This window comes from Ambystoma mexicanum, chromosome 6p (assembly GCF_040938575.1).
Source record: "Ambystoma mexicanum isolate Mex_15411 chromosome 6p, UKY_AmexF1_1, whole genome shotgun sequence".
Lineage (NCBI taxonomy): Eukaryota > Metazoa > Chordata > Amphibia > Caudata > Ambystomatidae > Ambystoma > Ambystoma mexicanum.
Genome location: NC_090935.1, coordinates 377,955,109 through 378,243,466, shown reverse-complemented (window position 1 = coordinate 378,243,466; position 288,358 = coordinate 377,955,109).

The following is a 288,358-nucleotide window of genomic DNA, read 5'->3' as shown; positions in this document are numbered from 1 at the left end:
GCTGCCTGCAGGGCATGGCATGTGTTTCTGTTCGTTCCTTTTTGGCCTGGAAATAATGTGTTTGCAAGAAATAATTGCAACAAACTGTCTTGGCAGGAATGTTTCTCGGCACCCATTTCTCTGGTTCAAACGATATATGTTAATGGAGATTATGGGTTACAGCTGTTTGAGTAGGTATAGAAAAGCACCCTTGCCCCTGCTAATAACCAAATGTGGCTAATTAAATGCCCGGGCAATACAAGGTGATTGCAGAAGACTGCAACTTTGTGATGTTTGCACATGTTGCCGTACATTTCAAGAAACATGCCCCAGGCGTTCTGCAACTTTGCACAGCCCTAGGAATTAGCTCTATGTTTCAAGTGTCTGACTGGGAATTTGTTTTTTTGACAGTGCTGTACATGAGCGATTAACATATAAGAACCCTATGGAGACAGACAACTAGAGTCACGTTTTAGTTGTCTATGCTGCGCCCTGGTACTGCGAAGTAGAAAACACACTATTGTTAATAGCCACTTATCTATGAGTACATGTTGTATATGGCCCCACTCTCATAGCTCTAGTCTTGGACAGGAAGAGGGGCCTGAGAGATCTCAAAACAACACACAATAACAGGCCAGGTGTCCTCTTCCATAACTCCAGAGCAGCCCAAGAATCCGAGTGAAAGCTCTACCCCCCACTCCCTCACCTCAGTGGACTGATCAGTTAATCATGGATGCCAGACTCCTCTGCATGATATCTCAGTGGGAGATTGCAGTATCCAAACAGGGAAACACGTGTTAGCCATTCACAAGTATAGAGGTTACTACTCAGGCTGGTGCAGGCCGTGAGGGACATTGCATCCACGTCCAGCTCATGGTCTGGTCAACAGGGGTCCGGCAAGGGAGCTCTGGTCCCTGGCTCCGTGAGACATATTTCTACTGGTTCTTCCTGCAGATATGAATGACAGCAGCAGATCCTTCGAGATGTTGGCAACAGCTGGCCTTCTGACATTGACACCAAGTGGGCAGATGCAGCACAGGGCCCGCTTCCAGATGTGGGTGATCTCTATTGCTCAGGCCACCATGTGTAGGAACAATGATTGATGAGGATCTTGCTACCATTTCCTCCTGGTCAAACAAGGACTCTTTCAAACCAGTCATAATGGGCGGTATCTTCATTGCAAAGATGATGAACAGTGATTGTGAGTGTGAAGTTTCAGGGGAAAAAACAGATTTTCTATTAATATGAGCCAACTACAGTGGCTCGCACTGTGATCAGTGTTCGATAGTGACAGGGGAGGTGTATATTCCCACAAGCCAGAAGAGAGCTTGTCACAGAAGAAAGGATTAATAAAAGAGGGATAATTCCAGAGACCACTATTGGAATATTCTACAATACTCTATTTATAATAGCTCAAAATCATATACTTTAGTAATATGGAGCTATGCGACCCAGTGAGCAAATACATTTTTCCCAATTCATCCTCACTCCTTTTAAAATGAGGCTGTTTTAGTGCTGGTGACATAGGATTGTTCAACCCATATGCCTTGAAACTACTAAGTACATGCCCACGCCAATAGGCATTGTCTAAGGAGGACAGCTCAGGGACAACGTGCTTGCCTTGGAAGCAAGACGACACGGAGCAACACAGGCTCGATCCATGGGTCCACGCTTAGAAACCTCTGGGTATAAAGCGCGTTATAAATAATCTATCATATCACATGCATCACAAAGTGTGGCCATTTTTAGTATGAAGGTAAAATAGTACCGTCATCTTCAAAAAGGAGCTATGTTCCCCAATAAATTGATCATGTTTTCTTTCCTGACATCAACATCCATCCAAGGTTGTGGTTTGTTGCATGTGTATTAATACCTGATGAACCACTTTGGTTGGACAGGACGTTCTTTAGCGAAGTGATAATGGCACCATGAGCAGTCCCATTACAGGGGGCTGTACACTCTCCCAAAATAAATAGTGGAGCGATGTTCAATAGTACTGGGGGAGGGATGGTGGACACATATATATTGGACATCACAAATCAACACAGTTTGGCTGTTGCCATTATTTTCAATAACATGGGTGCATGGTCAGCCGGATTTAAGAAAGTATTTAGAGGGATGATTCTGTGGTGTATTGTTGGGTGTCCCTCTGGGGCAGTGGTCTCCAAACTGTTTTGGCCTGTGCCCCACTGAGCTAAATAATGTGGGCAGGCCAGTCTGCCCAAGAAATGCCAAATGGACAGTAACTATTTCATGCCGTCATCGCACCCTATTCCCAGTATAGTCCCTAGTCCCCCCCACCTGCTGCCATCACAGTGTCTGGGCTCCCTCGTCCTACTCTTAGCCCAGTCCCTGAGCTCTCCCCACCCTACTGCAGACCCTGTGCTCTTCACACCCTGCTCCCAAAAAAGTCCCTGGGCTCTCCCCACCCTGCTCCCACCACTATCCCATGGTCCCCCGATCCTGCTCCCCAGCACAGTCCCTGGACTCCCCCAACCCGGCTCCCAGCAGAGTCCCAGCGCCTGGTGAATTATTTAAGTGGAGGGGCATAAATATTCCCCCCAGATATGCCATGGTGACCAAACGTAGCGAGGGAGCCCATACCAATCAATGGGGTATCTGGGGAATTCTCAACCCCGAATTTCTTTTTGAAATCATGGGTTCAAATGTTGCATTTTAGAGCATACCATACTTTTAAAATAATTGGGTAAAAAGCCAAACAGTTTGCAATTGGCTCTGGGGGGTTCAGGGGTTAGGCATGGTATGTCCAGTAAGAAGATACCATCCCTGTCCCCTGGGACTCACAGCACCTAACACATGCACACAATCAATGTGATTATGTGTGTATGCGAGGCGCTGGGGACCCAGGGGGCAGGCATGGTATTTTTTACTGGACATCTATGATAGATGTCCAGTAAAGAAATACCATCCCTGTCCCCCGGGCTCCACAGCGCCTCAGAAGGAGAGCTAATTTTGGCAGGTGGGTAGGGGGATTGTACAACAAAGGCATTTTTAAAATGCCTTTGTTGTACAATCTCCCCTACCCCCACTCACAAAAATCAGCTCCACGGACCATCACAAACACAATCACACACTCACACAGCATTCACAAAGCAAGCACCCTATCATTCACATGAGCACCCATCATCATACACACTCATAACACAAGCATACACGCATCCATACACATATTTAAATAAAAAATAAATGAACGTAAACATACCTTCTGCCCCTGTCCGGAAGTCTCTTCCTCAGTGCTCCAGCTCCTGCATCATGAACAGGAATCGGGAAGCAAGAGCTTCCTCGTTCCAGCACATACGTGCAGGGGCCTGAGCACGGGTACTGAAATGCCCCGCTCCAGCCTGCTCTGTCTGTATGTGCAAGGAGATGCAGAAGCGCCCCTTTGCACATACAGACATGCAGTTCCGCATGCCAGCATTTCCAATGAGCTATGCAAGGCTGGCAAAGCAAAACACCTCCTGACTTGCATGGCGCATTGAGCATGTGCGGCAGGGGACTTGAACTGTCAAAGGGAAAAAGTGTTTCCCCTTGACAGTTCAGCCAGCCTAGGTTTGCTTCCTGTGCTGGAAAAAGCAGCTGAGGGAGCGCGCAATGTTTCACTGAGCTTGCTCCTCGGTCCCTCCATAGTGGGTGAGGGGGGCTGCTGGGTCGACGCCCCCCAACCATTATGATTGAGCTGCCCCTGCCCAGGGCTCCCCTGCCCCACACCTCCCTACCCCACTCCCTGCACAGTCCCTTGGCTCCACACACTCTCCGAAAAGAACCCCAGAACCCCCCCACCTGCTCCTAAAGCAACCCAGGCACTTCCTCTCCCGCTACAAAAATAGCCCCAGGTCCCCCACACTTGCTCCATGCTCCAAAAACGACCCCAGCCCCACCCACTCCCAGAAAAACAAAATACCCCCACCCTTTCCACAAACAACCCCAGAACCCCCTTACCTCGTATAATCCCAGTCCCGTTTCATTCTTGACTGGATTCAAACACCCTGGAAGCATTCTCTCTGGAAAGGGAGCGAAAGTCTGCTTCCAGGGTGTGTATTTTCTGGATCAGCCACTCCCATTGACCCTAAGCCTGGCCCAGGCACACTGAGCATTTGTGTCGGGGGCCATGGTAGAATGGCATATGCACAAACCTGAATGCCCCATCCCACGTCAGCTTTTTCTTGCGTGACTTTGAAAATAAATAAAAAATATAATGATTTTATAAAGTGCTTTTGTTTTATTCTTTTCATTTCAGGTTGTGGTTCTGCCACCACTACCCCCTCCCGGGAATGAGGCCACCCCCAAGGGAGGCGCATCCCACAGTTTGAATACCTTTGCTCTTGGAAAAGGAGGTGCCCTTCCAGGGTCAGGATATTCTTGGTTTCATTGGGTAAGGAGTCCCAGTGGTGAGATAAAAGGGCATAAAAGGATTGAAGCTTGGTGGAGGTCAAGAGAGGAGATATTGAGAATAGTGAAAGGAACACTTAGGTGGAGTGGGGATGTTGTTTGAGGACGGATCTAAAGGCTGGAATTATGTTGATGTTGCTGATGTTGGGGAAAGTAATTCCAGTGATCTGAAGCAAGAGAAAGGTGAGATACAGTAGAGGATAGGCGAGGGGCATACATATGTGTGAACAATTAGAGAATAGTGTGCAAGATGGGGAGTGTCGCAAAAAGCAGGTTGCACGTTTTGGGGGTGGGGTGGTGGGGGTGAGCTCATGGATAGATTGGAAGGTGAAGAGGTGACATTTGTAGAGGGATTGTTTGTGAAAAGAGTTCCAGCTGGCATGCAGGCAGTGTGAGCAGAAGTGTGAGAGGGTACAGAGGATGCAGGTTGCAAAGTTAAGATTTGTTTTATGGGGCAAAGGAATGTATAAGGAGGATCAAGTGGAGATGAAACATTAATCAATAGGATACGGAAGGAAGACCCCTAATGTTGGGTGCTTAGTGTCAATCTCGCCAATATACCAGAGAAATGTACCCAGCTAAAATATTCTTCATTTCAAAACGTCTCCTTTTTAGACACAGCAGTAAATGCAATTATGACGAGGCATAGTACCAATCATTTGAAATGCCCACTTAATGTTCTTTACTTTCTTTTTTTTAATTGATGTCATTTATTCAGTTGCTATATTTGCACATTATATATTCTTGCCTTTCATAAATTTGCTTAGAAAACCTTCTTTGAGGAAACCATACAACATGTTCCACCAGGAGGGTAAAGCCCATATAGAGCACTCGAACACAGGGACCTGCAGGACGAATAAAAACAAAATGGCATTACGCCAAATGTATCAACACATGTGTGTGCTACCACCAACTTAAAGTTCAAACATTTTATAGACACAACATCATCTCTGCATAAATATAAGGGTGCGTCTCTTGGTAATCATTCTTATACAAAAACAACATTTAGTCAAAAAACAAAATAATAGAATTCAAAACATATCCATGTTGTTCGGAAGCTCATTCTGGGATAATTATAATTGTGCTGTGCCAATTACACATAAAGGCAGCATTCCGATGCATAGAACATCTAAAGTCTCTATCTCATTTGTCTACATCTCCAATTCATGGAACTTGATTATACTGTCCCTCACTGTTACAACACAATAGCTGGAACACAAGCCTGCTCTTCAGTAGATGTTTTGGCAGAAATGGCATGTCACCACCTTCATCAGGACTCTTAGCTTAGCTGGAATCTGTGAACAAATTGATTCATACAGACGTGCCTCTCTATTGCCAGAGGGGACCATGTTCAATGTAGAAATACAATATAGCACAAACATACACACCTCCAGAACGAGGAGGGATGTTCCACGTCTAGGACATGCATGCAACACTCCCTTTCAACACCCTTCTAAAAATATGACTTTTAATAATATATTAATATAATATAGTTATATATGTCATGTTACACTGGGAGTTTACTGTACACTGCCTCCATTTGCATGGCCTTCAGGCCCACTGCAAGATCTGGAAGAGAGTTTGGTGGGTGAGATTAGTAGGGAGAGAGTGGAAAAGGCAAGGTAGATTTGCTATTGTGTTCCTTGAGCTTTGCATGCGGATCTGTTTCTGGGGCCTCATTACGATACCAGCGATAAACCATGGCGCTATTAGCACCATGGTTGGTGCTGGTATCGTAACGTGTCCGCCATGGTGGAATGGGGAAATACCGCCCCATTCCAAGGTTGGCGGGGCGGTATTTCCCCATTTCCCCATGGCCCTTCCCCATTCCCATTTTTGCCCCATAGGGCATAACGGGAATGGCGAAGGCGCTAAGTACGGTACCGCGAATTGCGGTACCATACTTACCGCGAAGGTCCCTTTGTGGGTCCCTAATTTAACGGCTGGTCTAGACCAGCCGTTAAGGTCGGGTACCGCAAAGGGACCTCGTAATTAGGCACTAATGGGTTAACGGTGCCGCAGCCTTTTACAGCGCCGTTAACCCATTAGCACCAGGGTCGTAATGAGGCCCTAGGTGTTCTATGTTGTGAAGATAGATGCATTTGTATCTGAAGGGGAGCCGCATGCGCCTGTGGTGCTAGGATACATTGGCAAGAGGTCCCATACATAAGGTGCTTGTAGAGATGTAGTCTTGTAATGTTCAATGTCTTTTGTGTGTTGGAACGTAGAATTTCAACATGTGAGTGCAGAGCAGTCAGAAACCACCCTGAACAGACAAACCTAAAGCCACATATTGCAGACCATAACATGGCATTAAAAAGGCAAGGCATGGCATGAAAGTCATCAGACATCAGTTGGAGCCTTAGAAACACATGGCCACTTTCATGGGGTTTTCTTTTTGATCTCACACCACTTTACATTCTTTATTTGCAGTCCATTGTTTCGAATAAGGAAAATACAGCTCTGGGTACTGGAATACAAGGTGGCTTAAACTGAAAAGTATGAACTAGTGCCTCTTAACACATCACCTGATATGTTCTATCTTATGATCTTTGCTGGTTGTGAGCCTTTAGACATGGATTCAGTAAGGAATCCTGCATTGCACTTTACCTTTTCCCTCCTGCTTCATATGAGCCTTGCCAACCATCCCCCAAAGGGCTTGGAGACCAAAACCTTACCCTCCAGCTATAAAATCCCCGAGGATGTGCAGAAGTAAGTAAGTAGCCAGATGGAGTTATTAGATGCGCTCAATTCCCTGGAACTTTCAGTCGCCAACAGTTAGGCCCACAACAGGGATGCCTCTGAAATGCTCAAAATCTAGCTTTTTAGACAGTAGTTTTTCCCAAGAGATGAACCCTTGTGGGTTCAATTAGAACAACAATACCTGAAACTTCTTGCATCATTTGTAACTCTGAAGTATTCTCATGTGTTACCAAATAAGATCTGACTGGTCATAAATAGTGGCATAACAAAGAAAGAAGTATGCCACGTGGCCCTAACAAAGATGGCTGCTGATTCGTATTGCGTGACTGAAAGCAGAAAACAGGTCCCACGATTTTAAGGAGCCCCAATATCAGCACAAAGGTTTGACACGAATAGCATTTTTGCTGAGAAAAAATGTGATTGTGTGGCGTGTTGGCAAGGAGAGCTACAACAGACGGTGACACGGTGAGCTTTTACCTGTGTGTTAAATACATTGGCTACTTACAGTCGTCTGGTGAATTCTCCACTGCTTTAATAACTTGCTGGTACAAGTAGAGCATGACATGTTCAGATGAGTAAAGGAGCCACACCATAATCCCCCAGGCCATTCATTGGTAGCAGCGTTGGAGATATCGGCTTCGCAATGGATGCTGATTCCACCACTGTACAATCTTATTCCAGAATCGCTCAGGATGAGGCCTCATATGCGCTCCTATGAATGCTATGGTCACAGTCCATCCTTTCCTTTTCATCTTGATACTCGGAGGGAATCAGCCAGGGGGAGAGACACCTCTACCAATGGATGTTGTGGTAAACCGCAACAAAAGCCTCAGACAGCTGAATGTTATTATTATTGATGTATAGAAATTAAAGTGAAAGCCATGCATTTATGGCACACAATGCTTAAAAAAACCTTTAGCATTGATTTACAGAGCAGGCCGGGTACCGGTGTCCTTAAGAATGGGTGGGAGGATGTGGATAAAAGACCAGATGATGCAGGGGAGGTAGAAACATGAACCAATGGGATAGTGGAGGAAGTGCTACGTTTGGGATAATGGGGTGAGGGATAAGTGCTTTGGGGGTGTTGTAGAGAGGTAGGGGTAGAGGAGAACAAAGCAATGTGGTGGTGCAGAATGCTATGGAAGGGGTTCTTAAGAAAGGAGGAGAGCTAAGAGGTTGGATTTAAAAAGTGATAGAGTTGGACTAGTGCTCAGAGAAAGAGGACGATCATTCCATAGTATGGGAGCGAGGAGAGGGAGAGCGTGGAAACCACAGGGAGCACAGGGGGCACGATAAGTGACAAGTAGGTGAGCCAAGGATGATCACAGGTAGTGTTGGGGAGGATAGAGAGTGAGATGGGCTGATAGGTAGGGTTGGGAAGTCTGTTTATAGTTTTGAACATGATAATGAATTAATGCTTTGATTGCTGTCTCATAGATAACAAGCCTAACTGATGACGGTCAGGGGAGGTGAAGCGGTGAAAGTTAAAGACTGTACAGGCTGCAAAGCTGTGAACTTTGTCGAGAGGTGAAGGCCACGGAGGACTGTTGGATTGAGGGAGTAGTAAAGAGGAGATTAGGTGCTTAGTATTGTTGAGGGGAGAAGATGCCTTATTTTTCTGATGGTGGGGAAATTAGGTCTGGCTGCAGTGGCAGATTTGGAGCTGAAGTGTGAGAAGTTGTCAGATGGGTCAAAGATGACAACAAGGTTGCAAGCAGAAGCAGAGCAGGGAAGATGGTCAGGAGAGAAGAATAGAAGAGGGGTAGAAGAAGAGATACCCTCTTTGGATGAGAAGTAGAGAACTTTAGTCTTAGTGGAGTTGAGCATGAGCAAGTGAGACGCCAACCATTATTTGATGACAGAGAGACAGACATTTTTTACTATAGCTTATCAGATAAGGAGGGGAAGGGGGAGAAGATCTTAGTGTCATTGGTGAAGAGTTTATAGGAGAAGCCGTAGTAGGAGATCAATATGCCAAGAACAAAGGCATAGAGAGTGAAGAGGCATTGACCCAGGACTGACCCTTGAGGAACCCCCACAGTAAGGGTGATGATTAGGGAGATAAAGCTGTTCCAGAACAGCTGGAAGTGTCTGGAGGTAAAGTATGGAGCTAACCAAGCAAGAGCATTGCCCCTGATACCTAGTGGTGGGAGAAGGTCAGAATGGTTGATTGTATTGACGGCAGCAGAGAGGTTGAGAAAAATAAAAATAGATGAGCGGTTAGCATGACGAGTGGAAGATATGTAGTTGCTGACATTGAGGAGAGCTCACTCAATAGAGTGCAGAGGTCAGAAGCCAGATTGAAAAGGATCCTGGAGGTTGTGTGTGTCAATGTACTCAGTTGAAAACTACATGCTCTAGGATACTGGAATAGTTAGGTAGAAGGGAGGCAGGATGAATGGTGGCAGGACATTTCAGATCTAAGCCAGGTTCCTTAAGGTTAGGGATGACAGTAGCCAACTTGTAGAATGATTGGAAAATGGCACTGTCAAGAAAGGCAAGTAAGATATGGATCAACACTGGGAACTATCAGTTTCACTTTGTGTGGGAACAGAGGTTGATGGGGGCATGTGAAGGGGTAGCCCTGAGGAGAAGGGCAAGAATCTCATCTGTGATAGTGGGGGTAAAGGAAGACATTGTCACAGGACAGGAGTGGAGAAATGTGAACATGTGGTTGAAATAGCGAACAGGCGGGGGGTAGAAGGTACATTTGCGAGAGTATTTTGAATGTTGCAAATTTTAGAAGCAAAGAGGAAAGCAGGATCATTAGCAGAAAGAATAGAGGCAATGTAGCAAGGTTTAGGAGGTGAGAGAATTGAGTTGAGAGACGTTTGGAGGTGCCTAGGTTGAGAGAATTGAAACAAAATGAGAGAGAGATAGAAGCTACATCTGGTAGAGTTGAAAGCAGAGGAGTAGTTTTGAAGAGAAGTGAGGTAGAGTTGAAGATCCGAGGAGTGTCTAGATCTTTGCCGCGTGCAAAGGTTTTTCCTCATTGTAGTTTTAAGGATGCGAATGGAAGGTATAATCCAAGGACATAGAGGGTTGGGTTTAGGAGTGAATGTAGGAAGAGGGAAGTGGGAGGAGAAGGAATCATTGGGAGCAGCATTGAAGTTAGTGAAGACTTCTGCAGTGGATGTAATGGTGAATTTTTCATTGGAAGGGAGAGAAAGGTGTAGGTCAGAGAGGTAGATAGGGAATTTGGTTGAGGGAAATTTGTAGATAGGGAATTTGGTTGAGGGACACGTGTGCTTGGTAATGGTAGATGGAGTGAGAGGGGTGGAAGTAGAAGTGGAGATTGAGGCAAAGATGACGGAATGATCAGAGGGAGAAGGAGCCATGGAGATATTAGAGGCAGAGAGTTGAGAGGAGATGAGAATAAGGTCAAGGGAGTTACCATTTGAATGGTTGGGACGCTTGATGAAACTGATGGTGTCATCACTCCTTTCCTGTCAGTGACCTCTCCCCATGTGGCCAGGGGACGGCAGCTGCTGCCTGATCCTGGGGGGGGCTATATGGTGGAAGATCACATGGAGGGAATAACCTCTAGGAGAGTAGCAGGGCACCATCGGACAAGCCATGGTATTCCCCTTCCTCTCTTTAGAATCCCATCTATACCCAATGCCTTATATGGCATGTTGTTACACCTCTCCTCATCCACCTAGGAAGGGCACTGAAGACCTTTTGACAAGATCTGTGTGTGAGCCATCTATATTTGACTTACCCTCTAAGACTCATGAAAATGTCTTCTCAGACTGTACCTACAAGTTATTCAGATCTAACTTGCCTTTAAAGACTTTTGAGAACACTTACCCAAACTCTACAAATAAAAGATCAAAAATGGACTTCCATACCCATAACTGCAAGAATACTGCTCCAAGCAAGATGAACCGAGTAATGCAAATCGGAAAAGTCCAGTACAGGCTGTGCTCTAGTAGTTGTGAGCTCATACCTGTAGCTGGGAGATTTAAATTGCACCAGTGTGCTGCTGAAGGGAGAAGGCTGCTTCTCTCGGGATGGACCGAGAGACCGTGGGGCTACTGTAAAGACTGGAGGGGGGGTCTGTACTTCTGCTCTCTATATGGTAGAAGAGAGGCACAGAGGACCCCAGCCAAGATTCTGTTGTTGTAGCAACAACTATTGTTTGTAGCAATGGACAAGCAATCAAGGCCTAGCTTCTCAGGAGGTGATGCAGGCTGGTTCTTAAGTACAATGTAGTCCCCAAGCCTCCACAATGGAATGTCAACACACTGTATTAGTTAAAACACAGTCTTTATATAATTAAGGTTCAAGGTTATATACACAATGACAATAACTCACTTTGTGCTCAGTAAATCTAAAATGGCAAATATATACAGTTCTAAGTGGTACCACAATTATTATCAGATTTCATTAAAGTGCAACAACTCTGGTTAAATGTCACACAAATCACTTAATAAAGGTAACCAACAATAGACATAGGAGGGAAAGCAGTTGGTTACAATTGGCAGAATACTGGCCCCTACCACTAGACACAGTTCTGTGTGGCGATCCCCCCACCTGGGCAACCTGTAAAATAAGGATATATTACAAGCCAAATCCATATATTGTTCTATAAGTCTTATTTCCTTCTATAATGTTTCTTCACCCCAATGTACCTGGAATAGCAGAGTTCGACGACGAGTCGTCGACGGATCTTTATTGAGCAGCTCCCTTTAAAGCAGGAGCCACAGATCATCGAGATCCCTCGAGAAAAGTGAACTTGCCGTCGAGGCAGCAGCTTCGGTCCTAGAGGTGCTCATTGACAACAGAGCAAAACCGTCCTGCAAGAAAAAGGTGTGCAGGGCACCTCAATGTCGATAGTTCAGGACCACAAAGAGTTTGTGAAGAACTGTGGCCCAGTAAGGGCATCAAATCATCTGGTGTCTCTACGGTCATTGGGTGGCGAGAAACCCACCGGCGGATGCTCCTCGGCGAGTCGATGGCCTGCCTTCTCTGGTCGTAGGCAAAGGAGCGTGCGGCTCCAATCGTTGATGGCACAGCATCAATCGGTACCCTCTTCTGGGCAACACAGCTTTGACGGGCCTCCAGCGTTGTTATGCAACCCTGCGAATCCTGGTCGATGGCGGTGGACGGAATATCCGGTGCTCATCTTCATTCTCCTTGGCGGTCCCCATTTCCGGTCGGCAGCCTGTCAAGCGTCTGACTTCCAGGGTGCTTCGGCGAAGGTTAGCGGTGCTCCATGGTCCCTCGGAGCACGGGAAGAGGGCGCCTTACCAGGTCCTCTCTTGGATCAGTCTCAACGTCACTGCAGCTTTCAGATTTCGGCGAAGGGAGACAGCAGTCAACCTTCTTCTTCAGGCTCGGTTGCCGAGATCAAGCATCAGTTTCAAATTCAGCTTCTGAACGATTTCCAACAGTGAGAAGCCCTCAGATATACAAGTTGATCTTCCATTCATTCTGCTGGGTCAGTCTCAGGCAACCAATCACTCAGAAGGGTATTATGCAGTCAGTCAGCCAATCAGGCATACAGTGCATTCAGGCCATTCTCCTCCCTCTCAGACACTCACAACAAGGAATGTGTATTGGGACAAGTACCCAGCCATTCAACACTACACACTGCATTCATACCAGTTTCGGGCAGGGCTGTCACAGTCATTGTGTTAAACACCAGAAACCATACATCCACAACAAGAAGTGCATATTGGTCACACACTCCATTCACCCAGGTCCCACCCACAGGGTGTACCCACAACATACAGTCACTGGGAAAGCTCCAGCCAGTCTGGCCTGGACTTCACAACAACACCATATATGGAACTTCCACCCAACAGCCAGTCAGGGGGAAGGGACAGAGTCAGGGCTTCCCATGACTTTGGGAAAACAAGGTAACAGGCAATAGAAAGCAAGAGGCCACAGGGGCCATCTTGTTTCCTATCAGGAATCAACTCATTCCAATGGCAGGACCTGGGTATCCCAAAATGGAGGATACTCAGAGCACCTGTCAAATTCAGCATGGAGCTGTCACCAGCCCATACCCTGCTCTGTGGGCCACTCACAGGTGCCCACAAACATACACCTGGGGCACAGGGTTGTACCCCCGCCCAAGGGTGCCATAAGGGTATCCCATGAGTCTGTACACCAAACCAAAAACAGGAAGAGCTGCACTGCCAGGAGTCCCACGTGGACTCCTGGGCAGAAAACAATACAGAACACTAATGAAAAAGGACTACATGACAAGGAAAGGGAGCCCCTGTCCCTCCAATGCATTTCCAGCATCACAGCTACAAAGAGTGCTGTGGAGCTATCTGGCTCAAGAAGACAGAAGAGGAAAGCTGACCATGAGAGGAGACATGCTGCGGGAATGCCAGAAGCCAAGATGGGGCGTGGCAGTTTTTCCCTTGCCAAAGCCTAACGCGAAGCAGAAGAGCCCAGCAGGAACTGTGAGGGACTTGTTGACCAAGTAACAAAGGTGGTGAGACCGGAAGAGAAGCCGAACAACCGCTACCGGCTGAGCACGGGAAGAGTGAAGTACGCCAATGAGAGCCAGTGAGACACCGAAAGGGAAGCAGGGTCACGGGGGAATATTTGCAGACATGCCGGAGGTAAATGAATGTAGGAGATACAAATGAAATACTTGAAAGTAAAGGAAACATTGGCCCTCATTCCGAGGTTGGTGGTAGTCATGGCGCTATTTGCGCCATGACTGCCACCAATAACGGTACCGTGTCCGGTTTGGTGCAATAGGGACTTACCGGTCTAGTCAGACCTTGGCGGGACCAGTAAGTCCCCATTCACCAAACCATTCCCCATCCCCATTGAGCCCCTATGGGGAGGGTGCAAATAACGGACCGGCGTATGACAAGCCCGTTATTTGCACCCAGGTCCCTTAACGGGTCCCGTCTACAACACCTGGTTAGACCAGGCGTTAAGGAAGGGACCCGCTAAGGGACCTCGTAGTAGGGCGGTAACGGATTACCGGCACCGGTCTCCTTACCGGTGCCCGGTATCCCTTACCGCCCTACTCAGAATGAGGGCCATTGAACCTTTAAATTAAAAGGGAAAGCAAACGAAAAGCAACAGACTTTATGTTTTGTGAGTGTATAGCAAATGCATTGAAGAAAAGCCCTGGCAGGATAGTGTACCAGGTAGGTGCATGTTAAATGAAAAAAAACACAAGAAAATAATACGTTTGAAGATGTGTGCAGAGCACATGCGAGAAAAGCCCTGGAAAGAGGGTACACCAGGCAAAGTAAAGCTGTAAAAGTGTGGATTGAAGAAAGCCCTAGCAGGAAAGTATACCAGGCAATTGCAGGTGTGTTTTAGAATGTCCTGGCAGGAGAATATACCAGACAGTTGCAAATGTGTGCATTTTGGAAAACCCTGGCAGGAGAGTATACCACGCAAGTGCAAGTGAGTTCACTTTAGAAATTCCTAGTGGGGAAACACACCAGGCAAGGACAGACAGAACAGTGTATAAGAAGTAAATCAGCTAAAAGGGTACTGAGAAGGATATATGAGGAATAACCAAACAGTGCGTGATACCAAGGTGGAAAAGAAGTGAAAACCTGGCAGGAGAGTACAACAGGTATCCTAACGAGATAAAGATAAAGAACCAAGCTGTTTTTGTGGAACAGTTATATTGGGGATTAAGAGGGAAGAGAACCCCAGCAGAAGGGAACTACACTCCGGAATAAGAAACTCTATCCTTCTGGAACTTTTATGTTGGAGTTATGCTTTTTCTTTTGAACATGCATACACCACTCAAGGCCAAAGACATTACCCTTTTCACCATAGAGTTTATTTTGTTAGAGTGTGAGGGCCAGAATAGTACCTTAGATGGTTTTGCTTTGGATATTCTGACATTGACAGGCCCTTACTTATGGTTTTAGGTAGGGAAACACCTCTAGTACAAAGACAGAGAGGCATTTTACCACCCCCTTTTTAGTTTAATAAAAGTCTTTGACCAAATCTATGAATCCCTTGTGTTCAAGTCTTATTTCTGGCTCCTCACAGGACAGAGTGGACAGAAGAGAGTGAGTGGTTAAGTAGAAGAGAGCTAAAGTCAGTGGATATAGGAGTGGAGAGAGAGGGAGGTTAAAGTCAGCAGTGATGATGAGGTGGTAATGGGAGGATGGGAGTCAATTAGTTGTGAAAGGTGGTCAATAAATTGACCAACAGGACCAGGTGGCCGATAGAGAGGTATGACTGCAATAGGGGGGAGTGATTGTGGAGATAGTGTATTCAAAAGAGGTAGAAATTGCGAGAGCAAGGCAAGTAGGAGAGTTAGGAAGTTTGGAAGATGAGAACAGTCCTACACCAGCGCCTCCGCCAGTTGGGCAGGGAGAGTTGTTGAAGGTGTGGGAAGGGGTGTGAAGGGCAGCACAGATTGCTGAGTCTGAGGGAGGAATCCAGGTTTCTGTAAGCGTAATGAGGTCAAGAGCGGGAGAATGGGAAAGAAGGAAGTCTGAGGTAAAGGATCTTGCTACAGATAGAATTTGCATTCAAAAGAGCAATTTAAGGAGAGTGAGATGTAGAAGTATACTGATGTTGTGTCTGTGAAGTAGAGGGGTGCTGAAGATAGATGCGAGAAGAAGAAGAGTGATGAAAGGTAGGGTTGGAGATTTTGTGATTAGCGAGAGTAGGTGAGCGAGAAGAAGGGAGACAGTGAGGAAAAGAGATGATAGGGATGGGAAGAGAGAAGGAATGATTTTGAGAAGAGGAGAATGACAAAAGAAGTCAAAGCAAAAGGAAGACATAGTAAGAGCAGTGCATGGTGATAGCAGGGATGAGCAATGATGTAGTTGGTACTTACAAGCATGAAGTAGGAATCAGTAAAGCAATAGCTCATAGGCAAAGAGGCAAAGAAGCTGGAGGAAAGAGGGAGGTTTGCCTTTGCTGGGCCACATGGGACTGCGTTGCCCCAAAGCAAGGAGTCAAGTGGCTGTTTAAGGTCACCTGAGTAACCCATACATCGACCATGGATGCTTCTTGTAATGGCTGTGATAATGCATGGTACTTGCCCAGGATGATGAGGCGGTTCATTGAAATGTTTGTCAAAGGGATTTCCAGTCTAAAACCTGATTGATGAAACTACAAAACCCTCATCTTGCTGTACCTAATTTTGGGTTAGTTTGTTTCTTACTTCCTGAAGGTATAGCTCAATGGTCACTACTTTTATTCTCTTAGATTGAAAATATCCTATCATATTTATCGGTTTAGTAACTGATTTCTGTAGTGGCAAATTGCTTCGTATAGGCACGAAGCTGATGGTTTATCTACTCTAGTAGAGCAAGTTGATATTGTTTTCTGCATTCAGTGCATGTTCGAGATTGATGTGTGATGGTAGGTATGAAGGAAAAGAGTGGATCCGCGTTGCTGACAATTCAAATGTTCTTTATTTTCAAGCTGTCCAATCCTCGGTTGTCTTTTCATGTAACTGTGATGCTCATGGCAAGTTATTAAGGTTCTTTCCATTGATTCGGTTGAGGAAGGCATTACACATTTCATTGAATTTATTAGTGGACCCATTTATGCACGTTGAATATTGTGCCCACATGTTGAAACATGAGTTGATAAATACACCATCTGTCACACCCTCCTGCTACTTGTGATAGCACTCTTGCACAGAATGTTCTTTGGTGTACTCTTTGTTGGAAATGTATTACACATATTTACGGTAATACAAGGGATTTTACTTCCCATTCCAAAATGCTAATCACTTTATAGTGGCTTTCTGTCATTTGTATTATGGATGAAGTCCAGGATTACCTTTTCCTGTGTCTCCAAGTACTGTTTGTGGAAAGTGGCTTTGGGCCCATTGGTCTTTAAAGCTCTTCTGGAATTGAACTGAAAAGCAGCTTGGAGTTTGATTGGGAGCCTGCATAATTGATTGTTGATGTGTAGGTCATAGAGTGTGACAGCGAGGGTCCCGAGCATTGGACCTCTGTGTATTAAATTGCACTGAACGTAACAGGATGGTATTGCTGAATTTGGTCTTTTTGGCAATCTGCACAGTGCACCTTATTTTAGTGTATTTATTTAGCTCTAGAGGGCGACAAGGGGGGGCACTGTGCTTTGGAGCCCCCCTGCATTGAAATGAGAGTTAATGAGATAAGCTGCATCTTGCATGTTTTTCTGACTCTGCACACTGCATTGCTTTACGACCAGCTCTGGAGGCTCACTTTGAGACCGTTGAGCCTTGGACTGAATAAACAAACTGCCTTAAGAGTCGTCTTGGGAGTCCACATAGTACATTTTATTTCCATTAATGTTGTTGATTACTTGGAAATATCCTACTCAAGGATATACTTATTTATTTATTCATTTATTAAGTGCACCAAACCCATAGACATCAAGGCGCTGTTACAGAAACCAGGTACATGCAGAGAAATAGTACTGCAGATCATTTAGCCATTACCTTTATAATACCGTCATGTCCTGGATGGGTCTTGTGTGAGTTGCATAGTTTTTTAAGAGAGCAGCCATGTTATGAGAGCTCTGCGGAAAAGTCAATAGGATTATTCAGCCCTCAGTGTGCGTGGAAGGGAGTTTCGTTGTTTAGCCACTATGGACGGGAAGCTGGACCCTCCTGATTTTATGCATTTGAATTTGGCCTAGACAAGTCAGTGGGAATAGTGTGTTATAGTGGGCCTACAGGAGAGAACCTTGGAGAACCTTGGGGATTTTATGGGATAGGTAAGGTGGGGCAGACTTGGAGTTGCATCGATGCGTGATAGAGAGGGTTTTGAAAATGATCCGTTCTTGGATCACGAGCCAATGCACAGTTCTGCATGCAGATGATTTGTGTTCAGATTTTGGAATGTTGAGGGTCGCACTGAGAGAATTGTGTTGTATGGTCTGTAGTTTCTGCAGGTTGTGTGCAGTGGTGCCAGCATGGAGCACATTGCAGTAATCAGCCTGGTGACGATGACTGCACGTGCAATGGTTAGGCAGCTGTCCGTGGTTAGGAAAGTCTGGAGGCATTAATCAGTTTGGTTGTGTAAACTGCCGAGGAGGAGATGGCGCTCACTTTAGCACTTGAGTGAGAGGGTGGTGTAGAGGTAGACTCCCAAAGCTTTCACTGAGATGGACACTGGAATCTGTGTACCATCGATGTTTAAGGCTGTGTATTTGGGGGTCAAGCTTTTTTAGGACCGTTGATGGCGTAATGAGAAGGAACTCTGTCTTTTTGTCATTAAGACAGAGGCCATGTGTCACCAGCCAGGTCTGGAGGGTCGAGTAGGCCATATTAAGTGTTTCAGCATCTGTCCAGTAGTTTCCAGAGAGGGGTATGAGAATCTGTGTGTCATCGGCATATCTGGCATATGTTATGCTGATGGAGTCTAGAAGGTCAAATAGCGGCTTTGTAAAGATATTGTGTAGCATGGGTGAGACGAATGATCCATGGGGTACCCCACAGATAATTGGAGCCGGAGGAGCACAGGTATTATTAGAGAACACTCTCATGACTCTGCCCTCTAAGGAGGCAACCCATGACTTGGCTTCGGGTGAGAAGAAAGCAGAAGTTCTGAGATGGTGGCAAAGGATTTTGCGGTCCACTAAATCGAAGGCTGCCGACATATCTAAGAGGAGAAGGAGGGCAGGTTTACCTTCATCTCTGATCTCATCAAACTGTTTTGAAAGGTGGAGGAGAGCTGACTCAGTGTTATGGCATGGGCGGAATTCAGACTGGTGAGTTCCCAAAATATGGTTTGCTTCCAGGTAGCGTTGAATTTGGACGTAGGCCACTCTGTTCAAGATTTGTAAGATAAAAGGGACAGAGGTGATCAGCCGGTAATTATTGGGGGCCTCAGGGTCAACAGAGGTTTTTTTAGTAGGGCGAGCACCTAGGCTTCCTTGAGACTGGAATACACTGTGCTCACAGAAAATGAGGCATTATTGAAAGTGGTAGATGAAGGGTGCGAGGACTTCAGCGCACTCTTTGATGAGTGAAGCTGGGCATATATCTTTGCATCTCAAGGGTTTCAGGCTTTTTAGGATATCAAGAGCTTCCAGCCCTGAGACAAAAAGGCCAAAGAGGAAAAGGGCAAGATAAAAGACTGCAACACAGTAGTACCTACCTCATCAAGCAAATCAGAGTCACAGCAGGCCTGGACCCGAACTCGGGGCAACGCACCAGTGAAGCAACTAGGTTGCAGAACGCCCACACCTCCAACGCGCCTCTGCACAGAGACGCAGGACAGAGAGCACACCATACCTAATATTAAGGTGAGGAGAGGGATTAGACTTAAGGGAGGAATTAAGGCTGAGGTAGGTGGGAATCAATCCAAGAGAGACATTTAAGCCTTATATCCAGTTCTCCTGTATTGCAGGCACTATCCACGTCCAACACACTATCAAGGGACAGGGTTCGAGAGTGCTAATCTTCCAGCCAGGGCTGAGTGGCGTCCCCGTGAATATCAGGTGAGCGTAATAGGTAGTAAGTACATTTTTGATGAGTGTGCGTGAGCTGCACGCCAGTGAGGGTGTCAGCAGTGCGATGGTCAGTTTGGTGTGTTTGGAGTGTGTGTTTAGACACATGGCAAGGAGGTGGCTGGACCATAGGCAGGGCGAGTTGGATTCAATAGTGACCTGACAATTGAGGCCTGCTACCCAGTTCAGGCAGGGAAGTCATTTCACCAAAATACCAGGGGTGGCGGAAGTGACTTCACATGACCCGTGGCCTCTGATGACATCATAGGAACTGATGTCATTTGACCCCAACCCGAAATAACATCACGGGAAGCGATGGAACACAATCTTTCACCCCTTGACAAAACAGGAAGTGGCATCACATAGCATTGTGAACAATCATGCATTTCATACAAGAATGTATCAGCATATGTATCGGCAGAAAAAACATGCTATAACTGCAACTTGCAAAAAGTAACATTCACATTTCGAAATGGTTGCTTATTCTACTCCAAATGCTTTTTGGGGGATTTTGTTTGCATTATAAATTTGAGGTGTTTAAGAACAGATTAAATCTGTGACTCACCCCCCGAAGTGTCATTGAAATAAACCTTTAATTAGTCTAGCAATTATTGTATAGAATTCCAGAAAGTCAAATTATTTGTTAATCCTATTCTTTCTTATTTAGGGTTACTGCTCAAAGTGTTACACTTGTGGAACCCCCTATTTTTTTAAGAAGTCTCAAAAAGAAAACCAGCCACCCTAGAAACAAAGAGCTACATGGCCAAAGCCCACGAGCTTCAATTTGTAAATTTGGGTCGTAGGTGTGTCCCTTGGCGACCCCTAAATGACGTCCCTGAGTTCAGGGTGTGATCTTTGGCGTGAGTGGGGAGCTAATGCAATGACTGAATCCCAGTGCCATAAGGGAGTTGGCAACCCAGGCCCAGGTTGATATCACTGAGGAGAATCATTTTAGAAGATGGCTTAATGTTAGTTTGTAGCGTGTAGAGAAAGTCTTCTTCAAAGGTAAGGATTGGGCCTGGAAGGCGGTAGAAAACGTGCATTGAGATGGTGGGGGAGGAAGTCAGTCTTAAAGATAGGATGATAAAATTCCCTTTCAGGGCAGTGTCGAGCATCCTTATTTGAAGGGAGTCTTTCACTATTAGAGCAACCCCACCACCTCATGCTACGAGTCTGTCGTTCCTGAAAATTGTGATGCCAGTTGGCATTACTAATGGTAAGACTGGGCCAGAGGCTGCATGTTGCCATATTTCGGTGATGGCAAGGGCATCCAGGTTGCCTGTTGTGAGACGGTAGTGACTATCGAGTATGTGGGCTGGCCAGGAGCTGGCATTAACCAAAGCGAGGTTTAGGGTAGATGTATGTGGGCTGGAGGTGTTTTCAGAGCTGTGAGCAGTGACCATGGGGTGTTGATCAGCAGACAGACAGGGCGTGGTGCTTAGGGTGCTTAGGGTCATCGGGCAAACATTTTTAGCAGGGTCTAGGACATCACAAGCAATGTAAGCAGCATTTTTTGCAGGGTTGGCCAAATCCGTCATCATGCAAGTGGCAAAGTCTATTGGGGAGCTAACATTTACAGCAAGGCTATGAACATTAGTAGCAGTCATAGTGCATGTGGTAGAGTTTGCAGTGGAGGTAGCATTTTTTGCAGGCCTATGGGTGTTGTACAAATTGCATGGAGCGTTTCCGCCTAGGTTTAGTTGCAGAGTAGGTTGTTTCTGTGTGGAGGCTAGGGGTGTCAGTCACAGTGCAAATGGTAACATTAGCAGGGCTGATGGCAGTATTAGCAGGGCTAATGGCAGTATTAGCAGGACACATGGCAATGTTAGCAGTGCAGTTAGCAGTGCAAATGACAATATTAGCAGAGCTGGTGGCAGTATTAGCAGGGCTAATGGCAGTATTAGCAGGACACATGGCAATGTTAGCGGTGCAATGTTAGTATTAGCAGGACACATGGCAATGTTAGCAGTGGAAATGGCAATATTAGCAGGCAAGATGGCAGTATTATCAGGACAAATAGTAATGTTAGCAGTGCAGTGTTATCAGTGCAAATGGCAATATTAGCAGGCAAGATGGCAGTATTAGCAGGGGTAATGGCAGTATTAGCAGGACAATCGCAATTTTAGCAGGGCTAATGGCAATATTGGCAGGAAAAAGGGAATGTTAGCAGGACAAATGTCAATGTTAGCAGGGTAATGGCAATAATAGCCAGGCTAATGGCGTTACAGTATGAGCAGGGCCTAGAGATAAATTGCCAAAGTCATTTACATCATTGCCATCAAAGCTTTGCTTAACATTCACAAGGTAGAAGATATTTCTCGCATGATTTAAAGCATCACTATCCGGGCAAGTCCTGTTAAAAGCAGGACAGTGTGAGACAGTATTGGTGGCCGGTTCAGGTTTAAACAGATGTTTGGCGAGGCATGTGACATCAAGTGCCTCTCGTGGTAGATTTTTGACATTTATGTGGGTCGTGGATGGGTTTGTAGGCACCCAGGGTGAGATTGGGTATGATAGAATAACCCAATAGTAGACTGCGCCCAGTGTTTCAAAGAGGTGGCTTAATATTAGTCACAAAAGTGCCTTTTATGGTGACACGTGTTTCGGTCTCCCTTGAGACCTTTCTCAAATCAGGGCTATTTGGTTAGACATAATACCGTAAAATGAATATTGTGAAACATATTCCAACATAAACATAGTGTGTATAGCATGTCATATGTTTAACCCATTTATAGTATCACGGGAAAGAAAACACACAATTATAGACATGTTTACAATTCCAAAACATCATGAGAGGTGAAAAAAATGTTTTGGTTATAAAAGTAATAAAAATAAAAATAATAAAAGTAAAAATAAAAAGCCAGACAAAAATAGGAATGGAGAAGGGGATGGATAGGAAGGGTCAAGAGATAGACAGTGATACCTTATTAGGTTTGTGCTTAGTAGGGAGTAACATGATTATTTTCCAAGTATAATAAATGTTTCCATTTTACCTTATTCTTTCTAGTGCCCCTATTAGGTTTAGCAGATCTTATCCGCTCATCAATGTTCGGGTTAGATCCCTAAAAACATAGAAGTTTCAAAATGTCACCTTTATGATTAATACGAAATAGCGTGAAAGCAGAGATTAGTTTGTTTGTAATAGTTCCATTGTTTAATTTATATACGATACGGTCTTACGTGCGCATTGTTACAAACGTGCCCCTGGCCAAAGTACGTATGCTCATTGCTTATTTCGGGGATTATGTACGTGCGCGTATGTATATTCGTAGCCACATTCTGATCGATAAACAGTGGGCTTCTGTAGTGCCTCAATTTAAACAATATTTAAGCTCATCTACTGACTGCAGATCAGTAAAGAATCCTTGCATGAACGCGTGCTTGCTGCCTATTTCAGATCTCAGATCGCTTTATTTATGCCATGCGAATGAGCTGCGTGCACAGAAAAATGTGCGGCATTTGATTATTAGGAGCTGCATTCTACACTTTACAGACAGTCTCTTACCTGACAACCATTCGATCGCATACAATTGTGTGCTTCCTATATCTCGAGGGGGCGCCATTAGGCGTCCTCTCCATAGTTATTTGATTCATGGGTTACCATGACAACGGACTTGAGGAAAAATCCATTGTCCATGTTGAATGCTGTAATTCCTGGTGGCCATGTTGTAATGTGAAGGTTGTTATGAGACACAGTTGTGAAATTTACTTGTTCTGGTATTTGCGCTCCAAATCCTCATCAAATTGCTTAGTTATTACTATTAGGATGGGTGCCGGATGGCATGTTCTCAGACAACATTAATGATACCTTCTAGTGATACCTTCTACAAGGTGGTATCACAGGACCTCTATCAGACAGAACAAAGAAGGCATCGCATTAAATACAAACAGAATTTATCCGCAAAAGAACAGCAAGCGCTCCACAACCTAGAAACTGACCGCTCCATAATAATAAAATAGGCAGACAAGGGGGGGATCATTGTTATCATGCACAGAGAGGACTATCTTGAAATGGCCAGGAGACATCTGAATACCCCGGGCTGCTACGAAATAGTGTCTGCCAATCCAACCAAACAAATAGTACAGAAACTGGAACAACAAATCAACAACTGGCATCACAAGGGTCTCCTTACAGACGATGAAAAGAGTTTCCTCCTAATCAAGGAACCTATAACACCGATCATGTATTTCCTGCCAAAGGTCCACAAAGAATTCGATCGAATACCAGAAGGCCGACCAATACTCAGTGGGATAGGTTGGACAACTGAGGACATCTCCCAATATTTGGATCACATCTTAAGACCCAGAGCAATGAGATTCAAAGCATACCTAAAGGACACTGACGTTATTATCAAGCTAAAATCTTTGAATTGGGAGAATGGTTATCGACTGGCAAGCTTGGACATAAGGGCACTGTATACCTCTATCCATTATGCATGGGCTTTAAAATAAATAGACCATACATTCAATGAAGACTCGGCATCAATGTATCATCAGATCCAAATGGTAAAGGAAATGTTGGAACTAACATTGAAGTGTAACATTTTTTACTTCAACAACTGCTATTACAGACAGACCAAGGGCGTGGCAATGGGCACCAAATACGCTCCGGCCCTAGCTAATATCTTTATGGGTTTGTTTGAAGACACAGTCATCTATAAGGACAAAGCATACCATAAAGAACTTGTACATTGGATGAGATACATCGACGATGTGCTGATAATATGGAAGGGTACAAAAACAGAGTTCACAGAATTCAAAAATAGGATCAACCACAATGAAATGGGCATAGAATTCACAGGCACCTGCCATGAGAGAAGCATAAACTTTTTAGATCTCACAATATATATTGAGCGAAATCAGATCAGAACTTGCACATATCGGAAACCCACGGAGGTGAATGCAACTTTACATACAGAAAGCTGCCACTATAGACCCACCATTCTCAATATACCAGCAGGAGAATTTCTAAGAGCTAGGAGAAATTGTCAGACAAAGGACAACTTTGATAAGGAATGTGTGCTACTCAAATCAAGATTTCTGGCTAGAGGCTACTCAGAGCAATGTGTCAAAAAAGCCTTGGATAGGAGCTTAGCCACGACCCAGGAACAAACTCTAACACCCAAGAATAAGGTGACGGAACAATCCACAATTGGATTCATCACACAATACAGTAGTGACTACAGAACGCTACACAAAATCCTAGCCAAACATTGGTATCTTCTTAAATTAGATGAGAACATTGCAAACCAGGTGGATGACACACCAAGGATCATTTTCAAAAGAACACAAACATTGAGAAACAAACTAAGTCCATCCAATTTACCAGACTTAAGTATGGAGGAATCATCTAACTGGTTAAAAGTTACAATGAATGGATTTAGGAAATGTGGGTCATGCACGATGTGCAAATATGCACATAGTAAAACAGATTCATACACTAGTGCTAATAACAAAACCCTGAAAATCTTACAACCCATAAATTGCAGGACAAAAAATGTAGTTTATGGAATCATCTGTGTGTGCGACTTGGCCTACATTGGCAGCACGATCAGAGGACTAAGGATCAGTGTAAGGGAACATTTAACCAAAATCGGGAGCCAAGATCCGAGACTACCATTGGCATGCCATTGGCAAGAGAAACATCTAATGGATAATAAGGCAGATATAAAGTTCATCGGCCTCCAGAGAGTGACACTAGGAAGACAAGGGCGGAACAAAGAAAAGAAATTGAGACAAGCTGAGACGAGAGTAATCTGCAAACTGAATTCTACAGTTCTCGGCTTAAATACGGACAATGAAATGGTGTCTTTTTTCTAGGAAGTCTCAATATTATTTGGCTGTAGTGTTTCTCTCTTAAATATATGTACAAGTGACCATGCACATAGTTCGAGAACTGGGTTAATACTATTATGTGCTCTTTGCAAACAAACAGGTTATACATACTTTGGATAGGTGACAGGGCTTGAATATACCCTAATAAGCTAACTAAACTATTTCTTTGAAATAAAATAGGGTGTGCATAATACACGCACCTTCCCTTTGTATTTCATGACACTGTGATGAAAATAATTGCTTTCGGATAACTAATGTATTTTCAACTATGCATAAAGCAACTTTAATTGCTAGATATTAATTATGTCACATCAGTAATAATAGCACCCCTGGCCATTTGTTTGATAAATCTGACAAAACATGTTTTACCAAATATACGGTTCACGCTCACGTTTTAATAAAGATAAAGTCTATGTTATTTAACAATGGCCAACACTGTTACTACCACTTTTCTCTTTTTTATCATGGACCCTTATAGGTCGTAAACGTCTTTCACTCTCAAACTCACACTGAGAACATGCCATCCGGTGCCCATCCTAATAGTAATAACTAAGCAATTTAATGAGGATTTGGAGCGCGAATACCAGAACAAGTAAATTTCACATCTGTGTCTCATAACAACCTTCACATTACAACATGGCCACCAGGAATTACAGCATTTAACATGGACAATGGATTTTTCCTCAAGGCCGTTGTCATGGTAACCCATGAATCAAATAACTATGGAGAGGACGCCTAATGGCGCCCCCTCGAGATATAGGAAGCACGCTATTGTATGTGATCGAATGGTTGTAGGGTAAGAGACCGTCTGTAAAGTGTAGAATGCAGCTCCTAATAATCAAATGCCGCTCATTTTTCTGTGCGTACGGCTCATTCGCATGGCATAAATAAAGCGATCTGAGATCTGAAATAGGCAGCAAGCACGCGTTCACGCAAGGATTCTTTACCGATCTGCAGTCAGCAGATGAGCTTAACAATTGATTAAATTGAAGCTCTACAGAAGCCCACTGTTTAACGATCATAATGTAGCTACGACTATACACACGCGCACGTACATAATCCCCGAAATAAGGAATGAGCATACGTACTTTGGCCAGGGGTGTGTTTGTAACAATGCGCACCTAAAACCGTATTGTATATGTATTAAACAATGGAACTATTACAAACATAAACTAATCTCCGCTTTCACGCTATTTCGCATTAGTCATAAAGGTGACATTTTGAAACTTCTATGTTTTTAGGGATCTAAACCGAACATTGATGAGCGGATAAGATCTGCTAAACCTAATAGGGGCACTAGAAAGAATAAGGAAAATAATCATGTTACTCCCTACTAAGCACAAACATAATAAGTTATCACTGTCTATCTCTTGTCCCTTCCTACCCATCCCCTTCTCCATTCCTATTTTTGTCTGGCTTTTTATTTTTATTTTTATTATTTTTACTTTTATTACTTTTATAACCAAAACATTTTATTTCACCTCGCATGATGTTTTGGAATTGTAAACATGTCTATAATTGTGTGTTTTCTTTCCCATGATACTATAAATGGGTTAAACATATGACATGCTATACACACTTATGTTTATGTTGGAATATGTTTCACAATATTCATTTTACGGTATTATGTCCAACCAAATAACCCTGATTTGAGAAAGGTCTCAAGGGAGACCGAAACACGTGTCATCATAAAGGGCACTTTTGTGACTAATATTAAACCACTTCTTTGAAACACTGGGCGGAGTCTCCTTTTGGGTTATTCTATCATACACATTGGTTCATGTGGTCCCCTCTTGGCTAAACCACAAACCCAGTGAGACGCAACCTACTTTACATAGTGGAGTCAAGTGAAATAGTTGTTACGACCGGAAAGAACATGTCGCCATGTTAGACCAGACCGCTGTGGCCAAGATTTTTTCAAACAGTGTGAGATTGGGGCTGAGATTGGAGGCTCCAGCACAAAAATGTTTGTTACAATTGCACTTTATACCTGCATTTTCTATTTATTGCATATTTGCAAGATCATATATTGCACATTTTTACACTGATAAAGTATGTATATTTTTTATAGTAACATTTTCTTAGACTTTCTTGATTTTTAAAGATATAACTTTCAGGAATAAATATTGATGTCAGGGAAGCCAAATAATGTGCTCATTTTCAAAAATGGCAACCAGTACTCATTCACTGAAATGTTGTGTTTTAACCTTTAGAGATGGTCTAAAACTATCTAAGACATTATAAAAAGCAAATTTGATTGAGGATATTCACTCAAGGAAAATGATTCCTGTAGAGGCACCCTCTGTTAGTAACCTAACCCACCCCCCACAGTCTACTGAACATTCTCAATCCCTCTTGTTCAGTCAATAACACCTCAGGAAAACACTCCAGATAAGGAGAGGTTTAGAAATCAACACAGGGGAATGTAGTGTACACCAGCTGAGAACTCAAAGATGAGAGAGGCTATGCATAGAAATTATTAAGGACAGACAAGACAATTTATTAATTATGTGGCATCAACCATTACCCCTCATTACCCCTTATGTGAGTAATTACGTTCCATAGCAAAGTCATGTACAACGGCTTGCTTGTACAAACAGAAAGAGACTGTCCCAGTGGAACAGTCCAGGACACAAAGCAAGGAATATTTCAGAATGAATGCTTCTGTTAACATTTCCAATCTTTTCAACAGTTAACTCCTTAAGGATGTCCGTTTTTCAGATGCCCAGCACATGAACAAGTGTGTACCTCCCTCTTTCTTGTATAACTGGTAGTGATCCCTAGAAGGTAACTTGCATTGCTGCAGGAGGATCACTAAAGACTGGGTATAACCTACTGATGTTTATAGTGTAGAATCAGGTCCAATTTCATCCTAAAGGATTGGTGCAAATCTCAGCCCACTTGTGATTGATCAGTGGCGTCTCTAAAACCGTGTCCCGTTTAGTCTTAATAGAGAAAGAGTTTGGACATGTGTGTCCTGGGTCCAGTGTGGCTTATATGTGGTGGCAGCATACCGCAGTGCAGACTAAGGGAGATGCAGGGGTAATTGAAGGGTAGCAGGTTCAGATTTGCATAGCGCAAGATGGAGGGGAGGTCATTGAACCAATTGCCAAACCTGCAGTATCTACTACTTATATTTAAATGTGAGGTAGTCAAATACAACCATGGTGTCATTACACATAAAACATTAGGAAAAACAATCTTGTTACTGCAACAATTGGGCCAAATAAATAATCCGACAGCTTTTTGGAGTGTGAAAGTTCACATATTTTCTTCAGATTTAACAAAAGCAAAAGCCATTGTAAGGGAGATGGCAATGATGCTCATACAATCCTCACAGATTTCATGGAAAAGAAAGGAGCAAATGTACCAACAGCCATGTCAGGGGAGAAGGAAAGCTTAATATCTGTGCGGAGTGACCAGAGTCCACTGATCAGGACATAAGACAGTGAAGCCAGGGCTAGATCAAGACCATAAGAATTAACTAGGGAGAATTGGAAACCCAAAAATATTACACTTTACACAAATATTTGCTCATTCGAAATGGGGCCATTACATCAATTAATCAAAATCCCTAGCTAGATTTCATTTGAGCATGCAAGTAAGAGTAATGTGTACAGTGCACATTGATTTGATAGCACTGCCTGGCGATTTCAGATGGCGGGAAGCAAGGGTGGCTAAAGAGCAATTATACCCCCGGCCTTGCTCCTGTTCAGCTAATCCTGTGATACAGACAGAACCGAGAATGCACCACTTTAATGTCTTCTTGGGCAGTGGAGTTGGGCCTGGAATATTTGCTTTATCATCAAAAATGTTGGAGATGATGAACCTTCAAATTGCTCAATAATGACAACGATAATATTTGAATGCACTTTTCGTTATTAGCACTAGGGCAAACATTGCACTGATGCAAACATGTTTTAAATTATTACGTGTTTTGCACTGGGGCAATTGTTGCCCTATGTATGTATGTATGAATGTATGTATGTATGCAGGCATGGGATTAATACATGGTGAAACTAGGTGGAAGCTGCAGAGCACTGCACATAGGTGCGGCACCCGGGGGGGTGCAGGCAGTGTGAGGAAGCAGGCGAGCAGGGGTGTGTGCAGGGAGCACAGCGCATCAAATGGGGAGATGCAGGGTTGAGTGGATCAATAAGTGGTTGGTGAGCCCTCGTGCAAATACTGTGGACAATTCAACTTGCACCAGTGCACACTTTCTGTAATAGGGCCCCCGGTGATCAAGCGGTCTGACTGAAGGGCAGCGTTTTGGGGAAATATAACATGATTATAGCAATCAATAATATTCCTTGCCCATGATGGTTTATACCACTGCAGCGTAAAAGAATACATGCATGTAGGCTTGTTATTCTGCTCTTACTCTGTTAGAAATGACACTAAAAATTCAACAGAACTGATTTGACTTATAATTCACTTCAATCGTATTTTACATCTAACGACGTTCGATGGATGTTGACGAATAAGGCATTTTTCAAAGTATATACAATATTTTTATAGCTCAAAGAAAAGGAACGAATATTGTGGGAATATGTCTTTTTTTATTATACCATTCCTTGTGATGTTTTTTCCTAACAAAAGGTCACAGAATAGACCCCGCCTGACGTCTTTGCGCCAGTGGTATAATTACGAGTGTCTGGCAGAAGTTTCAAGGCGAACATATGTTTCAACAGCCTCTTAGCTCTGGTGCCCATGGAACGGCATTTAATAATTCAAGGATGTCCTTGAGCCTGCAATCCATCAGGACCCTTTGTTTACACAATGCTCATGGGAGGCCTGGGAGGGCTGGAGCTCGCACCAGCGAGAAATGCATGCAGCGTGTTTTAGCCTTCACACGGATTGCCTCCACCAACTCGTACTCAAAGCGTTCCAAGAGGGAGAGTCAAAGGTCTTCTGTTTTATCGATCGCTGCCTGGCCCTCATCCAGCAGCTGGCAGTAGCCTTGTAGGCATGCCCCGATGCAGGCGAACCGAATTCTAACCCAGCACAGACTCTCTGAGGGCACTGTGTTATGCATGTTGCGCCGCTTTCCCACCAATGAGGCTCGAATTTACAGACGACACACCGGGCCCGCTGCGCTCGCTGACCGAGATGGCGGCCCACTAGTGCCTTGCCGTAGCTAGGGGCTTTTCTAGAAATCAATATACGGGCCAAACCCGGGGAGACAAATAGAAGTAGGGAGCGAGGTGGGAAACAAGTAAATACGTATCAACAAACCAGACTGCTTTAAGTAAACATATGTTTTACAAAGCTGTCTATATTAAAAAGATGATAGTATGCAAAATCAGAACAGGTTTAAAACTTAATGGCAACTTTTTCCAACGGCTTCAAACACTTTTGGTTTTAAATCATGAATTTATGAACTCTGAGGTGGCTCATCCAAAATGAGGTTCAAGCATCGCTGACCCATCCAAACACTACCCCATTATGGAGGAGCCGATGAGCCAGTCCAATTTGAACACTGGACGCTCCTACTGATGCTTTTTGCAGCTGAGGGAGCACTCCTGGGCTGGCTTAAACTGTCAAAGGGAGACATCTGAATGTGCATGGAGGCATTGCTTCCGCTCACACTAAGACAGTTCATGATAGTAACATGGTAGCGCTCCGGCTGCTGTGCACATGTGCCGGAACCAGGAAGTGCTCTTTTCTTCCTGGTTCCTGTTTGTGTGACGTGGGAGCCGAGGGGCTTCCAAGTTTCCTTGGAGGCCGAAGCAGCGTTCGGACCGGAGCTGAGGGTAAGATGCTTATGTATTATGTATGCATGTGTTCATGTATGAATGAATGAGTGAGTGTGTGATCTATGGGTGGGTGCTGGGTGTGTGTATTAATGAGTGAGTGTATGGTGTATGGGTGCGTATGTGAATTCTGTGTGAATGTGCGAGTGAATGTTGCTTGGATATATGTTGTGTGTACTTGAGCATTTGTGCCAGGCCTGGCCACTGATCAGAGGGTGAGTTGGAGATATGACAGCAAAATCAAAGATGCTCAGCATCATTTTTTAATGCCCAACTTTGATAACGCAAGCATAATGCATGTTATTATGTGGCTGGATTGGTATTTTGGTGCAGCCAGTCTTGCCATTTCTTACTGTGGCATAACATTTTGTATTGGGCATATTTGATAATGTAAGCATGATACATCTTATAACGTAAGCATGATATGTGGTATTACTTGGCTAGACTTGCATTTTGATGCAGCCAGTCTATTCATTTCTTACTGTGGCATGATGTATTTACTGGGCATCTTTGATAAGGCAAGCATGGTAATGCTTATTAGCTAGCTAGGCTGGCATTCTGGTTCAACCGGTGTAGTTATTTCTTTGACATGGCATTTTGTACTGGGCATATATAATAAAACAGGCATGAGAAGTGTTCTCATGGGGCTAGGCTGGCATTTTGGTAAAGCCAATCTAGCTAATTCTGTGGCATGCGACATTTTACTGGGCATTTATGATAAAGCAATCATGATGTGTTATTACATGGATAGACTGGCAATTTGGTGCAGCTAGACTAGTTATTTCCTACTTTAGTATGGAATCTTTACTGGGCATCTATGTCAAAGCAAGCAAAACATGTATTATTATGTGGCTAGAAAGGCATTTTGGTGTTGCCAGCATACCCAGTTCTTATTTTGGTATTACATTTTTGTAAGGGGCATATTTGATAAAGCAAGCATGATAATTGTTATTACCTGGCTAGACTAGCATTTTGGTGCAGCAGGTCTAGGCATTTCTTACTGTGGCATGATAATTTTTATTGGGCATATTTGATAAAGAAGGCATGATACATGTTATTACCTGGCTAGACTGACATGTTGGTGCAGCCAGTTTTCTTATTTCTTTGGTGTGGCATTTTTTACTGGGCATCTATAATAAAGCAAGCATGGTAAGTGTTATTATGTGGCTAGTCTGGCATTTTGGTGCAGACTGGCTGGATAGTTCTTATTTTGGCATTGCATTGTGTACTGGGCATCTATGATAAAGCAAGCATGATAAGCACTATTAAGTGGCTAGATTAGCATTTTGATGCAGCCAGTTTGGAGATGGTTTCATATTGTGGCATTGCCTTTTTAAGGGTAAGACCCCCTGGAGGACTGCTGCCTTCAAGTTTCGTCTTGAATACTTCTTGACGTCATTGAATTCTATTACTTTTGCTACAACTAGTAATCAGGCCATTTTGATCCTCAAACATTTAATGTTGATCCGCATACCTTTAAGGGACTAATCCTCCATTATAATATCATAAGGTCAAATCTTAAGCTATTTCTCCATCCTTTGTAGCCACCTCCACAGCCTCTGAGAACATACAACTGTACACGTGACAGCTGTCATAAATCGTATCCCAAGACACCTTCAACTACCCCCAGGTAGATGTCAACCTGTAGTCCTTTGTCCACCTCATTAAATAGGTTCTTGATCATACTTTGTAAATATATTTTATCCTTGGTTTTCATTTATTAGACCATCTCTACACGGCTCTTGACAGCAAAGCCCCATTGTGTTCTGGAGAAAGTTTGCAGCATTGTATGAATTGTGTCACTTAGAAAATTTGTTGCGAAATTGAATCCGAGCCAGAAACACACAATATCTGTCGACAGTAGAAATGTGCTGCTAATGTACAGTACATTAAACAACACTTTATCTGTTAATAACCACACTGTGTATTGAATTGCATGGTTCATTTATAGTGAATGACAATGATTTTCATTTGCCTATTTATTATGTTTCCCAATTTAGAAAACATTTTGTTTTAACAGTATTTTTTCATTTTTGCAAGTGTGATCATAAATGGCTAGTTCAAATAACGCAGAAGTGCACTAAGACGTGTATCTGTGTCTGCTGTTCTTCCTGGCCCCTTGGACAATTGCCGGTGTTATTACTGTGGACACACCTGGCTCCGCCCATCTATCACGCAATTTCCTGAAAAGGGGCCGAGCGAGCGCACTAGCACACGTGCACTGTGGAAGTGCACTAAGAAGTGTGTCTGTGTCTGCCGTTCTTCCTGGCCCCTTGGACAATTTCCGGTGTTATTACTGTGGACACACTTGGTACGCCTCAAGAAAGAACTGCATGACCTTACGTGGACTGCCATTATATAATGTGGAACATTATATTTGTAAAATAGTTATTAACTACGCGATTATATACTTTTTACTTAGGCTCCGCCCATCTATCACGCAATTTCCTGAAAAGGGGCGAGCACGCGCACTAGCGCGCGCACAGCGGAAGTGCACTAAGAAGAGTGTCTGTGTCCGTGTCCGTGCTCAGTGCGTTATGCACCCATTACATTCAAAAAATATTTTTCTTAAGTACTTATGGTCTTTCATTTTAGTATCACTGTAACTACTGACTGTAACTATTGATTAATATTGCAGTGACTGTTTCTGGCATCCCTATTGTGTTCCTCAGCTTCGTAGCTTTGGTTTTTATTGTCATATTGTCTAACTGCCCATCAGATTGCGCCTGATTGTGTCTGTATAGTGGACCCCCATTACATTCATTGCGTCTTGTTTTGGTTTGAGGCTCAGCGCAGCATCACGTAGCCATTACGTGGTGCATATGGTCGTGCTGAACTAAAGCAAAGTGAACAAGGCGAAAAGGTGAAATTTTGCTGTTGTCATCTGTAGCAAAAATATGTAATATGTGTGATAGATACACAGAATTGTGTGAAATGTGGTAGCTTCCAAGTTTGCTAATTATTGGTGTGGTCGGTCTTTTCAAAATACTGTTTTGTCAACAACTGTCTGGATAGAGTTGAGTTCTAAGAACAATTGTGTAAATAACACAGTGTGAAATTATTGTGTAAGTTTTTGGTGCCTCTGTGAACGAGGTCATGGCTGCTACTCTGCCCCATCTGTTTATTTCACAGATCAGTTAACATCTCTGTGTACAAACCAGCAAAACAGTGTGTGGAGGTAATCAACACGCGATTATCCTATTGCCTTATTAGCGGTGAGATCCTGAATTATTTCTCGAATAACCCGCCACGTGTGAAGCCATTTTTTTCCCACTGGTGAACTAGTGGCACATGCGTGGGCAGTCTGGGCTGTCTGGGGTAGCCAGTGGTAGCCTGTGGTAGCTAGAGTGGTAGTTAGAGTAGTCAGAGTGGTAGCTCTTTCCCCTCTTCCTGCCGCTTTTTGTTTCCATCTACGTGCCTATCCATACCTCTCACGATCGCTCTAATCCATTCTGGTGTGTGCTCTCCTGTTAGGCATGGACGACTATGAGAGGGAGATTGCTCTGCACAAAAACCTTCGTAATAGAAGGATATGTATTCCGAAAATCATATCTAATCCTAAGAAAGTGCTGCCTATGTGTAAACAAATTACAGAATATTATAGCAAAAAGCAAATTGTACCTATCGATGTTACCACCTTTGAGTCTGCAAAGGACACTCTTGTCATGGAATTGACATCTGACCTAGGCTGTGTGAGTGCTAAATTGCTAAGTGACATGTTGTGTTGCCCAGACGATATTACTCCCATCTTGAATAATGTTGCCTGTAATGGGCCTACTGATATTGTGCAATTACCTAGCGATATGATTCGAGACAAAAGAACTAACACTCTTAACCCTATCGCTCAAAATGTTATTCCAGCACAGGGTGTTAATGCCAATATTGCTCTTGAGCACGAGATCAATCATACAAAAGTCCCAGTTCATGACTCCCCACCGATGGGTGTGAAATCCCTTATCGACCTAGCTGCATCTGCTATGGATGACCCAGAGGTGGAATACATTGGTCTTGATCCTGACCAATCATTAATGGAGGTTGCATCCACTCCCATGTATTTTTACACCGCCCAATAAACCATGCAGTAATACATAAGAACATGCGTGGGTGTTGTCACATGGCATGTAATGGTCCATCAAGTGGTTTATCAAATAAAGCATGCGTGTCGCCGTATCCGGTGACAAAACATATAACAAAAAAGCTAGAACACAACTAATTGCTCCAGTCCATCATGCATTCATGTACAGTAATAGAAAATCAAGTAAACAACAGAAAACTCATAAATTATTGAATGTCCAGGTAAATTTAAGTAGAGCGCAAAGCGTTAGTCCAGTTGATGACTCTCTCCATCCTAATGTAGTAATAATCAGCCCATCACTGGATGAGTCATTGGTTGTTGTTGAAAATGATGCAATCTTGGATGTAGTTACACCTGGTAATTTAGCTAACACAAATAAATCCACCAAAAAGCAAAAGAAAAAGGTCCCAAAGGAAAATTGTCCAAACAAGTGGTCTGTACAAATAAGGAAATTAACAACCAACTGACCCTCTAGCAGTCTGGGCACAGCCCAAGAGTACGCCTGTCGAAACAGATAGTTTGCGGATAGAAATTCGATCTCAGGGGTTAAGAAAGATGGTACCTGCCCTACAATTAGTGCAATTGTACCAAGAATCTCCCCCCACACCCCTGAATTGATCAGCTGTATTGTGCATCTTCAAGTATATTGTGCCACTAAGAGTTATCACATCTAGTGACATACGTATTGTCGATCAGGCCAAAGTAAAGAACCAGTTCATAACAAACATATGGTTTGAAACGGAAGCTTCCTTAAACTATGTTTTGAGTTTTGAAGCTGACTTTTTGTGCCTGCGCTAAAATATTTATCGTGTGGAAATTCCACTAAACAAATCTGACATTGACGCACCACCAAGAGCTATTAATCAGGCCCAGCAAGGTTCTCTAATTCCTGCACTACTGGATATGCCCTCTACATCAGGCACATCACATGGGATAGTCGATAGAGCGATTACTAGGCCGTGGTGTGTTCCATCGAAAACCACGGCACCATCTACTATCTCTCAAACCAATAAAACTCTTGATGGTTATTGGCAGTGGCTACCTGTGGCATTTAAGCCTCATTTTAGTGCAGAGCGTCAGTGATGTAATAGGGTGGATATGCTCTATTCCTGGAATACTAGAGGGCATACCTACTTGTTCGAGAACGATGGCCTGGTGAGTAGGATGGACATCTTCAATGTGGTCACGTTGCAAGAAACATGGCTGTTGGCTGAAGTGCAATTGGATGACAGAAGTACTGTTTACCAGAAGGCCACCAAGGGTCTCTTGGGTCGTCTGAAAGGTGGCCTTCTGGTATCTGTCCAACCACCATGGCGGATAGTAAAATTAAAACAGTCCTCTGAGTACATTTTAGTTACTCGTATATCATTGTCAACAATAGACATCATATTAATAAATGTGTACGATCTGCCAAATATGGCAATGTCACATGTGAATATTAGGACTGTTAACACTGTATTACAGCAATACAACCAGGTTCTACCTGTGTGGATAGTTGGGGATTTTAATGGGCTTATTGGAAATCTCCCTTTGGTGGATGATAGCATTTGTAATTTTACATCTTCAGCTGTGCCCTCGCTGAAGATTAATAGGCAGGGAGCTAAGTGGCACTTAATGCTAGCCACGCATGGGATAGTGAAATTGAATGGCATTACTCCTGGTGATCCCCTCAGGGCTTTCACCAGAGTTGAGGGTCAATCAGCATCTACAATTGATTATGCTCTCTCTAATACTAGTGGGCTAACTTTCATAAGAGATATGAGTATAGTAGCTAAATATGAAAGCGATCATGTCCCTTTGTGCTGGCTTCTCGTGTTACCCAGGTTAATGGATATCGTAACTGATCATGATGAAAATGGGCAAATATCACTTAACGAGGGAGGGAATCTCATTCACTGGCATCCACGAAATATTGACAAAGCCAATAATGTTGTATCCGCATTACTTCCTCGTTTTATACAGACAGAGTCCGATGGGGATAATGCCGCCGTGGATATGCTGTCTAACTTTTCTAATATCATGTTGGCAATCAAAGAGCAAGTAATCGAAAAACATTCCTATACTGGTACCATGGAACAATCAAATATACCGACTAAGCGGCGTGATGGCTTTGATGCAGCAATTAGTGAGGCAAAAAATAGGATGAGAACTGAGATTCAAATAATATTAACAGAGAATGCTACTTGCCCTACACCAGAGGGAATATCTTTCCTAATTAAGACAGTGAAAAGGAATTATAAAAAATGGTTAGCACAACATAGGTTAGTATGTGGAGCTCGACTATGGCAGGAGATCGCTGTGAAGGCCCGTACCAGTGATTCTGTTGGCATATGGTAATTGCTTCAACACTCAAAACCACAACCACTATCCATTAACTGCATAACTGAAGCTCAATGGTGCAGCCACATTGGCAGCACCTTGGGACGTGCTACCCCGAACGAGGACATACTCGTAACTCCTTCTGAGCCATGGGTTTGTCGAGCAACTATATTGGATATAATAGCGATTATTACTAATTTAAAAAAGTCAAGAGCTGCAGGGCCTGATGGCATGTGTAATCTATTAATAAAAAAGCAACCTGAGCTATAGGGCGCAGCTTTACATCGATTGTTTATCCAAATAGGCACATCTGGATTGATACCTAAATGGTGGCAGTCTAGTCATATTGACAGTTCACAAAAAAGGTGCCTGGGATTGCCCTAGTAATTTTTGGATGCTAGCAATGCTTGACACCTCACTGAAAATATTCTCACACGTCCTATTGCAGGAATGGAATGTGTGGATCACAGAGAAAAAGATACTACCACCAACTCAAATCGGTTTCCGAGCAAATTCGGGAACCGTGCATAGGCTGCTGTTACTGTCCACTGTGGTTGAACACTCGTGAACTAGGCGTAATCTCGATGTGTATTGTGCATATATCCACTTCATCCGCAGCGTTTGATACCGTGCAGGGAAACCGACTGTGGAAGAAGTTGTCTGATTGGGGCATCCCAACGGGTCTCCTGAGGATGTTGATGTTGCTGCACACCGACACCACAGTGCGGATCCGTTTAAATGCAGTAGGCAGACTGCCAGCCTCCATGATGACATCTAGTGCTGTTAAACAGGGGTGCATGGTCGCTGCGGTACTATTCAATCTGTGCCTGGCAGATATGCAAATGGCTTTCCGCTATGCTGCAGCAAACCCTGTGAAGATCACTGATGTGATCATTGGATGGCTGCCGTATGCCGATGATCTCATCCTGCTTGACTATATGCCTGTAGGTCCCGAGCGAATGCTGGATGCTCTTAAAAGATATTGCGTTGACAATGGACTGTTGATTAACATTGATAAGAGCAAAGTGTTGGTCTTTACAAAAAAAGTTGTCCGAAAAAGTATGCGTGGACATTGAATGGGACAGTACTAGAACAAGTAACATCCTACAAATACCTAGTTATTATTGTAGATGACCGATTAACATGGAATGCCCATTGGCCTGCACTTCAGGCCCGGTGCATGATCTCAGCTAATGCTTTGAGCATCTTCATTGGAACAAATAATGGCTATTCCTTATCAGCGGTACTGACTATCTATATTGCAAAGATAAGGGCAATATTATTGTATGCTATCATTATATGGGAGCACAATTTAATTAAATTGGTTGAGCGATTTGAAGCCTGTCTTCTGCATAAATTGCTCTGCCGACCTAATAGTGTAAGCGTGGAATACCTGTACTTGGAATTTGACTTGGTAGGAATGTCACATGTATTTGTTAATCATTGTGTGTCAAATTTCGAGAAGTTGAAAAGACTAGAAACTGAAACGATCACAGGTGCCTATGTGACTGCATATTTGAGACTTGAAGGAAGAGCCTTGTTTGGTATAATGGGTAAATTGAAAATGTTACACAGTAAGTGAGCTAGCACACTTTCAACACATGGCCAAATGAGTATGTATACCATGAAGTCAATGATAAAAAAAGCATTGGAAGAAGTTATCTACGAACAACAACTAACTAATCTCTCTACAAAAACTAATAGTGGGATATACTGTCAAGAACATATATCCAGATGTGCCCCTCCAGGTTACATCAAGGCTTACCCAAGTCCTCAAACTGTGCGGCAATATTTGCTATTGAAATTTAACATATCTGAGGCATTAGAAATAAAAGGGACTTTACTGGGGATCCCACGCGCTAGGCGATGTTGTCGCCTATGTGGTAATTATGTCATTGAGACACTACACCATCTGCTAATTGTATGTGATAACCTACACGACCTGCGATATTAGCACATGAAGTCATATAATAATACCATTGAGCTTGATGAAATAGAGGCATTATGGTCGCAATTTATGAGTGATAATGATATAAATTTGATATATTTCATGGTGACATTTTATAAAAGGATTGTACTGATTTTACATTGTATTGAATGGCATTGTGAAGCACTGATGGTAACATTATATGAAATATGTAATAAGTTATGAGATGAAATTGCTTTTTAACTGCTTTTAATTTTGTAACGTGTTGTATAATATTGTAATGTGTTGTGTGATATGGAAATTACGTTATATAAAGCATTTGTTTTGCTATATGTATATCGATAAACTATGAAACTATAACGCCTAACCTCCTGCAGGTTTTCTAGCACTAGCTGTGCGTCAAAGGGAGGGGTAGCCTTGACTCTATTTCCTTTTTTGTTCATTGCCGACTGGAGTATGTTCATAGATGAGAATACTGCCACATATTGGCAGAAACAGTATGGACATGTTTAATTATAGTATCATTACTGACATTATGCGGAAAAAAAAGTTGAGTATGTTCTTATATTGTAATACTGGGATACTGACCCTCCCAGGTCCAACTCGGGTATTTCCTCTCTTCTATATCTCTCTTGTGGTTTTCCCCAGGGGTCTAACCTTTCTCCCTGGCTTTTCAACTACTACCTGGCACCTCTTTCCCACTGCATCGCTGCATTCTGCTCTAACTTTCAGTGTTATGTGGGTGACACCCAGCTCTCCTTCAGGCTCCCCTCAGCCCCCTCTGCGTCTTCTCTCATACCAGACTGTCTGGCCACAAATCAGGAATGGTGTGCCACCAATGATCTCTGTCTTAATGCCAGTAAGACTGAGATCCTCCTCATTGGGACACTTGCTCCCTGTTTCCCCTCTCTCTCGCCGCCCACCCTGTGTCTTCTTCCTGCTCCTTCCTGTGAGGCTAACAACCTTGGTGTCATCTTCGACTCCACCCTCTCCTGCTTTCCTCACATCTCTGACGTCTCTAAGAAGTCACACATTTAGCCGCACCTCCTCAGAGGTAGGCTGCCTTTTCTCACTTTCCCCCAGAAGCTCCCTGTCTCCAGAGCCCTGGTCCTCTCTAGGCTGGACTATTGCAACAGCCTTATTTAAAATCTGGCTGTCTCTACACTTCGACCTTTGCAACCTATCCGGAACAGGACTGCAAGACTTGTCCTTGGCCTCAAGCCCAAGCATCGTATCTCTCCAGCTCCGAAATCTCTTCACTGGCTCCATGTGGCTGCAAGAAACAAGTTCAAGACCCTCTGCATCAACCACAAGGCTTTCTGGGGCCTGGTACCGCACTACCTCCAACTTTCTCTCCCTAAGCATCTTCCTTATCGAGCTCTCCGCTCATCCACCTCCAACTCTCTGAGCATCAGACGCTTCTTCAAACAGAGAGTGGGGGCAGATATCTTTCCTCGGCAGGGATCTCCCTCTGGAACAGCCTCCCTTCCTCTCTGAAACTTGAGCGGAACCACCTCCAGTTCCAGAAGCAACTCAAGACCTTCCTTTTCGCTTCCTTTCTTCCTCTCCCCTGCTGATGTCCCTGACTGCTCTGCACACAGGTCACCTGGCCACCCTCTGAACTCGACCCAGGCTCCTGCATGTCCAGCTGCCCTATCACAGCCTCTGGGTCCACCCAGCACTTAAGGATCTGTATCTGCAGCCCTGTAGTCCCTTCTCACTGCACTTATGAGCCACCTTCTGGCAGCACCTACTGAGTTACCTGCACTTCTACCTCACCCCCACCCCCTCTAGCACTTCTCCCCTCCCTCTTCCCCATACTTGTGTGATCTGAAAGACACAAGGCCCAGTAAGATCATTGTTTTGTCTCCTTTTGTTTCCCCCTCCTTTTCTTGTCGAGCCTAGAAACACTTGTGTACTGGCGAGTTATAAATGACATATCATATCATATCATATCATATATTGGTGCAGCCAGCATAGAAATGTATGGGCACAGCCAGCATAATGTTTTTATACTGGCATACATTGCGGGCAAAGGCATCATGAAAATGCATTGGAAAATGCTCCTGTGCTTTATTACTGACTTGCATCTATTGGCTTTTTTCATGAGTTACCCTACAAAACCAATTGCAAACTGCCTGGCTTATTATCTAATTTTTCACAGAAAGTGTGCTGTATAATGCACTATTTAAATCCATTATTAAAAAATAAATTCCCAGAGAGAGAACCCCCCACAACCCTTCCTGGTTGGTTCAGGCTCCCTCGAAACACCCGGTCACTCTGGCTTAGTTGTGGGAAATGTTTACGCCCCGCCAATTAAAAAATGTGCCAGCCACCACTGCATGAACTGCAGTTTTTTTTAAAGCAGTGATTTTAAAAGAAGAGTGCTACCAAGGTAGCTCAGCAAGTTGAGTGTGTGTTGCTGATATATTACATTTTATGAACCTGCCTGTAAATCCTGTGGCATTTTGCATTTCCTTCTAAAACATATATGCTGTGGAATGCAACATTCAATGATGGAAGAGTTTGGGCTGGTCACCTGCTCATAATTATGGCTGATCTTGGAGAATTTCTGCCCCCTTAGTAAACATCTAAATTGGCACCCATGAACAAACAGCCCAGTTTCCTAATAAAGTGCTCTAAGGACAAGAGAGACATTTGATTTGGTTTGAGCAGTTTGACAAGCCAATAACATCTTTAGACGTACACCCTGGGATAACATGCAGAAAGGATGGAGAACAAAAATGGCAAGGTATGTGTTGGGGAATTCACACAAAAAAACTAAAACACAGGCTAAAGAAAAAACTGGTGTTTCACTTTGTAAATGTCTTTTTTGTTCTCTCATATTACATTGCATGCAGCATAATTAGCAAGAACATGGTTACTTGCGGTGGTGGCCGCCCACTATTGCCTTACAGCAGCACCAGCCCTGTGAAAGGGTTCTCGCTCCACCAGCTGCTCTTGAAATAGGTGGGTTTATGTGCTCTCTGAGTAGCCCGTTTGATAATTATTTCTAAATTCGTGATGATGAGGAGACTGTAAATTGTACTCCTAGGCCAGGCACCGTTCAGCCAAATCTACCCGGCCTGCTTGTGTCTGTCCCTTGTAACTGGCCAGGACAGCAGGCATCATGAGAATGGTCTCCACAGGCCAAGCTTACTTTGGGCGCCAGTTTCTTAGCAGACTAGAGCAGTATTGTTCAAGCAATAGATAACCATGCCACTTGTACACAGAGCATCCTTTTCTGCACCATAAATGCTTAAGGGCAGGGGCATCATTTGGAGGTCGCCAAGGCCCACAGCCACGACCCATGTGGTCTGCCTTGCTATCCTTGTGGTATCTCTTGGTATCCAGTATTTAAAAAAAAAATGTTTTATAAAAAACAGAAGCTCCTGGGCACTGGAGTAGCTGGGGCCCCGCACCGCCTGTCGCTTCAGGTCTGCAGCATGAGAATGAAGCGCGCAGTAGGGTTTGGAGCTGACCGTGACATGTGGCACATGTCACATGCCACGTTCAGCTCCAACCCCTTCTCCTCTGGCTTCCTCGTGGCTCATATACAGGAACCAGTAAGCTCTCCCAGGTTCCTGGTTCCTGTTTATGAGCAGCACGGAGGAGCCGAGGGTCGCCTGGAGTGACCAGGTAAGAATGCTTTAAAAAGAAAATGGATGAGTACTTTGCATGTGTGAAGTGGGGTAGGTGTGTGCCTGTGTGGAGAATGCAGTGTAGTGGATGTAAGAGAAGGTGTATGAGTGAGTGACTGATGGGCGAATGAGTAGTAATGTGATAGTGTGTGTTTGAATGTTCTCGGTGGCTGGGTGGGTGGGTGTACGGGTGTGTGCCTGTATAGAGAATGCAGTGAAAATGGATGTGATTGTAATTGTTTATTTGTACAGGGTTTATACACAAGTGAAGTGCTTAAAAGCGCTTCGAGGTTGGGAAGGGAGCAAGGTAAAAATAATAGTCATTCTTAGACCGTGAAGTTTCTGAATGATCTAACAAAAAGAGTAAATAGCGTACTCAGTCTGATGGCATTTCACCTAGTGCAAGTGCATACAGTGTAACAGGTGCAGGGAGGTTAGCTTACTAGGCATAGTAAATTCAGGTCATGCAAGTGTACAGATGGAGGTGCTGAGCATAGTGCAGAGGCCCAGAGGCAAGTGCAAAGACAGGCAGGGGTGTCTGGGACCTGTGAGGCTCTGGAGGTGAGTCAGGAGACCAGACAGCAAAAACTGAGCATATTTAGGGGAGAGATGGAGGAGTGAGGCTAGAGAGAACGAGAGAGGAGATTAGCAAGGGAGAGGGAGAGAGAAAGAGGAAAAGAAAAGGAAGGTCTTCAGGAGTTTCCGGAATTTAAGGAGTTCTGTCTCAAGGCGGATAGAGGCAGGGAGGCTGTTCCAGAGGGAGGTACCTGCAGAGGCTAAAGATCTACCCCCAAATCTCTGCCTGGAAAAACGTCTCACATGCAGAGAGTTGGATGAGGCCGAGCAGAGGGCTCTAGAAGGAGAGTATTTAGGAAGAGAGTGTAGGAAGAGAGAGTTTTAGTGCAGACCCCGACCCTGGAAAGCCTTGTGGACTATGCAGAGGGTGCTGAACTTGATCCTAGCAGCCACAGGGAGCCAGTGGAGGGATTTCAGCGCTGGAGAGTTGCGGTCCCTGGGCTTGAGTCCAAGGCTACGTCTTGCGGGTCTGTTCTGGATGAGTTGTAGTGGGCGGAGAGTAGAAGTAGGCAAATTGAGAAAGACACTGTTGCAGTAGTCCAGCCTAGAGATAACCACGGCGCTGGTGAGAAAAGATAGAATACCTCTGAGGAGGTGTACCTGGTAGTAGGACTTTTTAGAGATTTCCGAGACAGCCCAGTTTTTTTGCCTCACCAGCAGGTGAGGGTACAGGGCCAAGGGTGCCGGCAGTGGGATACTGGGAAAGCAGGGGCAGGCTGGGAAAGCAGGGGCAGGGGTCCCAATGAGGACGATCTCTGTCTTACTGGGATTGAGGCAGAAATTGTTAGCTGCACACCAAGACTGAATTGCGGACAGACAGTCAGGGATGCGCGAGGAGGAGGAAGAGGCCGTTAGTAGCCTGAAGAGGAGCTTTGTGTGATCCGCATAACACTGAAAGTTAGAGGTGAAGGTTGGGATCACGTGGGCCAGAGGTCCCATGTAGACAATGAAGAACCACATAGATAGGTTAGATACATGGGGATGCCACAAGTGGAGAGAATGAAAGAGGAGAGAAAGGACCTAAGTTCCACCTGGGAAGGACCATCAGAGAAAACGAGGCAATCCATGCCAGGGGCAGATCTGTGATGCCCAGAGTATCACAGAGACGGGAGATCAGGATGTTGTGGTTTACAGTGTCAAAGGCAGAAGAGAGATCAAGAAGTATGAGGACATAAGAAGAGTTTGAGTCACGATTTGAGAGCATGTAAGAGAAGGTGTATGTGTGAGTCACTGGTGGGTGAATGAGTATGAATGTGATAGCGTGTTTCCATTTTCTGGATGGTTGGAGAATGCATTGTGAGTGGATGCGAGAGAAGGTGTATGGGTAGTGAGTGAATGCGTAGGAATGTGATAGTGTGTGATTGAATGTTCTGGGTGGGTGGGTGTGTTCCTGTGTGGAGAATGCAGTGCAAGTGGATGTGAGAGGTTTATGGGTGAGTGAATGGTGAGTGAGTCAGTAGGAATGTGAGTGTGTGTGATTGAATGTTCTGGGTGGGTGGGCGTGTTCCTGTGTGGAGAATGCAGTGCAAGTGGATGTGAGAGGTATATGGTTGAGTGACTGGTGGGTGACTGGGTATGAACGTGATTGTGTGTGTGAATGTTCTGGGTGGGTGCATGCCTGTCTGGTGAATGCAGTGTGAATGGGGATTTGTGGATCACTAGAGCATTTTTTACACGTCCTTTATTGACTTTGTATGTTCTACTGGTGTTTTCAGGTAAGGCCAAGTTCATGTGTGGCATTACCTTGCTAGACTGGCATTTTGGTGCAGCCAGTCTAGCCATTTCCTACTGTGGCATGACATGCATTACTCAGCATCTTTGATGAAGCAAGCATGATAAGTAGTATTACCTCGGTAGACTAACATTTTGGTGTAGCGGCCTATAGATTTCCTACTGTAGCATCACATTTTATTAACTGAGCATCTACGAGGAAGCAAGAGTGATAAGTGTTCACCCTAGACTGGCTTACATTAGAGCCGGTTTGGACATGTTTTCTTATTGTGACATGTCACAGTATTTTCTTACATTGGAGAACTGGCATATATTGGCACAGCCCGCTTTGTGCCTAGTACCTGTAATGATACTACAAAAAACCATCTCAAAGCGAACATGAGTATGTTCTTATATGGGAATACTAGCATATGTTGGTGGAGCCAGCATTGAAAATGATGGGCACAGCCAGCATTGAAATGTTTTTTAATACTGGCACATAGTGAAGGGACCGGCCTGACAATGCATTGGAAAATGTGCTATTGTACTTGAGTTACCCTATGGCATACAAAACTGATTGCAAACTGTCTGGTCTTTTACTCAAAGTTTCACAGAAAGTGTGCTGTGTAATGTACCATTTTAACCCATTATTCAAAACAAGATCCCCTGAGCCCCCAACCCCGTTTTTGTTACTTTGGACCCCTTCGCTATGCACGGTCGCAATTGCATACTTGTGGCAAATATTTGCACCCTCCAATAAAACAACTTGTGGCTGGGATATTTGGGGACCAGGCACCGCCCACTTCTTTCTACCTAGGTGAAACATTTAAGCTTTGATTAAAAACATATTTACTTCTTTCACTTGGAGTAGTGCATGCACCTGCATCGACATAATCTTATTGGATATTTCTCACACATGGTGGTCCAGGCCGCGAGTTGTGGCGTGCCCTCTGCTTTGATAAGGAGCTTGGGATGGGAGGGCCCTCAGCATGGCTCGCAGGGGGGTCCCCAAATTTTGTGCAACACCACTGATTGGGCTCTGCTCACCTTGAACGCATTCAAGTGTGATGTAAATTCTTGGGAGGGACCCTAAACTGACCAAAACCCTGCTCTGGTGTGACACTGTGTAAGAAAATAAGTGCTGGACACAGAATCTCAGAAGTGAGAGAGCCATTGAGTGACCCACCTCTCCTCCCTCAAACTTCTTTTTGGAAAAGGCTTTGTGGAAGCTTCATTCACAGGCCGGTTGTAGAGTTCAAGGGGGTCATTGAATAATGCACCTTGCACACAGAGCTCTAAAAATCATAAATTCATTGAGCCCCACTCTTGAGCAGACTGCTGCCCCATCCCCAGACTTCAACCCTTTAAAAAAGATTGTAGAAGAGCCATGTATAAAGCCTAGCACATTAAGGTGCAATGCTCAGCTCTGGGTTGTGGGGGACAACATGTGGTTGCTTGTCACATAACTTAAATGCCCACTGGGACAGATGACCTCAGCTTCCACCCTCAGAATCGGTTTCTTCTATCGTAGTGGATACATTTATAACCAGGAAATGTTGTTGATACTAAATGCCGGTCAATGATTTAATTTTCAGGCCTTTTGTCATGCAGCCTTTTTGCTCCTGGGTAAACAGACAGCGCACTCCTCCACAGGACAGTGCTTTTTTGGCTCGTTTAACACATCAATGCCACAGATAACCAGTACTTCTGTGTCCATTGATCTATAGATGTTTCATACAATAGCTGTAGCCTGTGGTAGAGATTTTGTTTATCCTGTTACAAGTACTGCATCATGTATGTTTGACATATAGGCCCCATGTCGAATCTGGAAATTACATTCCCCAAATGTGTGTTCGTGGACAAATCACACCTCCCCCTGTGTGCCGGTTCTTATATCTGGCTGAAATGAGAGCCCCTGGAAACACGGGTGTTAGATACAGCTGAAGGTCGTGTACCACCACTTCCTGTGACGTCCCTGCTTAAGGGTGGGACAGAACTCCATCCTATCTACTCTAATCATGACAAAGTGTCTGCGCAGCTTTTCTGCTTTTTTCTTGGGCCCAAGGGTGCCTTAAACCTCATAGGTGCAGGTTCCCACTTAGAGTTATCACAGAAGCAGGTGCAAAATGTAACAACTTTCTTTCTGCACTCTTTTTAAACGTCAACCAAAATGATACACATGTCTGCATCATTGTAAAAACTGGTGAATTGGGAATTGCAGTAATAACAATAAAACAAATGGATGTTTTATACATAAAAGGTATAGCAACGAAGCAGCACTGTTAATCACAAGTTATTACTGAATCTAGGGTGCCGTAAAAGACACGAGCTTAGTTAGGTAACTGCAATGTCAATTTCATGTACACAACCCTTTCACCTGGAAGTTTCACCTGGAATCAGAAAGCAAACAGTGTTTGTCATTTTTTCTTCTACAGCATTTTTTTCCAAACAATACATGCATCCGTTAATGCGATGGAAAATATCCGGAAACAAAAAGAGAACACTTTCGCAGCCCTATTTTTCCTGCGTGATGATCAATGGGAAAAAGCAGTGTTTGTTATATTAATAGACTAGCGCTGAATTGAACAGCAGTGGGGCACGCTGTACCTCCCATGTGGTATACCAACTAAGCGTGCAGGCGTGCGGACAAGCATAGATTCCATTACTAATACGATAATTACAAACTCTCCTGGAGTGAGGAGGCGATCCACAGGAACCGTTTAGCATGTATAAAACAGAAATGGCAATAACAGAGCAGAGAAGGAGGTAACAGCTTATACCTCTTGTAGTGATTTGTCTATGACAACTAATACAGTCACAGTGATCTTTGATACTAAACAGTCAGTCGTTGACAGAAAGTCAATACGGCAGAAGCTAAGGGTGGGTCAAAATCACAATGGAGTTGTGACAAAATGGCTGCTTGGCAGGAAACCTAACTAATAGCTCATTTAAGGGATCAAGCAGCTGCAAACTGTGTTAGGACAAAAAAAGACAGACAAGATTGGCTGGCTCAAGAATCTATGGAACAAAGCCCTTTCCTTTATTCTCGAGGCGATAGAGTGAGCAGGGGTCCTTCCTCTCCAAGGTACATTGTTTCATTACTCAATAAGTGTACTTGGGACCGCCTTTTCAACAGGATTACACCCTCTTTTTCAAAGACATTATATGCATAATATGAACCACGCAAAAGGGTCTTGCAAGGTATATTTCTCTCAAACGCAGTATTTGTTATGTTGTTTCCTGTATAGTTGCACCTTGTTACTGGGTGAATAGCTTGTGTCCTGTTGTGTGTAATTGTACAAGAGTCTTTGGCGATGAATGCCTGTCTTTTGTTTGTGTTGCGATCCTCCCACAGTTCATGCTGCAGATACAACACCAGAAGAACTGTCACCAAACACTTAATTCTCATTTTTATTTCCAAAAATCTTTATTCTCATTTGATTTATTTGTGAGTTTGGCGGAGCACGAGGGACCGGGTGCTATGACAGAGGTTGGGACGGGTGCCATGACAGAGGTGGAGGCGCATGGATTGCCAGTATGGAGAGAGGTGACATACACCTCACAAACCTTTGCCTCATAAATGTCTGACAGGGAGGGACATCACAGTTCGTGCCATCCCAGGATGTCACATGCACCTGCCTGTAGACGATGGACTGGCAATGTGTTGCTTTGTTAATGGCAGTCTGTTTTCCACCACAATGAAAACGTGATGAATAGTAGATTGTAAATGAATCATAACCTCTAACCGTGCTCTGGGAGGGCTTACATACCACACACTGGTGGCAAGACACAACCTTGCATCTTTTACTTTGTGGTGCAAAGGGGTAGCTCAAAAGGAAGAAGTCATGCTATTCAAAACCCAATTTCATTGCAACACATTACTTTTGAAATTTTACTGCGGGTCGCAAGATTGTGGTCTGGAAGTGCTGCAAAATCATTCGATCTTTCTGAGGCTGATACCATGAGTAACACTGAGTTGGCTCATGCCCTCCTGTCTTGATTGGGAAGGGCAAGCAGCAAACACAGGCTTAAGCCCTAGGGGAACTTTTCCCAGTCACCAAACAGGCAAAATTGGGAGCAGCAGATGGCACACACTATCCTGGATGTTGGGTGAGAGGAGAAAGGATCTAAAGCAAAGCACCAGGATTAGGTAAGCGTCCCCATGTCTAACATGAGTTTCTTCACCACCCCACTCACAAACTGTGTAGAAGATGGAGACCCATGCCACCCCCCCCCACCCCAGGATGGACGCATGTGCTAAGAGTAACTCCAGATGCCAGACTCTTTATACAGTCAAGGCTCAGCCAAACCCCATCATCTACCAAACGTAATGAAACACCATTTGTCTTGGTAGGATAGCTCAGGGACAATGTGCACACCTTGGAAGCAAGACGACACACAGCGACATGGGTTCGGGGCCCGTGCTTAGAAACCTCTGGGTATTAAGTGTGGTATAAATACCCTATCATATCATAAGCGCCTGACAAATATCTAATAAATAAATACAATTGTAGTACTTAATTTATGTTACTTTTCTGTTAGGAGGGTACTGTGGCTCACAGGTGATGGTGCTAGGAGCAATGATCAATGCAAGAGTCTATTCACCATTTGATATGCACTATATAAATAATACATAGTATTATTATACATGGAGCAAACACTGTTGTTTAATAAAACTTGTCTGATTGAGGATTTCTGTGTAATTCACACTTCATAGAATCACTTCTTGGTGAGCCCAATTTATATTTAGGTAGAGTGAATTTAGTTGTGTTGTGTTGTGAGCTCAGGTTTTATGCATGCAAAGGTTTACCCTTCACATTGCACGTTTTTCCGTTGCATCTTTAGTTATCCTCGGTAAAGGATGAATGATTGGAACGTTCTTGCTTTTTAGCTCACATCATTTAGTATGCTTGTACAATGTTTGCCGTTTTACTTTGGCACTATAAAAGACAGTGTAGAGGAGCAGGTGGATATGTTATCCCTAGCTCCGCCCCCTCAACTCCATCATAGTGAAACAGTAGGAGAAGAGCACTATGTGGGACACCAGGTATCATCCCAATACCACATCGAGTGTATGAGAGATGATATGCACTAAGACAACTGTATCAAATGTACTCTCGCACTGAGAGGGTGAAAAGATGTCTGCACACACCATTGGACATCATAGAGCTATAACTGAAATCTGACAAGAGCAGAGTGATGTCATAGAGAAGAGGTACTGAGACTCACTGGAACGATGCAAGCAACAAGCTAAACATGTGATTGAATATGAAGAAAACGTATATGCAAAGATGTTAAAGTAACCTGCTGATTAATACATGTATATACGCAGAAACACAAGGTAGATGTGACATATAGAAACTTGCTGCAGAGGAAAGCACAACATGGCTACAGCGGCCATGATGGAAAAGATGGACGTCAGACTCATATTAAAACCATTCAAGCTACCTCAGAGACAGACCAGGGCTGCAGAGTCGGGAAACAGTGGAAAAACAGCTTTGTGTGAGGGATAAAGAGGAGTCTTTTAACTTGGGATCAAGGATGCTATTTCAAGGAATAATTGCAAGGCACAAGGGGAGTCAAAAGGATTAGCTGTGTACATAAGACATATTTCTCTTAGATTAAGTGAAGGAGAAAATATCTGCAAGAGCCAAGTATTAGACACTTAAAGATGCAGAAAACATATGTAAGATGGAGTGAGCTAGTCTACATAGGCCAAGAAGTGGAGTGACACCCAGCACAATTGAATCAAATAGCAGTAAATAGAAGGTTGAGATGGACACATTTGTGGTCTCCTCACATGTGATTCAGAAGTTGAAAACAAGGGCTATTCATTAAGCCTTAATGATGATAATAGTGTGCCTACACTCCCTTGAATATCCCAGATCAACTCTAAAGGAGAAGCCTTGGTGATGAGAGATGATGGACTATTTGTGAAAGTGGGGAGTAGTCTGACCTAGCTTACGGCACCTGAGCTTCATTTTGCTTACGTGCTAACGAGCCGAAAGTCCAAGGTTGGAAATGCATGCCAACCAATAAGAGGGTCTATGAAGCAACATGCTATACAATGGTGCAGAGACCAACCCACTGGCATTTATTCCGCTATAATCAGTATTATACATATTTAGAGGTAGTTTGAGGCATGCCCACCAGATAAGGTCCAGCCAATGAAGTTATTAACACTTATGTATACTATAGGTACATATGTTCCCCTAACCGATCCCTCCATTCACTAGGTTTTAGTTTGCCACGTAGGATGACATCATAAATTATGTACATCGAGGTATAACACCTTTTTAAAATCACATTTTGGTGTGAGTGTGCAGATTACTGCCTGTTATTCGCCAGATTGCCCTACTTGCTGATCATAAAGTAGCACTTTACCATATTCTTTGAGTCTGTCTGGTTATTTGGGTCCGAGATCATTATTGGTAATTCCATCTAGCACATGAGATGCTTCAAAGTGCTAGAGCACATTTTGGTAGCAGAGGATGGTACTGGTCTAATCGACTGAGCTCCATATCTAGACTCTCATACTCTTGATTGATTCAGCCACTAGCCAGAAGACCGTGGAGCTTCCTGTGGAGATCGGTATGCAAATACACCCGTGTGAGAAGAATCGGTCGACGGGTGCCCCTTTGATGAAATTCCTGTCCGGTCCCGGCAGGTGCACCCACGGACTGACGTCGAGGGACTCAAGCTGAGCCATGGATGTAAGTAGAACATTGAAGGTGGCAAAAATAGGGGGAGGGACTGTTTCGCAAATATATGTATAAAAGTAACAGGATTTCTGGGGATAAGAAACAAGAGAAATAGATACCTCGATTTCCGGTTCCAAGAGGGGTGGAAGGGTACGCACTAAAACTTCAAATAGGGGTATTATTTAAGGATTCCTGAGGCAAGGTCAAGAAGAGGAGTGTGTATCAAACTCCAAAATGGAGTAAAAAGTGAGATACATTTACTAAAGATAGTAAAGGAAGGCGTATACTGAAAATTTTAAAGTGCACATGTGTATGGGTTATAAATATGTCAGTATGAAACTTTTATTGTGTCCAGATTAGGAGATATAAAATGACAGTAAACAATTAAGGAGACTATTAGCTGTTTTAATCAAGAGATTGACGTCAATCAGGAGGGTACAAATCAAAGGGGAATAATAAATAAATAAAGAAGAGAATCTTAAAACCAATAATAAAAAAAAGGCTAAAATTGATAGAAAGCGTAAATGAAGGAACAAAAAGAACATCATTGCATATTGATTTTTAAAGTGGTTAAGACATGTTTTTTTGTTACTGAGCTGCAATTGATGGTGCCTGCTCAAATTAATCAGTGTGGTATACTTGATAAAATAAATAAGAGAATACAAGATCTGGTAAATATTGACAGTCAAGATCGACTTGTCATCATGGGAGACACTCTTCTTCCACACATATGCAGGACACAGCTAAGCTACGCACCCAAGATAAGACAATATCACACATAGTTGGAAAGAGGCACGACTAATAAAACACTCATGCTGTGGCCTCAGGAGGGTTTGTTGTCAAAAACAATATTGCAACATATGACAACATATTTACATGCTACAAACAAGGGGAAGAAGTTACAGAAAAGATTGGCGTTTTAGAATTGTGAAAAATGTATCAGCGAGAAAGAAGATCCACCTGAGAAGGAGTGGATGCTTAATTAGCATAAGGAAGGAGGGTATAATGCCTTCAGCTCCTCTTTCCACTCCTGAAAAAACTGCTCTTCCCCTTCTGAAAACAAGAGTAGAGATACTGAGCTACAAGGGTTTTATCCTCTAAAGGAATTGAAAGCAGATGTGGGGTAAGTTAATCCGACATACTAGCCCCCCACTAATAATAGTGAGGGTAATGCAGAAGAGAGCAAAAGCAGAGAACACAAATATATGCCAACACGACACAAAAGTAAACAGTATAATGAGAGAAAGGACAGGCAGGATAGACAAATAGAGATAGTGGATGAGGCAAGGTGACAAAGGGAAGTGAATGATAAGGCTAAGGGTGTGACGATAGTACAGAATGTATGGATGGGAGGAAAGATATTACTTAAGCTAGATGATAAGGGCATTGATGGGGTTTGAGAAACAGAAGAAAGAGAAGAGCGGGATAAGAAAGAAAGAGTACATGAGAGAGTATACAAAGAAGAGAAGGAAAAAGAGAGGAAACGAAAGGAAGAACGAAGAAGGTACGAGGGAAGGAAGGAAAAAGTGAGACTAGAAGAGAAGAAGCAAGAAGAGATAGAAATACAGAGAATGCTAGTATGCAGGCTGAAAAGGGCATGATGAAGAAGAGACAAGAGGAATGAGAAGAAATGAAGATGAGATAAACAGAAGTAGGGGAGTAAAAGAAGATGAGATAGATTATTTCATAAAAGTATAGTGCTGATCGAAGCACAAAAATGATTTGAGGAAGAGAGAGGGTCATTACAACCCCGCAGTGAGCTGCAAGGGATACCGAGAATACAGTAATGGGCTGACAAGCATGAAGCAGAAAACATAGGGAATAGGATTGGGGATTTATGTAGGCAAATGAGAGATAAAAATGGGAATAAAATCCAAAAGGATGTTGAAAGATCTTTATCGAGGGAAACAGGAGGAGGGTCAGGTAACGCATTAACATATGAGCATAGAGAGCTGTCTTTAAGTAGACTAGATCTTGATGATGTAGAAAGAGATGAAAGTCACACAAGCTGGGAGATACTGATATCAGGCGAAGAAAAGGAAGAAAACAAGAAAGCGCGAAGAGAGGGTGCAGGCAGTTTCTCAAAAGATTTGACTGTAGAGAAAGGGGTAAAATGGTCAGACTTCTAAAGAAAATACACCAAAACTGACAGCATACACTGAGCGACCACAAGCAGGGTCACACAGTGCAGGGGATGTAGCCCCGCCTTATGTAAGCATATTAAGGTCACTACCAGGATGGAGACAAATCGGTGAAATTAGCCTCACCTAGAAGACATGAAGCGTAGGTGGGTATGATTATGGATCAGGATGTTCACAATTCCCATTATTAGAGAAAGGGGGAAGATGACCACAATATATCCGGTGGCCACAAATGGGCAAGGATAATTTGAAATGCAAATGACCTAGTTTGACTTCAGGTGCAGGAAAATTGATTTATAAGTTAGTAAAAATGACATCAGGAATGTTGTTAGCTATAGATGACAAAAAAGGCTTGCTAGCAGCCATCCTAGGGTAGAGGGCTGATGACATTTGGAAGCGAGCAGCGTATGCGGGTGTGACTGCACAAAACACGACACACGATGGAGCCCCATTCAATAATTGCAGAGCAGATGTATGGCGAGCGCTCAGAGTACAATTTCCCGATACATCAGATATGTGTTCGATCATGACTAAGAAGATGGGCGAGGATGAAGATCCTATTTCTTTTATTCAAGCTATTCAAGAGAGATGGCATCTCAAGACGAGGGAACTCAGGACAAAAGAGTTCTGTTATTTTACCACATTTTATGTCAGGATCTGCCCGACCCAGTGAAAAGGCAGATGAAGAAACAGATAGGGATGGAAGCTAAGCCATGGCCAGAAATACAATAGTCTATCATGCACCATTACCGATTGTTACAAGAAAAGAATAAGAAGAAAGCAGAGGGTTGAAAGCTGGAGGAAACGAAGTTAGCTCAGAATTATTTTCAAAATTAGCCATAGAAGGAGTCGTATTGACGAGTAATGAGGGTATGGCGACACAAGTGATGCGACCAGTGCAGCAAAGTATTGTAGTATATCCTTTGGATCAGAGTGGGCACAATTTTTGGCTAAGTGAAATAGAGAATGGACCAAGCGGAGGAGGACGAGGTGAATTTCAGAACCCTCAGGGAGGAGGAGAATTTAATGGCAGACAGATGCAACAATGCTGGAATTGTGGGAGGATGGGACATATAGCCAGAACATGTAGAAGTAGAGGGGGCATGCAGTAAAAATGGCAAGCTCCAAGAGGGGAATGTGATTTGTTCCATAATATAATACAGAACCACTGAAATATTATTCCCAAGATCACATGCAGAATCAGGCATGTGTGTCACAACCACAGCAAACACAGCTAGCTCCACTACAAATACAATTGCCACAAGGGCAACCACAGCAATGGCCTATGCAAGCCCAACAGATACAGACCCAGCAAGCACAGACACAACAGGCTATGGTCCACAATGGTACTCAAATGCAGGAATACTGCAAACACTGACACCTAAATTAGGGAGTGTGACCATGGTAGGAAAAAATCCTTTCACAGATACAGGGATGAATTTACATCCACAATCGGACAGCCCACAGACTGACCTGATGTTTTCAGTACTATCCGTGACACTGGACCCCCAAGAGGAACAAAGGGTCAAGGTAACAACAGGATGCAAGATATTGTTGTTCCTTGTAGACACTGGAGCAAATTGTTCCTATGTCCAGGAGGGAAAATACCCAATGTCAGGCATTGCCATGAATGTGCAGGGATTCTCTGGGGTGATGAGTTTAGTTCCTTTCCCAAACAAATTACCATTCTCTTCAGGAGAACATTGCATGTCAATGCCATTATTATACTCTAGGCAGACGCCAGTCAACATATTAGGGCGTGATTTAATGACGAAACTTAACATGACAATATATTTTACTAATGAAGGAATAGTGTGTTCTACTCCACGTATACATTATATGAATGTGAGAGAGCTTGTATTAGCTTCACAGGCCAGAACGTAATATTAGGAGTACCTTTGGGATCCAGAAATATTTTTGTATGGGGAGACTGTTTCATTAGCATGCTTACCTAAGTTGGTTGGTAAAATATTGAGAATACGTGAAAAGGGTTTGTTTAAACCAGAAATACCTATGGATGATGAAGAAGGACAGGTTATCCCTTTAGAGTTAAAAGCAGCAGTGGTCAAAGAGGAAAGAATGGTTGTTCACAGAACAGATGATGAGGATAGAGGATGGAGAGCAGTGATAGCCTCGGTGAAGGATATAGATTGACAGACTTGACAGATGAAAAGAGTTTTAGGGATGATTATTCTGATGATGAATTAGTAATTTTTATGAGTCTCACTTTGGGTTAAAGTGGAGAGTATGGAAATACCACAGAAAATGGAGATGATAAAAAATAAACCATAGTTTTTCCAGAAAGATTTGGAGAAAGTGACAAATATGTTAGGGACCACCAACTAGTCCATATGACGTGGGCCTATTGAAAGGAGTAGGAGCAGGTAAAACCAAGTTTAAATAAGGAGTGTTTTCGGCATGAGCGAAACTATATCCCATGTCCTGAGAAGCAGACAAAGGTAAATTCGAGGCTAATTCCGCCTTAATGAAGCAAGGAATTTTGGTGCCAACTCAGTCGCCATGTAACACAGCTGTGTCCCAGTGAAGAAATCAAATGGGGGGTTGTGGCGATTTATTCAGGATCTTCATCTCCTACACAATATTGCTGAAGCAGAGTTTCCTTTAGTTTCAAATCCTGCCACAATATTATGTAATATTCCGTCTAAGGCTAAATATTTCACAGTTATAGATTTAAAAAAAAACACATTCTACTCAATTCCCCTCCATGAGGGCTCACAGGATTTGACTTACTTTTTGAATAGAAATATATGTCTGAAACATACTTGTTTGCCCCAAGTGTACTGTGAGTCTGTGTCAGTCTTTATCAGGGTCCTTCAGATGTACCTGGTAATATACACCTCAAGAGTGCAATAATACAGTACGTAGATGAAATATTGGTGTGCAGTGAGCCAGAGGAAAGGTGCAGGGAAGACTTAGTATGACTCATGACCATATTAGAAGAGAAAGGATACAAAGTAGACAAAGAAAAGTAACAATATTTTCAGGGAGAGGTCCTGTACATAGGACAGCTCATTTCTCAAGAGGGGATAAAAGTGACAACTGAAAGAGCATAATCAATTATGAAGACTTCAGAACCAAAGACAGTCAGGGAAATGCACCATTGTTAGGCCTGTGTAATTATTATAGGGCTTGGGTTTTTGTTTATAGCACCTATATTCTACCACTTGTAAAAGTACTTAAATAAGCACAGGTAGATAAAAGTAAGATAACATGGACAGATTAAATGACTGAAGGATTTGAGGAATTAAACAAGTCAATTAGTACAGCACTTGTGCTAGGAAATCCAGACTATCATGAAGAATGTTACTTATTTTATCATTCAAATGTAGAAGTCATGACACAGAAAACAACATTAGGACATGGACATAAACCATTGGCTTATTACAGTCAGAGTGTAGATCCAGTTATGAAAGGGCTAGCGCTTGTGAACAAGCTTTAGTTGCTGCTGCATTTGCAATTGAAAAAGCTTCAAGTATTACAATGGGGTGTTCAGTAACATTATTCGTTGAACACACATTTCTTGCCATTCTAGAGAAACCCAAAAGTGCATTGACCACACAAAGAGCATCAGTGTATGATGTAATTATCTCGAACCCTGCAATCAAAATTGTTAGATGCAGAATAGTGAATCCAGCAACATTCAAAGCGGAACCAATAGGGAAGGATGATTATGTACATGATTGTACAACGTATACTGAATTTTAGGATGACGTTCCCTTTGTTAGAGAAAATGCTCTCGGGGGGGACAAGTTCTTGTTTTTGATGGTTCTTCAAAAATGTATCAAACTACTGGCAAAATTCATACTATGTCAGCAGTAGTAAAGCTGAACCGAAAGGGTGAATTTGAAGTAGTGACAAGCACAAGATTGCTTTTGAATTGCTCAGCACATGCTGCAGAATTAGTGGTGCTAATCGCTACAATCCAAATATATGAGGATGAGGAAGTACCGATGTACTCTGACTCCACCTATGTGATGTCAACTGTGCATGCAGGTTTGTCACGCAGGAAAAGGAGGAGATTCCTCCACGCAGACCTCACTCCAGTGCAAAATGCAGCCTTTCATTGAGGCATTGAGACTCCCATTGACTATTGTAGTCATAAAATGCACAGTGTATACTAAAATAATAGACGTCATTTCTCGTGGAAATTAAGCCGCAGAAGTAGAAGCCAAAAAGGCAGCATATTTCCCAAATATTTCTGATTTCAAACTAAGAAGTGTTAAACAAATTACAGGACGATGCATGTTGATAAAGGAGGGCTGAACATGCTGTCTATTGTTCAGTTTATTGAAATACAAGGTTGAACCTCACAGGAGGAGCAAGGTTAATGGAGAAAGCGGGGGTATTCTTTATCCCTCACTGAGGCAATCTGGAGGCAGGATAGCACTGGAAAGCTAGTTATGCCTCTAGCATTATTGAGCGTAGCACTGGAGCAGCTTCAATACCCTGCGCATACGACTTGAGAGTCTTGCTTCTGCAATTGCAGAAGACTGGTTTTCACCAAATTTGTTAGAACAGGTTTATTGCTAAATGTACTGCAGGGATCAATTTGCGAACAGTGAGAGGAGCAATTCCTAGACCCAATGCTCCATGTCACCATCGACATATAGATTATGTTAATATGTTGCAGACATGGAATGTTATAGGTACATGCTGGTAGTAATATGTCCCTTTTCCAGATGGATCGATGCAGGTCCATCTATGCATCCCGATACCACATGTGCCACCAGGTTCCTTGTGTGTGGGGTGCTCCCAAGATGAGGTCTATGCGAAGTACTCCGGTCTGACAATGGACCACAATTTGCAAATGAACTATTTGAGCAAGTAACTATTTTATTAGGTATAACACACAAATTCCTTTCTGTCTATCACCCTCAAGTGAATGAGTTTTGTGAGAGATTAAATTGACTCCTTAAAGAGAGGATAGCTAAATTAAAGATAACTTTGAAGAAGGGGTGGTATCACTGCTTACCCTTTGTGCTATATGCACTGCAAAATCAGATCACCACCTTACTCCTCATGAGATGGTGACAGGACGCCAAATGAGAACACCCCTTTCTCCTCGAACTAAGGTAGAAAATGATGCCCACAGTGTAACAAAGACATTAGGTGATGAGATGCAGGATTACCTAGCAACAATGACTGCAATGTTTCTTTCATGTCTCAACATATCAAGAAACAAAGGGAGGGGTCAAAGAGACTGAACCAGAAAGCTAGCCAACTGATCCTGATTGCTTATTGAAACAGCCAATCTTATATTTAGGGGACCAGGTGCTGGTGTTCAAATTTGTCTGCACCTGGAATAAACAGTATAAGGGAGAAACTTTGACCCCTCCTGCATCTACTCACTGGGAAGCAAGAGAAGAAACTCCACGCATGCAGACAAAATCAGCAACCAAGAGCAAATAAAAGAAGTTTATGGAACAATAATCCACCCTTGAAATAAAGATCAACATTTCTTAAATCTAATAAGGAATGAATGGACTTGCAGCTATCCTGGAACTTTTTTAGATACATTAAAGGAACAATGCATTAATGCACCAAAGCCAAAGGACAGGGAATACATTTCATATTCTATGCTACCCATCATAATAACATTGCACACATTCTTTTATGATATGATATGATATGATATGATATGATATGATATTTATAACGTCCTTGTACTCAAGTGTTTGTAGGCACCTGTATCCTGTTTTTACCAACATATTACAGTTTTACCCAGCTCTGATAAGACAACATGTGGACATTGTAACATTTTGAGGCAATCCTAAAAACAACCACATTATTTGCAGAGTTACTGTGGCAATTATTTTGCAGTTCTTGATATAAAAGCGTGAGTTACAGAAGATTACACAATTACATATTGGATTAAATAAAATGGAAGGTTCCAGTATATGAGAGACTCACTACCATGAGAAAGTCAAAATGTTTTTTTACGAGTGGTAATTGTGATTTCTTTTTGTCTTATTATTAGTCATTTCTTCCGTATTATTATGGCATTCAGACACATAATGATTAAAAATGCAAATATTGTAGGGGACAATGGCACATCCTTTATAATCTCAAACACACAAGCAGCATTTTCCCTAATTTTACTAAACAAATTGCTCAACTTAAATGAGACGTTGGCAATTCAGCTCACTTAAAGAATAAACTATGATACCAGCACATGAAGGAAGTGGGAGAGAGAACACTCTACGGGTGTTCTCTCATCCCCTATGCCATGAATGCAGGCCGAACATTTATTGAAAAAGAGATGCCTACACATGATGCGAAGTGCCTCAGTCATCTGGCAGCGTGCATAACCAGAGGACAATTAGAAGGAAAATGGGCAACCCTATGATGGCGACCAAGAAGAACATTTACATATGAAGATACTTATGCAAAAAAACAAAGGATGGCGGAAGGGATGGGTTGGACAAGCAAACAACTTATGTATCCATCCCAGATTGATGAATGAATAAAAGTTGTCGAAATGAGGAGAATGGAATGTTCAGACATAGGGGAAAGATCAGGATTACCAGGATTCTAGGAGAGACCACAGCTATTGATGTATGGACAGGTGGCTACTAGCACAGGATAGGAAGAAGGAATGGTAACTTGCCCACTTTCTTATTGAAGAAGGATTCAGTAAGCCTGCACCATCTTCTACTCCTCTCTCTCCTTCCTCACGCACACTCAGGACATTGCCAAGAAGTCCCACTTTCAGCTCTTCCTTCTGAAAGGAATTGTCCCTTTTCTCACTTCCCCTAGAGGCTCAATATGACCCAAGCCCTTGTTCACTCTAGGATTGACTATTTCAATAGCCTCCTCCTGAACCTACCACCTTCCACTCTGTGACACCTTCAACTAATCCAGAACAGGGCAGCAAGACTTATCTTTAGCCTTAAGCCCTTGGGTCACATCTCTCCTGCACTAAAAAGTCTTCACTGTCTTCCGCACGGATTAAATTCAGATCCCTATTCATCATCCACAAGGCGTTCTGGGCCCAGGCACCTTATCTTACTAAATGCTCTCCTTCTAGACCACTACGTTCCTCTGGCTCCAACTTTCTGTGTGTAAGTGTTTTGCTAAACAGAGGGCATGTGGTTGTTTGCTTTCCTCAACTGGCTCCCTCCTGTGGAACAGTCTCCCCCTCCTTCTGCGCCTTGAGCAGGATCATCTTACATTCCAGAAGCACCTTAAAACTCTCCTTTTTACCTCCTCCTTCCCTTCCTCTCTCCCCTGGTAATCCCACAGTCACTGTGATTGGTTTCCTGGGCCCTTATGCATCCTCGGAGGGCCCTGACCTGCCACACCCAATTCGGCCAGCTCCTGTGTATCCTCTGCACTTGCAATTACAAACTTTGTACTAGAGGCTCGCGCTTACACCCCATCGCAGCTCCAGGCTGTGTAGCACTCAAAATTCCTAGCACTTTATCTATGGCTCACCCATGAGTTCAGACTCCTCAGCACTACCCCCCTGCCCTCTTCCTTGCTGCACTTGCCCATTGTGAATACTCACAAAGCATACTAGGTCTGTCCTCTTATTGTGTTTTTTATGTATTTTAATGTATTTCCCACTCCTGCCTCCTCCCTTGCCCTGTGGGCGCTTTGAAACAATATTTCTTGTTTTATAAGTACCTAACAAGCAAACAATAAAATAAAATTAATTAATAACTGTAGTACAAATAGCCAATGACATGTGTTAAGAGTCATGGGCCAAGTACTCTAAGCTACTAACATGGGTTGACAATGAAGCAGGACCCGTATCCATAATACCATTAATAAATGCCACAACATGCTCCAAGAATGAAGGCCTGGTCCTAGTTGGAGGAAATAATTGATGCAAACAGGTGCTTGAAGTGCCAGGAATGAATGGAGGAACTGCTGTGCTGATGGATCGAAATTGGGCCTGTGGATCCAGAGCTTATGTGCAACTGCCTTAAAATTGGGGAGGAGTATGCTCCCTTGTGGTCGTACATATTCCTGCCATTAGTGATTCCTTAAAGTGACCTCCATATTGATGAATTTAAGAAAATGAATGAACACCAACGAAGGAAGAGGTTGCTCAACCTTCACTAATTGAAGAGGGAAAACTACTTTTCATCAAAGTCAATAGAAACCTATAACGATATTCTAGATGAGCATAAATTATTCAGCAGTACGGCAAAAATAATAAAATCTACATTTATGTCAGGACTTAAAACTGCAGTGAATGCCAAGTGGCAGCAGATTATCAGATGGGAGCTGCTGCAAATGATCAATGCAAAAACAGAAGGCTTTAATTCGATCAGAGAAGAACTGAGGGCCATTAGGTTTATGACCTTCCAGAACAGGTATGTCCTGGACTTTATTACATGAATGGAAGGAGGCATGAGCGGCAAGGTCAGCCTTCTTGCTGTTCAGTTTCACCTTTCCATGATGGAGAAAATTGAACCCTGACAGAAGCAATAAATATGCTAATGACCCTGCATATGAAGATGCATGATGAAGTTGATGAGACAGCAGGAGATGAATGGTTTTCATCTCTGTTTTCATGGATTCAAACCTGGCTGGCAAATGCTTTCACATTACTTGGAGCAATACTAGTGTTTGCATTGCTAAGAGTCTGTCTCATAAGGATAATTTTGGGACAATGCCAGAAAACCGCCAAGAAAACTATTGGGATGAAGATAATGATGTATGTGAATGGAGATCATATACCACTGACCGAAGACACCACCTGTGAGAACATAATGAAGAGTTTGGTGTCACACCCAGGGATGCATCTCTACTACCCTAAGGCTCACAAGAAATATGTAGGATGTTGGGTAGTCTGTGACCAATTGGAGAATACTGTCACCTGGCCAGGAATGTGGATGAGTATATACAGAAAGTGGGTGACCTGATAGCATCCTTGATCCCAAACCAATAGATTCCTCTTTATTCCTCACACAAAGCTGTGTTTCCGGCATCTCCTGACTCTGCAGCCCGGTCTGTTTCTGTTCCTGTTCTGTGTCTCCTTCCCCCCTGCTGCAGTTATTTTCTCTTTCTCACCTATTTCTAATTCTGACATTTCCTTACTCTCTCGGGCACATCCCACTGCTTCTCCTAAAGATCCTATCCATCTGCTCTCATTTCTAAAATCTATCCTTCTCTCAATTCTTACATTATTAGTCTTCTTAACATTTCTCTCACTACTTCTAATTTTCCTCTTCTATTTAAACATGCTATCATTCTTCCAGTTCTGAAAAAACCTTCTCTGGATCCTGCCATTCTTTGGAATTTCCGTACAATTTCTCTTCTGCTCTATCTTTCTAAATTAATGGATTGTCTCGTCACTCTCAGGTTTCTTCCTTTGTCACTCCTAATACTATTCTACTTCGCTTTCAATATGGTTTTCGGGCTCTTCGCTCTACAGAAACTCCTCTTTTATCTGTTTGCGACTCTATCCTTTCTGCCTGCTATGCAAAACACTCTTCTATTCTTATGCTTCTGAACTTATCCACTGCTTTTGACACAGTGGATCACTCATTACTTCTTCTTTTTGTTTCTTCCATTGGCTTTTCTGGCTCTGCAATTTCATGGTTTCAAACCTATCTTGCTAATCGTTCCTACTCAGTATCCTGGGCTGGTGTTAATTTGGATTCCCTTCCTCTTCTACACAGTGTCGCACAAGGGTCTGTCCTTGGTCCATTTCTCTTCTCTTTGTTTCCTTTAACTAAGTTGATCACTTCTTTCTTTTATGCCGATAACACCCAACTTTTTCTGTTGTTTTCTTTTTTCACGTCTGATATACATTGGAATCTTTATGCTTGTTTTTCCGTGATCAGAACTTGGATGTCGGAGCATTTTCTTGTCCTTAATCCATCTATGACTGAAGTTCTTCTTTTTCCCACTAATACTATCCCTCCTACTGTTTCGCATCCATTTTTTCTTTTTTCCCCTTTACATTTGCCCTTTTCCCTGCCCGCAACCTTGGCCTTCATCTTGATTCTAATCTTTCCTTTGCTCATCATATCTCAATGACACAATGTTCCTGTCGCTTTCATCTTTTTAACATCCGGAAAGTTAGACCTCTCCGTCCCTTCAGTGCCATGAAGCCTCTAAATTCTTCCTTACATTTTTCTCGATTATTCTACTGTTCTGTTCTTCATTTTGGTCTTCCTGGCTCCCTTTTAGTTCCCCTTACATCGTTTTTTAGTTCCTCTATCCATCTCTTGTATTCCTACCTATTTCTGACTCCATTTCCCCTTCCCTGGCCTCTCTCTGATGGCTACCTTTTCAATCTCAGCTTAAATTCAATTTTCTCTTTATCATATTTAAATCTCTTTAGGGACTTGCCCCTATCTACCTTTCTTCTCTTGTTTCCTTCTCTGTCCCCTCTCATACTCTGTGTTCCCAAACTCACTTTCTTTTAACTGTTCCTCGTTCCCCTTGTGCTTCCTCTAGTTTCCGTTCTTTTTCTCTTCTGGCTCCTCTTTAGTGGAATGCTCTCCCTCACTCCCTCCGGTCTATTCATTCTTACTCCACCTTCCATTCTACCCTAAAGACCTTCTTACTTCTGCCTTAATTGTATTATGAGTTCTACTGTAATCTATATTATTTTATTGTATCCACCTGCTCATCTTTTATTGTATTGTAAAATTGGTTTTGTACAGGGCCTTGGCGTAAGGCGCTATATAAATAACAAATAAATACGAAAAATACGAAAAATATATCTATGTGGGGGGTAGATCTCTCTCCTCTGCAGGTGCCTCCCTCTGGAATGGCCTCCCTGTCCCTCTCAAATTTGAGCCGGACCACCTGAAGTTCTGCAAGCAGCACAAGACCTTCCTTTTCGCGTCTGTTTTCTCCCTCTCTCCCCTGCTGACCTACCTGTCTGCTGCACTGACTGGCAGCCTAGCTACGCTCAGAATCTCACTTGTTACCAGGCTTCTCCAAGACCAATCGCCCCTGCACTGCATCTGGGCCTACCATTCACTTATGGACTGTAACTGTAACCCTACAGTCCCCTGCCTCCTTGCACTTACCCAGAACCGCGATGCCCTGGCTGCACTTACTCAGAGCAATGCTGCCCTGATTAAACTTCCCCTTTCCTTCTCACTCCCCCTGCACCTGGCGTTATCGCACTTGCATGATCTGAATGACACAAGCCCTAGTAAGATTGCTTGTTTTGTCCTCCCTCTGTCTTCCCTTCATGTCTTGTTGCGCCTAGAAACACCTGTGTACAGGTGCGTTATAAATGACTTATCATATCACATCATACAGTAATAGGCCTATCTACAAACCTTTTGTTTGCCCTAGTTCATCACATTACTTGTGGGCAAAAAGATGTGTCATACTTGCAAAGTTCTTTTGAATATTAGATGCACATAATCAGATTCCCTTTTTCATCCTCTTTGCACATTTGCACAAATAAACAGGAGTTTCTGCACATTTTATTGTGCATCCCAAATTCAGAAATGGGATGCCCAATCAAATGTGCAGCTAAAAAACACATTCTACTGTGCCTCCATTGAACAGTCACAGGGAAGTGCAGTGTCACACAGGGCCACCTGACACATTCATGCACAAACGGGTGCTGACCCACTTACATTGCTATCCCTCATACAGGGATAGAAAAGATTTTTTTTCTTTTTTTACACATTTCACAGTGGCAGGCCTATTAGCACCTTGGGCAGGAGAGCCAACCAATCAGGTTGTTTGGATCATGGGCCGATTCTCACAATCTCAGCCCACATTCTGAGCAGTATGATGGCTGCTTACCCGCCCTGCAAACTTTGACCCCCTTTACCCACCCTCCGGTCACCGTTTCCTCATCTCCCAGCCCAGTGCCCTACTTACCTTTCATTTGGGTGGCAGCAACCAGCGCCACTGCTCAAGCCTCTGTCCTGGCCTGCCGGCCACCATGGAAATGGAAGAGGGGCTCTACATCGAGCCCCGTTTTACACCTCAAAGGCAGCCATCTTACGTAAGTATTGTGTTTGCGCCCTGCTCATTCAAGCAAAATACATTGCTATTAGCACCCCGGATTTTCAGTTTCAGAACCCGGGGTGCTAACAGCAATAACACCTGAACAACTGGATCAGGTGGTAACAGTACCAGGGCCCATTATTAAGGCACTCGGTGTGTGCTTGGGCTTTGACCTTGGGCCCGGGATATTACAACCCGATCTGGCCCGCCTGATCGGGTGTTATTGCTATATTAAGGGCCTGTCATAAAGAAATGCACTGCTAGCATCCACGTGGGTGTGGGGAGCGCCATACATGCTCTCAGCACTAATGTATACAAGGTGACTGACCAGCACATCATTTGTGCTGCAGCAAAATCCCTTGAAAATGACCCGGCCAATAAGGTGATGCTCATATTTCTCAGAGTAATGTAAATCGACCAATCATCCTCTGCACCTTTCATATTTGCATTACTCTCTGTGATTTTGGCACTCATTTTCTTTTAAAAGAATACATTATTATTTCATTTGAACATTTTGGGTTCTCTATTAAGGAAACTGCCATGTGCAAGCCGTTTGTAATTTAGACACTTTTCTTTCTTTGAGCAAATCTGGCAGGACATTTTTTTATACCTTTATTTGCTTTGAACATGTTCTGGCAGGAAAAGCAGTGGCACAGGCAGCCTTTGGTGCCAAGGGGGGTAAGGATTTCGAGGGGGCACATCCATTATAAATGATTCAGGTCAGTTGTGGGTTTTTGCAGGAGGTGCATCAATTTTCCCACCTAATTAGCGTGTGTGACTGAGCTTAGTGATATAGCCAGAATGAAAATACAGGGGGTTGGTGGGTGGTTCTCGCCCTGAGAAATAATTTGACAATAAACAGGTTGAAATTAATGCAGGTCACCAACAGTACACAGGAGCATTGTTCACCATTTTCATGATGCCTACACCCACAATATATGCAAGCCTTCTCATTGTAAAACACTTTCATAATGGTGTCCACCATATTTGCCAGCACTGCTACCATCAAGAAGCCTTGTTCCACAATATATGCCAGCACCCTGTAAAACCCTTGTCCATGCTGGCTATGTTCAAATATATACCAGCAGTGCCACTGTAAAACACTTTCATGATTGTTCCCACAATATATTCCAGCGCTGCCAATGTGAAGCACAGGTTCATGATGCCTGTTTCTACAGAAAATGCTACCATTGCCCTGCCTAACAGGTTCAAAGGCCATGGATAGTGGCCCGTAAAAAACAATGGTATAACAAAACCCTTGAAATTCACTTACAAAACCTTCATTAAGGTGCAGTTGAGTTCTCCAGTTCAAAACCCTTGAAATTCAGTGGATGGGGAAAGTCATGACTCGGCGCGTTCCTGTTGCAAAGACCTTGAGCACATAAACATATTATAAGAAAAGGGATATACAATGACATACAAAAAGGGTCATACCATTATGGGGGACCTCAACAGGAGCGCGCAAGATAAGCTGGTCATGACTTCCACATCCAATACATTTCACGGGTTTTGTCAGATTGATCCTGCAAAGTTTGCTGAGGCTTCGTGCAGCGGGGGCAAAGTTATAGGGTGGGTCCCAAAATATGTGGTTTTTCCAATAGATGCAATGGAAACACATTTTTGCTCACACTTACAGCCCAAACCGCTGGACAGATTTTCACCAAATTTGCTGCAGGAGTGGCGGCTTAGTCCCGAAAGTGTGCTTTTTTAACTTTTGTGTAAATCCGTACAGAAGTTGTTTTTAAAAATGCCGAAGGTTAAGTAAAAAAATAGTGATATCTGGGTTCGGTCCGCAGACTCATTTCCCTGTTCAGTCTTCCTGCTGATTGGTCAATAAAACACATGAGGTGCGTCAGAATTTAAAAACACCCGCCATGATGGATTCGGGGATGGCAACCGTGTCCGCAGACAGCGAAGTAAAAACATATTTAAAAACCACAACATTGCACTTGTCAAACGAAGGGAACAATCTCTGGGGAGGTGAGGGGTAATAAGGATGGGATGGGATAAGGGCTTAAAAAGCACAAAAAATTGGTGCTTTTTCAACTCTGACGTCCGTGAACAGTCTTGATGTCTGGAGAAGTCCTGTGGTTTGTGAACACCTGGGATGTTCGGGGGCATCTATGCCTATTTCTGCATTACAGGGGTGGTAAAAAAAACTTTGGTGTCACTCAATGAAACTGCATTCTAGACCTGTCTCTGGATGGTTCTGCAAAGTGTTGTGCTGTTTTGTCAAGAGGGGGGGTCCCAAAATATTTTAAAGGCTTATAAATGTGGTGCCATTTGACGAATCTGGACAAAACTTTGCAAAGCGATTTTATACTTACATATGAATGCTATTACATAGTTTGGTGGGATTCTGTCGAGAGGGAGAAAAATTAGAGGGGGGTGTCAACATTTTTAGATGGCTTATAACGTTGTTGCAGAATTTGCAGAAAGCTTTTCAGAAAGATTATAGACCTAACCTTGAATGTTTGTGCAAAGTCTGAATGGATTTTGTCAAGTGGGGGCTAATTTATATAACTATTTTATGTACGTACCTTTTCACAATTTTCAAAAACTAAAACATGGGCAGATTTGTAGCAGACTTATTCAAGGAGCAATGGCAAGGACCTGAAAGCATGGTTTTGCAAATGTGTCTGTGTTTTATTTTTTGAAAAGTGTCATAATGTAGATACAAAAAAAGTGATATATCTTTGGTGACTGAGGTATAGCCTGTGGTCTTTAGCAGTGGCCAGATTGTCTGGGTCAGGGCCGAAGGCGATGACCCAGACAATCTAGCTATTGGCTATGCAGGGACCAGCAATGAGGTTAAAGTGGGCATGGCCACCAGGGACCGGCTATGTTGTTAAGTTTTTCAAAATTGGGATAGATTTGAAATGCTGGATGGGATTGCAGCAAATATGCACGAGGAGGGTCAGCAAGAACATCAAAGAATGGTTTTGCAAATATGTCCTGTATACCATTTTCTGGAAAGTGTGAACATGTAAGTATACAAAACAGTGATATAACATTGGTGTCTGGGCAATATGCCGTGTCGTCAGCAAGGAGAAATGTGTACTGTAATTTTCTTATTGGGGCAAGTGGCATGGGCAAAGTGGTCGGTTTGAATGGGAAAACATTTTCTGCTTTCGGTTACAGCTGGCAGGGGTGGACTAGATTACAACAAACATGCGCAACGAGCATTAGCAAGGACCTAAAAGCATGTTTTGGGAATGTGGCATTTAGCCCCCGTTTCAGAGGCTGTAACGGGGATAACGGCCCGCCAGCCCAAGTTATAGGCCCAAGTGAAGCGAGGGCGGATAACGAGGGCCCCGGGCTGTTATCCCCTGTTCCAGCCCCTGCAACAGGGATGAAGGCCATTAGCACCTTAGGTTGCCAAAGGGGTAAACTGGGGTGCTAAAAAAAGGATTTTCCTTCCTATAGTAGGACGCGCGCAGTGTCAGAGCCCCCATTCTCTTCTCATGGTGGCCTGCCGGAGGCAAAGAGATGTTATTTTTACAAGTAAAACCGAAAAACCTCAGAAATTCACCAGTTATGGTAAGGTAAGCAACCAAAACTCGTGCCACCACTGTGCACTAAAACTAACACCCAGGACATGAAATATGACATCACAAATGTCATTGATAACATCACTGATGACATCACATAATAAATTAATTTTAACAAACAATCCATAAAAGGGGTTGAGTTTATAATGTTGGAAACAAAATGTTAGGGTTGTTTGGGAGACCAATCATGGACTATTTAATGTATCAAAGAATGTACTCATGTAAATAAATCATTATATTCTAGTGTTGTTGATAGTAGAGGATCCTAATCATGCATACATACATATAAGCAACATATCCAGCATGATATGACAGGTTATTTATAACAAGCTTAATACCCAGAAGTTTCTAAGCGTGGACCCGGGGATTGAACCTGTGGTGCTCTGTATCATCTTGCATCCAAGGCAAGCACATTACCCCTGAGCTATCGTCCTCAAAGTACAATATTTTGAATCTGGTAATTTCACAATGCATACAAAATGCGAGGCACACACAGCAAAACTAAAGTAAGGAAGAAAGAAACAACAGCACCAAAAAATTGCAATAACATTACAGTTAATCATCATGTACACAAATTAATTGTATGCTTGAGGCGTGCTTATTGCCCAATAAATGTGCACTATGAGCTCAGATTAAGTAAAGTACTTTAACAACATATAAAAAGGTTAATGTGTAGATATATACCAGCTTCTAAATTTGTCAAAAAACAAAAAAACTAGCCTAGTCATGTCAGTAAACAAAATCAAGTGGGCCAGATATGTGATGTCATCAGTGATGTCATCAATGGAATCTTTCATGCTGTGGTTGGTAGACTTAGCAGTGCATGTTGGTGGTGCGAGTTATGGTGGCTTAGCTTACCATAACTGGCACATTTCTGAGGTTTTTCCTTTGTCCCTTTGACAAAGTTTTTTCATTGAATATACTTATATACAATTTGAGCTCGGAGCAAGAGAACCAATAATAAGGAGCCATTTGGAAATCATTAATGTAAACTGATATAACATAAATAAATACTACACTGAAATTGTATGGAATGCAGTTAAGTTTGTTAAAAACCTGGTGAATGCAGAAGCAAGCATAAAAGTCAATACAATAAATGCATATTTAACTTATATCATCTAAGATGGTTATGTTAACATTTTTATGGATAGATTGTATGAATCAATGAAGTTTAAGTGGGCTTGGAAAGGTCTGTCATCTAAATTGGTCAATATTCATGAAGTGGACTCATTGAAGTAAATATCAAAATGTTCCCAGGATAATAAATCAGTGGAAAGTAAACAAGAGTCGGTCAACTTGATAGATTCTCTGCTAGGAGTCCTATATACCTCATTTCACTAATTCTCATATAATATTTCAACAGCTTCCTTTTAATGGGAGGTGATGACCTGTTGTGCAACTGCAGTTTTACTCTAGGACCACTACATATCCAAGAGCAACAAAAAATTGAGACCGGACAGTTTGCAGATGCCTCACCAAACTACTCGTACAAAAGGAACTCATTGGATCACATCAACAAGGAACTATTTAAGGGAACCTTGAGTCTTGCCACATGACAAATATTTATCTGACCCAATAATTTTATTATTTATACTCAGACTGTGATCACAAATGCTCTTTTAATCATGAGAAACAATGTCTGAGGAGAATTAGCCTATGCACTGCCCTACATATTTGTTTCCTTGTGTCCTCTGAAATATCTCTGACACTATTCATCTGCCATCTTCTGGGAAATGTCACATTAAATATCTCTGAATGTTTGTGCCCTGCCCGTTTATTAATCAAAGAGGGAGGTCATAGTAAAGGACAAGAGGGAGTTCATAGTAAAGGACATCTAAGGTGCAACATCATTGTTTGTCTTCATTCTATTCAAAGACATTCTTCAAATTATAAACATGACTTCTTTCTGCAAATTTGATCTAGGGCAGGTATACTCTTTGTGGCCCAAGAAGAGCAGCAAATGGGCATCCCCCCCACCCTAATATCACTGCTATGCCAAGTAGAATACATGTGATCCTTCAAAATGTTATTGAATTAATTAATATGTGTCTCCTTACCAAGCTAGAGCCAACAGCTATCATTGCATGAATGATGTGAAACTTTTTTCTAATAATTAGAGCACAGCTGGATGAACTTGTGGAGTCGAGACTCAGTGAACTTAATGCCTAAATATCCTGACCACGAAAGATCAGATTTGTTGCAACGAACATTGAGAGGGTAAATCTCAGATTTATCAGTGCCCAATATATATACTACTCCCTAAGAACAGAGTTTACCTTTTGACATAAAATGAGGGGCTTCACATGGTTATCTAAATATGACGACACCATGTCATCAGAATAGGCTCAAATGTAGTCTAATCCCTTTACAGCTACCCATTTAATTGGTGGGTTAGATCTTAAACATTCTGAAAGATATTCCTACAATGAAACAATCCAACCAGGGTCAAGGGCAGAGGAAGGAGTCTCAACAAGTTCCTCTCTGCAAGGGGGAACTCGGGTTGCCGCTGAGTGAATCCTCTAAATTCCCCAGGTCCAGGCAAAGTGTGCGAGAGAGAGAAGGGCAGCCGGGAAGCATCAGAAGACTGCAGAGCTGCTGCAGACACTGCTGGAGACCCCAATGTTACCAGAGTCTCGGAAAGGGTGAAAGGAACCTCTGATACCTGTGAGAAGGAAGCAAACAGGTACACGGGTTGCCTTGGAGGTGTTGGAGGTCCGGGGAAGCAGCAGAGTGAACATAGGAGCAAGAAGGAGAGAGTCTGGGACCATGAGGCAAAGCAAATACAATGCACCAGTGTGAGTCTGAGACCTGCACCCAAATGAGAGAGGGTCTGTGACCCTGAATGCAAACAAAGTAAAACAGGAAGAGTTGTACTCTTGGTAGGGAGAAAGTGAAGCAAACAAATACTACACGCCAGTGCAATTTAGGTAACCACTTGAAGCCCCTGCATACAAAAACTGTCTATCTGTTCCCCACTACAAGCGTGCCACCATAGGGGGCAACAGCTTCCCAGTAAAAGTTACTATGTTGTGGAATTCCCTGCCTCCAAACCTTAGAATAGACATGCCCTACCAGAATTTACGCTCACTGGTAGTCTCCTGGCTGAAACTAGAGACCAACTAAGACTATGAAGTGCCCAGCGCTACCTACACAAATTGTAACCACGTGTGCCTTCCTGCTTACCTGTATATAATGACCTGTAGGCCTACTATTGTTTTGTATATAACACTGGTGTACTGTATTCTTGTATTATGCATATTCTTTGTACTGTAACCAAGCTTCGGAAATTCTTGTAAAGGCCGCGCCCTGATACCCCCGGGTACGCTTGCGCATTATAAATAATAAAAACAAAAAAACAAACCAACAAGTAGGGGACCCGCATCCAAATAAGGGAGCACCTGGGACCCTGAGTGAAACGAAGTGAAGCAAGACGAGTTGTATACTTGCAGGAGAGTGAAGCAAGTGGATGCAACTCACGAGTGCGAATCTGAACCAGCACCCAAACAAGAGATGTTATGGGACCCTAATGTTAAAAGATGCAAACAAGGAAGAGTTGTGTGCTTGGCAGGGAAGTAAACCAAGCAAACACTACATTACACTGAGAGTCTGGAATCCACACCCATATGAGAAACCAAAGTTTAAAGTGACAAAGACTAAGAGGGTCCGGGACCCTGTGAGAGAAAGAGAGACAGTCCATGAGAGAACACTGGCTCAGCAGGAGAGTGAACCAAGCTGTATAAAACATTGCGAGTCTGGGACTCGCACCTACATTTGAGATTGAGAACAAAAGGGTAAAGAACCCTCCAACTGACTGACAGAAGGAATCCTATGCTTGATAGTGCACTGTGCCAAGTTGGTAGGATTGAGTGACATTTTACAGAGGGACAGAAAGGGGGCTCAGAAACTATAGAAGGAACAGAGATAAGATTTTAAAGAAGGCTAAGGGAAAGGAGCATAACCCTAGCATTGGGATCCTATGCTTGGTAAAGAACTGTGCAGCTAAGAAACAGGTCCTCGTGAGCTACTAAGTGACATAAGATAAGAAGAAGTACAGGGGAAAGGAGAACAACCCTAGCATTGCAATCATGTATTTATTAGCATTATATTGCATCACTGTATTACCAAAGAGACTGGGACATTTTCTGTTAGTTGAAGACACAAAGAACACTTTGAAAACAGATCAAGCTTGCACAGTTGCCTTATATTATTATTGTTAGAGACAGATGTAGGTTTTGGGACATGACAGTGACAGACATGTTTATTTCATACTTCCTAACAATTTCACTTGATTTCTATGAGATAAGGAAACCCTGCTTATATGTAAGGAGAGAGGGGCATTTCTCCAACCCACTCTTAATTAATGAAAGTCTATACCCAAACGCATGCCAGCATTGTGTGCAAGCCTTACTTCTACACCCTTCCAGGTAGCCTTTAAATATGGCCTTGCTAGCCCACGATCAAGCAGACCAACCAATGTCATACAAAGGCCTAGAATTTGATGAAGATACTTTGCCAGGAATACAACCTGTTTGACCCTTGTTTATGTGTGATAGGAGAAAAGTTTATTGGCCAGTAATTTAGCATAAACTTTGCATTCATAATGTATTAAGGACATACTCATATACTTTCTGAGAGATAACAGATACATATCAGATTTAAAAATTATTGTAACCATGCCATTCAAGATTTTATCTCTGGCTAAACCAGGAGATAGCAAGGAATTATACAAATCAAGCAACTTGGGGTCCAAGATAGCTAAAGATTGATCCTTAAATTCAACTGCAAGACTTTCCATACCTGGCGCCTTGCACGAGCCCAGTGCACACATTATTTTGATGATCTCATCTGATGCTATCAGAACGTCTAGTAAATTAATCAATTCAAGCCAGGGCTCTGGCTTTTTAACATGCTTAAATTATATGGAAAATATTTGGTGTCTGCTGAATCCCTAAGTGAGCAAAGTGTTTCATAAAACCATGCAAACAAATCTATGCTATTTCTTTGTCATGGATTCCCATCTATCCAAACTGCAGCAACATTTGTTTGAAAAATGTTTCTGTATTTCAAATACTTATATTTAAGACCATCAGACCTATTTTTCTTCCCCCAGAACTTGCTGTTGTCTTATACCAGCATCCCAACAGCTCTATGCATACAGTTGTGGCAATGCCTTTTAGCCGTAATCACGTATTCTTTATTCAAATTCTTGAGGTTTAACAATTGCAAGGATTTAATTTCCCAAAAACTGAAATTAGTTATTTTCTCTTGGTTTTTTTTCTTCATTTTGAGACTGTAAAGGGTGACTTTACATCCATATTCAATTGAAGATGCATGTTGATCATTTATTAATGACAACTAGTAAAATTGAATATAGACATTTAAAATGTTATATGAGCCTAAAGATAAGAATTCAGCGTCCATCAAATAAAACTAGTCTCTACCTCTGCTGCTAGAATAGAGATGTAACCACAGGCTCATGGCTAGATTACAGTATGGCATTCATGTCTACCCTGGATAGAGCCTGACGGGAGGCTTTAATAGTAAATTTAAAGTCCAATCTAGCCAATTCATTAAAATCTAAGCTGTCATTAGCACCAGAGTGCTTAGTAATTTTTAAGAAGGATGTGTGTGCCAAATTAGATCTTCATTTGTATGTATACGGTCTTTCTAAGATTACATTGGAGTGTATAATACAATCCTCACAATAATCAGATTAGAGAAGTCCCTGTCACATCCCTTTTTCTGGGTTAGCGAGAACCTATGATAATGTTGGTTGGCATGATCAATACTGAATAACTATACAGGCCGTCTATAGATATGCTACGACGAATTTATCTACCTCTAATCTACCTCTTCTATCAGCCAGCTGGGATTGAAAATTGAAAAGCGACATTTGGCCCTTTCTGGATTAGAATAGCAACACCATCATCTCCTGGCGTGAAATACTCCTCAACCAAAATATGTTTCAATGTTAAGAATTCTAGAGCCTCTCTTTGAAGAAACTAATAACTGTTTGTCTTTTAATTGTTTTTCAAAGATTTTGACATTCAATGTGGCTACATTAAACAGTGTAGAATGTATTAATTGCATTCATAAATAACAGCCGTCCATAATGGTCCCCACCCACTACCGTCGCCCACTATGGGCGAGCCAGCAAGTGAAAAGATTGAGCTCTCCAAAGTGCTCCTGAGCTGGCTTTAACTGTCAAAATAAATATGCTGCTTTAGGTTGCCCAGCATCCATGCCAATGTGGCATACAAGGCCTGGGCATTTAGCTTCCCCACCATTGCACAGCCCAGACCTAAATGAGCTGGGCACTGCAGGCCTAAATGAGCATAAAGGGTGTTCATGCACCTCCCTGCACATTTAGGTCTCCCAGGGCATTATCAAGTTACCACTCTAGTTTCACTGTGCATGCCCTCAGTTTGCAGGAACCTCTCTCTGCTTCCTGGTTTCTCTTAGTTCTGCGCAATAGCTGTAGAGTCATTGTGGCAGGCAAAGGCCAGGCTAGGGCTGCAGCTAAGTAAAATATTGTATTTATTTATTTATGTATGTATGTTTGTATGTATGTAGGCTTGTATGTGTGCATGCAAGTAATTGAATCTATAAGTTTCCATGAGTGAATGAGAGTGTGTCTGTTGCATTTATGTATGTTTGAATGCGTGTCTAAATGAGAGAAATACATAAATGTATGAATGCATGTGAGCTGGGGCCCGGGTCTCTGATTGTACAGGATTGGGGGGGGGAGGTTGTTGGTGCAGTGTCAGACAGAACCTGGCATAACATTGTGCTATTAAATGGCTAGTTTCGCCCACTTTGGTAGTGCTTGTCTGGCCATATATTCGTACTGTGGCATGGCATGTATTACTTGAAATCAAGGGTAACACAAACATGATAAGTCTGGATCTATTTTCTAATGTGACATTTCATTAGGCTTAAGACTGGCCTATATTGGTGCAATCATTTTTGGCATGTTTACTTATTGAGGCATGTCAGTTTTACTGGCAAAGCCAGCAGGAGTATGTTCTCAATTGATAATATTGGCATACATTGGGAGAGCCAGTATGGACATATTTCCCTATAGTATCATTACTGGCCTTATGCGCAAAGCAAACATGAGTATGTTCTAATATAGGAATGCTGTCAGATACTGGTGCAGACAGCATGGAAATATATGTGCACAGCCAGCATGAACATGTTTTTTTAAAGTAGCATATAGTGTGGTAAAAGGCAACATGAAAATGTGCTGGAAAATTCTCTAGTGCACTGCTGGTCACTTGCATTATTTGGATTTTTTCATGAGTTACCCAAGAAACGGAATGCAAACTGTGTGGCTTTTTTACTAAATTTTTAAACGAAGTGTGCGTTAAAAAGCACAATTTCAATCTATTATTTGGAAACAGTTCGCGGGGTAAGAATCTCCTCGAACTCTCCTTGGTTGGTTCGGGCTTCTTTGCTAAGCTCGGTTTCTCCCACATATTTGTGAGAAACATGTATGACTTCCAATTAAAACATTCACCAGCCACCACTGGAGAATATGGATGATGCATTTCATAGCAAAACCCTATAAATGAAACCACAATAAATTAGGTACAAATGTATTGCAGATATACAACCAACTGTGCTGACATGAAAAAAGAACACCACTTACAAATTAGACAAACAAATAAGACAATAACATACATATATTATTATTATTAATATTATTATTATTATTATTATTTATTATTATTATTATTATTTAGACACAATTTAACAAACAAGAGAAAATCTAAAGAATATCCAACATTACAATTGTGGATAAAGAACTGCAATGAAGGCAACCAGTACACTAACGAGAAGAATCACCCAATTCTGGAGGCAATGCCATGTCCACCACCCATACTATCATCATCATCCCCAGGAGCAGCAGCATCTTTCGGAGGAGGGAATCAGATTGTCCAAATGTTGTCTTCCCTGTATTCAGTGTGGTTAGCTTTCTGTTTCAGAGCAACTAGTGCACTCCTTAATTTTCATCTTTAAGGTAGGTTGTATTAGTTGTATTGATCAAGGTGAGTCTAAACACTTTAGATGTGATTGCTTGATCTCTTTATTACAGAGTAACCCTAAAAGTGTAATATTGAAGTCAAATAAGAGACGTCTCATCAATGTTTGTTTCTTCTGTGCATTGCTGCTGACACTGTTCTGACAATTGATTTATAAAGCATGGAAGGATTCAGGGTGAAATAGCTGATTCGGAGATGTTATTTAGCGAGCAGAGGACCATATTAAAATCTGCATAACTTGTGGGTAATGATTTTTAAGCAAGAATATTCAATAGCAGAGAATAACCACCAAATCCTGTAGCATGGCCTTATATCATTGTATTCCAGGAGCCCTTGCGGTGTCTGAAATGATTCAGGAGAAGTCTGGCAGAAATAATTTCATCGGTTCATGCTGATAATCCACATCACCAGCACACATTGTGACTAATATACCTCACACTAAATAAATAGCAATCAACCTTAAATGTAGCAAGACCTAAATCAATAGCCGCCTGAGGTTCTGCATAGCAATTTGGTATTAGTAAATGTACTCCGTACCTGGAGGTATGGCTTAATTAATGCAGTGCATAGTGTCTTGTTGAATTAATGACGGCTTGACTTTTGGGAAAAGTGCCCCTTCACAAAATATAATACAGGGAAAGGGGTGTATCCCTTTGAGCTGCAGCTCACCATTATTCAATTTGTTTTTGTATGTATGTTATTCTTTATTTGTGTTTGGCTACATAATAAACCTTGCACAATAATACATAACAATCATCCCCAGATCTACAAATAGTAAAACCATTTCTTAAGAAAATAAAACTGTTCCACCTAAAATCCCACAATGCATAGACAGCCCAGCCGATCATCATAAAAGATTGGACATTGATACCACCAATCCAAAACAGGGCTATCACACTCAAAGACCCCACCACTCAACCAAATCCCTTTTCCGCTAAACTTAAAAGTTCATGAGAAAGACCCTGAATATCACCCAGCAGCATAAAAACATTTTCAAAAAATGTAATTATTGAAATAGATAATGAAAGAGAATCCTCTGCCATTATGCAAGCCCATAAACTGTCTGTCAACACATAGCTAACAGAATGAACAAATCAAGCTTAATTATCAAATCACCCAGGACACTACAATTCAGAGTTAAATGTTTGAGGGTCTCTGTTTCGTATTTATTTGATAAACAGAGATGCCAATTTCTTCTTTTTTTTTCATTGTTCTGTTTAAAAGTAATTATTAAGATATTTAAGAAGCAGATAGTACACGAACACATGTTTTAACTATTTTAAACTGTAACTGTATCATGTACCAAAATGTATAAGAGATGTTAATTTCTATCAGTAATGTCTTACAATAAAACATTTACAGATAGTTCAGGCATTCCCACAAAGGGTACCCTTACAATAACATAAAGATAACAACAGATTAAAATGGTGGAAACAAGTCTGACATATAACAGGGACACAACAAAACAAAAGGAACAACATCTATATAAAGAAACAGTTGGCTTACAAAGGTAACATTAACACAAGGGGCAAGTGCTTCAAAACTAAAGAGAACTATATAAATATATAAAATTACATTAGGCACTAAACATGTCTTTTGGTCCCATTAGCCAGGGCCTTTGTTCCTGTCCACTGAATATTTTAAAACACTACCAGTCAGCCATGGCCAGGGGCCACAACCTTTGGCTGTGCCCACTGTGCATGTTGCCCAATATGTTTCTTTTGGATCCACTAGGTGGCCCTGGCCTTCAGCTGTGGCCCCTATACAGGTCCTTCGATGTGCTCCCGTTGATTTCCCCCAAAATGCTATGTCCCCCATAATGCCATTTTGTATGTCTTTGTGAATCCCTTCTCGTGAGAGTTTGATCAAAGCTGTAAGAGAGCTTAAAGAGAAAAGAATGACATTGAGTTGTGTGATGGAGAGAGACAGAGAGCGCCAGCTGTTATAGACACACACAATGAAAAAAGAAAGACATCTTAAAGACGAGAGAGGCAGAAAGCAGTACACATACATGTATGGGATTGGAAAAGAGCGCACGGTCCCAGAGTTGGGAGGCATCTCAAAGGATAACAAGTGGTAGAAAAACAGATATAGAGAGGTAATAGACATAAAGGCATAGCAAGGAAAGAGGGATCTACCTGAGAGTTGCGGAGGTACACAGAGATCACAGAGAGAGAGGAGGAGAGATAAGGAACTGAGCAGGAAGCGTTTCCCCGCAGAGCCGCAGAACCGCAAATGCACCTCCATAAATGATGAAAGACCTGTATAAAAGTACATATGTAGGGTATGTGTGTGTGTTTGAAGGTGTGTATCTCCTGGTTGAACGTGCTGATCCATCAACTCTGCACACCAACGCGCACACACACGTAAACTATCCCATCACAAATGTGTAATTTATATCTCCCTATGCGGGTCTATGGGAGTGACTTTTGTGAGTGCGTGTCGGTTGGGCACACTGATCCCATCCACGCAGAGCCATGAAAATTGATCCCTTTTTGAGATACATAATTTATACATTCGCCAACACAATAAATACATACAAAAACACAAACAAATCCACGCAGAAAACGTACACATACACAGAGATGCACACACAAACATTACTTACAAAACACAACATTCTATTATACACACAGGGCTTCCCAAATGCAATTGCCACAACACACAGTAATAGCCATAAATAGTCGTGACCCTCGGCACATTCCTATGGGTCGGTTTTACAATAGGGTAAGTGCTTCTATGGGCGAGAGGACTGTGAAAGCCAAAAGAGTCAAAGGCACTAAAAGGCAATGGTAGGAGTTTCTGAGGTTCTCACCCTGTGAGTCCCCACCCAAATGCTGGTGATGTGGAAAAGAGGGTACATGTACCATGTACAGTGATGTATTGATGGGGAGACGAAGGAACATACATATCACCTGTAAACAATATGACCCTATGAGTTAACTGACTGAACGCAATGCTTTGTTTAGTGAAGAGCGACACCTGTACCTACAGTTCAACACAATGAAGGAGAAAAAAAGACACTTGGAACATAGCATAAATGTTGTCGTACTCTTCACACAAACATGCAGCTATAAACAGAGCAGGAAAACAATGATGAGCCTGCGGCAACATTTTCTAGAAAAAGGTGCCCCTTGCCCCTTGAGGCGACTGAAAAGAATGGCTGAGAGATGAGCATTTCAGGAATCCAGGGTCTTCTTTGTGGCCCATCACTTTTTGGTGATGTAGATTAACTTTCCCACAGTCTTATCCCAGGAGAGCTATGGCGTGAGCACGCTGATTCCCTAAAGAGGCAGTGTCATGTTCCCACCTGGACAGGGAGAGCGATGGCCTATAAAAGAGAACAGTTCAACTTCTCTCATAGGTTCACGCAGAAGCCCAAGTGATTACTGTATTTCAATTGATGAAAAGAGCCCTGGATACCTTTCATGATGTGTACATGTTTACTTGTTCAGCAGGTGGAAATGATGGTAGGAGGAAATAGTTTTCATTCACAAGGTATTAGTGTGCAGAGTATGTAACATGACGAGCCATTCACAGATAACTGCTCTTATGCATACCTTCACTTGTGTAGAAGGCAGACTGACTTAAACTCTAATGAACTTTTATAATCATGCTTACAAGACCGGGGCCCAGGAAATGCCAATTAAAAGAGGGTCTTGCACCCGTGAGAGGGTCGATCAGAGGGGAACAGAAAAGGGGACACTGAAAGGCAGCAGAGTGCAAAATCGACTGGGAGTGCAGCGCCATCTTAAGCACTTTTGGGGCTCTGAGCATGGACATCTTTGGGGCCCCCTTCCACCAAACCAAAGGAAGTAAGTGATCAAGAACATCTGGTGACCCCACACCCCTAGTCATGATCACAACCCATAGGTTGATATGCTGCCTCACAGCATTCAAAATAAGCATGTTAATCCCTTTAAGTCCCTTTACCCTTTTCATTCTTGCTCTAATCAGAATGATATACAAGTAGCATTTTAAGGCCAACATTATCAGTCTACAAAAAGGTTACCTCTGTTCTAGTAGAGATACAGGATATTTATAGCATCCAGGAAGGTATGCAGCCTGTAGCAATTACTGCAGGACTGTGTGTAACAGGTACATATAACTCAGAATAGACAGAGAACTCACAATAGCTGCATCAAAGAATGCAAAAATGCTCAAGCATGAATAGAGACCAATTGGAAGGAAGGAGAAAGCTACACATACCCTAGAATGGAGAGTGGATGCAGATTAGAAGCTACCAAGAATGTGTCTGTATCCAGACAGACTGAGATTAGAAGTGGGACATGGTTTTCAAATGGTGTTGCCATTAGAGATCAAAAATGAACAAGTGCCTTCGGTGTGCAATATATCAATTCACACTAAAATAGTGGACGCAACACTATAGCCAATGGAACCATCATTGAGGCTTTTTTGAAGATCATATCATGAGAAGGAAATCAATCTGAAGGGCTGAACATTTTGAAAGCTTTAGGGACTGACAATTTTGAGAGGTTACGCAATACAAGATAAAATGAGATGCCCAGGATCACACATTGGCTAAGGGGTGACGCTGGGATTTGTGCCAATGCTGCAATTTCAGCATTAGATACGTAAGAATAAAGATCAAGTAATGGGCTAAACGATACCACCAGCATGCGACAGGCAAACTTGACAGAAGACAGCACAGTAATGTACGATATATTAGATGCTATAACCAGGAACACTCTATTGTCTTCTGCCAAAGCCAGGATACAAGCATGAAGGCTATGGCTCCAAATGTGGATATTTATTCACCTCTTGGACTAAAAGTTTATGATCATCGTTGGAGGTGATTGCCTAGGTTTTGCAACATCCAATCTGAACGACCCAATTTCTAGAGCTTCACCAGACATGTTAGTTTTTATGGCAACCCCTATCTGATGCAGGGACATTGCTGATAATAGCACCTGCTGTGTTGCAAAGCGAAGTACATATGCAGGCAGGTTTATAAACTTCAGACATAGGAAAGGCTCAGCCAGCCTTACAGGAATGTGCTATTCTAATCTTGCATAGGAACACATATCTCTTCTCTACAATGAGTACTTAACACACTGAGCTAACTTTGGAACCATAGTGGCACTCAATTTATTAATATTTAAACTTTGACTATTGCACATGATCAACATAATTCCCACAGGAAGGAAAGAATGCTCCAGGAGTTGTGCCATAAGGAACACACAAACTATGTTACCAGAGTGAACACAAAGCATTACAGGATGAATTGATCAAGGCAGAATGTATTTGTCAAAACTGACGGCAAAGGGGTTTAGAGTCTCATCAGCATGCCATAAAATATCTTGACGTCTGCTATTTAAGTATGATGAACAATGGAATCTTACTTCTTTAGATGAGGCAGCCTTCTGGGGCCCCCTCCAAGGTGGGGGCCCGTGGAAAGTGCCCCTTTTGCCCTCCCATAAAAACGACTCTGTTGGAGTACACTCAGGGATCTTGCAAAGTTCCAGACCCGACAATGAGCACCAACCTGCTGAGAGGTGTGTAAGACACTATCAGCACCAAGCTTCTAGGTGGTGTGCAAGACTTTGTGAGCACCAAGCTGCTGAGAGGTGTGCAAGACGCCATCAGCACCAAGATTCTGAGAGGTGTGCAAGACTCTGCGAGCATCAAGCTGCTACGAGTTGTGTAAGCAACCATCTGCACTGCTGAGAGGTGTGGAAGACACCATCAGCACCAAGATTCTGAGAGGTGTGCAAGACTTTGTGAGCACCAAGCTACTGAGAGGTGTGCAAGACGCCATCAGCACCAAGCTGCTGAGAGGTGTGCAAGACGCCATCAGCACCAAGATTCTGAGAGGTGTGCAAGACTCTGCGAGCATCAAGCTGCTAAGAGTTGTGTAAGCAACCATCTGCACTGCTGAGAGGTGTGGAAGACACCAGGCCCCCACTCATGTCTCCCACCACCCCCACCCCCCAGCAGTGCAGGGGCAGCCTCCACCAGGCCCCCACTCATGTCTCCCACCACCCCACCCCCCAGCAGTGCAGGGGCAGCCTCCACCAGGCCCCCACTCATGTCTCCCACCACCCCCACACCCCAGCAGTGCAGGGGCACCCTCCACCAGGCCCCCACTCATGTCTCCCACCACCCCCACACCCCAGCAGTGCAGGGGCACCCTCCACCAGGCACCCACCCATGTCTCCCACCACCCCACCCCCCAGCAGTGCAGGGCACCCTCCACCAGGCCCCCACCCATGTCTCCCACCACCCCCAACCCCCAGCAGTGCAGGGGCAGCCTCCACCAGGCCCCCACTCATGTCTCCCACCACCCCCACCCCCCTGCCACCATGGGCAGCCCCCACCAGGCCCCCACTCATGTCTCCCACCACCCCCATCCCCCAGCAGTGCAGGGGCACCCTCCACCAGGCACCCACCCATGTCTCCCACCACCCCCACCCCCCAGCAGTGCAGGGGCACCCTCCACCAGGCCCCCACTCATGTCACCCACCACCCCCACCCCCCGGCCACCAGGGTCACCCTCCACCAGGCCCCCACTCATGTCACCCACCACCCCCACACCCCAGCAGTGCAGGGGCACCCTCCACCAGGCCCCCACTCATGTCTCCCACCACCCCCACACCCCAGCAGTGCAGGGGCACCCTCCACCAGGCACCCACTTATGTCTCCCACCACCCCCACACCCCAGCAGTGCAGGGGCACCCTCCACCAGGCCCCCACTCATGTCTCCCACCACCCCCACCCCCCTGCCACCATGGGCAGCCCCCACCAGGCCCCCACTCATGTCTCCCACCACCCCCACCCCCCAGCAGTGCAGGGTCAACCTCCACCAGGCCCCCACTCATGTCCCCTATCACCCCCACCCCCCCGCCACCAGGGGCACCCTCCACCAGGCCCCCATCCATGTCTCCCACCACCCCCACCCCCCAGCAGTGCAGGGGCAGCCTCCACCAGGCCCCCACTCATGTCCCCTATCACCCCCATCCCCCCGCCACCAGGGGCACCCTCCACCAGGCCCCCACTCATGTCTCCCACCACCCCCACCCCCCAGCAGTGCAGGGGCAGCCTCCACCAGGCCCCCACTCATGTCTCCCACCACCCCCACCCCCCGCAGTGCAGGGGCAGCCTCCACCAGGCCCCCACTCATGTCTCCCACCACCCCCACCCCCCAGCAGTGCAGGGGCAGCCTCCACCAGGCCCCCACTCATGTCTCCCACCACTCCCACACCCCAGCAGTGCAGGGGCACCCTCCACCAGGCACCCACTCATGTCTCCCACCACCCCCACACCCCAGCAGTGCAGGGGCAGCCTCCACCAGGCCCCCACTCATGTCTCCCACCACCCCCACCCCCCTGCCACCATGGGCAGCCCCCACCAGGCCCCCACTCATGTCTCCCACCACCCCCACCCCCCGGCAGTGCAGGGTCAACCTCCACCAGGCCCCCACTCATGTCCCCTATCACCCCCACCCCCCCGCCACCAGGGGCACCCTCCACCAGGCCCTCATCCATGTCTCCCACCACCCCCACCCCCCAGCAGTGCAGGGGCAGCCTCCACCAGGCCCCCACTCATGTCCCCTATCACCCCCACCCCCCCGCCACCAGGGGCACCCTCCACCAGGCCCCCACTCATGTCTCCTACCACCCCCACCCCCCAGCAGTGCAGGGGCAGCCTCCACCAGGCCCCCACTCATGTCTCCCACCACCCCCACCCCCCAGCAGTGCAGGGGCAGCCTCCACCAGGCCCCCACTCATGTCTCCCACCACCCCCACCCCCCAGCAGTGCAGGGGCACCATCCACCAGGCACCCACCCATGTCTCCCACCACCCCCACCCCCCAGCAGTGCAGGGGCACCCTCCACCAGGCACCCACCCATGTCTCCCACCACCCCCACCCCCCTGCCACCATGGGCAGCCCCCACCAGGCCCCCACTCATGTCTCCCACCACCCCCACCCCCCTGCCACCATGGGCAGCCCCCACCAGGCCCCCACTCATGTCTCCCACCACCCCCACCCCCAGCAGTGCAGGGGCAGCCTCCACCAGGCCCCCACTCATGTCTCCCACCACCCCCACCCCCCTGCCACCATGGGCAGCCCCCACCAGGCCCCCACTCATGTCTCCCACCACCCCCACCCCCCTGCCACCATGGGCAGCCCCCACCAGGCCCCCACTCATGTCTCCCACCACCCCCACCCCCCAGCAGTGCAGGGGCAGCCTCCACCAGGCCCCCACTCATGTCTCCCACCACCCCCACCCCCCTGCCACCATGGGCAGCCCCCACCAGGCCCCCACTCATGTCTCCCACCACCCCCACCCCCCAGCAGTGCAGGGTCACCCTCCACCAGGCCCCCACTCATGTCTCCCACCACCCCCACCCCCCTGCCACCATGGGCAGCCCCCACCAGGTCCTCACAATCCCCAATCATGTGCGTAATGGTCAGCCTCCACAGCCAAAAAGCCCTACCAAGTAACCCATTCACCCACATGGAAATGAAAACACATGTTACACCCCCAATGTTCATGAAGCAAATGAACCCATGTCCGTCACACACATATTTTCCAATTGAATGGGAAAACACACAACATGACATGCATGAAACCAATGAGATGAAACCACACAGTGAACAATGGAAAAAAAAATGTATTGGACAAAAATACGAATGCTAAAGAAAGAAAACTAACTACAATGTAAATGTGAAAAAATAAGCTGCATGTCCGCATAAAAACACAAAAGTAGAAAATCAAATCCAAAAAATTTTGTCCAAAGTGAAATGTAAAAACTCTCCATGCAACAAAGAACTATGTACAAAAATAACAAGGGTCCATCATCACAACTGAACTAAGGAAACCTCCTAAAAAACCTACCTAAATATCAACTATATACAAAAAGTGGAGCAGTGTCCGTCGACTCCAAATCATAAGAAAAAACAAAGGAAACCTAAAACTAAAGAACTATATACAAAGGCGGCGGGCAAGTCCAGCGGCTCACTCCGTGGTGTTCCGGGCCAGGGCATCATCGAACTCCTGTTCGATGTCCCGGAGGCGGTCCAGTTCCATGGCCCCGAGGGTCCGCAGGGACGACGCCGTGTCCTCCTCCAACCCCCTGCGGATTGCCTCGAGGCACTCGGCCCGCCTCAGGGCCCTCTGCATGGAGTTCTCCGCCCTGACCATTGTGAGCCGCGCCTCTTCCGCCAGCCGCCGCACCGCACCTATGGCGTGGCCCAACCGCTGCCACACGGAAGACACTCTCTGTCCTGGGTCCTCCTGCCCTCCGGCCGATGCCTGCCCCTCCGATGTCGAAGGCCCCGAGCCTTCATGGCTCCCACCATGTTGCTGCTGCTGCTCTGCCTCTGCCCGTGCACTGCCTCCTGCTGCCTGCACATCCTCCGCCGGCTGGGGTGCAGTTGTTGATGTGGCCACCCCTGCTGGACCTCCGACTCCCGACTGTGGCAGGGATGCCTCCTCCACCAGCCTGGTCGCACTGTCAGAGGCAGCTCCACAGGGCACCCAGGTGACTGATGGGTGGGAAGATGGCACAGAGGACGACTGGCGCATAGGGGGTCCAGTTGAGGAGGGGGTCGGAACAAGCCCCATCAGACGGAGGAATCCGGTCTGGGTGACCTGTCCCAGCAGGCTGACATGGTCAACGAGCCATTCGAGATGACGTGCAGTCTCTCCATGAAAAGACTGCAGGTCACCTCGCATGGCCCGTTGACGCAACGCCACACCAGCCAGGACAGGCTCAACCTGGACCTGGATAGCCACGTCCGCAGGCAGAGGAAGGCCACTTGACGTCAGCTCATCCCCTGCCTGGAAACGGGTCTGGACGTAGGCATCCCTGCTGGTGCAAGATGATGCAGGGACAGGATCGGGGACAGGATTGCACACAGGCACCTCCGCGGCGGCCTGTGCTGCCTCCTGTCCCTGGTCCTGGACTGCACCACTAGCACCAGTGGGATCCCCACCTCCAGACCCCGTCTCTGGTGCTTGCACGGCCTCCTCCTCCACCAGACCCCCCACCAACCTGGATGACTCCGTGCCATCTTCCCCTGTTGGGCCCTGTGGGGTCCCAGCTGCCCCTTCTGCTGCCGAGGAGTCCAACTCCAACCTCCGCCTCTTGGACCTCCCCCCGGCAGCTGCGGCCTGGGATGCGGCACCGGACTCCTCACTCCCCGACGAGATGACAACACGGGAGGGGAGCCGGGCCTTGCGTCTCCGGCTGGCGGTCGGATCCCTGCCGCTGTGCTCCACAGCACCTTCTCCGCCCTCTTCATCAGTTGACGCTGCAGACAGGGAGAAACAAAACACAGGCATCAGGGCACTGTACAATGGACACATACACACATGACAGTTGCACATGAGTGGCATTGGCAAACCTCAGACATGTCATCACAATCCCCAACACACATGTCATTGCAACTCGCACACATGAGCCATACCACAGCCATATCGCAACTGCCACCACCATCCATACACATACAACAGCATGAGCAGCCAAAGGTGACCCAGACATCACATGCAACACAGGAAGTGCACCACACATGTACACACACCACCACACTTGCATGCATGTGTACACCTCTGCCAAGTGTCGCATTGTTCAGACGGGCATCCATGTCACATCTGCCAATCAGGCTTACACATACCGCAGTCACATGCATCCATGTTGCATCACTGTTGCACCCTTGTCAAATACACACACATGCACATGTACACAGTGCTCATACATGCAGCCCAAAACAACATACATGCGTGACATCACGGACATGTCTACTTACATACAAACATGTGTGCACGCACAACTGCATTTGCCATGCAAGCCTACACACACAAGCACCATCCATGTCTCACACATTACAGCCCTCGCATGTGTCAGCCCCACGGCCATGTACACCCCCACCCATACTCGACCCCATACAAACAGATGTGCAATCTGCACAATACCGAATAATCACCACACGCACTGCTCACAATCAGGATGCATGTACATGCATGTACACTCACCGCTCGACTCCAGACGGGTCTGCTTCTCCAGGACCTGGACGTGGAGCGCTGGGGATATGCGTTCCAGGACCCCCATCTGTTCTTCCGACAAGTGGCCCCGGCGCCCCTTGGCATCCGCTGCCTTCAAGAGGCGCCGGGCCTTGTTCAGGGTCCTGGACCTGAAGTCCTCCCAGCGCTTCCTGACATGTTGTAAGTCCCGGACTGCCACCCCCTCCGCGCTGATGGCAGTCACGATGTCAGTCCAGATCCGAGTCCGTCCTTCCTTGTCGGCGCGGGAACTTCCGAAGAGGGCATCATACTGCCCCAGGACTTGCTCCACCAGGACACCAACTTCGGTGGCACTGAAGCTGGTGCCCCTCTGCCTCTCTGGCCGGGGGTTGTCAGTGGTCACAGATGGTGTTTGCCCCGACATGACAACCCCAGAGGCAGGAGTGGGTGGGCAACTGGGTCCTGGGGCTGGGCTGTGGAGCGATGGAATTCCAGTCGGGAGTCTTCGGTTCCAGCAGGGGTGGTCACAGCAACAGCACCCCTGGCTGATGTGCAGGCAGCAAATGGCAGTGCACGTGGGCAGCAGGCAGTCAGGCAGCAGCAGATGGTAGGTGGGAGCGTGCTCGGGGCTCTGGGGGGCAGTAGTTCGGCCTTCTGGGCAGGAGCGTGGTCTTCCGTGTGCTTACGCGTGGCCAGCTTGGTACGGAGTGATTTGGCACGTGAAAATCCTGCACGTCAGCGTGAAAATCAAGGAAAGGCCCTTAGCGCGTAAGCGCGTCAGCACGCATACGCGATTCTATTGGACCAAAGGCCCTCAGCACGTAAGCGCGTCTGTGACGTGACCCGCACGGGTGTTTCCCACACAGCACGTGATGACAGAGCACACGTGGAAAGACTGCACGTCAGAGTCTCATCGCGTGTGATTGGTGGAAATGGCCCTACACGCAGAAGTGACAAAGCGTGTAATTGGTGGAAATGGCCCTACACGCAGAAGTGACAAAGCGTGTAATTGGTGGAAATGTCCCTACACGCAGAAGTGACAAAGCGTGTAATTGGTGGAAATGGCCCTAGCGCGTACACGCCGCGTAAGTGACGCTGGACGTGTGGCCCTGTATAAAAGGTATGTGTAGAACACGTTTTCCTTGTACGTGCTTTTCGTGGAGAGCGAGTGGGTGAATTCTGTACTTCTTGTCGTTTCACATGCGATTTACTTCACGGCGTTTCAAGTTCGTATTCCCTGTTACCTCTGACAGCTTTTTCTCTTTTTTCGCTTTTACTGGTTTACCTGGGCCTGTTCCCTCAAACAGTGTTCCCTTCTACTGTTGTCCTGTCTCCTCAGACAGCGTACAAATCTTCTTTTGGCGGGGGTGTTGCCAACCAAACGTGCTCCTTTTACACGCTCGTTTACCAGGCAGACGGTGAGTCACGCACGTATCTAACATCTGTGCTTGCCCCGTGTGTAGCCTACCCCTTCAGAGGTCATTCTAGGCTGCGTGTGACACGCATACGTTCATTCTTGTGTTACTGGGTGCCACAGCGTAGTGCAGGTTTTTCTTTCTGCACACGTGGTCTAGGAGGGGTTGCGTGCACGTCATCTCCCTTTTTTGGGGCTCCTGTGCGTAGCGTGACCCGTCATCTTTCCCCAGGGGTTACAATCAGCCTTGCAAGAGCACTAGGGTACAATTACCATCTGGTACCCAACCCCTTTGACCCCCTATTGCCCAGGACAATAGTTTCCAGCCACTCCCATACGCACATTTACATCAGTGCCATGGCTGGGAGGCGAGGATTCCGTAAGGGTGGCAAAGTGGAAGAGCCACAAGTGGTGGCCGTGGTGGATCCGGTAGGGGACGTGGTCGTTACTTGCAGGGTGAGCCTGTCCCCCCATGTGTGGAGGACCAGTCAAGGGCACCCATAATCCCCCTCCTCCCCCTCCCGTTGAGGCTGATGTGGCTGACACCATCCATGCTCAGCCCTTGTTGGACCAGCCCATTGTGGCACCAGATCTGGCTGACTCCATGGCTGACTTCCAGGTCAGCAGGCCAATGACACGTGCGCTGGTGCACGTTGATGTCACCATGCCACGTGCATCTGGGCCAGCAAGGTCATCTGCTGCACCAAGGAGGCAGGGCGGAGAGGCTGCAGGGGCAGCTGCGGCTCCATCCACCCCAGCCCTCACACACCCAGCCAGGACAGTGTCGGTCCTAGTCCATGCTGCTGACATTCCCCCTGACACCATCACACTAGAGCCAATGCCTGCACCAACTCCCATGCTGAGTGTGCAATCCCACACTCCTGATACAGAGTCCACCAGGGCTCCTGCCCCTAGTGTCCAGAGCGGCGCAGGACACTCAGGATCACCACCACCTTCCAAGCAGAAGAGGAAGAGTGCTCGTCCGGCACTGGCTGATGCCCCAGACACGGCTACACAGTCCGGCCCATCCAGGAAGCCCAGCTTCACGGATGACGAACTGAATGCACTTGTCGAGTATGTGTCCGGACATGACAACGAGATGGTCATTGTTGCAGGATCCAAGACCACACCTGCACAACGCCAGGCACACTGGCAGACCGTTGCGGACAACGTAAGTGCCCTTGGAATCGTGAGGCGCACAGCCAATGATTGCTATAAGCGCTGGAATGACCTAAAGCGCAGGGCAAAGAGTAAGCTGGCCTCAAGTCATGCCGCAACTCTAGTGACTGGAGGTGGGTCTCCAGTAGTAGACATGGAACTCACTCCACATGAGTCAGTCGCTGGGACCTACGTCACGGAGGAACAGATCCAAGGCGTGGGAGATCTGGCTGATTACGAGGCATTGTCCGGTGAGTGCACATGCATGTGTGTGTCATCCATGTGCATGGTGTGTGTGTGAGGGCTTCTGTTTGTGTGCCAGGTGAGAGTGTGTGCGCCTGAGTCATATGGGTCAGCCATGTGCTTCATGCAATACTTCCTGCGCAGCTGCATTTGGCCATAGCAGTATCCCTTCTGCCAACAGTAGACATCTAGCCCAACTGCACGCCAGTTGCCCTTGAAGTGTCACCTTGCCACAACATAGTTGCTTATTTTTCACTGTTCATTCAGTCAGTTTGTTTGCATTCCACCACTTTCACTAGGCATGTCGCTGTCCACTAGTCACATGTCTGACATGGCTATGGTAAAGTGGAGTGACTTTGTTACCTGGATATCATTTGTACACACATGTCCCTGTGCAATTGGACCATTTCAGACTGGCAGCTCCAGGTGAAAAATCTGACCTGTTAGAATTAGAAAAGCGATTACATGCGGGAACTGGACTGAATGAATAGGTGCTGCCCTCCTCTCCATCTTCACTCAATAGCAATGGTACATGCCATCTGTGTGATGGCATGTGTGTTTCACCTGGCAATCACAGGCCAATGTGTGATGCCACTGCCAGGCAGCATGCAGAAAATGTGTTCATCTTCCATCTTGGTGTCATCAGTGTGTGCCATTTGCCTGCACTTCATACGCAGTGAGGGTGCATGCATGGGAGGGTTTTAGTCATGTGGGACATGTGTCAATCAAGTACTGGTTCTCTTGCTTCTCAGCCCTCATTGTGTGCCATGGTGCTAATGCCTGTTTCCATTTCTTTGTTTTCATGTCTTTGCAGGGGAAGACGCACCTGATACTGCTGGGGTTGTGGAGATGGTGCAGACCCAGGAGGGGTCCGAGGGCCGACCAACCACCGGTGAGGGACGTGGTGTGGTGGTGGGGGAGAACCCACAAGTGCTGCAGGTCGTGCTCTCAAGGGGTGTCTCTGGCTGCACCTCCCCCGAGCTGTACTCAGGTGTTGATTCGGATGAGACCTACGTGCCGTTGCAGGTGAGTGTTCCAGGGAGGGATTCTGTTCTGTCTCACCCACCTGCACCAGGGTCAGAACCCTCCATGGGGATGTCAGTGTTGGCAGCTACGCCTTCGGTGGTTACGGATGCAGGGTCACACTCCGCGACATCTGATCCTGTTCCTGGGCCAGCAGATCAGAGGGGGAATGCAGTCCTGCAGCCTCAGGCAGTGCCGGCACAGCAAGGCGCAGTTCGCCTTGCCCCAGACAGGTGTGGTGCCCGCCGACGTGGTGGCCGTACGCCACCCGGCAATACCGCATGGGAGCAATCCATTTACGGTATGGCAACCCAACAGGCTGCATCATCCGAGATGATGGCTCAGGCCATGGATAGGGTGGCCACTTCCATTGTCCCCCCAGAAAGGCTGATGGAGCGACTAGAGCAGGCAACCGACTCCATCTGCCAGTCACACAGGGAGGACATGTTGGGGTCCAACAGGGACAGGCGGGCGGCACTGGCGACTCTGCAGGAGGCCATCTCCATTGAGTCCCAGGGCCACAGGGAAGCCCTGAGGCAGGAGCTCCTTCACCTCAGGACGACTCTTGTTGAGCTTGAGGCTTCAACACACCAAACGACAGAACAGCAGCTGGAGCGTCTCACCCGTACGCTCTCAGCTGAGATGCAGGCAATGAGGGCGGAGGTCCGGGCATCCCGTGAGTTGTTGCATGGGGACCTCCGCACACTCATCCTCCAGAACCAGACCTACCACACCCGCATGCTTACAGCCATGGAGGAGCAGACTAGGGCCTTGCGTGGGCTGCCTCCCATAGTGCAACCACCTCCGGATGCAGCTGCACAGGGTGATAATAGCGACAGCAGTGATACTCCCACAATAGGGTAGCCGTGTGGGCCATGAGCCCATGGAGGTGTTTTATCTTCCCAGGATCCACGCAGGTGGGTTCTGGTGTGCATCCTGTCCTCGGACCTCCTGGGTGGCCTCCCCAACCCCCCCGGGCCCATCAATGGCCATTTTTGATTGTTTCTTATTTTTATTTTTATTTTCATTTCTTTAATTCCCAATTTTTTTGGGACGATTTGTTGGCTTCCGTGGTTCCTGTGGGCATACGCTGCATTGTGGCTGGGCACATGCAGGCTTGTAATGTATTTGGTTCAGATGCTTGGGTTTGAGTCACACACACCCCTCCTGCTTCCCGTTTCCATGGGCTTGCAAAGGGTGTGCCCAAGTGACAGTGAATTACACAGTGACGTTGGACTCCCATGAGCTGTGTGGGCAGTCTGTAGTCAATACTGTGTATACATTCCTAGTGCATATTGCTGTTGTGTTGTACACTGCATGTTGCATTGATGTGTAACTCTTCTTCTGTGTCTACCTCCCAATTTGCAGGTCCCTTCCTCATGTCTACACAAGGACCTCTAGTCTGGAGATGGGGTCCATGTTGGCAGCAGTGCACCTACAACTCTACATGGCGCCAACACTGCACAGTTGGTAGTGGTGGGAGTGCAGGCATTTCCAGGTGGTGTGACTACTAATATGTAACATTTGTGATGTCATGTTAATGGTAGTACGTGCTCAAGTATGTTGTTGGTCCGGCATTGCTGTGAGCATTTCAGGTGTTGCAGGTTTCTAATAGGGACACTGTACATCGTGAGACTGATGTCATGTTGTGGGGATTACTTTGTTTACCTGCAATTAGCATGACATGGCACGGTGTGTCGTGTGGCGGTGCTGGGGTTGGGTTGGCTGACATGGCACTGTCCTCTTGTTGCATTTTGCAAGTGGGTATTCATTTTAGCTGCTTCAATGTGTAACTTCACAAAACTGCATTGGTGGTGTCTGTGTGGGTAGGGATGCACACATTGTGACACTTCCAGGTGAACAATCTCAGGCTGATATGGTATTCACGGTTCATTCTCCAGACATTCAGGATCAGTGTCAGGTTGAGTCATCATTGATTGTCAGATGGAATGTGCCAGGGCAGTGTGCACTCCACAGGGGTGTGATTTCTATGTGAAGTAATTAGCCACTAGCTGTGTACGGGCTGCCTCCCCCCGTGCCCTTTCCCCTCCCATGCGCAGCGGCTGTGCATGTGGTTGGGGATGTGGGGCCACCACCATGTCCACGGCCAGGCCCCCGCGTGTTGCAACGTTGTGCAGGACACATGCTGCCACTATGATCCTGCACACTACTGGGGGAGCGTATAACAGCTGCCCGCCAGAACGATCAAGGGAGCGAAAGCGTGACTTTAGCACTCCGAATGTGCGCTCCACTATGCCCCTGGTTGTAATGTGGGCTGTGTTATATCTTACCTCGGGTGGCGTGGTGGGGTTCCGAATTGGCGTCATCATGTGGGGGCTGAGAGGGTAGGCACTGTCCCCTGTGGAGGTGGTGATTGGTATCATTGGTGGGGTTGTGACCTTGCTCAGTATCCAACATGCATGCATGTGCAGTGGCATACATACTCACCAAGCAGCCATGTATCGCCATGCCGCCCAGCTTCTAGGTCCCGGCTTAGGGTGGACATTCGGTAAATGAAGCTGTCGTGGGTGGAGCCGGGATAGTTGGCATATACTGAGGTGATGATTCCCTTGGCATTACATGCTACCTGCACGTTGATGGAATGCCAGTGCTTGCGGTTCCTATAGATGTGCTCAGATGCCCTGGGGGGACGTAGAGCCACATGGGTGCAGTCGATGGCACCTAGCACTTTGGGGAATCGTGCCACAGCGTAAAAATCCAGGGCGGCAGCATGCCTTTCTGCAGGTGTTCTGGGCAGGTATATGTGCCTGCGGACTGATGGGCGTGCAGTGATGATGTTCAAGACCTGGTGTAGGCAGCGTGACTGGGTGGCCTGTGACACCCCACCCACTATGGCACTTGTCCGCTGAAATGATCCAGTGGCTAAGAAGTGCAGTACATTGAGGACCTTCTCCAGGGGGCTGAGTGCTTGGGAGCACAGGGTGGGTGATGTGAGGTCATCCTCCCACTCACTCACCAGGTCCAGTATAATGTGTGGTGGAAACCTGTACCTCCCATACACCTGGTCATCAGGCATCCCGAAAAGGCTGGTTCTGGGTGTGAATATTCTGGCCCTGACTATCCTCCTCCTCCTCCTCCTTTGGTAGCCCACTGCCACTGCTGCTAGGAACGGTATGTTCATCCTGGCGTCTGAGCTTGTTATTGTTAAAGTCCGCAAATTTATGCTTTGCGCGTGTTCTAGGCGAGCGTGTGACCCGCGCACCCCTGGAATCCAGTTCCCAGTCCAATAGCGTGTGGAAATTCACACGCACCACGGGATACAGGTTCGCTGACGTACTTGCATGTGTAAGTGCCCGCGCACCCATGAAATACACGTACATAGGCCAATCGCGTGTACGCGCACTTTTGTCCAATTACACGCGATGACACTCTGACGTGCAGTATTTCCACGTGTGCTCCGTCATCACGTGCTGAGTGGGGAACACCCGTGCGGGTCACGTCACAGACGCGCTTACGCGCTGAGGGACTCTGGTCCAATAGAATCGCGTATGCGTGCTGACGCGCTTACGCGCTAAGGGCCTTTCCTCGGATTTCACGCTGACGTGCAGGATTTTCACGTGCCAAATCACTCCGTATCAAGCTGGCCACGCGAAAACACACGGAAGACCACGCTCCTGCCCAGAAGGCCGAGTTACTGCCCCCCAGTGCCCCAAGCAGCCTCCCACGTGCCATCTGCTGCTGCCTGCCTGCCTGCCTGCTGCCACCGTGCCCTGCCATTTGGTGCCTGCACATCAGCCATCTGCAGGGGTCCAGTTGCTGTGTCCACCCCTGCTGGAACTGAAGACTCCCGACTGGGATTACATCGCTCCACAGCCCAGCCCCAGGACCCAGTTGCCCACCCACACCTGCCTCTGGGGTTGCCATGTCGGGAACTTCCACATCTGGCACCAGTGGCAACCCCAGGCCAGAGGGGCAGAGGGGCACCAGCTTCACTGACAACGAAGTTGGTGTCCTGGTGGAGCATGTCCTGGGGCAGTATGATGCCCTCTTTGGATCGTCCCGCGCCAGCAAGGAAGGATGGGAGAGGATCTGGGCCGACTGTGTGGTTGCCATCAACGCGGAGGGGGTGGCAACCCGCAACGTCCTGAAGATCAAGAAGCGCTGGGAGGACTTGAGGTCCAGGACCCTTGTGAAGGGCCGGCGCCTCGTGGAGGGGGGCCGGGGCCGCATGTGTTCCATCCAGATGAGGGTCCTGGAACGCGTACGCCCAACGCTCCACGCCCAGATCCTTGAGAGGGAGGCCCGTCTGGAGTTGAGCGGTAAGTGTCCAAGCATTACTGTGTGAGACAGGGCATGTTGCGGTGTGCTGGTTCTATGATACTTGCCTGTATGTGTGCCATAGGCCATGTATGCATGTATGTGTGCAGGGACATCATGGTAATGCATGTGCGACCAGTGATGTGTGACCCACATGGTTGTTGCATGTGTTCAAATGCCGCATGGGGAGCCCTATGCAGATTTTGAACATGAGAGCATGCCAGTCTCTGTACCTGGACATGGGTGGGGGTGAGGGATGGGTGCTGATGCCAGGTACATATATGGTAGCCATGTCTGTGTGCCTGACCTGCGTGTCTGTGACTTGTGCATGCCATGGATGCATGACACATGTGTGTGACAATGCACAGATTCAGTGAAGCAGCCAAATTACCCTTGTATCCGCTGTGTTTGGTGTGTTTGGGGCCAGATGGATGTGACTGAGGTGAAGTGTGTGCATGTGATAGGCATGAGCCATGATGCATGTGAGTTACATATCATTGAATGTTTCAAGAGTCCATTGGACATGCATGGAAATGTCCATGGCATGCACCATGCCTGTTACTGTGTGTGTTTTGCCTGGACTGACCCATGTGTTGTGGAGGGACATGATGGAAGTGTACTTTGACAGTGGTGCTCATCTGCTATTGCTTCCTGTCTAGGGGACCATTGTACAGTGCCCTGATGCTTGTGTTCTTTGTCTCCCTCTACGCAGCAGCTAGTGAAGAAGAGGGCGGAGACGGCGCTGTGGAGCAAGGCGGCGGGGATGCCCCCACGGCTGCAGCGGAAGGGGTGGGTGAGCCCCCACAGGGGCCTGCTACGGTGGGAGACGGTGAGGAGCCATCCAGGTTGGTGGTTTGCACAGAGGAGGAGGAGGCCGCCACTGGGGCACACATGGGGCCTGGTGGGGGCATCCCTGCTGGTGCAAGTGGTGCAGTCCAGGGCCAGGGGCAGGAGGCAGCACAGGTCACCGTGGAGGGGCCTGTGCATGTCGCTGTCCCTGACCCTGTGAGTGCACCACCATGCACCAGCAGGGATGCCCCGTCCCAGGCCCGTCCGCAGGTAGAGGGGATGTCCATGTCACCTGACTCCACTCCACCTGCGGACGTGGGAACCCCTGGCCGTGTGGAGAAGGTCCTGATTGGGGTCGCGATGCGCACGGCTGTGATTCGTGATGCCGTGCGTGCTTCCCGGGAGGAGGACGCACGTCATCACGAAGTGCACCGTGCCGACGTGGCCCAATTGGGATCGGCCATGTTCGGGGGTTTCCTGCATGTGTTGTCCAATCTGGCGGCCCTCTCCTCCTCTGTGCAGGCTATACACCAGTCGTTCTCCTTGCCGTCTTCCGGCCCAGATGCCACCAGGGCCCCCTGTGGACCTGCCCCGACCAATGCAGCCAGCTCGGTGGGGATCCCATCCCTGCCACAGTTGGGAGTCGGAGGTCCAGCAGGGGTGGACAACACAGCAACTGGACCCCAGCAGATGGAAGATGTGACAGCATCATCGGGCAGGGCACGTGCACGACGGCGTCGGTGGTTTCCATCAGCCTGGATGCCGTCGTGCTGGCAGAGGCAGTTGCGTCGGAGGCAGCAGCAGGCTCGACGTGGGAGGCATCATGGCTCGGGGCCTTCAAGATCAGAGGGGCAGGCATCGGCCGGAGGGCAGGGCAACCCTGGGATGGTGGTGTCATCCGTGTGGGAGCAGTTGGTCCAGCGGATAGGTGCGGAGCGGCAGCGGGCGGAAGAGGAGCGGCTCACCATGGTCAGGGCGGAGTTCTCCATGCGTCGGGCGTTGAGGCGGGCTGAGTGCCTCGAGGAAGCTCGCAGGGAGTTTGAGCTGGACATGGGGTTATCCCTGCGAGACCTCGGGGCCAGGACAGAGTCCCGCCTCCAGGACATCGACATGGAGTTCGATGATGCCCTGGCTAGCAACATCACCGAGTGAGCCGCAGGACTTGCCCGCTGCCTTTGTATATAGTTATTTAGTTAGTTAGTGTTAGGTTTCCTTTATTAATTTTTGTATTTTTGGACCGCTCGGACAATGGCCACTTCTTTGTATATATTATTTTCATTAGGTAGTAGTAGGTTTCATTTATGCTGTTGGGCTCATGGACCCTGGAATTTTCGTGTATATAGTTTGCTTTTTGAAGAAACATTTTTTTTATTAATTATTGTGTTCACCATGAGGAAATGGTTTTTCATTATTTTACTTCCACATGATTTTGCTTTGGACAAAATTTGTTTTTGGATTACTTTGTTTTTTTTATTTTTACATTTGTTCTCGGACATGGACCATTTATTTTGTTATCCCCATTGTTGTATGTTTGATTTTTTTACTTATTTTTCATCTTTAATACTTGTTTTTTTAACTTTCACTTGTGGTATTTTCTCATTGGTTTCATACATGTCATGATATGGGTTTTGACATTCACTTGCACCCATTGTGTATGTGTGTGTGACGGACATGTGTTCATTTACAGACTTGCCATTGGGGTTGTATCATGTAATTGCATTCACTATGTGGGTGGATGCAATCCTTGCCTGGGTGTTTGTGCTGGGTATGCTGGCCATTACTGCCATGATTGAGTATCGTCAGGACCTGGGGGCAGGGGGACATGTGTGGGTGCCTGGTGGAGGGTGCCCCTGCACTGCTGGGGTGTGGGGGGTGGTGGGAGACATGAGTGGGGGCCTGGTGGAGGGTGCCCCTGCACTGCTGGGGTGTGGGGGTGGTGGGAGACATGAGTGGGGGCCTGGTGGAGGGTGACCCTGGTGGCTGGGGGGTGGGGGTGGTGGGTGACATGAGTGGGGGCCTGGTGGAGGGTGACCCTGGTGGCTGGGGGGTGGGGGTGGTGGGTGACATGAGTGGGGGCTAGGTGGAGGGTGACCCTGGTGGCTGGGGGGTGGGGGTGGTGGGAGACATGGGTGGGGGCCTGGTGGAGGGTGACCCTGGTGGCTGGGGGGTGGGGGTGGTGGGAGACATGAGTGGGGGCCTGGTGGAGGGTGACCCTGGTGGCTGGGGGTTGGGGGTGGTGGGTGACATGAGTGGGGGCCTGGTGGAGGCTGCCCCTGCACTGCTGGGGTGTGGGGGTGGTGGGAGACATGAGTGGGGGCCTGGTGGAGGCTGCCCCTGCACTGCTGGGGTGTGGGGGTGGTGGGAGACATGAGTGGGGGCCTGGTGGAGGGTGCCCCTGCACTGCTGGGGTGTGGGGGTGGTGGGAGACATGAGTGGGGGCCTGGTGGAGGGTGACCCTGGTGGCTGGGGGGTGGGGGTGGTGGGTGACATGAGTGGGGGCCTGGTGGAGGGTGACCCTGGTGGCTGGGGGGTGGGGGTGGTGGGTGACATGAGTGGGGGCCTGGTGGAGGCTGCCCCTGCACTGCTGGGGTGTGGGGGTGGTGGGAGACATGAGTGGGGGCCTGGTGGAGGCTGCCCCTGCACTGCTGGGGTGTGGGGGTGGTGGGAGACATGAGTGGGGGCCTGGTGGAGGGTGCCCCTCACTGCTGGGGTGTGGGGGTGGTGGGAGACATGAGTGGGGGCCTGGTGGAGGGTGACCCTGGTGGCTGGGGGGTGGGGGTGGTGGGTGACATGAGTGGGGGCCTGGTGGAGGGTGACCCTGGTGGCTGGGGGGTGGGGGTGGTGGGTGACATGAGTGGGGGCCTGGTGGAGGGTGACCCTGGTGGCTGGGGGGTGGGGGTGGTGGGTGACATGAGTGGGGGCCTGGTGGAGGCTGCCCCTGCACTGCTGGGGTGTGGGGGTGGTGGGCGACATGAGTGGGGGCCTGGTGGAGGCTGCCCCTGCACTGCTGGGGTGTGGGGGTGGTGGGAGACATGAGTGGGGGCCTGGTGGAGGGTGACCCTGGTGGCTGGGGGGTGGGGGTGGTGGGAGACATGGGTGGGGGCCTGGTGGAGGGTGACCCTGGTTGCTGGGGGGTGGGGGTGGTGGGTGACATGAGTGGGGGCCTGGTGGAGGGTGACCCTGGTGGCTGGGGGGTGGGGGTGGTGGGTGACATGAGTGGGGGCCTGGTGGAGGGTGACCCTGGTGGCTGGGGGGTGGGGGTGGTGGGTGACATGAGTGGGGGCCTGGTGAAGGCTGCCCCTGCACTGCTGGGGTGTGGGGGTTGGTGGGAGACATGAGTGGGGGCCTGGTGGAGGGTGCCCCTGCACTGCTGGTGTGTGGGGGGTGGTGGGAGACATGAGTGGGGGCCTGGTGGAGGGTGCCCCTGCACTGCTGGTGTGTGGGGGTGGTGGGAGACATGAGTGGGGGCCTGGTGGAGGGTGACCCTGGTGGCTGGGGGGTGGGGGTGGTGGGAGACATGGGTGGGGGCCTGGTGGAGGGTGACCATGGTGGCTGGGGGGTGGGGGTGGTGGGAGACATGAGTTGGACATGGGTGGGGGCCTGCTGGCAGGTGCCCCACAATGCTGGGGGGTGGGGGTGGTGGGGGACATGAGTTGGACATGGGTGGGGGCCTGCTGGCAGGTGCCCCACAGTGCTGGGGGGTGCGGGTGCAAGGGGACATGAGTTGGTGTTCATTAGTTCAAGGAGACATGTGCCTTTGCTGGGGGGCATGCCCATGTTGGGTGGGCTGCCTGCGGGACATGACCAGGGATGCAGGGTAGTCCCCTGTGGTGTGGGCTGCCTGCAGGGGCCGTGGAGGGTGTACAGGGTACACCTGGGAGGACCCACACTGTCAAATCACATGTGGGACTCCCCGGCACCCCTGAAATACACGTACCGTGCAGAAATCGCATGTAAAACTTCCCGCGCACCCCTGAAATACACGCGCACAGGCTATTCGCGTGTGGAACTTCCCGCGCACCCCTGAAATACACGCGCCCAGGCTATTCGCGTGTAAAACTTCCCGCGCACCCCTGAAATACACGCGCCCAGGCTATTCGCGTGTAAAACTTCCCGCGCACCCCTGAAATACACGCGCACAGGCTATTCGCGTGTGGAACTTCCCGCGCACCCCTGAAATACACGTAGCCCGCTCCCCCAGGCCCGATCGCGTGTGAAACTTCACGCGAACCCCTGAAATACACGTAGCACGCTCACCCAGGCCCGATCGCGTGAGAAACTTCACGCGAACCCCTGAAATACACGTAGCCCGCTCCCCCAGGCCCGATCGCGTGAATGACTTCACACGCACCCCTGAAATACACACGCCCAGGCTATTCGCGTGTGGAACTTCCCGCGCACCCCTCAAATACAGGCGTCCAGGCTATTCGCGTGTGGAACTTCCCGCGCACCCCTGAAATACACGCACCCAGGCTATTTGCGTGTGGAACTTCTCACGCACCCCTGGAATACACGTAGCCCGCTCCCCCAGTCCCGATCGCGTGAGGAACTTCACGCGAACCCCTGTAATACACGTAGCCCGCTCCCCCAGGCCCGATCGCGTGTGAAACTTCACGCGAACCCCTGAAATACACGTAGCACGCTCCCCCAGGCCCGATCGCGTGAGCAACTTCACGCGAACCCCTGAAATACACATAGCCCGCTCCCCCAGGCCCGATCGCGTGAATGACTTCACGCGAACCCCTGTGATGCACGTACCCTGCTGAAATCGCGTGTGAGACTTTTTGCAAGACATAATGTATGGTAAAAAATAAACATATAAAAGAAAACTTAGTAGTAACTACACACATATATATATATACATACATATATATATATACACATATACATGTATGTATATAGTCTTGAGCCAAACACTAAAAGTTGTAACTCAATGAGGGGCAGTCTCTAAGCTCGATGATAGTGCCTCCATAATGATTTTCACAAAACGTACTGTCTCTAAAATAATAGCATTTGAGGAGCCCCACATACAACGCGACCAAATTAATTCTCTTACAAAACTCGAGTCTGTCAAGCTGAAGGATTTAATCGTTTTCACTCTTTCGGTTTCAAAGAATGGACATATTAGAAAAAGATGTTTTAAAGTTTCGATTACTTCCGATTTATTACAAAATCTGCAGCTAGTACTGTTAGTATTATTAACAGTATTCTCCCAATGTTTCGTTCTTGATTTCATATGCAATAGGTCTAGACGGAATCGCATGTAAAGGGCTCTAGTTTCAGCGCAGGGGCAGAGTATCAAATATGGTAGTCTTGGCGATTGCTTATGACGGAATTTCGCATATTCGGTGAACGATTTGTAGTACACCTTCTTACCGCATCAAGCATTGCGCAACAGAAAGGAGGAGAAGGTGGCATCCAGGCAGGCCGAGCCAAGGCCCTGCGATGCAGCGGGTCCCAAAAAGCAAACTCTGCAGTGGACCACGTGAGCCGTGGCGAACTCTGCCAAACACTTTGTACCACTCCGCTATGCTCGCCGCTCCCGGGCTGAAAGATCAGTAGAAAGAACCTCTGTACACTCACAAGAGTAACTGCTGTGTCAAGCCGTGCCTCAGAGAATAGATATCAGTAACAGGAATCAGTGGCCGCTTCCGACACAATCCTCAATTTTCTGGTTCCCAAGAAAGGCAGATAAAATAGAATATGTTTGATACCAATCATGTTTTAACAAGGGTGCTGCCGTCATATACCCTGGATTGGGTCATGATATGATAGGGTCGGACCTAATAGAATCAACACAGGCCGAGGCACTATCATAGATATACCACTTCAGCACAGTATGCCCTGTTACATCCATATTATTCCACCTATAGCTGCATGTCAGGTATTGTAATTATGTGATAAGTAGGGCCCCTACAATGCCAATTGCTGCAATATTACAGTATCCAAAAATCCAATAGATGCAAGTCACCAACAGTGCACAGGAGCATTAATGCTATGATTCATGATAATAATTGGTTATTAATGAAGCGATTTCACAAAAGCACTGCACATAGCACATATTTACATACAATTATCATCCCAAACAAAGTTGGTACTCATTTATCAACCTCAGAAGAATGAAAGGCTGAGTTGGCCTTGCTGGGATTCGAACCTGCAGATCAAACATAGATCGCAGCAGCAAGCGCTCAATACGCTGAGCTATCTTCCTGCTTTGCTAATAAAAATGCAATGCCACAATAAGACAACATGTCAAAACCGGCTGCACAATATAGGCCAGACATGTTTGTTTGTTTGTTTGTTTGTTTATTTTATTTATAAAGCGCTCCGGACCCGGGAGTAAGTGGGTGCTGGTACATGTTACAAAGCACAATACATGGTAATTAACAGTGATACTTTTAGCAAAAGTTATATACAGAGAGTACAGGCCAAGGCCAATTAAGACATAACTGGTACATGTACAATATATACAGATAGTAACTGTGTCTAGCATACTACTTGACTTTGTGCCAATAGCCACCCAATGGCAAGTTTCCTGAAGGACTGGAAGGAACTGGCCGACTTAATGTTTAGTGGCAGGGAGTTCCAACGTTGGGAGGCGAGGACAGTGAAGCTAAAGCCTCCGGCTCTTTTAGAGATAAATCTGGGCACCATGAGACCTAGGGTGTTGGAAGATCTAGTAATTCTGTTGGACTGCTTCCAGGTGAATTTATTGGTAAGATAGGGGGGGCTAAGTGGTTGAGAGCTTTGTATGTGAGGCAAAGAGTTTTGAGGTAAATTTTTTGTTGGGTGGTAAGCCATTTGCATGTGATTCTAGTGTTGGAGATATGCTCTCGCCTAGGAATATTTAGTGCTGCTCGTAACGCATTATTTTGAATGACTTGGAGTTTACTAATTATAGCTTGGTTGGCACCTAGGTAGAGGCTGTTGCAGTAGTCTAACTTGGACTGTATGAAGGCTCTCACTAGAGTAAGGCAGCTATTAGTAGAGAGAAAAGGTCTACAGGCCCGAATTAGTTTTCCTGTGTAGGCGGTGGAGGAAGCGGTAGAGTTGACTTGCTTGGTGAGATTGATATTGGCATCAAGATAGAAACCAAGAGTTTTCACGTTTTTGGCGACAGGGATGGTGTTGCCATCGATGATGATTTTAGAATGGTTGGGGCTCAGATCTTGTAGGTTGTTAGGTGAACCAACAATGAGCAGTTCGGTCTTCTCGTCATTCAGGCAGAGGCCATGTGTGGCCATCCATGCCTGAATGACAGAGAAAATGTCATTGATCCTGGTGACATCAGTATTGTAATTGCCAGATATGGTGAGGAGTATCTGGGTGTCAGCCGCATAGTTTGTATAGGTGACACCCAGACGATCCAATTTATCAAAGAGAGGCTTTGTAAAGATATTATAAAGAGTGGGGGAAACGCATGAGCCTTGTGGGACACCACAAGTAATGGGGATGGGGTCTGCTGCTGCCACAGGGGAAAAGACCCTCATGGTTCTGTTGGCCAGGAAGGACTGTATCCATGTGACAGCAGAAGGGGAGAAATGAGCAGCAGAGGAGAGGTGGTTACAGAGTATTTTATGGTCGACCAAGTCGAAAGCTGCTGAGAGGTCTAGGAGGAGTAGGATAGCAGCCTTACCCTTGTCTTTGATGTCGTCGATCTGACTTTTGAGATCAACAAGGGCAGTTTCTGTTCCATGCTGAGGTCGAAAGCCAAATTGATGCAGTCCCAGTAATTGGTTGGATTCTAGATAATTCTGGATTTGCAAGTAAGCAACTCTATCCAGGATTTTTAGCAGGAAGGGAACAGTGATGATAGGCCTATAATTAGTAGGAATGGCTGGGTCCAGGGTCTGTTTTTTTAGAAGAGGGAGGACCCATGACTGTTTCAAATTGTTAGGTACTGAGTTAGTAGAGAATCATACGTTTATAAGTTTAGAAATAAATGGGGAGAGGTCTCTTGCGGCATCTTTTATAATCTGTGCGGGACAACTGTCCCCTTTACAGTTTGACAGTTTGAGAGAAGTTATAATTTTTAGAATTTAGTAGTGCGGTTACCTTTTTGAAGGTGAAGCCACAGTTGGTATAGGACGTAGTAGGTGAACTAGGGGTGGGTAGGTTACTGTTGGAGAGTTGTAGTCTTTTACTTTCAATTTTCGTTTGCAGGCCAGTGATTTTATTCGCAAGGGCGTTTTGGATGCTGGTGCACCATAATTGATCCTTCACGGACATGTCCATAGGTGGATTCGGGTTTTCTAGCTCCTTCAAGATGGTAAATAATTCTTTAGTATTGGAGCTAGCATTGTTTATTCTTACATTGTAGGCTTCCTTTTTGGTGCAAATTATTTCTGTTTTATAGAGGGAGGATGCAATGGTGAGATTAATTTTGTGTTCCTCAGATGGATTCATTTTCCACAGGGTTTCCATTTTCGTTTTCTTATTTCTTAGTATTTTAAGTTCCGGTGTGTACCAGGAGTTGAGATGGGCTCTAGGTTTACTTTTACGTAATTTTAAGGGGGCAATGATGTCAATGGCTTTGGACATGGCGCCATTGTAGGTGTCTACAAGTACGTTAGGGTCCGATGTGTCAGGGATCGTATTAAGGGTAGGTAGAACCAATGGAATGAGGATTTCTACGGTAATGTTTCGCTTATTTCTAGTCAGACAAGCTGGTGCCGGGGGGCATTGTATGTGGTTCGGGTTGTTGGTGCTAATATCAAATGAAGGTAGGAGATGGTCAGTCCATATGAGGGGTTGGGGGTCCTTACAGGACACTTGATAATGATAATAACACTTATCATGTTTTTGTAGCCTTGGTGATGCACAGTAAAAAAATCATGATTACTTTATCAGAGATGCCCAATACAAAATGTCGAGCCACAGTAAGAAATGGCTAGACTAACTGCACCAGAATGCTACTCCACGCCACGTAAAAACACTTATGCTTACTTCATTATATATGCCATGACACAGTAAGACATGGGTATACTGGCTGCACTTATCATGCTTACTTTATTATAGATACTCAGTACAAATGTCAAATCACAGTAAGAAATTACTAGACTGGCTGTACGAAAATGCCAGTTTAGCCCCTAATACATATCATGCATGCTTTATCATTGATGACCATTATGTATGAGCCCACCCATCTCCAGCCTCACCCTTCCCACACATCCCCTCTACCTCCCATTCTCCTCCTCTTACCCCCAAAATCAACTCCTCGGCCCAGTATTACCTCCACATCCCTCTTCCTCATCCCAGTACTTATGTATGCGGCAAGGTACTTCAAAGGTAAGTACTGAGACCAGTAAGTAATCAAGGCATTTAACAGAAGCACACACATTCACTTACTCATTTACACATGCACCCATTCAGCATTCATTCACACACACACACACACACACACACACACACACACACACACACACACACACACATACACACACACACACATACATCATTCACTCATTGACACACATTACATGATATATACACATACATACATTACATAATACACACAAATACTTTTACACTTAAAAAATACATGTCCTTACCTTTTGCAAATTCTTTGCTCCTCCTCTGCAGGCATGACTCTGGCTCCCATGATCCAGCACACACTCAAGGAACCAGCTCTGGTTCCTGTCATGCGCAGCAGAGTTAAGGAGCTGGATGGATCCATGTCCTGGGAGGAGATACTCGAATTTCAAAATAGAAGTTCACGGAGAACCAAACCAGCAATAATTTCTTGTTGAAGTCAGAATGACTTCAAAAATAAATTCTTTATTTTTGAAATCCAAGCCCTCCCCCATAGACATGGGATGCAAAGACAGTGCCAGTGGTTGCACAGGGGTTGCCTTGGGTTGCAGTTGCGAATCCTATCACCCCCCAAATGACGACCCTGCACATAAGTACCACCAAAAAGGACTTGCAGTTGGTGATCTCCCTGCAAGCCAGTATAGCTTATGCAGCCATGACCAACACACTGTCAACACTGAGTGGTCCATACTTTGGTTTATGCGGGTCATGGTGTAAGGCTTTCTGTCTGGGTGCCACATAGTGCTAGAATGTGCTAAACATGAAGCTGCTTTAAAGGTATGATAACCCATACCACATGCCAGTTCTGATTGACTACAGCAGACCCCTCTAATTTGAAGTCTTTCATTAATTATAAAAGTGGGGTATTGCTGTGCTATGAGCCTGCAATGATTATATGTCACTGACCACATCCACGTATGACACCTGTTTTATTCTAGGAGATTCGCCATGTGGACTTGGGAAGAGTAGATAACAGTGTCAGGCCTAAAATGGAGAGGGGAGAGTGAAGTGGAATGTGTGGCTGCCGTGTCTTCTGAAACCTAGCTGAAAGGTTACAACAGGAGTATTTCAAGAGCTTTTGCTGTTTTTTTCTATTTTCACTGACTGCTGTGCCCAGAAAATCCCCAGAAAAATTAATGGTTTGCGGTACATCTTCCCAAGAAATGCATATGCCACAGCTCCATTAAAATAAAAGCTCCATCCACCACAAAAAATAGTGTTTTTCCAGGACCTCTGCCCTGAAAAAATGAAAACGATTCTGCAGTCATGTGGAAAAGTTCATCAGTTCATCAGTCATTTTGGAGTTGCCAGCACTGCTGCACCTGCAAGGTGTGCTCTTAGGCTAACATCATGGCAGACTGTAGGCATGCAACGGTTAATTTATTTTATAAAGATGTTGCCGAATGTATGTTAGGAAACGTAATATAAAATAGGTCCTTTATCAATATGTTGGTGCTATCCTCTCTTGAGAAAACGCGTTTCGCAGCACCTGCGATTCTTCTGGGACAATCCCAACTTCTGCAAAACCTGATTGTTCACATTCTGAATTTAGAGTATGCAAATGAATCCTTGTTCTCAAAGAACATTTTATTAATAGTTAGCATACGATGCATGCACACGGTAGTAGCTGTGTCAGTTACTGTTACTATGCTACTCATAAATGCATACCCTAATTACAGTGACGGAGCTGTTTAGTCACCATCTTGTGAAAGGAGTGCAATGTAACAATTTGTAACATTGAGTCTGTGGTTTCAGCAGCTTAAAAATGTTCTTGTCATGCTGTGTATTCTTGTGGTTTATAAAAACAGAAATATTTGCAAGCAACACTTCCACGAAAGGGCACTAGGGTAATAAACTCACAGAGTTTGAACTATTTAATGATCTGCACAAAGCAGAGACAAGAGCCTGTTTCTTATGTATCCCGAGAGCATTTGCAAGACAAATGTTTTCCTTTTTTCAGTTGAAATGGAAGCAATATTCATGTTAAAAAAGACATGGACACCAACTCTTATTAATTTGCTAGGCATCTCTATAAATTCAGAATGTGTGCAGTCGTGTCCATGTGGTGTGGAAACGCTCAGCCCCAATAAAACCATTTTGGAACACAAGTCCCAACACACTGAAACTCAAGTAACATTACATTCTCAAATGCAACACATGTTGTAGTGTGCAGCATTTGCAAAGAGCAAAGAACTTAGGTTCCTTCACTAAGCAGTGCCAGTTTCCTGTAGAGGAGCAGGTGGATGCATTGTCCCTAGCTCCCACCCCCTCACCACCATCATACTGGAACTGCACGAGAAGAGCTATATGTGGGACTCCATGTGTTATGCCGATACTGCATCGAATGTGTGAGAGACAATATGCACTTAGGCCACCATACCGAATGTACCCTCATACTGAAAGAGTGGAAGGATGTCAGCACGCACATTTGGACAACATATAACGCTGAGTGAAATCTGACGGGGGCAGAGTGATACCTGACAAAAATAGGAGTTGGGGTGCCCTTTTTAGGACTGGCAGTTGGGCACCAAAAGTATGAACATCAAAGAAAGGAACGCTGCGTGGAAAGCGGTACTGGCACCCTATGAATTATGCTAAATGGGTGGAGTCTCTTGTCTCGGGCCTAGACTTAATCAAATCCTGGTTACCTTGCTAAATGTATGATTTATACAAAAAACAACACACATGTCGTGACGTCTTGGATATATTATTATTGTAATTGTTATTAAATTATTGACAATGAGCACTATATTTGCATACCAATGAAAAAACTGAAAATAATAAGATTTCTTTTTTTTAGTTGAAGTAGAGTCAAATTGCATAAAAAAATAAATTTGACAAAGAACAAAGAGTATTCCGCCAATCACATTTTAAAAGATAAAGAAGAAAGGTAGTGATTCAAAGTGAACAGAAACCCAGTACTGAGGAAAAGGAAAAGCATCTCTCAGTTTGATAGAGATAGGAATTCTTCTGGTCGAAAAAAGTCAATTTGAAGAAACACAATAACATTTTGACAAATCAAGGAAAAAAGAATTGTTTTCTTCTTAGGGAATACACACAGAGATTGTTATATATACAAAAACAAATAAATATAGTCACACTGCCCCAGTCTTAAATCGTGACTGGGCTTTCTCTTAACAATGTAATTCAAAGCAAAGGCTTTCATTCAATGTGCCATACACAGATTACGACGGATTTTACTAATACATCTTGTTAGAAAATCCTTGGTTCTTGTATTTAGGGGTTCTTAACAGTATGATTTATGACAATACATTTTTGATTCAATCTGCTATACATAGCTTTAGATGGTTTTCACTAATGAGATTTGTTGTGAAATCCTGGTGGTCCAATTAATGGGTAAAAAAAAAACTCATTGTGTCTGCCTACTCGTGCAGAGGGTATAGTACAAACTATATATGCATAGGCTCCCAGGTGTAGGGTGTTCTATTTGGTCCAAATGGACCGCTGATTGTCTGTCAAACCCGGGATCTGGGGAAGCCCCCTTGCTGAAATCCGCATTTTGGTGGTGTTGGAAAAAAACTTATAAGGCCACCTTCATCAGGGCAGATTCATAGTACCCTTAGGGGAAAGAGAAGAGGGGAAAAGCTTGAGCCATTGGTCATGGCATGGTACCGTAAATGTGTGCATGAAGCCACGAAGAAGAGCATGCATACTAATAGTTCAGGGTAAGTTTTGCATATAAACTGAAAAAAGCCCCCTACGCAGGCAGAGAAATGTCTTACCTTGAGGGTCTGGCCAATCTATGGGAACTCAAGATTGGTGCTGCATATCAGAGCCAGCGGGGAGGCCACGACCAAAAAAAGTGTGTCCCGAACACTATGCATACACAGGACACGATCCCAAGGAGAATGTCGTGCCTGTACAGAGTTAAAAGAGGGGTGCTGATTAGATATCTACCCTCTGTGTGTTCCTTGCATGGCCAGGGAGTCCACTAGCCAGCCTAGTGCAAGGGAGAGTGATGTCATCAAAAAGATATACGAGGACATGCAGAGATGATATGAAAATACTTAAGAATAACGATGTAACTGAAGTGACAAGAGAAACATGTACAAAATGATGAAGTAATCATATACAAAGAAAATTAAGTAACTTGTTAACCAATAAGTGTTAATACGCAGTAATGCAAAGTAGATGAGACATATAGAAGCTTAGTATAGAGTTAAAAAATAACGTGGCAAGGATGGCCAAAACGGGAAAATGGACATCGTCTCCTGCAACGATTCAATCCAGCTACCTCAGAAACAGACCAGGGGTGCAGAGTCAGGAGATGTTGGAGAAATAGCTTTGTGTGCAAAATAAAGAGGAGTCTGTGTTGGCCTGGGACCCAGGATGCCATTTCAAGGACTAATTGCAAGGCAGGCACAAAGGAAGGCAGATGGAAAATCCATAGACATAAGACATATTTCTCTGCAAGAGCCAAGTATTGGACAATTAAAGATGGATAAGGCTCTTACAAGATGGAGTAAGCAAGTCTCTAGAGGCCATGAGGAGCAAAAATACCCAGCATAAGTAAATCAAATAGCAGTAAATAGGAGGTTGAAATGGACAAATTTACAGTCTCCTCACATGCGATTCAGAAGTCAAAAATAATGACTATTCATTAAGCCTCAAATGAAGATAGTGATGTGCTTACACTCCCTTGTATGTCCCAGAACAGAGAGGAGGCTACAAGGTCAACAACAGACGGGAAACTTTGGTTTATGGTTGGACTGATGAAAGATGAGGGACTAATTGGGAAAGTGGGGAGTAATCTGACGTGACTCAAGCAGCTGGGTGTCGTTTTGCATACATCCTGCTAACAAGCCAAAAGTTCAAGGTTGGGTGAGAATGCCAACCTATCAGAGGGTCTATGCGGCAACATGCTATACAATATTGCAAAAACCAATCTGTTGCCATTTTCTCTGCTATGATCAGTATTATACATATTTTGAGGTAGTTTGAGGCATGTCCTACAGGTAAGGGGCAGCCAATGAACTACTAACCCATATGCATTTCATAGGTACATATGTTGCCTTATCCAATCCTTCCCACCTATAGGTTTTGTAGTTTGCCACGTAGGATGACATCATAGAGGATGCATATTGGGGCATATAACCTCCGTGTAATCAAGTTTGTTTGTGAGTGTGCAAGCATCAGTCAATTGTTCGTCAGTTCACCATGAATTATTAAATTGAGAATAAAGTAGTACTTTGTGTATTTTCTGAGTCTGTCTGGTTATTTGTTCTGATATCTTTATTGGTAATTCCATCTGGCACAGGAGAAGCTTCAAGGTGCTAGAGCACAGTGCCTTGGAGGGTGAGGACCTTCAGATGGAGCTCGGAAGAGGACCAGCCTGTTGTGGTGCTACAGCTACTGGTGGACCTACCTGAGGGCCAGGAGCTAAAGGAGGGTGATGTGGATGTGGTGCTGCAGAAGCATTGCCTGTGCCTGCCATTGCAGAGGGGTCAATGCAGGCACAAGATTCTTGTGTATGAACCCGCTACCCATCCACACAGCAGACATGGTCCTGGGGGAGGGAGTACTTTGACCTGGCTCCGATGAAGAACTTCGAGGGGAGGACATGAAGGTCTTCTACGGGATGATGGGCTGTGGGTAAATGTGAAGCTGGTGCAAAATGGCAAGATTGACACCAAGGCAAGATGGTCATGTAAAACCACTTATTGCATGATGAAAAGAACCATACAAATGAGAACCTTTGCCTTCACAGAACCCTCTGGTGACCCGGCTACCATCACCATTCCCTTTCAGTGGTTAAGAAGATGTGGCTGCTAGTACATGACAGTGCCAGGGTGAAGCACAGTGTCATCGGGCACACTGTGCCAAAAAGCAGGATGAAACAGCTGCACCTAACTGTCTTTCCCAAATAGTGCTAGTGGCACCAGCAACTGAGACCAGCAGTGGGCCTCCAGTGCCAGTCTCACCCTGACAGGTTGATAGGTGCTACATGCCACTTGCAGCACATTTTGGCAGGATCTCAGGGACCAGGAATCCTGATGAGGCATGAAAACTCCTATTGCTTGCATTGACTCATGCCTAAGCCTGGAGGGGTTGGACTCCAATGGAGTTGTGGCTAACAGGGAGAGGCATATGCATATGTACCATCCTTGCCTCTCCAGATCACTGTGCAGAAGACAAGAATGCAGCAGTCATGCGGGAGGAACTGTCCTCAAAGAGGCACTCCCATGCATGACAGTGACAACAATTAGTGCAAGGGTTTGTTCATTTTAGCAGTGCATTGTAGGAGAGTTTATTTCTTTAAGGGGTGGCTTTACTCTCTGGGAGAGCCACTGAAGCTTAAGTGGTGACAGTGCACAGAGAGAGAGCCCATGTACTTAATGGGATGTAAGGGTCCAGGGAGAGAGTCTGTGAAGTTTAAGGGGTAATAGCACCCGTGAAAAACGTTAATGGGGTTGTACTCTATAATAGAGTCTGAGAAGTGAAAAGATGGCAGCCCAAAAACCAGGGTATAAAAACAATTCAAATGACAGAATAACCACTGCACCTCTTTGCAAGGGAAAACAAGGTTTATTACATACAAAAAGGGTGTCAGACGATCCCATAGAACCGTACTGACGCAGAGCTCCTCTTATCTCAAAGTTGTGTTATGTTATGTTACTTGGCATTTATAAAGCGCCTTATGTATCATTGGTATGATCTCAAAGCTCTGGTAGGTTGAACGCCCTCTGGAACCATAGTTCAAGTCAATAGAGAGAGAGAGAGTCATAAGGTGCGTGGGTGCACCAGATATGTGTGAAGCCGGTGTGGCAGTTGCATGATAGCTGCTTCTTAGCGGTAGGTGGGGAGGTCAGTTGGATGTGTTCATTCTGGAGGGTGGACACCCGGACTGATTTCTGGCTGTGTTAGGCCTGAGGAGACGCACAAGCTAGCAGTGTGTGCTCAGCTAGCTGTGTTTAATTAGGATGATGAGGAGTTTGTGGCGGGTGTTAGTATGAGAACAGCTATACCGAAAGTGTCATAGTATCGCTGTGTTCTAGTTGAGCGGTGGTGTATAGGAGAGAGTACGCGTAGTAGTGTGATATGGTGGTTATCAGTAAAGCGCTTGAGACCGAGCACTCCATCCGTACCATCTATTCTATCCATTTTATTTATTCTGTCCATTCATTCCACTTTGTCCGTTCTTCCATTTCGTCCGTTACATCCATTTAATCTACTAGTCCTTTCCATCCATTCCATCCACTCAACCCTTCACCCACATGATCCACTCCATCCATTCCATATACCCATTTCATCCTTCCCATCCATTCAGTCCACTTCATCCATTCTATCCGCTTCGTCCGTTCCAACCACTTTGTCCGTTCCATCCACTTGATCCGTTCCATCCACTTAATCAGTTCTGTCCAATTAATTTGTTCCGTCCAATTAATCGGTTCCGTCCGATTCATCCGTTCCATCTAATTAATCCGTTCTGTCCATTTCATCAGTTCCATCTGTTTCAATCGTTCCATCCACTTTGTCCGTTCACCAAGTTCGTCTGTTCCATCCACTTCGTCTGTTCTATCCATTTCCTTGTATTACAGTCTATATAGTGGAGATTTCAGCTAATTAACAATACTATGCATAATAATGAATACAGCATAATCCCACTACCCTCATTGGCTACCACCGACAGAACATGCTAATCCCCCCCATAGTCCTTTGACCGATTGGCCACATCTACGCTACCCCATTCCCCTAGAAATATGGTCCCGACCTAAATAAATTATCACTGTTGATCCCAGGTATATGATTGGTGAGTTGTTATCAATAAGTTCATACATTTGGGACTGTCACATGATGTGCACCCACCTGTTCCAGATGTAATTAAAGTAAATTGGCAAGGCCAACTCTGCTTTGATTAGACAATAGGTTTCCTCATTAACGTATAGGCCAAAGCGAAAACGAGCTGCACCCCAGACATTGTACTAAATGTATTGGCATCGCCTCTGCTCCTTCTGTCCCAAATCACAAGATGTTCCAGACTCGGCTTCCCCCTTGTCTCCTCCCAACCCCAGGTGCCTAGGGATGACATAACCTGGGCACCACTGTTGAGTCTGAATTTTTAAGATTTGTTTGCTTAAGTTGTGTATCCAGGTGTAATTCATATGGTGTGTCATCCCCCGGGGTAGGGGCAGCAGTTTTCTAAATCTTTGCCTGGCTCATTGGCATCACAGAGCGCTGTGCCCTATTATCATTAATTTGTCTTACAAAGGGCGCATCCCTTCCTGTTCTTCTACCAACTAACATTCTGTTCCCACCACCTTCAGGCTCTGCAACTGGATACAACTAGTCTGCGCACCATGGGTACCTCTGACCTCAGCTTCTCTCCTGGGGAACGGGAAAGGGGATTTGTCTTTGGAGCTGAACTACCACACCTAGTCCTGTGTTCTCTTCTGTTCATTGTGTGCTAGGCCTTAACATAAAAATGGTGACACTTATGCCAAGTGAAAACTCCAGCCTTGGTTCTACCACTCGGCCTTGCTGACTCCATCTTCTGGTCATTTAAATCCTTCCTGCACCTCACGCTACCCTATGTTACTATGGTTACATGAACTAAAACACATGTTCTATAATGCTGCCCTATCTATGACCTCTGCCACCACAACACTAATACATTTGTTACTCTTTCTGTGTTGCTATATGTGGGTATCTGATATGTATCAGACCTAATTAAGACAATGAATGTGCTGTCTGTGGCTCAAAATGCATTCTAATAGGTTTTCTTGAACCTGAAAAATGTTGCCTGGCTGGGGTGCTGTACGTGCATCCCAACATAACATTAAGTGGGGCCTATGCCCTTTGAAAAAGCCTGAGAACTTTTGACATGGGTTACTTGTCGTGACATTAATACAAATCAAAAATAACATATAATAATGGCATTTCTGTGTATGTCTGTATATGTCAGTAACGAGTCAGGGCCTCCGAATCACTACTGCACCTATCAGTTTTCAACTAGTTGCACTAGGAAACGACCCTGCTTAACCTTTTAGTTTCTGACATGTACTTGGTAACAACTCATCACCTCATCTGAACTGGTGTGTTGGCTTGTGGTAGATGTCATTCCATAGTCTTTCCCGCTTGTATAAATGCCCATTGTTCAACATAGGGCACTGTGAGGCTTCTCCTGTTGTTAGGGACAATAAACCCAGCCACACTAAAAACTATCTTGGACTGCCCATTTGTGAAGAACAGGTTAGCAATTCAACAGCAACTTGTACAACTGCTGCTGGCCAGATGGAGCACTTGCTGAACCAATACTACACTGTGTCATCATCCTTACTGAAGTGCCCAGGAGGTAGGCAGCAGACACTCAATGTTATCTTTAACTGCAACTACCTGTGGATCAACAGGCAAGGTTAAAAGCCAGTTTCTCATCAGCTATGTTGTATCTGTCTCACCTACGGAGGCATGGGCCCTCACCATGTTGGACAGGTTCAGCTCAAACAAGTACACCAGAGGGAGAACCTCACTGAGATTGTGATGGCTAACCCACTACATGGTCTCCTTGAGAAATAATAGCACAGTACAAACATTAGACAGCAGGTGCCAAACATGCTCCAGTCTGACCTCTGTTGTAGTAATGTACACATTGCACTGCTTCCATAGACTGTACAACATGTGCAAAGTAGAGTTCCAACGGTTGGACTGGTACGCCCGGTTAAATTATGAGCAGATCATCTGGGCCATAATTACCATTTGTGTTACAGGCTCACAATTGATGATAAAGGGTATGAGAACGAGTTAAGTGACATGTGCAAAGCAGGGGCTGCACATTGCCCTGCCAATTCATAAGTCAGAAAGGACATTTCATCTATTGTCTGTTGCAACACAGCACAATTGAAAATTACAAGGCCTCAGACACTGTGTCTCCTCCCCCTTCTCTCAGATATTAGCTCCCCTCTGCAATCTGCCAGGAATAAATAAAAAAATATCAATCAATCAATCATCTGCCCTGAAGTCTGTACATGCACAATGTTTACAGATACCATACTACATGCATACACCTGCTGCTGCCTTGCATTACTTCAAGACCCCACTCAGCTGAAACCAGAAGGAAAGATCCCCCAGTGTCTTGTGACATCCATTGTCTGACAACTGAGCCACAGGTCAAAGATGAATGCCCCACAGACTGCTGTAGTACCAGCCCTACTGTAGCTAGAATCTTACAGTACTCCCCTGCAAGAGAAAGAACAGTCCCCAAGGATTTCCCAATAATGATCAGTTTTTCTGGTGAGCCATCAGAATTCTCGGTTTTTCACAAACAAGTAGGGCAAGAGTTGCATTGCCAACATTATATATGCTGTCCGTCAACTGACTGTGATAGTTTTGTCCATGTGCAAACACTGGGCTGATGAAAAGGAGGATATATATTATGCATTGCTAGAGTATGGATTGTGTAGTGCTTGGTGACCCAAGCAATGGCACATGTGCAGTAATTGTGTAGACTATGCAGAGGTGTGCTAATGGTATGGGTAGGGGTTCCCTTCAGATCTTTTGATTTTGTCCCATGTCTGTGCGTCGGGTCACAGAATATGGGACACCTCATAAATGTGATACCCAGGTTGGGCCCTGCCTTCCCTCGGCACACCATTTCTTGGCAGAGAGTGCAAGTGGCCAGATTTAGTTTCTGTTTATACTGTGGGAAGTATTGCAAATCTTTTGTTAGGAGCTAATTACATACATATGGGGCTCATTTCTGTATGATGGTGGTGGTGGTATATTATAAGGCTAGAAATGATGTCATGTACTTTATGATCTGTGACAGGAAGGTTGTTTCTTGAAGAGAATGTACAAAGATGAGGGCAAGCTTCAAAGTCCACCCCTGTATCTTTGGGGTCATTCTCCTCCTTCTCAGTAAAACTGTTTTCCAGGAGGAATGCAGGTTCCTCGCTGAACTCGGATGGATCATAATAATCTGTGTCTTGATTGTCTTCCATATCATCATTGGCATGATTATTGTCTGACTTAACAATGGATGGGAGCAGCAGAGATAGAGACCTTGAATTACCTGTCTCCTCCCACTTTGAACTACAGCTGGCCTTTAGTAGATAAGATACCCACCACTCCCCTTCTGTGCCAGAGGTAGAAGAAGAAACAGGAAGTGCAACCTCTTCCGTCAGTCCCAGTGGATGTTCATTATCATGATGTAATATTTGTGCATGTACTAGTGCATGTACCCTAGAGAGACCTGTGAATGGGGATGTTAAATGTGAGTTGAATGATATATTCAATTGACATGTGCAATTCTGGCATCCTCAGTGTACATTGTAAATGTCACTGCAGAAGGGAAACGCACACAAGCATCACTTCTATCCCGCCTCTGGCTCATTTAGGGGCTGTTATGTTGTCTTAAATCAGTCACTCACTAACTGGTGTTTCACTGGACTTCTTTAATCTCTCCTACTTCCTTCCATAGAAATCATGCAGGTGGAAATCTCTCACTGGCAGACCTCAGTGATTCCCTGCTCATCTGCCTCCTCTTGCTCCCCCTACCTGATGTCACCTGATGGCATATCCCTCATTCACTCTCTTCATGAGAATGTTATGTTATGTTGTATTAAATGAACTTGGTAAATGCCAGAGGGCATCTTGATGAACTTGGTAAATGCCAGAGGGCATCTTGGCGCTGTCACATGAATAGGTGAATTTTTATATAATAGACTCCAGGGCAAATCTAGAACAGAGTAGTTTTCAGTAATCTGCGGAAGGTGAAATGATCCACAGTGCCCCATAGGGCCAGAGGAAGATCATTCCAGGCCTTTGCGGCCACCACCGAAAAAGATTGCCCCCCCCCCGTTACGTGACAGTCAGTACCGAGGAACTACTACAAGAAGAGCAGATTGAGATCTCATGGAGTGAGTAGGCACATAATGTGCGTATTTAGCCTGCAAGTACGTAGCTCCAATGCCATGCAAAGCACGTTGCACAATGCACATAGATATTTTAAAGAAGATTTGAGTAGCAACGGGAAGCTAATGCAGTTTCTTCAGCAGATGGGACATATGAGATCCAAAAGCAGGGCGAACAATGACGCTTACTGCTGAATCACCCACGTCCCTGAATATCTCCCTCATTCTCATCCTCCAACATAAATCACACAAGGAGGAGTCTTGCACAAGTTGCACTTAGGTATTTGCTGCACCTGCTCCCAGGTGTCAACCAATAATATTTGCTTCATCCACTCACGTCAAGAAAAGGACACTGACTGGTGTATTGCCCTTCTCCCTCAATTTCTGTCCTTTCCACCCACAAAAATCCAGAACGCATGTGTCTGTCATAAGCTTCCCCCATGGATTCCTGGGTCTGCCTACTGTCCGTTTCAGGCGGCATCACTCAATGACATGTATCTGATCCACTCACTTCAAGAGACGGACACTGGCTGGTGTATCACCCATTTCCCTGCATCCCTCCTACGTTATTCACACACAAATCATGCAAGCATGAGTGACAGACAAGCTGTTCTCATGGATACCCTGCTCCTCCTGATCCTCCTGCTAGTTGTCAACCCATGCCAAGTGTCTCGTCCACTCTTATTTTTAAGAGACAGACATTTACTGCTACTTCCGCCCACACCAATCATGCAAGCATGTGTCTCTGACAATCTACTCTTAAGGATTCCTTGCGCCACCTCCCAACTGTTACCTGATGGCATGAGTCTCGTCCCCTCACTTCAAGAGATTGATACTCACTGGTGCTTCACCCTCCTCTCTGAATCTCTGCTACTTCCTCCGACAAACAAAAGGTGAGCATTGGTCTTGCACAAGATGCATCAGGGATTCCCTGCTCCCCCAGCTCGTCGCTAGTGTGATGCTCACACTGAAGAAAACCTTTTTGTATTCATGTCACATATGTAACTTACAATCACTTAGACACGGAATGCTTGGTTTCCCTTCCTTTCTGAAACAATTAGTGCTATTTTCCCCAGAATTCTCGTGGTGTCACACAAAATCATTCATCCAAGGTGCTCCCTGAGATTCCCTATCCATAAACTCTCACCAGAAGGCACTTGTGATGTTTTCCTGCTATAACTCACTGGGCCTCATTACGAGGTATGCCGGTAGCCATGCCGCTATTTGCGGCATGGCTGCCGGCAAAACCGCATCCGTGTCCTCGGAATGAGGACTTACTGGACCATTCCGAGTTCGGATGGCCCAGTAATTCCTCACTCGAGGACATGGACACGGTTCATCCCCATTCCCATTTCAGCCCCCATAGGGCTGAATGGGAATGGGAGAGGGAGCAAACAACGGCCATAACGAGATGGCCCGTTGTTTGCACCCTTTTCCCCTCGCGGGACCCGGTATGCACGCCTGGTTTTCCCAGGCGTGCTTAACGTGTCCCGCGAGGGGACCTCGTAATGTGGCGGAACAGGCTGAACGGCGCTGCAGCCTTTTACGGCGCCGTTTAACCCATTCCGCCAGGGTCGTAATGAGGCCCACTGAGCGTACCACATAGCCCTGCATACGCAAATCCTACCCAAAAGCTATCTCTCACTACTATCTGTCCCGCTCCATCTTCCTACTTAACTAATCTATCTCCAATTCAGTTTATTAACTCTTTTCTGCATTTTTCAATAAGTGGCACACGGAGTAAACCAAATGGACCAAGGGTCTACTCAGAAACATGAGGATAGCCGTAAACAGCAGCACCCTAAACACTGCTCAAACCACGTCCCCAAGACCAAAGGTAGGACATCTCAAAGGGGTGGACGACTGGAAAAACATAGATTCCGGCCAGTGCTAAAATAACACGAATAAGAGTTTCTGCGGTTTGCGAGATAATGTGCCTGCTTCCCCTTGACATAATCAAAGAAAAATGTTAGGAACCCCACATCGTCCTACCCATGGTATTGAGGACTGTGGGCTTGGCCTCAATAAAAAAGATAGCCCGGCTTGCGGACAAGGCATAGGGTGACTTACAGGATAGTCCGGGCATAATAAAGGGGTTATGATCAGAAGGCCAGCCTTGTTGGATATCAGGAGGGCCATGAGGTTCCCCTGATGAAGCCTCCAACAGGAAGAGATTCGCACAAGTGTGCTTCCCCTACACTGTCATAAAATGGCTTGTGAGTTCTCAGTAGTTAATTTGAAAACACCTAGCGATGCCCTTTGAGTTATTCATGTTAATGTTATAAATGCATGAGAAAGAGAGAGAAGAAATATAGAGAGAACGGGGGAGAGAGAGAGAGAGAGACAGAGATCGAGAAAGAGAGAGGGAGAGAGAAAGAGAGAGAAAGAGAGAGCGAGAGAGAGAGAGAGAGAGAGAGAGAGAGAGAGAGAGAGAGAGAGAGAGAGAGAGAGAGAGAGAGAGAGAGAACCATTCCCATATCTGCTAGACTTCAGTTCCAGAGATAGCTCAGTGCAGGAATTCAGGTTATTTCCACAACACATATGCAGAGAGAGTGAGGGCTGTCAAACTGTGCTCAAACAGTTTCTGGTTCACTCCCATCTCCCATTCCAGGTCTCACTCCATGGTGTGACAATGAATTTGAGAGTAAAGACAGCATGCTTTAAAAAGCAAAATATTCAGGATGTCAGACTGTCGCCAGTTCTACGATCACATTGAGACTTTGGTCATCAGGACATTCAGGGTGATTGAACCCTCTCAAAGTCCTTGGTCAATTCCTGGTATGTGTGTGCCCAAGTCAGGGACCACAGAACTGATATTGTGCATGCAGTACAGTGATCTCAGTGGGGACACCAAGATGTATGGGCCTGCCATTAAACAAGCTGATGAGGTAGTGGATAGGTAGGGTGTGACTCAATTTCGGATACGTTTCTGACAGCTTTTCAGTTGACACCTGGTTACCCACCAGACTGCTTTAACTGAATGTGCAATGGAAAATACAGCAATTCCAACAATTGGGAACCTGTATCAGTCCTGGGTCATGCTCTTTGGGTTAATGTACCTGCCACTTTTAAAATGATGTGGAATTATGCACTTATTCAGCTGGAGATCATCTTTGTCACCTACAAGGGTGACATGGTTGCCTTTTTGGAAAGAGTATGTAAACCACCTCCATACATTTCTACATGAGTTACAAAAGAAAAAGCTCATCATCAACTCTTTTAAGATCTTGGACTTGGAAGGGTTACGATGAAGCACCTCCAGCGCAAGAACTAGTGCTGCTCTTTGTCCTTCTAAAGGTTGACATATGAACTATGCAGTGCTCCAGTACTGAGAGCAACTCAAGTAGCCAGCCATTCATTGTTCAAACAGGTACATGCGACATAGGGATAGGTGCTGTTTTGCCACAACTGGATGAAAAAGGCAAAACCACCCATCATCTCTAGGTAAAACATGGGCAGAGAAATGGGGCAGGATACTGTTGTAAAAGAATGCTACATGATTGTCTGGTATTTATGATGCTTTAGACTGTATCTCACAGAGTCTACTTTCAAGATTCAGACGGATTATGAACCCTTCCCATAGTGACATATGATTATGAAGAGGAAAAACATGTAGTTGCTTGGGTGTTCCATTAGCCTAAAAGAGTTAGACTTGAAATTAAGTAGGTCTGAAAATGATAGTGGACTTTCTAGACGGTTTGGCAAATTGTTGGCTAATTATAACCTGAACTGGGCGTGCTGTGAGATCAAAGTCTTAAAATACATCTCGTGCATTTTTCCTTGACAGGTTACAGACTATTTCCCCGATGTGTCTTAATGGGATGCATCACCAGGGACACACATGGAATAGATGTGCCCCTGGAACACCCTAAGCATCTCATGGTCATTGTACAACAAGTACCCGAAGTACCCAGTTTTATTCTGTCTCAGCATTCTTGCACAACTGATTGATGTACAGGTGGCACCCCACTGGTGGATCTACAGAGAACTGAGTTAAAATACAGGATGGTGTAATTGAGGCAGCCCTGGTTACCCACATGTGGGGGGTTATGATATAAATGGCGATATGAAGGGGGCTTTCCTCACCTGAACGGTTTGTGGGCACGAAGCTAGGAAGCCAGTCTTAAATGATCAGAATGGATGATAAGAGCATACCCTTACAAAGGTCTTTTGCTGGCTCAGATCAGAATCTGCTCTACTGAAACTAGTGGGACAGAGTCTCGGGGACCTTCCTGGAAATGTAAATCCCACCCCAAAGCTATGGTAGGGAATCACAAAGTTTGAACGTGACAATCCCCATTGATTGGGTGGGAACCAAAATATTTGAATGTGTGCATCTCATGATTTGAGGCTTAGTTTCCCCCTCACCTCACAATCTCTCGTAAAGAGAGAGGATCTGCACAATATTGTTGTTCAATGCTGGAACGCATCAGTTGAAGAAGGACTGTAGAAGGTCTGTTTGAATTGCAGCCTATTCTACACAGGCTCTGTTGGTAAAGTTTGCGTATATCGGAGGCTATGGAAACAGTAAAGTACCCTGTTTCCAGCCCTGTTTTTTTGGCTAAGTGGATCAATCAAGTCACCTGTGCTCTAGCACCTTGAAGCATCTTTTGTGCTGACTGAAATTACCAATAGTGATCTCAGACCCAAATAACCAGACAGACTCAAAGAATATGGCAAAGTACTACTTTATAATTAGCATAAAATAAAGTAGGGCAATCTGGTGAACAACAAACTGTAATCCACACACTCACACTCAAATTTGATCATACAAAGGTTTTATACCTCAATATATGTCAGCTATGACATCATACTACATGGAAAACTGTAAAACCTATTCAAGGGAGGAACTGGTTATGGGAGCATATGTACCTATACATCATAAAAGTATTAGTAATAATATCGAATACCCCTTATCTGGTAGGCTCGCCTTGAACCACCTCTAAACAAATACAATATAGTTTATAGCAGAATAATAGCAGTGGGTTGGCCTGTGCAACACTATATAGCATGTTGCTACATAGGCCCTCGGATTGGTTGGCATTCTCTCCCAACCTGGGACATTAAGCTCGTTAGCAGCACGTAAGCAAAACAAAATTCAGGTGCAGAGAGCAACGTCAGACTACTTCCCACTTGCCCAATTAGTCCATCATCTCTCATCGGTCAGGCCCCAAGCCAGGTCTTCTTCTTTATAGTTGACCTTGCAGCCTTTACTATTGCTTTACTATTCTGGGATTTTTAAGGGAGTGTAGGTTCACCATTATCTTCACCTGAGGCTTAATGAATAGTCCTTGTTTTTGACTTCTGAATCACATGTGAGGAGACCACGATTTTGTCTATTTCAACCGTTTTTACTTCTATTTGATTTAATTAAGCTCGGTGCCATTACTTCTCTTGGCCTCTGGAGACTTGCTCACTCTACCTTGCATATGCATCTCGCATCTCTTACTGTTCAATACTTGTCACTTGCAGATGTTTTCTTCTTTAAGTAATCTAAGAGAAATATGTCTTATGTACACAACTTATCTTCTTCACTCCCTTTGCAATTGAAGAGGAAAAATCCGAGCCGACTCTCAGTCCTGGACGACACCCTAACCGGAAGAAGCACTAACAGCAACATGGCGGCCGGGCGAACAAATTTATGCCTATCCCCAATGCTCCAACAAGGGACAATTACCGCAAGCGGTACCCAGCCAGTCGCCCATATGTTCCCAACGTAACATGAACCCTGCCAAGAATGGATGAAGAGACACAAGACCGAAGTGGGGAAAGCCACATGGACCGCCTTGACTAAAGGCACTGCATTAAAGGCTATTATTAAAGGCTGGTATGATGCAGGTCATTAGAGACTTTCTGATGACATAGCTCCGTTAGACATGAAGCACACACGCTATCCGCGCCCCTCAAACACATTCACTCACACCAGTCTACATGAAGAACATGTACAGTTCGTGAGATAGAGGACTGTGACACCTACATAGTAGCATGTTTGTTATTTTACCATTAGGCTCGCTATAACACTGCAGGAATGCAAGAAGCAAGTAGAACTCGTATACGCTTGCTGATGCCTCTATGCAGCTAACCCTATGGAAGGACAAGAGCACCTAAGGGACCTGATCAACCGTAAAGCTCTCACTAACATATGGACATTATGACGACTCCATATTGGAAGCCAGAGTAGGCCTCAGGAGGAAATCGTAGGCCGTAGCAATCGCAAAGAAACCCCAAACAGTAAGATGCTACATTAGCAGAATCGCCTACGGCGTAAACCCGACCATCAAGGACATCTTGTTGCAAAGCGACATTCCATGTCCTGAACCAAGGTAACGTCGGTGGCAGCAGCAAAAGATTCCCCATAAAATATACACCAATTCAGGGCAATCAAGCCTGCAAGAGTAGTCTCTAACCACGTGACTTAGCCAAGTTGTGAACACGCCAAGACTCAGAGGCTGAGAACGAGCAGCAGCCCCACTGCTGGACAGCAACTTGCAACATATTTGATCTACGATGGGAATGGTGTGCTCGCATAGCATTAGTCGTCTTCACACTATTGTTATACGCAGACACATAGTTGCAATTACTGAGCCATAGTAGACACGCACTGCGAAAAGGTGTCTCGCAGGCTGGGAACGATGTTTGTCCCAGGCTTGGGGGCCCTCAGCCTGACCAATCAGGACCGTGGGTTTTGGGGGCCGATGGCCAGGATTGCCAACCAATTACCAGGCTTTCTCACTTTAACACTTTTAGTGTAACAACTTTCGGGGATGGTCCAAGTATACCACCTGACACAGACCTGTCCAGTTGTAATCCTTTCTGTAGGGTCCTATACTGGACCTACCAGTCAGCGGGCCAATCCTAGGCCCGATAGGTTTAGGAGGGAGTCCACCAAGTGATGAAGGGTGTTACATCACAAGGACACAAAGCTGGCCTGGTAGCCAGACTATGGTGAGATGTGCCTGAATCTTGTTTTGGCATGTAACCCCTGTGCATTTGTCTAATAAACCACTGTAAATCCTTGCTCCTTGTGTGGACCTCAACTTCTTGGGACCAGGGAGGGAGTTAGTGCACTCTGTGAGCTGGGTGTCCGAGGACCCATGGCACGGCTCTGCCGGCCCCAGAAATTACCCTGACAATTTGGAGGCCCCAGCAAGATCGTTGTGATGTCAGGTCGGCCAGGTGCTGCCTCCTCTGCCGTCAGACCTCGGAGGACTGTAGGACCCTTAAGAGAATTGCAAGACAACCGGCCTGCGCAACCGGACGAATTGGTCATCGGGTGCCGACTTCAAATCATCCCGCCCGCGATTGGCGAGTTGTCCACGCAGTCCAAAGGGGGAAAGACGAGCCAAAGGAGGGAGTCAGCAGCCGATCAGCACCGGTAATTATGTAACAACGTAAGTGTGGTCCATGCAACGAGCAACTCCATTTCTGTGGGTGGGAGAGGGATGTGTGAATTGGGGAAGAGGGGAAATGTGGATTGCCTCTATTAATTGGTGTCAAGGTATGTAGAGGTAGCGTCTGATCGAGTCGTGTAGCGGTTAATTCGATTCTGGTGTTTCGTAGGATCGGTCCGTCATGTGACGTATTCAAACAGTGAATGAAAAGTAGAAAAAGCGGATCCCTATGAGTTGGACATTTTAGTTCGGCCAGTAGAAGAAGTATTCCCATGAAGGTGAGCTGAGGCTATCTAGTGTGGAAGGTCCATTGACTGGTTAAGTCTCTCCAGCGAGAGGCATATCATCCATTAGGCGACGCAGCGGGTGCAGTTCAATCACGTAGAGTTAAGAGGTTGGAAATGGATATTCCACTCCTGGGAGGTGAGAAGACAACTATGGGGATTTTTGTGGGTGGGATTGAAATAATACATTGGTGTCTTACCAGCGCATGAGGTGTTTTTCCTCTCATTTGAACATCAGTTGGTGACGTCACCTATAGGCCATTGCATAGGACCCTGCATTGTGGATTGGTGGAGGATTAGCAAGCTAGTGTTTCTTGGTTTGTCAGACAGGTGACTGAGCAGCAGTGCACAGACAGCGCCTTCGCACAATTGAGGTGGTGCACCGGAGTACGGCAGTTCAGGTGAAGGCGGAGCTGTACAAGAGTATGCTGCGTAAGGTGAAGAGCCGGAGAGGCTCGTTCAAGGGAAAAAAAGAAAGAAGAAAACTGTATATATTGCATTGTATAACCTGTGAATTTTCCCTCCTGACTTGACAGTGCAGTGTCAAAATCCTCAATTAGAGGTCAGGTAAATTACGGACTGGTATCGTCACTCACGGGACGACAGCGGGGAAGGGGAGGAAAATGCATGGTGTTTCTGGAATGGTGTTAACCCATATTCAGCATATGTGTCTCACTCTGCCCCTCTACAAAGATAAGATCATAAAATATAGCGTACAATGGTCCAAAGGTACCGAAGGGAAAGTAATTCGACCATGGCTGCCCACCAGCAGTTTTTCTCCAAACGCGCTGCAATCACTACTGATTCACATACAAAACACATACAAAGGGAAGAAGTTAGCTAATCGTATGCAAATATACGAGTTATGTCGTATGTTCCATGCGGACAGCCCATGGATGATGAGCTTGTGGGGGGTGAAGGAGGAGGGCGCGGACTTGTGCGCGCCACCTCCAGCACCACCCAGCGTCACCTCTGACAACATAGAGGAGGAGGAAGATGAGCAAGGCGTATACCCGCTATGGGACCTAGATGAAGTAAGGGAGCCCCAAAAATTAAAAGCGGCAGAAGGGTATTCTAACCCCACGTACAAACCACCCCCATACACTCCGAAGGTACATGGCCCAGATATCCCACCGCACGGGGAAGGGGAGGAGGCCATCAGCCCAGTTCTTGATGGGGAGGGTTTGTTGCATGCGAAAACAGAGTTTGCAGGGATTGGTCCAGATGAATGGGTGCGGCAGAGGTACTACTGAAATTGTAAGGAGTCACGACAGGGTGGCGGAAGGTGCAGCAAAGGGCAATAGAGGGGTTGGAGCTGGGACAGCGGTGTAGAGGGAAGATGACGCATGAGGTAAGTAAAGACCAGCAGAGGGAAGATGTTGAGGGAAAGGTGGAAGAGGAAAGAAGGGAGTGGAAGGAAACGATAATAAGGGGTCTGGAGCTCAAGGAGTGGAAATGCAGGTACGGTCAGCTCAGACAAACAGGGAGCGTGAAGAGGAAGTCGAAAGGGAGACAGAGAGAATGAGGCAGATTGCAGAAATGGGGAAGGTGGAAAGGAAGATAGAGAAGAAGGAAATAGAAGACACAGAGAGAGAGGTGGCGTTGTGGAGGAAAAAGGTACTATTACAACAGACACGTAAATATGAAGAAGGGAAGTTGAAGGAGCTGAGGTTGGCGAGAATAACTAGGGAGCGCAATGAGGGTGACGAGGAGGAACAGGCACTCAAAAGGGTTCGAGAGGCGATACAGGAAGAGTTGGACAGGAAGAGGCACAATGAGGAACAGGTTCCACATGGGGGTACAGTGGGCAGCAGGGGCACGTCTAAGGCACCCTCGGTAAGTGGCGAGGTAGCGCACGTGGAGATACGGGAGGAGGAAGATGCATGCGATCTAACGAACATTGATCTCGAAACGGTAACCGTGCGTTACCGACACGTGCGCAAGCTGATGTTTTCTGATGGGTTCTGTAGCGAAGATTAAGATGACAGCAGAGATGATAACCCGATTGCAGAGGGACGGGGAGGGCCTAGTATACTCTATATAACACAAACAGGTACGGGGATGTCGGTGGAGTGCAAAACACAAGTCGAGAGGGACAGGGAAAGGAGCGCAGACAGCACCATTCAAGAGACAGCTCGGGGGGGGGCAGAACCACAGACCCCTTATACAAGCAAGCTCCAGGATTTCCCAGGGCATAGAAGGGATGGCATGACAGTAACACAAACAAGGGGACATGCATGCTCACAAGGCAGGTTCATTGGACATAGATACAGCGGCAGAGGATGAGAGTTGGCCTATTCAGATGTGACAGTACAGACACACACCAGAAGAGAGGGCCGCATATTCACAGATGCCCTTACTGGAGAGGGTTGGGAGCATGCCACAGTATGTACCCTGGAAACACACAGACTAGGAAAACATCAAGCTGAGATTACCTTCCCTAAGTGGAGGGGCGGGGAAATGGATATATGAAATGGAGAAGCTGTTGGTGTGGCACAGGCTGTTGGTGGGCGATGTCAAGGGTTTATTGGTATTTATACTGTGTGACGCTGCGGATGATATCTAGAGGAGGGTCGGATTCCCGGGGGTGACTACGCACAACACCGCACACGACGGAGCACCATTTGCAAATTGCAGACATGCAGTATGGCAAGCATTACGGATGCAATATACCGACAAATCAGACATAGGTGCAATCACGTCACGCAAAATGCATGACAATGAGGATCCCCTTAGCTACATTCAGGAGATTCAGGAACGTTGGTGCCTTGAAACTCAAGAGCCGGGGGATAAAACAATAGCAATATTTGATCACATCTTGAGACAAGGGTTACCGGAGCCAGTATAAAGACAACTAAAGAAGTTGGTAGGGATGGAGGCTAAAGCATGGTCGGAAATACAGCTCATAATAGTACACCACTGCAGGCTATGGCAAGATAAAATGAAGCAAAAGGCAGAGGATAGTAAAGCAGACGAAGCCAAGCTATTTAAAAAGAAACTATCCAACAGCAGCAACAGTATAACACAGCGCAGAAATTCATGCCCCAACTGGGAGGAGGATACATGGGAATGGGTGGTTAATAAGGTAACTATAGGGTGTGGGGAGGATTCCAGAGAGGGCGCCCAGGTGGTGGGGTCAGGGGTTACCCACAGGGGGAAAGGGGAATGGGGTTCCCATGGCAAGAGCAGCAACCTCAGCTATGCTGGACCTGTGGGCAACTAGGACATATCTCCCGCACCTGCCACAGCAGGGGGATGCAACCAGGATGGGGCGAACAGGGCCAACAGAACTACCAGAATGGGCAGAACGGGTATTATTTGCATGATGTATGACAGACAGGGCCACTCCAAAATGTACCAGAACACAGCCCATTGCCCCATGTACAGCAACAGACAATGCCAGCGGACACACATGCACACGTGTCACAAACACAGCAGCCACAGTAACAGAACATGGCAGCTCCGCGGCCCCAAAGCACAATGCCAGTACAGCAGTTGACACAAATAAAGGACTCCACACAAACCCTGGACACCACTGCAATGGTGCCTGTGAACAGGATAGGTGGGGTGACACTGGTGGGGCATAACCCATACATGGGGAATGGACAGTCATTGTACCCCCAATAGGACAGCCCACAGACAAACTTGTTTTGTCCCATCCTATCAGTCACACCTAACCCTGCAGAGGAACCTCGTATATGGGTGACTATAGGTGACAAGATCTTTTCCTTTCTGGTTGACACTGGGGCGACTAGATCGTATGTACGGGAGGGAAAGTATAAATTGTCAGGCAATGCCATGAACACTCAAGGATTCTCTGGGGCTCCAGAGGTGGTTCCTTTTACTGATAACATCTCCTTATCAATAGGAGATCACGACTTATCACTACCCCTACTTTACTCCAAGCACGCACCTGTAAACATACTGGGACACGACATAATGAGCCGACTGAACATGACGATCTCCTTCACAGAGAAAGGCATCATTTGCTCCACACCAGGCATTCACATGCTCACAGCCAGCCAAATGTTTCAGGCATACTGTGGGCAATGGGTACAGAGGGGGGAGTCTGTTGACCCAGAGGTCTTCCAGTACGGAACAGACATGGCCCTTGCGTGTTTGCCTGGGATCCCAGGGAAGGTGTGGAAGAGACCCAGTGAATACCTCTTCAGGGCAGAAACACCAGTAGATGAAGATTAAGGGGCATTTTTATCACTTGACATAGAAGGGATTGTGACACGAGATGATTGGGTTGTGGTACATGCGTTGGATGACGAAGGGAAGGCATGGAGGGCAATAATAGCACTCGGAGAAGGATGTCGGCTAACACAAGTATCAGACGAGGAGTTGTTTACACAAGCAAAGGGAAAAAGTGAAATGATGCTGGGAATGAACGTGTGCATCTGGATACGCATAACCTACAAGGAGGTGGTGCAGAGGATGGCTATGGCCATAGAGGCTCTGCCTTCATTCTACAAGGAGGATTTAGCAAAGGTACCCAAGGTGTTATGGACCACCAGCCCGTACGATGTTGGGTGCATAAAAAGCATAGGAGGAGTGCCAATAAAACTGAAGCCAGGGGCAATCCTGTCCTGGGCCCGGCAGTACCCACTGACTAAGGAAGCAGATAAGGCATTTATGAGACAATCAGTGCCCTTATAGACAGAGGAATTCTGGTGCCATCAGAATATCCATGCAACACTGCAGTGTACCCTGTTTGCAAGGCAAATGAGGGGTATGGTGTTTCATACAAGATTTAAGGCCTCTCAACAGTATTGTAGAGTCAGAGTACCCGGTGGCTGCCAACCCTGCCACTATCTTATGCGGCATCCCGATTGAAGCCACATTCTTTACGGTCATCAATCTTAAGAACAAGTTTTTTCTCAATACCCTTGCACCCAGACTCACAGGACTTAACAAACTTCATGTACCGCAACCAGAAATGGAAACACACAAGATTACCACAAGGATACTGCGAGTCACCTTCCATTTTTAACAGAATAATACAGATGGACTTGGCTAATGTCCAAACGAAAGGCACAGTGCTGCAGTATGTAGACAACATCCTCATCTGCAGTGTCACTGAGGAAGAGCGTAAGGGAAGACTAAATAAACATGCTCACTGTACTGGCAGAAAAGGGATACACGGTGGACAAGGCCGAACTACAATACTGCCAGAGAGAGGTGCTGTACCTCGGCCAGGTGATCTTGCAAAATGACAAGCACATAGTCCCTAGCAGAACGCAATCAATACTTTCTATACCCCAGCCAAAGATGATAAGGGAACTACAGCGATTTCTAGTACTATGCAACTATTGCAGGGCATGGGTATTCTATTACAGCACTTATATGTGTCCCTTCCTCCCAGCACTAAAGGAGGCTCAGAGGAACAACAAACAGTTGTGTTGGACAAGGGAAATGACGGAAGCCTTCGGCGAGCTTTAACAAGCAATTTCCACAACCCCTGTATTAAGGACACCAGATTACAAAACGGAGTTCTTCCTGTTTTCCCATTCTGATGGTCGGGTCATGAAGGCAGTGCTGACACAAAAAAAGAGCATGGGTCACAAACCAATAGTGTACTACAGCAGCCAATTGGACGCAGTGATGCTAGGGCATTTCCGGTGCGAACAACATTTGGCTGCTGCAGCATTCACAGTAGAAAAGGCATCACCAATTACTATGGGGTGCTCAGCAACCCTTTATGTGAAACACACCCTCTTCCCAATACTACATAAGCCAAAGAATACACTGACAACACAGAGAGCAACGGGGTATGAGATTATATTGTCACGACCCGAATTAAAAATAGTATGATGCAAGAATGTAAACCCAGCGCAGTTTTTGGCAGAAGAATACGAAGAAGGGGAATATGTTCATGATTGCACACAGGCTATTGAGATATACACAGAAACACAGAAGGTGGAGGAAGACGCACTTCAGGGGGGAGAGGTACCGTGCATTGATGGATCATCAACGATCAACCAAGGGGATGGTATATGCAGGACAGGCGCAGAAGTGGTAAGGCTGAGAGAGGACTGGACAAGCGAGGTGGTGAGGAGTGTTTGGTGAGGAGTGTTCGGCTCCCCTCACTTTACTCAGCACAAGCAGCAGAATTATTGGCTCTCATGCTGGCACTCAGGGAATGCGACGGGAAAAGGGTAACTGTCTATTCGGATAGTGCTTATGTCACATCAACAGTACACTCTGTGCTGGCAAGATGGTTAAGACGGGGGTTTAGGAGGGCGGACCGGACCCCCGTGCAACATGCGCTCCTCCTGGGAGAACTGATAGAGGCCATTGCATACCCAGCGGAATTGGCATTGGTGAAGTATCAGGCGCACACTAACAGGGAGGACCCAATATCAAAGGGGAACTGGGAAGCAGATTATCATGCAAAGCATGCATCGTATTTTGGAGAGATGTGGGACATACCAGAAAAACAAAAAGAGAAGGGAAGGTTGAGGCAACTGTTAATGAAGGAAGGGTACAATCATTTACCGGAAAGTCATATTATGGAACGGCAGGCAGCAGCACCGATGGATGAAAAAGAACTCTGGGTAAAAAGAGGGTGTTCAATGTCCCCAACTGATGCCTTATGGCGCCAAATTAATACTGGAAAAGTGGTAATGCTACGTGCGCTGCTGGAAATAGCTCTCACGCAAATGCACCATCCCACACACACAGGGAAAGAGGTCATTGCAGCACGTATTGGGGAATTGTGGTTCTTTCCAGATTTAAACATACATGTGTCCAATTTTATCAGTAATCGTCTGATATGCCAACAGTTCACTGCTGGACATACATTAAGGGTAATAACAGGAGTAATTCCCCATCCTGGCGGCCCCTTCTTGCACCTCCATGTTGATTACATAGATATGATCAATGTATGCTGATGTTATCGGTTTATGATAGTGGTGGGCTGCCCATTTTCAAGATGGGTTGAGGCGGGTCCGTGCTCCCATGCCGATGCTTTCAGAGCGACTAAGTTCCTAGTCTGAGAAGTGTTGCCTAGATGGGGGGTCTGTGAGGTTCTGCGGTCTGACAATGGTCCCAATTTTATTAATGAACTCTTTCAGCACATAACCACCCTGTTAGGAATCGAACATAAGCTTGTGTGTGCATACCATCCTCAAGCCAATGTCGTGTGTGAACGCCTCAACAGTTTGTTGAAAGAAATCATTGCCAAAATCCAGCAGAGCACAAAGAGAAACTGGTTGCACTGCTTGCCCTAGCCCTGTTTGATCTGAGGAAGAAACCTAGCTCTGACCACAACCTCACACCCCACGAGGTGGTGACAGAACACCGTATGTGCCTACCACTAGCCCCTCCTATCACAGCAGTCAGGGATTGCAGAAGTTCTTGGCGCAGAAATGTATGTCTATGTAAATTCACTTGTTTCTAGCGCTTCTTTTATCTCTCGACAGATTCAACGGATCCAAGGGAGAGCAGAAGATGGTTAAGACAAAGACGACAGCAATCAAGATGCAACAAAAGAACAATCTATTAGGGTGGGGGGCCGTGTCCTCTTGAAAAACTTTGTTAGGCGCTGGAATGCGCTGCGCTTCACCGGCCTTACACCGTAGAAGCAATAGTGGAGAGAGCGATCAAGCTCAAAGGCCTGTCAGCTTGGTAGTATTTGCAGGATGTAAAATCCTACAAGGCACCAGTACCGCCCCAGCCTGCACTTAGAGAAGCTGACAGTGCCAATACCGCGGAAGCAGACAACGGGGCCTAGATAAATGTGATGCCCCGACCTTGAGCCCTGTAGATACTTATAACGCCCTGGCTGCAGATAACACAGCGCTCCCCGGCCATCCAATGGTCAGACGCTCACAAGCCTCTGGTGTCCCCACTGTTGTTCTAGTGCAAATAGAAGAGTGAACAAACATTATCCCCAATACCAAGAATTTATGAATCAAGAACTGTATAATACTTTTCCACTCTTGTCAAGGACCTGTAATAGAAACTATCCAATGCTAAATAGGAATGATCATACAGCACGCACAATCTCATTAGGAATACACTGTGTTAACACATTGATCAAAGTGCTTTCTTTTTTTTCTCTCTCTCTCTCCTTCTCTTCCTTCGCACATGCAGGTTGTCGCGACTGTGATTGTTGATGTATAAATAGTATAAGATAGGGTTATAGGATAGTAGATGTTGCCTCCTATTGATTACCCCAAAGCATTGTCCCATCAGTACATTCACGCTATACGGAGGGCTGCCTATGACAGACCGCTGCCACCCCGAATATACTATTACGCATTTATTGAGTACCTAGCCCAAACCTACCCACAACTTCACCATATTATACCAACCCTCAAACACCGATCCGTGCAAAATATATGGGAGCAAATGTTTGCATGGGCATTAAATGATTACCTAGTCCTTAAAACACTTACAAGTACCAACATAATAACGCCTTTTATTGCAATTTTCTGGTGGGCAACTTTATCATCTCATATGCTACAATGTCTACAGCAGGTAAAAATGGTTTCTTCAATAAAAAGAGTTTTAAAACCTGTGTGGTTATTGCTATCCATGAGCATTTTAGCTGTGGTGCTCTGAAGCACCTACACTGCTTTGCAGGTTTCCGCTGCATCAAATACTAACTTTTCCCCAACTGCAGCGGCAAGGACAACTGTGTCAGGTGGTCCTGATGAAGAAGAAATAAGGTAAGAAGAGGTAAGCGTAGCGTGGGAACTGATGTAAGTGGGGTTGACACATATCTCACTGACACTGCACACGTAGCTAACAACATGTGGTATAAACACATGTCTAAAATTGGTAAGGACGCAACATGGGAGAGCTGCTATGTCTGGTCCCTGATCCTGTATGCCATGGGGGCCTCCAGGACCTACGTAGCAACAGAAGTGCCAGCGGCAACAGCGCAATGCCTACTGTACCTCACTATGTTCCCGACACGGAGGAGATTCCAAGGGAAGACAGCAACATTAAGATGGAGATCAAAGGAAACATTTCACTATGAGGACAACTTCATCAAGACACTACTGATGATGGACAATTATTGGCAGCAGGCAGAGGCTCTACGATATATTACTGACGGACCTGAGAAAGATGAAATGAAAGAAGTGATGCTGCAGTACCTACCATGCAAATGAGGAGCAAAGGAGTCAGGCGGAGAACCCGGTTGGTGGGAACGACTGCAGGTGTTGGTGTATGGCAAGGTATACACTAAGGATGGCTGGGAGGATTGCGTAGTAGGGAGCAAGGCATTGACGTTAACATGAGCCGCTGTAACCAAGGTCCAGGAAGAAAATGATAAATGCCTCAAGGAATGGGCCAGGAGTGCAAGCTTGCTGACTTGGATGGATAAGGAAGATGGGCCACTAACAATAATCCCGCTGACCACACCTGCCTTATGCTATCAGCACGATGGCACCGATGAAATGGGGCAGATCGAAGGATACAGAAGAATGTAGAAGGTACCACAAATGGGAACAGGAACGGCGGTGCTGATGGACCACTATTGAGCCTGTGGTTCTAAAGCATACGAGAAACTCCCTCCGAACTGGAGGGGTATGTTCCTTGGCGCATGTTAATATACCCTCACTAGTGGTACCCAAAACGCATGTTAATCTAAGCAAGTTCCCCAAAATGGGCTAAGGCAACAGCAGGAAGAAGAGGTTGCTACCACCCACCCAAATCACTAGGACGAGCGCAACAATCGAGAAGGACCAAGTGAAGAGAGTGAAGAGAGGGAACTATTTTTGGTGACGATCTGAGGTGGCACTAGCCGAGATACCGCAGCACACAGACTGTTCAGCAGAACTGCAATGTTCTTTTCAGCACTAATACACCCAGGATTTCAGACGTACGCCAATACGAAGTGGCTCCAGATAACAAGATGGGAGCTAATGATGACAATCAACTCAACAGTGAACGGCTTTAACGCAATAAAGGAAGAGCTGGTGGGACTGCAGAACAGATACGTCTTGGACCTCCTCACGGCTATAGAGAGAGGAGTTTGTACCAAAATAGGGAGTTCCTGCTGTACGTTTAACCCAGCAAACTATGAAGACACCAGTACCCTTCCTGAGGCCGAAGCACAGCTGGCACGTATGCACGCCAAGATGGAAGAAGAATCGAAAGGTACCGAGACAGACAAGAGCTGGTTTTCGTACGTATGGTCCTGGATGCCTTCCTGGTTATCTGATGGCCTGAAGGTGCTAACCGGAGGATTAGTGATGGGAGTGGCTTCCTTATTCGGTGTGAGGTTTTGCATGGCAAAATGGAAAAAGGAAGCAGAGGAAGCAGTGGGAATGAAAATACTGATGGCCATGGATAAGGACCAACATATGGACAACGTACTGGAAGAAAGAGAGTGGCTGAGGCAACAGATAACACAGGTAGACGTGTACCCTCCTACAATGAAATTAGAAAATCCACGCAAACCCTAAGAAGTATGTACGAAAGTGGGTTTACTGCAAGCCTGGTAGTGGCTGCGTCTACATGTACTGGTCCTTTGAAGATCATGTTAACTACTATGGAGACTTGGGTAGGATAACGAAAGTGTGGCGTTTGATGGATGATAAAAGGTTCCATGATTCTGTGGTCGACAAGTTGACCAGAGGTGGGACTGAAGAGGAAAAATCCGAGCCAGCTCTTAGTCCTGGTTGACCCCCTAACCGAAAGAACCTCTAAAAGCAACATGGCCGCCGGTCATACCAACTTATGCCTATCCCCACTGCTCCAACCAGGGACAATTACCGCAAGTGGTACCCAGCCAGTCGGTCATATGGTCCCACCGTAACACTAACCCTGCCAAGAATGGATGAAGAGACACAAGACCGAGCTGGGGAAAACTGCATGGACCGACTCGACTAAAGGCACTGTATTAAAGGCTGGTATGATGCAGGTCATTAGAGACATCCCGACGACATAGCTCCATTAGACATGAAGCACACGCGCTATCCACGCACATCACACACACTAACACACACCAATCTACATGAAGAACATGTACGGTTCGTGAGATAGAGGACTGTGACACCTACATAGTAGCATGTTTGTTATTTTACCATTAGGCTCGCTATAGCACCACAGGAACGGAAGAAGCAAGAAGAACTCATATACACTTGCTGATGCCTCTATGCAGCTAACCCTATGGAAAGACAGGAGCACCTAAGGGGCCTGACCAACCGTAAAGCGCTCACTAACATATGGACATTATGACAACTCCATATTGGAAGCCAGAGTAGGCTTCAAGAGGAAATCGCCAGCCATAACAATCGCGGAGAAAGCCCAAACAGTAAGATGCTATGTTAGCAGAATCGCCTACGGCGTAAGCACCGACCATCAAGGACATCATGTTGCAAGATGACATTCCATGTCCTCTGCCAAGGTAACGTCGGTGGCAGCAGCAAAACATTCCCTGTAAAATGTACACCAATTCAGGGCAATCGAGCCTGCAAGAGTGGTCTCTAACCACGTGACTTAGCCAGGTTGTGAACAAGATGTGAACAACGCCAAGATTTAGATGCTCAGAACGAGCAGCAGCCCCGCGGCTGGACAGCGACTTGCAACATATTCGTTACCTTTCAGACACCATCTACAATGGGAATGGAGCACTCTCATGGCATTAGTCGTCTTCACACTATTGTTATACGAAGACACATAGTTGCAATTACATAGACATAGTAGATACGCACTGAGAACAGGTGTCTTGCGAGCTGGGTATGGCGTTTGTCCCAAGCTTGGGGACTCGCAGCCTGACCAATCAGGACCATGGGTTTTGGGGGCAGATGTCAAGGGTTGCCAACCAATTACCAGGCTTGCTCACTTTAACACATTTAGTGTAACAACATTTGGGGATGGTCCAAGTATACCACCTGACACAGACGTATCCAGGACCTATACAGGACCTACCAGTCAGCGGGTCAATCCTAGGCCCTGATAGGTTCAGGAGAGAGTCCGCCAAGTGACGAAGGGTGTTTAGTCACGAGAAGAAAGATGGCCTGCGAGCCAGACCTACGGTGATATGTGTCTGAATCTTGCATTGGCATGTGACCTCTGTGCGTTTGTCTAATAAACCACAGTAAATCCTTGCTCCTTGTGTACCTTGACTCTTTGGGACCAGGGAGGGAGTTAGGGCCCTCCATGAGCTGGCAATCCACAGACCCTTTGGTACGGCTCTGCCGGCCCCAGAAATTACCTTGACACAATTATTCCTTGATGTGGCATTCTTGATCCCAGGCCACTAGACTCCTCTTTGTTCTTCACACAAAACAGTTTTTCAAGAATCTCCTGAACTCTGCAGCCCTGTTCTGTTTCTGATGTAGCTCAATTGGTTTCAACAAAAGTCTGACGTCCATCTTTTCATCATGGTCACCTTGGCCACGTTATGTTTTCTTCTGCAGAAAGCTTCAATATGCCTCAACTACCTTGCGTTTCTGCGTACATACATTCACTTAATCTCCACTCACTTGTGTCTTTGGTGCTTATAATTTATTCATATTTGATTACATGTTTCTCTTATTCTCCAGTTACACCTTTATTCTTTAAGTATTTGCATATCGTTTCAGTTCGTCTTTGTGTCTTTCCTTCATGACATCACTCTGCTCTTGTCTGATTTTACTTATAACTCTACGATGTCCAATGGTGTGTGCAGACATATTAACACCCTCTCAGTGTAAGGGTACATTCACTATATTCTCTCTCATACACTCAATGTGGTATTGGGATGATAACTGCTGTCCCACATATGGCTCTTCTCGTGTTGTTCCAGTATGACAGAGGTGAGGGGGCAGTAGCTAGGATTGACGTATGCACCTGCTCCTCTACACACATGCTCTAATAATTCCCTGTCCTTTGAGCACCTGCAGTCTGTGACCATGCTCAAACACGGAGTCGGTGAGGTGAGGACACTAAAACAAGAAAGCTCCCATAACCAGGTAGAGAAGCAAGTCGAGGGTTACTACGCAAACTAAATCTTGAAACACTTGGTCTACGAATGTATGTTGTTATCTGCGAAATGTATATTTTCTCTGCTGGGCAATTGTTGCAAAATCTGGTACCCAGAAACGTTTTTCCATATGGACTGGACCAGTCCCAAAGCTCCCAGGCAGCAGTAGGTTTCTTCTGCCTACTTCAGAGGCACAGCAGATTCCTGCTGCATCTGGGGATACTCACCATAACTGCAATCACCACTGAAATCCCAAGTAACCAACATCAGTTGCTGTCTGGTAAACAGTGACCTCTGGACGGCAAGAAACAGAGCCAAAACCTTCTAGCTGTTAGGTGCCCATAAACAAATAGTGGCCAATGGTTATGTGGAATATTTTTACCCATGCCACTGCACCCCGTTGCCAATGGGAGAAAGAAACTGCCAAAAATTGAGGCACTAACCCATGTGCATGCCAAATTTGCAAAACTGTGCATGGTTCACTATCACAAAAGGCTGCACACCCTACCACACAAAGTCCAAGTTGGTGTAAAAACAGTCATCACTGAATGTCACCTGTCACCTATCACCTGAAGCAAGGCTCCAAAGGTAGGCTAAAATCTGAAAATGCCCTTAAATATAGCTTCCTAATCAATGGCAACCTTCAAAGTGCTGTTTTGGCGCTAAATTCAGTCATTTTCCCAGTGAATTATTTAAAAAAAAAAATTGCTGAAATCATAGATTCTCCCGTGCAGTCAGTGGAATCCAGGCCTCACTGACTGACAGCTGCTTAAGAAAATTAGATGTCAAACCCAGTTTAAAGTGTTTCTTTTTCCTGAAGAAATTGCAAAATGTGGCTATTTAAAGCATGTTTGTGGAGGGCTTAATTATTTTAAATGTCCAAATCCCTTATAAACCGTGCTAATTTTTATATGTGTTAAAGATAAGACTTTATTGTGAATTTTAAAAGCAACCCAGTATTGGAGTTAAGTAACTGCATAATTCTGTTTGGACAGCGACCAGCCTAGGAAAAATGATACTTCAGTTGACACTCCCTTGGTACAGGAAGCCCTAATGGGTGCTGGAAGTTCCTGCATATTAGAACAAAGACCTCATTAGCCATGCTGTCTTTGGCAGACCCAAGGACAAAGGAAGGCTTGGACACCCATCCTCTTAAGAGGAGGGGCAGGATGTGGAGGAGGCTTCTCAGTGAACTTCAAAGGACTGGCCATTTGCTCATTTGGGAAGTAAGAAAAAAAACATGGCATGGATTTTGAAGGGAAATTACTTATTTTGCCTCAGAACTTAATGGCATTTAACATGGCAGCCAAAATAATTAGACAAGTGAAAAATACAAACTTATAAATCTGAACTCATGCTAGGCAGTTGAAGACTTAGTAGGAGTTCTTACTACATAAGGTACCAAAGATACACCAAAACCCTCATTGTGGCAAAACTATTAACGGTGCAAATATGAGATTGTATACCCATGTTCCAGAGGTCATCGCCCAGCTATGTATTGAATTAGAAATTATTAGTCTGAACTTTTATGGTTAAAATTGATAAAAATCCGTAGAATGACAAAGAAAGCTCTCACAGAGAGGAGGGTTGAATGTGAAATCAACCTATCAAAAATGCAATGTATGTGTCCAATTTTATTAGGGGACATAATTTTAGAAATGTACATTTGTGCAAAAGTTAAATTTTGGTTAAAATCAATGTGGGAGTTCCTAAATCCCATCATAAAGACACAGTTCTGTTCTGACTGCCAGCCAAAACAAGCCACTCACAGCCGAGGGGGTGTGTTTTGAAATTCTGCCCATACCATAAACTTTGTGATGGATAAATATAGGAGTTTTCACCACATATAGACACACTGCTTCCAGAACACATCCAGATTTCCGCGCAGCACCTTGTTCCAGAACTCTTTATCTTGTAGCTGACTCCAGACTTCTTTGAATATCTAGATTTCTTCGCAGAATCCAGATTTTAGCATTGCTGAACTCTTTTTATCTAAGCCCAAATTCAACCATCCGAAAACTTAAAAGAATAATTCTGATTCAGCTTGGCGTGCTATCATTAACGCTTGCCCGCTGAAACTTGCATCCTGCAATCTACTGTGTCCAGTGACCAGAAGGGCCCATCCAAATCCAATTGAGGTGCCGTTCAAAATTGACCAGAACCGCCTTGATGAACCAATCCCTCCAGAGGTGCCCTGCTGCCGGTAGACCTGACCCGATCCAATGACCAGAGCATGATGTTTCAATTTAATTACAAGGGACTGTAAGTATTAAAGGAAGAACAGTGACCCATAGTATATCTGCATTGTATTATCCCAATCTCAACCCATCCCATCTTTAAATTCAGAACCTTAGTATTGTCAGAACCATTCTTGCGCTGATTTTTCTCATTTGTTGTTCAAAACCATAACTCATTAGTGATTTTGAGTAACTAAAGTAAATTCCAAAAAGAAATTGAGTATCCACCACGTGAATGGTTGTGATGGCCACGTAACTGTGAAGATTCATGTGTGGCCTCCTGTTTTTCATAGTCGTTAATACACTCTCACTAAAACCTCTATAACTTCTTCCATTTTATGGATAGAAATGAAATTTCAACTGTATTGACCCGTTTTAATCAAAAATTGCATAGTAAATGTTTGCTGCAAGTTTGCAGTTTTCAAAAGTTTACACGTGTCTTTTCCCATCCAAAGGGTTCTTCAATCCCATCCTGATCTGTGTTTACTGTTGTTTAGCAGGCAGCTCATGTTTGTTAGGACCTGTTTAGTGTTGCTCTCCTAGGAATATTTATCAATTCCAGCATTTTTACCATTTTGCATTATTTTACAAAGAAATTTTCACCTGTTAAAAGTGTCATTTGTCACGGTTTTCTCTCTTGTTTGGGGAGGGAAGATTGCATTTGAACTCTAGACATTGGGCCTCATCACGACTTGGACGGTAACGCCGGCGGTATTATCACTGGCGGTATTAGCCCTACCGCCAAACTCCCCGGCACTAATAGTGCCGGATCACGAGTTTGGCGGTAATGTCAATCCCCATTCCCCATTGAGCCCATTCGGGAATGCCCCATTCCCCATTGGGCTCAATGGGGAAATTTCACGCTAATACCGCCGGCGGATATCCCGCCGGCGGTAATAGCATGAATTTTCGGCGGATTTCCCCCCAGCTCAGAGCTGGGGAGAAATCTGCCGAAGTCCTGCTTTGGTGGACCCTTAAATCCGGCGGTAATAGCGCTACCGCCGGATTTAAGGGTTACCACCAAAGTCGTGATGAGGCCCATTGTCTTTCATTCCTGAATATCTGCTGATTACTCACATTTGTGTAGCATTGCTCATTTGTACGTCAGTACTTTGAAGGGGAACTATTGACCTAAACGCTATCTGTTCACAAACCAAAACTGTTCTTTTTCCTGTGTTTTCTATTCTGCATTATCATAAGTGAATTCAATTGCTTTGCTTATTTTCTGAATTGTATTGTCACTGTTAGGTGACTGCTGCCCCATATATATACATATATGTATATTAAACTTATGTATGAATTGAATATTAAATAAATAAATACAAATTTACCATTATAAACTAGTCTGATTCCTGGTTCAGTGTAACCTGGGGGGGATTTTGAGACGGGTGTGATATGAGTGGTATATCATTCAGAATATTGAACTTATAGACAGTATTTCATTGCGCACTACATGCTAGGCGAGACTTGGGTGTGTGCCTGATTGAAATCCTTAACAGCTTTGGGGCTTGTGCCGTGATTCTGAATTCGAAATAGCACCCGTGACAATCTAATACAGCATACTAGCCTTCTGGGTACAGACACCTTGCTGGGTTGGGGTACTGTGCTACACTGTACAAGCACCTCTCAAAATAAATACTGAAAAAATTGGGCCTGTCTGTAAAAGTAAAAGTAAATTAACCATAAAATAAGTCATAAGGAAATTGATATTTCCAAAATGGCAATCCCAGAGAAATTAATATTGCTAGGGAACACGTCCTGCACAAACTGTTTGTCAGGGGTGAGTGGCCCGAATAGGATGAACAGGTATGGCTGCAGGAAATAAAAGAACAGGTCACTGCCATAGACCTAGATACATAGCAGGACAAGGGTCCATTACACCAAGCGCTTAGTGAGCTGTATATGGCCCCAAAAATAAAAGATAAGCAGTGTAAAATTGCCAAAATAGCGACCTACCTGTACCTCCACATAGGAGTAATACAGGGAAAGCATGCAGAAAACACAGTTCTGGCAAAGAAGCAAGTGGAAACACTGCAGAAAGTCCAAACTAATCTGGACTCTGCAGAGCAAAGGCTACAGAAGAGCCAAGAATCCGAAAAAGAGGCTAGGCAGTATATCACCAAATTAAAAGAAGATCTGGCTCTCTTACAGCAAGAGAAGGCAGAGAAAGATACCAAATTACAGGCACCTCAAAAGGAGTGTGAGGAAAGGGTTGACTCTTTACAACAGGGTCAACAAAAGTTGGCGCAACAATTAACTTTTAATCGAGTCTGAGCAGAACAGATGGTCATCCTAAAACACCAGATAGACCAATTAAAAGAGGCAAACAATACATTAATTATTAAAGACCTAGAATCTCAAGCAGAATTTGATGAGGAGTGCCAGAAATCTATTGCATTTAAAAAACAGAGGGATGACCTGGCTGAACAGAGGGGCACTCTAAGTCAGGGGAGGGACGCCTTAGGCCAGGAAGTCAGCCAATTAAAAACTAAGTTAGAGGAAAGAAAGCTGGCCCTCCAGGAGCTCAGTGAGGTAAAAACCGAATATGAGAAGCTACTAGAGCACACCAGGTGGGTGGAAGATGCTCTGGAAAGGAACACCCAGACCAATAATGACAAATCTCAGGAGGTGAGTCTCCTGCAGCAAAAATGTGCACAGTATTTCCAAACCAGGCAGGAAGCACAGAGAGACAATGAGGCTCTCTGTGAAAAGAATGATAGGCTCCACAAACAGATAGCCATGCAAAAGCAAATCATTGAGACTAGCAAGGCTTTAATAGAGGAGCAAAAGAGTCAGATTTTGGAATGTCACTAGGGAATAGGGGCTGAAAGGGAAGAGGTAGGAAGCGACAGAAAAACCCCAGAGCATAACATCAGGACCCCTGCAAACAGGGACTCTAACCCCTTCAGTAATATGGACTCTGCCGCCTTCATGCCCACTGGCTCATATGAACCCAGGGCCACGGGCTGGTAGACTTCAGTAGAATTAGCAACATGGAACTGACAGATCAGCGCCTCCCAGAAATGGATGGGCGGGCATCTCTTTACCGATTCCCAAATCTTTCTGATCAGGAAGACTCCAGTGAGGGGAGAATCAGGGAACTGGAGCTTCAAAAATACTGCCTACCAAAGGATCAGTCTCTAAATTTTGGTAGGGAATGCCATGAAACTAGGCCTACAAAGAGTATCTTAAAGACCTCTTCCCAGCTAGGACTGTGGGGGGGGGGAGGTACTCAGCCAATCCTGGGAGCAGGGGAGAGTCAAGAGACTCTTCTGAGCGCCACAGGCATCATGAACTAGGTCCCCACATTCTGCCAGCCATTCTCAAGCTCGCAGAATCAGGGAGAGCCTAGAGGATCAGATAGCCACCTCCTGTAGCAGTGTCTCTGAGTCAGAGGATGAGTGTACTTGGGTGACTAAGGATAAAAAGGCCAACAAAATTAAGAGGGCTCTGCTGAAAGATCCCCTGAAACAGATCAAGGCCATTAGGAGCGTCATAACTCCCTATCACAAAAATGACAAGTATTCAGTTTGGGAGCACCTCAAGTTATACGAGCAAATGATGGATACTTTCCATTTGAAAGATAGCCAGAGTTGCATTCAATATGTCAAATGGACATTTTTCCCATGAATACTCCAGCTTCTTTGCGGGGCTGGAGGATCAGAACCACTCAAGATGGTCCACCTAAAGGGCGGCCATCTTAAAACATTTTTCTGTACATAGGAACCCCCAAGAGGCCCAAAAGGCGGCCTACAACCTGCATTGTGGAGAAGAGCAGGCCCCATAAGAATTTGTGCAAGAACTAAAACGTGCCTTTGCGCAGACCAATAATAGGGTGCGCACAGTCAGTAGGGAGTTCATTAATACCTTCTTTCATGCACTCCCTAAATACATCATGTCCCAGCTGGTGAGGGACTTTCACGAGAAGAGAACACTAGGCTGGGTCATTGAACAGGAGACTCGTATTTATGAAGTGCAGAAACCGGTAGAGAATAAAAATACAAATAAAAACCCCAAAACAACCCTGCTGCTGCTAAGGTGGCGGAGGTGAAGGTTGGAGTTGGGGGTCCCATTTGTGGGATTACCTCCCTGAATACCTGTTTGGGATTGGCCCGAGGGCCTTCTGGTTCTTTGGTTAGAAGGATTTTCCAATGGAATATTTTTAAGCCCCCCCATCTCCAGATTTAATATGGGGGGGGCCTAAAATATTCCTGTGGAAAATCCCAACCAAGGGTATTATGGGAGAAGAGACAGTTACCCTTCCCGTGATCCACCTAGGGTGGACCAGAGACCCCCGTACCAGCCAGAGCGGGCGCCAGGTCCAGAACTTGTCACAGGATCTGGGTCACAAGTTGACGGCTCAGCAGAACCCTTGGATGAACATGGCAGCCCAGAACCCCTAAATTCAAGGGTCTGGTACACCAGAGCAATGACGGGGAGAGAACCCCGACAACCGACTTGTTACAAGGGAGGAGGCACAGGGGTAAGGGGGATATAAAGACTTAGAGGAGGCTTCCTTCCCCACTTGTGAGAAGCCCCTGGAAAACCAGGAACCAGAACCAGAATCTCCTGCTCCCGAAAGTCTGCAACCTAAGGAACAGAGGGCGGGTAGGAAAAATAAAGTGCTTAAAAAGACCCATTTTGTGGAGGAGAGGGGTCCTCAGAGCACTCTGGGAAAATGATCTTCTCCTTCAGGGATGGGGGAACTCCTCCCAAAGAAAACTGGGTCTAATCAAGACTGGGTAAATGGAGGGACTGAGTTAAGACTGCCCATCATTGAACCCCAGAATGACAAGCCAGAAAATCACCTTGCCTAAACCAATTCTGGTGACTGCCTCCAAAAAGGGGGGGACGGCCCAGAATCAGAACCAGGGGAGCTCAAAACTCCCCCAATATCCAACTGCCACATTTTTCTTACAGATCAAACCAAATCCTGTCCAAACTACCCCTGTGTCAGAATCAAGAGTAACGAAATTAACCCACCAATTGACCCAAAAAGCACATTATCTTTGCCCCCTTGAGGAAAAGGAGAGAAGATGTTATGGCCCGGTCCAAATACAAGGGCAATGTACATTTCTGGCACTGGTGGACACTGGATCCCAAGTCAGCCTTCTGTCAAAAAGGGCCTTTGATCAGCTGAATACAGGAAAGGGGGAAAGATACCAGATCCCTCTCACCCCTCTTCCTGGACAATTTCAACACTTCGATGGGAATGAAATTCCTGTCGGGGGGACTGCAGATTTAGAAATTAAAATTGGGCGATACAAGGTGAAACACCCGGTCATAGTTGTGACTCCAGAGGTCACACCATGTTTACTGGGGAATGACATCCTGCGTAGATTGTCTCTCCTAATAGATTGTGTAAACAAGGTCCTCTGGACCCAGACTAACTGACCAATAAAATTAAAACATAGCGTCAACCATGTTAGTCTAAATGGCACATGCCACATGGTTGAACAAAAACCTGACCAAATTGAATTCCATTTTCAAAACAACAAAATCCCTGACGTGACAACACTTGCAGTAGGACAAAAAACTGGTGATGGGAAGTCCTCTCTATTTTTGAAAATCAACCTTCCTTCCAGTCTTAAGTGTCATTCCACACTGGAAGGAAATACTCTGAAATTCTATACCAATTCACAATCAGAAGATCCCACTTCTATAGTCCAAAATGATGAGAAACCAGCTCAAAGCATGGCTGACATTCAGAAGATTGCAGAACAGTTGTTCATCCCTATTCAGTTAAATGAGGGGAAGGACTCTGTTCTCGCCCGAGTGTGGTTGAACAATGGTAAGAGCTTCATCAGCGAAGCCATGTTCTGAAAACTCACAAAAGACCCAGCCATTCCCACCTTTAAATTGATAGACAAATGGGAAATGGACCTGGAAACTCTCAATTCCAAACATCTCCTGCCTAGCAGGTGCATGCTCAAAATTTCCATAGGCAACAAGAGCATAGTCCATAATTGTTGGGTCATTTGAGATGTCCCTGCTGTATTTTATTTAGGCAGTGACATTCTCAATCGCTTTGCCATTTGTTTGGATCAGATAAACTTCAAAGTCTGGTCCCGATTAGCGGGTAATCCATGGACTTTGATGATCCAGAGAAAGCATTTCGGTCAGCTCAACTGCTGCCATATGCAGTTGAAGTTCAGATTGGAGAGGAAGTCACCATCCCAGAAAGGACCCGCCTATTCCCACTTGAAGTAAAAATTAAAAGAGGACAGAAATTGCAAAATCCTGACACATAATCTCCAACAGCAAGGGTTGGGGTTAAACCCAACACCATTAGTCAATACAGAACACAACACCATTCCAATAGCGGTGGATAACAGCGACCTTAGGAGTATCCCTCTGGGCGCAGGCACCATTATTGGAACGGCAGTTGATGACCGACATTTTTCCATAGATTTAAGTAATGAACTGATAGGACCAATCCCCAATGACTGTTTTGACAGTGATAGTGACAATGACACAACACCAGACAAGATCTTCACCCGGCATGGGGGAAATTTCCTGGTGTACTCTTCCTTCCCTCATGTTAAGGAAGAGGTGACCTGTGACTTCAGGAGGGATGAGGTGATCTTTCAAGTCCGCCAGGCCTGCCTTCCCCACCTGAAGCCATCAGTCCAAGTCAGTACCTTAACCAGGGAATTCTCCACCCAGCTGGAGGAGGCTGCTGGGATAGCCAAACCAGAAGTCCTTCCGGGCTTCAGGCAAATGGTTAAAGAGAGAGTCAACCTAGCTGATGCCTGTGAGACTCTGGAGCAGAAGCAAAAATGGACACAAGTGTTCTTAGATTTTCAAGATCTCTTTGCGGTCGAATCATATGACTGTGGTTGCACCAAAATCCAAACAACAACAATTCCCATGGACCCTGGCATGACTCCAGTGTTTGTGAAGCAGTACAGCTTGCCTCTCGCATCCATGGAGTCCCTCACAGAAATAATTAAAAACCTTGAGCCCCGTGGGATGATTCGTCCAGTCCACAGCACCTTCAATAATCCGGTGCTGGGGATTTTGAAACCAAACGGCCAGTGGAGTCTCTGTGCTGACCTGAGGGAACTAAACAAACGGTTCCACACTTCCCGATTACCTCTTCCCTAAATTGACCAAGGGCTAGCCCAGATCCAGGGGTCAAAGGTATACACTGCCATTGACATGACCAATGGGTACTGGACTGTACCTGTCAGTAGGGAGGACCAATACAAGCTGGCCTCTACCTTCGGGGGGCAGTAGTACACGTGGACCCGGACTCCCTTCAGATACATCAACTCTGGCAATAAATTTAATATCTTCTTGCATAAGGCCATGCCTGATTTGGGTGAAAGGGGTAACCTGGCCTATGTAGATGATGTCCTAATCAAAAGTCAACTGTGGAGGAACACATAGCGGAGATCTGTTATGTTCTGACACAGTTGAGGGCTGCCGGAGCAAAACTATCTTTCCAAAAGGCACAGTGGTGCAGGACCCGTGTCAATTTCTTAGGGCATGAGATAACTCCTGAGGGTCTCAGTCCCCAGGAAAAAAAAGTAGAAGCACTCCTGAAAATGAAAGACCCCACAACTCTGCATGAGCTAAGGAGCCTCATTGGACTGACTAATTACAGTAGAAAGTTCATTGAGGATTACACAGAGATCACAAGACCCCTGATCCATCTGTTGAAGGGGGCGTCAAGTGGGAGTGGGGTCCAGAACAAGCCGAGGCAGTAAGACAACTCAAAAGAAGCCTCTCAAAAGTGCCTTGCCTAGCTTACCCTGTCAAAATCAAGGAGTTCTTCTTGGAGACAGGGTTCTCAAATACATGCTTGACTGAAGTATTATACCAAAAGCATGATAAGGTCAATAAAGTCATCTCCTATGCGAGTAAGACTTTATCCTCATTGGAGGAAAAATTCAACGATTGTGAGAAGGCACTCCTGGCAACGGTGTGGGCATTGAAGAATTACCGCCCGTTCATTCAGGTGGAACACATCATAGTGGAGACTCCACACCAGACTCTGCAATATCTTCAAAGTGACATAATCCGGACCGGAAATGTGAGTAATTCCCGAATTACTTCCTGGATCCTGTCAATGCAAGGCTTTCCTGTGGAGGTCATATATGGCCAAAACAAGAAGAGTCCCTTCGCGCAAGGTCTGGCTGACTTGCATGATTGTGCCAGAGAAAACTGTCTCGAGGGCGAAAGTCTTAAAATCAAGGACAAAATGGAGGCGTACCTCAATTCCCCACACAAAGTCTATTAAGAAGACAAGTGTGAGGGAATGCCCACTGTCTATGTGGATCGGTGCTCCTACCATGTTAACAACAATGGGGAAAAGGAACTTGTGGCCGGCGTGGGGAATGCATGGGTGAATGATGCCCCAGAACCCTCCGCTGGGAACAAAATCGGTCCCGTAGTAGTCAAGTGGCAGAGCTGATGGCTGTGCATCAAGCCATCCTCACTGCTGTCCAACAACAACTCCACAAACTGGTCATAATCACTGATTCAGATTATGTCTGGAACGGGTTTGTGGAGCACCTGATTAATTGGAAAACCAGATGCATGCTATGTGCTAACAATAAACCACTATAACATGGAAAACTGATACAGAATATGGATGATCTGGTCACCTCGAATGGGATGACCATCTATTGAAAAAAGATCAAGGGTCATTCTAAAGTAGAGGGACCAGGCAAAACTGGAAATGACTTAGTTTATCAGCTGGCCAAAAACAGAGCCATCCAAGGGGATCTACTTGAGATCGAGTCCCTGTTGGAGGAAATCCAGGTCACTGCTATCACCAGGTCCCAGACAAATGCTCACAATGAACTCTCAACTGCCCAGTCGAGTAAGGAGACCCCAGATGCTGATTTGATTACGGCTCAATAAGGGGATCCAATAATTGGTCGTTTTATCAACACATTGAGGACCCTGAGAACTTTCCCCTGATGGATACCGATTGCATTGGGAAAGAAGACCTCAGAGTGTAGATGAAATGTCCAAAAATGTTCTGAATCCAAGACGGTTTGTTGGTGAGGAGATCCATATCTGGCTGTGACCATTGGGTGGTCCCTACTTCATTCCGAAGCCTGATGCTAAGTCACGCCCATGATGCAGACACAGCTGGTCATCAGGGGTTTCATACGACACTAGTAATCTTGTGAGAGGTTGCATACTGGCCACACATGTGGCAGGATCTCGACCAATACTTGAAGGGGTGTCTTGTGTGTGCACAATTTCAGCCAACATCACTCACACACCATGCTCCCCTCCAAAAGAGGGGGATGACACTGCCTTGGTCAGATTTGCAAGTCGATTTCATCGGGCCCGTGATTCAATCCTGTAGGGGGAACAAGTACATGTTAACTGTAACATGCTTGTTTACTAAATAGGTGGAATGTCTCCCGGCCCCAAATTGCAAGGCAGAAACAGCAGCTGCCCTGATGGTCAATTACATCTTCTCGCATTTTGGACTACCCCAAAGGATTGAGTCAGACCAAGGTAGTCAATTCACCAGCGAAGTGATAACAAAGATGTGGGAGATACTTGGGGTAAATAGGAAACTACACATTGCCTACTGGCGGTCCTCTAGTGGTGGAGTTGAGAGGTACAATGAAACTATTGTGGGCATATTAAAAAGGTTTGTGGTAGATTCTGGGACATGTTGGGATATTCAATTACCCCATCAGATCTACCCCTTCTTCTGCAACAAAAATGTCTCAATTTGAGCTCATGACTGGACGAAGGATGGTGCTACCCCAGCATCTGCTCTACAGAACCCAAGAGCAGACCGTGATAAATGCTTCTACAACTGATGAGTATTTTGAGAATCTGAGAAAACACCTTCAACATGCTTTTGCGCATGCTCAGCAGAATCTAGAAAGATCTGCAGACAGTATGAAGACCCACTATGACATTAAGACAATTAAAAAGGAATATCAAGTAGGAGACAAGGTCTACTTGTACAATTTCCAAAGGAACCAAGCAAAGAGCGCAAATTTCTCCCAAGTTGGCAGAGTCCTTTTGAAATTGTGGACAGAATCTCACCAGTCGCCTACAGAATCCGCATCCCCAAGGGATATGTGACAGAAGGGAAGACAAGTGGGTCCACATAAACCAGCTAAAGAGTTGCCATCGCAGGCATACTTTGTGGCAAATAGAAGAGCCTACCGGAAACCCAGAGGGGGAAAATCCGGAGATCTGAAAATAAAATTGATTAAATGTTCATTGAGTATGTACGAGGAAAGAGTGTTAAGACTATCACCGAATATAGGCGGGGAATATTGTCAATTGTTATTAAAAGCATGCTTCTGCCCCACTATACCCCTCGGGGAACAGTATTGGGGAAAATTCAATGACCGTGCTATTTTCTGTTTTCTAGTACTGGAACTAAATCCACCTAATGAGCAAGGAGGACTTCCTCGGGAACAGGAGGAAATACCCAAGGGATCCGGAGTGTCGCCCCACACTTCCAACCAGAAAAAGCAAGGAGAGCGTGTCGCATCCATCGCTGATGGGAGAAGCAACTGAATACTGCACATGGACCAAAAAAAAAAATGTCAACGTGCCTGACTCCCGCACGACTGGACGTCATGCTGAAGTCGGGGGGGGGGGGCGGTTGGCGGGATATTTTTACCCATGCCACTGCACCCCATTGCCAATGGGGGAACAAAACTGCCATAAATGGAGGCACTAACCCCTGTGCGCGCCAAATCTGCAAAACTGTGCATGGTTCACTGTCACAAAAGCCTGCACACCCTGACACACAAAGTAAAAGTTGGTGCAAAAACAGAAATCACTGAATGTCACCTGTCACCTGTCACTTGTCACCTACAGCAAGGCCACAAAAGTGGGCTAAAATCCGAAAATGCCCTTAAATACAGCTTCTAATCAATGGAACCTTCAAAGTGCTGTTTTGGCGCCAAATTCAATCATTTTCCCAGTGAATTATTGAAAGGAAAAGTGTGATGAAATCATAGATTCTCCAGTGCAGTCAGAGGAATCCAGGCCTCACTGACTGACAGCTGCTTAAGAAAATTAGATGTCAAACCCAGTTTAAAGTGTTTCTTTTTCCTGAAGAAATTGCAAAATGTGCCTATTTAAAGCTTGTTTGTGAAGGGCTTAATTCTTTTAAATGTCTAAATCCCTTATAAACCATGCTTATTTTTATATGTGTTAAAGAAAAGACTTCATTCTGAATTTTAAAAGCAACCCAGTATTGGAGTTAAGTAACTGCAATATTCTGGTTGGACAGCGACTAGCCTGGGAAAAATGACACTTCAGTTGACACTCCATTGGTACAGTAAGCCCTATTTGGTGCTGGAGGTTCCTGCATATTAGAACAAAGACCTAATTAGCCATGCGTTTTTGGCAGACCCAAGGACAAAGGAAGGCTTGGACACCCATCCTCCTAAGAGGAGGGGCAGGATGTGGAGGAGGCTTCTCAGTGAACTTCAAAGGATTGGTCATTTGCTCACTTGGGAAGTAAGAAAAAAAACCTGGCCTGGATTTTGAAGGGAAATTACTTATTTTGACTCAGAACTTTATGACATTTAACATGGCAGCCAAAATAAGTAGACGAGTGAAAAATATACACTTATAAATCTGCACTCATACTAGACAGTTGACAACTTGGTAGGAGTTCTTACTACATAAGGAACCAAAGATACACCAAAACCCTCATTGTGGCAAAACTATTAATGGTGCAAATATGAGATTGTATACCCATGTTGCAGAGGTCATCACCCAGATATGTATTGAATTAGAAATTATGAGTGTGAACTGTTATGGTTAAAATTGATAAAAATCCGTAGAATGACAAAAATAGCTTGCACAGAGAGAAGGGTTGAATGTGAAATGTACATTTCTGCAAAAGTTAAGTTTTCATTAAAATCAATGTGGGAGTTCCAAAATCCCATCGTAAAGATGACAGCTCTGTTCTGACTGGCAACCAAAACAAGGCAAGTGCCTGTGGCCACTCACAGCCGAGGTGGTGTGTTTTGAAATTCTGCCCATACCATAAACTTTGTGATGGATAAATATAGGAGTTTTCACCACACATAGACACACTGCTTCCAGAACACATCCAGATTTCCGAGCAGCACCTTGTTACAGAACTCTTCATCTTGTAGCTGACTCCAGACTTCTTTGAAGATCCAGATTTCTTTGCAGAATCCAGACTTTGGCATTGCTGAACTCTTTTTTGGTAAGCCCAAATTCAACTATCCCAAACATAAAAGAATTATTCTGATTCATCTTGGCGTGCTATCATTAAGGCTTGCCCGCTGAAACTTACATCCTGCAATCTACCGTGTCCAGTGACCAGAAGGGCCCATCCCAATCCAGTTGAGGTGCCATCAAAAATTGACCAGAACCGCCTTGCTGATCTAATCCCTCCAGAGGTGCCCTGCTGCCTCTAGACCTGACCCGATCCAATGACCAGAGCGTGACGGTCCAATTTAATTACAAGGGACTGTAACTATTAATAGGAAGAACAGTGACCCATTGTATATCTGCATTGTATTATTCCAATCTCAACCCATCCCATCTTTAAATACGGAACCCTAGTATTGTCAGAACCATTCTTGCGCTGGGTTTTCTCATTTGTTGTACAAAACCATAACTCATAAGTGATTTTGAATAACTAAAGTAAACCCCAGAAAGAAACCGAGTATCCACCACGTGAATGGTTCCACTGGTCACGTAACTGTGAAGATTCATGTGTGGCCTCCTCTTTTTCATAGTCATTAATATAGTGTAATAAAACCTATCTGTCATTTTTAAAACTGAACTTCTGTTTCATTTTTGCGACTATTTCGCAAAAATGCCTCTCAGTAAAAACCTCTATAACTTCTTCAATTTTATAGATAGAAACGAAATTGCAACTCTCACTGATACCTAAGTCCCTTAGCTACATCCACAACCAAAAACCATTTTTAACAAAAATCGCATAGTAAAAGTGTGCTGTAAATTTGCAGTTTTCAAAGGTTTACACGTGTCTTTTCCCATCCAAAGGTTTCTTCAATCCCATCCTGATCTAAAGTGTTTACTTTTGTTTAGCAGGTATCTCATGTTTGTTATGACCTGTTTAGTGTTGCTTTCCTAGGAATCTTTATCAATTCATCAATTCTAGTATTTTTAACATTTTGTATTATTTTACAAAGACATTTTCACCTATCAGTTTTAAAAGTGTCATTTGCCAAAAACGGTTTTCTCTCTTGTTTGGGGAGGGAAGATTGCATTTAAACTCTAGACATTGTCTTTCATTCTTAAATACCTGCTGATTACTCACATTTGTGTAGGATTGCTAATTTGTACGTCAGTACTTTGCAGGGGGAACTATTGACCTAAACGCTATCTGTTCACAAACCAAAACTGTTCTTTTTCCTGTGTTTTCTATTCTGCATTATCATCATAAGTGAATTCAATTGCTTTGCTTATTTTCTGAATTGTATTGTCACCATTAGGTGATTTCTGCCATATATATATATTCAGTGAAAAAACTTTGTTAAAGGGACGTTATGGTTAAGTTGCGCTACTAAAAACCTATGAAATTCAGTGAAAAAACTTTGTTAAAGGGACGTTATGGTTAAGTTGCGCTACTAAAAACCTATGAAATTCAGTGAAAAAACTTTGTCAAAGGGACGTTATGGTTCCAAGTAAAACCGAAAAACCCTTGAAATTCACCAGTTATGGTAAGCTAAGCAACCATAACTCACGCCACCACCGTGCACTGCTAGGACTAACACCCAGGACATCAAAGATGACATCACAAATGTCATTGATGACATCACTGATTTTTCATAGGTTTTTAGTAGCGCAACTTAACTATAACGTCCCTTTAACAAAGTTTTTTCATTGAATTTCGTAGGTTTTTAGTAGTGCAACTTAACAATAATGACTTTCACTTTATATACATATCATATGGAACTGACTGAATCTCTTCTACTGTACTTGATGTCCGCGAACTCATTTAATGTTCGCGGACATGTTCGAATAACAGTACCACTACCTAAAAAACTCTGGGGGGGTATGTTTGATTGTTATATCATAACATAGGAACATTTAACAAATTCAAAAAAAAGCACACAAACACATATATGTACTAATACATAATAAATGTAACCCATATATACAACACAATAACCATTCATTTAAATGCACTATGTTCTAAAATGGAATATACCACAAGAAAATAAATTGGCTTCCAACATAATTACCTCACAAACACAACAGAACTGAGAACAAGAGCAGACCCACTGAGTACATAGGACATATCTTACCTGAAATAGTAAGTGTACTTAATTTTATTCATATATTTATAAACTTTCTGTATTAGATAAAAAAATATATTATCTTTTTTTTTTTCTCTCACAGAAATGTCTAGTACTCTGGAATGGCTAGAGGAACATTTCCCACATGAAGAAATGTCACAAGATAGTGAAACTAATGGTAAACACTTTATAATATAAACCATTTAAATATTATTATTTTGCATACATTTAACATATATATATTTTTTTGTACAGAGCATAACAAAATAGAAACTACCTCTGAAGAAGCTGTTATGGAAAACACGCTTGACAACATAAAAGAAAAAATTGATTTATTGTTGACCAATTTTAATAATTTGAAAACTTTTGTTGAAGATCATTTTAAAACAAAAACGTCACTCCATTGTCCCACATGTACTTGTCCCCCTCACCATATCCCAGTCAATTATCCCCAAACACTCTCCATAACCCAAAATGTTTTGATGAGACTTCCATCCCTTTTTCACCTAATAACAATCATGATGAAAACCCTAATTCTCCTGTTTTTGTTTCTGTTTCTGCCTCACCTTCTCTGTCATAAATTATTAATATATGTTAAATAAAGTTTAATTTTTATATTGTGTTGTAAATAGTTTTGTTTTTTAAAAAAAAAAAACAATGTAGATGTCCGCGGACAGTGCAGGTGTTCTAAAATGTTCGTAAATAAACGAAAATGGAGGTGTCCTGAAGAACACTATACCTGTTCGTACTGTTCGCTAGCAAGATGAAACTATTCTAAGAACACACGCGGTGTCCTAAAATGTTCGTAAAAAAAAATAATTAAAGTGTCCTAAAGAACACTATATCTGTCCGTAGTGTTCGCTAGGAAGTTCAAACTGTTCTAAGAACACACGCGGTGTCCTGAATTGTTCGTAATTAAACGAAAATGGAGGTGTCTTAAAGATAACTATACCTGTCCATACTGTTCGCTAGCAACTTGAAAATGTTCTAAGAACACAATTGGTGTCCTGAAATGTTCATACATGAACGAAATTGAACGTGTCCTGAAGAACAGTATATCTGTCCTTACTGTTCGCTAGCAAATTTAAACTGTTCTAAGAACACACGCAGTGTCCTGAAATGTTCGTTTCACGTGTGACACAATTTTAATTAGTTCAGGACCCGAACAGTGTCCGTAGAACATCAACGCCCATGCGCTAGCCAATCTCGTGCATTTGGTGTCCTGCGGACATGCGCTTCCTTCGCGGACTTGTTCGCGAACGGATCATATGACCGCGCCCACGCTGATCGTGTGTTCTGAATGCGGACACTGTTCGGGTCCCCGAACAAATTAAAAGTACATTTTCAATTAATCCATAATATTTTTCAATAAAATCTCACCATGGCACAAGTCCCACATAGTAATCCTGAGTTTCTACATACCTTTTGAAACTTTTCAAACTTTTTTTTCTGTTCGATCTTTCTGCGGACAGCGCGCATGTCCGCGGACCGCGCACAAGCACCCCTATAAAAGACCACGCCCTAGAGCTTATTCTCATTGTGTTTCTGGCTATTCTTCGAAACACAGCGATGTTTGCTGCCAACTGCAGATTTCCATCGCATCTTTGATGGCATCCCTGGCTGCTGAACTGCCACCTGGTGCTGCACCTGCTTCAGCATCACCCCCACCCCCTCCACCACCACCACCTCCCCAAGGGCCTGAAGAGGGGAACAGGAGTGAGGATGCAGAGGAGGAAGAAGAGGATGATGAGAATGAGGGGGAGGAAAACCCTACTACCCGCACTAGGCATGAGTCTTGGCTGTGGCGGTTATTTATCATTCATGGTAATGTTCCTAAGGCTCGTGCGAACCGTGTTACCTGCAATGAGTGCAAAATGATACTCAGTCATGGGAAGCACGGTCAGTACAGCTTTGGGACCACTACTATGAAGCGACACTTGTGGTCATTTCACTATGGGGCTATTCGCAGGGTTGTACCTTGCGAAGAACGTAGCAGGTTGATTTCCTCTACTTCATCCTCTGTTTCTGATCCTGTCACCACAAGGACCACCTCTGTGGGACAGCGTCTTCCTCAAGCTGCCTCACAGGCCATACAGAATGCTGATGACCCTTACCTTTCGAGGGTCACAGTTGTATGTATGTACTGTGACACAGTACTCTGCAGGGGGGAGCGACTTCGTAGTGCTTTTGAGACTATCGTCTCAGAGCACGAGAAGATCTGCTCACTACCCAAATAAAACCCACTCTACATCTCCCTCTCTCAGCTCGCCCTTTCTTATCCCTGTAGTTGGTGTCCCCCCCTTTACCTTCCTTTCCCCTCCTCTCCTAGTGTGTTGTGTATAAAAACCCAAAAAAATACAAAATATCAAAAATCACAAAAAAAATAAGGCTCTTTTCAGAGCCACCTTTCATAGTTAAAAATTAGAAGTGAAAATAAATGAAGCAGGGCCCTTTGTGCGGACAGTTCGCGAACATTTAAAAAATTGGGTTGCTACCCCATCACAAACATTGCAATTTTCTCTGGGAAGAAGTGGTGGCTCTGAAAAGAGCCTTTGGGTGGTGTTTGTAAGTCAAAAATTATAAATGCTTAACACCTACTTCAAAATGGTTGTTGTAATTCCAAAAAAGGTCACAATGCATTTTGTACATTTCTCAGAAAAATCTGATTGCCAGCATAAGTAAGATGGACTACATCGCTGCGAAAAATGTATGTACTACGAAACATAATATTTTTATTGTGAAAAGAGGACATGCCAAAATCTCTTAGAAAGGCACAAACAGCCTTATTAACATTGAGCCTTGCTTTTTCCATTTGTGGACCAAATGAAGAAGAACAAAGCCACATTTGTCTCTGAGCAATCCGTGAAAATATCACTTGAGAATCAGGAAACATGTCCATAACCTTCCCAAGTCCTCCTTTCCTAGCAAATTGCAAAACAAATCCAGTCACATGTCCTAAACTGTTCCCTCCACAATGAATTACAATTATGTCTGGATGTTGCTCTGTCTCCAAAGTAGCACAGAGAGGTAGCAAGTCCAACCACTTCATTCCACGTACTCCATGCAAGTTTACTTCCACATGTGGGAATCCAAGATCTACAGCTACTCCACAGCTTTCTGAATGCACCTTCAACCAATGTATCCACAAATCTCCCAAAATCCAAACAATCTGTTTTCTGAAACACACAGCCATAGCTATCTTTTGTTCTCTCAGCAAAAAGAGTATCTGGGAAACTCTCTCCTGGCACAACACATCCACTAAACTTTCCTGACCAATCCCTTTCAGTGCTTATTCTCATTTGCATGACTTCTGAACCCAAAAATCCCCAGATGTAACTCCCGATGTCCGCGAACTACCGCCATGTCCGCGGACATATCGTAACATGAACAGCCCTTCTACCATTTCCACTTCACTCTCTCTGCCATTCCCTCATTGGATGTGGCTAAAAAATCACATGACCATGCACCAAACACATTCAAGACCTCTAGATCTAACTGCATCATCATAGATCAGCACTGCAAATGTACTGTGAATCTCTCTGAGTACAAGTGTCATATCATTGGCAAGCACCATCTACCAGAAATACTGTACAAGTCTCCAAGATTTCTACTTGCAGCTCCATGCATATCCATATGCATGAACACAAACTTCAGGTATGCATATTTTCTGTACAGTATATGAACACATTTTCAAACAGACTTTTAGCTTGTGTAATCTGTAAAATGAATTTACTGTATTTTTTTCAATATCCTAAAATCATCTATCACTTATAAACCTTTATACTAAACCTTTATACTATTTACTTTCTTTATACACACACACTCAAATCATGTTAAACTAACATTATGAAATATATAGACTACATATATTAAAACAAAATTGCATGCAAGCACAATCTATGTTTAAATCTTTAAAAAAATACTTATACAATTTCATATTTTTTTTTTAATTTGTTTACTTAATTACTTTAATTTAGACATGACATTGAGGCGCTATTACCTAGAACAGCTTACTTACAGAAATAGTAGTATTCACTGGTATATTATAAATTTCACAAGACATATTAAAGATATTTTTTTTGCTACAGTTAGTCATTCAATACAATTTGTTCATTAAGAACATATCATATGTACTGAACTGATGCAATGTATCTTATGTAAATAAATTAGTTTAATGGTTTTAAAGAAGGCACTGAGGATTTCAATTAAAAAAATCAATGTCTAAATTAAAAACAGCGCTATATACAAACAAAGTTACTAATTTGAAGCTTTTACAATTGCAGTGAAGACCAGTCTACTGAAAAGAAGCAGCCGAATTCGAAGAACAAAGAAGAACTAAGAAGTTACCTGTTAATTTAAGAAAAAAAGTAAGTAGAATATCACCATAATATTTGTATTATTAATCAAACATACTATAACATTAATACAAGCTATTTTGGTGCCTAAAAATAGAGATTGTGTACCATTTTGTCCAAAAATCTCCATGTCTTAAACAGCGATTTACAGCCAGAATGGCCCACAAATTCCTATTTTTGGACACACAAATTACCCAACTGAACCGCTACAATTTTCATATTACAGAACAAACAACTGTTTTAATTGTATACATTAGATTTACTATTTGTACTTTTCCACACCAGTAGCTTACTTTTTTTTGTCATCTGAACCCCAGTTTAGTAACACATAAATTCAAGAATACCTATCCCTACTAGTTGTAGTTCCCAATGCACAATCACACACCATTACATACATCTTTATCATCTTACGCAAACACTCATGCACACATACATTCCAGAACACCCCAACCCATATCTTCTTTATTTTTTTCAACAGACCCTCAAGAATGCCTACCAAAGGTCAAGTCCGTATAAAGCAACGCAAAAGTAGAGCAAATGAAAATAAAAGTGTCCAACATAAGCATCCATCTCTAGCAGAATATGTAAAACAAAGTTGAACCAAAACAACTAATACAGTCATTTAGTGAAACACAAGAAGTTTCAAGTACAAAAAGTTTGCCTCCTCTATCAAAATGTAAAACAAACCAAAAAACAATTAACAGAAAATCAGCTATCACTACAGATAAAACTACTTCTTCAAATTTTAATATAGTGCATAGTAAGCATACCAAGAAAAGTATTTTAGCCAAAATGTACCGTCACAAAGTCCTTCAAAATCTTATAAAAACAGGAGAGAAATCAGGTTCAATGCTTAAAACCTATCGTAGGAAATTAATCTTAGAAGCGTTGATGAACAGTGCAATTCTTCTGAAAAGAAAGTTATTTATTTTACTGTTAAACAAAATGAAACCACTAACAAAACTAATAACTAAATTACAAAAAAGACTTCTCAATAAGCGAAATGTCAACAGAAAGAACTTCTTAAGTATCTGCGGAGGTGAATGGAATCACACTACGAGCACAGAACCATATTTTAATGAAGAAGCGTACAAAAAAAAGCAAACAAATACATTTGCCATAAATGGCAGTGGTCGAGGTTATGAAAAAGTGAATAATACCATAATGGAACAAGAAGTACTCCTTACAAAAATATGCCCTGAAAACTTAGAATTACCCCTCCATTCAACTGAATCAGAACGTCTAGTGTACAAATGGCCATGCACGTCAATGTGTAACATTCCCAAACAATGTTTCAAATCTTTACGCCAATTCCTCAATAAATATGTAAAAAGCAAAGACAAAATCAAAATTAAATTACTGCAAAATTTGGATACTTGTCCAGTGCGCAAGTACACAGGACTACAAGGACATTCATTGGCCTGCATTACAGGACCTACTTGTAAAACCACTATCCATGATATCAAAAGGATATCAACACATCATTCAACTATAAGAAATCTAGTCTATAAACTGTACTATGCTAAAAGTCCTGCTTTAGCACTAGCAAAGTTAAATAACATCCTTCTACATGGTACAGCAAAAGACCTACTTGAAGAAATTCACTATATCCAGAAAAAATATTTTGGAAGTGAAAGCCATTTACAGAATGAAATAGCTTTAAACCAATTAAGCAACAATTCTACACATGGCAACTTTTTGCTAAACACATACAAAAAAGAAATGCTAAAATTTAAAAGTACATCAGCTGAAGTACCAAACCATGTATGTGTATGTTGCTGTAGACCTTTTTATAAATGTAACACAAAAACTGTAGACCTATCATACAAAATAGAAGACAATGAAGATTCTAAATGGTTTGAATTAGCTCTCTACGTTGTAGCAGAAAACAAATATGAAATAACTGAGCCCTTAATACTTTGCAGTTACTGCACTACAAAACTTGACAACAACCAAACTCCTTCACATACTATCATAAATAATTTGGAATTATACCCAGTACCAAAACCCCTACAACAACTTAATTTATATGAGAGCATCATAATCCAAACAGTACACCCATTTCAAGCAATAATACGCCTTCAACCAAAAACAGCAAAATTACCTCCTTCTGAATTGGTAAAAGGCATTTGTGGAAAAGTAGTTTATTTACCATTAGATCTAAAAGAAAATGTGCATACTCTAGGAGTGCAACATCCAATGCAGCAATCTTTAATTATCTTAGTAAATGGAGTACCTACAAAAGACAAAAAAATATGGCAACAGCTGGTAGATTTATATAAAGTTAGACAAGCCTTCCAATATCTTAAAGAGAATAATGAATATTACAAAGAAATTAATATTGAAGAAAACTTGAAAGATACAACTGAAATAATTCAAGAAACACAAGAAGCTGGTCAATTTGAGCTACTAGATCCTGCTACAATATCAAATACTTTAGACCATTATACAATTCATCCTTTGCACTGTAATGACACCGTAGAAGATGCACTGGAAACTTACCAAATGCGTCAAACAAAAGGATCGTCAATCAGCATATGGGAAAAAAGTATAGAAGCACGTGCTTTTCCTCTACTCTTTCCTACTGGCAAAGGAGGAAGGTATGATGATAGACCTATTCAAATATCAGCTTCAGAATACCGCTCATTACAGATGTATTCTGAAGATCCCAGATTTAGACAAAATGTGTAATACATATTCCACCTACTCTTTGAAAGTGAACTAGCAACTTTATGTTACGGAGTTGCACACATATTAAAATCAGGTTCACACTTTCAAAATATGACAGCTACACAATTATTAGAAAAAGTGCAACAAAAGTATGAGGTTTTACAATCAAATATTGCAAATCTATTAGCAAATATGCGTGGTACTAAAGAGTACTGGTTTCGACGTCATGGAGATGCACGTTGTATGATCAGAAACCTTGGCCCACCCACTTGGTTTGTTACATTAAGTTGTGCAGAATATGCATGGGAAGATTTACATGATTTCCTACGCATATCAAATAAAAACAAAACAAACATAGATATGCTAACACCTGGAGAACTTTGTTCTTTGGATCCTGTTAATGTTTCAAGATATTTTCACTATCGCTTCATTGCTATGCTACATTTTATTTGTAATAAAACTGTTCCTCCCCTTGGAGAAGTGCAACACTTCTTTTGGAGAAAAGAATACCAAGCCAGAGGAGCACCACATATCCACATGCTATTATGGATTAAAGATGCTCCTAAATTTGGTCAAGACAGTGATGCCACTGTTTTACAGTTTATTGAAAAATATGTCACTTGTGAAATTCCATCAGAAGCCACAAATAGTGATCTTTATGCACAACCTTTACAATTTCAAAGACACAAATGTGGAAAATATTGTTGTCGAAAATACAAAAACAAAGGGAAATACTACACCAAATGCCGATTTGGTTTCCCTAGACCAGTTACAAATGCAGGTCAAGTGAACAACCTCATGTCTTCAGTTAGACATATTGTTAAAGGTAAGTCACCTAAAAATACATATTACATAAAAAGAAAAGAAGAAGAAAAATATATCAATGATTATAATGCAATCATTGCCCACTTATGGAATGCAAACATAGATGTGCAGTACATTGCAGACAATTCTACTGCAGTTGCACTATATGTCACAGCATACTTAACTAAAGCAGAAAAGACAGAGCTCCAAGACCTCTGGAATGACCTGTCATCAGATAAAACAGTATCTCAGAAATGATACAGCTTGGGCATAAAAATGCTCACACATAGAGAATGTGGATCATATGAAGCGACTGATTGTTTAACTGATACTGCATTGTATGGTAAATCTGAAAATATAGTATGGCTAAGTCTTGGTCCAGCTAAATCTAGAAAAAGAGTTCTAAAATCATATGAAGACATAGAAACAATAGCCAAACATGATCCCAACAGCCAAGACATTTTAAAAAACAATGTATTGGACACATACTACCCAAACAGAAGTAATACTTTGGAAAACATGTGTCTATACCACATAGCCCAAAACTACACATACAAAAATAATATGAAACCTGATGATAAAAAGGTAAATATAGAGTGACAAACTGTGATGGCAGCTTAGTTAAACTCACTAAAGCAAATTTAATTAATCATATCAAATTGTCATTAAAGACTCCTCAACATAAAGAAGTATATTACATGTACAACTCTTCAAACCATGGAGAAAAGAAGAACAATTACTAGATAACTATGACTCATATGAGGATGCTTTCAAAACAAATGAAAGCACTATAACTGATGTAAACTTTACACAGTACAAAACAATGTAGCACAATGAACAGCAACACGAAGAAGAACTCCAAGCCCAACTAGATAAGGACACTCCTGACAGTAGTCAACCTTCTGTAACAGGAAGCCAAAAACCACTGGGAGAACCACTAATATTAAATGAGGCAGAATTAGCCATGATAGAAGTAGAAAACACCATGTGTCAGTATGAAGATAAGGAAGACTTAACTATACTACAATCAAAACTAAACAATGAGCAAAGTAGCATTTTTCAAGAAGTAACAAAACAAATTGCACATGGTGTAAAACATGAAAATAAAGAATGTTCCTGCCATAATTATAAACCTATACTACTGTACGTCAGTGGTGAAGCTGGTTCTGGCAAAACATTCCTAATCAAAATCATTAGTAAGTTCCTTCAACAATTGACAAACAACAAACTGTCAGCTGTTGTCACTGCCCCCACAGGTTTAGCTGCCTACAACATAGTTGGTGTTACATTACACCGATTACTACTATTACCAGTAGAACACCAGAACAAATTAGACTATTACAAACTTTCTGCAGAAGCTGCAATGGAATTACACAGAGTATTGAAACAAATGAAAATGCTACTAATAGATGAAGTGAGCATGGTCTCCAACCTGATATTAGCTTTGATTCACCCCAGATTACAAGAAGTACTCAAAACAGACTATAAGAGCTCTTTGCAGGAAAACACATAATTGTTTTTGGAGATCTGCTTCAATTAACACCAGTAAAAGGTGAGCCTATTTTTAAAACATTAGGACACAAACTCTGCCGTAAAACTGTTGGCAGCATTGGAAATGTCAACCTTTGGCAACATTTCCAATACAGAGAATTAACAGAAAACATGCGGCAATCTGCAGATCTCACTTATGCCAACATTTTTAAAAGTATCAGAGTTGGTATACTTTCTAAAGAAAAAGAAGGAATATTGAAAACTCGGCACATTAATGCACTTTATGGCGATAATGCATGTGCTACAGATGTTATGGAACAATTAGCCCACAAAAATGTCAATTGTATGGCCTTAATGCCAACTCTTGCAAGCTGTTTCAAATTCAATGAAATCATGCTAAGTAAAGAAATGCAACCAATCATGGAAATTAGCGCCACATACAAACTAGATGTACATGGTATGACACTACCCATTTGTGACCAAGCCACAACAAGACTAAATAGTTTAGAAAAATCAATCTCAAACACAGCAGGCTTAGAAAAGATATTAAAATTATCCATAAATTGCAGAGTAATGCTTAAACGTAACCTTGACGTGGACCAAGGACTAGTTAATGGAGCACTGGGTACAGTTGTTGGCTTTCAAACATACCCACGCGACAACAAAATTCAGTTTGTCAATATACTCTTTGACAAACTTTCAGAAGTAAAAAGGATAGGACGCTCAACAGCTAGTTTCCTTCTCTTCAAAGATATGTATGTACACAGAGAACAATTTTCTCTAACTCTTGCATACGCAGTCACGATTCATAAATCACAAGGTCTTACCCTAGACAAAGCAATGATAGATATTGGTAACACAGTCTTTAAAGAAGGCATGAGCTATGTAGCAATATCACGCTTACGTACACTTGACGGCCTATTTCTAATCAACTTTGATGCAAGAAAAATAAACGCTGATATTCCTTGCATTTTAGAATACAATAGACTTCGCTCACTACACACCCCCCCACCTAAACACATATTCTGTTCCACAAAAAGTAATACGTTATAAAAGAAAAATAAATCAAATAGAAATGCAACAGGATGTCACTGCAAATCCTCCAAAGAGAGTAAAAGAAACTAATACTTCATCAAGTACCACAAGCAAAAAAGAATCAATTAGGGAAAGTAAACCAAGTACTTCTTTAAAGAAGGAAGACAAACTCCAAAAAAAAGCAGTTAGATACAGAACTACCTGGACCATTTAAATTCTCAAATATAGTTGGTGTAAGTTGCTACGCAAATGTAGCAATGAATATTCTATTTCAATTACCACCAATTGTTGACAACATTTACTTACACAGTACAGACCCATTGTGTTTGCAAATGTTAGTACTTCACAGAAATGCAGCAAACAATCCTGACAACACGTATAGTGTTTTTGGAATAACAATTGGACTATTGTGCTGGAATGGTGAAATGGTGAAATTCACTATAAATTCACAGGAATATCCACAAGAATTTCTAATGTACTTACTACAAGTACTGGAAAACAAAAACATACCTATAAAAGAAATCTTTCCCCAATGAACGCTTCATATATATATCAATACCAAATTGTGAATCCATTCCATTTCAGCGACTTGTACAAAATGCAAACCATGGTAGATTATGCAATTCAGATAATCGCTCCACGTTGGTAATACAAACACATAGTAAATACATAACACTAATGCTTCTACGTTACAATGCAGATGGTACCAAAAACAACTGCAAGCTGACTGGATTCACACATGGTCAAATATCACTTGGTAAGAAAACCTTCACAATAGGTATAATCTACCACGCAGGAGCCACAACCAATTCAGGGCACTACACTGCATATATAAAAAAGAAATGTGGATGGTTTGAATGTAATGATAGTACCATTACTCTAAAGCTGAGATTACCAGGAAATCTTACAAACGCTTATTTGATGTTCTTAAAACCAAAATTTGATAACTAAACTGTATTTAAACCCTAAGTAAACTTGTGTTAAAAAAAATATAAACTGTTAGAATACTCCAAAAGCTAGCTAACTGCTCAAACATTCTACAACAACTAATCAGATAAATGAATACCACTAAATTAGACCAAAAAATATACAGTTAGAATATGCCAATTGGTATCTAACTGTCCCAAAATTTAACAATATCCACATAGATAAATCAATACTACTAAAATATATTTAAAAAAAATAGACAGTTAGAAAACGCCAATTGGTATCTAACTGCTCCAAAACTTTATAATATCAAAACAAATAAATAATATGTTACTGCTCCAAAAAAATACAACAAGCCAAAGTATTAAGCATTAGCCAGAAACAACAAGTGAACACTGAAAACAAACAAACAAATAAACTGTAGCATAACAGAAAAAGGTTTTTTTTTAATCCAACATGGATTTTTTTTTTCTCCCACAGACCCAATGATTTTAGCAACAAATAAAGAAACTGAACAAATTGCACAGTACTCTGATTTGTAATCTACTAAATATGAGGGTCCAAAAAAAAAAAAGTATATTGATTGTACAATGTAATAAGTCATTACAAAATACTAATACTAACATGCTATTTTCTTTTATCACAGAAATTAACAAGAAAAACATGGATCCCATTACTAGACCAAACAGTAAGTATACAATAATAAGGAGAACCATAGCAGCATATCACATCCATAGTATCTAATACCTTTGTTCCTTATACATTTGTTTTTCACCCAAAGTTATAAGCAAATATGAATGTGATATGCTGCGGTGGTTGTTGCCAGGGCATAGAGTCTTGGGTGCATGGCCAAATGGCCATGCACCCAAGACTCTATGCCCTGGCAACAACCATCACAGCATATCACATCCATAGAGTCAAACATTTCAACTATGGTCTATGGAAACTTTTAATGTCCGCGGACATTATGAGTGTTCTTAGAACACTTTCAACTTGCCAGCGAACAATACGGACAGCGCTTTCAGGACACCCCCTTCGAACATTTCAGAACAACGCGATAGTTCTTAGAACACTTTCAACTTGACAACGAACAATACGGACAGTGTCCTCAGGACACCCCCATTTTGTTTATTTGCGAACATTTCAGGACACTGCGAGTGTTCTTAGAACACATTCAACTTGCCAGCGAACAATATGGATTACGCCTTCAGGACACCCCCTACGAACATTCCAGGACACCGCGAGTGTTCTTAGAAATGTCTTCAGAACACCCCCATTTTGTTTATTTGCGAACATTTCAGGACACTGCGAGTGTTCTTAGAACACATTCAACTTGACAATGAACAATACGGACAGTGTCCTCAGAACACCCCCATTTTGTTTATTTGCGAACATTTCAGGACACCATGAGTGTTCTAAGAACACATTCAACTTGACAGAGAACAATACGGACAGCGTACTCAGGACACTCCCATTTTGTTTATTTGCGAACATTTCAGGACACTGCGAGTGTTCTTAAAACACATTCAACTTGCCAGCGAACAATACGGACTACGCCTTCAGGACACCCCCTACGAACATTCCAGGACACCGGGAGTGTTCTTAGAAACGTCTTCAGAACACCTCCATTTCGTTTATTTGCGAACATTTCAGGACACCGCGAGTGTTCTTAGAACACATTCAACTTGACAGAGAACAATACGGACTACGCCTTCAGGACATCCCCTACGAACATTCCAGGACACTGGGAGTGTTCTTAGAAACGTCTTCAGAACACCTCCATTTTGTTTATTTGCAAACATTTCAGGACACCGCAAGTGTTCTTAGAACACTTTCAACTTGACAGAGAACAATACGGACAGCGTCCTCAGGACACCCCCTACGAACATTCCTCCGACACCGCGAGTGTTCTTAGAAGCGTCTTCAGAACACCACCATCTTGTTTATTTGCGAACATTTCAGGACACCGCGAGTGTTCTTAGAACACATTCAACTTGACAACAAACAATACGGACAGCGTCCTCAGAACACCCCCATTTCGTTTATTTGCGAACATTTCAGGACACCATGAGTGTTCTTAGAACACATTCAACTCGCCAGCTAACAATACGGACTACGCCTTCAGGACTAACCCTACAAACATTCCAGGACACCGGGAGTGTTCTTAGAAACGTCTTCAGAACACCTCCATTTTGTTTATTTGCGAACATTTCAGGACACCGCGAGTGTTCTTAGAACACATTCAACTTGACAGAGAACAATACGGACAGCGTCCTCAGGACACCCCTTATGAACATTCCCCGGACACCGCGAGTGTTCTTAGAAGCGTCTTCAGAACACCACCATCTTGTTTATTTGCGAACATTTTTTGGACACCGCGAGTGTTCTTAGAACACATTCAACTTGTCAGCCACAACCCCATTCATATTTGCGAACATTTCAGGACACAGCGAGTGTTCAACAACGTCTTCAGAACACCCCCATTTTGTGTATTTGCGAACAATTCAGGACACCGCGAGTGTTCTTAGAACATATTCAACTTGACAACGAACAATACGGATAGCGTCCTCAGGACACCCCCATTTTGTTTATTTGCGAAACATTTCAGGACACTGCGAGTGTTCCTAGAACAGTTTCAGTTTGCTTGCGAACAAAACGGACACATATTGAGTCCTCAGAACACCCCCCATTCAGTTTATTTAGAACATTTCAGAACACCTGTGATGTCCGCAGACAAATCGAACACAAAAAGAACATCTAACACATAAAAAACACAACTTTCATCCTATCTCATACACTCCCACCCTCCCCCAACACTCCTACACACCAACACACTCTACTAAATACAAATTTTGAACAAAGTTTCACTGCGCTGCCCACGGACGACCGCGAATCCAAGATGGCGGGCGCTACAGAAAATCTGACGCGCTTCACGCTTCACGCCGTCCAATCAGCGAACACGTTGCATGTCCACCAACATCACGCAAGCCGATTGGCCAATCAGGACACTGTCCGCGGAGCGAACAGGGAAGTCCGTCCGCGGACCGAATACAGATATCATTATTTATTTTTGACCTACGTTTTGGTCATTTTAAAAAAAACTACTGGACGGATTTTCACCAAATTTGCAAAAGCACGCTTTCGGGACCAAGCCGCTGCTCCTGGTTCAAATTTGGTAAAAATCCGTCCAGCGGTTTGGGCTGTAGACGCGAGCAAAATATTGTTCCCATTCAGTCTATGGGAAAAAAAATGTTTTGGGACCCCCCTATAACTTTGCCCCCCCTGGACAAATCCTCACCAATAATGTATTCAACCCTTTTGTAATCAGATTATGGCAGATGAGTGGCGGGTGGCCAGTCTACACACCGGGACCTGAAAACTCTATTGGTGTGTCCTCGTGTTCATCAATAAGTAAGAAGCACAGACTACAAAAAAGGGTTGAATACATTATTGGTGTGTCGTCGTGTTTAGCAAAAGTAAGAAGCACAGACTATAAAAGGCTACATATTATGGTGACACCATCAACAAGTCATCAACGTACTGGATTAACAGTGGCCTGCCAGCCCTGATTTGTAAAAGATGAGCAAGTCATTGAAATACGTGTAATCACATAGGGCACCAGAATATTCTAACACTGAAAAAATAAAACCACAAGATGTGGAGTTTTTGAACACCAAGAAGGGAGTCATTGTCATCCTTTTTGGTAAAATGTGGGCACTTGGGAATAAGCCAATGTAACAACACAAAACTTCCATTATAAATAACAATTGCGGCAGAGGGAAAGAGCCAAGAGCCAACAAGCTGGAACTTTAGACAGGTTGGGCTAAACTTTCAGGGTCACAGGCTGGTGTCACTGTGAATACCAATTAGTACCCAGCGAGTGACAATGAGATTGTAACAAGCAAACTCATTGGCCCTCGCCGTTGCATTACCCGACCGAGAATCCCTGGAATCCTTCTCCCCACTATGTTCCTTCTTTTCCCCCATGGGGGGGTGTGGCAGCCACTCAGCAAATGAGATGGTTCCGAACGGGGTATCCCTGCTCCGAGCCACCACACGGCTGGAGGCTGCCATCTTCCCCAACCGGGGATCGAGGCGTTTTCTCTCCCACCTCAACCCCAATCCAAACAATCCCCTCCCCGTCCTCCCAACCCCACTTACCTTCTTGTTGGTCCATTTCAGGAGCAGAAAAGCTAGGAACACTTCTGTCCCCAGCACGTTAGCTCCTGATCCCCGACAGGCCATCATGGAAAGGAAGAAGGGACTGCACGTAGTTCCTTCCCTCCTTTCCATGGCAGCCATCTTTTTTGTTTACATTTTCCCTATTTTTTTAATGGCTGCCATGAAAAAGGAGAAGGGACTACCTTTTTACCTTAAAGGATAGTTCCGGGACTTTTTTTTTATTGTCCCTACGGTTCGGCCATGTGTTTTTAAGCATAAATCGGTAGATCGTAGAAAACTTTCCTATGGACCTTACCCGACTTTTCGTCCATTAACGCACTCGAAATCAGCCGCCATTTTCTGATAATCCTATCATTTCCCCCCATCGACCTGGCTCACCTGCGTTTGCGGCACTAAATCAAATCCCCCACCCATGAGCCTGACATCAGCAGACGCGTACCGCCCATTTCCCAACGCCAAAGCACGTTTCGTGTCAACAATCGCTGCGCCTCAGCTAATGAAGTGTCGCCATGGAAATGGCAGGACGCCTCTTTCCTCAATAAGTATAAACACACCGTTTCACAACACACAGCAGCAGATTTTCGATTCCATTACTCTCTCTGTGTTACTTTGAGTATTCTGTGACTCGTTTCTGTGCTCTGGTCAGCTACCTTCGCCGCTTCTAGGCCTTGTGAACACCTGTACCATCTCTGTAAATTATTTTACTTTCTTTACCACACAATGGCTACAATAATGCCGTATATGTACGAGCCCGAGTACACCGAGGAAGAACTACTGGAAAGGCAAGCACGCGAAAACGATGGGGATTCGGACGGCAGTTGGGAGGACCAGTCAACGGATGAAGAGCCTGGACCATGTCGCATGGACGGCGTCTCCACCTGGTGCACGTGCAATCGGTGCGAGCTAATGCCAACTGAGGAGGAGAACTGCTGCTGCCGTGAAAATTCCGGGTGCTTGGCCTACATTTCGGAAGGCGAGCCAAGTCCGCAATGCATCACCGATCTGCCAGAGTTCAGGGAAGCCTGCCTCTCACGGACCGTGTTGAGGATGATGATGGTACTTATGCACAAACTTCGCGGCACTGTTCGTCCGCGTAATCCGAGTAACGAGTAAGTATACTCTGGTTGTGATGTCAGTGATGCCACTACTATTTCATGGTCGTCTCCCACATATAAAATTACATCTACATATCATTCGAATGCATGTAAATTGGTTCCATATTGTGCATTTTCTAGATAGAATTTTTTTCAAAGCAGAATGACATTTTTTACCTGAATCGACATTGATAAGAAAGTTTTGTCATTTTAATACAGTTTGCATCTTTCATTTTCACAGATGGTACAGGCTGGTGGCATATCGTTGCTTCACTTGGTGGCTTCACGGGAGGCTCGGACACCGCGTTCGGAGAGTAATACCTGCCTGTGCGGTACTTGCCATTAGACAACATTTCCCCAGCGACAGTGGACAATACCGTGGATTTTCCCTGGATGTGCTGCAACCGGAAATTTACAATGTGTAATGTTTATTATTTATGTTCAATTGAAATTAAGATCTAAAATAAAACGCAACATATATTTTAACAATGGTTGTTTTGATTTTTTAAATGAATCTAGTGTGTCTCCATTGAATAGTCTTCCTGTGCCTTGTCTTGTCACACCACATGTCTCCGGCCAGCATCCTCCCTCACGCTGGCTGCCCACCTTCAATCCACATAACCGTTGAACCCATATGCAGCAGACATACATATGTTATTTTGCGGGTTGGCATCAAGCCTCCCGGCCTTGCCTCCTCCCCCAAAAATACTTACCACACCACTTTGTTCAAGCGTTGGCAATAAAAGGCTGTTGGATTTTATTGATACAAAACATGGTTATAGGTAAATAATCAATATGGTTGATCATAATAAATCATCCTTTTGGGCACCGGGTACAGAGATGACCCCCTCTGGCCCGTGCCGCCTTGCCACCACAGGCCAGCCTGCTGCTGACTAACTGCCTAGGCATCCAGGGTCTCCAGGGTGAACTGCACCCATATATTCTCCTGGGAGGGTGAGGTATTTATAAACTCACCCCCCTGCCTTCCATGTACTAGATCCTGCAGCCTGCCTCTTACATGCAGTTAGATGGCCTCTCCTTGGTGAGGCCCTGCGTCAAACGAGTCTTGTCTGCACGACCACCGCCCCAATCCACCCCCCACGCCCTATCAAAGGCAGTTCGCACCGGGGTACTTGCGCTGGCAAGTGGAGCTGTCAGGGAGCGATAAAGGCCAAGAGGTGCCAAAGACCATGTACACTTCAAAGTGGTCTATAGAGCATGGGTTGTTGTTCCCATGTCTACCTCCAGACCCCGTGTCTCCTGCCAAGCATCCCCCCTCACGCTGGACGCCCCCCTGCAATCCACATAAGTGTGTCTCCATTCACGAGTCTTCCTGTGTCTTGTCTGCACGACCACCGCCCCAATCCACCCCCCCGCCCTATCAAAGGCAGTTCGCACCGGGGTACTTGTGCTGGCAAGTGGAGCTGTCAGGGAGCGATAAAGGCCAAGAGGTGCCAAAGACCATGTACACTTCAAAGTGGTCTATAGAGCATGGGTTGTTGTTCCCATGTCTACCTCCAGACCCCGTGTCTCCTGCCAAGCATCCCCCCTCACGCTGGACGCCCCCCTGCAATCCACATAAGTGTGTCTCCATTCACGAGTCTTCCTGTGTCTTGTCTGCACGACCACCGCCCCAATCCACCCCCCCGCCCTATCAAAGGCAGTTCGCACCGGGGTACTTGTGCTGGCAAGTGGAGCTGTCAGGGAGCGATAAAGGCCAAGAGGTGCCAAAGACCATGCACACTTCAAAGTGGTCTATAGAGCATGGGTTGTTGTTCCCATGTCTACCTCCAGACCCCGTGTCTCCTGCCAAGCATCCCCCCTCACGCTGGACGCCCCCCTGCAAACCGCATAATGCCACGACATATACACGTCATTCATTCACAAACACACGCCTGTTTCGAATTCTTTATAACCCACTTCATATTTCTAATGAGAACTTCTTTGCGCTTTGCTAGTCAACCCGTGAAGGTGCTGGTTATCTGCTCTTCGTCTCTGTGAACTTCCGTGACCACTTCGAGCAAACTCGTCAGTTTGCAACCTGTGAACTGCTCCCTGTTCTACGACAAGAAACTACTCTGATCCCTGCATCTGTTTGTTCGTCAAGGTAAGGCCATGTACCATAATCATTTTGCGTCCAATTTCTTTTCGTTCAAGACAGTACATGCAAGGAACTAGTCACATGTTCTGAGTTTAGTCAAATTATTTTTCTATTTTTTTAAAGTTATTCAAATACTTATCCGCATGTGAATAACGTGTATAGTTCCAAGAACCAAAACGAACCTTGCATTGAACCTTTTATGTGTCATTTAATTTTTTAACACATTGGTATTCATATAGAATTGTTGATCTTTACTTTTCAGAACTTTCCACAATGCCTGCCTGTTCCATTGGCGGTTGCCCTTCGAAGACCCATAAAAAATCTGAAGGTACTATAATGCATGTTTTCCCTAAGACAATAGATCAGATAAGAGAATGGGTCCGATATTGCGGATATCCACCGTCTGAGCTTGAAAGTAGAGTCCTAGAAGTCTTTGCGGACAAGAGGGGTGATCGATACCGCATCTGCAGCAGGCACTTTAGCTCAGACATGTACTCCACATCATTGCTAATAAAGAAGAACACACCGCGAGCGAAGCGAAAATTGCTCTCAACCGCTATTCCCACTCTATTCGTCCACATCCCACCACTGGTGAGTCAAGTTTACGTATTTAGCTCTCGGCCTTGCGGTAGTGTGTAGCATTAGCTAACAATAATTTCCCCATTTATGTATCCACTCAATATGAAGGCGGAAGATTCTCCATCCGTGTCGTTATTGCAGTCATCAGCCACTTCAAGCGCCTATCGGGTAATCTTACTTAGCTATTCTGCCACTGACTTGTTTTAGGCATGTAAATCAATAGTTTTAATTTATCGTGTAATTATTTTACCTAATGGTACACCCTTGTACTCGTCCACTAGTCTTTGTTTTCAGTTATAATTATTGTTATCCAAAATAATGCAAGTACTGTCTTTCAGGGAGATGCTGAGGATCCCAACGCATTGACGACAACCGTTGATGTCACTCAGATGCTCGAGGTACGTTTCCGGACAGTTCCATCGATGGAGATCATCAGATCTTGCATTCTTGTAGCGTGATTGTTACACACAATGTTTCTTTCGTTTTTAGCCATTGATATGTCCTTCTGTCGTCGCCCTCCTATGTGTCTTCTTTTTTCAATATTGTGTTCATTACTAATGAAAGTCCTATGTTTCAGGGAGTCGATGGAGCATTAGTCCAAGAAGAAGGGGGAGCATGCAGTTACGGGTCGGCGCAACAGCTTGCAGAAGTGTGCACCGCAGTTACAGCGTCCCTTGATGTTCTTATGCATTTCGAGGTATGGATACTGACAGTTCGATCAAGCGAAATCATATGATGTGATTACATCCGCTATACTTCCTTCTTTAATAACGCAAGTACTAAGTTTCAGGGAGATGACGGAGCTTCTTCTACAAGAACATCACCCCTAGTAGTTGATGCAGATCTCTGGGTGGTGACACTTCCAACGATCGAGCAAATCGAATCATATTTAGATATCCATTATTTATTTTAGACAACTGATCATTTGTGCAGGTCTATTTAGATGAGCCGTTGACGCCTGCACAAAGTTTATGTTCTTTTTAACAAAATAGAAAACCATACTAATGCAATTACTGTGTTTCAGGGAGTTGCTGAAGCGTCATCTTCAATAATATCATCAATGGAAGTCTATGAGGAGCCCGAGGTATGGATCTTGACAGTTCCATCTAACTAGATCAACAATGCGTGAATAATTGTCGTTTGAATGTTCTACACAAAGCGTTCATTCGTGTTTTGCTATTGAGATGTACGTGGGTATTGGTCCCCAAGTACATTTTGTGTTTTCAATATTATTATACATACTAATGAAAGTTCTATGTTTCAGGGAGTCGATGGAGCGTCAGTGCGTGATGGATGTGCTTATCATGAAAATATAGTCGTAGCAGCGCAAGAGGAAGTGGAGACATGCACACACGAGTCGGAGCAACAGCGTCCTGATGTTGAAGTTCGAGGCAAGAAAGTTTCAAAGAAAAGAAAGCAAAAGAAGGTTAGTGTCCTGGTCACTATATTATGTTGTTTTTCACTGTTAATAGTTCAATACTGTAAGTTGTGTTTAAACTGAACATCCCTTTTCCAATCTGTCCTCTAGTTGCGAGTGGGTGTACGAACTAGATCTACACAGACAGTGAAGCGAACGAGAGATGTTGCTTGTCAAACCTTTTGGCAGAGACTTGAGACTGGAGATGCATCGTGCCAATGGGAAGAATATGAAGTGATTGACAACGGAGCTATACCACCACCAGCCATTGATAGTGAATGTCCTCCTGGTAGTTCGGATGCAGTCGGAGATCAATTTACAGAATCCACACCCGCAAAAACTAAGACCGCGAGAAAGTTGAAGAAATTGTTTTATTCACCCATCGCCTGAGAAGGAACAGATGTTGCAATGGAAGAGAATGAAGTGGACGACAATGAAACACCATCAATATCACTGAACATAGCGGAAGACGATATCAGAGATTCTACCTTTCATGTGAGTGACATGTCCTCAACGTTACAGGCCGAACCAGCTGGGATGCAGAGTGACAGTATAAGGAAAGAGGCCAAATTCATTGTATTCGATAGTTGTTTGATTGATATTATTATTAGGATGAAATGTGGGCATTCGGTTGGTGGGGAAGTATGTGGGGAGCCATTGATTAATGTGACTCGTGCAATTCGAGGCACTAACCTTAAAATACATGCCACCTGTACAAAATATCATCCTTTCTCATGGTCTGCACAACCCATGCTGGGGCAACTGCCAGCAGGCAATCTACTTTGTGCAGCGGCCGCACTTTTTAGTGGTTCAAGTTTTAAAAAGTTAGAGTCTTTCTTTCAGTTTGTGGGAATCCATTTCATTGCGAAAACTCAGTTCTACAAATACCAAACCGATTATCTATTTCCAGCCATTAGCGAAGCTTGGAGAATGGAAAAAATGTCTATTGATAGTACATTCGCGGGCAAACGGTTCAGGCTAGCCGGTGATGGACAGTGCGACAGCCCAGGATTTTCAGCCAAGTACTGCACCTACCACTTTCAGGACATGGAAAGTAAGAAAATTGTGAGTTCGGTGGTCGTGCAGGTGTCACAAAGTACATCCTCAGTGGCCATGGAGAAAGTTGGCTTTGTAGCATCATTGCAAGAACTACAATCGCGGGGAATGGTGATCGACCTGATAGCCACGGACAGACACGTTTCAATTGCCAAGACAATGAGAGAAGAGTACAAAAATATAAATCACCAATTTGACGTATGGCATCTTGCAAAAACAATCAATAAAAAAATGTTGGCTGCAGGTAAAAAAAAAGATATGCAAGGTATTTCACAGTGGTCCAAGTCAATCAGCAACCATCTTTGGTGGAGCTCAAAAACATGTGGAGGGTCGTTGGAAATTCTACTGGAAAAATGGCGGTCAGTAATGCTACACTGTAGCAACGTTCACCGCTGGACCACAAACCAACATTTCCACAATTGTGAACATGGCCATTTGTCCACAGAGGAGGCACGGAAGAAGAAGTGGTTGATTCCTTCATCACCCACTCACAAAGCCATTGAAAAGATTGTATTTGATAAAACTATAACAAGAGATTTGAGGGGACTCACGGAATTCTGCCACACAGGAGATTTGGAGGTGTTCCACAATATGTGCCTAAAGTACAGGCCAAAACGATTGCATTTTGGCATGGAGGGCATGATAAATCGGACTCTTCTAGCGGTCTTGGCACATAACCATAATGTTGGCCGTCAACAAAGTAGGACGACCGGAACTTTAGGGACGCTTCGCTACAATAAGGCCTTCACTAAAAGAAGTAAACAATGGGTGATCAAACCAGTGTTTGAGGATATGCAATATGAGTTTATTGAGAGACTTATTGTTAATGTCCTAGATAGGCACATACATGGAGTTGTGAACGAACCTGTGCAGGGGACAACTGCATTGCCACCCAACATTGCCTCTGTTCCATGTCCACCTAAAGCAGAGCTCATTGAGAAATACACATCATGGTTTAAATGATTGTAATTTGATTGTCTGTTCTCTCGAGTCTCCTCATGTCGCAGGCCCATTGAATATGTGTAGCTATGTATTGTGTAAATAAAAGTGATTGCTCAGTGTACATGCAATGTGTCTCTCCACCCTTGCCCCTCCCTTCACCGTGCAGTAGTGCGAACCACCCGGGTGTCACCTGTGACTTTGCTCTGGAGTCTCCTCATGTCGCAGGCCCATTGAATATGTGTAAATATGTATTGTGTAAATAAAAGTGATTGCTCAGTGTACATGCAATGTGTCTCTCCACCCTTGTTCATTTGCGCATTAAATTAAACCAAACAGTAATATAAATCATTTTTCAAAAAATATAGAATGTCTCCGTATTTATGGTTCGCTGGGGCTGCAAATGCACGCAGACAAAATGCAAAGATGGAGTGTAAATTTCAAGTCCTGTGAGATGGCCTTACACTGAATGTAGCTAACTAGGAATGTGTGCTCGTTCAAAGTGAAGGTCAGCTGCTTTGATTTTTTGCTCGGGTGCCGGAATGGCCCACGTCTCAGTATAAGGTTCTATTGTTATTTGACCTTGACAGGCCGGGACCATCCGAAAAGACTTCTTTTTGGGGGTGTGGTGCAATAACGTAAGAAACGATAATGAATATAATTTCAGAAACGAAAGCCATTTAATGTTCGTTCATTAGAAGAAATAACGTCGGCATAGAAGGAGTGGTATTTCGGGGCTGCCCTACGCACAGACACAATGGAAAATGCAAATATAATGTAAGTAACTCTTTAGATGAGTTTATACCGCAATTTAATTACTATACAGTAGCTTTAAAGACGGGTTAAGTTGTACTTGTTCGTTCTATGTGGCATATTGTTTTGTACCGCGCACTATCTTGAGGAGAACCATCTCTTTTTACGGAAGCACCTCAAAACCTTACTCTTTGCTTCTGCTTTCTCTCTCCCTCTCCCCTGCTACAACTGGTCCACTGTCTGCGACCTCGGTCCTGGGCCCTTCCACTCTCCACCTGCACTGCCTCCCTGTCAACCCCTGCACTGGGGGACTGTCTCAGTATCCTACAGCCCCCCCTTCCCAGCACTTGTTCTGCACTTACCTTGCACTCGCCACCAGCTGGCCCTATGTATTTATTATTTTATGCTACTTACCTTGTACTCCACTTCCCCCCTCCCCTTGCACTTTTACCTTCCCCCTACCCCTGCACTTGCGCGATCTGAATGACACCTGGCCTAGTAGGATCGTTGTCTGTCTTCTCCTTGTCCCCCCCCCTCCCTGCCTCGCCACGCCTTGAAACACTTGTGTATAGGCGCGTTGCAAATGCCATATTATATCATATCAGTGACGAAGTGGTCCACTGGCGCTCAGGCGGCTCTGAAAAAGGCGGAGGAGAGGGGGTGGATTACTGGAAATGACGTATAATACCCAGTTGCACTGTCCTAGCTATGAAATAATTTCCCGACCTAATATATAAAATGAATAATTTTAATAAAGATCTGATGGTGAGACTAATTTCATTTTTTATGTTTTTAAAACAGGTACATCCTTCATTATTGTATGTGTCACGAGTACCAGACACCGGCGGATGGCTTTTACAACCGCCAGTTGCTTCTCCGCGTGAACAACGTTACCACCCTGACCATTTTATGGGACGATCGCCAAGTACAAGTATGCCCTTACGCGGTACTAACGGCTAGATGCAACATACATACCGTTGTGGTGGCCTAGTGCCTCGTTGTTGGAACAGCCATGCGATTATCAGTGCGACCGAAGAGCTTATTTTATCGTAAACCAACACCCTGTGTACTGCACACGAACATCGCTTGCCTCAAGACGAACTATTTTGGATCGAGAGCAAAGAAAAATGCAAATCGCTGAATATTCTCTAAACATTTGATGTCAAATAAATGTACTTTACCAAATTTACAATCTTGCGGTTTGATTTAAAAGTACAGTTTCATATTCTGAATTGTGGCGCGCTGTGTTGTGAGCTGATCTGTGTTGGTTTCCGGGTTCTGTGTGGAGTCGCGTAGAAGACGCCTGGGCGCGTTTGCCTACGCAGCACAGTCACGTCACGGATAGAGGCGGGGAATATGAATGTTTTGATAAAGTCTGTTTCAGGGGCGGGGGATATGATTTAGTGCCGCAAACGCAGGTGAGCCAGGTCGATGGGGGGAAATGATAGGAATATCCGAAAATGGCGGCTGATTTCGAGTGCGTTAATGGACGAAAAGTCGGGTAAGGTCCATAGGAAAGTTTTCTACGATCTACCGATTTATGCTTAAAAACACATGGCCGAACCGTAGGGACAATAAAAAAAAAGTCCCGGAACTATCCTTTAATTTTGAATGGATGCCATGGAAACTGAAAACGGATTCAGTTCTCCCTTCTCCGGCAGCCATTTTTTTGATTTTATTTTTCTGTTCCGAAACGCTGGAGTGTTTCGGGACAGAAAAAATCTGCTTTTAGTACCCCAGTCTTACGGGCCCCTAACTTTTGGACCCCGGGGCATTACCAGAAGTGGTAATGCCCACCCTGCTTGGGGCTTATTGCTTAATTAATGTTCCATCACTTCAATAGAGACTTGTAAATACTAGACTGCAAAAACCTCACCTGGGCCATGCCAAGCGGACACTTTGTCCCACACACCACAAGAATACCAAGTGTGCACTCTTTGCATGGTCTCGGGACATGCCCAGTAGAATCCTTCCATGTTTTATTGCCGCAGGCCATACCCCTGTCCCATCTGCCAGCCTTAAAGTGCCAGCTTCCTTAAAGAGATCAAGTGTGTTGTCTCTCTTCTGCAACTTTCCGCAGGTAGCACAAATTGACACTATCTGCACATTGGCCAGTGACTAAGGCAGGGGTCTTGCTAGGTCTGGAAAAGATCTGGGGCTAAGCTAATGTCGGGACTGTTTGGACTCCGGGCTAGCTACCCTTTTGGTTGTAGCCCCTGAGCTTCCATACAGGGCAACAATTAAAAGACCTGGGGCTCTAGTCCCCCTAATCCCCTAGCAACGACTCTGGGCTAAGGCCATGCCCAGTGCACCACTTCCTTATGACCTGCCTACAGTCAAGCCCCAATAATCTCATAGAGATCCAAACTGCCAACTGGACATTGTATTTGGAAAAATGTCCATCTTGCAACGGGTGGATCAATTGAAAAAGTAGGCAAGTTAAGGAGAAATATTTCTCTGGTTTAGTCTCTTTAGAATATTAGATCATTGTAAGCTATCCAATCTTTGAAAGACTAACTATTTCTTAAAATAATAAAGGAATCAGACACGAACAAAGAGGAGAATATTTTTGGATATGCCTGTTATGCAGATATCCTTACTAGTGAAAGCTGAGTAAAGGCTGGCACCAATTTGACGGGATTGCAAAGGCAGCTGCTAATTTTCTAAATATGTCTAGAAGTACATGCAATTGGCTTCCTTTTTAAACAGAGGCCCCAATGTACTTAGGCATATGTTATGATAATGCACATGTTCAGAGAGAGAACCCCTCTACCGGCGCATGGAAACGCTACTTGCTGTAAAGCAGGTCATATGGGGGAAATGAGAGACGAAATAGTCGGCGCTAATCCCTTTTGAATGAACGCCCATGTGTTGTCTCTGAAGTCGCTTTGAGGTCACATGCGGAGGGCTACCACCAAGAGTTGTTTGCATTGGGCACCCACTGTGCTTGTGCGGTAACGAGCTGTGGTGTCTTGAAAAGTAGTTCCCACTCACAGTAACTGAGCTGGGGAATCGGCGCACATAAGGCTGTTATCCCTCCGCCGTCTGCAGGCAGAGAAGCGAGACAGATGGAGCCAAGATGCGCCGTATGACGGAAAGTCTGCAGCATTTGCCAGCGGCTCCCTGTCAGCATAAGGGGGCAGATGAGAAAAAGAAAGGAAAAAATCCATGAAGGGAAACACTTGCAAAACAATGTATTTTCTTTTCCGATTTCTTTTTTCTTTATTTTTAATCCCAGTCCCAGGGCAGAGAGCGCTAAACATCAAGCAGATGTTATGGATGGAAGTCAAGGCACCAGACTGCAGGATCCACTGGACCGAACGAACATCTGTTGGGAGAGATGTGGATCGCTGTCAATGTTGGCTTTGCATAACTGGGCTGGCAATATTCCCTCTGTAATAGTGGCTGTGAAGCAACTCGATAGGGATCCAAGGGGTTTGACGCGGATTATACAAATAGCTCAGAAAAATGCTAAATGTGGTCTGTGTTTAAAATATTATAGGCGAGTGCAGCCAAGGAAAGTGTAACCAAACACTAACAGACATGCAAGCATAACTCCTAGAATCAACCATGGCAGAAAAAATACAAATGGAGGCCCCTGACCGACTCCATTTCCAAAGCCCTTCGAATAATCATCAGTTATGGTGTTGCATTCCTCAGGCGCAGGTGTGTGCAGCTAGGTTAGTGTCACAATTAACTACAAAGGGAAAATCCTGGTTTAAGGCTGGCAGAATTTAAAAACATATTTAATACCTAATTTTCTGTATTTATATTTGGAGGAACCTAGTTAAGGAGCAATGAGGCACTGCACATTCCGTTGAGGATACTGTATGCGGTAAAGGGGTTGCAAACAATGTGTGACATGGGATGTTCCAGCCACGGGGTGGGATATGATGCAAGGAAGCAAAGATCTCATTATTGACTGAAGAATAAGGCCTTGTGTTCCTTCATGAATTGCAAGAGTGTTGGCATGGTTCCGGTTGCCACCCAGATGGTGTTCCAGTAGGCAGGGGCTCCGCAAGAGAAGGCCTGTTTCCTGTTCTGTTTCCTGTTCTTTTCCTTGCACTCCCAGTTCGTCTTGAGTGTAGAAATGGCCCTCCTCCTGGAGGACCACAGCCCACCTGAGAAATAGAGTTTTGTAGCTAGGTTGGCTGATCTGTCAGTGGTGGTTGTCTTATAAGATATATTACCAAATACCCCAGAAAACAGTGAGCGTGGAGCTGATGTATAAGCAAAGGAATAAGATTTGATTTATCATCACAACTAAAGAATCAAAGTGTGACATCGGTGCAGGTCAACCTGCATGAGGAAAATATTTATGACTGTGGCCAGTGAACAGCCGACACGTGTTTCGACCTTACATTAAATCGTATTCTTTTGCTTATACATGTGCTCCATGTGCACTGATGTCTAGGGTATCTACTAATTTCTCTTTGCTTTGGTGGGCCTGTAGGGTGCAGCTCCTTTACCTTGACACATACTGCAGGACTTATCCTTACATACATATAAATCATAGCAGACTCAGCGCAGGCGATTTCTTAGTTCATAGCCCCTTTTTTTGCATCCTTATAAAACAATGAAGGCACGGTTGAGGAGTATTTCGGCTGGGCGAAGAAGTCAGTGCTGCTCCCTTAGGGTGGGAGAAAAGTGGTCAGAGTTCTTGTTTCCTCTTATGAGTCATGTTGTGGCACATTAGATGGTCCTAAGTGGAGCAAGTGCCTCGTCGGAATGCTGGTGTGGAGGGTGTTTCCCCATCTATGTGGGAGGTTTTCAGGTCAGGACAATGCTTTTGAAGTCCTCAGGTGGATGGATGGATTTTACCTTCTGGAGGAGAATTAGCTGGTAGCAGGTGGTTTGGGCTTTTTGTTGATATGTTGTCAGAAGGATAGTGCTGTCTTTAGTGTACCCAATTCATACACAGCCACTCAGCGATGGCCAGCCCTTACCTGGAGCGACTGATCACAGAAATGCATCAATGACAGTGGTGCTCCTATGAGTGGGCACTCCCAGCTTGCAGCTGTCTCTCTCTGTCACAGTTGGCATACCAACAGTGGAGATCCATTTGCCATAGGATGTTCCCATGGCAAATATGTCAACATCTCCAGGTCCTGCCAGCTCCATTATACCAAATGGTTATTGTGGAGCTGGCAGACACTGGGCAAAAATCGAACCAGTCTCACATATTTGCTTGTGTAATACTGGGCTTTCTTTAGAGGGCGCACACAAGGGCCTTATCAGGATGTGTTGCTTGTGGGGGGAGTCCAGGGGATCCCACCTGCCCCAAGGCATGGGGACACAGTGGCAAACTCACACAGGGGACATCAGTGTCTCCGCTACTAAGCAGAGGCATTTCCACCCAACGGTTTCGAGGACGGTTAAGTGGTAATTACTAGGAGGACTGGTAAATGGATCGCTCAGCCCAATTTCTTCCCTGAGCAGCAGAATGGGATTACTTTGTGTTTCCATACTTTGCCTATGCATTTCCACCGGGAGAAAATATGTATTATGCATTGAGGTAGAATACAAATGTTTTGTAATCAGGCCCAAAGCGTGACTTTAGAAAGGACCCCAAGAAATAAGGGGATTGCCTCCTCGGAGACTTGGGAGTTTGCAACATTTCCAAGCGCGCTCTTGTATCACAACATGTGGAAAAGTCCCCCTCACTGACCCTCATTTTAAGATCATCACAAAGCCTCGGGTTATTATATCGGGTTATTATATCTCACTCTGTTTTGAAGAATTTCATCAATAAATGCACATGAATGACTACATATATTTTTCAGGAGTGCGTATTCAACACTACCCTGTACGAGTTGTTGCTGCTGTCAACCAAAAGATTCCACCTGTATTCATTCTGAGCTTGTATATATATTTTTCTATTTTATTTTACTTTATATAGCGCCTTACATCAAAGCGTTGTGCATAGAATAAAAAACAGTACAAAAAAGTGACATCAATATTTAAAGCACAAAGTATTTCAGTAATTGCAGTAAGACCTTGTTAACCAGATGAAAGAAGATGGGATCATAGTGAAAACCGAAAAGAAGAATAAATAGTAATAGATCGAAGAGAGAGAGGGAGAGTATTCCAATTTAAAGGTGCAAGAAGAGAAAAATACAGAAAGCGAGATTGAGCACAGGGAGGAGAAAGAACTACAAGACGGAAATGGTAGACAGCCTGAAGAGGTCGTGAAGGAAGATAAAAAGAGACAAGGAAAGAACATTAGGAGGAGCGAGCACATAAAGAGCTTTAAAAACCAGACATAGAAAATTGAACTTTAGACGATCATGAAAAGAATGCTATCCAAGTTGAACCGGAGAAGAGGAAATAGAATCAGGAGGAGCCAATTGACCAAGAACACGAATAGAGGCATGAAATACAGATTTGAGCGGAGATAAACGAGCGATAGAAAGTCCCAAAAGTGCAGAAGAACAGTAAAAAAGTTGTGAAAAAATTAAAGCAGACACCAATAACTTTGTTGCTTTGAAAGTCATACACAAACAGGATTTCCCGGTGATTTTAATGTGAACCGAATTAGTGCACATAATGGTTCACTCCAAAGGTTAATTAACCACTGCACATTCCCTACATATATTTTACTATATATTATCACATTTCTCTCTACAAACAGCTGCATCATTCTTGTAAGAGCCCTTACATTCTCCAAACTAGACTATTGTAATACCTTATATCTTTGAACCAGCCAGAGAAACCTTCACACGTTACAGGAATTGCAAAATAATGCTCTCAGAACAGCCCTAAACATTCCTCGCTCCTACCATATCTCTCAAATCCGACGGAACACTAACTGACTCCCGATCCAAGACAGGATTACTTTCAGAACACTCATGATGACGCACTAGTGCCTAAACAACTCAGTCCCTAAGTATCTGACAGACAAATTCTCCAGAAAGGTCACCGCTAGACCTACCAAAACCAACTATGCCCACTGCCTCAACGTACCTAAATTCAAACTCTCCAAAGCCGGAGGAGCTAGCTTCTCAGTGTTAGCGGCCAAGTCTTGGAACAATCTACCACTTTCTTTAAGGACCAATCCAGTGTTCCTCTCCTGCCGGAACAAGGTTACAACTTGGCTATTTTCTCAATCAAGCTAACTATCACTTGAGAGTAACGTGATCTTTCCACCAAGCTGCTTGACCTGACCACGCCCATAGTTTTGTTTGATACCACCAGGTTGCCTCCCAGGGTTCTCCTCAAGACTATCTTAAACGATGTTATGTACTCTGTGTTATGTATTCTGTATATTTTTATTCTAAAATGTATAAATTCTTTTAGAATGTTCTAAAGTTATGTTATGCACTTTGTATATTCCCTACCCTAAAATGTATATAATGTATATAATTTGAACACTAGGGTAACCTTACTATATGTTTTTGCCTTTCTGTAACCTTGTTGTACTCTAAGTAAAAGCACCCAGATACCTCTGGGCTTGGTGTGCTATATAAGAAATAAACAAAGAAAACAAACATAAACAAGAAATGTACTTCTGAAGTGTATAAACTCTTTAATTTTGATACTCTTTCCCGCTTTATTTTTGAAATTCAGTGGCTCTCATTTACAAAACATTTGTCAATGAAATTGAGCCAATGTAAAATGCTTTTGTAAATCAGGCCTTGTGCCTTTTGTTACACAGACAAAAGGCGAATTTGCCCCAGGAATTCCCTTCCCAGGCGAATTTGGCTTTTGAACAATCTAACTACGTTCATGAAGGAATTTAAAGCGCCTCTGTTAGCTTAAACTCAAAATTGTATCTAGTGTCCAGAGGCAATTAAGTTTTCTTGGTCAGCTACCTCAGCGCTACACAAATAACCCAAATCATTTTCTTTTGCAAACACTATATTTATGTTACAGAGAACACACAAAATGGATAGTTTATTAGGGGCAGATGAAATTGCAGCAGTAATGAGAATGCAAGCATTCTCCTGTACTCTGTAACAGCGCCTCGATGCCTTTGGGCAGTGGTGCCCTTTAGAATGAATAAAATAAATAAATAAATGATTCAGAGGATAGGCTGTAAATCAGAGAATATCAGCAGAGCGGAAGAAAAAGCATGGCACCATTGCAGGACTGAATGGCTGGCACCAAAGAGTAAGAATAGGGCAAAACAAGGACAATATTGAAATATACTATGTTCTAAGCATTCAGTAAAAACAATGTATTTTTAAGATTTTAAATAAACACTAGCACATCCTGAAAAAGACAAAAATCTTAATGGATAGATAGATGAGAAAACATACATTATTTGCTGAAAAGCTTTTTAGAAGCCAGCTTGCACGGAGCCATCTGAAATGGCTCAAGCATGGTAGTGCCATGTGGTAAGGCAAGTTGAAACCAGGCACTTACAAAGTGGCGATTGCAAAAAGTATGTCAATATGATAAACAAGAGAGAGAGATTTTCAAACATAATTCTGCAACTGTTATCAAAATTCAAGAGTGTATACATTGCATATAGTTTGTATATGTAATAAAATGCTTGTAGCCAGTGTGATTGTCTACCTATTCAGTTTGCATCCCATAAAACTACAACTTACAATCAGAAACACATACATTACTACTCCATATAAGTGGATTTTTAGAGGAAATGTACTACCTTAGATAAAAGAGTTGATGGGCAAATCATGGCTCCAGCAATTCCTTCAAACCGCCTGGCAAGGTTAGAATTCAACAGGAAGCAGGAAACTAGAGCTGTGACCAGCTGACTAAAGGTCACTCCCAAGAGTCATTACTATCAAGCCATTGACCCAGAGCAATTCAAGTAAATCCCGCTCTTGTGAACAATTAATCGTATGTTTTCTCTTATATGAGACAAGTTCAATTTCGTGCATTATCTCCGTATTGAATACATAAAAGATGAGCAGGATTACTTTAATGGCTTTGGACATCATGTCACTCGGAAATGCAGTCAGAGAAGCATGTACATTCGCCAACACAGTGCCTGTAATTAAGTCAACATTAAGGATTCATATGGAGAATCCAATCATGGAACGACTATACACATATGTGAGATTTCAGGGATATACCAGGTGTAGAGTCAATTTGCTGCGTTCTACTTTTCATGGGCTAGTCATTGCACATGTTACGTTATGTTATATTATTGTATATTGTGTAGGTTTTTATGATATAACCAATGGTGTAGCTGGTTGACCCTGAGATCAATGGGTGTGCCATTTAGTTGTTAAAGTGGAAGAGATTAATGAAAATGTAGGTTTTGCACCTGTTTCCTAAAACCCAAGTGTTCCATAAGGTATTGGATGTTTTATGATAAGAGATTGCATACCTTTGGGGCGAGTGCAGAGAAAATCGCCAACCAAAATCTAGAAATTCTGAAAGAAGGATATCAAATGGCACATTGATGTAGTAGAACAGTTGCTAAGTGCAGTCCGGGATTAAAACCTGTGTTGCTCTGCATTGTCTTGCTTCCAAGCCAAACGCATTGCCCCTGAGCCCTCCTCTCGGCTCTATGGGCCATGCATGTTGAATTGCACTCTCTTATTGACTGGTAGCCACTGTGGCATGCAGGGAAAGCAGGTCCAACCTCCTTCAACATAGCAGGGCCCAGGCTGCCATATTCGGCACCTTCTGCAACTGATGCAGCACATACATGGGTAGGCCCAGGAAGACTCTACTAGTGATATGATATGATCATTTATTTATATCACGCTCATACACAAGTGCTTCAGGTGTTAGATAGCTAGTGCCAACATTTCTAGGCCTGCCAGCCAGAAAGCAAGAAAGTGAAAGGTTTTTAATGTTTTAAGTTAAAAAAAAAACGTTTGCTCTGATGTAGGCCAGAGAGTATAGGTAAACAAAACTGGGGGGCACTCCAAACAGGAGTCATTCTGGTAATTCGGATCAGCTTTAGGATATTGTTGCTCATTCATTCATGAATGGAGATAATGCATGTTTGCGATATGTACATTTTGTGTCATGCCATCAGGCTGGGGTATCATGAGCAAAGGTTTAGAGCATTCCCTGAACAGGGGAATCAGATGTATCTGGGTGGAGCTGTGCATATGTAAAATGATAGGGTCACCAAGACCCAACAACTTAAAGAGTTTGATGCATATTCAAAGGCTTGACGAGAATTGATTTGTTGTCTGTTGGCAAGGAACAATTTGAATCACTCATTCGCAAGACCCACTATGCCCAGTTCATGGGATCGAGACAGAAGGATTATGTGGCTAACAGTGTAAAATGCCATGACTTTGTGGAATTCTCTGCCAGCGTCCCTTCACGATATCGACAACTATCTGTCATTTCGAAAAACTTTGAAAATGTATCTTTCCTAAGTTTTTGGGTACTCTGGTCAGTTCCCTCCCTTCTATCTGTGGCCTTTCAGCACCTACATGCCTTCTGGCCATAGCTAGCGCTCTACAAATCCACCTGCAATACAATCAATGATAAGTCCATAAGGATGAGGGCTCCGACAGCACTAGAATCCACCGCCCATCTAGTATAGTGAGTACCACTGAGTCAGTCCTGAGGAAAGGGCAGAAACCACATTGGGTATGGGTATTGTTTAATAATCTGTGCTTTTCAAAGTACATATTCAGGTGCCTTTCACATGTTCTTTTACTCAACTTTGCCAAACGTGAAGTCAGAGATTGCCGTCAGATTGGTCGAGTCATTAGCATGAGTCGTGTATACAATTGTAAAATCATCAGGCAACCAAACTTCAGTTGGATCATGGCCACTTGTTTATGGACCATTTTACTGCACGCGGCCCCCCCACTGCTTCTGCTCCCCTTGCTTACCTGTTGACCAGTTGGCTGGCCACTCATTTCCATTATTAAACAAAGGTCGACCCTCATTTTATTTTTCGGTTTCGGGTCGCCAAAGCGTTATCATTGAAATATACTGAACCACAATATCATTGAAATATATTGGTGGTAAAGTGACCTGGTCCCATTCAGTGATTGATGTAATATTGATGTGATTGTCTGGCCGTGGGAATATTGTTTTGGAATTTTAATGGATGTATTACGTTTAGCTGTGTTAAGCAGTTAGCCAATTGTATCATAATGTTTTAACTGATGTATTTATGTCCCTTAAGGTAAGCCAGGCCTGTTGGATAGCGATTTGGAGGGCAACTGAATTGGTCATTGTGCTAAGTCCCTTTTGGACTCCAGTTTGGTTGGGCTTGATGAGGTTCTCTGTCACCGCCCACGCCCAAAGTTCATCGAGGAGCATACAGGCAAAGATTAAGCTGTTGAAATATACGGCTATATGACACAGTAATAAAAACTAAAAATGAAAAGATTGGCTGGCAAGAGAGGGGAGTGGGGCAATTTCGTTAAACGCCAGAAGAAAAAACAAAATCCAAGTGTTGGTACCTTTTATTTGACTAACTGAAGATATTATGCTGCTTAAAACCCACAACATGAAAGGGGGATGTGCTGTTTACATTCACTTGATCCGGAGTCAAAAGGTGTTTATAGGTAGGCTTAACTAATCTCACCATGTGAGCGGTCATTCAGATGCATGTGCTCCCATCAATCTATGCTTCCCACTGACCTCTGCAACATTCTAATGACCTTTCACTGAGCTGCACCTATCCGGTAGGGAGCAACACGCCGTGACAACTGGCAGACACACCATACACCCACAGGTGTGATGCAGCCTTGTCACGGGGATCCCCTCTTCCTCTGGAAGCCCATGTGTTACCCAGCTCCCTTTAATGTGTACTGGGTGCTCGGGCGTTGCCCAGCCATTTCCCTATTCCTATATTGACTCCCTTTGGGTTCTGCTATGCCATGCATGGTTCACCTGCCCTCAGTTAAATCGACAACAGAAGTCGATGATTTGTACTGGGAAAATGTTATTTTAATCTGCACAGCAAAACAAAAATGTCTGTGTGTTATTTTTGCAGTGTTAACTAATGCTAGTGTCTGGGAAGGTGGTGGAGAAGGGAGCAAAAGGTTAACTATAGGCGCTTGTCATATTTGTCATGTGCCTTACCATTTCATGTTTATCATTAAACTCTTCGATTTATGCGGATGGTGCTTTTTCAAGTGTAGACTTTCTTGCACCAAATAAAAAACATGTGAACAAACTCCATTAACAATACAAGTAAAAGCAATGGGCCTCATTACGGGTTCGGCGGTAACCGTGCCGGTGCTACCGGCAGGTTGCCGCCGGACCCGTAATTATTTACCGGCGCTTGACTTCCCGTGTCACCGGGAGATTACAACCCCGGCGGCCCGTAAAGTCAGGCACCGGCAAATTGTAAGTCCCCATTCCCATGGAGTCCGATTGAACTCTATGGGAATGGGGACAACGGAAGAACCGGCACCGTTGTTAACGGTGCCAGTGCTTCCATGACGGGTCTGCCTACTGTGGCCACTGTGCCTGTTGGGCAAACCCATAGTTTTCTTGTCCGGAAACAACGGTGCTGATCAGCTTACAGGCCCCGTTGTTTCCGGACTGGCAAACTTAGAATGAGGCCCAATGAGTATTGGAATGTTGATTAAGACTGATTTGTGGCGACTTGTGTACATTTCACATCTGGAAAGAAGTATGCACTTATACGTACCCAACAACACCTGAACAGGTGTTGTAAAAATAAATCACACACACACATGATACATACAACCAGCTTCTTAAGAACTAGGGGTGCTCGAACTTCCCAAAAAGTGCCCCAGAGGAATGCCGTACTTTTCCATGACAGTATAACCAGCCCTGTTGGATTCCTGCAGGTTTTCCAAAGAGTCGAATCACTGTGTGTATATAAGGCAGGGTTTGAGGCCTGCAATCTAATCGCAAGGCCTGAGACTCCAGAGGAAGGAGGCTTCGACCAGCCAGTCAGAGGCCATGAGCCATTCTAAAACTGGTTTAAAGCCCTTTAAAAAGCCAGGCGTGCTTCCTGCATTGTTTGTGAGCTTTGTCTGGCAGTCATTTTAAGAGTGGCACTGATATACTCACAAACCAGTCATTTTTGAAGAGCTTTGGAGTATGCTTGGGGACTGTGTTAGATATTTGTGGTGTTTTTGTTGTCTTGTGCCAATTGTATTCGCCTTTGTCTACTTGTTTTCGTTCTGCAGGCTCCCTCTCAATTCATACATGTATACCCCTTATAGCATTGTAAAACGTTCTCCTAGTATTTTCCCCTGTTCCTTTTCCGTTTGTATCATCCCAGACATGTGAAAAAAGGTTCAAAACACATTTCTTTTCCTTTGTTTGTAGAAAAGCCTTTGTCATTGTGTGAGTTTTGCGGGAACCCCTTTATTTGTCTTTTTCACACTGACACTTGGGGCACAATTAGGCACCATAGGCACTATTGTGGTTTTTTGCATCTACGTTTATTTTTATTTTGTATTTTTGCATCCACTTTTTGTTATTGGGATATTGTTTTTGGTGTGAAAAATAAACCTGTCACCTTTCATTTATACACTAAACAATTGTGTTTTGCACGATGAGATCTTAGGCAACACATTCTTTCATTTTGTTAGAGTGCTGATAGAAGAAGAAGTTGAGAGTAGTACAACTCTCCTACCTCTATATCAGAGGTTAAGTCAGATAGAAGGGAATGACGAGTCTGAGGAGGAGGAGATGGTGGATATGGAGGGGCAGGCCGAGAATGATTAGGAGAAACTGGCTACCAATCTGGAGGCGGTTGTGGCAGAGACAGAGTCACTCGATGAGTACCTGCTGAAGATGGGCGAATACCTTGACCTTGGAGTGAGCTGGGTGAAGGTGGTACTCCAGGATCAGGAGCTTGAAGTAGGTACAAAGGGGATGGGAGAGGAGTAAGTGGTAGTGCTGGGGCGTGGAATGACAGTGGAGGTAAGGAATGACAACACAGGGGGGTGAGTGACAGCACAGGGGGGAGAAATGACAGCACAACGGGTGAGGAATGACAGCGCAAGCAGGGAATTTGTTTGATTTACCTTTGATGCCAAGTAGAAAATGCCATGTCACATTAAGAAAGTATATGCATACTGCCACTATTCATCACACTATTAGCACTCTACAAGAGACTAAAGAATACCCATATCATTACCGTCCGTCCGGTCATGCGTGTGGGAGTAATTCAGCTAGCCTGCTGTGCGGTATGACTACCATGTCATTTACAACCTCTGCCAGAAGACATTTAATCGGGATATCACAGGTGAGTGTACCTCGGGCAACCTATTGATGGGCCAGCACTGTGGCTGTGGCACAATAACATGTTCCAGATGTGTACATCACTTACCACAGTCCCAGATACTGCAGAACTCTCCTCCAACAATGATGGGTGCTGCAAAGGAATACTAGATGACACTCTAGCTGTTTGCCATTCTCCCTCAAGCAAGTGACTGCGCCACACTATGACCCTTTCCCAACCCAACCATTTTCCCAAAAACCCATCCCTGGCCTAGCACAGCCTGACCCAATGGCACCATCAGCAACACAACCGCTTTACCAAACGATCAACTCAGCCTCTTAATGGTGGTATTAGAGTGTGACTCCATTTGGGCAGAACAGGCATGACAGGGTAATGAGGAATGCAGGTACATACTGCATGCATTGCACGTCCTCTGTCAGTTAATGGAACATGGATCCTATTGCAGTGGTCGATCCCATTGAGAAGCACAGGCTCCAGCCTCACCCACCGCTCGTCTAGGTGACAAGGCAAGAAGGTAGTAAAAGTGGTGCATGATTCACTGGGGAATGCAATATAAGCATTTCTTGCCCAACCGTCTTACTTGATAAAACGCCTTCAGATCCTAAAGAATTAGGCCGCACGGCAGGCCACGTCTACCTGACCCACCCTGGTCTCATATCTCTCCCATTTTTTCTTAAATTGCACTGGCTTCCTCTAGCTAAGTGTATTTGCTTCAAAGCTTTGTGCCTGGTTCATCGTGCCTTCTACAGACAAGGGGCAGAATATCAGCAGACTACGTCTACCCCTTGTGTCCCTGGACGGGCACTGCGTTCATCCGACGCTTGCCTACCTCTGTCCCTACGGTGAAATACAGCTGCATAGGGGATCGTTCCTTTTCTGTGGTAGAGGCAGGCCTCTAGAATGCCCTCCCATGCCCTCTTAGAGCTACCATCAATCATTTGGCTTTTCGTACACTCTTGAAAACCCTACTCTTCTAGTTCCTCCGTTTTTCCTGCTAGTAGCGCCAAGATGCCTTTGGGCGAATGTCACGCTCAATAAGTGTCTTTCAAATCAAATCAAATCAATCCCTTATTATCATCTAAGCTGTCATCTTTGTCACAGTCCCTCATTGCCACCTCATCCCGTCACAGTATGCCATTTTCCTTACACCAGCATCCCTCATTTTCATCAGAGTCTATAATTTCCAACAGTATACCGCATAATTGTCCCTCATTATCCCTCCTTCATAATTTTTACAATCCCTCATTACCGCTGTATCCTTCAAACTCTTCTAAGTTTCCTTATTACCCAGCATACCTCATCCTCATCACACTGACTCATTAACCCGGCATCCCTCATCCTCATCACAGTTCTTCTTTACCCCCACATCCCTCATCTTCTTCTCCTCACAGTGCCCCATTACCACTGCAACCCACAACTACCTCAGCACTCCCCATTATGCCTACATTCCTCATTCTCATGGATGTCCCTCATTATCCTGCATACCTCATCCCCATCACAGTCTCTCTTTATCACGGCAAACTTCATCCTCATCACAGTTCATCATTACCCCTACAAAACTCATCCTCATCGCAGTGCCTCTTTACCCTGCATCTCTCATCATTGTCATCATGCATTTCTATCCTCAAATATCTCATCCATGTCACAGTCCATCATTATCACTACCATGTGGAGCCTCGGCCCAGTTCTGCATTATCATTACCCCAGTCACCCCTCATCCTCATTGCAGTGCTTCATTAGTCCTTTACACTTCATCATTATCATCATACTTAAGTACCCCATAACCCTTATCCTCGTCGCAGTCCTTTATTTCCCGTTCATCCTGCATACTCATCAAAGACCCTCCTTACCACACATTCCTCATCCTCATTACAATCCTTCATTAGCCCGCATCCTGCACCCTCAACATAGTCGCTCATTACCCACATCCTCCTAACAGTTCCCCATTGCCCCTGCATCGTCCATACTCATCACAGTCACCATTAGCTTGCATTCCTCATCCTTTTCAAAGTCCCTCATTAGAACTGAATCCTGCATGCTCCGCACATCTGCTCTTTACCTGCGCATCCCTCATCCTCACCACAATCTCTCATTAAACTGCATCCCTCATCCTTGCCATAGTGCCTCGTTATTCTGCACCCCTCATTCTAATCACTTTCCCTCATTACCACCTTAACCCTCATTGTGATGACAGTTCCTCAAATCCGTGCCTCCCTGTTACTCATCACAGCCCTTCTTTATCTCTGCATCTTTCATCCCCATAGTAGTGCCTCTTTAAGCCTGCATACTTCATCCTCAGCACAGGCCCTGTAAGCCAGCTTCCTTTGGCACTGTTTGCATCTTCAAAACAGTACTTGCATCTTTGAACCAGTTCAATGCAACATCACAGCAGCAGTGCTCTTCACTGCCTCTGTTCGAAAACCGCCTCACTTTGTCTTACTGTTTCTCCAAGCACCACATTGAACGAACAGGACTTCAACTCATCCCAACTCCAACATGATTAAAATTGCTGGCAGCCATTATGTCAAGAACCAACTTGAACCGGTAACATTGTCTCAAAAAGACACAACCACCAATCCAAACCTGTTGTACCCTTCAAACCATATAATGCATTGAACACCAAGTCAAACTTCACTGAGCCCCATCCTGGCACCGACTGCAGGGATCCACTCAACTCGCTGCTTCTCGAACCTGGTTCAAACTCAATGAAAGCGCACAGAAGCCCAGTTTGATACCATTGAAGACCCCAAGGCCAAGAAAAAGGTACTGTCAGGATGTGATGTCCCCATGTCCACTTTTAGGAACTATAGTGGCCTATAAGTCACTTTCCAATCAATTTCTTCAAAGACATATCCTTGAATAGTGACATTGCTACAGTTGCTTGCCAGAATATCCAGAGTGCTATTCCATACTAGTTCTGCAATTCTGTGTTCTTTCCACAGTGGTGGGTTTTTGTTTGTGTTTTTCTAGTTAGGTATTTTCATTCTTGATTGTTTAATTGAAGTATGTCTATATTATAAAACCTTGATTGGGCATTATTGTATTTGGAAAGTCGTTTTACTATTGCTGTTTGGGTTGCTACTGTTATCAATTCACACCCCTCTTGAGAATATAGTCTGCCCACATTACCACAAAAGTGAAGGAGGCATGCCGGTCAGGCTGTGTCTGATTGACTGATTTTGCTTACTGCTGGTTTAGTGGTAGTGTGAGGCTGAGTAGGTAGTTTAACCACTACTCACCCCTGTACTCCTGCAGAGCAGTAGTCATTTTGTCACATGGGTTGGAAGTGGTCCGCAGGTAACGATACAACAACTGTCAAGCATTTTTTCATTACCACAATTGAGTTGTACATGGGCTTCTTGCAGGGCTTGAAAACACAAATAATGCCCTCCATGAGTTATGCTAAGAAAGGGGATCTCTCCTGTGGCAACAAGATTATCAAGGCTGAATTGCTTAAGAGGTTTTCAAGCTTTTGGCAAAGGTAGGGAGATGGAGGAGGCCTTTCAGGATAGTAGTAATCTGGTGTCCCAGCTCAGATACCCATTCCACTGCGGGCTGTAGATACAGAGCGGAATAGTGACCATGATGGCTGTTCTCGCCACTCTGCCCAAATGGTGGGTAGTTTGGTATCCCAGGGGTCCAGACTTTCACCAATATCCTGAGTTTCAGTTCGTTCCCAGGTCTCCACCAGGTCTCACGGTAGTTTCTACACTGAGGATTTGGCTGCTAGAAAGCTCCTTCTAGAGGGGAGGAAGCTGTCCTAAGCAGAAAATAAACAGCAGGATTTTGTAATGTGAAATCTAGAGCTTGAGGAATAGTGGGAGTCCCGAAAGCAAACCTCCAGTGGTTTGGGGGAATTTCCAGTGGTAGCACCCAAGTAAAACCTATGTACCACATCCCCAAGGACCTGGTTCAGCTTTATGAGGTGAGGTGGGGACCAACCGACGGATCCAACTAATGCAGTCTCGGTAAGTGCTATTTATTTTTTTTACAAAAAATAAGCACTAGCTGCGGTTTTTTTTCTAAGTTTTCCGGGCTGGAGGAGCCTGGAAAACTTAGAAATAAAACCGCAGCTTTAAAAACGTTGTATTTATGTTTGCGGTCGCTTTTGAAGCGAGCCGGAGGAGCCTGAGAAACTTGGAAAGAAAAACCGCAGCGTTTTCCAACACAATAACGTTGTATTTATGTTTGCGGTCGCTTCAAAAGCGACCGCAAACATAAATACAACGTTTTTAAAGCTGCGGTTTTATTTCTAAGTTTTCCGGGCTCCTCCAGCCCGGAAAACGTAGAAAAAAAACCACAGCTAGTGCTTTTTTTTGTAAAATAAATAAATAGCACTTACCCAGATTCAGCTGCAGCTTTCCTGCTCTGGTCTCCGGTCACCCTCCTCCGCCTACAGCACTAATGAAGGGAAAGCCACCCAGCGGTAGCCTTTGTTTACTACAGCTGGCTGGCTTTTCCTTCATTAGTGCCGCAAAAGCAAAAGCCAGCACAGGAGGGCCTCCATTTCACAAAATGGCTGCGCCCCTGTGCTTGCTATTGCGAATTTTGAGCTTGAATAGCTCAAAATTTTACATAGGAAGTTTTAAAACGGAGAATGCTAGTATTTTTTTTTATGTGGCCTATCTATTTTTTAAATAAACATTTTTACTAGACCATCCCTTTAAGGAGCACATCATCAACAAATAGACTGACAAGAAGATCCCTCCCACTATGTTCCACTTCCTTTTTCTGTAGAGAACACTGTTGCTTTCTAGTTAGGTTCATGCAATATACATCTCTTGCAGAGTTTCTTAACTGCATACATAACATTCCAAAGACAGATAGACCAATAGAAAACTAGACCCAAGGACAGACAGACAGGCAGGCAGACAAACAGACAGATAGACAGAGAGATAGACAGATAGACAGACAGACAGATGGACAGGCAGACAGAGAGACAAACAGACAGATACACAGACAGACAGACAGACAGACAGACAGACAGACAGATAGATATAGCAGAAAGAGAGACAGACAGACAGACATACAGATAGACAGAGACAGACAGACAGACAGACAGATAGATAGATAGATAGATAGATAGAGATAGATAGATAGATAGATAGATAGATAGATAGATAGATAGATAGATAGATAGATAGATAGATAGATAGATAGATATACTGCTCATATACTCTTGAGATAAGCCTGGCGGCTCCGCTACGGCTACCACTTTAACAGTGTATTACAGGCTTGTACCAAAGGTGAACTTGTATTACCACCTGTAGTCTTAATTGTGTATAGTGGCCCTCAAGGGCACTGCACAGGACTCTGCCTAACACAGACCCACTGCCATGATAACAGACACCCTGTCACGATAAAAGACCCCCTGCCATAACAGACACCCTGCCATGATAACAGACCCCCTGCCATGATAACATACACCCTGCCATGATAACGGACACCCTGCCTTGATAACAGACCCCCTGACATGATAACAGACCCCCTGCGATGATAACAGATACCCTGCTATGATAACAGACACCCTGCCATGATAACAGACACCCTGCTATGATAACAGATCCCTTGCCATAATAGACACCCTGCAATGATAACAGACCCCATGTCATGATAACAGACACCCTTCCATGATAACAGACCCCCTGCCATGATAACAGACACCCTGCCATGATAACAAACCCCATGCCATGATAACAGAGACCCTGCCATGATAACAGACCCCATGCCATGATAACAGACACCCTGCCACGATAGTACTTCGCTTATGCAGCACAAGCCGACTTTCACGATAGAGGATCACACGCTGTGGCCTGATCATGGCAGGGACAAGGAACTCTCAGCGGCACTAGTTCAGACCAAATCATTCGCCAAATAATGCAGCAAAGACACATCGGATCAGCGACACTACACGTGTGTAAGCTTCGCCATTATGCCACGCATGCAGTAGGGGAGCTCCAGTGCAAGCTTGAAGGCAGAAGTCAGCAGCTCCTTTGGTAGCCACCATCCACCTACCACCTGTCCTTTGACCAAGAAAAACAATACGCACACTTATCATGCTGCCATAGGGCGCAGCTCGAGCTCCAAGATGCCGGCCAACCGTCGCTAAACGCATTTTCAGATGCAGGCCCTGTGCACAGAGGAACAGTGCAAGCTGCGTGTATGCTAATCAACAGGACCCAGCTGAGATTGACAGCGAATGTGCACTGATTATCAAAATGGTGGGCGTGTGCATAAAATAAAGGCGCACATTCATTTAGCACCAGTGTTTCTGCTGAGATAATATGGAATTGTATAAACAGGTTCATCCCCAAAGTGTGTTATCTCAAATGTTTTCACTGCGGCGCAAATGAAGAAGACCGCTTTCCACACATTTCTTTTTTCTGTTATGCAGCAATTATATTAGGAAAACAGTGTTTTTTTGTTTGCCCTAGTGAAAACGTTTTTAGATTATACGGACTGCCGCAAAACCGGTTTGCTACGTTCTATTTAAGCATTTACTTGGCACAGGTAGTATAGCCGAGTGCCAACAAGAGGACACAGAGCAACACAAGTTCGAATCCCGGATCCGTTCTTAGAAACCTCTTTGGTATTAGGCGCGTTATAAAAACACTATTTTATATATATATACTACATTTTTAAAACTTAGATAACATGGCCCTGCTCGGCCACTGTACTGATGTCCTGTATCATGCTAGAGAAAGGCTCAAAACTGTTGGTGATATTAAAGTGAGTGTTGCTCAGCACTGTTTACTATAGAATGTCCGGAGAACGACTGCAGTTCTCTCCCATTTGTGGGAACATGGACTGGCTAGGATGATAAGAAGAGTTTATAAAGTGGAATTGTGTCCCATGGTCACTGCTTTCAAATGAAAGCCTATCCGGTTCCTCTAAAATATTGACCCATACATGGCGCAAGATAGGATTGTATTCAGATGGTTGTTCTTTCCAAGGTTCTCGCTGAACAGGCAAGAATGGCGGCCATTCTTCAAGAGACTGGTTCATATCACGTATACCAATAGATCAGGTGGTGGCTGTGAAGCACTTGCGCTATACTGGAGCGCCCAGACCACATGACAGCATTTGTTTGTCAGACTCCCCTAGAGCAGTCGAGTCTAAGCATGTAGGCCGCTTATTAAGTCACTCCACCAGCTTCCTGTAGAGGACTGCTGGGCAAGTTCAAAGTACATTGCCTGACTCACAGGCCATCTTTCAGCAGAGTCCAGCATACTTGTCAAGCAAAGTGCAGAGGCTCAACATCAACAGACTGGTCCAGTATCTGAAATGAGACCTCTCCACTAGGAAAACAAACACCGACACAGGCATCTTCAGGTGCATCTTCAAAGCATACCTGCGACTCTCTGACAAGACACACAGCTAACGTCTACTTTAAGGCATTGAATCGGAAGCAAGGGTGTGACTTGTGGAATTCTATTTGTTACTAGAACTTCCTAGGCGTCGAAGGCCATTTTTAAATATTAAACAATCAATAGTGTTCTTTGATTGATGAGCGGTCGAGTATGGCTGCCTGACCTGCTGGTATGACAATAGACATGGCATGGCAAATTACCTAAATGAATAGTGGTGTCTGGGAATATGAAGGGATGCAACGGCTGGAGAACTTTAAACAATATCCAAGGTTTCTGCTCCTCATTTGCAATGCATAGAAAAGGGACCGGGAACATTCCAAGATGGCAGCCGGAATGTGCCTAACTGCTAACAAGTGTGGGGCAGGGTCTTCCTGCCATGTCAAAAGTGTTTTTGTCAATGAATGAGTGCAGGAACTTCCTGAAACATACCAAAAATGAAATGCTGGGTTTAATGTGCAAAATGCAGTATTTTCAATTTATGTACAATTTGACAGTCACTTAAGTCACAAAATGCAGTAGTAAAATGGTGGCTATGCATACAATGCACATGCATAAACTGTGCATGTGTTGTTTAAATGCATGCAGAATACAAAGGGAAAGGACCAGCAATGACAAGTGTTACTGTGGCTACTGAGTCCGACAGGGGCTTTACTTTTAAAGGGAGAAACACAGGCGCCTTATTTGTGACACTGAAGAGATGGCATTGCCCGTCAAACGATGCCCAGGAAGGGGGGAAAGCAGGGGATATCCCTTAGAGAGAAGTTGTAAGTTAGAATCCATCATAGTTCTAGAACATTTTCTGAAATCACAACGTTTAGAAATATAGTTATTGCTATACTTGGCAATGCTTTGGCTGAAATGTCTTGTAACTCCAATCTCTTTCCTGCTTTGTCTTTTTCTTACTGTTCGTTTCTGTTCTTTTTTCTATAACTACCCATCCGACAACCCTTTTTATTCTTCCCTTGTATTCTCTTGTGCTTGTGCCGGGTGTATTTTACTGTTGGCTCACACCAGATTCCTTCCACAATCTTTCCTCCAGGCTAAACACTTACTCTTATCCTTCTGCCTCCACAAAGACAATACACTTTATTTTTTAGTTTGAGTTATTACGTGGTGCTTGCTCAACCCATGAGCGGAAACGATTGCATTAGACTACAGATAGGGAGAAATGGTATATGAGTAGAGACACACCTGTAGGTGTTGTTTGATAATTTGCACACCCACTGACTGCCAATGGTCATGCTAATCCGTATGCACATTGCCACCCAGTTTTGGCCCCTCCCATCCAAAACACCTCCTCATAGGGACTCTTTGAGCTCACTTTATTCAAGCCTTACCATCAAACGTTGCACCGAAACTACCTACCAGTGTTTTTTCAAAGCAGTCTTCTTAGAGTTTTTTTAGTTGTAAAACCCGTTACTGGTGTAATACAAATTTCTTAACCAGGTCTGCCTACAGCCTCTAGAGTTATACACACTATGCGTGCCCTTCAGTGAAGTCTTGTAAAAAACATTCATTGGAAAAGCTAACCGTTTTGACTTGCGTATAAGTAGGCATTTTCCTGGCACTGCTCTTAGATGCTCAGGGATTCGCATCATTTTGCACCTACTACCAATAGCCAGTTAATATCAATACAGCAGTGCCTGGCAAGTGCCTTTTCCATGCCTTCACAAAAGCTCAAACTGTTGTTTTCCAATACTATTATAATGGGATGGGGGTCTTCTCAGTTGCTCCTTGCCATCTCCTCTATAATTTTCGATTTTACATCTTTTAAAACATTATTTTAAAGAGATATGTATTTTTAGTATTGGTATGGCTAGAAATAAGGTGTATATTTGAACATTTCCTTTAACTGTTTTCTCCTTGGCAGCACCAGCTACTGCAGGCTGCATCAAGCTTTAACCAGGCTGAGTTTTTAATCTTAGAGTGTATGTATGCAATAGCCCCTGTGTCTAACAAAACAGGTCTTAGCGAGAAGAAGGATGATTCCTGTCGATCAAAATGCATGTCGTCATTGTAATGGGCAAATTGAAACCCTTGATCATCTTGTAATCCGTTGTCCAGCCTTGATATCTCTTAGGAATTTCTACTTCGGCAGACATTGTCAATTTTTAAGTTATCATTCTGGAGAGGAAATATGGAAATTGTTACTATGTTCCACAAAAACGTCAATACAGATAGCATTGGTCCAGGTTGTTAATACTGCTATACAATCTGACCTCCATTAGAGCTAATGGAGCGAAAGGAGATGTGTAATAATTGTTCTGGATTTCATGTGTTATTCTGTAGGAATTTAATGTATTTTATGTATTCTTTTGTAAGTTTATATTGGAAATGTTTAGAATCCTTTATTTTAGGTCTTTGGACTATAATTGTATGAATGAAATGTAAAGTCATGAATTTGAATGTAAGAAATTAAGTATTTGAAAGGTTGAATTATTCAGCCAAGCAAATAAAAAAATGTTGTAAACAAAAAAAATAGTCTTTTATTACATTTTCACTGCACGCACTGATCTGTACAGCTCCCGATACCTTTGGGTCAGGACTGTGCTTTGTACATTATAAAATAAAAAATAAAATAATGTAAAGTATTCAAATGTCAGAGGCCACCTCAGACAATATATGGCTGAGCATAAATGTTGAGATCTCTCCTGGAGTGTGTGGTGAGGTGCTTAAAACACAGGACTGAACAAAAGTCACCCCTGATACAAGGACACCTATAGTGTGCAGGCAACGTGTGGGTGTCCTGTAATGTGCTGTGTGGAAGGTTGAGTGCATCCTTAATACCTCCCCTCTCGAGCCTTTCGCTCCTCTACTTCTAACTCCCTCAGGGTTAGGTTAGTCGTTTTACAAAAAAACAAGCTGGGGGTAGATCCCTGTCTTCGGCTGGTGCCACCCTTTGGAACAGCCGCCCGGCCACCTTGAAACTTGAGGAAAAACATCTTCGGTTCCGGAAACGTCTCAAGACCTTCCTCTTTGCCTCTGCCTTTGCCCCCCTTCTCCCCTGTTGATTTGTTTCTTCTCATGGCATTGTTCACCTGGCCACCCTCTGTTCTTTCGGACCCAGGTATCTGCTCACCCTGCCAACCTCCTGCACTGCCTCCAGGCCACCATCTGCACTAGGGTTCTGTATCTGTACCCATACAATGCCCCTCCCATGCTTCATTTGCACTTATCAGATATACCTTTCTGACTAACTTTCACCTGCCACTTGCTGGCTGCACTACCATGATTTAAATCCCTTATTTAATATTTATTGTATTTAATATTTATTTATGTTTTCTCTCCTCTGCTTCGCACTTTCCACTCCCCCAACCCCCTCCTTGCACTTATCTCCCATTTTCCTTTCCCATGCACTTGCGCTTACTTAAATGTCATGGGGCCTAGTAAGATTGCTGTTTTTCTCTCCCTTGCTCCCCTTCCTTTTTGCCTGGTCGCGCTCTGAAACACTTGTGTACAAGCGCGATATAAATAAAATATCATTTCATCATTTCATTTCATGGAGTGTCTAGAATGTTATGGGTGGTGGTTGAGAGGTGGGAGAGGAATGCATGTAAGCTGCGCTGATGGTGGGCCTTATGAAGATATACTTAAAACAAGGAGACGCTGCACTCCTTTCTTGGTATGGCCGAATACTATTCAAGATTCAGTTCCAACTTTGCTAACTGTTAAAAAATCACGCTTAATATGAATGGTATTCTAAGTGTGCTGATTAGTTGACATGCATCAAGATCCACCCCTTCTCTTAAGGATTTCAAGTTAGGCAGGAAATCCATAATCTCCATGGATGCCAGCAGCATAGGGTTGGGTGCAGTGTTCACTCAAGTGGAAGAAGATAAGGAGTTTGTCATAGCGTTTGCTTCACGTCTACTTGGAGGTGCCAAAGTAAACTAGACCACAATTGAGAAAGAATTGCTTGCTGTCAAATGGTCAATAGACAAATTGAGGATATTTTTATGGGGACACAAATATATTGTACATACTGATCACAAACCCATGAAGGAGACCTTACAGAAGAAAGCACTGGATGGTTTTTCGTCAAGAAGAAGGAGATGGGCTGGGTCCCTACAAGAGTACTAATTTGAAATCGAATACATGCCCAGGAAAAGGATCATTCAGGCTGATTGTTTGTCCCTCATGAGTGTAGGTGTGGGTGACGAAAGGGGAGAGTATGAGGAAGATTACATTCTGCATGTTGAGCAGAAGATGTTGACGAAAGAGGAGTGGGAGGATGGGATGGAAGAGGATGAGATTATCGGGAAAGTTAAAGGTGTGTTGGAGAGTGGTGGCTTGCAAAAAAAAGAAATGGCAAGGGGTACCAATTTAGAAGACTGCAAAACGAAATTGTGTGTTGCCACACGATAGCCCCATATGCACTCCTGGGAACCTACGTTCCAATTCTGCAGTAAGTATAAGATCAAAAGAATACAAAATAATTTGTTAGGCATAAAAAGAAAAGTTCATTGACCTCAGACAGAGGGTGAAGGTAAAAATTCAATTGTGTATATGTCAATTAACTACTCAAGCTGTTACTTTGACTTGACAGGGCACGAAAAAGTACATTTCAGTAAATTTAATTCAAATAATCAAAGCATTTTTCTTTGAGCAACTATTGTACAGTTAGCACATTTATATCATGTTTCAAAAACAAAAGCCAAAAGAAACATCTTTTTGATGACAAAAGCCGCCTTCACTTGGCTTACATTTAAGCATTAACAGCAAAATCAGAAGGCCTGTGTTCTGTACTAGAAGAGTTACATATGGCGGGAGGCTGTGTAATGTGGGGTAACAGAATGATATCCTCGTATGGAGGTAGGAAGAGATTTGTCGAAATAGCCCATGAGAGGTATCAAGGCATTACTAAAACCAAGCAGGCTGTGTGAGCTGACTTTAAGTGGCCCGGTTGTGATCTTGAGGTGGAGAGGGTGGTGAGGATCTGTATTCCATGCATTATGAGCAAGAAGAGTTTGGTACCGAGGGAGAGTCCTGTGACATTAGTTGTGTGCCACAAATGCCCTGGGAATGGGTAGGCATGGATATTGTTGGACCTACACCTAGGGGTGCTGACAAGTACTGCATTGTTTTGGTGGATGTTATACAACTGGGTGGAGGTGAAGATAACACAGTACATAATGACGACAGATGTGATTCGTTTTATGGAGGAGGTGTTCAGGGGTAAAGTATATCTGTGTCAGTTGTTAACTGATAATGGTGTCCAATTTAATTTGAGAAAGATATGCAATTATCTTATGGAGAATGGCATACAAGTGTACTGCTATTCATCATCCGCAGGCCAATAGTGTGGCAGAGCGCTTTAACAAATTTATTAAGGACTGCATAAGATGGGCTTGGGTCAATGGTGAGCACCGGGAGTAGGTGGTGTTGAGCAGGATAGTGGCACAAAGGTTGTTCCTGCATACAACAACAGGTTTGTCTCCTTTTGAGCTATGCAGAGGTAGAAAGCCCAATTACACATTGTGTCCTCCAAGGATTAGAAGGGCGAGATGGATGCGGGAGAGCGTGCAGCAAGCGAGGTTAATTAGGAGAGAGAAGCAAGTTGCAAATAATCTCAGCTATGATATGAGGAAGTCTGTCAAAGAGAGGACGGTGAAGAAGGGGGATTTTGTCAGCATCAGATTACCTGGACCTTTGAGGCAAGGTCCCACGCGGTGGTCCCGACCATCTAAAGCAGACGGCACATTCCACAACTCAGTGAGGATGGAAGATGGAAGGATTTGGAATATGAACAGGGTTGTGAAGGTTAATGAGAGAGAAGCTAACAGGGAGAGAGCCAGTGATGAAGAAGTGAGGGAGAAACTGGATGAGGGAAATGTGTAGTGTACTGGCAACTTGGGGGTGATTTGTGATGTGCTGTGTGGAAGGTTGAGTCTATGAAGGGTTTAGAATGGTATGGGTGGCGGTTGAGAGAGGACTGCATGACTGAACACTGCACTGCTGGTGGGCCTTATGAAGATATACGTAAAATAAACATATCTTAAACATAATACTGTCCGGCCTCATCACTTCAACAAATTAAATTACCTGTTTAACTGTCTGCCACTGAGAGGAACAATGCAGGCTTGCAGCACTCACCTGATACCTCAGGGTAGTAACAGGGATGCCATTCACAGAGCTATATATGAGTGCCACAAATTTATATTTCGAACAGTTCATGAAAATTTCACCAGTTTTGCTTGTGGGGTAATCTATTTATTTATTTATTTATTTATTTGTTTGTTTATTTATTTATTTATTTCTAATGCGCCGAAAGCCAGCAGGCAACAGGGTGCAACAAAGACACAGAAGGACAAAGAAAAGAAACAGGACAGAATCACTGGGCAGTGGAATGAGGCTTACTTAAATAACAATGTTTTTAGGGATTTTCTGAAAGTCCACGGATTGTGGTCTAGGGCCATGGTTGAGGGGAGTGAATTCCAGAATGTAGCTGCTTTGACCTGGAATAATCTGCCCAGGCCCATCTCCCATTTGAACCTGGGACAAGCAATCTGTATTTTATTAGAGGAACGAAGTACTCTAGCCGGGCAGTACTGAGGGACCAGCATCTTCAGGTAAGAGGGGGCTTCTCTGTACACACATTTGTGAATAATAATGCCCACTTTAAAGTTAATGCGGTCCTGGATGGGTAGGGAATGTAGGTCCCTTTTGTGAGTTGAAATGTGCTCCCGCCTCAAAAGGCTCCTATCAGTAGGGCATTACAGTAGTCCAGTCTTGTGAGAATCGTGCCTGAAGCAATATTTGCAGAGTTGTCTCTGGAGATAAATGGCCATATTTTTTTTGAAGATGGAGAGAGTGGTTTGTGTCAGGAGGTTGACATGAACATCAGAATTTAGGGAGGCCTCTAGACAGTTGCCCAAGGTGCTACTTACATCAATTTGAAAGCTGGAGTAGGCTGGGCTTAAATTGGCCCGTGCTGCCTTTGACCCAAAGATCAATAATTACAATTTAGGCAGAGCCAGTTAGATGACATCCAGTCATCGATTTGGTGGTAAATTGTAGACAGAGCAGCGGAGTCCGCAGGGTAGTCTCCTGTGACCTCTAGGACCAGCTGGGTATCATCTGCGTAGTGTGTAAAAAACTGCCCACGGTTGTTTAGAAGGGTACAAAGGGGCTGGATGTACAGATTAAACAAAATAGGTGACAGGCTAGCCCTCTGCGGTACTCTGCACCAGAAAGATTTGGTGGGTGAGATTGCCTGACCCCAATGAAAGCAAGAATCGCGGTCTGGTAAGAAGGAGAGAAACTGGTCAACTGCTATGTCCGAGCATTGTCCTAGGTGGCATAGTGTCTGTTTCAGGGTGCATGGTCCACAAAATCGAAGGCCGCGGATAAATCCAGCAAGGCCAGGATGCCTATTCTACCATCTTCTAAAATATGTAGCATGTGTTCTTGAAGATCCACTAAGGTGGTTTCTGTGCTATAGTTTGGTCTAAAGCCAGATTGTCTGGGGTGTAGAATACAGATTTGGAATTCCATATAAGCAGCCTTATCCAAGACCCTAAGCAAAAAATTGCAATTATTGATGGGTCTACGGTTATTGGGGTGCTTTGGATCGAGGTTGGACATTTTGGGAAGCAGGGTGACAGTGACAGTTTTGATAGATTTAGACACCCTTCCTTGATGGAAGGAGGCATTAACAAACCTCATGAGAAAAGTGGCGAAGAGCACCCTATGTTCAAGATGATTTTGGGCACAATAGTATTTTCTGAACAGGCTGTTGGCTTCATGGAAGTAAGGATATCTTCCATTTCACGGATGTTTATTTAAAAAATAGAAAACAAAAGGTGTCTAGGCATCTCAACATCAGTATGTGCGGGACATTGAGATGTGATGATTCTGGCCTGCATCTTTAACTCTATCTTCTCTCTTGCTTTGATGATTTTATCTGCAAAGGCTGCCTGTACTGTGATAGTATCGAGATTAGTAGGTTGGAATCCTATTTGGAGGTCATTGGGTTTCAGAAGTCTGAGTGTTTCAAAGAGATTCTTAGTGCCGTTAGCCGCTTGGGATATTTCATGATTGTAAAATTGTTTTGCAATCAATCACTTTATTTCTGTAAATTGTATCCACCTGTTTACAGGCTTCTTTATTTTCCATGGTTTTATGTTTTAACCATATAGATTCTAGTTTTTGTTTCTGCTTTTTTAGTGTGATCAGGTCCTGGTCAAGCCATTTCTGGTGGCTGGGATTGTCTCTGACTAGTCTAGTTTTAAGTGGTGCAGCTTTGTCCAGAAGTGTTGTCAACCTTTTGTGATATAAAAGAGCAAGATGTTCGGCTGAATCAGAGTTCAGGGTTTCTGACATAATGAGGTTCAGATATTTTGCTAGATTCTTGGAGTCTTTCCTTTTAAGATTCCTACTGGTGACTGACTTGGATATGTTAGGTCTTCTGGAGGGCCTGTCTGGGAGATGAACATGGAAATCGATGGAACAGTGGTCAGACCAAATACAAGGCAGTGTCCGGTCAACCTGTGCTGCAAGACACCCAATCAAGGATATGGTTTTTGTCCATGGCTGGATCATCGTTAATGACTTGGAATTCGAAATTGTTCAGGGATCTTTCGAGCACGATGGCCTTTTTGTCTGATTCATCCCCCTTCCAGTGATTCATATTTTGTAGAAAGATAGTGGCCCGATTAGGAACCTCCAAGGATTGCAGAATTTGTATTAATTCCTCATTAAACTCTGGCATTAGGGAAGGGGGCCTGTAGATCAGGACAATATTCAAGCATTCGGGAGAGGGAGTCATCTTGGCAAGCGGTATTTCACTAGCCTGACAGGAGGCTGGGGAGGAGAATAGTCCTAAGTGGGTTCTGGCAATGATGGTTTCCCCCACCCCCTGTTCCTGACTCGTTTTATTTTACAGATGATGAAGTACCCTGGTGGAATTGCTAGGCTGATGGCTTGGCCAATGGCATCCCTAATCCAAGTTTCGGTGAGACATAGAATGTCAAGATCTCAGTCAACAATCATGTCATGGATGTTACTGGCATGGTTGCTCAGAGATCTTGTGTTAAGCAGCGCCCGTTTTAATGCAGTACCTGAGATATTCTTTGGTGAGTCAGGGCTGCATCTTTTATGCCGGTGAAGCACGGCTTGAAGCGGCAGAAGCGCCAGAGGTATCTAAATATGTGATCCAGGGGCACCTGGGCAATCTATCAGACACAACTACCAAGACCACCTCAACATCCACGTGAACCAATACACACCTTAAGTCCCATCAATGAAAACGTTGTAAGAAACAGATAGCCAGTTTTGACAGGCTATCCATTTTTAAGCCTAAACCGAGATTAGCTAATATGATTCAAGGTATTAGAGGCTCCTCATAATCAAAGCCTATATGGACATTAGTAATATTCTTTAAGATTTTACAGGTTCTTCATTTTAGAGCATTTACAGGCATGATATGCATTGAAAGTCCACAAAAAGATCAGCAAACCGCCTTCGATATTATACGGAGTCTCCATTGTAGAGCCTGCATAGACAGTATCTAAGGCTTCTTCAGCTTTTATCAGGATACAGGATGCACGTTTTTCTAAACATGTGTTTGTGAGGGTTATTTTTATTGGAAGAAGACACAACATGACAGGAAAAATTAAATGAAGCTCATAAATCCTGTGGCTGTTGATATGAATTGTTGTTCGAACTTTCAAGGACCAATTGATATTCTCCACTGAGGAAATGCACCCCTTAAACGAATTGTGTGGCCTGCATGAAGTTATAAGAACACATACGTGCATATTTGCACAGGAGGGACAACCACTCACAAGTGGCCATAAAACACTTCCGATTTTGCAACACCCACACCTGCCCTGGCACAAGCTCTGGTCACAAGTAGAGGTTAGAACATTTTCAACATTGAAGACTGACAAGCATTACCAAAAACAAGCTGTGCTCACAAGTAGATGGGAGAACACTATCAACAGTGGAGACTGAGAGCATTACCAGAAACAAGCTCTGGTCACAAGTAGAGGTTAGAACATTTTCAGCATTGGAGACTGACAAGCATTACCAAAAACAAGCTGTGCTCACATGTAGATGGGAGAACACTATCAACAGTGGAGACGGCAAGCATTACCAGAAACAAAGCTCCGATCACAAGTAGAGGGAGAACATTATCAACAGTGGAGACGGCAAGCATTACCAGAAAAACGCCCTGCTCACAACTAGAGGGAGAAGACTTTCAACAGTGGAGACTGACAAGCATTACCAGAAACACAGCTCTGCTATCAAGTAGAGGAAGACCACTATCAACAGTGGAGACTAAGAAGCATTACCAGAACCAAGCTCTGGTCACAAGTAGAAAGTTAGAACATTTTCAACAGTGGAGACTGACAAGCATTACCAAAAACAAGCTGTGCTCACAAGTAGATGGGAGAACACTATCAACAGTGGAGACTGAAAGCATTACCAGAAACAAACTCTGCTCACAATTAGATGGAGAACACTATCAACAATGGAGATTGAGAAGCATTTACAGTGTCCAGAAGGCTTCATCATTGCATCAATGTAAACACCTGTTGAAGTCCTAAAAACCCTGTGGCTCGCTAAGTCATCCTGTTACCACTAAACATCCAACCAATTAAGTAATTCCCGGAGCCTCAATAGTGTGGCAGGCACAGTGATAGACCAGAGCGTGTGCTACACGCTGACATTTCTCTCCATCTGCGTAGCAGGAGTCAGGTAGCTTAGCCTTCCTGTGTCCAGTCATTAAGAGATGAGCAGTGCCCTCAGAGAACAGGCAGCTGAGTGAACAGGAGGGCAAGCCAGGCAAGGATCAGGCCGGCTCGGGCCAAGTGGCTAACTCGAGTTTGACACAAGTTGTAATCCACTGGACCCCAAAACATGGGCCAAGTCTTCCTTGCTCATTTGCAATTGTAAGCTTAAATGAAATATCTTTGGGACAGGGGCAGGCATCACCTAACTGGCATCGTGCCCTGCCTTCAGCCCCCGCTTGCTGATGGTTTGGAGTGACCAGGGGGACTCACGGGCCTCGCAAATAGCTCTTAATGAGTTCACACAAACTAAATCTCTTTGGCAATGCCAGCAAAGCAGTGCAGTGAGAATGATTAGTGTCCTCCAAGTGCACGAAAAGCCCTCCTTTTCTGTCTATGACATTGTTTAATCTATTGCTCACCATGGCAATATGCCTCTTCCTAATATGTTATAGTGTTGCTGTCACATTTGATCGTGCTATGTTGTGTATCATGTTTGAAGGCTTCTCTTTGCCGCTTTCTAGCATGCTCCCTCTGGCTCTCCAAAATGGCAGTGTGCTCCTCAAAGTGAACTGGCATTGTTCCTGTCTATAATTGCCTCCCCAAGCTGATCTGTGTCTAGTGTCAGTGTTCCATGTGTCTGACAGTGGGATTATTTGTCTCACTGTGGTGTAACCCCCCCAACCCCCAACCTGCTTTGTGCTCTGTAACTCCTCAGTGTGTTCTCTTCCTCTCTACATGGGCTGATCCGTGCCAGGTTATGTCCATGCTCACCTTTAGGTATCTCACCATCTTTATTTCTTTGGACAGGCAGCACAACAGTCTTTGACGGCATTAAATCCTAGCCTCAGGGCTACGGCACCTTTGTTGGCATTTCTGTGTGGTCTAGACCAACTGTCCCCGAGGGCCTGGGGCAACACCTTTGTCATGGAGCTCTTACTAACCTAATATATTTGTCAGTTTATTTTATTATGTGATTTGTGTATTGTCAAGTAATCTCTATAAGGCAAAAGATATGTGGTTAAGTGGCTGGAGTGCACACTGTATTCAAATCCCAGCTTCTTCTTCTAAATTAGTAAGTGCGGTCCTGGGGAAATCATTTATTGTCGCTGTGTTGTAAGCTTTCTGACTGGTCAAGTGTTTGGCTTCTAGCTCCAAGCCCAGTGGCAGCTGGTGAATCTTTTCAATGGAGAAGCATAAATAGTTCCCAGCAAAGACAGTCAGTGATCCAGTGTCTGTAACCAAATGTAGCGAAGGAGCACAAGCAAAGGAAGGGAAGTTTGGCCAGTTCTTCCCCAAGAATTCTTTTTAAATAATGGGTTAAAATTGTGCATTGTGCAGTATATTTTCTGTGAAAGTTGGGTAAAAAGTAATACAATTTACCATCAGTTCTGCCAGGTAATACATGAAATAATCCAACAGATCCAGCAGAACACAGGAGCATTTTCCAACACATTTTCAGGATGCATGTGCCCACAATATTTGCTAGCATTGTCACACACGTTTTCTGTGCTCAATAGTGCAGGTATTGCTACTGTAAAAAGACATGTTCATGCTGGCTGGCTGTCAGACCGTAGCCACCCACAAGTCCGGAGCAGGCTATTCACCCATATTACACACATACACTGGGCCAAAATCAGGCTTGCAACCCACACCACACACGCACTGTAAGTATCGCCCTGGTCATGGTTTCACCTGGTGAGGATATGGAGGTGGAGCCAACTTCGACATTGGCACGAGATCCCACAGGATTTGGACATCTAACAGGATTTGCTAAATCTCAGCCACTATTTTGCATTTGGGTTCTTCAAGCCTCAAGCCCCGTCATTAATTTTGGGTTCACACGTACACAGAAAAACAGAGCCACGGTGTCAGTGAACTTGCTTTACTCTCCCTTTCAAGATGCTGTCCCAGGCTCTTGCAGCTCCTCCTCCTCCCTTCTCCTCCCATGTCCTCACTTCCAGTCTTCCCTTAAGGTCGTTTCTGTGTAAAGGTGGCCCTATGTAATTATATATACGACATCTCCCCCCACTTATCACTGTTCTGCTCTCCCGCCATTCTACTCGGACCGCTGTGGTAATCATCTGGTGATGCAGAGAACATTCCCCCTGGCTGTAGTTTCTTTCTTTAGCGCCACTCTCTCTCATCTCCTACTCCTTCTCTTGGAGGTTTTGTGTATTCCCTGTAATATTCGTCCAGTGGTTCCACCCGCCCTCAGGTGTACGTCGTGCTTCGCTCTACTCATTCTTCTTTGAGGGAGTGTTGTATCTTTCAGCAGTAAAGTGATTCCTTCCCTGCATACCAGATCAAGGGGATTTCCTCTCCCGCATCTGGGACATTGATGCCCTATTGCTGGCCATGGTCCTCTGTGTGGAAATTCCAGCACGCACCTGGAGCACATACTGTCTCTCCCGCTCTGCTGAAGTATGGGTCGTCGAGGTGCTCTATCAAAGCCGCATAACCTTTTGGCCGTGTTGTAAGATCTGTGTGTATGGCAGCTATCTTCTCACTTTCCTTTGTTTATTTCTATTTCGTTAGCTTGGATTTCCACCCTTTTATAGATACGTGCTAGCTCCAATACGTCTTCAAGTGGGAGGTTCTTTTTCAGGAGGTGTTTTCGAAATATTGGTGAGGTGAATCTCTCTGTTATTCGCAGATGTATTGCCTCATCAGTGAAGTTTGCGAAATCGCATTGTGTTATCTTCTTCTGCAGTCCGATTAAGAAGTCAATTACTATTTCATGTGGCAGTTACTGGCATGCATTAAACGTGTATCTCTCGAAATCTTTATTTGGCTGTGTAATTAGCTTCTTTTTGAGAGCTGCGATGGCAGATATATGTAATTCCCTCGTGTGGCACGATTGCTTTGAGGATTACCTTGATCTCTTTCCCGGCAAGGTTGGTAAATATATCTAACCATGCTGTGTGTTTGTCGTCCCCCATCGCTTTTATAAAGTCAGAGAATTCCTCCAGCCATTCTTTCCATCTGTGTCATCTGTCCTGCTATAGGTGCAGCTGAAATGGCTGTGGTCTTCTGAGGAACACAGCTCTGGACAAGGGTGTTCCTTGGCCCTTTCTTTAGATCTCCTGTTCTTCTAGCATTGTTACTCTGTTTTCTGATACCCTATTCCTTCACTCTGTCAGTGTTGTGTTACTTCTCAAATGGTTCCCCTTATTTTCTAGGTGCTGGTTTTATGGTTTCCCTGTCTGTTAGATCTGAGTGATTGCAAAATGTATCAGTTCTGTGCTATCCCTGTGTGCTGCGCTTCGTGCTGATGCCTGTTTCATTTAGTACCCATTCCTTCGTATGGATCAGTGTCCCTCTCTCTGTTACCATGAGCTCAGGGGGACGTGCTTCCTGGTGGAACATGGGGCTGCTGCTGTTGCGGCTGGCATTGGTAGACCGTAGTCTTCAGGAGCCCTCTTGCGCATTGTGGCAGTGCTCAGTGGCATCCTGAAGTTGGCTGGAGCCAGCAACGGAGTGCTGTGGATGAGCCGGGACCAGCAGACACGTCCTGGAGAGCTATTGGCCCTTTTTGTTTCTTTTTCTTCCGTTACTCGGACGGTGGAGGCTTGAGCACCCTTTTAGAAATTGGTAGGAGCTGGGATCGGCAGACAGATTGCCTTCTTGTTTTGTGTAGGGGCTGGGATCGGTACCTTATTCGGGTGGATTGCCCTTTTTATTTTTGGCGGGTTGCCCTTTTATCACTGTCAGAGGCCAGGATTGGCCAGGATTGGTGACTAATTTGGGGGGGTTCATCCAACATGCAGGCACACACATAGCTCAGTTACAAGGAACTGTACAAGGAACTGAGCTATGTGGTCTAGTCTTTTGGGTGTGGCAGGCCTGGGACTACTTTACCTGGACTACTTTAGGTGTGGCAAGCCTGGGACTATTTTACCTGGACTACTTTACCTGAGACTGTTTAAACCACACCCAAACAGCAGAAAATACTTTGCGTTATTCCGCTGTGGGCACGGTAACGCTCACCGTGTCCAGTTCTTTGATGCCAGTTTACCTGAAACCAAGGACCTGCAGAGAGAGAAAGAACACTACGAAACTTACCTGGAACAGTATCCTGTCTTCAATCCATCGCCGACTTCAGTTCCACTCACCTGAAGGTACGAACTCCATCATCCGGCACCGCATGAATCCTGGAATACCATAACCTGGAAAGAGGAGAAAGAAAGACAGCATTAGTAAGCATCTACTCACGTTTCCTCCCGAATGAAGAAAGCCACAGAATTCTTACCTGGGTAGTCATCTCCTGATCAGTATCATTGCTGGAACATTGCAGCGCTCTGCGAGTAACATCCCAACCTGCAAGGAGAGAAAAGACACAGGTTAGCAATATAAAAGGCGAAACAGTGCCGCGCATCGCTCATTACTCACCGGACAGCATCGCGCACACCGCGATTTCACCTACCGGCCCATGCTCATCTTCAAACTGCATGACGACACCAAAATACCTTTACATACCTAAAAGGAAAGAAGCAAGACATTATTATTCGAACTAAGAGGAACATAAGAACTGCATATAAAGACTGTAAAGCAGCAAACCTACGGAGTCGCAGCAGGCCTGGATTCCCACAGGGGGGCTTGCACCAGTGAAGTACCTTGGTTGCTGCTCGCCCCCCCACATCTATGTGCCCCTGCCATGAGGAGCAGGACGGATAATCCACCTTTTACAATAGTAAGACCCATCTTTAACCAGAGGCCTTACCAAGGGTCTGGGAGAGGGTTTGAGAGTGCAAATCATCCAACCAGGGCTGGGTGGTGTCCCCGTGGATACCAGGTGAGCATAACAGCGGATGCCCCTCTTCACATTGTGCGGATTGCCCTCTTGTTTGTATCACAGGCCCGGATTGGTAACTTGAGTGGGCGGATGACCCTCTTTACTTTTTTTGTTCTAGCAGCCGGGATCAAAAGCGCAGACAGCCCTTATGTGTTCACTTCTCGCTGTGGTCGTTTCCCTTCATCGCCAGTTGTTTCATTCACCTTGGGTTCACACGCGCACAGAAGAAGAACATAGCCACGGTATCAGTGAACTTGATTTATTCTCCCTTTCCAGATTCTGTCCCTGGCTGTCCCTGGCTCTTGCAGACCCTCCTCTTCCTTCCTTCTCCGCTCATTTCGTCTTCCCTCAAGGTCGTTTCTGTGTAAAGGTGGCCGTATGTAATTCTTTATACAACACTACACAGGAGCCCATAAAGCATCCACAGCTGTTTTTGGAAACGTACCTGAGCAGACTTACCAGCACGGATCCTAGGTTCCAAACACTGTGGTTCCTGCACGTACCTGCTACTTCCGAACTCTGCAGGATTTCTGCACTTACGAGCTAATTCCAGACTACGCACGAAAAGGTTCCTGCATTTACCTGGCACTCTGCACCATTGAGTGCGGACTCTGTGAGCAAGCAAGAAAAGGGACATAGGGACAAGAGAATTAAGGACACTCACCTAAAAGAATCAAAACTGGGCTTGCTAGCTCTGGATATCTTACGATGCCCTGTTGAGAAAACAGAGAGAGGAGGGCACAAGTACCTACAGACTTTAAAAGACCGAAGCGAAGCAGCATCAACACTTAAACTCTATAACTGCCAGCAGAAGCCAACGTCAGCTGGTCTATATCGATAGATTAAGTGAAGAAACTGATTCATACTGCTTCAAGGCAACCCCAAATCCTCCCCCATATAACGCACCAAGGACAGCTTAGCTCATTGTAAAAGGGTTGGTTTGGTGATAAGGGCTATATGACGAGGCGAAGGACAAAGGCAAGTTATCAATCCTCTTACTCCTCGACCTATCTGCGTCCTTTGACCTTGTCGACCACCAAATTCTCACCAAGCACCTTAACACAGCGGCAGCATTCTCCACTGATGCATCCGACTGGGTTAAATCTTTCTTATCAAATCAGGCCACCAGAGTCTTCTCCACCTCAGCCTCAGCAGACCCCACTCCGATATTGTGTGGTGTCCCTCAGGGATCCTGTGGGTCACCCACATTATACAATATATTTATGAAGCTACTCTTCGACTGCCTGGACCACTTGGGTGTCATCTACACCAACTATGCAGATAACACTCAAGTCCTAATCCCCCTCACTGGCTGTCATGACCAGGATCCCAAACCGCTAAATGATATCTATCTCGAAATCCAAGCCTGGATGGCCACCAACAGCCTTTGCCTCAATGACGGTAAGACTGAGCTAATGATCGTGGGTACTCAGGCACGCCTGAGTAAACTCGATACTAGACAGTCATCTTTCTTCATTGACAGCAATATAATCAATGTCTACAAAGAGATAAAAACACTGGGGGTCTACCTCGACTCAACTCTCTCTCTCAGAAAACAGGTCAACAGTGTGGCGTCCTCCAGGGCCTACACTAATAAACTGATCTACAGTTGCAAATCTTACTTATCTACAAACAACTGCTTAACGCTGGCAAGAGCACTTGCCTTATCTAAAATTGACTATTGCAACACACTATTCCTTGGCTTGTCCGAACACGATCTAAATAAACTCCAGGTACTGCAGAATAATTCTCTGAGAGCAGCACTTAGTCTTCCCAGATCCTGCCACATTTCCATTTACAGGCACAATGCCAACTGGCTACCCATACGTGACAGAATCACACTACGCACCCTGGTCATCACGCACAATTGCCTCACAAACTCAACCCCGAAATACCATGCTGACAAAATTTGCAAACAGCAACCCACACATACTATCAGATCATCTCACTCCCACAACTTGGTGGTACCAAGATACAACCCAAAAACAGCCAGAGGAGCGAGCTGCAAAACGATGGAACTCTAACCCGATCCCTCTTAGACAGGAACCCTCCTTCCTCACCTTTAAAGCCAGCATAAGAAATTGGCTGAGCAACAAGCACCCCCACTAAGATGTAATCACTATGCTAGCCGACCACTGTCTATCTATGCTACAGCTCAACATCTTGTTTAGTTAAACTACTGTGCATTATCTCCTTTATCTCATTATCTGACCCACTTGTAACCAGGGTCCCTATTGTTATCTGACCCACTTGTAACCAGGGTCCCTATTGTTGTCTCCACTCTTGATCATAATCTGTCTGCCTTATTATGTTGTAACCTCTACGTTTTTCAAGCGCACAGTTACCTCAGGGTTTGGCATGCCATACAAATAATAAACAAATACGAAAATACAAAAAAAATACACATGGTTTATTATGAACGCTGTCCTATTTCTTAGGTGGAAGAATCACAGGCAAGTACCGAACACTTGGGAGACAGTACACGCAAGTACGCAATAAGTACACAGGGGAGGTCAGTTGGCAAACAACCCTACCCCTCTCACACCGATCTTTCGTGGGCAGTCTCATACTGGCATGTGGGATCTGTAGGAGAGTGGCATGGACATCCATGGCAACCCTGCAAGACCAGGCAAAGCAGGTGAGCATTACACTGTCTCAATCTATGGTACTACTACATAAGAAGTCACTTGTGATGTCTGTATGCCCAATAATGCCAGCATTGGCAAGTTGAGAAAAAACACTCATGATTGCTTTGCACTGCCACAGTCAAAATACACTCTTGATGGATGGGTAATGGGAATTATTTGTTTTACCAAAGGCAAAAACAAGGGAAGCCCCTTGTATCAAACCTCACGAGGCAGACCATGAAATAAAATTGTTAAATTGATACAAATGTATTATGTACCAAGTCCATTTTTTCAGGACTAATGGTGAGGGGACGCTATACAACACCACATAGCTTTAGATGACAAAGCCAGCGGATTTGATCATATAACCTTCTCTTTTGTGTACAAATATATGGGTAATGGGAAATGCCATCATCAGAACCTGTATTGTCATTGTATTTACACTTTTATGAGGGCTTTGCCCATTGCCAAATACTGTAAAAATAACCACAAGTTATCTTTGCACAGTAAAGATACTGCTTGAACTTAAAGAACACTCCTGTATTGGTTTTGCCCAATAATGCCAGTACCTGCAACTGGAAAAATACACTTGTATTGAGTACATCGGTGGCGTTTAACATGTTAAGTAGGCATTGTGAAAAAGTGCAGGTAATCGTTGTGGATGGCCAGTGCACCATTACCCACCAATCACCCCGTCTTTCTTTTGTGTATGCCATATAATGAGCAGATACAGGGCCTCATTACAAGTTTGCCAGTATGCTAAGCCTCTGATGGAGCTTACATTACCTCTACGTCTTTGGCAGTAATGGAATTATTACTAGGTTTACTGCACCGCCAAATTCCTAATTTTGAGTTGAAGCAGAGGATAAACCTCTAACATATGTCTGGCAGTAAATCCTCCACATTACCTCCAAAAATTGTTGGAATTGTTTCATTGTATTACCAATTGTGGTAAATCTGAAAACATTGCCATGGAGCTCTATGGATCCAAAGAATGGGGTTTTACATGATGTCGCAACCACTCATCATCCTGTGGCAGCTCTGTGAGACCAGGTGGTGCTAATGGTAAATTAACTTGGCAGTAATTCCAACGCATGACAAGGCCCATAGTAGGTAACCCTACACACTAAGGTATTTCTAGATTGGTCTATGTTTTCCTAACGAGGGACACTTGTCCATAATTGAAGTGGGTTTTTACTGTGTTTTTTAAGAAGCATTGTAATGATATATTGGTAATTTCTTGTGTACCTCTAGAGTTTATACAATGTCCAGAGTTGCAAAAAGAACAGAGCATGTTTTTATTTGCTTTCTTCAAAGTCGCTGGAAGGGAACATTTTCACAATTTTACATGTATATGTATACACATACATTGTTCACTGAGGACAGTTGCATGTAAGACATGGGTGCAGAGGTTGAATGCTAATTTCCAAGTGTATGTAAAATCCAGAGTATCATTAACAGTTATGTGTTCTGTCTCTAGAACTTGTAGCAAATGTATGACGAATTTCTGTGATTTCTCACAAGAGTTTCTTATGATTTTATCCACTTAGTTGTCTATTCTATGTCAGATACAATAGGCTTCATTATAAGTATTGCGGTCTAGAAATAAGGGTGCCGGTAGCAACGTACCGGCACCCTTTTTGGACCACCATACTACAACGATGCATGTAGGGGTCATGGATTCCCCAGCAGGCCTGACTTGTTGGTTTTCAGGTCCCTATCGGCATGGTGGTCATGGAAGCACCTGCACCGTTAGAAACAGTGCCAGTGCGTCAGTGTTCCCATTTTCATGGAGTCTTTTCACCAAAGAGTTCCCCATCATATGGTGGGCAGTTCCCCTAACAGAAGATGCAAAATAAAGACAATATTATGTTGAAGATTCGGGCCTTCAGAGTATATTCTTAGAGAACAGCACAATAATGGACTGATCGTAATGGGTCTCCCATCATATCTACCTTGTTTTCCTCTTGGGAAAAGGAGTAGAAAACGACAAGATTTCAAGATTTTCCCCAGACACTCATTTTTTTGTCTGCATTTTTAAAGCGCTCATAGAACCCGGGGACATCGAGGAGCTGTTACAGGAATATGTCTTAGTTTCGTATGTATAACGTGCTTAATACCCACAGGTTTCTAAGTGCAGATGCGGGGTTCTCATGACACTCTTTTTCCTGATGCATTTGGTATACGTCCAAAGCATCACCCCTGACACCTCTGGAATATAATGAGTGGTTTGTGTAATGGTCCTACAGGTCATCCATGTCTTCAAGATACATCTACACAAATTGACCAGTTGGGCAATGCATTCGTATATTTGCAAGTGGAATTTATTTTGTCTTCTGCATTTATTTCACTTTGATATGGAATGTGCTCTTTCAGATACTAAGGACCTGCTTACTTTTCCCAGTTCAACTAGTGATAGTCTATTAGCTAACATGATTAAAGCACTATATAACTGGCAGCCTACTCCCAGAATTCCAACATACTATTTTCAGGCGAGTGGCAAATATACAACCTTGCCACTAATGCTAATGGGTTGTTCAGAAGGGGGTAATGTGTTACTTGTTTGTTTTAATCATACATTTAGCTGAAAAAGACACAGCATTGTTAGATAGCCCTGGGAAGTGGCTATGTTTCTAAGTTGTTTATAAAGGTTTGAGAGGGCATGTGGTTTTCAAGGATCTTACTGTGGCAATATCTGTAACACAATAATAAGCTAATCAGGTCATATTTATATACTTCTGTAAGTTACAAGATCAATTTGACTCACCCAGATTCATCATTACTTTACATGTTTCCAGAAATATCTACTGACGGAGAACATCCTTTGGGGAATGTTCTATGATAGCAGGCACACGCCCTAACTGGTATTTCAGTGGAGCTGGAACCATACTTAGTTATTTTCGCCCAATATGTTGTATTCAGATAGGAACAAGCTATACACTGTTGTGCTGTATTTTCAAAATTGGTGTTGCTTTCTACTTCTTCATCGACATCAAAGTAGACACATTAGGTATTATCTAGCTGTATGAGGACTCCATCAGCTCTGCCTGTCACTCAACTGTCATTCAGACAGAGCATTGAAATCAATGTCTGTTAGAAGTACTTGTGGAGTAAGAATTTCATTGCACCGTCTACCACCATTTCAATGGTGTTGTCTTTGTCTTGATGGTATGCTTCCTGATGAAAGAAGGGTTCTCTGTTTGCATTGTCAAACCAGTTGCCCTCACAACAGTGTCAATGCTAGCTTGACACAGATTTCTATAGCCCTGATTCATGGCTTATTTGCACCGAAAAAATGGGATTTGCGCGCCATTCTGCCCAAAAATCCATGTTTAACAGATGGGGATTTGCGGGCAGAATGGCGCACAAATCCCATTTTATCAGCGCAAATAATCCATGAATCAGGGCCTATATCTCTTTTCAAGCCCTGTGAGTACTTTTGTCAGATGAGAATTAACAGTGTTTACTTGATTTTCAATACAATGTCAATTACTGTTTTAAAATGCAATTTGTGGTGATAATTTCCAAGTGAATATCTTGACTTGACAGCAAATTGCTTAACACTCAATTATGGAACATTTTCTGAAGAAGTTGAATATTTAGTGACATGCCAATACCACATTTCCCTTGGCTGAAATGCCCTATTATCGGTGTTTTATGCAGGTTTTTAAAGAAATGTTGAGTCAGATGTTGGTATGCAAGTCTAATGCCCCAACGTGAAAGAAAGTACAAACTAAGGCAGTTTTGATCGAACAGAAAAATAGTGCCGTCATTCTTATCATCATGTGTGGCATTCATGCCACGTATGACTGTAGTTAGTCCAGATACACTGTAGAACAAAGTTTAGGGTGTAGGCCCGGGTGGTATTAGGGGCATCTGCTAGTGAACATTAGTGATTTAGATTGGAGACTGGTACAGTTAGACAGAGGTTGTGGCAGTCACACTTTTGTATTGAAGATAGCTTTATTTAGTTACTAGGAATAAGACAGTGCGAGTATTAAGACAAAATGCATGCAAGGTTTATTAGCAGGCATTTGGTTATATCAGCTAGAGTTTTGCCAGCTTGGACTAGCCCGCATTAGAAGTTGTAGCTTTTGGTTACCCCAGATGACTATGCCGCGGTTTTGACTTTGGTTTTCTTTAGTGAGTTAGATCTACTTCCTGCTCCCCGAGCCAGTGCACAGATGGTGCAAGCGTCCTTGGAGGTGGTGTGAAATGTCGCACAGTGATTGGTTGATGGTGTAGGGCCTAGCAATATCCCAGGATTCGACCAAAGGACATTATAACAGTTTGTTTTGCCGACATGGCTTAGCACATTAGTGGCGAAGGACACATCTCGGTGGGAACAGGGTAGTGTTGAGCCGTGGCCTTAGGGACTTGATCAGGTTGTGATTGTACTGCCCTCGGTGAAAAATTGTCACTCAATAGAACCTGAAGCCCATAAATGAGAGAAATTAATTTTCAAAGAGTGACGTCCTAGTGACATTTTTTATAAGGCCACATATCCTCATAGGAGGAAGGGAAGGGTGTGTTCCAGAAATGCAACATGTTTCCAAAGAAGAATTGCAGCAGGAGCTGCCCATTCGTCCGCCACAAAGGTCAGAGCCATCAGGAGGTGCCAAACTTTCTGGTCGCATGGGAATGGGATGGGGTATCTGTTGCTGTTGTCACCCTCTCTACACCTCACAGGCATTGCTCAATTCTGAGGGGCGAAGCACACAATGAGACACCTCAGGGTGGATTGGCCACTGGGGAAAAGGTCCGACTAGAAAGAATGTGCCTGAAGCTACCAGTCAATGGGGATGGAAAATTATAGCTGACTAAGGCATTAGGTCACCGTTAGAGGGGCCGTACTTGTTGTGACACAAGGGTAGAATTGGGCCAATAGAGCCAACTAATGTGTGGTTTTCTTTAGCGGACTAACGATATTAGCCAATTGGGTCATAGAAATTTTACATGTGTCTTGTAACTGTTTAAATGTAATGCTTGTGGTTTTCTCCTTTGTACAGTGCCATTTAATGTAGGCGTGTTGAATGAAGCTTGTTTTTTTCCTGGACAAAGTTGCATGCAATAAAACTTGTTTTTCTTACAATCCATGCACTCTTTATTGTTTCTTGAATTGGTTTTGCTCATTCGGGTTTTGGACCCACCCTATATAGGATTGCATTACAGGGAAGCTCTTTTGGTCTGATCTTTTCAAGTAGGAGGGCATTTTAGAATTTTTTACAAGGGGGTGCATCTACATTTTGCAAGATGACCTGAATGTGGTCTCTTGCCTCTAAATGTGCATTAAATTGTTTTGGAACGCTTGAATGTATTACAGTCAAACAACTGCAGGTCAATCTACCATTTGGGCAGTTTTTAAGACACAAACAAAACAGCAGTATGAAGGAGTCTTTTGAGTCTGAAGCTACTTTTCTTTATGACAAATTACGTGAAAAGATGCTACACAAAAAAAGAAAAATGGAGATCAGCCAAAAGGGACTAAAGTAATCACATAGAAGCCAACCAAAAGAACAGTTGTCACAACAGTTAGTTTGTGTCACAACCTTTATAGATTTGAGCTTGAAAATCAAGAATATCATCTGTAAGAACAGGAAGGTGTTACACAATTAAGGTGAGGAGGTCAAGAGTCCCATATTTACTTGCACAAATTCAAGCCTGCGTCTCTGCAGCCTATAACAACACAGCTGAACTCTTTAAAATCTGCAAGGATCTGGCCAATCCTACTGCATTCTACACCTCTTCTATTCCCTCCCAGGCCTTCTGAACAACTCTAGATTTTCATTTCAGCACTGAAGCTCAGGACACCCTGTCCTTTGGTTTCCTCTTCTTCTCCCTCTACCTCTCATAGGCCCCCTTTGGCCACCTCTCCCTCTCCTCTGCCATGTTCCTCCTTCTCTCCGACAACACCTGATGATGTTTCTTGACAAGTCTGATATGAAAGTGTTGTCCACACAGGTGCTGCCCTGCTCTTCCAGAACCATCAAAGACTACATTGTCTCCCTCGCTCCAGCCCTGGCTGACTTCTGCAATCTCCCTTTCGCAGCTGAATCCTTCCCCTCTCTCCTCAAGCACTCCCTTATGTACCCCCTCCTGAAAATGCCTTTGGCCGATCCTGACAGTCTGGCAAACTATTGCCTGATTTCTATCACTCCTTTCCTGGGCAAACTCCTGGAAAGCTGGCCATCTCCCAGCTCACTTCCAACACTGAATCTGTTGGTTGTCTCCATGGCCATTAGTCTGGCTTCAGAGTAGCCAGAGGCATGGAATGGAAACTGCTCTCCAGAACACCCATGAAGATCTGCCCTCTGATTATGACTTCAGCTCTCCCTCTGTACTCATACTCCTTGACCTTTCCTCTGCTTTTGACTTGGTCAATCACGCCCCCCTGATCAGTCAACACTGCAGGAACCTGGGCATCATGGATTAAGCCTTGGCGTGGCTGACCTCCTTCCTCCTGTACTGTCCCTCTCATGTCCAACTTGGGTTGTTTCTCTCCACCACGTTTCGCTCCACATGTAGTGTCCCCCAGGGCTCTATTATCGCACCTTGGCTCTTCAATGTCTATCTGGCCCCTTTGGCCCACCTGATCTCCATCTTGTCTTCTAACTGTCAGTGTTATGTGGATGACACTCAGCTCTCTTTCAGGCTTCCCTCAGCCTCCTCTCCTCCCTCGCTCATTCCTGACTGTCTTTCCGCTATTCAGGATTGGTGCGCCTCCAACTATCTCTGCCTTAATGCCAGTAAGAAGCAGATCCTTCTCATTGGGACCGCTGCTCCCGCTTTCCCTCTCTCACTCTGGCTGCCCTCCTTGGGCCCTCTACCATTGCCTTCCTGTGAGGCAAAAAACCTTGGTGTTATCTTCAACCCCATCTCTCCTTCTCTCCTCACATCACAGACCTTGCCAAGAAGGCCTACTTCCAGCTGCACCTCCTCAGAGGTATTCTACCTTTTCGCTCTTTCCCCCAGAAGCTCACTCTCTCCAGAGCCCTGGTTCTCTCCAGGCTGGACTACTGCAACAGCCTCTTTCTCAATCTGCCTAACCCTACCCTTCCCCCCTTGCAACTAAGCCAGAACAGGACTGCAAGAATGATCCTTGGCCTCAAGCCCAGGGACCAATCTCTCTAGCCCTGGAATTTCTCCACTGGCTCCCTGGTGGTTGCAATGATCAGGTTCAAGACCCTCTGAAACATCCTCAAACATTCTGGGGTCCTCAATACATCCAACTCTCTCTGCCAAAATAGCTTTCTTCTAGAGCCCTTCTCTCAGCCACCTCCAAGTATCTAAGGGTCAGACACTTCTCTTAGCAGAAATTGGTGCTTGATCTCTCTCCTCTGCAGGTTCCTCCCTCTGGAAAGGCATCCCAGGCCCTCTTAGACTTGAGCCAGACCACCTAAAGTTCCGCAAGCGGCCTAAGACCTTCCCTTTCTCCTCCGCCTACTCTCTCTTGCTTCCTTGATAAATTACCTGGCTGCTGCACCGACTTGTTGCTTGGTAACCTCAGAGTCTCACTCAGTACCAGGCTCTTCCATGACCAGTAATCTTTGCACTGCCTCCTGCTCACTTGGGGCTGCAACTGTAACCCCTAGATCCCCCCTGCCTCCTTGCACTTACCCAGTGCTGCGTTGCCCTGGCTGCCCTGGCTGCACTTACTCAGAGCCATGCTGCCCTGCTCACACTTCCCCCTTCCCTCCCCCTGCACTTCCCTCTCTCCCTGCCCCTGCACTTCTCTTTGTCACACTTGCACAATCTGATTGACACAAGGCCTAGTAGATTGTTTGTCCTGTCTTCCCTCCCTTGTCTTGTGGCACCTAGAAATACATGTGTACAGGCGTGTTAGAAATACCATATCATATCATATCACAACATTGAACAGCCTTTGTGCCTTTGTATATTTTGCGCTGTAGACCTACCCGGAATATATCCTGCCTGATCTTGAAGTATTAGATGTGGCATTAGGGGAAGTAAACGGTTGGCAATAACTTTTGGATAGATGTACGTGTCCATAGCCATTAATGACAATTGGCGGTATGACCCACACTCGTCACCCGGTTTCCCTTGATTTAGCAGTACAATAATTACTGCCTCCCTCAATGATTCCGGGAGGGTCCTATTTTGCAATTATTCCTCCCAGACATTCAGCAAGTAAGGAGGGATGCCATATAAAACTCAGTTATAAGCCCATCTGGCGCTGGCGCTTTGTTTCTTGGGAGCTCTTTTATAAATTGCATAATTTCGTCAATTGTGAATGGGACATTCACTTGCAATCTGAAACTCTCTGACAACCTTGACAGTGGAATATCTACTAATATGGAATGAATATCCGCTTCACTGGTCGGTGTCTTTGTACAGGGCTGAGTGAAATTCACTAAATACCTTGTTGATCGCTCGGTCAGTGTATTTTGAGCTCCCTGTCCATCCACTATGGAGGCTGCCTGTAAGGGCCCCTTCTCTGTTTTTATCGGCATTGCTAGTGTTCTGCCAGGATGCTCCCCCTCCCCATATCTCCTTGCAGACATAGGTTTAGCAAAGTATCTCACCTCCCTGCTGGCATGCTCTTTAAAATGTACCAAGACGGGTTGTATTTCTGCTTGCATGCCGTTACTGGGGTCAGAGGCATAACTATTCTCCAGCTCCTGTAACTTACTTTCACTCTGCTGTAGGTCTCGCCTAATCATCTTAAGCACCCAAAACTCCCTGGACATGGCCATTCCTCTAATATAAACTTTGAAGGCCTGCCACAGCGTACTCTGTGAAACCGTATTATTGTCATTGTTCACGATTGCGGATATCATCCTCTATGTCCACCCTGAACACCAAATCTCGCAGCACATCTGATTTCAACCCCCAAGTGCAGTAGTCCCACTCTCTCACCCCCCAGTGAAGTTGTATCATTATGGGTGAGTTTTATGCTAAGATATAAGCCATGGTTACTTTCCCCATCAGACATCAGGAGACTAGGAAAACATTGATTCTGGATGACATATCATGCTCTGTAGAGTCATACGTGTAAGCCCTCATCTGGGGGTGCAACTGTCTCCAGGCGTCGCACATTCCCAATCTAGCCATCACACGAATAATGCTAGAGGCTGCTTTAGTTGGTGGTCTTGGCGGCATCCCTGTGTTCAAGATGTTGGTCTATTAATGTATTAAGATCACCTCCATACAATAGGAGCCATTGGGTACCTGTCCAGTAGGCTCGCTATGTTTTCGTAGTATTCAGTGTCATAAAAGCTGCGGTCGTATGTATTCACCAACAATATTTCAGTATTTACCAAGAGCCTGTGTATCATCACATACTGGCCTGCTGGGTTTTTATGCAAGTGCAGCAGTTGGAACTTAAGGGCTTTATATATTGCTGCACGTATAGCCGGAGATTGCGTGGAGCAGTTTGTTTAGAATCTATTTGGACCCCAGGTTCTAGCAAAGCTTATATTCGTCCCATTTACTGTGTGTATCTCCTGGAGGCAGAGGACCTTAGGAGAATTTCTGTTGATGTACGTCGCTATATTTCTAGACTTGGAGTGATTGTCCAGCCCACGTACGTTCCAGTTCAGTATCTTAATGTGTAACAGTTCCTCAGTGCATGCATGTTACTGGTAAGGGTGACCTCATTGCCTCCTGCACCTCAAACAATACTGTAGAGCCAATGATGCAGTGACCAAGTACATGCTCCCCTACTTAACATAACATTCCCACAGAATAACACCCTCCTCCCCCATCCGCAGCCCCGCCCAACATGGGGGATGTACACCCACCCCAACAACTGAACACAAACTTCCTCCAATGACCCAACATAATATTCAACCATTAACAGGCAGCCTTGCATGGGGGAGGCACGCTGCCGCCGGCCACACATGTCTCCATTACCAGCTCCCGCCACCCAAATGAAGGATCACAAACACATTATGAATTCACTGCTATAATACAACCGCCCACAATGGTGCCACCAGCACTAATCGAAGTACGTTACAGTGGCCCATCCATGTTCTCCTACTAGATGTATATGGAAGGGATTTTGAAAGTACTAGAGCCTCAAATTGCACAGCCTCTGCAGTTCAATAACTCATGTTGTGGGGTCTGCTCCCTAATATCTGCTGGATAGGTTGCGATGGAGCAGAATGTGCGCCTCGATAAATGGTGTTGCCTCTTCAGGTATCATGAAGAAGAGAGCTTTACCTCTGTGTTGGATCCTCAGACTTGCAGGGAACAACATTGCATACTGAACTGATCTCTCCCTCAGCAACTTTTTCACCCCCATTAAGGATCGATGCTCTAGTTGACCCGTCGTAGAGAAGTCCGGGAAGATATGTATCATGGCAGATATAAAGCGAAGGGGACCCTTCTCCCTAGCCAAACACAGAATGGCATCCCTGTCTCTGTTATTGGTCTTGGAGGTGCTCCTGGCCTCAGTTTAGTCATAGGCGATCTATGGACCCTCTCAACCACAAATGCATCAGACAGCGGCAGATTGCCAGCAAATCCTTGAGCCAGGTCTCCACCTCTCTTTCCATGGGGCCTCCCAAAGTTCTCTGGCAGGCCCAAGATACAGATATTATTCTGCCTAGAACGGGATACTTAGTTATCACACTTTAGTAGACGCCTATTCAGATATTTGGATATAGTGGACATTTGTGACTTGAGTGCCTAAAAGTCATCTTCAGCCTTGTCAATACGGGTTTCAGCTTCCGTCACCCTCATATTTACCTGTTCCATTTTGGCATTCAAGGTGGAAATATTGGAGATTATGCCATCTAGCTTGTCATTTACAGCTGTGAGGCCAGTTTGAATGCTGTCCAGAATCTGTCATAGGCGTGACATGTCCTGCTCATCTGCTTTAGACGCTGCTCCCAGCTCTGCATCAGGGTCCGGCCTGGATTTACTTGTTTGCTAGTAAATGCCTGCATATTACTCTGCCTTTTAGTGCCACTCTCCCCTTTTGTTATGTTATGTCTGTGATGCACTCGTGCATGAACACCCCACAACGGACCAGTGACCAATCTGTGCCCCAACACGACCAGCCTCTAGCACAACCTGTGTTATGGCCACTCAACCATAAGGTGCCCAGCGAGTATTGGTGGGGTAAATTATATACATAATCACAGCCCATCTGTGCCAGTCACACCACTTGTCACTAAAAGCTGGAAACCAATAGCTATTGCCCTCACGGCTGGCTCCTGTACTTTATCAAATGTTTCCCAAGCAACATGCACCAGCCCTTCCTCAGCAGATAGCAGCAGGGCCGGCCTCAAGGGCAGCATTGCCCTGGGCGAATTGGCCCCCCGCCCTCCGCACGCCATTGGTTAACAGGGGGCGGAAGGGGGGATGGGCCAGAAGGGGCCACTTATTATTATTATACACCTTCTGCCACTACGCCAGCTAGGGGGAGCCCTTGAAAGACTCCCCCGAGCTGGCGTGGTGGGGGGCTAATGGCGCATTTTTCTGTTAAATGCACCCACAGTGACGGGCGCTCTTAACAGCAAAAGGCTGCCTGCCGTGCCCTCTCCCACAACGCCAGCTAGGGGGAGTCCTTGAAAGACTCCCCTGAGCTGGCGTGGTGGGGGCTTATGGCGCCCTGGGGGGCGTGGTGCCCTGGGCGGTTGCCCGGCTCGCCCCCCCCTAAGGCCGGCTCTGGATAGCAGCCATTTTCTGACTGCTAAGCAGCATCCCCTATGTTGGAATTAGATTTACCAAATCTCTGGAATTATATATTTTTTTATGGCCCTGAAGAAGCACATTTTCCTGTTTGACTACACTTAACACAGGAAGTGTGAAATGAGTGCAGGTCCTGTGAAATTGACAGCAATACATTGCCTCTAATAGTTGTAACCAGAGGTTAGTCCACACCTGAATGGAGGAAACACATGCATGTATTAATTAGGGAGTTGAAAGGCGGAACATTTCAAATTTGGTTTGTTGATGTAAGTAGTGAATCAATTAAATAATACACAAGTAGAATACAATTTTCAAATCTGAGATATTGATGAACATGTTTAATCACAGAAATTATTAGCAAATGTAATGTTTCTAGAATATTTAAATATGAATCCATTGAGCTTCATGGCATTCAGACAATTCTGAACTTGGGCATGCTTGGTAAAGTTTCCTTGGAGAATGTATTTGGTCTTTGTCCAGTTGAGCTACAGAAATGTACTGGACCTTTAAGCCTGGATGAGGGACAGAAAGGGCCTATGTTGATGGATGTTGGTTGTGAAAGTGACCCTTATGTAAAACTGTGTGTCAACTGCATATTGATGTATCTTGACATCAGTGTTTGCAAAGAGTTCCCCTAGATGTTCCAAGTAGAGATTGACGAAGATAGGGAGACGATGGACCCTTGTGAAACTTACATTTATTGGATTTCTTATTATCCTACAAAACTGATTGCAAACTGTCCCACTTTTTACCCAATTTTTCACATAAAGTGTGGTGTATATTGCACCACTTTAACCCGCTATTAAAGAAAGATATTTATGGGGTTTTAGGGGCAGAACCCTCTACCCTCCTTTGATTGGTCAGCCTCCGTTGTTGTGCTCGGTCTCTTTTCGCATATTTGTGACAAATATTTCATCCCCTTTAATTAAAACATTCACCATCCACCACTGTATTTAAGTGATGGAATTTCAGAATGACATTTGTTAAAGCATTGCTATTTATTGAAGAAGATGTTAAACTGCTCCAAATCTGGTATTTCCGCCAAAGATATTTGCCTTGGTGAGAATCATTTCTATCACCAATAGCAGCTTGAAGTTGAAGGAAGCATCTTCCTCATAATCTCAGTCTAGAAGAGGATTCCCCAAAAAGGTGTTCCTGTAAATATAGCCATTAAAACAAGGAATGCAACTTCCAAGGCACACAACCAACTTGAAATAGAATGAATACACATTTAGTACTGTCAAAATGCTACAAGCTAATATCAAAATCCGTTTCCTAGACAGCCTTGTGAACAATTTCCAATTTGGCACTACATCTCCATAATCAAAACGGGTTCAATCTCAAAAGCAATCATAAGAACTGTAAGAGTTGGGAAGACCGTTTGGTGTACATCAAATGTGGCCAGAAATTGTTCAACAAGTGCAAAGCCATTGTATTTCACAATGGTAAAACTACACCATTTATAGGACAGCATGAAAATCACATCCACAGAATTGAATTACTTTAATCCAAAATATCAGTTGTTTAATGTTACAGATCATTGGTGGCTCCCACCCTTAGCCCACAACTTGTTGATCATAAGAGGTTCCATAAAAATCACCACAGTCATGCAAGCATTACTTATATTCCTGAGATGGTACAGCTTAGTCAAAGACATTGTAATCCAAACTTTCACAGCAAATATGATTGGAATGCCTAACTTCATAAATTTGTTATTCACTGGCACAACTTTAGAACTGGATTTTGTGCTTATAAGCGCAATGCACCTTGTGATGATTTCACATTAGTCTGGGAACTAGGACACTACACAGGGTGTCATGTCCAGAGTCTTTTGACTGGGGTGGCCCAAGTGGGGCACTGTCTTATGAAGGGGTGGCATGAAATACGAGCGCACACAGACATAATGATCATAGTTTACGAAAATAAGGTGGCACCTGGGGTGGCCAATCCGATTCCAGGGTTAGCACGCGCCACCCCAGGACACTGCCTGGACACACCTATGCCTACACATCTTGTCACTACTCTTCCTGGGCCATCCTCCTACGTGGGCCACATATGCAGCCCTGTCACATTTGTATGAATACTCCAGCCACCTCCCGCCAGGTCCCTCAAGCCTTATTCCTTTCTGCTTTTCCCATTCACTTTCTCTTTTGACAGGTTCTGGAATGACGCCCGCTAACTTATCTGTGAATATTCCATGACCCGCTACGTCTCTCTTCCTCACTTTCTCTCCGTTAACTCTTATCTATTTTCAGGCTCTCGAATGCATCACATGTGCCTAGCAGTAAACCATTCCTGGCTCCCTCCTTCTGCACCGCACCTGAGCGCTTTGAAGTGCTTTCTGAATGTAAAGCCACACTTGACAAAAACCCAAATAAAATAAAATATAAATAAACATACTCTGTAAACTTTACAGAAGAAGTAGTAACCTATAACATGGGTCGATATCACAATTTGCTTAAGTGTAACTACAATGCAGAGTGGGATTTTGAAAGAACATATCATGAATTTATGGGAGTTTTTAAAATATTGATATTAAGCAACACCTTATGAAACTATATACTATGCATTGTTCTTACTTAAATTTGAAGTTATGCTAATCTTTACAAACTGTGAAATGATAATCCCATCAATTACATTAAAGTTTGTATCACAGTGAGTCCGAAAAGGAGTACAGTCTTACTCCAATCATATTCCAGGCTTCACAGGCTTGATGGTCTCCTTGGACCCACCCATGCCTCCAACTGGCCGAATACAACATCCAAGCTGCGACTGGTGGGAGGAGTTGAAATGCTGATGACCGATACAGCGATGACCGGGAGTGCTAGAGAGAAAACCAAAACAGGACGGCAAGCCCTGTGTCAAGTAAGTGAAAGCACTGATGTTGTGAGATATGCAGGGAATACCACAAATGCCAGGAATGCTGAGAATGCAATGTGATTGTGTGTGAGTCCGTGTGTAGCAGAGAGTTCAAAACACTTGCACATCTGAGTTTGCAAACTTCGAACTTAAATGTGACCGACGTGCAGCTGCTCAAGGCTGGGTTTTCCATCGACCCGACCAACAAACGATGGACAAATGACAGAGCCATTGAATTTTGAAGCACCTATTTACTGCAACATGAACACAAGCATGGGCATAAACGCAAACACAGATGTGACAGATATTACAGAAATTGGAGGTCGTGAGCAGAACAGAGTGCGCTACCAAGAGTCTGGAAGTGTGTACAGCCGAATCACAACAAGCATTGGGATAAATACCTCATTAGATACGGCTGACACTGTAACGCATAATGCTGTGGCAGTGAAGCCGAGCTCAAGCAGTGGCACAACAGCATGCCCGCTCCCAACTGCAAACATGAAGGACAATAAAGATGCACGTGTAGCAGAAGAAGCACCCATAAAAGTAAGCACCCATAAAAGTAAGCAGCGAAGAACACAATATCATTAACATCAATGAAAGGAACTCAACTGGAATACAGTGAAAGGACCAATCGAAATACACTCTAAAAATTACACAGAAAGCAATGACAACACCAGCAGTAATGAAGGATCGGAACAAGAAGTATTTGAAGACCAGAGGCATACATACAATCGAGAGCCAAGAAACCCAACGAATTGTAACTATGAGGAAGTGTTGGTCACAGAAGGGGACACTGAAAGCCATGACGAAGGTCATAGTGCACGGAACCTGCAGTTCTCAGAATCCAGGACAATGGGAAAAACTGGACAAAGTAAGCATCTGCTGAGAAACCAAATGTCAATGACAGCTAGAAAGAACTTTCAAAGTTGGGTCTATAATCGTTCTGAAAACGTTTTGTCCACATTCGTCAAACAGCAACAAAGTTATAAGCCATCTAAAAATGTTAAGACACTGCCTCTAATTTTGCCCCCTCTTGACAAGATCCCACCAAACCTTGCAAAAGCATTTATATCTAGGTCTACAATCTTTTTGCAAACTGATGTGCATATTTGTCAAATGGCACCACATTTATAAGCCTTTAAAATATTTTGGGATCCCCTCTAGTTTTGTTCCCGCTTGGCAAAACAGCACCACACTTTGCAGAAGCATTCAGAGTCAGGTCTGGAATGAAATTCCGAAACATTTCATGCAGTCTCATTGAGTGCCGCCAAAGTTATAAGCCATCCAAAAACTGATTTTCACCAACCCTGTATTGCACAAATAAGCATAGAGGTCCCGGAATATCTCAGATGTTCGCCAACATCACATGACTGCCCAAGATATTAGGAATGTTCATGGACATTGGAGTTGAAAAACACACATTTTTGGGCTTTTTACGGCCATATCCAATCCCATCCTCATGTGCAATGTTGTGTTTTTCAATATGTTTTTACAGAAATGTTCACGGACAACGGGTGCTGTACGCAAATCCAACATGGCAGGTGTTTCCCAGAAATATGCGGGCGCGTCTGATGTCTTCGAACTTCACGCGGCACACTGGACTAATCGGAGGCCTGTCCAAGGACCAAACAGGGAAGTGAGTCCGTGGACCGAACCCAGATGTCAGTAATTCTGTTAACCTACTTTTTGGACATTTAAAAAAAAGTATTGGACGGATATACACCAAATTTATAAAAGCATGCTTTAGGGACCAAGCAGCCGCTCTTGCCGCAAACTTGCTGAAAATCCATCCAGCGGTTTGGGCTGTAGGCATGGGCAAAATATTTTTGGACTGCCCCAATAACTTTTCTCCCCCCCTTGACGAAACCTCACCAAACTTTGCAGGATCAAACTGACAGGGCCATTTACTTTTTTGCAAAGTTTCATGAGGATTGGTCTATGGGATTGGGTAGAATTTATAAGCCACCAAAAAAGTGCTCTTCCTATGGATTGAGCAATTTAACCATAACTACAGCACTGCAGAAAATAAAAAAGGTGGCACAAAATGTAAATAATTCCTGCAGACATCTTCTAATGAGAAGAGAGCCAGGACTACATTGCAATTAAAAATTAGGTTCACACAGTTGATATCATTTACTGTTGGCTAATTACACATAATTACATTCAAATAGATGTGAATAGGAACAATTCAGTGGATATTGCTAGAACCAGTGTTTGGCTTTACCTTCGTAGCAATAATCTACTTTTTTTTTTAAAAAAGCCTTGATATTTTTGGATGCCTGCAGAAAGTAAGCAGCTTTTTAATCTCATGTACAATGACAAGAAGGATATTCAAAAGTGCTTCGAAGAGAGCTACAGGAGTTCTCATAACTAATATCCCTCATACCCAAATGTCTAGCTTACCTACTGCGCTAATTACAACCTCCTTCACTTTGCACTGTCCTCTATTTCAATGAACACCCTCAAAATGCCATGTGCAAAAATGATATAGTCACGAGATAAGCAAGCAATGTAAACTTGTCAGACTTTGAGTCAAGATCGAATCCTATGAGGAAAGCTAAAGATTTCTTATTAATCAAGCAACACCACAGAGAACTCACACTTGCTCCCAACAGATGAATCCTAATGGCGACAACCCCCCTAAACCCAGATCCCACACAGACCACTGGCTGCCTTAGAAAACCCAAACTAAAAAAGCACAGTCTCCCGATGCTACCTCCCTACCAGGCAAATTATGTCTCGATCACTTCCAAAAAAGATGTTCAGAGATTAGACCACAAGAATCCAACATCCTGTTGGAACCAGTACTAGAAGGGCCTCTATCAAGAAATATTGCCTTTCCGGTTGAATACCAAGACTTGCATTATCATAGTTGTTGCGATGGTCATTGTAGAACCAAGTCCAACTGGAGGTGGTCTCTCACTTCTGATGTCATACGATGCAGCATTGGAAGGAGCACACTCTGAGCATTGAGTGTTTTGCTGATTTCTTGTACGTATAATGGCAGCAACTGGTAGAGGACAGCAGAGTGGAGAGCTCCCAAGATGTCTGGCAACACAGTGATAGCTGTATGCCACGTGCCTTGCACCACTGTCAGAGGAGTTTTACTAATCCAGAGCCAGAGCCAAGGACAGGCATGATGGGCACTATGAAAGAAAAGGAAAGTGCTAGCCATGGCATTTTCCATGCCTGCAGAACTGTCCATAAACATTGTTGGCCTCAAAGAATCTTCTGGAACTATGATAGTGCTTGTCCTGTTTCTCCTTCTGCCTCTATTTTCCCTCTTATCTCCTCATGGCATGTTGTGAGGCTGCCCCCCTTCTCCTCTGTCCCTACTGTTTCCTCTAATCCACACCTATGAAATCTTTGTGAGATTTCCAACTGTTTGCCAGATTTGTTTTGGCTACCCTCCAAGAGGACCAGTTCAAGTGTCTCTGGTGAGTAGCTGGGCTGCCACAGGTCCTTGGAAGTTTGTTTTCCGTCCACTTGCTGCCTACCGCCTGATAGAACATCATGTGTGCCTGCAGAAGACCACAAGGTTCAGGAAGTTACTCCCATTAACGCAACCAGGGCATTTCATCCCACCCCCGCTTCCAAAAGCATTCTTCAATGGTGGTCCATTGCATTGTCACATAGTCTGGGTGTGATCACATGGGTGTGAATATTCTTCTTGGATCCAGAATCCAGTAGGCCATATTGGACTATGACTTCCCTCCTCGTCATGGTTTCCTTTACTCTGAACCAGGTATTGCGTTCCATCGCCTACAAGCCTATCTGGAGACAAGCAAACAAAATATTGCCCACTCCTTCATTTATTATTCAAACAAAATGTTGTTGGGAAACATAAGATGTCTCATGCCTTGATCAGCAAAATTGAAACATGTAACGTTTGCTCCACCCACAGGCTTTGCAACTACCAATGTAAAACTGAGTCTCAACTAATCCTTACTAGAATGACAAGGAAGATTCTTACTGGAGACACATTAAGTTCAGGACTAACTCCCAGGTCTGATTAGGAAACAGACAGACCTTGGGTATTGATTGAATCCAAGGAAAGATATGATCCAAGAACTAAGGAACAACTATTGACTGTGAAAGATAAAGAGAAGGAACCTCCACTTCTATACATATCCAAATGTTCTCATCAGAGTTTTCAAATTAGCAAGACAATCAGAAAACATTGGGGAATACTTTAAAATGATCCTACACTTCACAAACTATTCCCTAAGGCACCAATGATGGCATTCAAGAGAGGCTGTAATCTGAGGGACAAACAGGTTAGGGCAGAAAGACAACCTAAAGAGAATCAACTATCCCTCACAACAAAGAAAAAAGGCACATCCCCGTGCCTTAACTGTTCACACTGTAACAACGTGGTGAAAGGTGATTCCATCAACCATCCCCAGACTGGGAAAAAAATCAAATTGAAAGACTATGGAACATGCTTTACGCCTGTAGTAATTTACTCAATCAAATGTCCGTGTGGACTGTTATATGTAGGTCAAACAACTAGACCTGTGAAGGAGAGGTGGACCGAACACAAATCGACCAGCAGATGCAAAAACATTAAATCACCATTAGCGAGACATTTATTGGAAAACCATCACTCCATAGCACAACTAAAATTTCAAATTTTGGAAGTGGTGAGATGCCCCCATAGAGGGGGGATTATCAATCAATTTTATCGAGACGAGACAAGTACTGGATCCACTACTTGGACATACTTGTCCCAAAAGGTCTGAACGAAGAGTTCTCACTCAGATGCTTCATTTAACCTACGTTCAAATTCCACTGATTTCCACATAGATGTCGTATATTGATCAGATGGATATAACTATCCTTATGAACGCGTTTTTCCCATAACTATTTTTCACTACCTCTTTCTCCATATTACAAACTAGGTTTCTAAAACTAGAGTGTTCCCCTGCAGATGATGTCATTGCTTAGCGGGAGACAGACAGGATGAATACCACACACCATTGCTTATACAGTGGTCTATATTAGGATCATATGGTAATCAGTTAAAAAAAAACCTTTTATGAATTACTAGCGGTAACCTATAACAAGGTCTTCTTCTGTGATTGCATTTCTACAGTTGGGTACTCCAAACATACTGATATGTGGTTGTCAACTGATCACTAACTGTGTTGCACTTGTTATATTCTCATATAAAAGAAACTAAACGGGATCCTGATTACCATAGCATCAATACTGAATATTGTACTTAAAATATAATATTTGATACACCAATGGTAGTCCATGTAAAAGGGCACCCGCTTCATACCAATTTACAGCATCAGTCCAATATGTGTAATAACAAGTTGAATATTGTTGTCTCTCTGACCTATTTATTTCTTATTACATTGCCCCTACAATGCACCTCAAATTTGTCTGCCCCTGGGTAGGTCAATTATGCAGATGACACACACTTGGAATATCTAATTTGTTTAATACGGTTTACGATGTTAAATTGAGCCAGACTACTTGGTTTCGTACCGCCTGAATCATTGTACATACAAATCGTTATTTATTTACTGTTCCGGATTAAAACCTACTCTACAGTATACATTTCAACATGGAACCCATGTTAGAACCTGGTAGCATGCAGTCCTTCTTTAGTCTCTATGACCCACCCAGTTATTCACTTCACCTATCCAATATGGCGACTTCCTATACGAATGCTGCAGACCACCATTGCCGTGGCAACCACACACATCCTGGAGGGGAGCTTTGCGAGCCACAGCGGACGCTGCGCACAGTCAGGTAACCCTTGATCCGTACATACTGATTACAGTTATCTTGCTCGTGGACCAGACGGTGATCATTCTTCTCTCTTGATCACTACAGATACCGGCCAAGAGATACTGAATACTATCGATTTTCCTTTGTGAACAGCTGCGAACCGTACAAACACTATTGACTGGCAGTTCCAGTGACCATCTCCATAGCAACTACCATGCACTATGCCTACGCGCATGCGCACACACTTGCTTTAAACAGGTACTTCAATTCAGAGATATAAGCCTCCAATAGTTATTCCCTTTCCTACTTATAGGAGTGTGTTTTAATTACATGGCCTATATTTGCTCTCTCCCATTTAGAACATGCATTGTGCTACAAACTCGCACTAAAGAAAAGGAGTTTTTGAACATGCTGTGCGAAGAATCTTTAGCCACGAGTTACCTGCATATGTGTGACCTCCCAAGCGTAACACAAGTGAGTTTGCTCGATTTCCCTAACTATCTTATATTTGTTCAAACACAATGTATTAAACAGCTTGCCTGATCCGACACTTCAGGTGACATATGACCCTGTTTTCTCTTAACCCACAGATAAGGTTAACTTTGCTGAATCCATCAAAATATAATTACATTGCATTCCCTGCAATTGAAGGATTCATTTTTTTGTACGCCAAGAGAAAGACATCTCCTTTCATTTTTACCTGAATGTGAATAATTATGTCTACCATTTTCATTTTTCTCACCAGAATTATCATTGCCCTTTTATACATAAATTAATTGGTCCCTGATGCCGTAACATTATCCAGACTCCATCGAGAGCATTATATTAGTCACTTACCAGCCCCTCATACAATGGGTTGGCACTGCAATATATTGACAACCTAGCATACTAATGCTTGATAAATTGGTGCTCACCGGGTGCTCTTGAGACACTGAATGTCTAAAACCAGTAGGACACTGCACAATGGAAATATTGCTTAAAAGTGTATAGTATGATATACCACGATGATCTAAGCACCCTGTATTTTCTGTATTTACCCTCACCGTTAAGATTTAGATCTCACCATCTGCGCTGTATCTTTTTGTTGTCTGTTTGTTATACTATGAAAAACATTCTCATGGAAACTACTTTTCTCTTTCCCCCCCGACCCTCCTCCCTACCCGTTTCCTCCCCCAATTTCTCCATCTTCTACAATTATTTTGAATGCTCCTCAGTTCAATTAGGCTCAAGAAGAAGAGGAAAATTCCTCGAAACGTGTCAGCCAACTAGATTGAACTCATGGATGTTTTTCTTTTGCTTTGAATGTCAATATACCTACAATTGAAAATAATTTCTGTTTGATTAAATATTCCTAATTTCTTAAACTGAGAGCATTATTGAACACAATTGAACATGTTTTTCATGTTGAGTCTTGTTTGAACCATTGAATGTCCTTCGACAGTATAATATAGTGTGCAGGGGATGGCAGGGCTCCCAAGTTGGATCCTATTGTTCTCCTCATTTTAGGAAACCGACAGAACCCACTTCTCAAAAAGCTTGTTACTCAGGAATGGAATGGAAATTTCAAAGAACATGCTTAGGACACGACAAGTTTGGTAGAATACCAATTAGTCCTAGGATTGAACACACAGTCGTAATTTAATTAATGGAAATGGGGAGAGTATTATGCACTTCTCTTTTCATTTTACTTGCATGGCAGCAAGAAACAATTCAACAACTGAACCTCAATTTTAAGGAACTACAGCTCCCAGCATTCTTAAGTTCGAACTTCTATCTTTCCTCATCCCATCCGCGATGAGGGTGACACATTCCCTCAGATTGGCCTCTTTTCGCTAACGACCACATCCTAACTGCGGGTGGGCTAGCCTGGAAAGACCTGGTCCAGCCCAGACTCCAACGGGGGCTCCAGCCCGACCCTCCTTTCAGGCCGGTGTCATGTCGCGGACGCAGCATACAAACTCCTCCACATCGTTATGTGGGATGGTCCGTGTTTGGGTCGCATCCCAGGAGGAAATGACGTTGGGGTAAGGGAAGCGGGCAGCGGTGTGAAAGGCAGGTCTGTTAAAGGCAGTTAATAAAGCAGACGTATGTAACAGCCGCTCTGCCTGCCGTGTCCTGATTACCGCAGATTAAGGTGACTCCATGCATTTGTATGCTGGCTGGGTCGCGGGCGGTCCCCGCTCACCTTAGCCTTGAACATTGATGACGAGGAGATCACAACGGACACATGCAGTGCAGCAGGGGCCCTGCTGTGGTGCTGCGCAGCGACCTACGGGCCAGCAGGGTGCCATCAGGCATGTTCAACGCGCGTCGGCGTGCCTCCCCGCTGTGAGTCCGAGGAGAGCACCCTTCCCCCTCCTGCATCGCTGACGCCCACACCATAATACGCACCATTGGTCTATTAATTGAATCAGGCCACCGATTAACTTATTATATTCACCGTCGATCGTTGTTTAAGCCTACTTCCTGTCACCTTAGGATGAATTAAACACATGAGTAATCTACACATACTCTATTTTTAGGGTTTCTCTTGCCGCAATCTGCCTCTTCCCAGTCTCCTGTGAGCTTCATTCTGAAGACTGAGTGAGTGCTTGGATATAGTTAACAATGGACCTTTCAATCATGTGAGATTGGCTTGTTGAAAATGAGATTATTGCCTTAAGTTACCTTATTGCTTTCCTTTGAAATAGGTTTTCAACCCTGGACCACTGCAATCCTCCGGGAGAGGTCAGTGACATTTAACTCCCTTTGAGAGTTTAGCTTTGGCAGTTAGCCTTTCTATCTAAATAGATGAGAATACCTGTCATTTTTTAATTTTCCACAGGGAAAGATTTAAAGAAAATACCCATTGTTATTCACCTTTTTGAATACAAGAACAGCGAAGCCCCACCCGGAAGATGGATCTTTAGGATCTGAAACGCGTTGGTCACTTTTGCAATAACTACAAAAGGGCTTCCCTGGAGGGAGCGGTTATTCCACAAGAACTCCCACAAATTGTCCCAAAAGGGAACTGTTACGCACATGAAAGAGTTGTATCTGATATTTTGTATCTGTTGTTTGAACTGACAAACAGGAACAATTGCATGACTCTATGAAGGTTCATGTCATTCTTAAAGAATGTATATACAATATTGTCTTTATAGCCTTGTTTTGAAATTTTACTTTGAAGAAAATGGTAATGGGTCAATTAAAATGAACCTTATCCCTGAAGATTGTTGTAAATGTTGTTTGTGACATTTTTGGCCTATTGAATCTAAAGTTTCTTTTGAAGAAATTGCTATTATATTAACTTAATAAGTATCATACATTTTGAAAAAAGTTCTATTAAGTCAGCTAAATTAACATAAGCCTGTGGCACCACAAGAAAATCCGAATTATTGTTGTGTGAAGTGAATTATTGAACTTAGGTTCTCTAAGAGTGCATCTGGGCTTACTGCTTAGCAATACGCAGTTCAGGTTTTGCCCACGCCAGGCAAGCCATGCCTTTGGGAGAAGGCCCAGCCCCGTCGAGGGGGAGTGAAGCACCCCTCACCCCACACATGGCAGAAAAAGGGGAAGCATCACAAGCATGGGAAAGCGTGGCTACGTGAGACCTGCAGCCCCCCTCGAGGAGAGGAAGCACTAAAACACCTCAATGCATGGGCCACGAGTGGCCAGGGGACTGCGCCCTCTGCATGAGTATCCCCACACGGGCAAATGCCCTGCCGTGGGGCAACAATGTGCCATATGCGGAGGTGATGACCACTTTCGGCCGCCTGCAAAAATGCACCAATCCCCACTCCTAGAAGGCAGAGAATGCAGGAACGATGGAGAAGCACCAGGGCGAGCCCGCCGACGTAGAAGCACCAGGGTGAGCCCGCCAGGTATTCGGCCAGAAGGGGTGCCCAGGAACCAGAGGAGAGAAGAACGAGAATGCCGAAATGTGGGAACCCGAGAGGACCACCGGACTCCCGAGGGCTCCAGGCGAAGTGGCAGGAGAAGATTTGTCTGATACATAGAGATGAGATCCCCATCGAGCAGTGATTCCCCATCATCAGGTGATGACCAGCGTGTGAAAGGTTACATGTGGGCTCCCAACAACAGTACGGCCACCCAGCGTAGCCCAGTACTCACGCTACACATCAACAACACCCCGCTGGAGTTCCTCATCGATACAGGGGTGACAGTGAACATCATGAGCGAGGAGGCCTACAATGCCCTCGTCCAGCCTCCAAAAATCAAAAGGCCCACAATTGACATTTAGCCATATGGGTCAACCACGCCATTAGCCTGCAAAGGCGTGATAACAGCCTGGTGCACCCACAAGACCTTTGCAGCGAAGATACCGTCCACATCCTAAAGACGGAAACTAACAGTGGCTGCATACTCAGCTTCCAGACGGCGGTCGACATCGGACTGGTAAACATCCTATACCAGCTGATGGCCCACAAATATTTCACCATCTCAGAAGACGTGGATGCAGCATTCCCGAAGTTGTTTAAATGGCTGGAAAAACTGAAACATAGGAAGATACAACTGCACATAAATCCTGAAGTCTGCCCAGTAGCCCAACACTACCGGGGCATACCCGTGAAAATACAGAGGCAAGTGGAGAAGTAGTTAGACAAACTCCTACAACAGCAGGTGATCAAACTAACAGTGGCTGCATACTCAGCTTCCAGACAGCGGTCGACATGGGACTGGTAAACATCCTATACCAGCTGATGGCCCACAAATAGCCAGTCACCGGCTTGACCCCTTGGGTGTCACCCATAGTTCCGGTGCCCAAGAAGTCACCGGACGGATCCATACGATTATGCGTGGACATGCGGAGAACTAATGAATCGATTGAGCATGAACATCACCAAGCACCAAGAATCACAGACATGATACACTTACTCCATGGGGCGAAGGTGTTTTCCAAGCTGGATCTCACAAAAGGGTATCACCAGATAGAGATAGCCCCCGAATCATTTACATCACTACTTTTACAACACACCTGTGGTTGTGCCAATACAAAAGACTCAGATCGGCATCTCCTCTGCCACCGAGATATTCCAGGAGGAGATTCACATTGTCATAAGGCATGTGCCCAACTGCCTCACCTACTCGGCCGATGTATTGGCCTTCGGAAAATTCAAAGTAGAACACAATTTGGCCCTGCACAAAGTGTGTGCCGCACTCGAGGCAGCTGGTCTCACCCTCAACAAGTCCAAGTGTGAGTTTGGAAAAGGGTTGCTTTGGTTTTTCGGTCATATCTTTTCAGACAGGAAATGCAGCCCGACCCGGACAAAGTTGCGGCGCTCAATACGGCACAGCCCCCTGAGAACACGTCTGAACTATGGTCCTTTTTAGGCCTGGTGAGTTATTGCTCCAGATGTCTCAAGGACTAAGCCACAGTAAGCAACCCGCTTCGACTACTCATCCATAAAGATCAACCGTTTCAATGGTCAAGGGACTGCCAAAGTGCGTTTGAAACGATTCACAACAACATTGCCTGGGCTGAAGACATGGTGTACTTTGACGCACAAAGGAAGACCAAAGTGATCATATACACCAGCCCGGGGTGGGGGTCTGGGTGCAATATTGATGCAGAGGGACATCACCGACCACTCCAACGTATTCATCATCGCTTACACCAGCAGGAGCCTCGAGGCCACATATGATATGATATGATATGATAAGGCATTTGTGCCGCGCCTATACACAAGTGTTTCAAGGTGCGACGAGGCAGGGAGGGGGGAACAAGGGGAAGACAGACAACTATCCTACTAGGCCAGGTGTCATTCAGATCGCGCAAGTGCAGGGGGAGGGGGAGGGGAGAGGTGCATGGGGAAGGGGAGGGGGGAAGTGCAGTACAAGGTAAGTAGAATAAATAAATAAAAGGGCCAGCTGGTGGCAAGTGCAAGGTAAGTGCAGAACAAGTGCTGGGAAGGGGGGCTGTAGGGATACAGAGACAGTCCCGCAGTGCAGGGGTTGCCAGGGAGGCAGTGCAAGTGGAGAGTGGCTGGGCCCAGGACCGAGGTCGGTGAGAGTGGCCCAGTTGCAGATTCAGTGCAGTTTCAGAGAAGAATTAGCAGGGGAGAGGGAGAGAGAAAGCAGAAGCAAAGAGGAAGGTTTTGAGGTGCTTCCGGAACCGGAGATGGTTCTCCTCAAGTTTCAGGGGGGCAGGAAGGCTGTTTCAGAGGGAGGCCCCTGCCACGGAGAGAGATCTACCCCCAGCTCGTTGCTTCGAGAAGCGGCTGACCCTGAGGGAGTTGGAGACGGATGAGCGAAGGGCTCGGGAAGGAAGATATTTAGGAAGAGAGAGTTTGAAGGTATTTAGGCCCCAGGCCCCAGAAGGCCTTGTGGACAATGCAGAAGGTTTTGAACTTTATCCTCGCAGCCACTGGGAGCCAGTGTAGAGATTTCAGTCCTGGAGAGATACGGTCCCTGGGCTTGAGGCCAAGGACAAGTCTTGCAGTTCTGTTCTGGATGAGTTGCAGAGGGCGGAGTGTGGAGGCAGGCAGATTAAGATAGAGGCTGTTACAGTAGTCCAGTAACAGACATACTCTCAGGCGGAGAAGGAGAGTCTGCCCATGGTATGGGCCTGTGAATTCTTACATCTGTTCAAATATGGGAAAGCATTCACAGTCATACTGGATCATCAGACCCTCCTGATGATTTACGGGGACCCAAAGGCCTGAATGCCCCAAGGTTCACCAGATGGGGTCTGCGCCTAAAAGATTATAAGTACGACATCCAATATCACCCGGGCAAGGAGGACAATCCAGCAGACTACCTGTCCTACCACCTGACAGGCTCGGCTCTTGTGGGGCCCTCAATTTCAGACGCATATATGAACTACGTGGTGCACCATCTCCAACCTATCCCAGTGGATTGGGCTGACCTAGCAGCCACATCCGAGCAAGACATGGCCCTCAGCATCGTTACCCATTCCATCAAATCAGAGATACTGGCATTCTTCAAGCAGCAAGCCAGACACGAGGCAGAGGCCATAAGAGGTGACATCCGATGACTGGACCTAGTAAATCACGAGTTGTCCATCTTTAATGACCACATAGTTCTCAAAGGCTGTAACATGGTCATTCCAGAGGCCCTCTGGGATTGGATAATCAGGCTGGCTCACAAAGGTCACTGGGGGATGGATTGCCAGGGCCGCGTTTATTTCTTTTCCTTTTTCTGGGGGAGCCAGGGATTTCATGGGCTTGGCCCATGGTAGGCTCCTAGAGCCAGGCCTGGCCCCCACGCTCGGTGCTTCCCATGAAATCCATGACTCCCCGAGCTCTAATCCTAACATACTATAGCGCCTGCCATCTTGTCATCCACATAACGAGAACCACCAGCGGACAGTCCATCACCAAATCTAGTAGAAAGCCTTGTCCCCCAAAGCATCCGCATCTGAGAGTAAACAGACAGAACGAGAGGGCAGGAAGGGAGGTATAATACACACCTCCGTGCCATTTAGAGAATCACGACAGTCCATCCAATCCTAGGACTAATCAGTACAGTAGGGCATGGCACGGAGGCTCATTTCAAAGCACTGACAACACAGCCGTTGAAGCATGCACAGCAGGTTTGCAGTAAGATATATAAAATGGAGCTGCATTAACCTATTGGCTGCCCTGAGGATGTCCTCCAGCCGGACACCAGCCCAAAAGGCTTTTGAGGCCATAGCACCTCTAACAGAGTGGGCCCCAAACAATTCTGTGTCAACCCCCATCTCCCTATCATTGTTTTCACCCACCTGGCTAAAGTGGGAGAAGAAACGTGGCCACTGGCTTCCGGAAGGAAAGAAACAATGCAGCGGATGTCTTCCTCAAAGCAGCCGTGGATTTGCGTAACATTTGAAACACTGAACAACACATAATTGCGGATTATTTGAAAATGAAGGAAAATCAATGGCTTTAGATGCAGTTTTCATGCACTGGTGGTAAAAGCACAACCCAGAAGAAGATAATACTCAATCTTTAATGTCCAATGCGCGTACATTCGTCACCCACCGCAATACGACAAGGCACATCAGTGTGACCAATTTCATGGACAGCTGCCTAAGGGAAAGCTGAGCGTTGGAAGGCCAAAGTTTAAAAAAAGCTCAATACTAAATTCACATCCCAAAGTATAACACGGAGCCAGACGAGCCGAAATCCAGATCCCACGAAGCAGGCAGAGAGAAGCAGGCGACAAACCAAGGGGTGTGAAACCCATCTACCAGGTCGTGATAAGTGTACATTGCCGACCGGAACAGGTTTACCATGTGAAAGAGGGCCTTGCCAGCTCTGCCAAATAATTGGTAACTGCCACTACAGGGGTTTGACGGATGTCAACATCCCTCTGAAAACGCCAACTCCCCCAAGCCGTCTATGCAGACGTATAGGATCGCAGAGTTCTGGGTGCACAGGATCACCGGACCACTGCTGCAGCTGGTGCCGGAATGCAGTGTGTGGTGCAACGATTCCCGTCATCGGCCACACTATCAACCGATGGGAGCTGTCCAGGACCATGGGGTTAAACCACCCTCAGGATTCCAAATAATCTCGGGATACGTCAGCAACAGCAGTGGAACATCGCACAGCAACTGTAGAACCTCTGGAAAATTAAGCCATTCTTGCAAATACAGAGGTGCAAACAACACGACTTCTGCACGCTGAGCAATCAGGGAGGATGGCAAGAATGCATACAGGACTCCTTCGCCCCATGCTGAACGAATGCATCCATGCCCTGAGCACCCGAGTCCAGCTGCCAGCTGAAAAATCCCAGAAGCTAAGTGTTGAGACTAAGAGATCAACCTGAAGTGGACCCCATAACAACTGCAGTTGATGAAACACCTCCGGCTGCAGATACCAATCCGCTACATCTTGTCAGTCACGGGAGCATCGATCTGCAACCACATTGGATACCACCAGTATGCATAGGGCCTGGACCTTCAACTGACAGGAAAGGCAAGAGTCCCAAAAGGTTATGGCTAGATCTGACAATTCTGAGGATTTCGTTTGTTTATACAATGAAATGCTGACAGGCTGTCCATGCACACCACAATGATGCAGTATCACCTATCGTTTGCAAAGCTTCGGACCGCAATGGAACCTGAAAGCATCTATAAACAATGATGTGCTTGCTGGACTCATTGCTTGACCACCAACTGCCAATGGAAAGTCTAGTTCAAGCAATATCCCCCAACCATGAAGGCTGGCATCCATCTCTAACAGTAGACTTGTCGAAGTGTCGAAAATGGCCTGCCATTTCATACACCGACAGGACGTAGTCACCACGGCAGCTCCTCGTGTGCTTTGGAAGAAAGCCAGAACCAGGTGGAATAATCTGTGTTTCCCTGTTGCCCCTCATTTCTCAGCCTCTGAAGAGCTATGTAATGAAGAAGGGCAGGGACAATTGATTGAACTGTGAGCAGCCCAAATATCTTGAATAGCTGCCACAGAGGCAGGAACTGACTTTGCACTGCCTCAACCAGCTTCTTACTTATATCTCAGATGCTCGTCATTGGCAACCAGCAACCAAAGGGTAGAGGAGACACAGTCGACCTTGAAACCGAGGAACTGCAGGCACTGAATGAGCCCGGATTTGTCCCAATTGACAACAAATCACAATGTTTCCAATAAACGCACCATTTGGTGCACATGCAATTCAAGAATCTTTGCTGATGGAGCCCTGATGAATATGTTGTCTAAATAAATCAACAAACGTTTTCCCCTGAGCTGCAAAAACCTAACCACTGGGCTTAACAGCTTTGGAGAGCCTTACAGGGCTGATGACAGTACAAGGACCAACTAGCAAAACCAAAAGAAACGGTCCTTCCATCGAAAGCCCAGGAACATCCTGTTTTCTGGGGCATTTGGAATGTTAAGGTATCCATCAACCAGGTCCAAATGAGTCAACCAATCGCCTGGCATCAATACATTTCTGAACAAGGCAATTGTCTCCATCTTAAAGTGCCGGTATACTACATACCGATTGTTAGTACTGAAGGTTGAATACTGGCGGAAATGAATCAATCCTTCTTCAACCCCAAAAATTATTGCTGATGAAACTGACCAGACTCGGGAGGCAGGGTTCGATCGCCTTCTTTGCCAGTAACTGCAAAACCTCCATGCTGATCATTCTTTCTTGTTCCCCACTCCATTGGAGGAGGAGGATGGTGAAACAGCTGTGGAAACTGCACAAACTCTATGTGGCACCCCCTGACTGTATCCAGCAACCAGGGATCTCTTGACACCCGTAATCACTTATGGAAAAAGAACTGAAGTCGACCACCCACTGGGATGGGAGCTGAGATACTTACAGCTGGTATGCTGTTGATAGTTTCCCCATCTAGCGCCTCTGCTGTGTTGCTCTTTGGGGAAAGAAGACATCCCTTCCTCTAGGCCGTGGGCAATACCACTGGAATCCTGAGGCATAATGGAGAGAGGGTCTGTAAATGCCACAGGAGCAGGCCTGGGCACGGCTGGTTGGGTCAATCCTACCCTGACTGGCCCGAGTGGAAACCTGCATCTGGAATATTTTCTTCAAAGAGGATTGTGCCCTATCCAATGTATTAAAGGTAGAGACAAACCTCCCAATATCCTTCACGGAAGTGTGTCCAAAAGCACATCCTTCCCCTCGACATTGGACTGAGGCCTTCGCCAGGCCTATCAATTTGGGGTTGATTTTCAGTAGAACCCCTTTTCTTCGTTCCTGTATGATAGAGGTGTTTGTGTCCCCAAAAAGACAACTCTTCTTCTTCTTCTTCAGCCTGTGGGTCCAATTGAACCTCTGTAACCTAAGCCTCCCCTCTCAAGTCAAGGATTTTGAGGACAGGGCCCACAATATTAAGCAAATGGTTCTGGCTGTTAGCCCACGCCATGTCTGCAGCCTTGGAGACATCTTTGTCATGACGGGAAAAGAATACGCCCAGTTTAGGCTCTATATTCGGGACCATATGATGTTTTCCCTCATCGCAGACATAGGGTATTCTGCCTGCATCTTCCTCCTGGACCCACTGTCCAGCTTTTTGTGGAAGAAATGCTACACAAACCTCTCTATGTGAGGAAGAACAAACCAATCAGTTGAATTTGGGGGCGCCAAACCAAATGAATCAAAAATAGTAAATCCTGTTTGGGCAGCCACCCTGGATGTAGATGACCCGTCATTAGTAAGGTCAACCCAGTCATCACCTGGGCTATCTCCGGGAGCTGAAGGAGAATCCAGAGCACTCTCGAGTGGGCCCCACCAGTCCCCTCTGGAGTATGAGTCCAGGGCATCTAGTCTTGTGCAGATACATTTCGTACTGGCCGGTACGTGGCTCACTTGGTGTATTTAAGTCATCACCCATTGGCGTGCCCAAGAACATCACAGTCCTGGGGATACTGAACTGGTGTCTGTCAGATATCTCCAATGACTGGCTGTCCTGGGCAAAATGGTGCTTACATTCCTGCTTCTGTGAAGGTGTATCTATCCGCACATCATCCAACAGCAAGTCTTCATCAACCAGACCTTGTCTAACAGCCACAGCAAGTGATTTCCCTTCATGACACCAGTAATGCCCACCATAACAGAATGCTCCCAGGCCTGGCACAGGTTAGTGGACTCCATGGTAGAACATTTGGACTGATATTCGTCAGACTCAATCGAGACCTCAGGCTGGGAAGGCCCATTTGAAATCATAGTCTCCACATGAGACATATTGCAGATGAACACATGTGTGCATCCCCATGTGCCCTAGGCACCAAAAAGACTCCCTGTACCTTGGAGCCTGTAGTCCCCTCTTTTATGTTGCTGCAGCTGCCGGCATGAAGTGCAAAGTCCTTTCTTCTAACGGGACTTGGACCTTCTCTGAACACGTCTTTCAGGGACAAGAAATATTAAGATGCTTACGACAGAATTATCATCTGGCTAAAACTTGAGAAATGTACATTTAATGCCTCTTCTGTTGCATACCTATGGTATATCCTTTCCTCAGAATGAATCACAATGGACCCTAGATTAGTGGAAGCAATTCTTCATTGGCTGTAGCCTGCTTCTGTCCGTCAAATACAATTCCTAGGTTCAGCAAAGGTTTATTGCAAATTTATCTCAAACTTTTCAGATCAAGTACAGCCGCGGAAGCAGCTTTCAAAAATCTCAAGATGGAATTCATGCTGGCTCCTACCCTAAAACAGCCTGAAACCATAAAGCCCTTTGTGATCAAAGCCAATGATTCAGAGGCAACAATTGGCCCAGTTCTATCACAAGAACAAGAAGATGAAATTGAATGCCAAAATGCCTACTATCCAAAACTCGCAGCTGGAAGAATTATTCAGTTTTGGAGAGAGAATGTTGTGTAAGGGATACACCCAAGTCTCGCCTAGCATGTAGTGCGCAATGAAACCCATATTTATTTTTGTCTATAAGTTCAATATTCTGAATGATATACCACTCATATCACACCATCCTCAAAATACCCCCAGGTCACACTGAACTAGAAATCAGGCTAGTTTGTAAAGGTAAATATTTATTTATTTATTTAATATTCAATTCAAATCACACGTAAGTTGTATATATATATATATATATATGGGACAGCAATCACCTAACGGCGACAATACAATTCCGAAAATAAGCAAAGCAATTGAATTCACTTATAATGATGCAGAATAGAAAACCCAGGAAAAAGAACAGTTTTGGTTTGTGAACAGATAGCGTTTAGGTTACTATTTCCTCCTTCAAAGTTCTTTAAGTACAAATGAGCAATCCTACACAAAGGTAATTAATCAGCAGGTATTCAGGAATAAATGACAAGGTCTAGAGTTTAGATACAATCTTCCCTCCCCAAACAAGAGAGAAAACAGTTTTTTGAAAGTGACACTTTTAAACTGACAGGTGACAATCGCTTTGTAAAATAAGGCAAAATGGTGCAAAAAGGCTTAAATGGAGAAAAATTCTAAGGAAAGCAACACTAAACAGGTCCTAACACACATGAGCTATAATATACACTTTGAAATGTGAAAAAGACACGTGTAACTTGGGCTAAGATTGCAAATTCGCTGCAAACTTTTAATATGTGATATTTGAAAGAAACAGGTCAAATACACTGTTGCGCGATGCGGTTTTTGGTTGTGGATGTAGCTAAGGGTCTTAAGTATCAGTGAGAGTTGCAATTTCGTTTCTATCTTTAAAATTGAAGACGTTATGGAGGTTTTAGTGAGAGACATTTTTAAAAAATAGGCGCGAAAATGAACAGGAATTCAGTTTTAAAAATGACAGATACGTTTTATTACACTATATTAATGACTATGAAAAAGAGGAGGCCACACATGAATCTTCACAGCTACATGGCCAGCGCAACCATTCACGTGGTGGATACTCAATTTCGTTCTGGGATTTACTTTAGTTACTCAAAATCACTAAGGAGTTATGGTTTTGTAACACAGATGAGATAAATCAGCGCAAGAAGGATTCTAACGATACTAGGGTTCTGAATTTAAAGATGGGATGGACTGAGATTGGGTAATACGATGCAGATATACTATGAGTCACTGTTCTTCCTATTAATACTTACAGTCCTTTGTAATTAAATTGGACCATTCGGTTCTGGTCAGATTGTGGAGGGATTGGATCAGCAGAGCAGTTCTGGTCAATTTTGGACTGCGCTTCAGACTGGGTTTGGATGGGCCCTTCTGGTCACTGGACACGGCAGATTACAGGATGCAAGTTTCAGCGGGCAAGCCTTAATGGTAGCAAGCCAACCTGAAGCAGAATTATTCTTTTAAGTTTTGGATGTTTTGAAATTGGGTCTAGCTAGCAAGAGTTCAGCAATGCTAAAGTCTAGATTCTGCGAGGAAATCTGGATCTTCATAGAAGTCTGGAGTCAGTTACAAGATGAAGAGTTCTGGAACAAGGTGCTGCGCAGAAATCTGTAGGGGTTCTGGAAGCAGTGTCCAATGTTTTGTGAAGTTCCTATATTTATACTATCAAATGCCATCCCCAAGTTTATGGTGTGGGTGAAATTTCAAAACACGCCTCCATGGCTGTGAGTGTCCACAGGCACTTGCCTTGTCCTGGTTGGCGGTCTGAACAGAGTTGTCATCTTTATGATGCGAATTAATGAACTTCCACATTGATTTTGACAACAATTTAGCTTTCCCATAAATACACATTTTTACAATTATGCCCTCTACTAAAATCAGACAAATGCATTACATTTTTTATGATTTATCCTGGCGTCCAATTTCCATCTCGGTGAGGGCTGTCTTTCTCATTTCATGGGATTTCATCAATTTTAATCATAACAGTTTGGATTATTAATTTCTAATTCGGTACACCTCTGTGCGCTTATTAGTGGATCATGTACATACAATCTTAGGCTTGCAACATTAATAGTTCTGCTACCATAAGGATTTCTTTGAAACTTTGATTCCTTAAGTGGTACAGATTTCATCAATGTCTTAAAAGCATTGGCCTAAAATTAGGTTAACATCTACCAATTTTCAGATTTATCCTTCTTTCGGTTGCACAGCTAAAGAGTTTTAAACTTTAATCGCAAATAAGGATTTAACATCAAAGTCCTCCTTTGTGACCTCCCATTCCCAGGCAGCAGCTGTCCAGTTCTTTGATCAGGGAGGTGTGTCCCCTTCCTGGAGAGGGAAGGTCTCCTGTAGAGATCAGTTGGGCAGCTTGCCATTGTTCTTGACTCAGCCAGAGACAAATGTCTAATGCGGCCTCATTGTGCTCCTTGTTGTCATTATGCGGGAACCATTAGGCTTCCCGTTCTCAAGGGAGTGTCAAGCTGAGATGTCAACTTTCCCAGGCCAGGCACTGTCCAATCAAAATAAAGCAGCTACTTCCACTGGGTTACTGTAAGATTCACAATAAAGTCTTTTCATCAACACATATAAAAATAAGCACAGTTTATAAGGGATTTGAACATTTAAAAGAATTAAGCCCGTCACACCATGTTTTAAATAGGTGCATTTTGCTATTTCTTCCAGAAAAAGAACACATTTAAACTGGGTTTGACAGCTAATTTCCTTAAGCAACTGTCAGGCAGGGAGGCCTGGATTCCTCTGACTACCTGGAGAATCTTTGATTTCAGCTCACTTTTCCTTTCAATAATACACTGTGAAAATGACTGAATTATTAAGGGCATTTTCGGATTTTCCCTTCTGTGGCCTTGATTCAGGTGACAGGTGACAGCAGTGATTCCTGTTTTCACACCAACTTTGCCTGTGCGGTCATGGGGTGCAGCTTTTTTGTGGATTATGAACCCTGCGCAGTTTTGCAAATTTGGCGCGCACGTGGGTTATTGCCTCAATTTTTTGCAGTTTTCTTTCCCCATTGGCAAAGGGGTGCCATAGGGTGCATTGGCATGGGTAAAAATATTGCACAGTTGGCTCTTAAGGCGGCCTTCAAAGAATGGAGACATCTCCTACTTGAAGTCGATTTTCTTGTGGAATTCATGACTGATCTAAGGAATGTACAGACCTTACAGAAATGTGATTGTCAAAACAGTAAACAGGCCCTATGGTCCTACTTATTTGCTCAGTTCAACTTCTATTTTAACATACCTGCCCAGAACAAAGAATCTAATACCAGATGCTTTATCGTGAAAGTATAAGGAAACAACAACTCTTGTGGTTGGTCTTGAACATGTCCTTGCTTATAAAAAATGTGTCTTTCTTGTTCAATCTTTCTTGCAACGGGTCTGCCAGCTCACACCTGAAATAGACGAAGTACAGATTCCTCACCAGAGATCCCTACAGGCTCAAGACAGTTAACTTTTCAATGGTCATTGTCTATATATTCCCACGGAATGCCTTCAAGAACAGGTTCTTATCGTATGCCATGACAATGCTTCTGCAGGTCTCAGAAGCCATACGGGTTACCAACAATCTGGGGTCAAGATCCTTTTGGTGGTCTAAAAGGAAGAAAGACATTACAGAATATCTTGCATCTTGTCCAATTTGCATTCAAAACAAACACAGCACACATGCTCCTCTAGGGAAACTACAGCCCCTTTCAAGCCCTAATAAACCATGGCATTCAATATTGACAGATTTCATTGTAGAATTGCTGCCTTCGCAAGGCATGACAATGATTTTGATAACTGCAAGTCAGATCACTAAGATTGCACATTTCGTGGCTTTGAGAAAGATTCCCACTGCCCAAGAAATGGCAAAAGTGTTCATCAAAGACATCCTTCAATTGCATGGGCTCCCCAGCTCCATTGTCTCAGATCTTGGACCGCAGTGTACTTCAAAGGTTTGGATGCATCAACATCTATCTTCTGGATTCCATCCTGAGTCCAATGGGCAAACAGAACACCTTAATCAAGTCTTAGAACAATATCTCAGATGTACTTGACAGCAGCTTCCGACAACTGGTCTATGCTTCTACCATTGGCCGAGTTTGCCTACAACAATGCCAACCATTATTCCTTGAATAAATCTTCTTTTCTTGTCTCCTATGGTTACCATCCACGTTCATTTCCGAATGAACTCGGTGGTGAAGCATGAATACCCACTGTGGCCGAGGCCAGAAGGGAGCACTAAACCAATCATTGTTAGCCCAAGAAAGAATGAAGAACTAAGCTAACAAACTTAGACTCATATGTCCTTTCTTTGTAACAGGAGATCTAGTCTGGTTGTCCTCCTAGTACTTTCCTAGACACCTGGTTCCATACAAACTTGCCCCTCGATACTTTGAACCTTTCCATGTCTTCCAAAATATCAATCCTGCTGCATTCCGACTGACGTTGCCTCCATCTTGGTCGAGGATTTATCCAGTCTTTCACTCTTCCTTCCTCTGCCCTTACAAGTCAAACAATTTTGCTCTTTGAGTTCCACCTTATCCTCTTCAAGTGTTTTGTGATAATGTGCCTGGATACAATGTTTTGCGCATTTGTCATTCTGGCTATCAACAGGGTACCTTAGAATATTTAGTCGATTGGAAGGGCTATGGGCATTGTGAACATTCCTGGGAATCTGCCTGTTATGGTCATGCTCCCTCCTTGTGCAGAGGTTCCATGCTGTCCGATTCCCCGCTACAGGGGTCTCCTGTGTTCCCACTACACCTTTCGGCGAGCTTTGGGTAGCATTCTAGTGTTTCTACATTTATCATGTACTCTAGTGTTTCTACATTTATCAATTGGACACAGAGTCCCTCATATCACAATGCTTCCTTGCCCAGTACACAGACACTTCAGAGCATGTGAGTACCTTGACTCTTCATTGCTGTTATTTCTCCTTGTCCCCGTTCCACTTCCTGATCCCTGCCTTGCCTTACCATCCTTCCTTGTTTTCTGGAACCTGGGTCTCCCAGTTACCTTCCAGCTGCTGTTTCCTCCTTGAAACCCTATCTAGTTCTCCGCTGGGGTTTCCCATGCCTGGACCTTCTCCAATCCTTCACCTGAAGTCTTCTACTATCCTGTTGGTCTGTTCACCTTAGATCGTCCTGCAATTCCAGAATTTTCTTTTTACCCCATAGCGTTTACCCCTTACTTCAGGACTACATTGCTGAGAGGACATCCTGACACCTTATATCATTAGACTGGTAGGTTGGCCTTTAACATGGACAGACTGCACCTGTATGACACCAGAAGCCGCTCCTGTTCTACGGTAAGAGCTAAACCTATTACTGAAACTGAACCTGACATTGACACTGTCAGCGGGTCACAGCAAGTCTGCGGGACCCCTGGTCCGTTCCCACTCGGGCCCCGGTTGAGCCTAGCCCTTTCCCAGGCCGGCGGCGTGCTTGCCATAGAAGGAAAGAGCAGACGACTCCACCAGGACCAGGTAGGAGAAGATCATCCGGTACGCGTGTCAACAAAGCCTTTGCATGAGAATAAATCTACATACAAGTTAAGTAGGAGTATGAGACACATTCTGCATCTGTTACACATTTTATTAGTAAGAAATGCACTATATTGGAAGTGTAAATGTGGCCCTATACCACAAGGCTTCTTTTTCTAACACATTGCATCTTTTTACAACATGATACCAAAACATTAACAGACAAGTAAGGTAGGCCCGGATTCCCAGAGTGTTTTCCAATGGGGCTTTGCCATTATAAAATGCTTCTGTGAATAAGGCCCTTCACAGCCTGCCCATTAGATTCCAACCTGGTCAAAGCACAGCATCTTCAGATCAATACATCTAGTGAAAGATTAAAAGAATATCAAGGCTTAATAACAAATAATAGAAATACGCCAGTCACAAGTACTAAGGTACAAGTACACTTTATTTTAGCAGAACAGCTGTCTGTCTCTTAACACCCCGCAATGTGTGCAAGCAGATACTGTGAGATGAGAGAGAACTGGACATTTCAAAAACATGAGTATTTATACATTTCTCTCACATCGTCCAGCCCCTCTTCGTGTAACACATTTACCTAGGGTACATAGCCTTTCCACATAACTAATACATTCTTGAATAGCTGGTTGTTTTCTGTTAAACACTTCATATGTTTTTCAAACATTGAAGAAAAAGGTAACAGTCCATATTTCAGTTACTTATATTTGTCTACCATTTGTTCTTAAGTTTAATGTCAGCTTAGTTTTCAAGGGGTAAAAACAAAGATTTCTTCAAAAGCACATTGTCAATCTGGAAAAGTGAATACCCTTCATTTGGATGACAGACGTATCTTGATGGCCGAAGGCCAACCGTCTTATGCACAGAATTATAGAAATACAGACTGCTATGCTTGACCAACAAGCGGCCATTTTAAACGTAGCAAGAATCGCCATTTTGCTTGTTAACCATTGCTCATTGCTTTCTGTCTAAACTGCTTTGCAGCTTGCAATTCTTGCGAATTCTGCGTACTCTGCTCAACTGTTAACATTGTTGTCTGAATATGAAAGGGCAAGGCCGCGGGACTGAGGAGTTCTTTGAAACTCCTCATGAGCAGCCCAGAAAGGAATGCCCACGCTCCCTCTCTGTAGCCTTGAGGGAGAGCTGCAGGGCATTTAATCATTTCACAGCTGCCAGCCAGTCTCGTACTGTGGTAGAATATGTTAGAATAAAGCAGCTAAAGGCTTGAATTATGCCCTTCTTATGGCCCCCCTTCACAAAACCCTTTAGAGCATGTCGGCTCCCAGGACACGAATAGCACCTCATAGATAGCAAAGCTTGGAATGTGACTCTTCCCCCGTGTGCAGCTTGCTTCCAAGAACAGAAGCACCGTTTTCTGTTCAACAACTAGAAGATGCCTCCGCACTTTCTAAATTGCACATTGTTACTAGAATAGACATCGAAAGTGTCATAATTGTCATACTCGTCAGAAATGTCCATCATCATCCCGAGCTCAAAGAAACTCAATAAAAGGGGGGTGTTAAACATGTCATAGCTGATTGTATGATATGCATTTTGTATATATGTAACTGATGTACGTAATTCGCTCTCTTGCGTCCCTCGAGGTCTAGAGAATATACGTCGCGGGGCGTGAAACCATAGATGGCCAATTGGGACTATTTTGCTTGCAATAAACCCTAGCATTGGGAATTTTAACCTCGTGTCTGGCACATCCTTTTGTGTATGGTTATTGCCTTGTTTCCAGCCTTTCAAGATGGCACCCGAATAGGGACCCTCCCCCACTTGCCCCTTTGTAGACGTTGTAACGGAGTAGAGGCGGAAGAACGGTGAGGACGGGACGATCGAGCCGGGATCAATAGGTTTACGGGGTGCCCTGTAGAAGTGAGGAGAGATTCCTTCGCAGATCTGCACACATCTGATCCCTGATCGACGTACCGGGCCAGAGGGCAAAGGAGGCGAGGGTCCCGAAACGAGGCAGAAGCCAGAGAAGCGCAGACACGACATTGGGAGGAGTTGCGTCAGGACACAGGCGACTTGTTTTATCAGATGAGTCATTCCCCGATTCAAACAAAACCCTGATTATTGGTAGAGTGTTGATTTTGCAAATTCAAACATCCAAAGTAAGGTTGGTTAACCAAGGAGAAGGTTAAAAACATGCCTGGAGTACTGTCCACTTTAGCGGGGCTTTTCTGCTGCGGTAGACAGTCCTTGGAAAATGGCCAAAGTGCATCGCCTTAGGGAACGCCGGCTTATGACATGTATGCAAAATATGGTGTGGGTGCGATAATATTTTGTGAAATTTGGCATAGGCAAACTAGAAAGCAACAGGACCATCAGTGGCCGATTAATGGTAGCTTTGAGATTGCGAGGATAGATAACCTAGAAAGGGTGTTGATAAGGAAAGAAGCATGACCCGCAGCGTTTGAGACTATCAAAGATTGGAGGAGGGAAGCAATGCTCCGATTTAGGAGTAGAGAGAAGCATGCGCGTAGGCACAAATCGAAGATTGAGGTAGCAGAAGAAAAGGAGGAGGAGGAGTGGACGGCAAGTCTAAGACGGGAAGGGAGACGTGAGCAAATGAACATAGAAGGAATATACCCGCAGCGGGAACTACACATAGCAGACGAATTAATGGAACATTTGTTAACCCATACGGGTCGAGGCCCAAAACCAGCATCGAAACCAAACACGCCTGTAGTGACTGCGCAGGCCCAACCAGTAGCTCTCATACCCCCTCCCGCAGCTCAAGCACTTCCCCTCACGCAAGCATTAACCCACGCCCCACCCACAGCTCGAGCCCTCCCACAAGCGCAGACCGCACACATGCAATTTCCCAGCACCCAGGAAGGCCCTTCACAGATGCCACCTGTGTCACTTGTCCCATCCGCACCTCCCGCTCCAGAGACAGATTCAGCACCATCCGCCCCCCCCGAAGTCGAAATTGAGACCGGGGAGGCGAGAGGCGGGGCTGAAGGAACAGGATTTGGACGGGTAACTCGGAGCACGATCAGCAAATAAAGAAAGGTTGAATTACAGCAAGAGGCAGAAATGTACATAGAAGGAAATGATGGGACGGCAGCTTTGGCCTCATTATATGGGTACCGAAGAAGCAACGAGAGACAGGTAGTGTTGGAATACATGGGGGAATTTTTGGTGGGAAAATGGAAAAAGTTACTTTGGAATTTACCGCCACAACGATTGTTAGATTTGAATAAGTTAGCATGCAGTGAGCAAAGAGATGAAGATGTAAGAGAACATGTGTACAAACTCATTGAACTGAAAAATGAAATGGAAGATAGATATGCTGAAATGTTTACTACACCTGAATATAGTCATGAGTGTATTAAGAAAGGTAGGAAGGAGGCGTCGAGGTTGTATATGCAAAAATCGCGGCCGACAGTTTTTCCAGGTGGTGCAAAGAATTTGCCGGACCGGGTCAAATAGGTGATAAACAAAGATTTCAGGCATGGGTGGGGGAAACAATACGATGGATGTCGAACAAAAGAATGTCAGTGGAGGAAGTAAGTGAGATGTGTAATGGGTACCCATTGGAGATGAGAAAAGAAGCGATTCGAACGATGGTAGGGGTGTTACTGCAGCAGGTAATTGGATACAATAGAGGTAGAGGAAATGCACAAGACAGGGGAAATTTGAATAATATGCACGGGGTGTCATTGGGATTAAATCAATGTGCGTACTGTAAAGAGGAAGGACATTGGCGAGCGCAATGCCCGCACCTACAGAATATTGGTGGGTTTGGCCAGACAAGGCCTCATAGAGGACATCAGGGGTCAAATGGCCCAAGCAGAAATAGCATGCAGCAGCAGCAGGGATATACCAATGGAGGTAATCAAAACCAATCCCATGGTCAAAACCAAGCTCAACAGAACCAGGCATTGAACCAAATTGTTCCGAACCAAAATCAGGGCGGGCAGGGCCAACAGAGAAATTATCAGAGTGGAGGACACCGAGGGGGAAATGGGAATATTTTTGATACACAGCCAAACACGTATTATAGCAGCAGCGGTGACTACACATCGGACGATTTCTTATTTTCGCAATAGGACAGCCCATGGCAGGGGTCGGAACCAGTGTCTATTTCCGTGAATCAGAGAGGACCCTAGGTAGAAATGAGAGTCGGGAATAAGGAGCACCGTTTCCTTGTAGATACAGGGGCACAAAAGTGTTCGATAGACCACCACTTGGTTCCGGAGATCCCACTGTCGGGGCAAAAGAATGTTTCTGTAGGGTTCGCAGGTACACCAGTAATTAACCCCGTGTCCGAAGCTGTCCCAATTACAATAGGACCATTTACGGAACAGTGTCCATTTCTTCTGACAGAAAATTGTGGGGAGAACTTGTTAGGATTAAATTTGTTGAGAAAATTGGGGGCAGTTATACATTGTACGGCAGATGGGGTGTTCCTCATGATTTGGCCTCACGATGCACCGGTGATGGAATTTATGTCAGAAGCGTTACCAGAAGAGCTAAGTAGAGTACCAACCTGTCTGTGGGAAATGCATGATATCGATGTAGGATGCTTAAAAATAGAGCCAGCAAAAATAACTTTGAAAGAAGGTGTTACATTACCACAAATTCCCCAGTATAAAATTTCAGTTGAAGGTGAGAAGGGATTAAAGAGTATTGTTACTGACCTGGTGAGATTGGGGGTGGTTGAAGAAATTGCAGGTAGCACGTGCAACAGCCCGATTCTTCCAGTTTACAAGAAAGGAGGCAATGAAGTACCATATCGTTTCATAATTGATCTGCGCGCATTGCACAAAGTGGTAGACCCACAATTCCCTTTGGTCCCAGATGTCACAACAATACTGACAATGATACCGGCCACTGCAGAATACTTTAGTGTAGTTGATTTGAAGAACGCGTTCTTTAGCATTCCAGTGGATAAAAGCAGTAGATATCTGTTCGCGTTCACTCTAGGAGGTCGATCATTCACATTCACACGCATTCCACAAGGATTCACAGAAAGCCCGAGCATTTACAGCAGGGCACTAAGGGAACAGCTAGATATGCTAGAACTACCAACAGGTTGCGCACTCTTGCAGTACATAGATGACTTGTTACTAGCTGCTGACACAAAAGAGATCTGCAAAGAAAGTACTATATTACTATTGACACACCTAGCGACCCATGGTCACAAGGCAAGTTTGAAGAAATTCCAGTATAATCAAAAGGAGGTGTCTTATTTGGGTTACCTACTTTCGAAAGAAGGGAGAAGATTAACACCAGAACGCATAGAAAGTATTTCTAGTATGCCTATTCCAAAAACTCAAAAAGGAGTAAGAGCTGTAATAGGCATGGCCTCTTATTGTCGCCAGTGGATCAGTAATTTTGCGTTGATTGTGAAGCCGATGATAAAATTAACTAAAAAGGATGCAGGGATGCCTTTACAATGGGATGAGGAATGTCAGAAAGCATTTGAACAATTGAAAGTTGCATTATGTTCTGCGACAGTTTTAGGCACACAAAACTACAAGAAAATATTTAGACTATTTGTGAGCGAGAGTGAAGGATGTGCATTGGCGGTTTTGACACAGGAACAAGGTGGAAGAAATAGGCCAAGCAGCGATTATTCTTCCGCGCTGGACCCTGTAGCGCGCGCACTTCCACAATGTTTGCGATCTGTTGCAGCGGCTGCTGCGTCAGTGAAACAAACGGAAGGAATGGTATTGGGCATACTTTAATTCTGATGGTGCCACATGCCATCGACGTTCTAGTAAACAGAACACAGATGCAACACCTCACCTCTGCTAGACTAACAAGATATGAGATCATCTTGTTTGCACCCCACATCCAAATTATGAGGTGTAGCGCATTGAATCCTGCAGAATTAATGCCACTGCCCATAGCAGAAATTGGTGACAACGAATCACCACCCCATGATTGTTTAATGGTCACTGAAGAAAAGACAAAGGGAAGAGTTGATTGGAGCTACACCCCACAGAAAGAGCCAGATGGAGAGTTGTTTTGCGATGGCTCTTGTTTTAAATTACCTGATGGCACATCAACTGCTGCATATGCAATTACTACCCTAGAGAGTGTTGTAGAAAGCAGGAGAATCCCCTACAATTCGGCACAAGCTGCAGAAATAATAGCACTGACCCGAGTCTGTGAACTCTCTGAAAATTTAATGTAAACATATATACTGACAGTCAGTACGCGTTCGGGGTGGTTCATAACTTTGGTCGACTCTGGGCTGAGAGGGGTTTCTTGACATCACATGGGGCCAGGATTCAGCATGGGCCTTTGATTGTACGATTGTTGTCTGCACTCACGTTTCCAAAGCGCCTAGCTATAGTAAAATGCGAGGCGCATAAAAAAGTAACATGTAAAGTGGGAGAGGGAAACGCATTTGCAGACAGGATTGCGAAACAAACAGCCACTGATTTGGGAAATAAAATGATTACAGTACAGACTGAGGAAGTACCTTGTATGATCGAGAATGGAGTTGCCACAGTCAAAGAAATGCAGGCTGAGGCCACGACCAAAGAGATTCAGGGGTGGGCTGAGGGCTCTGCTGAGTTAGATTTGGAAGGATGTTGGGTGGACAAAGAGACCAAGAACTGGATGTTGCCAAATTGTTACGTAACCGCAATGATTACAATGGCGCATAGCCCTACCCACATTTGCGTGAAGAAGATGGTACAGCATTTATCCACAGTATGGAAAAATGAGCACATAAAAAGAATGCAGAAAGGCTAGTGCAGAATTGTATTACGTGCCTGCAACACAATGTAGGAAAGGGAACCGTGACTCCAGTAGGTAGTTTTGGCCCACCCTCTATGCCTTTCGAGGTGATCCATTTTGATTTCATAGAAATGGAAAGGTGCCAGAACTACAAATATGTGTTAGTGGTGATTTGTGCATTTAGCAAGTGGGTGGAGGCATATCCTTTAAAAGACTGTACTGCCATGTCAACGGCAAAAGTAATGTTGAAGGAGTATTTCTCCCGGTTCGGGCTGCCCCGTGTCCTATGGTCCGACAATGGCCCGCATTTTGTGGGCACAGTGGTGTTACAGATCTGTGCAGGTCTACAGATAGAGAAACGATTCCACAGTTCCAGGCTTCCCAGTTCTGCCGGGCTTGTTGAGAGACATAACGGTATCTTAAAGTCAAAGATAGCTAAAATCTGTGCCGGAAGCAAGTTGAGTTGGGTAGATGCATTACCTCTAGCACTTTTATGCATGCGCACATCTGTACAGGCTAAAACTGGGCTCTCTCCCTATGAAATTATCATAGGGAGACCGGCAAATGTATGGGGCGCACCGCAGCCCAAAAGATTATGTGAGGTCGAGCATCCTGTGTTAAGCACGTACTGTGGCCTGTTAATGCAGAAGTTGAGTTTGATTCATCAGCAGGTGCAGGAGGCGATAAACCGGACCGCGGCACGCGCTGGAGCCAGGAGAATGGGTGCTGCTGAAACATTTTGAGCGGAAGACAGCATTAGCACCCAGGTGGCGCGGCCCTATCAAGTGTTGCTGGCGACCCAGACGGCCATACGGGTGGACGGCCGCAAAGCCTGGATTCATGCTACCCATGCCAAAAAGTTCCAAGCTTCACTGAAAACTTTGTCTGATCCAGACGACCAGAAAGAGACAACAGTCCTGGAAAAGAAAGAAACTGTTGCCAGTCCACTGCCACAGCATCAGCCTGAGCGAGAAGTGAAAGTTGAAACAAAGCCTAAGCGAGAAGTGAAACTCGAACCAGAGCCTGAGGAGGCTGCCAGGAAGGGGAAAGGGCGAAAAGTGCCCCAACATTGCTCAGCAGAAACAACATCACTGCCAAGCGACACAAACTCTGCATTGCAAACACGAGCAGAAACAACGCGTGTACCCCTTTGGCGCCCACCAGCTTCTACAAACGCACCAAGGCCAGAGAAAGAAACTACATCATTGCCACAGCGCTCATCACTACCCATCATTGTGCCGCAGGCTGACGCTGAGCCTGATACTGGAAGTGCAACAGCGCTATTCACGATCATACAATACCAGGAGTGAAACAGTATAATTTGCGGCCTCGACAGGCAAAGTGATCCACAGATCTTTGGTGCTTTTCTTTTGCCTTTGGTTCCACTCACGGACGGAGTAGGAACCAGGGGTGTAGAGGAGAGAAGTGTGAGAGTTGTGCAAGTCAGACAATTCAAGACTCACGGCTCCTCAGTGCGCTTATAATAAAGTACATGTGTCAGGAGCCAGAGCAGGACAAGCTGGACACACATAAGTACTAAGGCTGATAGAGTACATGTGTCCTAAGCCAGAGCGGGACAAGCTGGATGCACATAGTACTCTGTCAATAAAGAACTGTTCAGAAATCGTCTGAGCAGTGGGAGAAAGAACAACTAATCTTGCTCGGAGTGGATAGGTGATCTAGGCTGTGAAAGGGCTTGCAGAATCGAACTGTGGCATTTCTCATTGAACTTTTGGCATCAAGAACGAGAGACATCTGCAACGAACTTTGTCAGCAAGAAGATGGACGATGAAGAACAAATCAAGACCGGTTTCAGCTTCCTCCTGCACCATTTCTGAAGAAATCATAGTTTTAGAGACTGTAAATTCAGGGAAAAGGCCTGGTAAAAAGAATAATGTACTAAAGTGGACATTGGTTCTGTGTTTCATAAGTGTGGTAGTACCAGTAACAATAGCGATGGTATTATGGTGGATGGAGTCAAAGCACCCATAATAACACTCTTATCAGAAATGAATGTGTCGACTACTGAGAGCCCAGTTCATGTGATCACTGGTACATTATCTCCAATTGAAGAGAGACATAGAGAAGGGTATGGCAACAACACATTGTTGCTTATTATGAATATGACCCATGCAATTTTAAAGAAAAGAGACTGCTGGGTATGTGCACATTTACCACAGCATGGTGGGAAGGGGATAGAATGGTATGTACAACCATTCCCATTAAGTTCTGCATGCAGAGCATCTTTAGGTGCAATGTTTTTTGGGAAATGGAACAGAAGCAGTACGGGTCAATTAGATAAAACAAATATGAATGAATTTGAGTAAATTATAATGAGACCTGTGGGTTGCTCCATATTCCATAAAACACGTGTAATAATCCCAAAACCCACGCCAAAGAGTACACGAAAAATAACAAAACAATATAGGCAGGATAGATTGTCCCCGCCAGAAAAACATCAGTAATGACGTTCCGCATGAGAGAAGAATGGAACAAAGACGCTGTGCCACCTTCCTATGCGGTGAATTACAGCCCAAGAACTGTCCCGTTATGCCTGAAGAAAAAAGGTACCTACTTAGTAGGCACGTCCTCTCGGTGCATGAATACAGTGGTCCTAAAATATGAAGTTGAACCAGTATACATAGGAGACCCTGTTTATTTCATATGTGGGGAAAGCGCATATCCATAGTTACCTAGAAACTGAGGAGGTACGTGTTACCTGGGTCTACTGTTTCCAGGAGTGTTCCTCTTAGAAACTGCAGAAGTAGTGAGGCGATTAAAAGGTAGAACCCGAAGGAGTAGTGAAGATGGAATGATAGCAATGGATGTAGCCAAATCGTTTATACCATTCTTGGCCCAAATAGAAAATTCCTATAATATAAGAAAACTGTCTAGAATATTAAAAAATACAATAGATTCAACAACGGATATTTTATTCAATATGACGTTAGAAGAGAAAGGAATAAGACTAATGGCACTACAAAACAGAATGGCTCTTGACATAATATTAGTTGTTCGTGGGGGAGTTTGCAAACTCGTAAAAACTGCATGCTGTGTGTTCATAGATGACTACTCCCCTACCATGTTCAGAGCCATCAGGAAACTACATGTCCTTAGTTCCACACTCTCTACTGAAGAAGGGGGTTCGGGGATAGGATCCTGGTTTTGGGGACTATTGCGGTCCTGGGGATGGAAGCTAATTTCGATACTAGTGGTGGTACTTGGTATATTCATAACATGTTGCTGTTGCATACAATGCCTACCAATAGTTTGCACTGAGATAACTGAGGGATGTACTAAGGGATGTATGCACATGGTGTCGTGAGGAAAACAAACGCATGGCCGAAATAACAGAGACACTGATGAAACAAAAACAGTAAAACAATTCATGGCTATAGACATTAATGATGAAGATGATGCTTATGATAGTATGAAAGGTTCAGACATAGATACCCCAGACTTATCCTCATCAGAGGAGGATACAATGAATGAATAAGACGCTTGGCATACGGCCAAAAGGAGGGTTTGTCAATCTGGAAAAGTGAATACCCTTCATTTGGATGATAGACGTATCTTGATGGCCGAAGGCCAACCGTTTTATGCACAGAATTATAGAAATACAGACTGCTATGCTTGACCGACAAGCGGCCATTTTAAACGTAGCAAGAATCGCCATTTTGCTTGTTAACCATTGCTCATTGCTTTCTGTCTAAACTGCTTTGCAGCTTGCAATTCTTGCGAATTCTGCTTACTCTGCTCAACTGTTAACATTGTTGTCTGAATAGGAAAGGGCAAGGCCGCGGGACTGAGGAGTTTGTTGAAACTCCTCATGAGCAGCCCAGAAAGGAATGCCCACGCTCCGTCTCTGTAGCCTTGAGGGAGAGCTGCAGGGCATTAATCATTTCACAGCTGCCAGCCAGTCTCGTACTGTGGTAGAATATGTTAGAATAAAGCAGCTAAAGGCTTGCAAATATGCTCTTCTTACGGCCCCTCTTCACAAAACCCTTTAGAGTGTGTCGGCTCCCAGGACACGAATAGCACCTCATAGATAGCAAAGCTTGGAATGTCACTCTTCCCCCGTGTGCAGCTTGCTTCCAAGAACAGAAGCACCGTGTTCTGTTCAACAACTAGAAGATGCCTACGCACTTTCTAAATTGCACATTGTTACTAGAATAGACATCGAAAGTGTCATAATTGTCATACTCGTCGGAAATGTCCATCATCATCCCGAGTTAAAGAAACTCAATAAAAGGGGGGTGTTACACATTTCATAGCTGATTGTATGATATGCATTTCGTATATATGTAACTGATGTATGTAATTCGCTCTCTTGCATCCCTCAAGGTCTAGAGAATACACGTCGCGGGGCGTGAGTCCATAGTTGGCCAATTGGGACTATTTTGCTTGCAATAAACCCTAGCATTCGGAATTTTAACCTCGTGTGTGGCGCATCCTTTCGTGTATGGTTATTGCCTTGTTTCCATATCGCGAGGGACTCCTAAGGACCCCTTTCAACATGTTCAGCTATTCATCATTCTGTTTCACTATTTGAACGGGGAAGATACTGTTGGTACAGATGGCATCTAAATTACTGATTAGCATGGCTCTTGTTTAGCTCCAAGGCTTCCTTAGTACAGGACAAACAAACCACTTCAGCAGCTTCAGCATGTTTATCTACGTTGACACAGTAAAAAGTTCATTTTGCTCTGCTGTAGCCGAAAACACAAATTCTAACATGGGCCAGAAAGCTGGAGTTAATCAAAATGGCGGATAACTTAAAATGGCGGCGTACTCAGGCCATTTCAGGTTCATTAAAATGCGATTTACAGTGCGATGCGAATGTGCTTAGGCCAACGCTTACTATCAGGCTGTATTCATGAAAAATATACTTTTACACTAGGACGACATATTTTATCTTGGCAGATTTATCCACCCAATTTGCAGACACTTTGCACTGTTTGCAAGTCCATTTGTGCATGACATTTGTTGAGGGACAAAAATAATACTAGTGTAAATCTGTATTTTTTCAATGTATTTTTGCACAAGGGTAAGTTCTGCCTCAGTAAAAATAATTAGCAAAATTGGTGCAGAGTTTCTGTAGTACAGGGCAGGCCAGGTGCATACTTTGAGGTTTGGAATAGCTTTCTTACAAAGATTGCTTATTCTTAAGTGGGACACCAACTTTTGGATTTCCTTTGTGTTTCCTGGATGAGGAAATCTCACCTTGCCCCTTCACTCCAGTGTCCAACTGCCCCGGCCACCAATAGCCTGTCACTTGGTGACTGCTCTTAAGGTAGGGGATCTGCATTGCACACCACATGTATGCATGCTTCTTGTGGCACTGACGTGTTGAGCCTGTAGTGTGCAGTATGTCTTCTTTCGCCAGTGGGCCAGCAGACCCGGCCTCTGTCTTGCCTGTTGAAAGGTGGATCAATGTAACAGAATCTTGAAAATGGAGAAAAAGATATTTGTGGCCAGTCCACTGTGGAATGCTTTAATGATGAGTGATACGGCTGAATTTATATGGATTGGGTGCTGAAAGCAAACCTTTACTCGCTACAGTAAGAAGAACTGAAGATAGAATGTATAAATGGATGAGATAATGTGAGATAATGTTCATCCCACTTTCCAACATCTTAAAGTGGACCTATTCAAGATGTGCTAATTTAATTTGTAAAGTCACTAGGCAGGCAAACACAATACACTCTTCCACTATTTGCCGCAGATCACCAGGATGCACTGTAAGAAACGTGTCCACCAACAAGTGAAAATTCCTTTCCTCGCCATGGTTGGATCACAAGAGCTCTACGTGTATTGCTTGCCCAAGATCACAAGGAGCTACTTGCTTCAGTTACGAATAACACACCCACCACTTTTTGCAGGACATTTGGTTGTGAAAAATGTGTGAATTCTGGAGATTAGTGTGTTTTTGTTTAATTACCTATTATTGTTATTAGCTGTGAGCATTTTGTGGATTTTTCTTGAATGGTTTGGTTTGGTTTATTATTTGTAATGCGCCGGAATACCCGAGGGTAACAGGGCGCAGCAGGTACAAGAATTTGCGAAGCTTAGTTACAGACAGTAAAATATATACATGGCATATACGCAGTAATAATGTAGGAGAGCACACAGTATATACATATATACAGTTAACAATTGCATAATCGGATGAAAGGAGGGAGAGGCGTCCTGGTTCAGTATGTTTAGATGGCGGCTGTCTTCAGCCAAGACATCAACTTGGAGCGGAAGTTTTGGTAGGATAAGTCCATTCTAAGAGTGGGTGGTAGGGAGTTCCACAGTTTTGCCGCTTTCACTGGAAAGCTGTTGCCTCCTATGGTAGAGCGTTTATAGTTAGGGACGGAGAGGCAGTCTCTATATGCTAACCTTGTCGGTCTCGAGGATGTCAGTCTGTGATGTCTGTCAAGTAGATGGGGGCCGCGTTATTAAGGGACTTGTGGGTGAGTGAGGCAGTTTTAAGGGAGATTTTGTCTTTAATGGGGGTCTAATTGTTCTGCTGACTGTATACTGTTATGTGGTATTTTCTGGAGATGCCAAAAGCTGCTCTAAGTGCATTATTCTGGAGGGTTTGAAGCTTGATAGTAATGGCTTTGGAGGATCCAAGATAAAGCGCGTTACAGTAGTATAAGCGGGATAGTATGAGGGCTCTGTCCAAGGTTAGGCAGCTGGTGACGGATAGAAAGGGTTTGGCTGTGCGGATCAATTTGCACGTGTAAGCCGTGGAGGAGGCTAGTGAGTTCACTTGTCTATTAAAGGAGAAGTTGGAATCCAAGTAGAAGCCCAGTGTTTTGATTCATGTCCCACTCTGATGATTTTGCCATCAATCATGAAGGAGGAGTAAGCTGGGCTTAATTTCTTTAGGCTGGCAGTGGTACCCAAGGTGATGAGTTAAGTTTTATCATCATTCAGGCATAGACCGTGGGTGGCCATCCATGCCTGGATGATGATGTAAACCCTATTCACGAAGGCCAAATCCTTTCCATAATCTCCAGAAAGCGGAAGGATGATCTGAGTATCATCTGCATAGTTAGTGTAGGTGATACCGAGATGATCCAGATCATTGAAAAGGGGCTTGGTGAATATGTTATACAGTGTAGGGGAGACACAGGAGCCCTGAGGTACGCCACAGGTGATGGGTATAGGGTCTGCAGCATCTATGGGCGAAAAAACCCTCAAGTTTCTGCCATCGAGGAAGGATCTAATCCATGTAATGGCCTCGGGGGAGAAATGGGCAGCCGTGTGTAGGTGATTGCCATGTTCCATGTCAAATGCATGTCTAGTAAAATCATAAATACATCGTCAAACCTGCCTGCACTATTATCTGTGTGCATTTTGAGAGAAAAAAGTTGATTTTTTTTTACACATATTAACACTTCAAGTTAAGAAATATGTGGGTTATATGGCCACTTTGGCAACTATTTGCCATATGTTTATTTGATCAAATTCTAGGACTTATTCGCCCACACCACAGCCATGGTTGCAAGCTTAAGCATCGAGTCTGTGGCACTGTGCTTGCAATCTGCCTTATAGAGAGAATGACGCTGAATATTTTGCTTATACCAAAGCAAGAATTCACAGAAATGTAATTTTTTAATGCTTTTCATACGTATAGAAGTGGCTGGTGCCACTTAGGTTCATCTTTACGCATGGTAATTATTGTTTTTATTTTCTTTAATGTACAATTGAAGTGGTGTTCACTTTTGAAGGTAAAGTTGTGTCTTTTGTTTTGGCGAGTTTGCGCCTCTTGCTGTTATGGAAATAAACACAGGAAAGGAAGACATGACAACCCGTTTTATTATATATCGTTTGCTGGTCCCTAAAATGTGGAGGGTGAAAGACTACAACTGGGCCGCTCTTCATTGTAAAAATCCATTGACTTTTTGGACGTTGTGGTTACATATGGCTCATGGGCATATGTTATGCACGCTTCCCCTAGTGCAAATACTGTGCAAAATGTTATTGCAACAGTGCAAGGTTCTGTGATGCGTCCATTGACAAGCATCAAAGACAACTAGGCCTCCCTAGGGACAGGCACAGCCGACTTGGTATCATTCTCAGAATATATATATCTGGAGGCACTTTTTAAATTGGAAACTCAAAGAATAACAATGAGAACCGTCTCCTTTTCTTACACCTACTCACTGACAGGGGATCTACACATGGTTCTCCACCTATTCTAGCACTTCTTAGGAATGTTCATGTTTTTGGGAGACTGCGCGTAAGTTCATCACAACATGAACATGTCAGCCTCCCGCATTCAATACCCCAGCCAAGAGGTCCACAGTCATGATTATTTGCAAAGACACATGGCGATCTGGATCGAATTCAAAGCATAGGGCTATATTGGGAAAGGGAAGACTGGGGTGACAGGATCGAGCATTGTCAATGGTTTTGACCCATGTTGAATTATTAGACGGGGTAGCTGTGGGGATGAGCTGTCGCCGCCCATCATTCTATCCCAGAACAAAACTAAATCAATAGACTGGGTGGATGTGGGGATGAGCTGTCGCCGCCCATCATTCCATCCCACAACCAGAAAAACCGCACGGTTGTGCGCACACCAAAATGGTTGTCAAACCTGCCACCCACCAGTGCCAGCATGATGCACCGGAAGCGCCAGGGGTGAAAGGTGGTGTCAAAGGAAAAATAACAGTGTTGTTAGACCAAAGGCGCCTTAAAATCACCTTTGTTTTCCTGAATGCAAGCTCAAAGTGCCTATTTCGAACATTGCAGGATATTCAAAAATCTCACTGAACACCAGCAGACATCTGGCAGAATGAAGCGTTGTGCGCATACAAAATCTGGGAAGATGAAGAGCCCAAAACTGGCTGAGCCGTGGATGTCAGCAGCTTCATTGAAATTGGATTTAAAACCACTAAAATCGAAATGTTTAAATTAAATGAGTGATCTACTTTTGAGTGTCACATAGTTTGCAACTGTTAAATGTCATGGCTTTGAACTTAGAATCAGCATTCTAGTTGCATGTGTAAAAATTGTAAGTTTGATTTAAACTGGGAACAAACAGTTCATTTAGCTGAAGCTAGGCTTAAAGAAATTGAATTCTGCCTGACAACTACCCCCGACAGGAGTTGAACTGGCTCAACAACTCTTCCCAGGCCTGGCTGCATCCTGCTGCCCCTGCCAAAAGGAGATGACACCTCTCTGAGGGGAGGAGCACCTGGGGACTGCAGGAAGTTGAACAAAGCCCTGTCCTGGGCTCAGGCAAATGTTATATTGGGGGGGTCATAAAGTGGCTTCCTCTTGGGAGAAACTGGGATGGGCAGTGCTTGTGAGAGCCAGCTGAGCTTGGGGGAAGTGGATAAACCAGTTATTCCACCATGTGATGTGGGAAGTCACAGCCCTTTTTGACCAGGGCATAATTTTAAAAAGAAGGATAATTCACAGTGCGGTCTTGTCAAAATTATATAAATAATATCATTATTCTTGGGATTTTTCCGTGCACATTTTAAAAGGAGTTAGGACTCTGTACCATGTTCTGAGGCAGAGCCCCACTATTTATTGATATTGCGGACACTGTGTTTAAGCTAGACAAATGAACATTTACTTGAATGTGTATAGAAGGGGGGTGTACAGTTGTGTCAAATCTGGAAAGGTTTAAAGGTCGTTATCTGGACAAAAAGGGGCAGAATTATGTCAAAGACAGGGATCAGATCGGTTGGTACTACAGAAAATATGTTAACTGGACCTATAATATTAGAAAAATGGTACATAGATAAATGTGTGTTTGGATCAAATATAAATTTGTGTGCAATTTGACAGGGGGAGGATCCTCGGACCAGAAAACCTACAGCATCACTCTGACTCACATTTCCTTCCCCCAATCAAGGGAGAGAGGAGGAATTGGCCAATGATAAGTGAGAGGGGCAGGTTTAGTTATGACCAACGCACACACCCACTTTCTAAAGACATAAAAAGGACCACTGAAAGACAGGCAGGGGATTCACTTTCCACTTTCTTGCGGGACGCTTTGCCGGGAGACTCCAGACTTCAAATCCATCAACCTCCAGAGACCAGAGATCCAGAGAGACCAGAGATCCAGAGAGAACAGAACTGTGCAGTGCTGAGAGCAGAACTAGAGACCATACCGCTGTGAAGAACCACTAGCAGAAGTCCAGCCAATCCTGACCCAATCGGTGACGAAGTCGCATTCCTGTCCAAAATCTAGTGTGAGTACCCAGCTAGCACTCTGCCAAAACCAATCTCTTAGTTTAAAATAATCTAATCCAAACTATTTTAGCCTAGTAGAACTACCTCCTAGAATCGTGTCATTCTGTCATCTTTAAAACTGAAAACTGTCATCTGTCATTCTGAGCTTTAAAATTTAAAATCCGAAAAACTCCCTTGACTAAATCGGCCGTATCTCCGGAACCGTTTGTGCTAGGAGCGAAATTTTATCTTAAAGCTAAGATTCTAGGCTTTCCAACGAACCTAGAACCGACTTCCTACTCCTTATAGTGCCTCCGTAATTACGCTCGACGCGTGCGACTAATTTGCCGTGATTTGACATTTGCACAATTTCAGCCATGTGTAACAATCATCAGCTCATTGCTTTCCTTTGCTAAAATTCGTTTTAACCTGCTAGTTACTCATAGAGCATTGCTAAAGTGAGCCTGAACTAATATAAACTAGATATTACCCACCCTGAACCTCTATAGGGAATTAAAAGCCTTTTTAGCATATTTTTCACTTAATTGCAACCACATCAAAGTATCTTGCCTGTGTTTTAAAATCATACCTGTTTTTCTCTAAGCTTGATAGGGGGGAACTGCATTTCGTATTGCATTTTGTTGGGATTCTTGAAGACTGTGTGCTCTCCTTCCATTTCTTACATTGCAAAGGGAGAGGGGGGTGCATTGGCAGAGAAAAAGTGATTATATTATCTTTTGCTAAATCTTATCAAGTTATTTCTGTACTGCATTTTATTCATCATTGCATTGTCCTTGAAGCCATAAAAGCATTCTCAGCTACTTCATCCTCTCTATATCACTTCTAAGCCATCAAAAAGAGTGTACCACTGTAACATTATCCATTGTTGATCACTATCATCCTCAGAAAGTGTGCTATCAACTATTAATTTACTATAGAAGTGTGATATATATATATATATTGTTTAATTTTTAAAATAAAACCTTTTAATTTGCGAAACAAACCTACTTCTTGGCTCAGTGGGGTCAGGGGGATTCTAAGAGAGGGGTGTGATATAAGGGTTGTCATCCAGAGTGCATGAACTGGACATAAAAATATATCAATAAGGGTTTCCATCAGCATCCCAGACTAGGCATTGACTTAGCTGTAGTGTTGAATTGAATCCGCTTACAGCATCTGACAGATCCTCTATCCCTTTTGGGGAGCAGATATGGGCAACCCCTACCTTGTGCCACTGCTCTGCCACGGGCAGTACCCAGAGTTATAGGGAGCATGAAAGAAGTAAACATCCTATCAGGAGGAAAGGGCACCAAGCACAAAATCTCCAGTAAACAGATTGCCATCAGATCTGAACTTAAGAGCCATTAGAGAAGAGGCCAAACGAAAACCATCACCGCAGCAACGATTGAGGCAAAGAAAACAAACAGTGCTGACACATCTTCCCTTTTAGTGATGTCTGTTACCCTTCTCTTTTGTCACCCAACAGGAAGGAAGCTTAGGTCACCCAAAATGAAGAGTGGCAAACATGCTGAAAAGCTAAATAAATCTGCCTGCAGGCAAGCACCATATTTTAGCTTCCATCTGTCAATAAAAGCCTTATGCGCTATGTCACAATGCTGCTTCCTCAATCCCAGCATGAGCCACATCTGCCCCCCCATACAGCAAAAGCACTCTAAACAGTGTGGGTTGGGGGGTGGGCCTTTAATCACCTTAATCCAAAACAGGCCCACCACTTAAGAAGGGAGTACAAAGTTATACTTAAAGCAAGTGTATTGCACAAAAGATACGGGGAGCTGTTAGATGGTGTTGCAGGACCAACCAACACAGGCCTTAACAATTGAACATCAGTTGGAAGCTTATATAGCTTTTGCAACACTCCCAAGTACTTTATTACCATCCACCGCACAAATATGATTGGACAAAACCTCTTCTAAGAAATCCCATCTTTCCCCAATTCTTCCATTTTCATTGGTCAGGCTTGGCTTCATTAACTATCTTCATATCATATTCAAAACACACCTCTTCTTATGGTTTGTTGTAGTAGTTCCTTACTTCAGTACATGGTCAAACATTGGTATTGGAAACATAATTCATTGCTAGCAATAACTGGCCTAAGACCTTTAACTTTAAGTATGATTGAAATGGTCCCGCTGACATATTTTAGGAAACGGAGGAAGGTCTGCATAAATGGGATTTTCTTTGAACTACAGATTGTGATCTCCGTTTTACAGATTCCTGGAACCTAAAAAAGACCTTCTAATTTATGCGGCCACATACAGTCTCTGATGACCTGGAAAAACACTCAATCGCCGGACCCTGGCCTCGGGCCTCATGTTTATTATCACTAAATAAATGACTAACCCCCTTTAAAGATTTTACTACAAAGGGATGCTGTTCCCTTACAAGGACTGTGACCCCTGCCCTATTTGTACAACCTTCTTACTAGGTAACTAATTCTCTTTTCCGTCAAGAATGTCCCTGCTACTTAGAATGCATGTCTAACAGCTAACCGTGGAGAAAAGCACACTGTTGTGTGGATTTGTGTTTCTGTTGCAATTGCAGTTTTAATATTGTATCTTTCTACGTGTGTGAAGATCTAATATGTATAAACTCTAAATGACTGTAACACTATAAGTAACGTATCCCATCCACAATTGACTCCACTTGATACATATAGATTTGCAACATTGCCCTAGTTTTGCTACAATCCCCCGTCATCAATATGGTGTGAGCAAAATGAATTCTTTGTAATGAACGGGACCCTCCTTGACCACCCCGACAATAGCACCTACAGACTTCCCTTCAACAAGCTGAAGGCCACCATGATGATGATGGGGGCACATGAGAGTATACTCGCTGCATTCCCGCGGTAACAGCTTTGACAGAGCACCATCAATAAAAATGCCTCAGTGGCACTGTCTTGCTTCCCTGACCTGCCAGTAACAGAATAATCTTTCCAGTGGACCACATGCTACAGCTTTACATGAGATACCCAGGAATGGCAGATTTCATCCAGCGAGCCTGATTGCAAAAGTTACAGGGAATGACAAAAAGCATCCAGTTCAACTTGAGAAAAATACAGAAAGAGATGTTCATTCCAAATCCAAATTGATATCCACCGGGTTGATGATACTATTCTTATCACCATAAAAGGCCGTCAAAAGCATTACCAGGAAGTAGACATGCTTTCCTTACTTGCATGATTGCATGCAGAGGTGAAGTGATTCACAAAGGTGGCACTGGAATTCCGGGTGTTGCGCCCCAGTGCTATTCATGCGATGGCCAGCCCACTTTCTTGCAAAATACTTCCGACTGTGATTTTTGATAAGCACCCAGCAACTGTGTGGGTATTAGGAGCACATTTCACAGTGACCCGTGAAATGGCAGGCAAAGCAAAAAAAAAAAAACTTTACTGCATCTGTTTAAAGGATAGAAACGCACCGACTTCGTACTTCTAATGTCTCGTGTATTCAGAAATGGATGAATCGTCTGAAATGCTCCTCTAATTTTAATATAATTGTTCTTTTATGACACGCTTATTACCAATGCCAACAAGTTGTTTTTAAGCGTGGGATCGGGACTCGAACCTGTGTTGTCTTGTTTCCAAGACAAAAGGCGTTGCCCTGGAGCTATCCTTCCTCCTCTGCGTTGCTCAATTCTCTTCAACTCTTCCATATAGGCACAGAAGAATGCATTTCCGTTCTGTGCATTTCAAAGCACAAGTTGTTTGTCAATCAGGAGCATGCTTTAAAATGCACAGAAAGGCCTCCATCTAACCACTGCTTTGCATAATCGTGCAAAGGGGAAGGAACGGATGCGCCCTTTGTGCATTGTGCACCATTATGTTTGTGCTAGAGCATCCCATCACTTGGGCCAAAAAAATGTCTACAGAATCAGGCCCATACTCGTATAAATGATCTTGGACAATACTTATAAATTAATACCGTCAGCAGAGGGCCCGATGGACAGCTAACATCTCGGGGTCAAATTTATATGCTAGGCCCAGTGCCATTACTGATGGGAATAAGTCGCAAACTCGAATTTCTATATAATGAGAATGGGGTATGGCTGCACTAAATTTCTTTTTTTCTTTTAATTTTAACAATCCATTTGTTTTTTTTTCAATGTGGGGGTTTCTACCCCATAATCCCAGCACCTCGGTACCCTTCTCTCCTTTTGCATTCCGTACACGTCCCCTTTGTTTGACTTTCTGTGCCCCTTCCTGACTTAAACATATATTCCATTCGCCAATATTCTTTTTCGCAATCATGGATTTGATCTGGATGGATTCACAAAAGAATTTCGAATTGGTGAATTTGCATGTATCCCAGCTGACCAAGTTTTTATTGCTATTAGCACCCTGTGAGGGGCCAATAGTATGGTAAAAAATAAAAAATAAAACAAAACAGACGCAGCACGCATGCCTCTCTTCTATTACCATGGCATGAGTGAGTGGTGAGTCCCATGAAGAAGCTGAAAACTGAGTGGGCTAGGGCGATGGCCATCAAGAAATGGGAGATTAGTGGTAAGAAGTAGGTTAACTGCAGGACATATGGGAGGCAGTGAAGGCTAGGTAGAGGAGCGGGGACCGGTAAGGTAAATCAATGCGGGTGTGTACAAGGAGCGTGCTCCTCACTCAGAATGTGGGCTTCAAGCATTAGTTTGAGGACATGTTTGGAGTGAGCTCATTCTCTCACACCCGTGCCCGGGGTGCTAACTGAACGAATTTCAACATTCCTCTGAGAGTTCTTTTCAAAGACTCTGCCAGTGCAAACCATGGAAAGGAAACTTGGGTACTTGGTCACTCCCATTAACCCATTTATTTCTTTGAATTTATAAAGTGCTTTTGCTAAAGTCCTGTACATAAAATTTTAAATAAGCAGTTAAAAAATGAAAGATTAACTACAAATGATGCAACTAGAGTCAATAATTAAGTTTGGGAGTAAGTGAGTCTTAAGCAAGGTGCGGAAAGTGTCAAGAGTGGTTGCTGTGTGTAGTAAGAGAGAAAATCTGTTACAGAGCCTAGGGACTAGCAAAGAAAAGGAGTGAAAACTTGACTGAGAATATGGGAGGGATGAGGAACAGTTAAGTTGTTTCAGTAGCTTGTGTGAGACATTGTTCATTACAGTTGGATGGCTACCGGACTGGGAGCAGGAGTATGATCCCAGATACTGATTAAAGAATTCACCAGGCAAGTAAAACTGTGGCATTTGGGCTTAAATCACAGCCATTTGCTTGGCCTAAAAAAGCACAAAGAATATATGGAGATCCAGACTGCTCTTCTGACCCCACAAAGTACCTTTGAAAGTCTCCAACACCAGCCTTAAGAAATGTTCTCATGGCATTGAGATTGGACTTGCGTCCATTACTTCAGGTGAAGGGTGTGTGGTTGGGCACTCAAAGGGAAGACAGATAGAGCAATCTTGCTTTCCCACGGCTTTTAATCATGCGCTTATTAGCCCTAATCTAAAAAAACTTCTCTTGATCCGTCTTCCACCGCTAACTTCCGTCCTATTTCTCTTCTACCCTTTCTCTCTAAAATTCTTGAATGGGCCGCCTATACCCAGGTAACACGTTACCTGACTCTTCACTCTTCTTCTCCCCTTGCAGTCTGGTTTCCACCCATCACACTATTATTATTATTATTATTATTTATTATACATTAAGCGTCAACTCGCCCATAGGCCTCGGAGCGATACAACACATAAACAAATAATATAACATAGAATATTAATATGGATATAGGAGAAAAAAGAAAAGGAAAAAAAGGAAAATACCGGGTAAGGAGATATTAAACAATTAAATAGGACAGCCATGTAATACAGAATAATTAAACTAGTCAGTCAGTTTCAATTCTTAGATTCGTGGAAGATGCCAATTTGTCCTATTTTTTACAACAGCTCAGAAAAGATGGGAGATGACTACGGCCGCAGCTGATGACAATACAGTCTAAGCTGTTCATTGAAGACCATTCCTTATTTCAGACCCTCTGCAAAAGTCTACGATCCTGGGTCCTAATGCAACTATCTCCAGCTTTAGACTGTAGCCATGCCAAAACTTTGTTCTGAAGGGCATCTCTCGGCTGGTGTTCACAACCACCATACTTCTTTGATCTATGATCAGTCCTTTTAAATATGGGCTCAAAATCTGTGGCGTAATACGTACGTCTCTCCTTGAGGGAGGAATATACAGTTAATTATGGAACCTATAGGTACCTGGTGTTTGGATGGTGCACGGCCATATTAATGCTACGCTCACCTGGCTCCCACAGGGGCGTCGGTCGGACCCGGACAGCTGTGGTCTCCACCCACGTGATGCGTAGTGCAGCGATGACTGACTGGATCTGCCCTCCTAATCTTGTCTGCTTAACCCGTAGAAATATTCTCCTGCAAGTGGAGAGATGGATTTAGCCACTTGTGGATTCAAGTGATGGCACCCCGACAGTCCTCCCCAACTAATCACCTCCGAAATGCCTTCACAGCAATCTCACCTTATATTCTTGAAAGATGAGCTCTCCATCCTGCGTGGATTTGCAGGGGCGCGTCGATTCCAGTTACTTCACTGGTTTGAAGGCTCGGGAGAGTTCCGGAGAGTATTGACTCAGAGGTTCCTGGTGAGTACCAGTAAGTATTAAGTTCATCGAGTTCAATATGTCCGATGTTCACTCTGTGGAATCAGAAAAAATACAATATTACGGCTGTTACACCGAGCAAAGGAAAATACACCGACACAGGCTTATAAAGATTCCCAGAATCTTTATTACAAAACTGAACAGTATTCAACAAAGTACACAAATAGCTATTTGGCCCTCAATACATCACAGAGACCACCAGCAGGGTTCAATATGAGCAGTGAGGGAATTTCCTAGCTGGACATCAACGCATTTATACAATTTGTAAAATGATGTCCAGCCCCCTTACAGGTTAATCATGGACTGGGCTAGGGTCACGCCAGGTTCACTTTCCTAATTTACATATCTCGTGCATGGGGTTTACTTTTCAATACATTTACTAACACACTCCATTATTCTTCAATTTAACATTTACACTCTTTATATATTGCTTTAATACAGACCAAACAATGTTTCGCATATTATATTCGGATAGCATTACTGTTCTTGTATACTTGTAGTTTAACATTGCTAATTCAAGTAATCCCCTGCTCCCGAGGTCAACAAAGGACAAGGTCTACATGACCCTAACATGTAGCCTGAGGGCAGGTTGGACATTAACTCCCCTACTGAGGTTGGAGAGGTTAAGGCAAGAACAAGGACACACGAGACGGCCATTTTAGATTACAGGGTGACTTTGTATAAAACCCCAAAATGGCGGTTTCTAACCTAAAACGGAGGCTTGATTCAAGATGGCAGCTTACATCAATTTCTAAGATCAAGACCTTGCCGCAGAGAGTTATTTGCGTACAATTTTTAAGCAACTTGGCGTAGGCCAATATACATACCAATCGTTTGTAATAAGAGGCATAATTTAATATCCGGTTTGACAAACCCTCCTTTTGGCCTATGCCAAGTGCTAATACTACCTCTGATTTGCTTGCTAGCAACTCCATGCGTCATCGTCCATACACCCTGAATCATTGTGGGACATATCTATTGCCATTAGGTCTGATACCAGAGTTTCTTTCAACACATACTCTTTGGAGAGCTCCTTTGGAGCATATATTTTATTCCCTAATACACCTGTTGCTTGCGCGCAACATCCCCCTAATACTGAGCATATACCAGGGAGACACTGTATATAACAACAAAGAAACAGATACATTTTCAGTAGGTAAAAAGTCCTCTAACGGATATGCTTATTCCAGATATCATAACCCAAACCCAAAAGTCATTACAAATCCAGTAATTAGTACGAGAAGGCAACAATACACTTTGGGGGTCCCCTTACATACTTGATCATTGTCTCTGCTAGTCACATTTTTATCTAAAAGTTCAGTATGAGCGGTAGCGGGTGCAGGCATCGTAGTCTTCAATCGAAAAACACCAATTGTTTGTTTGCTGGCGACTCCAGTCGCGCGTCTTCTTAATGTCTTTCCCACAACCCTTAGCCAACAGAATCTTTCCGTACAATCGGGCCAAAAAGACAAGCCCTCAAATTATTTTTTTCAGTCGCACAGTCAGACCATGCTGTACATTTATTTCCTTGGGCAAAATTATATTTTGCAGTTTCTGGTGAGAACAAAGTGTCGTCACTTCCTCCTGGAAGTGGTGAACGGACGGAAATGGGATCAAGAAAGGATTGATCCGGAAGTTCCACTGTTGGGGAGTGCGGAGACAAGATGGCCGTTTTGTCCGGCCCTGCGGATTCTGAAGCGGTCCCCGATTCTCCCCTGTTGGTTGTTGCTGTTTCAGGCACGCGAGTTGCAGCAGTGGGAAGAGATTCTGTGTCTTCTGTATCGTATGGCACGGGCTGTGGGATCCGTTTGGTGTGCGTCGCATGGATCCAGTGTTTACGACCCGCTACCCACACAGTAGTCTGGGTGACTAGCAGGACTTGGTAGGGACCCCTCCACCGAGGTGCAAGGCAAGATGACCTTACAAAAACCTTCGTGAGGATCCAGTCCCCCGGTCGTAGACTGTGACCGGGGCCCTCGTAGTGTACAGGTAATGCCTCTTGCACCTGGTGATAAATTGAAAACAGATTTTTAGTCAACTGGTTACAGTAGTCTGAAAGAAGCACATTTTCTATATCCCGTAATGAGCGACTTTTTGGCATACCCCAAATATTAGCAGGTCTCCCCATTACCACCTCAAAGGGAGAGCGCCCAGTCTTAGTTTGAGCGGTCGTTCTCATCGATAGTAACACGATCGGTAAGGCGTCCGGCCATTTTAGCTTGGTGCCAGCACACGTCTTAGCGAGTTTGTTCTTTATAATGCCATTGTGCCTTTCCACTAATCCGGCACTCTGGGCATGTCTAGCTGAATGGAACTGCTTGTCAATCTGTAGTCCTTTGCAAATTTGCATGATTACAGTGGCAATAAAGTGTGGCCCATTATCAGACCAGATGACTCTCGGCAGCCCGAACCTAGGGAAAAACTCTTTCAACAGAGTTTTTGCCGTGGTTATGGCTGTTGCATCTTTAACCGGGAAGGCCTCAACCCACTTACTAAAGGCGCAAATAACAACCAACACATATTTAAGATTGTTTCATCGTTCCATTTCAATAAAATCAAAGTGAATAACCTCAAACGAGACAGAAGGTGGAGCGAAACTTCCTCTAGGAGTCGAGGTACCTTTTCCTACATTGTGCTGCAAGCAAACCATGCAGTTCTGGACAAAAGGCTCCGCAATTTTGAAAATCTTATCATTGGCCCATACACTGTGTAGCATTTTTGTTAGTTTCCGTGCAAACACATGTGACGAACCATGAGCCATAATAACCATCATTGTAATGTAGGCGTCAGGGAGTAACCATTTCCCTTCAACATTGTCTACCCAACACCCATCATCATCCAATCTTCCTGCACCCTCGATCCATCTCTTAGTTTCCTCTATGGTAGCATCTGCTTGAATATCTTTTACAACATCGATACTTTCTCCCAAAGTGCAAACATTTACAACTTCTTTTACAGCGTACATTTCTGAACTGAAATCAGTGGCAGTCTGTTTAGCTATCTGATCGGCGAAGGCATTCCCTTTTCCTACATCATCTGTAACTTTTTGATATGCTGAACATTTTATGATAACTAACTGAACAGGGAGTGCAAGTGCTGAAAGCAATCACACTATTAAAGTGCTGTGCTGGATTTTCATTCCGTGCGAGGTCAAGAAACCTCGTTCTTTCCAAAGTCTACCGAAATTGTGGGCCACCCCAAAGGCATACTGACTGTCAGTATATATATTCACTGTACGCCCTTCAGAAAGCTCACAAGCTCGAGTTAACGCTATAATTTCTGCGGCCTGCGCAGAGTTATGCATAATTCTTTTAGTTTCCACAACCGTGCTTAAAGTAGTGACAGCATAAGCAGCCGTGGATGTACCGTCTGGAAGTTTAAAACAAGAGCCATCACAAAATAGCTCTCCTTGAGGGCTATTCAAAGGCGTGTCTTTCAAATCGATTCTGCCTTTGGTCTCTTGTTCTGTCATATAAAGGCAATCGTGTGACGTATCGTCATCATCAACAATATATTGTGAGACAGGTAAAAGTTCAGCCGGATTTAATACACAACACCTCTGAATTTGAATGTGGGGAGCAAACAAGATCAGTTCATATCTTGTCAATCGTGCAGAAGTGAGGTGTTGCGTTTGAGTTCTATTCAATAGAATATCTACAGAGTGAGGTACCATTAGGGTTAACGCATGACTCAGGACTATTCCCTCACTCTGTTTTACAGACGCAGCAGCTGCAGCAACAGCGCGCAAACATCTTGGCAAAGCGCATGCTACAGGATCAAGGGCGGAGGAATAGTAGCCGCACGGCCTATTCTTCCCTCCATGTTCCTGCGTTAACACAGCCAAAGCACATCCATCACGTTCATGCACAAACAATACAAAGGCCTTTTCATAATTCGGAGTTCCTAAAACCGGCACCGAACACAGCGCGGATTTGAGCAAATCGAATGATGTCTGGTGTTCCAAGGTCCATGGCAATGGCAAAGTAATGCCCTTCTTTGTCAAAGCCAACATTGGTTTAATCGTTAACGGAAAATTCGGGATCCGCAATCTACAATAAGAAGCCATACTTATCAAGGCTCTAACTTCCTTTTGCATATTTGGGACAGGCATACCAGAAATGGTCTTTATTCGTTTAGGTGTCAACCGTCTTCCCTCCTTTGACAGGAGATAGCCTAAATAGGCGACCTCCTGGCAACAATATTGGAATTTCTTAAGTGAAGCTTTGTGGCCATGTTTTGCTAGATGACAAAGCAACAACACGGTGCCTTCTTTACAGGCACTCTCAGAATCAGCGGCCAAGAGGAGGTCATCTACGTACTGTAGTAACGTGCAAGTAGTAGGCAACTTGAGGGTATCAAGCTGCGCTTTCAATGCCCTACTATAAATACTTGGACTCTCAGTGTACCCTTGTGGTGCACGAGTGAATGTAAACGAGCGTCCACCTAGGGTAAACGCAAACAAATACCTACTATCCTTGTGTATAGGAATACTGAAAAACGCGTTTTTAAGATCAACAACGCTAAAGTGAGAGGCAGAAGCCAGAATCATGGTTTATATCGTTGTAACATCAGGTACAATAGGAAATTGAGGAGCCACAATTTTGTTAATAGCGCGTAAATCAATTATAAAACGAAAGGGAATCGCATTATCACCTTTTTTGTACACTGGCAAAATGGGGCTGTTACATATGCTACCCGTAATCTCCTCAATTACTCCACGATGTACAAAATCAGAAACTATACATTTCAAAGCCTGTTCGCCTTCAACTGAGATCTTATATTGCGGGATGCGAGACAATTTTACTCCATGTTTCAAAATTATTTTAACAGGTTCAATTTGGAGAATGCCCACATCATTATCATCAATTGCCCATAAGCATTCTGGAACATTACTAAATTCTGCCGGTAAAGGTTGAGTCAAAAACTGAGAGGCGATTGATTGCTGGGGTGAAATTGTTACCCGAATTCCATCCGGAGAACAATGAATTACTGCGTGTAATGCCTTCAACAAATTTAGCCCCAGCAAGTTCTCCCCACAGTTTGTGGTAAGTAAAAATGGACACTGTTCCGTGAAGGGACCCAGTGTTATCGGTACCGGCAAAGAGACCGGACAAACTACAGGTGTGCCTGAAAACCCTACGGAAACGTTGGATTGCCCTGACAGGGAAATATTTGGAACCCGTGAATGGTCAATGGAACATTTGTGTGCTCCCGTATCCACTAAAAATAGATGCTTCCTATTTCCCACCGCCATCTCAACGTAGCAGACTTTCTGATGAATGGGAATAGGCGTAGGTTCCAAATCCTGCTTCGGGCAATCCTAGCGGAACAAAATATTATCATGCAGTTCTTCGGAGAGGTACATGGCAGAAGGGTGATCAAAAATGTTTCTATTATCCATATTCGAAACTTGCTTATCTTGTGAAGGAGATTGCTGTGATTCTGGTGCAAACTGACCTCTGCCAGGGCCCCCTTCACCTGGGCGACCTCTGGATCGTCTACCCATGTTCCCAAATGACCTTTGCTGTAAGGTCGGACAGTGTGCGCGCCAGAGGCCTTCCTGCCGGCAATAGGCACACTGGTTAATAGTTACCGGAGCCAAGGGCGCACTTCCCTGTGGAATGTACTGACCTCTAAATTGATTACCCCCTCTAGGGTTTCTAACAATCTGCTGCAAGTCACCCTTTTTTTCTCAAGTTTCTCTTTTTCAGTGTTTACACGATTTTCATAATACTGAGCCATATGCAATACTTCTGATTTGGACTTCGCCTGCCAAGCGCTTTCAGAGGACATAATCTGTAACTGGATGTCAGGCAGCAATCTACGTACACATTTATCGCCAACATTTTCCCTGACTCTGTGCCCAAGTCTAGTCCACTGAAATCCGAGAATACCTGCTCGAACCGATTGAAAAAATCGGTGGCACCCTCAGACTTTCCTTGGATACAGGCCGTAAGCTTGTCCCATATGATTCTTTTTTCTGGAACCATAGTTTTCAATTTTACAATAATTCTATCAGGCAAGGTTAATATCACTTGAGGTGGTCGTTCGCCAGCTGGTCTTTCTCTGTCCAGCCTAGTCATGTTATCCCATGTGTCTCCCAACACAGGTATGTCATCTATAGTCCTAATCTGGCAGGAGTACGGGAAATAATAGGTCAATATCACTTAGAGTGAATACTGACGACTGTAAGACCGACTCTATTTCTTTATAGAATCCTGTCGGATTTTTTCATATATCAGGAATAGATTGCTTTATGGTGTTCACTTCCGGTCTTGAAAACGGGACTCGAACAAACTGTGAAACGTAATGTGCAGGAATTTCTCCGGCTACTATACCTCGTGCAGCATCAGCCGCAATCTCAAATTTTGGGACAAATGACGGAGGGACCTCTCTCATAGGCAACTAAGAAGTAGGCAGCTCCGAACGCTTACTAAGCAACAGAGCCAAATCAAGCGCTAAGGCAGTCGAAGAAGTATCAATCGCAAAAGCTCTCTTATAAAAACTCAACAATTCTGCGGGACAACAAATCTTTCTTCTGACACACTCATTCTGCCGGTGCTCTACCATCACATGTATCACTTTCTTTTGCATTTCTAACGTATATTGACTGAATGTGTCATATACTTCATCTAGAGTTATTGACATATCCGAAATCCATCTTATCGCGTCCTTTGTACAAATTCGTGCTTCCTCACCTTTTAATTCTCGACGAGGAGAAAACCGTTTCTGTAAGTACATAATACCTAAACTATCACCATCTACTTCCTCGTTCTGTAACTCTTCCAACTCCTTCCTATACTCAAAAATCCTCTCAGCATGCTCATATACCTTCTCCGCAGTATCTCTGGACAACGCTAAGGTGTTCAAATCCCGTAACCCTTGTGGGAAATCTACATCATTTAGTCTATTCCACATTATACTTAAATGAGTCCCTAATCCTTCAATAAAAACATTTTTCTCAGGAATATCTTTTAAATTTTCGAGTGTGGAGAAAACATCAGCTTGTTCACCCTTCTCCATACAATGTTTAGCCCAAGCAGTCAATTCACTCCTCTGGTCTGGCGACACAGTATTACGAGTCACAACCCTTGGTCTTGCTCCCTGGTCTACTACAAGCGATGCAGGATCACTTGGAAGAGGAAGAGTAGGCACATTCTGAATAACAACAGGTGAAGGCAAGGGGGCAGGCAAAGGGGCGACGGCTGGAAGAACAACAGGGTGGACCGGAGGAACTATGGGAGGGGGATCTACAACAGGAAGGGGCAAAGTGCCAGGAGGAGGGACATATGGAGGTGGCGCGGAGGCATCAGGCCTTCGTTCATGCAAAAGTTTATTAATCAATTTGTCTGACGTATGAAAATCTTTTGAAGGGTAGATTTTCTGAATGCCTAATTGAAATGCCCTGTCCGTGTTCCTAACTGACTCCAATTGCTTATTTTGATCATATAACCGTGCCTTTGCGACACTCGTCATATGTCGATGTATATGTTTCTCTCTACTCTTTTGTTGCTGCAAAGCTTCTATTTTCCAACTGTGCAACACGTCAAATGCTGCAGGCCTAGCCTTCTTCTTTACTAATACAGACTCTAAATATTCTATATGAGGGATTTCAAAACTACCATTGGTTGGCCACCGAAGATTAGAATTATGTCTTGTTTGTCTGTGCCAAATGTCATTAAATGCTATACTACCAAAGCCTTTCTTACAGTACATAGTACATGCCGGCGACCCCTCCTGTGGTGCGGGACGGCTATCTTCCAAAGATTGTCTGTCACTGCGTAAAAATGCCCTAAAGCAGGCAGACAATTTCCCAGGCATATCAACGTTCTGGTGTTACCTGGTTAAATAATTGTGCT